We start from the raw sequence: 279,055 nt of genomic DNA, 5'->3' as shown, positions 1-279,055 counted from the left end.
CTTCTCCTCCTCCTCCTCCTTTCTCCAGACACCTCTCCTTTCATCCTTTTCTTCATTTCTCTAAAGATTTTTCAAGATACTATCTTCTTTTCACTGTTTTAAGACACTCATTCATTTTATCTTTTAAAAAAATCACTTAGAAGGTGTGTTAATTTGCTGTGCTATAGACAGTAGGGCTAAAACTAGGGGTGTGACGATACTTCTCGTCAAGCTTTAACCTGTCTCGTGGGGAAAAAAATAGTTTAGAGTGGACTTTTTAAGCTGGATCTGGCAACACAGCAGCAGTGCGAGCCCGGGGGAAGGGGGGATACGTTCTGTCATTACTAGCCCACTGCTCCGCAAAAACAGCAAGCTGATTGGCTGTTTCTCCTGAGAGAAAATGTATTTGGGGCTTTCATTTGGCGCCCCCTGTAGTGCAACGCCCCTATGCACTTCAACCATACTCTTAATATGACTGGTTATGGTTATGCATAGATAAATTACAAGAGATTTAGGAAAAAAAACACAAACCATAGTCTTAATATGACTGGTTGTGGTTTGCACTTATTGTTTGCACTATATAAGACCTAGAAAAGTTTTATTATTATTTTATTTTATTCTTATTTCTATTTCTTATAAAATGTGTGAGAGAAACCAGTCTGTTAAGTTTGCATTATATGATTGTCAAATAAAACTCTAGTTTTCAAGCATCATTAATTTTTGAAGCTTTCTTAAAAAAAAAAATTAAAATCTCGTCTTGTTTCGTTCTTGTGAACCCATTATCGTGTCTCGTCTCGTCTCGTGATATTAGTGTCTCGTCACACCCCTAGCTTAAACGATTAGGAGACATTATAAAAAATAAATTGATTATACCAATTTGTTAACTCACAATCTGACTGTGTGTTGCCATGTGGGTCAGCAAGACGTCTTCCAAGTGTAGGAAAAAGTACTCACCACTTTCTGACTTCATCTGTAATTTCTTTAAAGAAAAGACTTATACTTTTAATAGTTAGAGAGTTATCTGTGTTTATGTTCCTTTTTCTAGTTATTGTGATAACAGTGAGAATGTGCTGTGTGTAAGACGTAAGATTTGTATTGTCACGTCACAGAGTACAGGTGTACATGTGAGTGAAAAGACTTGGGTGCAGGTTCCCACTAGTATGCAGAGAACAATATTTTACAAAAAGTAGAATAGTAAAATAAAATAAAATATACAGAAAATTTTACAGTGCAATACACCAGTGGCTTGCAGTGAATATAGTGGGTACCCCTTCTGCAACCACCACCCCATACAACCCCCCCGGCCGACCGACACATTGATAAATATTACAATAACTACATATTCTCTCTCTTGACTTGTAGTTGTATTAACTGAATACACATCATCAGCCCACAAATACAACAGCTACAAACTACAAAAGTACATAACAGACCCAACAATAAATGCTTAATTTTCCTACAAGTACAACTGTCCAACTAAGATCACTCATTTGTATGTCTACAGTACAACAGAGCAGCCAAAACTTTAAGTACACACAAAAACTCACCAGTCAGGCCGCCTATTATTGTGATTTAGTTTCACATTGAAGGGCAGCCTTTAAAAAGGCTATTTAATATGATGTGACACAATATCTGTCTTATTTGCAGCTGCAATTCCATGATAGTTAGCTAACTATTGAATTAATCCAGCATGAGCTCCGTTTATGACAGCGCTGAGAAGGGGTTAAACAGCCAAGCCCCGCCCCCGTAGTGAAAATTATGAATCTGATTGGTTAGCTTGTCCTGCCACTTTGCTAACAGACTCATTACTACACCCTTCTCAAAATCAGGAGAAGGGGCACACAGTCACATGGGGGTAGAAGCCATTTTAAAAAGCTTTGATTGGTTAAAACCGCTGTCAGTCAGATAAGAGTCCTGTAGCAACTGAAAAACACAGACTTATGCTTTGAATTAGTTGCCTGTTTTTTTATTTTAGTTAATTTATAAAATAAATTCTTACACTTACATTAGCTATGATATATATTTCCTGAATAAAAAAAATATGTAATTATTTACATGCATTTATTGTCACCCCTTCTCTGAAGGGTTAGAAGGGCCTCACTGCACACCACTGCAATACACACAGTAACTTACACTATAGACATACGGACAAATGGTATTGCACTGTAGATATACGTTAATATGACTGGATATAAACTTATACAATGCTATGTGCAGATATCTAGTGTGTGTGTGGAAATAAGGAAATAGTCCAATAGGTGACAAAATAACTATGAGTAAAGTGCAGGTATAGAATGAGTTGTGTGGGAAGTACAGGGTGCCGAATACTGTATGTAGGATCAGTATTGGAAAGTCAAATAGATGCAGTGTAAAGTGCAGGGGGCAGAATGCTATATAATATGGGAAAGTCTGATAGATGCAGTGTAAAGTACAGCGGGCAGAATGCTATATAATATGGGAAAGTCTGATAGATGCAGTGTAAAATAAAGTGCAGGGTGCAGAGTTTGTATAGATGGCAGTGGGGTGGGTTGGGCAGAACACTGTTCTACTGGCTGTTCCACATCCTGGTCGCCTGGGGGAAGAAGCTGTTTCGGAACCTGCTGGTTCTGGTCTTTAAGCTTCTGAGCCTCCTTCCACTCGGCAGCTGTAAGAACAGGGAGTGGCTTGGATGGGATGGGTGCTTCATGATTCTTCTGGATTTCCTCAGGCAGCGGTTGGTGTACAAATCCTAAAGGGGTAACACTTTATAATACTGTTCCATAGTTAATAGGTAACTAAGAATGAACTAAGCAGTAACTAATTAATAGTGCTGCATTAACACCTAAATATTTTCTATTAACTACCAGGGGTACTGAATAATTACTCAGTAGATAGTACTGAACTAATATTTATAGTAGTTCACTATTAACTTCACAATAATTACTGATACTTACATATCTCCTGGAGAACTACTTACTAATAATGTCTCATTTATAATAACTATTCATTAATTACTACTCAAATCAACATTAACTACTGAAAACCCTTACATGCCACCTGGGGAACTATAGATCTAAATCAGTCTACACAAACAATTATTTGATCAGTGGTGATATTAAAGGCATATTTGAAGCCAGTGACACCATTTGTAGTAGTAGTGACAGTAATTGCCTTATTATCATCATTATCTTCCAAATATTCGCAACATATAGTAAAATACTACAGTGTGTAGTAGTCTGCTTAACCCACATTTTGGAAAGGAAACTTAATATTATTACATAGGAGACATGAATTATATTCTCCAGAAGGCATCTAAGACTCTAAGACTGACTTTATTTTGTTTTAATGATCACTGCTTTAATTTTAAGCACCAACCTTATAAACGTTCATATTCAGCCTTGCAGTCTCACATACATTTTGAGTGCCCATTATTAGGGTAATTACGGTAATTCCACAGCTCCGGACCACTAGCCTCTATCGGTGTGTTTATCTGCTGCTGCAGGTTATTCTATCAGTGGTGATATTAAAGTCAGTGACATCACTTATCATATATTAACCTTACTTACCATAGTATCCTCAATATCTTCCAAATGTTAGACACGCTGAAATGTGCAGTAGTCTGTTTAACCCCCATTTTCGTAATGTTCTGTCAGTGTGTTACAGGTGTTTAATCTAAACCTGTGCTCTTCTTACATACAGCTTTACTGTAGGATGTGTCCTACATCCTTATTCTGGGGGAAATCATGTTTTAATGAATAAATATTTGTGTTAGATAACAGACTAGGTGTCCCTGTGTTCTTCATAGATAATTAATTAGGTGTCCCTGTCTTCTTTTGTCGGGAGTTAACAGCAGCACATGATAACTCATTACTAATAACTGAAGAGTTACTGTGTTCTTCTTTAGGAGTTACTGCAAATCATGTCACAGTATTATAAAGTGAGAAACATGGTAACTAATTACTAATTACTGAGGAGTTACTGTAGATCATGTCACAGTATTATAAAGTGAGAAACATGGTAACTAATTACTAATTACTAGAGAGTTACTGCAGATCAGAACACAGTATTACAAATGGAAATATACATTAATAATAATAATAATAATAATAATAACACATTTAACCTAGTTAACTAACACACACACATTTAAACTAGCTAACACACACCCATTTAACCGAGCTAACTAACACACATTTCCCCTAGCTAACTAACAAACGCAATTAACCAAACTTAGCTAACACACATTTAACATAGCTAACACACACACAATTCCCCTAGCTAATTTAGCTAGCTAACTAACACACATTTAACCTAGCTAACTAACACACACATAAACTATTTAAGTAAAATTAGCTAGCAAACGAACACACATAACCTAGCTAACTAACACATATTTAAACTAGCTAACTAACACACACATAACCTAGCTAACTAACACATATTTAAACTAGCTAACTAACACACACATAACCTAGCTAACTTAGCCAACTAACTAACACACACATAACCTAGCTAACTTAGCCAGTTAACTAACACACACATAACCTAGCTAACTTAGCTGGCTAAAGCTAACTACACACACAACTTAGCTAACTTAGCTGGCTTACACACATCCTAAAGTTGTTTAACAACCCACAAAGAGTCCTCCTCTGATCCGGGGGTAAAATAAGCTGGAAAAGATCTCAATATCTTGATTACTAGTTTATTTTCAATCAAATACAGAAATATGAAAGCAGCAGAGTCGCTCTTAATCCTCCTCCAGCAGCAGCAGCAGCAGCAGCACAGCAGAGAATTTACACGAAGGACCAGGGGAGCTGCGTCCGCTGTGAAATTACCGTAATTACCCTAATAATGCGCAGTTCAAAAAAGTTTGTGAGACTGCAAAGGCTGAAGATGCAATTTTATAAGGCTGATACCTAATATTAAAGCATTGATTATTAAATTATTACAGTCTTACAGTCATTCTTAGAGTCTTAGATGCCTGCTGGAGAACTTTAATTAATATCTCCTATGCAATAATATTACGTTATAATGTTTTTTTCTTCCAAAAATGATGGTTAAGCAGAGTAATACACACTATTTTACTAGTATTTTACTATAAGTATTTTACTATATGTTGCTAATATTTGGAAGAAACTGAGGATAATAAGGTAATTAAGGTTACCACTACTACAAATGGTGTCACTTGCTTAATTCAAATATGATTTCAATTAATATGCATTTAACTCAAATATGCATTTAGATCTATAGTTCCCCAGGTGGCATGTAAGAGTTTTCAGTAGTTAATGTTGATTTAAGCAGTCAGTAATTAATAGTTATTATAAATGAGACATTATTAGTAAGTAGTTCTCTGGGAGATATGTAAGTCTCAGTATTTTTTGTGTTAATAGTGAACTACTATAATCATTAGTTCAGTACTATCTACTGAGTAATTATTCAGTACTCCCTGGTAGTTAATAGATAATATGTAGGTGTTAATGCAGCACTATTAATGAGTTACTGCTTAGTTCCTGCTTAGTTACCTATTAACTATGGAACAGTATTATAAAGTGTTACCCCTAAAGGTTTGGGAGCTGAACCCCAGTGATGTACTGCGCTGTACGCACTACCCTCTGCAGGGATTTCCGCTCCAGAACAGTACAGTTCCCGTACCAGGTGGTGATGCTGCCCGTCAGAATGCTTTCCACAGTGCAGGTGTAGAAATTCCTGAGGTCCACGATCAGCTCCTTTGTCTTGCTGACGTTTAGAGAGAGGTTATTCTCCCGGCACCAGTTTTACAGGATGACCATCTCTCTGTAGGCCGATTCGCCGTTGTCGGAGATCAGGCCTACGATCGTTGTGTCGTCAGCAAACTTGCTGCAGTAGAGAGTACAGTAACATGATCTGTTCCAAAACTGCTTTACTACAGACAAAACTTTTTTTTTATTTTATGTTTTAATCTATTTTCAAAGCTCAGTTTAATTTCATTGCTACAGAAAAGCTCCCACCTCTTTTTTTACAATTTGAATTTTTGTCAGATTTTTTTATATATAAAACTTTTTTATTAAAATGTATTTTCCTGAAAAGCCCTGGCAGTTTACTGCTAACTCTTGTACCATTTAGGTTCACTGGTGTCACGGCCTCGCTCTGTTCCCCTGTGTTTCCCCTGTAATTTTCCGTCACGTGTGTCTAATTTGTAGCTCCGCCCCTTCCCCAGGTGTTCAGTGTTTTATGTTACTATATATAGTACCCTTTAGTCCATGTTTATCGTTCGGTCTTTGCACCTTCCTAAGTTGTCTGTCTCGTCACGTCATAGCTTTGTTTTGCCACGTATCGTAATTTGCTCTTCTCCATGTTTCTAGTTCTTTGTTTAGTTTGTATTATTTGTTTATATCTCTTGTTTGTTACTATTCCTTGTTTTGTATATTATTCACGTATTTATCCTTGTATATATATTCCCCAGCCCTGTTTTGTTATTATCTGTTTAGTTTAGTCACTTATCTGTTTAGCTTAGCTCTTTGTTGGTTTTCCCTGTTTGTTTATGTACATTTACTTATTCGTTATTCCCCTGTTTGTTTATTTGTTATTTATTAAAGTCTGTCTTACCCGCGTTTAAATCCGCCTCTCCGTCTGCTCCCTCCGTTACATAAAGACCGAACGATAAACATGGACTATAGGGTACTATATATAGTAACATAAAACACTGAACACCTGGGGAAGGGGCGGAGCTACAAATTATACACACGTGACGGAAAATTACAGGGGAAACACAGGGGAACAGAGCGAGGCCGTGACAACTGGATTTTGTACCATTTCAGCTTATTTACTGGACGTGAAGAGGGTTAGAGAAGGAGGTCAAGAGAACAATGCAACAAATAAACTGCATAAAAATAAACTAAACGTGGATTTAAATACATTTATTATAAACCTGTACACAATTATTAGTGCCTAATCTATTATAATAATTGAGCATTTTCATCAAATAACCATTTATTAAATCATTTCTTACATAAAAATTTTAAATGTGCTTTATTTAGAATTCATTTAGAATCATTCATAAGGCACTTAAAAATAAAATAATTTACATTAGTAAAGAAAATGGGATTAGGGAACAGGTTCTATATAGTTATTCATTGGAGAGGTTCAAATTGTACACTGCAGAAAAAATCTTGGCAAGTAAAGGTATACTAAATGAGGGCAATATATCTACTATATCTCTTATTATAAGACTGTCGTGAGAACATTATGAGGGCCAGATTAAGATTTGCTGGTGCTGCTGGGCATTAGAATGTCTCGACCAGACAAATTGTGCTGACATTACACTTTCCTGATCACACTACTCTTCCTCTTCCATTGATAAGAACTAAAGGTTTCCTCCTGATTTGCTCTTCCTGGTCTTCACTAAATGTTTTAACTGAACTAATGTTAGCTAGCTCTTACTCTGAGGCTTTATTAAGATCAGCTATGTATCAGCTCACTCAGTAAAGTCCCTAACGTCTTAAAGAGGAACTAATAGCTGAAATGTGTTCCTTTGCAGTTATGGAACACACCAGTCCTGTTTACAATTTTTATAAAACTTTCTTAACCTCTAAAAAATGCTTTTATAGCGGCCATTTCTGCCTCTGCTGCGCCCTCACAGGTATAAATGTGTTTTAAGCGAGGATGATACTTTGAATACATGGACACATACAAGATGCAAATTAGTCAATACTGCCCGAATCTATGTCCAAACAACTCTCCCTTCTGCCCCGCCCCTAAACCCATACATCACCCACTGCCCATTTTAGCATTTTTCAAATTAAGCATAAGGTGGAGTCCGCTAAAATCAGGGGGCTCAGTTACTATTTAACAAGTCAAACTGTGCCGTTGTTACACTACACAACCTTTAGCCCAATTTTAAATGCTATTTTCAGTGTTGGCGAGTCTGTGCTCATTGTCTGTAGTCACAGCTGAAGGTCGGAGTGAAAGTCATGTAGTGTATGATGGGTTGATACTCGACTTTTAGCCTCAAACTCGCATCTGTGTAAATTATTCACCCACTCAAGTCTGAACCGACTCCAGCAGCAGCCAATGAAAATGAACCTTCATTAAAGTAGCTGTTTATCTATAACAAAAACTACATAGTGGGTCAAACAAAAAAGCATTTACAGCCTTTAATAAATTTTTATTCTAATTTCCTGTTTCTTTATATACAGTGATGGCATAGTTACTTTGAAAAGTAATCTGATTACTCCTTTAAGAAGTAAAAAAGTTACTTTATGGATTACTTTATTTTAAACGTACACACACACACCCCTGTTGCCTCAACATTCCCAAAACTCACTTTACTGGAAGCTTCTCTCAACCTTTAAGACTTGTTCTGTAAGTGTGACGCTGCAACTCCGAACGTTTCTTCAAATTTGACGTTGTGTTTTTAAAGCTAGGTAGAACTTTATCTCCAGCACAGAGTGAATAACCAACCTTGATATTTTCAAATTCAGCTGTGAGTGTGAGTTCAGCTTAAGTGCTAGTTTTAGTCTGTTAGCTTGTTAGCTCGCTAGCTTGTTGTTAGCAACCATCGTAAGTTACACCTTACACTGGGCCAAAGAGTCTAAAAGCGGAGAGGGTGCGCATTTCTAGAGCAGAAAAATGGGGTAACAGAGTCTAAAAGCGGAGAGGGTGCGCATTTCTAGCGCAGAAAAACGGGCCAAAGAATCTAAAAGCGGAGAGGGTGCGCATTTCTAGCACAGAAAAACGGGCCAAAGAGTCTAAAAGCGGAGAGGGTGTGCATTTCTAGCGCAGAAAAACGGGCCAAAGAGTCTAAAAGTGGAGAGGGTGCGCATTTCTAGCGCAGAAAAACGGGCCAAAGAGTCTAAAAGCGGAGAGGGTGTGCATTTCTAGCGCAGAAAAACGGGCCAAAGAGTCTAAAAGTGGAGAGAGTGCGCATTTCTAGCGCAGAAAAACGGGCCAAAGAGTCTAAAAGCGGAGAGAGTGTGCATTTCTAGCGCAGAAAATAGGGGCAAAAAAGACTAAAAGCGAAGAGGGAGCGCATTTCTAGCGCAGAAAATCAGGCCAAAGAGTCTAAAAGGGGAAAGAGTGCGCATTTCTAGCGCAGAAAAACGGGCCAAAGAGTCTAAAAGCGGAGAGGGTGCGCATTTCTAGGGCAGAAAAACGGGCCAAAGAGTCTAAAAGCGGAGAAGGTGCGCATTTCTAGCGCAGAAAAGCGGGCCAAAGAGTCTAAAAGCGGAGAGGGTGTGCATTTCTAGCGCAGAAAAACGGGCCAAAGAGTCTAAAAGCGGAGAGAGTGCGCATTTCTAGCGCAGAAAATCGGGGCAAAAGAGACTAAAAGCGAAGAGGGAGCGCATTTCTAGCGCAGAAAATCAGGCCAAAGAGTCTAAAAGCGGAAAGAGTGCGCATTTCTAGCGCAGAAAAACGGGCCAAAGAGTCTAAAAGCGGAGAGGGTGCGCATTTCTAGCGCAGAAAAACGGGCCAAAGAGTCTAAAAGCGGAGAAGGTGCGCATTTCTAGCGCAGAAAAACGGGCCAAAGAGTCTAAAAGTGGAGAGAGTGCGCATTTCTAGCGCAGAAAAACGGGCCAAAGAGTCTAAAAGCGGAGAGAGTGTGCATTTCTAGCGCAGAAAATAGGGGCAAAAAAGACTAAAAGCGAAGAGGGAGCGCATTTCTAGCGCAGAAAATCAGGCCAAAGAGTCTAAAAGCGGAAAGAGTGCGCATTTCTAGCGCAGAAAAACGGGCCAAAGAGTCTAAAAGCGGAGAGGGTGCGCATTTCTAGGGCAGAAAAACGGGCCAAAGAGTCTAAAAGCGGAGAAGGTGCGCATTTCTAGCTCAGAAAAGCGGGCCAAAGAGTCTAAAAGCGGAGAGGGTGTGCATTTCTAGCGCAGAAAAACGGGCCAAAGAGTCTAAAAGCGGAGAGAGTGCGCATTTCTAGCGCAGAAAATCGGGGCAAAAGAGACTAAAAGCGAAGAGGGAGCGCATTTCTAGCGCAGAAAATCAGGCCAAAGAGTCTAAAAGCGGAAAGAGTGCGCATTTCTAGCGCAGAAAAACGGGCCAAAGAGTCTAAAAGCGGAGAGGGTGCGCATTTCTAGCGCAGAAAAACGGGCCAAAGAGTCTAAAAGCGGAGAAGGTGCGCATTTCTAGCGCAGAAAAGCGGGCCAAAGAGTCTAAAAGCGGAGAGAGTGCTCAGTTGTAGCACAGAAAAACGGGCCAAAGAGTCTAAAAGTTGCCGTAATTAAGGAGTTTAATATTAAGAGACATCATGAAATTAAACATCAATTTGAAAAATCTTAGTTTACACAACACTGTCAAAGATAAAGATAGTAAGTCAAGTAAAATGGTGTGTAAATGAAATAATCAGGAAAAAAGTATTATTTAAAGTGGTATATTTCATTATTTGTTTTATTACAGAGTGTGGCCTGTGACTTCAAATATATTTCTCCTTCTGGCCCCCAACAAAAAAAGTTTGGACACCCCTGACCTAAACTGTCCCTTGCAGCCATTTTGGGCTAATACCCAAACTTTGGTTCTTTTCCAGCGGAAAGATGAGCAGAAACTGGGTTAAAGTGAAGTACTGGGCATTTATTATAGCCTGCTTGGTCACAAGCATGCTAAAATGCTAAATGCTAAAACAAGAACAAAAATAAGCAATGGAAAGAAAATTCACATGCTGCTGCAGCACGTAGGCGACCACACACCCACACTACAATTCCCAGAATTCATTACCGTTCTTAGCTTTAACCCCTTACTTTTCCAACAACTGTAAACGCCTTTCTCGCCCATTCTTTCAACACATCCACTGGATGCTACAATATCTTTTTACTAAGGAAAATGACAAAAAAATAAGTTACACATTATTGACATCACTGATCATCGCTACTGCTGCCCCATTTGTAGCTTAAGACCACAGCCTTTAAAAGCCAAAATCCGTGCAAAGATTAAGACCAACACTGGTGCTGAATGCAGCTCAATAACCATCTGATGGCATATGCGAGGGATGGGCTTCAGAAACAAAAAAAACGTCTTCAAAAATGTCTTCATGTCTACTTCAACACCACACCATTGCCTTTTTGGACTTTTCCAGGGAGCACCAAACCTTGGACACTGAACAGTGGAAAAAAGTTTTATTCTCTGACAAAAAAAAATTAAACCTTGATAATCCTGATGGCTTCCAATGTTCCTGGCATGACAAGGAAATCCCACCTGAGACGTTTTGTATGGCATCATGACTTGGGGTGTGTTTTCCTTTAATGACACAATGGAGCTCCATTACATTAAACAGCAGCTGGCTATGTGGAGATGCAGCGTTTGTGTGGAAATGATTGGGTTTTTCAACAGGACAATGATGCAGGTCACAATGGCCACCTAACAAAAGACTTCTACCAGGAAAATACAGTAGCGTCACTTTTTTTTGGACCATCCTGTGTGTTCCCATGATCTAAATCTGATTGAGAACATTTAGGGATGGATGGCAAGGGACGTTTACAGAAATGGACATCAGTTCCAATCAGTGGATGCCCTTCGTAAACCAATCTACCCATCTAACCTGGAGCAACGTTCCCACTAACCTCCTGGAACCACCATCAACAAGAATGTTGGAGCTACTTGTTACTGATTTCTGTTTTTTTTGTCAGGGTAGTTTTTTTTCTTTTAGTTTTGATCAGCTGATGAACAGCCTGTTCAAATTAAAGTTAAAGCCAGAGAGCAGTGAGTACTGTTTTCTTACACCTTCAAAAGACTCTTAAAAGTTGGTATCCACATGGCAATGCCTTTAGCTACTGTGTTCCAGTTACAAATTACCAGTTAGTTGACAGTGGAATTTTGAGCTGACAAATTTGTATAATCATTTTTTTTTTTGATAATGTCACCTAATCATTGTAGGACTCTTAGGAGTCTGCTCAAAACCTTTTGTCGTTTGCACCAATTACTTCTTTTAGCATTGTGAAGCTCTACTTAGAACCTTCTTAAGATCCAAAAGTGGAACATGGTCTTAAAATTTTGATCAGGAGTTTGTTGTGAATATTATGCTAAGCAAAGCTAAGCAAACTTATTAGATATATTTCTTATATTGTAAAGGCTTGTCAAGATGTTGTCTTTCGCAGTGTACACAGATCCTGTCTTCCTCTTTCTCTCTCTTTCTTCCTTTCTCTCCTCCTGTCTTCCACTACCCCACCCAAGTTAGCCCCTCCCTCTTGGATTGCTCTCCTGGCTGTAATTCCTCCCCGAACGCAGAGTGCTTTACGGGCACGCCTGCCAAAGCCGCACCGAAGCAGTGCATCAGCTTTTCAAATGGACGTCTGCACGCCAGGTCAGTTTAGCTAAAGAGCCATGATATATAGCACACAGTGTGTCATGGAGGAGGGAGAAAAGCGGGCTGAATCGACAGAAGTGCGGTCTGCTCCTGCCTCAGTGCCCCCGCCGTGTCAGAATGTGCGAACAACAGCAGAGACTGAAGAGAAACGTCAAAGGAGACAACTGTGGGAGGCTAATTCACGTTCGCTCGTCTGACTCAAATGCAGGGCTCCTGTAGTGTAGAAGCCACTTGAGTACAGCGTTCACACTGATTAACCCTCAATGCAGCTACGCTATTTCTGCTTTAATGTGAGGTTATGTAGCATTTTTATCTTCAAATCATGAAAGCAGTTCGAATCAGTTCGATGCTCAACTGACTGGTATAGCTGGTTTTCCATTCACTGAGCAGAGGATCGACAGGTTGAATCCCAGGTCATGTTGCTTGCCATCAGCCCATCAGCACTGTTTGGTCCTGTTGAAATGGACTCGTTCATTTGCATCCTTGGTGCAGTTCATTTTAAATCAGTAATCTGAGAGGAGGTAGTCTCTGGAGCAGTTTGTTGGTGATAAGAATGTAATCCAGTCTCGATTTAACCCAACTGTCTCCTCTTTTAATTTAAGCTGAACAGCTGTTCAGGTGCAGTTTAACCTGATATATTAGCCAGGTAATTACTATAGCTATAAACAAACACTGTGTCTGCTGCTGATCCATGCTAAACTGTTTCACACTAAACGCTGAAAGTGCAGCGTTCACTGCCTTCGGCCACAGCACTCTGTTTACTACACTGCCAATCCCAGATCCCAGATGCTTTCCATCAACAGCTAAAGTCTGAGGGCGCTTTTACACCAGCACTGTTTGATCCGATTGAAATGGACTCTGGTTCATTTTAGCAGGTGTGAAATCAGTGATCAAACTGGGTTTTGGACCAAAACAACCACACTGAGACTTCAGAGAAGAGCTGGTCTCGGTCCAGTCTCAAACAAACTCTGGAGCAGTTTGTTTGTGATAAGAATGTAATCCAGTCTCGATTTAACCCAACTGTCAAGTGTAATTTAAGCTGAACAGCTGTTCAGGTGCAGTTTAACCAAATATATTAGCCAGGTAATTACAGTAGCTATAAACAAACACTCTCTGGTGTCTCTGCTGCTGATCCATGCTAAACTACTTCACACTGAACACTGTATGTGCAGCGTTCACTGCTCATGGCAACACCACTCGGTTTACTACACTGCAAATCCCAGATCATGCTGCTTGCCATCAGCACCTGGAGTCTAAGGGCACTTTTACACCAGCACTGTTTGATCCGATTGAAATGGACTCTGGTTCATTTTAGCAGGTGTGAAATCAGTAATCAATCTGGGTTTTGGACCAAAACAACTGCACTGCTATATGAACCTACCTGCTATATTTACTTTCTGACTCCTGCACCTGACCACTCTGACCAATCCGAGGAGACAATGCGCTCGCTTGGTTTATTGGTGTGTATTTTGTGCGAAAAGCAACCAAAGGGACATTCCAGGATTTTGGTACATTTCCTGTCCCACCACTTAAATTTCAAATGTGCATATCCAAAATATCTAAATGACTATTTTGGATAAATGAAAATGTACTTGTTATAAGACAAACTGTAAAATATGGTGGAAAAATAAGCTCCTTAGATATTATTCAAAAGACTGAATACCTTTGGACCACCTCAAAAAATGGCCGTTTTCTCTTGTCCCACTCATTGGGTGACCAACTCTTTTGGCAAATTTAACAATTAAAATAAGCTCTAAATAAATTAATTCCTCTTGTATATTGTTGATATGCATCTCCTTTACTTATGAAAACAACTTCTTTGGTCTACATTGTTTTGCATGTTACAGTTTTATGCTATTAAGTTGTGTCCCACAACATGCGCACAACCCTGTTACACTCTAAAAAACAGAGGTACGATATGAGTACTTTTTTGTACTCAAAGGTACACTCTTCATAATTGTACCCTCCAAGGTACAATATTGGTCTTTACAGGGTCAGATTTGTTCCCTCTGAAGTACAAAGTAATTTTTAACAGCAATAAGTACAAATTTGTACCATTTGACTAGACAAAAGGTACATTCAGTATTCTGCATCACTGTACTAATAAACAATATATATTTTAATTGCACATTTTTTATTTGAAAGCCAGTCAATTTTGCATCATCAAGTTTTTGAGCCATATTTAGTTGATGATAATGTTTATAATCTTTATAATCTTAACTGGCACAAAAACCATGGGTACAAAAAAGGACTTTCATGGAAAGGTACTTTTTTGTACCTCAATATAAGGTACAGCCCCAGCGACAAGCTTTGTACTCTTTTAAGTACAAATCTGTACTTACTTTTCTTAGAGTGTACCATAAGGAATTTTACCTGGCAGAGAAAGAGTTAAAAATATTTGTCTACCGGCACAAAGGAAGTGACATCACAAGGACATTTTCTGCCCACATGGCAAGACCAAGGGTAAGTGCTCTAACAATTTCCAATTTTTTTCCCAAATATGTTTGTCCACGTTGTGTGTGTCACTCAGTGAACGCAACCCTGTTACTCATATTGTAAGACTAATATTGAGTAGAGTAAAATTTACTTTATATACATCTGTTCCTGGGTTAAACCACAACTTAGCCTAGATTTGCAACCCTGTTACTCGCAACCCTGTTACTGTAAATTACCAAATATATTGCATAATCTAATAAAAAAAAACTGCTTTGATACCTGAGCTTGAAGAATCAAACTTTTTGATAGTCTGTTACCTGTATTTAATAAATATATGACTAAAAATGATCAAATTGAAGATCAAATTTTCAGAAGTGACCACCCCTGAAATGTACCAAAATCCTGGAATGTCCCCAAACCAATGAGGAAAACATTTAAAGTAAACAAACTCGTCAAATAATATGGACCAGAGAAACAAGCTACAGGTGTGAAAATGCCCTGAGAAAGCTAAATTGGCCTTGTTTTTTTTTTGAGAAGGTGGTTTCTGGATGGATTTTACTCCCCACATTACACTTAAAGGTGATCGTGGTCAGCACAGGCATCTGTTAGCTGCTGTATAAGAGCTGGGGATTCAATCCTTTTCCTATTTTGAAAATTAGCTTTTGCCATTCTAAAATTCTGCACCCAATACTGGTCTGACAAATGGCTCTGCACTACTCTCAGAGAACTGTCTAGTGTGTTTGCACTCACAGATGTATGATGGCAGTGCAAAGGATGCTCTGATCCTCGGGCAAAGCCACAAAAAGACAGCAAATGAATGTAAAGATGATTTTGCTTAAAGCAAAATAATCACAGTAGCCCTACATTATCTAAAGAAGAAGCTTTATTGCTCACACTACAGTAAGTGATCCTTTTCACACCTAGCATAATCATGGATCCCTTGTACTTTATCTTACGTGACATGAATAAGGAGATGACTTCCTATGTTAACCATCTGTTTATTCCACTGGATAGTGCCAGAATACCATTAGTACAGTGGTGCCCAGGACACCTTGCAGCCCCCATTCTCTTAAAGTGACAGTATTCTTTTTTTTTACTGTATGCCATATAATACACTGGGGGTTCTGTGTTCATAAGTGGCAAACACACAATAGAGGTGTTAATAGGATACAATTCAACTTAAGGACTCATCGTAATCTGATCACTCAAACCATATTCAGAGGAGGACAGAGATGAAAATACCACGTTATTGTAGTGTGAACACCAAAGCATCGCTGTGTCATTGCCGGCAGAAAAGCAAAACCCAGAATTAACCGCATCAATGCCCCTCCCAGAACATAATTAATAACCACAAGACCATACCGTCCACCATCTGATCGTGCTACAATATTAAAGCAAATTAAATTTATTTTTATAGCGCTTTTTACAACTGATGTCGCAAAGCAGCTTTACAGCAATGTGGTGGCAGGACAGAGAATCAGAAAAAAATATTAAACATACAGTACAATACTATTTAATAGAAGAAAGTTGTGTGACATCCAGGAATTCACATCTTTTAAAAAAACGTGTTTTTTTTTTTTAGTTTCAGTTTGTCATCAGGTTTGGCTGATATGAAGAGCTGCGGTCCGTCCGCATAACAATGAAAATTAACATATTTTCTTCTAGTGACTTTGCCCAGTTGGAGCATGTATAATGTAAATAATAACGATCCTAAGACAGAGCCTTGTGGAATTTCATATTGCACCTCTGTATTAATAAAGATCAGTCAAGTATGATTCAAACCATGATGAAGCTCTTCTTCAACAACATATATGGAGAGGTGGATTTCATTTTCCAGCAGGACTTGACACTGCCCACACTGCCAAAAGTTCCAATTGGATTTATATAATACTCTAGCTTTCTGAGATACAGAATTTTGGATATAATCACCATAATGGTCAATAATAAAAGAAATAAACACATAAAAAAATGTGTATATAGATGTGTGTGTAATACAGCTATATAATATGTGAGTTTCACATTTTGAACTTTTGAACTTGGCAATCATTTGTTATCCAATCACCCAGAATGCATGCTAAATAAACAATGACATAACAAGCTGTAAGTTGCCTTCTTCATTACATTATATATATATTCTAGAATATAAATGGCCTGCAGTGAGTGGAAACTATTGCCTCAACAGATCACAACAAGCGGTTTTACCAACCACTGCACTGCTTTCCAAGAACTGTCTGGTGTGTTTGCACTCCAAAATGAATGGTTGCTGCTTTAATAACCACTAGAGCACATTGCAAAACCACATCATCCACTGTCTGATCACACTACAATAATAAGTTATAGCTGAAAAGCAATAATAAGAATAATAATAATAATAAGGCTCCTGAAGTGTGTGGTCAGTTCTTGCTCACGTGTTTACCTGCTTAGTATATACATATCTTCTGATTTTAGGAGATTTGCTTCTCTACCATTGGGAAGTTTCATTTGTGTTCAGGGCCATCACTAATATATAATCTTCACGCGCATTTCTGGACAAGCTGAGAGATACAGAAGCGGCATCTGAAACAAAAGAATCGTATGCACTGAAGTTTTAGAGTAATATTACATCATTTTGCACAAATATGACTCCAGTTACACAGTGTTACGCAATTCTCGTGCAGTTCCACCGATTTCCATAGTGCGGGAGCAGCCTTCCAGCCTGGAGTGACAGTTACAGTAGTACTATCGTAGTGTGCACGATAGTATATAATACTTACTGTCAAGACTGAGACTCGTGCTGACACACACACACACACACACACACACACACTCTCTCTTTCAAAGGCTTAAAGAATGCACATGATCATCTTCAGCTTATGAGGTGATAAGAAATAATCAGGTCATTCTGGTGCGTATGAGATTGAGGATCCAATTCATGCTGCAGGAATGGAAGTGGGATAAGATGACAGCCCACAGCTTTACTGCTCCACACACACACACACACACACACACACACACATACACACACACTGCATGCATGCCACCTTCTCTGTCTTTCCAAGCAGCAGTCTCCCTGTCATGCCGGAGCTTTACGCTTCGCCCACGGCAAGGAGAAGCTCATGGTTTGATGCTGATTTGGACAGTGTGTTTGATGTCTAATTTGTAGAGAGCTCCATGCGACACTTGCTGGTTACTGATTTGCGGGGAAGCTTTCCCATGAGCCTGTGCTACGGCTCCAGAATCCCATTCCCAGGGAGCGCGGAGTACGAGTCAGCTCGAGTCACACTCGGTTATGCCGGATGGGTTTGAAGAAGCTTTCTTGAGGAGCAGCCGCTTCAAGGTGAAAAGTTTCGAAGGCCAGAAAATGTGAGTGGGCCAGCAGAACTCCTCTGCAGAGCAGCACTCCCAGCCATCAGAGTCTGCGTCAGCTCAAACACGTCCAAGTCAGTCAGCAAATCCATAGACTTAAATCTAAGATAGTACAAGTCGAGCAAGAACGTCAGCGCTTAAATTGTTTTTCATCTAAAATGTAATTACTAGATTACTTCCATTAATTAAGGTAGAAGCCTTAAACATGGGCAAGGAGAACCAAATCAAACAACTGAAACAAAACATTACACTTTCCATTCATTTTTTAAGCACATTTACCCAATATTAATATTTGTACTCTTTAAACCTGATGAGATAAGTGAACAGTTTTTGCCTAAATTGGTCATTAAATGTGTTCTGATCTTCAGCTAAGTCACAAAAATAGACAAACACAGGAGATTTTAAGGCACTTCATGCTTCAGATTTCATTCTCCAGCAGGAATTGGCACACTGCCCACACTGACAAAAGTAACAATTGGTCAGTTGTTCTGAGATACTAACTTTAAGTTTTCATTAGCTGTAAGCCATAATCATTAACAATAATTTTAGACTATAGACTATACACCTGTAGTGAGGGGAAACTATTGCCTCAAAAGATCTCGATACGCAGTTTTACAAAGCACTGCACTGCTTTCCAAGAACTGTCTGGTGTGTTTGCACTTCCAGATTTAGAGCACACTGCCCTGTCTGATCACGCTCCAATAAAAAGGTTTTACCTGAAAAGCAATAATAATAAGGCCCCTGAAGTGTGTGGTATGGACACTCATTTTAATTTAATTTTAACACGCATTTCTGGACAAGCTAAGAGATATATAAGCGGCACCTGAAACAAAAGAATCGTCTGGACTGAGGGGGTAAAGAAATATTACATCGTTTTACATCATTTTGCACAATTATGATTCGAGTTGCACAGTGTTACATAGTGTTACACAGTTCTTACATTGCAATAATGCAGTAGCAGCCAAGTCAGTCAGCAAATACATACACTTAAATCTAAAATAGTACAAGTCGAGCAAGAACGTCAGCGCTTAAATTGTTTTTCATCTGAAATGTAATTAATAGATTAATTTGATTAATTAAGTTAAAAGCCTTAAACATAGGTGAGGAGAACCAAATCAAACAATTGAAACAAAACAATAGACTTTTCATTCTTTTTTTATGTACATTTGTCCAATATTAACATTTGTACCCTTTAAACCTGATGAGTTAAGTGAACTCAAAGGCTTTATCTGAGGCAAATCTGAGGCAGCTTACAAAATGCAGCCCATAGACCATATTTTATGTTAGACCTACTGTAGCTAGCTAGCTAGCAATTTCAGTTAAATACTGTATATCATATAGCAGACAAACACTGGAACACAGTGATATTTAAAAGAAAAAATAAGTAAACTGGATTTACAGAAAGTGTGCAATAATTCTTTAAACAAAATTAGGCAGGTGCATAAATTTACGGACCCCAACCTGAAAAAAAATATATAAATATTTAATAGGTCCTCCTATTGCATAAATAACAGCCTCTAATCGCTTCCTAAAGCTTTCGATGAGAGTCTGGCTTCTGGTTAAAGTCCGATTTTTAAATCAGACTACAGATGTATCAATAACATTCAGGTCTGGAGACTGAGATGATCATTCCAGAATGTTGTACTTGTTCCTCTGCATGAAAGCTTAAGTAGATATAGAGCAGTGTTTAGTGTTTAGGGTCATTGTCTTGTTGAAGTATCCAGCCCCGGTGCTTCAACTTCAACTTTCTCACTGATTCTTAAAGATTGTTCCAAAGAATCTGCTGATATTGACTGAAATCCATGTGAATCCAAGCCACACTTTCTCTCCAGGCAATTCTGTCTGGTTAAAGATTTCCATTTGAAATTGGGCATAAATATTTTACTCCCGACTCTAATGAGGAAGGAAACGAGTCGGCTTCTCATGCATCGACAAGCAGGGAGAAATAAAAGAGGGGGAAGGAGGCGGAATAAAACGGAGGGAAAACTGAAAGCAAGAGAGAACGAGGAGCGCAGGAGTGGAAGACTGGCAGGTGGGGCGAGTGGGTGAGTGGGTGCGGAGAGGAGGGTGTGAGGGGTTTAGTGTGAAGGGGGAAGAATAGGTGGAGAGTCAGAGCGAGGAAACTAAAATGAAAAAAAAGAAAAAAAACAAAAAGGAAAGATGAAGGGAAGACAGGGAGAGAGGTGTAGGCGACTGTCGTCATGGTAACAAGATGAAACCCAAATGCAACAAACTGTTGCAGATTCTGGAGGGAAATGTGGTTAACCCGGACCGCCAGGCTGTCGTCACAGCGATGCCTCGGCTTCCTCGGCCCAGAGCCGCTCACAGAGGCAGAGCGGTGCGCTGTGGTCACCGGCTGAGGAGCTGCAGCCCTGCGGCCACCAGTCTGCTCTCTCTCCCAGCCAAGAGAGGGAGTGTGCTCCCTGCCAGAGAGTGTGTACACGCAGAAACTGTGTGTGTGTGTGTGTGTGTGTGTGTGTGTGTCTGTGTGTGTGTGTCTGTGTGTGTGTGTGTGTGTGTGTGTGTCTGTGTGAGAGAGAAGGGGAGAAGGTGCCAAAGCATAACGGGTCAGCTCTAACAGTACCAACTACAAGATTTTACCTCTCTCTCTCTCTCTCTCTCTCTCTCTCTCTATCCCATATTTCTCTACCACTTCTCATTCTCCCTCTTTCTCATTTCTCTTTTCTGACTCTCCTTTACTCTCTCTCACTCTGCCTCTTTAATTATCTCTCTCTTCCTCTCTCTTACTTTATTTACCTCAGCCCCTTTTCTTTTTCTTTATCTTTTTTCGCTCTTTATCTTTTTCCTTTCCCTCTCTTCTATCTCTCTCTCTTTTCACTCTTCTTTTTCTTTGTTTCTTTTTTTTTCTTCCTCGTGCTCTATCGTTCTCACTATTATCAATTCAATTCAATTCAATGTAGCTTTATTAGCATGACTGTGAATTACAGTGTTGCCAAAGCATTATAACAATTAACAACAATGGTATATGAACATACATAACAGACATAATAACATTTATAACAGAAAGTAATTATGATTATTATAATAATTATATCATTTATCAATAATTATAATTATATAATAATAATCATTTTCTCTGGGATGGGGTCCCCAGGATTTTAGAGGTTATTTTGAGGTGTTACCCACTGTCTCTCAGGCTGTGACACGCATTGACGTATTTGGCAGCGAGGGGGGCGGTGTGCCCCTTCCCCAGAGTGATCCGTAATTTTTCTAATAGTGAAAATGTTTCAAAATTTGGAATTAAATCATTAAATTTGTTAATGAAGAACTTTCGTGTTTCTTTGAATTTTTCACACTGTAGAAGGAAGTGCATTTCTGTCTCGACCTCACCTGTCGTACAGTGAGCACACAGTCTCTCCTCTCTGGGCAGCCAGGACTGTTTATACCTGCCGGTCTCTACGGCCAGTCTGTGGTCACTGAGTCTGTACTTGGTCAGGATCTGTCTCTGCTTTCTATCTCTGACAGTCAGGAGATATTCCTCTAATTTATACTCTGTTTTTAGGGCCCGATAGCATTCCAGTTTGTTTTGAGTTTGGATTTCTTTTTGCCAATGTTCCAGATAATCATTCAGACTGTGTTTGGTGATTTGCCTGATGTTGAGTTTGGGTGGTAAAGCAGTGCTGGGCTGAGGCTGCTGTCTATTAGTATCTGTTAGAGGGTTAATAAGCCTCAGGACCAGCTGACTGAGGGAGCTCTTTTCAGGGTTCAGTTCTTGGGTCTGTAACGCTCTAAATTGCAGCGTGTCACTGGGACTCGTCTTCAGGTGCATCCAGAAATGTAGAGCTCGTTTTTGGATGTTGATGATCAGAGGAAATCGGCCTAATTCTGCCCTGCATGCGTTGGTTGGAGTTTTTCTCTGGACTTTTAGGATCATTCTACAGAATTCTGCATTCAGGACTTCTGTTGGATGCTTGTCCCATCTAGTGTAGCTGTGCTGACTGAGTGGACCCCATACCTCACTCCCGTACAGCGCAATGGGCTGAATCACACTATCAAATACTTTACACCAGATTGGAATGGGAATGTCAATATTGTAGAATTTTCCCCTGATAGCGTACATTGCTCTGTGAGCTTTATCTTTTAGTGCATTCACTGCCGAACTGAAGCTCCCGGATGCACTAATGATAAGGCCGAGGTAAGTGTACTGCATCGTGTGTTCTAGGGTGGTGCTGCCCAGACTGAACTGGTATCTGTGTTCCTGACATCTGGGCTTCTTTTGGAAGATCATAACTTTGGTCTTTTTCAGGTTTACTGCCAGGGCCCAGTTCTGGCAGTACTGCTCCAGCAGGTCCAGGTGCTGCTGTAGCCCCTGTGCAGTGGGAGACAGCAGCACAAGGTCGTCTGCGTAGAGCAGGAACTTCACCTCCCCACCCTGTAGAGTGAGACCAGGAGCTGCAGACTGTTCCAGCTGCACCGCTAACTCATTAATGTAGATATTAAAGAGTGTTGGACTCAGACTGCAGCCCTGCCTCACTCCTCTTTTCTGAGTGAAAAATTCTGTATGTTTGTCTCCAATTCTTACTCCACATTTGTTTTCCAAATACATCGATTTAATGATGTCATAAACTTTACCCCCTACACCGCTCTCCAGAAGTTTATAATATAGTCCTTTGTGCCAAATAGAATCGAATGCCTTCTTAAAATCTACAAAACAGGCAAAGATTTTTTTCCATTTTTGGTTTGATGTACGTGTTGGTTAATTAGGGTGTGTAGGGTGTAAATGTGGTCTGTAGTTCTGTGATTTGGAAGTAAGCCAATCTGATTCTTGCTCAGGACATCGTGTTCGGTAAGGAAAGACAGAATTCTGTTATTTAAAATGTTGTTAAACACTTTCCCCAGATTACTGCTCACACAGATGCCTCTGAAATTGTTGGGATCTGATTTGTCTCCACTCTTATGGATTGGGGTAATGAGTCCTTGACTCCAGATGTCAGGAAAACAGCCTGAACTCAGGACGAGGTTGAATAATTTGAGCATTGCTCTCTGCAGATCAGGAGTGCTGTTTTTAAGCATCTCGTTCCTGATGCTGTCAGGACCACAGGCTTTTTTAGATTTTAATGATTTAAGTTTTTGAGCCAATTCTTCCTGTGTAATTGGATAATCGAGAGGATTTTGGTTGTCTTTAATTGCACATTCAAATGACTGTAATTTTTGTGTGATCAGATTGTAATTGGAATTTAGATCTTTCTCTGAGATTTCTTTGTACAGATTTTCAAAATGATTTTTCCAGATTTCACTATTTTGTGTGGGTATTTCCTGTGATTTTGTTTTGCTCAAGTTATTCCACATCTCCCAGAACTGGTTGTGTTCAATAGAATCTTCTATGTCTCTCAGAGTTTTGTTTGTATAGTTTAGTTTTTTTGGTTCTGATTGAGTGTTTTTATTGTTAAAGAGTATCAAAATATTTTTTTCTCAGGTCCTGATCTTCTGGTTGTCTGTGTTTTAGATTTGATAATTTTCTTAATTCTTTTCGAACTGATTGGCACTCGTAATCATACCATTTTTCCTTTTTCAGTTTTTTGCCTGGTTTCCGTTTAATTTTTTGGAGTTCAGCCATAGAAGATGCTATGTGAAAAATGCTGTTAATTTCACTCACAGCATGATTTACACTTTGCTTATTGTTTTCAAAATCTGTGTTAATAAAGTTAGTGATTTTGTTAAATATATTAACTGATTGAAGTGCATGGATGAATTTGTCTGCACTATCTGGAGCCCATCTGTAGGTCCTGTGCTTACTGGACTCTGCTGCTGTTTGTTTGGGTGGATGTGACCATTTCAGGTACACATTAATTTGGTTGTGGTCTGATGCGTTGAAGGAGGAGGGATCCATGTCAGTAATGGCGTAATCTACTACACTAGCTCCAAGAGCTGAACAATACGTGAACCTCCCTAAAGAGTCTCCTCTGATCCTGCCGTTAAGCATGTACAGACCTAAGGCTCGACAGAGATGCACTAACTCTTTACCTCTCTTATTCACAGAGCAGTCCAGGCTGTTTCTGCCTCTGAGTGATGGTGTGAGGTATGGAGAGCCCTGACCAAACACATGTTTGTTGCCCTGTGGATCTACATAGTCTAATTTAGATCCAGTTCTTGCATTAAAATCTCCACATAGCAGCACATTTCCCTGAGCCTGGAAATGGCTGATCTCTGTGTGGAGGCTGCTGATGTACTCCTCATCATAATATGGGGATTCTGCTGGAGGAATGTAGACAGCACAGAGGTATGTATCTGTCTCTGATATGCCAATTTGTTTATGGAGTTTTAGCCAGCAGTGTGATTTTCCTAATTTAACAGTTGTAATGTGTTTGGCCAGTTCTTCCCTGAACCACACCAAGAGACCTCCAGAGTCTCGGCCGCGCTGGACTGTGTTTAATTTGATTGAGGGCACAATAAGCTCACAGTAGCCTGAGGGACAGTGGGTGGACATGTCTTCACGACACCAAGTCTCTGTGAGAACAAGGATGTCTACACCTAGTGTTCTTTATAAATTCAGGATCTCTAATCTTCAGACCAAACCCTGAGGAGTAAAGACCCTGAATGTTCCAACAACTAATATAGAATGAGCGCATTAATAACAAATATAAAAATACATATCAATTAGGTCTATTTGAGACATAACAGAAGAATATCACTCTTCATATCTTCATATCACATCACTCTTCATATCACTCTTCACATCACTCTTTCTTGTCATCTCTTTCTCTCTATTTATATTTTCTGTCCTTCTCACCTCCTGTTTTTTTTATTTTGCTCTTTCTCTTATGTCCTCTCACATTTATTTCTATTACTCATTTCTCCTCTTTCTTTCTCTATCCTTCTCTCTATCCCATTTCTCTATCACTTCCCATTTTCTTTTTTTCTCATTTCTCTTTTCTATCGCTCCTTCGTTCTCTCTCATTCTGCCTCTTTAATTATCTCTCTCTTCCTCCCTTACTTTATTTATCTCAGCCTTTTTATTTTTCTTTCACTTTCTCCTATCTCTCTCTTGTTCCATTCTTTTTTTTCTCTTTGTCTTTCTTCCCATTTTTATTTCTCCCTCTTGCTCTATCTTTCTCTTTTTTTCTCACTCTCCTTTTTCTCTCTCCTTTCATGTCTGGCTCTTTTCTCTTTCACTTGTTATCTTCTGCTCTCTCCTTATCTACTTTCTCTTAATCTCTTTCTCTTTCATTTGCTCTCATTTCTTATCATCTCTCTTTCTCGTCATCAACTTGTCCATGTTTTTTCATCCTGCTCTATCTTTCTCTTATGTCCTCTCTCGTTTATTTTTATAACTCATCTCTCCTATTTCTCCATCACTTCCCATTCTCTTTTTCTCATTTCTCTTTTCTGTCTCTCTTTTACTCTCTCTCACTCTGCCTCTCAATATCTTTTCCTTTCCTCTCTTCAACCTTTTACCCACTTTAACTCCCTCACTCTCTCTTTTTTCCTATTCTTTCTCTCATATCTCTCTCTCTCTCTTGCTCTTTTGTTTTTTTCATTCTCCAAACTTGCTCATTTTCTTTTCTCTTCTTTCTCTTGTTTCACTCTTCTGTCTTTCTTGTACTCCTTCTCTTGCTCTCTCTTATACAGTCTATACATTTTCTTTGCCCATTTTGGTCCTCTCTCTCTTTTTCTTCTCTCTCTCTGAAGCCTCTGCTATGTTTTTTTATCCTTTTGCTCTTTTTTATTTTCTCTCTTATTTCTTTCTATCACTTCTTTCTCTATCTCTTTCTCCTTTGTTTGCAGCTCTTTAAGTCTCTCTTAATCTCTCTCGCTTTGTCTGTCTCTCTTTTCCTCTCTCTGCCCTTTTTACCTCTTACCTATCTTAGCTTTCTCTCTCTCTTTCTCTCAATCTCATTTACATTCCTCTGTCTTGTCTCTCTTTCTTTTCTTTCTCCCTCTTGTTCTATCTTTCTTTTCTTTATCTCTTGCTCTTTCTCTTTTTAACGATCTCTCTCTTGTTTATTTATTGTGGCCCTTTCCTTTTTCTCTTTTTATCTCTTTCTCTCTTCCTCTCTACTTTCTCGTAATGTCTTGTATTCTCTTTCTTTTTTTCTCTCTGTCTGTCTCTTTCACTTGTTATCTCTTTCTCTCTCCCTGTATACTTTCTCTAAAGCTCTTTATCTCTTTTATTTTGTCTCTTTTTCTCGTCATTAATCCCTCTCACTAGAGCCTGGCCGTGTTTTTTCCTCTTCCTCTTTCTTTTATTTTCTCTCTCATTGATTTCAATCACTTCTTTCTCTATCTCTTTCTCCTTTCACAATTGCTCTGGTAGTCTCTTGCAGATTTTCTTGCTTTGTCTCTTTTTCTTTTCCTCTGTCTTTTCACCTATCTTACCTATCTTAGCTCTCTCTCTCTTTCTTTCTTTCATTCTTTCTCTCATTTACATGTCTCTGTCTTGTCTCACTTTCTTTTATTTCTCCCTCTTTTCTATCTTTCTTTTCTTTATCTCTCACACTATTTTTAATCATCTCTTTCTCTTTCACTTGTTGGAGTCTTTTTACCTATTGTGGCCCTTTCCTTTTTCTCTTTTTTGCTTTCTCTTAATATCTCGTTTTCCTTCTCTGTCTTGTATCTCTTTCGCTCTCTCACTCACATTTCTTTTTGTCTCTTTTTCTTCTCATTTATCTCTCTCTCTCTCTAGATCTTCAGCCATGTTTTTTTTCCACTTGCTCTTTCTTTTATTTTCTCTCTCATTTATTTCTATCACTTCTTTCTCTATCATCACTTTCTCCTTTCTGTACTGCTCCTTTAGTCTCTCTCAATTTCTCTCTTTCTTCCTCTCTCTGACCTTTTTACTTATCTTAGCTTTTTCTCTCTCTCTCCTTCACCCCCTCACCTCTCTCTTTGCCCAGTGTTGGTCCTGCCCGCCCCCCACCCCCGTGTCTCGGTACTCTGTGCTCTGTTGTCCTCGGCCATGTTTTCTCTCTCTCTCTCTCTCTCTTTGCCCTGTCCTCTTGTGTTGTGTCTCTCGCTCGCCGCTCTGCTCCGCGGTGACAGTTAACAGAGGCAGCTGTTTGCACTCATTTATGTGTCAATCATCCGTGGCTCGCGGCAGCTCCCTGCTCCTCTGCTCTCTTTGTTTCTTTCTCCTCTTCTTTTTCGCTCATCCTCCGCATCCCGCACACCCCCGGCGCCCACCGGCCCACTGCTAACCCACCGCCAGCTCTTCACATCAGCGCTGTGATAAAGCTGTCTCCCATTTACAGCAAGCAAATCATCAGATTTACACACTTTCCACTCTTACCTCACACACAGGCAGAGTGAGAATGTGATTACTGGCTCTCTCTGTGAGCTCTTCGCTCCTCAGCCTGGAGTCGTGTCAGACTGGAGATGTCTACATGTACGTTATGCAACATTCAGACTGACAGATACTTTATTAAGGGGAGTGTAGAACACAGAGCAGATGATGAAGAGGAGATAACAGCAGGGGGGAGTCGGCCGATCTCAGGTGGAGGAAAGAGCAGCTAAGCGTGGAAGCAGCCAGATGTTGGTGAGAGGACGGGGACGTTTGGCAGTGTGGGGTATAGCCGCAGGGGCCTGGAATCATGAACTGTGCAATTACAAATGTTCCAAAGAGTGGGAGATGTGTAGAAAGAAGTCTAATCAACTCAATTCATCCACAGAGCAAACTTTAAACTGATTAAAACCCTAAAAAAATATATAAACTGTAGTCTGGATTAGTTTTTTTTAGGATTTTAACTGCTCTGTAGCATCAATGCCAAACCATGTATTCTGATTATTTCCAATAGGAAATAAAGAATGGTTCTGTCAGACGTAGCCACCAGAGGTGTCAAGAAATAAAGTATATGGCATTACATCAATGTCAAAAAAAGTGAGGGCGCTGTTTGGAGGTGGTCTGTGGATTGTCCTTGACTGTTCTCACCATTCTTCTTCTCTGCCTTTCTGATATTTTTCTTGGCCTGCCACTTCTGAGCTTAACAAGAACTGTCCCTGTGGTCTTCCACTTTCTTACTTATGTTCCATTTTATCATGATTGGATACACCTGGCTATAAAGTTCAAAGCTCAATGAGGTTACCAAACCAATTTTGTGCTTCAGTAAGTCAGTGAAAAGTAGTTAGGAGTTTTCAAATCAATAAAACGATAAGGGTGCCCATACTTTTGCACCGGTCAAATTTTGGTTTAATGCATATTGCTCATTTTCTGTTAGTACAATAAACCTCATTTCAATCCTGAAATATTACTGTGTCCATCAGTTATTAGATATATCAAACTGAAATGGCTGTTGCAAACACCCAAATATTTAGAATTAAAAATGATTAAGATAATTAGGGATGCCCAAACTTTTTCATATGACTGTATTTTCTCTATACCTTAAATACCTTAAGGAGCTCAGAACTTCTGTTTCTGACTTTACATCTACGAGCTACAAGATAGGAGTGCCTAATAAAGTGAAAGACAGTGAGTGTACACAGTGTTTAAAACTCCAGCAGCACTGCTGCATCTGATAACACGCCAAATTGTTCCTACTATTGGAACTTTTAAGATGGACAAAAAGTGTAGAAACAAGAAGGTGGTTTATAATACTCTGACTTGACTGTGTATTTTCACATGTTCTTTTGTGAAATGAATCTTCAAGGCTTAGAAAAAAAACTATGAAGCTGTTCTTTCCGGATTCAGCAGAGCGGAAGGTAGAGTTGAGCTATTTAAATGAATTAAAGTGAAGTAGATCAGAAATGGATCTTTTGTTCCTTCCTGCTCTTTCAGGTACTTAGTCTTGCACTGAAAGCTACTTCACATCTGGCAGCTCCAAGTACAGGAGAGACTTTCAAATCTCCAACAAACCGTGATCATAAAACACAACCTCATATTTTCCTTTTTATCCCTTTTACCAATAAAACAAATTGTTTATTTGTTTACTGAAGTCTTTCCACTGTTCATAATAAAGCAATATTTAACTATTTTTCTGTGGATAGGTAATTAATTTTTGTTTACTGATAGAGTTACACTACTGCTGTATATACAGTACTGCACTAGCTTTCTCCTCCATGTGCTCTACTGTGTGTTTTTTCGTGTTTCCGCCCCCTTCTAGTTCCATCATCTTTGTTTCATCTGTAGCCCCGCCCCTTGTTACCTCTCCCCAGGTGTTCCATGTTTCCTTTCCTGCCGTGTGTGTGTGTGTGTATTTATAGCCCTATGTTTACTGTTTTCTTTGTTGGTTCTTGTACGCTGTTACATATGTTCAGGTTGCGTGTGGTGTTTTATGTATACCCAGAGTTTCTGGGGTTTTTTTTCTATAGTTTATTAATTATTTTCTTTGTGTAATAATAAATACCATTTGCATCCGCTCTTCATTGCATCCAGTTTTTTAGGATATTTTATGAATTATTTACTATCTACCCTTAAATACTTCCTTATCCACTTGAATGATTCAGTGTCTACTATAAATTCTTTAAAATTCACTATGATTTATTCAGTATCTATTATGAATTATTTATCAGCTTTTTCTTGTGGTCCCCAAATCTAGATTAAAACAAAGGGAATTTCCTTTATATGTCAGACTAGCCCACACAGTGTTAAGTTTTAAATCCTGTTCTACATCTCATTTTTATTTCTTAGCCTTTGATGTAATTTAATTTGTTCAATTTTTCTTCTGTTCTGTTTTGTTTTCTTTTTGTTTTATATTCTACTGGACAGCACTTTGGTCAAAAAAGTGTTTTAAATGTGCTTTTAAAATGAATCTGACTTTTATTAATTTTATTTGGTGTCTACTAAATTCTTCACTCTCATATCGTCGCTGTCCAACGAAAATTATACAAAATATCTCCAAAACAGCATCTTGACAGAAGAGATAAAACCTTATTTAATTTCAATGGAAGTCAGTTAAAAAGAGTTTATTTTAGATAATTTTAGGGAATTACTATTGGTCCATTCATAATGACATTTTGAAACAGTGTAAGGCACAGTTTGTGTGTTCAAATTATGAATAAAATTGACAAAAATTGAGATTATTTTCCATTGAGTTCTTTATTGAACAGTGACAATATGTACTATGAGCAATTTATTATCCCCTATGAATTATTTAGGGTTTAATTATCTAGTTAATTTTATTAATCATTCTGCTAGTACTATGAATGATTCAATTCAGTATCTACTACAGTATTTAAGTATCACTATTAATGCTATCAACACGTGTAGGATGAAGACCCACGCATGCTTCCTCCGATACATGTGAAGTCAGCAACCACCTCTTTTCAAACTGCTGCTGATACAGCATCACCTTGGGAGTGATGGAGAGGGAGAGAGCACTATCTACCCACCCAGAGAGAGCAAGGCTGAATATGCTCTCTCGGGCTCCGGCTGCTGATGGCGAAACAGAATGACGACAAGCACTTAAACTAATTTATTGGCTGCCATTGCTTCAGAAATGAAATTGCCCGACGTTGTGAGAAGGCCGTTTCTGTTCTGCAGGATAGAAACAGTCTGAAACTTTTACTCTGAGTTAAAGTAGAGAGACTTAAACTATCATTATTCAAATGAAAGCAATCCTTCAAAGTTAAACTGTCTGAAAGCTCTGAAGAACCGCTCCCTCCAGAAGCGCTGCTCTGTAAGAATGATCTGCTGTTTAAACTTCAAAAAGAAAGTAATCTGGCTGCTTTCACATTCAGATAATAATGAACTTCAGTTACTGTGTTAGAAGAATGTGAGATTGATTATTGTTCCTTTCATATTAAAGATTCAGTGAAGTCTAAGGCAGTCGGGTTACTAAATATTACTTAAACAATTTTATTAAAAAGTATCTGTGTAGCACAGATTATCTTTCGATCGAATTATTACAGACCAAACTGCAATATAAGCACTATAAGACGCAGTGAGCATCAATTTTCAGATCTATTTTCATACATAAACCGCACTAAAAGGCTGGAGCATTAGCATTAGCGGCTAACCACTCCAGCAGTGCTAGCTGCGGTTAGGAGCAGGCTACAGGCCGATAAATCTCCCCTCTGAATGGCGAAAGAGCTATCGCTTAGTGCAGTTAGCGTTAATGCTAATGCTACTCCAGCAGTGCTAGCCAGGGTTTGAAGCAGGCTACAGGATGATAATACTTACCTCTGAACGGGGCTAATAGCGAGTGCTTTTTGCGTGTAACGCTAATGCTACTCCAGTCCTGGTGCTGGAAAACTAAACTAAAAAGTAAAATGCACAGTTTTTAATAAAATAAATAATAAAGAAATAAGTTTTTAACAAATTAATAAAAGTTATTATTTCTACATTTACAGTACAATGAAAAAAATATTTGTCCTATTACAGATTTCTTTCGCTTTTGAGAGAGAGAGAGTGAGAGAGACAGACAGACAGACAGACAGACAGTGTGAGCGAAAGAGAGAGAGAGTGAGCGAGCAAGAAATTGAGGGACAGGCAGACAGTGCGATCGAAAGAGAGACAGACAGACAGGCAGCACAAGCAAGAGAGAGAGACAGACGGCATGAGTGAAGAAGAGAGAGAGCAAGAGAGAGAGAGACAGACAGATGGCGCAAATAAACAAGAGAGAGAGAGACAGAGAGAGACGGACGGCGAAAGAGAGAGACGGACGGCGAAAGAGAGAGACGGACGGCGAAAGAGAGAGACAGACAGACAGTGCGAGCGAAAAAGAGAGAGCGAGAGAGAGAGACAGACAGACAGTGCGAATAAAATAGAGAGAGCAAGAAATAGAGGGACAGGCAGACAGCGCGACGAAAGCGAGAGAGAGTGAGACAGACAGGCAGCATGAGCAAGAGAGAGAGAGAGAGACAGACGGCACTAGCGAAGGAGAGAGAGAGTGAGACAGACAGGCAGCATGAGCAAGAGAGAGAGAAAGAGAGAGAGACTTTTGACTTTTACAATTCCTTTATTAGCAAAGAACTATGTACAAAAACATTTCACAAAAAGGGGGACAAATCCCACTCAACCTGACCTAAAACCAAACATTAAAAGCTCATCTGAAGAGGATTCAAAAAGAAAAACTCATATACATATCATAAGCTCTCCTTCTTCAACACAACACAAAACCTCATTGACACACCACCAATTTTCAAACGTGCTAAAATCGTTGATTGTACTAAAATATGCAAAGTCCACTTTAATGCGTGCACTAATGAAACTCCGTAACATTATATCTGGGTCAGTGAGCCCATGTCCTCGCATTTTATTTCTTCTTGTGAGCCATATTGCCAGTTTGGCCTGTCCGAACACAAAGTTTATCAGACACCATTTGAAACGCTGTGAAAAAGAGTACCTTGGCCCCAGTATGAACAAACCAAAAGTAAAAGTCACTCCAAATCTTAAACAAAGTCTGTGTAAAAGCCCAAAAAGTGTATTAAGGCGTGAACAGTCTGTAAAAAGGTGCTGAACAGTCTCTGGCTGAGAGCAGAAAGGACAGCCTACTTCTACCCCCTGGACAAAGTGGGCAGTGTGCTTGTTTGTGGCGATAGCCCCGTGGATAATACGCCACTGTAAATCCCCAGTCCTCTTAGGGATTGGCAGCTTGTACAGGACCCTCCACCTGAACCCAGCAGTGCTCTCACCTGTCAAAAGTTCTTGCCACTGATGCTCTCTTACCTCTGCCAAATCTCTCAGGTATCTCACCTTTACACACATGGCATACAGAGCCTTCCCATTGGCCTCTGCAAACGGGCCCAACCTCGGAGAAGAGAAAGACAGTAGCATACCTCCATCTTCCTGCCACCCCCCATCAGCAGCAGAAACAACCAACGAGGGAAATGATGGAGTAGCGTTTTCCTTTGGTATATCCAGGAACTCTTGAACACACTGGGGTAGAGCTGTCTTCACTTCACCCAATATCCGTCCTAGAATCCTCTGCGTAGTAATTCCTGTTTGTTGGGCAATAAGCTGCACAGGTTTCCAGTCGGCCCCGTCTGACACACGTAAATGTCCCAGCTTACAGATCCCAGCAGCCAAGAACTTCTTTACTATGGTTACGGAGTGCAGAGAAAGAACAGGTATCAGTTTGTTATAAAAGATAGGCTCTTCCCAAATCCATGGTGAAGGCTCAAGTCCCCCTTCACGTGTGTGCTGTAACAAACACCATGCTTTTAGCATAGACGCATAGAAGACGTCCAATCCAGAAAAATCTAGTTCTTTTACTTTCAGGAGGAAAATGTGTCGATCAAGGCCCATGTTGCCAACTTTATGAAGTAGAATGTGAGCCGTGTCCCTCCAGGGCAGCTCTTTGTGGTAGAGCAGTCTTTGTACAGCCTTAAGCCTGAAAGCAGCTACTCTGCTCTCTAAGTCAATCAGGCCTTGCCCTCCCTCATGCGTGGGTAGGTAGAGCACTGCAGCCTTCAGCCAATGCTGGCCTGACCAAAAAAAGTCTACCAATCTCCTCTGAACCTCTCCCAGTAGGCCAGCAGGCGGGTTCAAAACAGCCAGTCTATGCCACAAAGTGGAGGCCACAAGGTTGTTTATTACGAGCACTCTTCCCCTATATGACATTTGTGACAGGATCCATTTCCACCGTGTCAGTCTCTTCGAAACAGAAGATAAAACATCAGCCCAGTTTTTCCGGATAGCATCTGTCGGGCCCAGATGTATACCCAGGAGTTTAAGACCAGACCTGCTCCACTGTAGACCTCCAGGCAGCTGTGGTGGTGCGCTGTCTACCCATGGCCCACAGAGCAAGGCTCCGCTCTTCCGCCAGTTCACTTTGGCAGACGATGCTGCACTGTACATGTGCAGACACTCTTCCAGCTTCTGTATATCCATACCATCACACACAAACACAGACACATCGTCTGCATAAGCAGAGACAGAGATACGTGATGACCCATTAATAGACACCCCATTAATTTTATCACGTATTAGCCGTAGTAAAGGCTCAATGGCAAGGCTATACAGTTGTCCCGACATAGCACAGCCTTGTCGGACTCCTCTCCCTAGCACAACTGGTCTGGCCAGCCCTCCACCTACATTAACAAGGCAAGAAGCTCCAGTGTACAATAGCTTAACACACTTAATAAAATTTTCACCAAACCCAAAATTCAATAATACTTTAAAAAGATAGTTATGTTCGACTCTATCGAAGGCTTTTTCCTGATCTAAAGAGATGAGGCCAAGATCAAAAGGAATGCTGTTTGACAATTCTAACACATCCCTTATTAAATATAAATTATCAATTATAGAACGACCAGGAATACAATAAGCTTGATCAAGGTGTACAATAGTGTTTAATGTACTCTTAAGCCTATTTGCCAACGTTTTAGAAAGAATTTTATAGTCAGTGCACAAAAGTGCCAATGGGCGCCAGTTTTCTAGTGCGCACAAATCTCTTTTCTTAGGCAATAGAGTCAAAACTGCCCTCCTACAACTAAGTGGCAATTCACCTCCCCTAATACATTCCATTAACATTAAAAACAAGTCATGACCAATTTCATTCCAAAAAGACTTATAAAATTCCACTGGCAGTCCATCAATACCAGGGGCACGGCCGGGTGCCATCTGGAAAGCAGCAGTTTTAAACTCCTCTACAGTTAGAGGGAGCTCTAGTGAATTCTTATCTTCTAAATCCAGTTTAGGTAAGTCACTCAATAGTGTGTCCATACAAACATCATCACATGCCTGTGTTTTATATAAATCAGTATAAAACTCAACAGTTCTTTCTCGTATTTCCTTTATATCAAAGGACAGACGCCCGTCAGACATATACAGAGCATGTATTTGTTTTCTTTCATTGCACTGCTTTTCAAGATTAAAAAAGAAAGAACTCGGGGCATCCATCTCTTTAAACATTTGGAATCTAGCCCTTACAAGAGCACCTTTTGCCCTGTCCAGCAGAAAGGCACCCATGTCACGGCGCAGCTGCTCAAGCTCTGCCTGTAAAGCCTCATTTACGTTACCCACAATTTGTTGTTGTAACTGAGCAATGTTTCGCTCTAGGGCTGTCAGCACCCGTTTATTTTCAGAGGTTGTGTACGATGTATACTGTTGACAAAACAGCCTGATTTGTGTTTTCCCCACCTCCCACCACTGCCTCAACGAATTAAAATCTGTTTTTCTGTCTGACCACCTTATCCAAAATGCTTTAAATGCAGAGCAAAAAGATGCATCTTGCAACAGCTTCACATTAAACTTCCAATACGCAGTTCTCCTGCAGCTGACTGGAAAAGCCAGGTCAAAAATAAATACACTGTGATCAGAAAAACTGACCGGTACAATATGAGCACCAACAAGCCTATTGCAATGGGGGTTTGAAATATAAAAACGGTCTAGACGTGCTGCACTAGTTCTGCCCTCTGCTGTTTTTACCCAGGTAAAATGTTTTAAAGTGGGGTATTTAATCCTCCAACAATCAGCTAACTTAAAATCAACAACTAAACCTTTTAGGACATTTGCAGATAACATATGAGGCTCCTGCCCAATTCTATCCAAAGTAAAATCTAATGTGCAGTTCCAGTCACCACCAAGCACAAAAATGGCATTTTGACTGCACTGGGCTAGTTCATGTCTAAGGCTATTAAAAAAGATCCCCTTCTCTTTGCCTAAATTGGGAGCATATACATTAACAAAAACAAATTCTTGTTCATAAATTTTAGTATGTAATATTAACATACGACCTTTACAAACTTCTTTCTCAGAAATTAAACTAAAAGGTAATTTAGGTGATATTAAAATAGCCAAACCTGCACTCAAACTTGAAGCACTACTTAGAAACAAAGGCCCTTTCCACCACATTTTCCACTGAACTTCATCTTCATGATCACTATGCGTTTCCTGCAAGAACAGCACATCCAGTTTTTTGCACTGGACGTGCTGTTCAAGCATTCCACGTTTACAGACATCTCGAGCTCCATTGATATTTAAAGAGCCTATGCGCAAGGAAACCATGGAGAGAGGAAAAAAAGCCAACAGCAGAGAAAAACAACAGTAAAGCACCAAAAAGTGAACCAAAGAAGACCTACCCATTAGACTAGTCAGTTAGGTTTTTACGAACTGCTGTTGTCCACTTCTTCAATCTAAACCGTCTTTTGGCTGAGAGCACCTTGAGGGGTTCTTTTTTCGTTGCATACTGCACTGATCTGATGAATTTTTCAGAATCCGGAAAAAAACTACTTAAAGTCACATTCCTTTTGCCTTTGGTATCTTGTAGAAACCTTATGAGATCCACAAGCGGATAAACATCAATTACCTCCCTGAGAGCATCAGCAGGGAGCTCAGGCTGGCTATCCTGTGTTGGCATCGCTATTTGACTGGACAGACTGGCGGACATTTCTGACATCTCTGATATCACACTCTCTCCCTCTGAATCTGGTTCAGCTTCATCACCTACCATTTCTTCATAAAGATGTTTTACAGAACCTGAACGCTGTGCCAAAGCAGGTGTATCCTCCTCCTCCTCTCTTACAGGTCTATTAGTTTTGCATGTGGCTTTGTTGTGAATGGTTATGCTGGTATCTACAGTGTCAATGGGTACGAGATCTGTGTGTGTGTTTTCCGTGTTACTCACAGCAGTAACTGTAGCAGTATCAGAGCTAGCATTAATGGTGTTAGCTTCAGGTAGAGCATCAGTTGCTGTAGGTGCAGGTGTGCTCTCAGGATTTGGAGCTGCAGCGGCCTCTCCCCCGCTGCTCTCCGCCCGCTGCCCCGCACGTTCACCCCCCCTGTCAGTCCCTGAACCCTCCTGCTGCGCTGCTTTATGCGGGCAGCTGAACTGTTTGTGACCGATATCACCGCATTCAAAGCAGCGGAGTCTCTCCGTACTGGCGAACACAATATACGACCCATCCCCGTGTTTACACCTGAAACTCACATCTAAAGACTGATCACGACTATTCAAAAACATAAAAATCTGTCTACGAAAGGACAGCACGTGTTTAACAGCAGAGTTTTTACACCCAAGAGGGATCATTTTCATTTCACTTGCGAATTTGCCAAACCGAGAGAGTTCCTTCTTTATAACTTCGTTTTTAATAAACGGAGGAACATTGGATACAGTAACGCGGGTGGCAGGAGCACTTAATGGGCTAACCTGCAGCATCTCCCCCTTCACCCATATCCCAGTCTCAATCAGCCTCACTGCACAGCTCTCCGTCTCCATAAACACTACCACAGCCTTGTTCATACGAGAAGCTGAATAAATTTTTCCGTGTCCTACCTGCTCCCCGATGGAAAGCAACACGTCCTCAATAGTCGTCCCGCTCTCCGGCACACACCTGACGCCATGCCGGAGAGACAGCGTCTCCACGCCGGCCTCAGAGGCCATGACGGCCGGACGGCCAGCGCGCACTCTCCTCCACCGGCCACAAACAGTTCAGTACCAACTACACTGCTCTCAAACTAATAAAGAAAAGAATACAGAAAGTAAAAAGAAAAGAAAATTGAAAAGTTGGCAAGACGCCTGAAAACTCCGCACGCCGACGCGGAAAATCCGCGCATGCGCAGAGAGAGAGAGAGAGACAGTGCGAATAAAATAGAGAGAGCAAGAAATAGAGGGACAGGCAGACAGCGCGACGAAAGCGAGAGAGAGTGAGACAGACAGGCAGCATGAGCAAGAGAGAGAGAGAGAGAGACAGACGGCACTAGCGAAGGAGAGAGAGAGTGAGACAGACAGGCAGCATGAGCAAGAGAGAGAGAGAGACAGAGAGAGAGGGAGAGAGAGGGACAGACAGACAGATGGCGTGAGCGAAAGAGCAAGAGTGAGAGAGAGAGAGACAGAAAGACAGCGTGAGTGAAAGAGAGAGAGGGAAACAGAGATGGCGCGAGTGAAAGAGAGAGAGTCTGTGTTAGTGAAAGAGAGAGAAAAAGAGAGAGACAGACAGACAGACAGACAGTGCGAGTGAAAGAGAGAGCGAGAGAGACAGACAGACAGTGCGAGTGAAAGAGAGAGCGAGAGAGAGAGACAGACAGACAGATGGCGTGAGCGAAAGAGAGAGCGAGAGAGATAGAGAGAGACAGATGAGGAAAGAGAAAGAGAGAGAGACAGACAGTTAGTGTAAGCGAAATAGAGAGAGAGAGAGAGAGAGAGAGAGTGAGAGAGAGAAAGAGAAACAGTATGAGAGCCTAACCCTGCGTTCATATTGGAAAGCGACAGGCAACCATTAGTTTCCTATTGCAGCGCAGCAGTGATTGTGGACAGTTTAAATGATCACTGCTAAACTGAGAATAGTCCAAAAACCAGAAGCATTAAGCTAACAGCGTCCTGTGGCCCACATCCTGCAACTTCTGATGAGGTTTTAGAGAAGGACTAACACAAAGTCACAAGTCCAGCAACCAAATTGTTCCAGCTATATGGTCATTGGTGATGTTGTTTCATATTATTGAGACTTGAATGTGTATTTTCACATGTTCTTTTGTGAAATGAATCTTCAAGGCTTGGAAAAAAAATATGAAGCTGTTCTTTCCGGATTCAGCAGATCGGAAGGTAGAGTTGAGCTATTTAAATGAATTAAAGTGAAGTAGATCAGAAATGGATCTTTTGTTCCTTCCTGCTCTTTCAAGTACTGAGTCTTGCACTAAAAGCTACTTCACATCTGGCAGCTCCAAGTACAGGAGAGACTTTCAAATCTCCAACAAACCGTGATCATAAAACACAACCTTACATTCTATTTTTTATTCTGTTTTACCAATAAAACAAATAGTTTTTTTTTTTGTTCACTGAAATTTTTCCACTGTTCATAATTAAGCAATATTTAACTATATTATACTGCTATATATACAGTACTGCACTAAAGTGGCGGTCCCCAGTGAAAATTAGAAAATTAGAAAAGCTTCATATTTGGGCAGAATAAGTTTATTTACTTAGTAAAACACTAACATTAAAAGTCATGGTTTGACGTCCCTGTTTTTTAAAGTCGCATGGTATACGATACTAGAAATGAATCTCAATTCTACCGTTTCTAAAAATTGTAGCATCATCTCTCTCCAGTGAGAATATGTGATTAATTTATTGTGGAAAACTATAAAATAATAATAAGCTCTCCTTCAAAGTTTCTTTCAAATGATCGTGTTTGCTGTTTTATTTCTTTTATTGTTTTTAGTCACGTGGTTGGTGTTTTTTCACAATGTTTGAATCATTGATTTGAGTTTGCACTTTGCACTTGCAAAGTAAAATAAATCAACTCTACCCATCTTTTAAGTTCCTCAAAGCATAATAATTCACAAAATATCTTTTTTTTTATATATTTAAAATTTAAGTTTAAATGTCTTCCAGCTTTTAAATCTTCCAGCCTTATTTTCAGTTTTTCGAGTGAATCAAATCACTAAACAATGGCTCGTTTCATTTGTTAAACTTTATCATTTTACTATTTTTTTTTTCCTATTTCTCCACCAATTTACCCAGCCAATTACTTAACCCACTCATTAGGACTCCCCCTATCACTAATGTGGGGAGAGTGCACCATCTACCCACTCAGAGAGAGCAAGACCAATCGTGCTCTCTCAGGGCTCCGGCAGCTGATGGCAAGCTACATAATTAGGATTCTAATCGGATCCCCCCATTAGCTGAACTTGATTCCAAACTACAATTCAAATGGGAGCGTGCTCGGAAGCAGGAATGAGGATGTCAATGATATCCTGTTTTTTCGATATTTTCTGGTTAGAAAGAGATCTTCTCACAGACAGCTCACATACCAAGTTAACTTTCAAAGAAATTCCATAATACTATTATGTTCGTTTCAGTATCGTTATTGACATATTAGTGCAGGTATCGTATCGTATCAAATCATAAGTCATAATTTTGGTATCATGGCAGGATCTGTGAGGGTCAGAGACGAGGTCTATGCAAAAGACTTTAAATTTGCATTAATTGCCATCTATCACATTGTTAATGCTGTCAAGACTAAAATGTGTATTATCTACCTAACTGTCTACACCACGTTCTAAATTATTATGCAAATGATATTTTTCCCTGATTTTCCTAAATGGTCGATGCAAATGACAGATAATACATAATACAAATCATCACATAAAAATCAAATTTTATTGAACAAACCTCCCGATGATAACAGTATATTCTTTAAAAATAAAAAACTCAAAATGCACTGTTCCAAATTATTATTATGTACAGCAGAGTTTCAAAACATTCCAAAGGTTGTAAAGAACAGAAAGCCTTTTCTGCAAGCACGCCACAAACAGAGTCGCCTGAGGTATGCAAAAGCAAACTCTGTTTGTGGCGTGCTTGCAGAAATGGCTTCTTTCGCATCACTCTTCCATACAGCTTCTCCTTCTGCAAAGTGCGCTGTATTGTTGAGCGATGCACAGTGACACCATCTGCAGCAAGATGATGCTGCAGCTCTTTGGAGGTGGTCTGTGGATTGTCCTTGACTGTTCTCACCATTCTTCTTCTCTGCATTTCTGATATTTTTCTTGGCCTGCCACTTCTGGGCTTAACAAGAACTGTCCCTGTGCTCTTCCATTTCCTTACTATGTTCCTCACAGTGGAAACTGACAGGTTAAATTTCTGAGACAACGTTTTGTATCCTTCCCCTGAACAACTATGTTGAACAATCTTTGTTTTTAGATCATTTGAGAGTCGTTTTGATGAGCCCATGATGCCACTCTTCTCGCTCGCGAGAACTGCGACCTGCTTTCCGACCTTTAGTTCTAACAGTTCTACAAGGACTACTTGTTCATTCTTTACAAACTAACGTTCAGACACTCTGGAAGAAGCTGGAAAGAGACCGAATATGTCTGTGAAAGCCAGAAAGCGAGAAAGAGAAACTAATCCGCCTGAAACTTTTATTACACTCTGCAACTGTAGGGGGAGCCCACGAGCACAAAATCTCAATCCTACCTAGTGGAGCTTTAATTGAGAAACAAAAAATGTATCTTTATTACACCTAAATCCAATTTGCATAATAATCTATCTATCTATCTATCTATCTATCTATCTATCTATCTATCTATCTATCTATCTATCTATCTATCTATTCATTCATCCATCAGATTGCTACGGTTATTTCCATGCAAAACATGATTCAAATATGTGGGCCTGCTGGCGCTGCTGAAAACAATCCTAAAGGAAAAACTAGTGTATACTTCAGAGTGTTCTATTATACTGTCTGTGCTTCTTTACAGACGCATTTGCACATTATGTGTGAATGCACAATGCATTTATTATAAGGGATATCCACAAACAAACAGCGTTTTTTGGGGGGGGGGGGAGATTAGCGATACACCTGCAAGTGCTGTAGCAAAATAGTGTACATTTAGTAATATAAGCACAATTTGTACTCAGTATAATCTCACTATGACTTAATGACCTGATTCTTTCTTCTGTCCACTGTGCTCCATCTCGGCTCTCTCAGCTCGTCTGATGTAACTCAAATCCTTCGGCTAAAATAATTAACACCCAATTTAGCTTCTCCTTCAGGCATTTTATAGCTCCGCGCTAATTTCTAAGTAGCGGGAACTGTTGTGGAAAGGGACTTAAACAGTGGACAGCTTTCTCCACGCCCCCAAAATCAAGAATTAAAAATAAAAAATAAAATAAGGTTGTTGTTTTGGACGTAGGAGTTCTCTCATGACAGCAGCGCCGTAGTTCTGCTCCTTCTCTAATGGATTACAGTAATTCCCTGTACCCTCATTTAAGCAGCTCCACATTTCAGCTCCAGCTGCACTCAAATCCAGCAGCTTCTCACATGTAAAGGTGAGCTCGTCTTATTCCAGCTCTGCTGCTCTCTGCTGATTTCCCGTCAGGTTGAAATATTATTGTAGATTTAGGTTTTGTGGGCTTGGGATATTTAGCACAGCTTTTAGGCCACAGTTAAATTCTGGAGGTGTGTCTCTTTATTATCAGTAGCTTAAGGTCTGAGAACACGGTACAGTGTAATTACTGTATTTCCTTTTCTACTATATACACATTATGTATCAGTTGTACCTTAAAATATCAGCTTCAGAATCATATTGATGATAAACTATCTATCATTTCATCCATCCATGTACTTCTTTCACTTCAGAGACCAACTTTGTATCTCTCAGCTTGTCCAGAAATGCATGTGTACAGCTGTCCACTATATGCTGTAGCCACTCAATAAATCCAGTCAAAACTAATTCTGAGTTATTGACTGCCCACCTGTCTAGCCTTATACCGATGGATGTTCCACCCTCAGGTTCTCCTGCCACCTGTCTGGCCAGACTGATGGACATCTCCGGAAGTCAGTCTTCCCTGTCACCCACCAGACCAGCTGCTCTTTGTTTAGTTTATGCCACCTGTATCAAAGTTTACATGACTCTAACTAGGAATGTTCTAACTGCTTTCATAGACCTATGTGAATGTATACTAACTTTTTATCATTCATTTATAAGTTGTATGACCAAAGGAGGATGGGTCCCCCTTATGTTTTAGCTTTGATAGTACATGTGATAGTACAAGTGTAATGACCTGGCAGGACTTAGGCAAATGTATAAACAGTTTACATCAAACAAAGGGTCAATACAAAGAGTGGTCAGACAGAATAGGGTCAGTGTCGATAAACAGGAACCAACAGGGAATGACATACCATAAACAGTGTAATAGTCCAGGGTCAAAAACACAGGCAAACACAGCAACAAAGGGCAGACAAAAGTCAGAGTCGATGTACATAGAAAAATAGGTCAAAAACTAGTCATCAAAACAGAGCAACGCGTTGTAAAGCAGGATAAACCAAACAATACTCGGCAAGGAGTGAGAGAGCTGAGGGGGTATAAATACAGAGGGGAACAGGTGAGGCTAATTACACCGATTGCTTCCTGATGGAGCCATGTGATCGGGTGGGTCATTGTAGTCCAAGTGTGGTGCGTTCTGGGTATTGAAGTTCAGTGACTAAAGTGTGCAGAGTGTGAGGAGCTGAGTGCCAACAAGTAATAGTAAACCCAGAAATTGTTTGAACTGAAATGATTTAAGTCTGTTTTACATGAAATTGGACATTGGACAATACTCAACTATTTTGAGTTAGTTGAACATTTGTGGGCACATATACACTTAAACAGAGATCTTTGAGTTGAACCAACTTATAATAACTGAGTTTAGTCTGTTGCCATTAACAGCTTCTTTTCCATTGGCTTCTGTCACAATCTATTTGCATACTGGGTGTGTCCAACAGTTTCTGACTAACACTCACCATCAGTGTGTAGTGATTCCCCCTGGGCTACCTTAGAAATAAATCAACTTCCCCCTATTAGTTGTAATAATTGATATTTTAACTTATGCTAACTCAAGTTTTCATTCCCCATTACTTAAACTATTTGAGCAAACCAGCTGCCTTAAAAAATTAAGTAAACTCAACTTACAGTATAACAAAAATAAAAAAAGGTAAGTCAACTTAATTGTATTAGTTGTAATTACTTGATGTTCTAAGTTATGATAACTTAAGCTTTCATTACTCATTACTTAACTTTTTTAAGGCAACCGGTACAGCTGTCCATTAGGGGAGCATAAATTGTCTTTACTGCAGTTGAATAATGAGAATTACACTAAATTACCCCAAAAATGGCCAGGCACTTACTTTCAGTCATGCAAGACCTGCATTTAAACTATTTGAAATCAAAATAACAGAAACTGGTCAGAAACATATTGCACTTTAAGTGCAGTAAATGCTGTAATTACAGTTTATCTTGGTTGCTTTGAGGCATTTTTTATATCAGAACTATTTGTTTTGTAACTTGCAATATCATCTAGTCACTTCTGCTCATCACAGAATTAATTTCTCACTTATTTATACAGTAGTGCTATTGTAAATGAACTGTTCCCCAAATTACCAATCTATTCTTTCCTGTAGATCAAAGTGTATTATTAATATTGTATTAGCTATCAGGTGAATCATGACTTTTACTAATAAAGGGAAGTTTGTGGGCATGTTCCAGATAAAATAAGAGCCACATCTTATCAATCAGGGCCTTTTAGCTGCAGAGCCTGGTAATGGAATGCAGCTGAATATTGACGGATCAATAATTCAAAAATTTCATAGAAAGAACAGGTGTGTAAAATGTATTCAATGTTATCATGTGATCATTGATAAAATAAAAACACAATCTATAGGTAAAAATACTGTAGGTATAGATATGAAAGCGATCTATATGTGAACCGGCAGCCTGATTAAGGGCGCGTCAGCGTGTCTTTGCTATCATAACGACGAGAAAAGGCATGTTCTAATTCTCTTAATTAATCATGGATGTTCGAGAACTATGTGGACAAAAGTAACGGAAAACCTGCTCATTTATTTTCGTTTTTTCCATTTTGATGCATTGCTGTTAATATTTGATTGCATTCAGTGACAAGAGCATTAAAGAGGTCATGTGGAAGGATTCCAATTCACCCTTAACTCAACCCAAAAAATGGGATATCACACCATCAATCCAGCAAATGATGCTTCACAGTTTAATGGTGGGGGATTAATAGCCCAGTCCTTGCATTAGGCATGGTCACTGAATGCAAATATATCCTTCTTGGACAGTAGACACAGTTATTTAAAATCAAAAGTCAAAAGTTTGGATACACCTTAAATTCATTTTTTTTTTCCAATATTATAAAAAATACTTGAATATGTTGTCCTCTTAATGTGTTTGAGAGCATCAGTTGTAAAGTTGTGAAGAGGGTGAGTTACAGGTATACAGTGAACAGCTGTTCTAATCCATATTATAGTAAGAAAAAATACTTTAAAGGTCTCATTCCATCATTTTTTCATTCATTCATTTCATGCCATTTTATCTGTTTGTTTTTTTTTTTTTTGTTTTTTTTAGCGAAAAAGGTGCTCTCGGGATGTGGTATAACAGTGCTTTAGTCTTGTGGAGGAGTAAGGGGGGGCGACAATATAATTTTAGCTCTTGCTCGTAAATATTCATACATGCAAACATATCGCCTCTGATTGGCTAACAGCAATGTGAGGCAGTGAGACAGAAAACTCATTTATAACATTATTTAACAGTAATAACAGTATAATAACAGTCTTTGCAATGTCATTTGTTACTTTACAACTTTAGTAATGCACTGCTAAGTGCAGTTCAGCCACTGATCTAGTCTTAGAGTCTCTGTAAAACACAAAATCCACCGGAGATCCTATGTAAACATAGTTACTTACACACAGAGGTGTGTAGTCCAGGTCCAGAAAGTAAAAATGCACCCTGGTGTCGCTGTCTGGCTTCAGCTCTGCCTGTGGGCGGTCGTGAGCCAAGATGGGTGTGGCCGTGAATACTAATTCACAGGTTGACGGGTGCTTTTTCTGATCAACTTGTTTTTCGGAATATTTTCTGAATACGAGTTACTGCAGACAATGGAATTTGAGGAAGAGTTTCATGTGCAGCATATACAGCACTTTGCAACTCAAAGAGACTTATTGTATTTTACAAAGAACAAGAAAAAATTGGATTTTAGTGAAAGGACACCTTTAAGAAATGAAGACCAGTCAATCTGAAAAATCAAGAACTTTAAACGGAATCCTTAAGTGCAGTCACAAAGACCATCAAAAACATTATGATGAAACTGGCACTCCTTAGGACTGTCCATGGAAAGGAAGACAAACAACTACTTGATTTACACTATGTCTTCAAAAATGAAGACACAGGTATTTTACAGCATGTATTTTATATCAGCTCAGAGTAAAAGAGCTTGAGGTTGGACATACAGTATTTATTAAAAAGGTACAAAAACCCAGAAACCCACAGATATTATAAGTTACCTGAGCCCTCAGAGGAAAGATAATAAAACACACAAAAAATGTGGGTTTAATTAGAGCCTTTGTTTGGCTGTGATTCTACGGTGGCCGAGAAAGCCCAACGCAGTGCAAATTGAAAAGCGCTGCAAAAGCACAAAACACATCCATCAAAATTACAACACAGGCGCAGCAAATAGAAAAACGCGCTGCAAATAGAAAAACGCGCTGCAAATAGAACCACAACACAACAGAAGTGAGTCACAACACAACGGAATTTTCCCGGGAGACCTTAAAAGATGCTGTACCAGCTGTATACAAAGGACCATAAGTGGCAAACAAGCTTCTGAAAAGTAAGTTATGTTTATTACCTGTGATTACCACGGTTGTGTGCATATTATTAAAAGTTCTGCTTCACAAAACGCCTTGTTTGCCACTTATTGTCCTTTGTACACATAGTGAAGTCCGAGACGTTACTGAAGACGCAGCTTAGCTGGTACAGCATCTTTTAAGGTCCCCCGGGAAAATTCCGTTGTGTTGTGACTCACTTCCGTTGTGTTGTGGTTGTATTTGCAGTGCGTTTTTCTATTTGCAGCGCGTTTTTCTATTTGCTGCGCCTGTGTTGTAATTTTGATGGATGTGTTTTGTGCTTTTGCAGCGCTTTTCAATTTGCACTGCGTTGGGCTTTCTCGGCCACCGTATGATTCATCTATTCATTTTCTTATCCACTTCATCATGGTAAGGGTTGCAGAATCAAGAGCCCACCTGGTGTCACTGGGTTTAAGGCAGAAGCACCCCCTGGACATGGTCCATTCATCACCTACACATTCTCACACCTAGGGCCAGTTGATCCTAGTCAATTCTCTGTAGCTATTAGCTTTGTTTAGTTTTCATTAGCCTTTATGGAGCCATGAATCTGCACACAGTGTGAGTCTATTCATTAAATGCACAGCAGTTTTAGCACAAAGCATGATATGCTCTAAAATGAATAAATAAATACCTCGACTGGCATCGCAGGTTCGCTGTGAAAGCCCTGGATCAACAGTAGCACTAATGCATTCAGGGAAGAATTCGGAGCATGGTAAGCCCATCAGGAACCCTGTAAGAACCATGTTTCAGAGCACGGTGGAAAGCCCATCCATCCATCCACCCCGACGCTAGGCTAAGTGGGTCATATTATTAATATAAGATTGCGTAATGAAAGTTAGCTTTTGGCTTATGTAACCTTACGGCTGCCTGCAGTGTGATACGGCTGAACTCCCTCCAGTCTTATTCTTCCTCCCCGCAGATAACGTCTATTTATCTCATTTTAGAGCAGATTATTCCATTCCTCTGATAAACCACCCCAGGGTGAGAAAAGATGACTTCCCTGTGGCCCCACCCCTTTATTACTCTTCTTTCTTCCTTCTTACAGTTCCACTGACTTCATATCCATTTTTTTGCCCTTCTTCGTCTTAATTTGCCCCTCCCTATCTTTCCTATCTCACACTTTTTTAAAATCTGTATTTACCCCTCTGTATTATTCACCTCTTCTCTTCAGTTATTTGCTCCGCCCTCTCTGACTTGTCCCCTCCCCACTCTAAGACAGATTAGGTCACGTCACATTAGCACAGGTATACAGGCAGTGATGGGAGTAATGGCATTGAAATAAACGGCGCTACTAACGCTGTTACTTTTTTCAATAACGAGTAATCTAACTAAATACTCTTACTGTAACTATAACGCTGTTACCATTTCCTACTTCCTGTTACTTACTGTTTTTTTTTATCTTCGCGCATACAGACAAAGGCGCAAGTGTGTGTGTGAGTCACAAGGGACGGAAGGATGGATTGATGGTGGGATGGTCGCTCTAACTCTATTAAAAAAAAGGAGTAGTGGCAGGGTTTAGGTAGTCGTTTGCCCTGGTTAAACCCCTCCTCTTTCCGGTGAACTTGACCCTCTGGCCGCTGAGCCTGTGGGTTTACGTGTGGTTTGGCGTGGTGAAGTGAGGCACACGTGCGACGATCCGCGTTCCGCGACGATTGGCGTGGTAGTGTTGTGCCGGGGTCTGAGGCCTTCATTCGGTTTCTGCTGCGCATCTCTGTTGCTTTATATCTTCCTATCATCACCATTTCACTGTTCCACGCTTTACTCCAGGTAGGAATATTACTCTCTTTTGTTTTTTTAATTATTAGATATTTGTAGAATTTGTGGAGGTTAATGAGAGAATTGTTGTATTCTTTTCAGACGTGGACAGGCCAAGTTCCGTTTTAAGGACGTTAATCTCTCTTTAGCTGCTCCGGTTTCTGCTGTTTTCTCTTTTCCTCCTTGGTGAAGCTGTTTGATCCAGCTGTTAAACTGTTATATTAATACCATTTTAACGGTCATTAGATTGTTGTTTTTGTCCATTCTTTTGTTTTGTTTATATATACATTTTTCCTTGAGTGTGCTGTGCTTTGTTTAACTCCATCCCCATTCTTTGATTGTGTGCAGTTTTTCGTTTCTTTTTTTTTTTTTATTCATTAGATTATATTTTTGTCAACATTTTGGGTTTATTTTCGTTTGTTATTTTTCTAATAATAATAGTAATTACATAATTTGTTTTCTTTTGTTTTTTTTATGAGTGATTAACACAAAAGTAACGCAATAGTTACTTTTACTGGTAACTAGTTTCTTTTATACTTTTATAGTGGAGTAACTCCGTTAGTAACTTTTTTGGAAAAGTAACTAGTAACTATAACTAATTACTTTTTAAAGTAACGTGCCCAACACTGTATACAGGTGATGTGATATATATAGAAATAATAATATAGGAATAATATATATACACTTTACCTTATGCTATATATAATATATATGTATTGTAAATCAGAGACATACAGGTGAATCTCACAAAATTAGAATATCATCGAATAGTTACTCTTTTTTTTAGTAATTCAAGAAGTTTTAAATGTGAAAATCACATATTATGTAGATGTATTACAGACAGAGTGATCTATTTTAAGTGATTAAATAATTTTACTGTGGATGATTATGGCTTACAACCCAAAAATCAGTGTCTCAGAAAATTAGAATATTATATAAGATCAGTTGGTACTTTTGGCAGTGTGGGCAGTGTGCTTAAAAGTCCTGCTGGAAAAAGAAATCCACATCTCTATAAAAGTTGTCAGCAGAGGGAAGCATGAAGTGCTGTAAGATTTTGAGGGAAAACACTGCACTGACTTTGGACTTGATATAACTTTTATGAAGATGCAGATTTCATTTTCTAGCAGGACTTGGCACACTGCCCACACTGCCAAAAGTACCTATTGGTCTTATATAATATTCAAATTTTGGATGTGTAATACCTATATATGATACAATTTCACATTTTAAACTGAATTACATCAAAAAAGCAACTTTTTAATGATATTCTATTTTTTATTTTTTTTTAGATTTACCTGTATATGTTAGGTTAAGGAATAAAGTTTATATAGTCATATGCAATGTACCTGTACGTAATGTAAAGTCCTAGGTGCAAAGAAAGTTTATCTGGGGTGAGGATGTTATAAATTGTGTAATAAGATGCACTGAGGACTGAAACTGCTATTGGATTGTCAGCAGTCTGATGGCCTAGGGGAAGAAGCTGTCACAGAACCGGCTGGTCCTGGCCTTCTTGATTCTGTACTTCTGGCCACTGGGCACCTGTGAGAACAGGCCGTGGTTTGGATGGATGGAGTCTTTTTATAATCGTTCTGTGGTTCCTCAGACAGCAGCTGGTGTTTAAAGCCAATAGATTTGGAAGTTGTGCCCCAGTGATGTGCTGGACTGTGCACAACACCCTCTGCACAGTTTTTCATTCAAACAGAGTGCAGTTTCTTTACCGGGTGGTAATGCATGCAGTCAGAATACTTTTCACAATACTTTACAAAGAAATAGAGGCACTGTTGAGACTTCAAAGGCCCAATCTCATTTCGCTTTTGTACTTCTACCCCTTGTTTTTGAGTGTAAGCCATCTCCTTGAACCAGAGTTACAAGGGTAAGGGATGAAATCCTCCCCATAAGAATTGGGACAAACTTGACTACCTCCCTATTTTTGTGTATTTATCTTGATATCTATTTTATTCTATTTTATTTTATTCTATTTTGTATTATATTATATTTATTTATTTTAACAATTGCTCTTTGGATGTAAACTGGACAGTGTACCACATGTGATGTTAATAACAATAAAGTCTCCTTGATTTCTTGCGTCCTTGAATTTTTCCATTCCACCTTAAATTCTGTAGTGTCTGCTGTCTGTTGCACCACTTAAGTTAAACTGGGAAAGCTAAAGAGACGAACTGCTAGTGATTTGTTATGCTAGTTATGAAGAAAATACATTAAACAATGGTAATAAAATGGTTATCATAATTCTTGGAAAATTCTCAAATTTGTTGGTTTCTTTGGTCACTTGTGCCGCCATCTTGCCAGTGATTCTCATAGCCCTCTGTGTGTCTTTGAAAAATCTCAGTTTGAAGGATCATATAGCCCCAACACTTCCCCCTACCCCTCCAGCCGAATAAGAACCCGGACAACCCACCCCGAGGCTTGCACACTCAAAACAGAAGGAAAGGGCTAAGTGGTAGGGCCAAGGGGTCAAATGGGATTAAGCCTTTTACTTGTCTGTCTTCTCTATTTGCCTCTTTTCATGTCTTCTTGTTCCTTCTTCTTAATCTTCTCTCTGTGGTCCACCTACCCACTCCTTGCCCACTCCTCTCTCTCTCTTTTTGTCCCTCCTCTTTTGGCAAACATTACTTGCCATTCTTACTTCTTAACCCTTCTATGACTTCTTACGGCTTTACCTGCATGTTTACATCTGTATTAGCCCTCCTCCATTTCTTCTTACCCCACATTCCCCACATGCCCCTACCCACTATTTTTTCTCTACCATTTCTAGAGGCCTCATCCCTTTATTTCTTGCCCTTTTGGTGACTTCTTATTTCTTTACATGCCCTTTATTTCTATTTGCCTCCTCTACATCTCTTTACGGCCCTCCTTTGGCTTAATGGTCCATTCTCATTACTTTTTCTCTCTCTCCCTCTTCATCATGTCCATCATCCTCTCCTTTTGCCCTCCCCTCTCATTCTTGCCCATAATCAATGCGTGTTCTTTCTTTTTCAAGTGCCCCCTCCCCCTCTTTACTTGCTCTTCTTGCCCTTCTTGCGCTGACTTCTTACCTCTTTAGAAACCTTTCATATATATTTGCCAATTCAGTGCCTATTCTATACCTACTCTTTTCTTTCTTTGCCTTTATTTTATCAACCCCTTTTTCTCTTCATGTTTTGCAGTAATGTGCAATGAATATTTCACAGCACTGTGAAGGACTATTGATCCACTCTTTTTTAAAGAATTGTTGTAAATACGCCACATTGGAGGGTTTTCTAGCATGAACTGCCTTTTTAAGGTAATTTCAATAGGATTCAGGTCAGGACTTTGACTAGGCCACTGCAAAGTCTTGACTTTATTTTTTTCTTCAGCCATTCAGAGGTGGACTTGCTGGTGTGTTTTTGGATCATTGCAGATGCTGCAGATGTTGTTGTTGGGTCTTTTGTGACCTCTTGGATGAGTCTTCGCTGTGCTCTTGGGGTAATTTTGGTCGGCCGGCCACTCCTAGGAGGATTCACCACTGTTTAATGTTTTTTTTACCATCTCACAGTGGTTCACTGTGGTTCACTGGCGTTCCAAACTTCTAGAAATGGCTTTATAAGCTTTTTCAGACTAATAGATCTTAATTACTTTCTGAATTTCTTTGGATATTGTCATGATGTCTTGCTTTTGAGTATCTTTTGGTCTACTTTACTTTGTCAGGCAGGTCCTATTTAAGTGATTTCTTGATTGAGAACAGTTGTGGCAGTAATAAGGCCTGGGTGTGACTAGAGAATTGTCTTTTAAACCTGGGGGCCAAACACTTTTTCACACAGGGCCATTTAGGTTTGGATTTTTTTTCTGCCTTAAAATAAAAACCTTCATTTAAAAACTGCGTTTTGTGTTTACTTGTGTTTTGTTTGACTAATATTCAATTTGTTTGATGATCTGAAACATTTAAGAGTGACAAACATGCAAACAAAAAAAGGAACTCATAAAGAGGCAAACCTCCTGTTTTCTCCTTACCATCCTTACTATCTCTTTATACCTGCCTTGTCCTTTTACCACTTCTTTATGTTTATGCCACAAGCACTTTCCTTTTGCCTTCTTTCTTTTGCTTTTAGCCTTCAATTATTTCCTTCTCCTTCTTACTCACCTTCCCTACCTCCTGTTGTGCTCCGCCCACTTCTTCTTTATCCCTGCGCTCTCTTGTCACTTGCCCCACCTTTAATCCATTTGAGTTCTCCCTATTTTTACACCCCTTCAACTGCTACTCGCGTGACTTCACCCTCTTTCTGTTTGCACATCCAACTTGCATCCCTTGCTTCTCTCCTTCTTCAGCTGCCTTCTTTTTTATCATGCCCCTCCCCCTTTTGACTGATGCCTCGTCCTCTGCATCTTTCCTTTAGTCCCTCCCCTCTGCCACTAACTACTTGCCCCTCCTTTTCTTCTCCAGCTTAACTGAGACAGGTGAGGCCTTTAGTTCTTTGGGTGTTGTTGTGGGGTCTTTAGTGACCTCTTGGATGAGTTGTCATTGCACTCTTCAGGTAATTTTGGTCGGTCGGCCACTTCTTGGGAAGGTTCACCACTGTTCCATGTTTTCATTATTTGTGGATAATGGCTGTCATTGTTGTTCACTGGAATCCCAAAACTTTAGAAATGTCTCTCTACTGACTTTTCTTGTTGTGCTCCGCCCACTTCTTCTTTTTCCCCCTCGCTCTCTTGTCACTTGCTCCTCCTTTTATCCATCTGAATTCTCCCCATTTTTACACCCCTTTAACTGCTACTCAATTGCTACTCACGTGACTTCACCTTCTTTCTATTTGCACATCCAACTTACATCCTTTGCTTCTCTCCTCTTCTTTAGCTGTCTTCTACTTTTGCACACCCCTCTTCATCCTGACCCTCCCCTTCTTGGCTGACCCTTGCTACTCTCCTGCCTCTTTCCTTAAGCCCCTCCCCTCTACCTCTACCTACTTGCTCCTCCTTTTTTTCTCCACCTTAACTGAGGCAAGTGAGGCTTGCAGTTGTTTGAATGTTGTTATGGGGTCTTTAGTGACCTCTTGGATGAGTTGTCATTGCACTCTTCAGGTAATTTTGGTCGACCGGCCACTCTTGGCAAGGTTTACCACTGTTCCATGTTTTCATGTTGGAGTCCCTAAACTTTAGAAATGTCTCTCCACTGACTTTACTTGTTGTGCTCCGCCCACTTTTTTGTCACATGCCCCACCTTTTATTCAAATTCCATTTGAATTCTCCCCATTTTTACACCCCTTTAACTGTTACTCAGTTCAATTGCTACTCGCATGACTACACCATCTTTCTATTTGCACATCCCTCTTCATCCTGCCCCTTCCCTTCTTGACTGACCCCTCCCCCTCTCCTGCCTCTTTCCTTAAGCCTCTCCCCTCTACCTCTATCTACTTGCACCTCCTTTTTTCCTTCTATTCTCCACTTGCCTAATACCCCCTACCTATTTTTTGCCCAACATACAGTAATTGCCTCTCCCCCTTCTCTACTTGCTCCTCCTGCCCCCCATCCTTGCCACTCCCCTTTCTATCCACATGCCCCTCCCCCCGGTTTCCTCTCCGATGAGCTTCTGTAGACCATCAGTGTGTGTTTAGTGCTGGACGGCCGGGCTCGTTTAGTATTCAGCACACAAGGCAGCAAGAGAGAGAGATAGAGAGAGAGAGAGAGAGAGAGTGAGAGAGAAGGGAGGGAGGGGAGCAAAGCAAGAGAGCGAATGAGATCGAGCAAAGAGAGAGAGAGAGAGTGCGAGAGAGAGAGAGAGAGAGAGAGGAGAAAAAAAAAGAGGCTGTGAAGGCAGGGGAAAACAGAGAGAGGAGAAACAGAGGGGAGCAGAGTGCGAGAGAGAAAGAGAGAGGGGGAGAGAGAAAAAAAAGAGGCTACCTCTACCATCCCTTTCCTCCCTCTCACATCCTGTAGCATCCCTCCATCCCAGGTACAGTATGCAGGATTTTGCTTCGGGCTCGGGGGAAGGAAAGGAAAGGGATACGCGCTCAGACATAAGTGGGTTTGGCTGTAATAGCATTGGATGATCATTGTGTGTGTGTGTGTATGTGTGTGCCCCCTTAAGGATCTGTGTGTGTGTGTGTGTGTGTGTGTGTCCGTCTGTCCTGTGTCGTCGTGTACAGCCCCTCTGTATGGGATGCGAGTGGCCTAAATACTGCTGGAGTGTGTGTGTGTGTGTATGAGTGCATGCGTTCCCGATTTCTGCTCTGAATTATGAAGCAGTCAGAATCGTGACTTTGCTTTTTGCAGGAATGCACGGTTGTATACGATTGTACGACTGTATATGTGTGTACATATATATGTATATGTCTCTCTGTCTATCTGTCTTTGCATTTGTTGTTCCATGCAACAATGTATAGGATGCTACGAGTGCTCCTGAGTGAGGTGCTCCACTGATTGTGCTGTTGGCCTATTGTCAGTGTATTGTGTTGTATAGGTGCAGCTCCGGGGGTCTCCTAATCCGAGATAATTGCATTAAAATGCTCCGAAACAGCCGGAAAAAAAATGTATCCAAGAACCTTTCTCAACTCCTCAACGGTGCATCCTCATACCCCACCCCTCTCTCGCCCTCTGTTCCCCTTCAGAGGTGTCCCTACACAGGCTGCTATCAGGATTACGATAATGCACGTAATTTGTGAGGATTTGCTCTAATGATCGTAAGCAGCCGTTAAAAAAAAAAATGTATGTGTGTGTGTGTGCATGCAAATGTGTGTGTATCTTAGTGTCAGTTTGTGAGTGTGTGTATGAGCGTGTGAGTGTGTGTCGGTGAGGGGCGAGTGAGGAGCAGCTAGCTAATTCCCTCTTGACGTTACGGTGCTGGTGGTGTGACGTTGCCGAGCAGAGCACCCCCCGTTTCACTGGATGGATTCCTGTGTGTGTGTGTGTGTGTGTAGGAGCTGAATCTATGGGCTAGCCTCAGAGCAGCACCCACAAGCCAGACAGCTTTCTTTTCTATTCATTCTATCTTTCTCTCCTTCTTTTTCTCGCTCTCTCGTTCCTTCTCCCTATCCCTCCCTCCCTGCCCCCTCTCTCACGCTCGCTCTCGCTCTCACTCTCTGGCTGTGTTTCCTGTGTGATGTTATGGATAATTTAGATAGAGGGATGGAGTATGGGAGAGAGGGCGAGAGAGAGAGAGAGCTCAGGGGGAAAAGAGGAAAGAAAAAAAAAAGAGAGGGAGAGCGTCTTTTGCAGTTGGGGAAGCCTTTGAGCAATGGTGTGTGCAATGATGAGTGTTCACAGCACACAATACGTTTTTAGAGACAGTGTCTGTTGTGTGTAGGTGTGTGTACTGTAATGCATTAAATTGGGGGCAGTAGAGTTTAGGAGAGTAGGGCTGTAGAGAGAGTAGAGGTTGTAGATTTTTTTTGGCGGCAGTGAAGTCCCAGGTAAAAGAGCTGAAGCTGGTAAAGAACTAGAGAATATAGAAAATATAGAATTAGGAGCAATAGAGCTAAAGAAGGTAGGGATGGTTGAGATAGTAGTAGAGATGAAGAATGTAGAATTTGTGCCTTTCAAACTAAAGAGGGTAAAATTAGTAGAGCTGTTGAATGGAAAATGTGGAGCAGGAGAGCTGGAGAACATAAAATTTAGGGCAGTAGAGCTGGGGACGCTAATGGTGAATGGGATAATATAGCTTGAGAAAGTAGAATTTAGAGCAGGAGACCTAGAGAATATAGAATTTAGACAGTAGGGAGCTGAAGAAGGTAGGGATGGTTGGAGTAGTAGAGAAGAAAATTGTAGAATTTGGGCCATTCAAACTAGAGAGGGTAAAATTTGGGAGACAATAGGGATGGTAGGGATAGTAGAGCTCTTGAATGGAAAATGTGGGGCAGGAGAGCTGGAGAACATAAAATTAAGGGCAGTAGAGCTGGGGACGCTAATGGTGAATGGGATAATATAGCTTGAGAAAGTAGAATTTAGAGCAGGAGACCTAGAGAATATAGAATTTAGATAGTAGAGCTGGAGAAGGTAGGGATGGTTGGGGTAGTAGAGAAGACAATTTTAGAATTTGGGCCATTCAAACTAGAGAGGGTAAAATTTGGGAGACAATAAGGATGGTAGGGATAGTAGATCTGGTGAAGGTAAAATGTGGGGCAGTAAAGCTGGAGAACATACAATTTAGGGCAGTAGAGCTGGAGACGCTAATGGTGAATGGGATAGCATAGCTGGAGAAAGTAGAATTTAGAGCAGGAAACCTAGAGAATATAGAATTTACACAGTAGGGAGCTGAAGAAGGTTAGGATGGTTGGGGTAGTAAAGATGAAGAATGTAGAATTTGGGCCATTCAAACTAGACAGGGTAAAATGTGGGAGACAATAGGGATGGTAGGGATAGTAGAGCTGTTGAATGGAAAATGTGGGGCAGGAGAGCTGGAGAACATACAATTTAGGGCAGTAGAGATGGGGACGCTAATGGTGAATGGGATAATATAGCTGGAGAAAGTAGAAGTTGGGGCAGGAGACCTAGAGAATAAAGAATTTAGACAATAGGGAGCTGAAGAAGGTAGGGAAATATAGATGGAGAGCACAGATCTTTGGAGCTGGGTAAGGTAAGTGGAGCTGGGTAAGGTAAGGCTGGGTAAGGTTTAATTGGCACAGAAGTAGAGATGGTGAAGATAGGGAGGATTGGGAAATTAGAGCTGGAGAAGGTAGAATTTGGGTTGGGAGAGTTGCAGAATGTACAGTTTGCACCATTAGAGCTGGAGAAGGCAGGGAAGGTTGGATTAGTAGAGCTGGTAAAGGCAAAATTTGTGGCAGCAGAGCTGTAGAAGATACAATTTGAGTGCAGTGGAGCTGGGTAAGGTATAGTTCAATTGGCACAGTAGAGATGGTGACAATAGGGAGAATTGGGACATTAGAGCTGGAGAAGGTAGAATTTGGGTTGTGTGAGCTAGAGAATGTACAGTTTGGGCCATTAGACCTGGGGAGAGCAAGGAAAGTTTCCAAGAGTAAAGCTGGTGAAGGCAAAATTTATGGCAGCAGAGCTGTAGAATATACAATTTGAGGGTAGTGGAGCTGGGTAAGGTATAGTTTAATTGGCACAGTAGAGATGATGAAGATAGGGATGATTGGGAAATTAGAGTTGGAGAAGTTAGAATTTGAGTTGGGAGAGCAAGAGAATGTACAGTCTGGGGCGTTAGAGCTGGAGAAGGCAGAGGAGGTTGAAATAGTAGAGCTGGTGAAGGCAAAATTTGTTTCAGGGGAGCTGTGGCACAGTAAAGATGGTGAAGAAAGAGAGGATTGGGAAAATAGAGATGGAGGAGGTAGAATTTGAGATAGTGGAAATGGTGAAATTAGAGTTGACTGAGACAGTAGAGCTGGAAAGGGTATAATTTAAGGCAGTATAGCTGATTAGTGTAGAGTTTGGTTGAGCATTAGAGCTGGAGAAGGTAGAATTTTGGAGAGTAGAGCAGAAGAAAGTAGAATTTGGGGCAGTAGATCTCGGGGGACATAGCGTTTGGTTGGGACAACATAACTGATAATGGTAAAATTTTGGGCAATATAAAAGAAAGTTAGAGTTTGGTGTAGCTGAGGAAGAAAGAATCTGGGGCAGTATGGTTTAAGGCAGCAGACTTTTGGGTAATACAACTGCTGACATGAGGTAGTTGAATTTAGCTATGTGCAGCCATAGACCAGGGCACTAGAAACAAGGGCGCATGAGTTGTTGGGAACAAAGCCATATATTTGGGACTGTAAAGTTTTGGACATAAACATCATAAAAGTCATAGACCAGGGCATTGAGTTTTGAGCATGTGTATTTTGGGGGGAAATGGAGCCATTAACCTAGAGGAGCTACAGTTTTGGGAAACCAAGGCTTAGACATGAGAGTAGAATCTATAGTAGTATATTTTTGGGTAAAAGAGCCATGGACCTAGGCCACTAAAATTGAAGAAAGGTGCAGTTTTGGGTAACATCGTCATAAACCTGGGAGAGAAAAGTTTAAGGCAATCAAATCTAAGTAAATGAGTCACTAAAGTTTAGGTCAGTAGAGGTTTGGGTAATAGAGCCATAGCTATAGGTTCTAAAGTGTAGAAGCAGTAGAAAATCCAAAGATTGAGGCAGTAATTTTTAGGGAAACAAAGCTTAAATTAACAGAGCCATAGATCCGGGGCAATAATGTTTTGGCTAGTAGAACTGTAGAGCTGGGGCAGTAGTTTTTCTTAGTTCTAGAGGCGTAGACCTTAGAGATGTAGAGGTCTGTGTGGTGGTTATGTAACTCTAGGACTGTTGAATTTTGGGTGATAGAGCTGTAGAGCTGGGGCAATAGAGCTTAGAGCAGAACAGTTTTTGGGTAATAGAGCCATCAAACTCTCAAACATCCACACATGGACATACACAAAACACTCCCTAACAGTTTTCCTTAAAACACAGCAGACACACAAACCCATACACATTTAATGGCATACTCAAAACTCTGGACTGAAATTCCAGGTCATGTAATATGACCTAGATTTATGAAGACACTGCTGTGGAATCAGTCCTTATTTGTGGAGGGATGGTGGGAGTACTGTTCACTTAATGATTCCCTATTTCCTTTCCCATCTATTTTATGTCTGAGAAAGCAAGTAAAAAGTATACAGGTCAGACAGATTTAGAGTGGAATATAAATGAAACTTTGGGACCCAATTAGACTATGTTCAATTTCAACATGAAAACTTCCTCTCGTCCAGAAGTAGAACCTAAGTTAGAGTAGAACTGGGGCTGTAGTTTTGGGCAACAGATGTAGAGTAGAGAGTATAGTTTAAATCAGTAAAGTGTGGGTTATTACATTAGTACACATTAGGCAGTAGTTAGAGTAGGTTAGTGTAGTTTGGAGTAGTAAGAGTTTAGGAAAGTATAGGTTTGGGCAACCAAACTGTAAACCTGAGGGGGTAAAAGAACGTTTCACAGTTAATTAATTAAGAGAAGCCTGTAACAATTGGGAGTAATGGAACCATAGACACGGGTCAGACAAGTTTAGGGCAGGGAAGGTAAGGTTAACAAAGCCCTTGACTTGGGGCAGAAGAGTATATGACAGTATAGTTTGGACCAATGGAGCCAAGTAGAGTTGAAGGCAGTACAGTTTGGACTGATGGAGCCATAGACCTGGGGAAGTATAGTTTAGAGTTCCAGAGCCATAGACTTGGAAATGTAGACTTTTGGGCAGTATAGATTGGAGTAACAGAGCCATAGGCTTGAGGCAGCAAATCTTAGGAGAGTAGAGTTTGAACTAATGGAGCCAGAAATACAGCCTGGGGAAGTAGAGTTTAAGGAAGTGCAGTATGGACTAACAAGACCATAGACTTGGGGCAGTAGAGTTTAGAGCAGGACAGTTTGGAGTAATTGAACCATAGACATGGGACAGCAGAATTTAAGGCAGTATCGTGTGGACTTCAAGAAAGAAAGCTGATTTTAGAGGTCATGGCTTTGGATCCATAAATCTGGAAAAACATAGTTCAGAACAGGACCAGGAGAACCTGGGCAGTAGAGTTTAAAGTAGTAGTTGGGACAATCAGAGCCATAGATCAGGGACAGTACAGTTTAGGGCAGTACAGTTTGGGCTAACAAGGCCATAGACCTGGTGCAGCAGAACTTATGGAAGCATACTTTGGAGTTCCAGAGCCTAGAATGACCTAGAAAAGTTGACTTTTGGGCAGTTTAGTTTGAAGTAACAGAGCCATAGTCTTGGTACAGCAAAACTTGAGAGTAGAGTTTGAAGTAGTTTGAAGTAATAGAACCATAGACACATGATTTTATGGTGTATTTTCTTTGGTCATGGTATTAGAGCCAGGGGAAACAGCATTTAGAACAGGAGAGGTCTTGGTAGTAGACCAGTAGAACCTGGGCAGTAGAGTTTAAGGTAGTAGTTTGGACTGTCATAGCCATATACCAAGGACAGTAGGGTATAGGTTAACTGATCCATTGACTTGGGTCAGGAGAGTTTAGGGTGGTAAAGTTTGGAGTTATAATCATATACATAGGGCAGTAGGGTAAAGAGCAGGATACTTTGAATTAACTGAGTCATATACCTTGAGCAGTAGAATTTAGGGCAGTACAGTTTGGAGTTACAGAATCGTATGCCTGGGGCAGTAAGGTTTAGGACAGGAGAGTTTGCAGAAACCAAGCCATAGACCTTGAGCAGTAGATTTTAGGGCAGTACAGTTTTCTGTAATGGTGCCATAGACCTGAGGCCATAGACTTAAGGGCAGCACAGTGTGGACTACAGAGCCAAAGACCTGGGACAGTGGAGTTTAAGGAAGCTGAGTTTTAAATAATCTATTTAAAGACTCTTAAATAACACTGTATACAGTGTTTTCACTGAAGCAGAACAAGGCAATGTTTGTTTATTTTTACTGTAAACCATTAGCAAGTGTTCTGCATCAAAGACAGCAGGCAGAACTTATTCATTCTTGCATCACCATTATTTAAGGAGACAACCGATCTGAGAATGCATTTCCATTTCACAAAGCAAACATGTGGTCTGCTCGAGTGGGGTGTGCTGCAAAGGCATGAGCACTAAGGGTCACCAAGCAGGAGGTGATGACTTATCTGAGTCACGGACGCTTCGCCTAATGCTGACTGTCTCTGTGCACATGCTCTGAGGAAGGAGCGTAATGCAATAATACACAACAAGGAGAGGGAAGGACAGTAAGGAGAGAGTGAAACAGTCATTTTATATATAATATATACTATATACAGCTCATAACAAAAATGAGAGGCCTCCTAAAAAAAAAAAAGTTTCTTTTTGCTTTTACCAAATTGAAAACCTCTGGAATATAATCAAATGGAAGACAGGTGATCAGAAGCCATCAAACCAAACTGAACTGCTTCAGTTTTTGCACCAGGAGTGTAGGCATAAGGTTATCCAAAAGCAGTGTGTAAGACTGGTGGAGGAGAAACATGCCAAGATGCATGAAAACTGTGATTAAAAACCACCCTGTGTTTTTTAAGTATATATATTTTATGTATATGTATTTTATATGTATTAAGTATATATATTTTTAAAAGTACACTTAACATGGAAAAGTGAATGCTTTTTTAAATTAAAATATGTACTTAAATACATACCAAATATACTATTTTGGAACAACTGATGACAACTTATTTCAGTTGTAATCAAGCTAGATTTAAACACAACATAAAAGCATTAAACTGTACTTTTAAAAAGTGCTTTTTTCGTACAACTTCTGCAAACTTAAGTAGATTTAAGTATGATTTAAGTATGTTTTTTAAACACCTTTTTAACACACTTGAAGTATATTGTAAATGTATACTTTGTGTATTGTTGCACATATTGTCTACACCTTAATGCTACTGGGGAAAAAAACAGACAATTCTGCACTTTAAACAGTATGTAATGCTACTACATATATATATATATATATATATATATATATATATATATATATATATATATATATATATTTGGTTATCAACACAATGTATAATCTAAAGCATATTGCTTTAAAATACATTTTATGGAAATACAGAGAAAGTATATTTAATGTGTATTTTCATAAAGTATATTAAATTCAAAATTTACTTTAGTAATAGTATTATTTTCCTTTTTTGAAAATACTTTTAAGTTCAACATGGTCTTAAGTATACTTCCTTTTCACAAGGGAAGGTTATTGCACCAAATATTCATTTCTGAACTCACAAGCCATCAAACCAAGCTGAACTGCTTGAATTTTTGCACCAGGCGTGACATAAAGTTATCCAAAAGCAGTGTGTAAGACTGGTGGAGGAGAACATGCCAAGATTAAAAGAAAAAGAAAACTGTGATTAAAAACCAGGGTTATTCCACCAAATATTGATTTCTGAGGGATGCATTGGTGTGGTGATCATCCAGCATCCTGAAGTCACTAATGCTGGTCTTAACAGTAGAGACAGTTACTCCAACAGAAGCAAGATAAACTCTGTAAAATGTTGGAAGTGTGTTGCTGAAATGATTCATGAAAATGATTGTATTTTCTTCGTTTGGATTTGTGCTGGTTTTTCTCTGTTCTCTTAGTCAGGGATACAGTCCCAGCTGGCCCCCAAACATCATTAGGCATTAATTTCAGGTTGAATTTTTTAAAAATTCGCTCACTTTTTCAAAAAAAGGCTTCACTTGTAGATGGTCCAGCTTCAAAAGTATCAGAAAAAAGCATGGTCCAAGAGAAAAGGGTCAATAATGGCAAACAGCAGTAACAAGAAAATATAATACCAGAGTAGGCAAACAGTCCAGAGGTCATACACAGCAGGGTAATATGAAAAGGTAGGCAAGACTCGAGGTTGATGAACAAATCAAGGTCAAATACGAGAGATAAACTCAGGCAATAGGAGCCCCATTTATGGGGGCTAAACCATGTGGCTAGTACTCAGGTGATCTGCTTCCTAGAAGTGTCCAGTCCCAGCTGGCCCCCAACATCATTAGGCATTTATTTCAGGTTGAATTTTTTAAAAATTCACTCACTTTTTCAAAAAAAGGCTTCACTTGTAGATGGTCCAGCTTCAGGGTCTTTTGTTCTCAAAGACTGTTTTGAACCATTTATTCATAATATGCTAAACGCATAGTAGAGAACAACCTCTTCATTCAGACTCTCACTAATAACTAGCTAATTAGACACATTGTCACGGCTGGGCAGAAATCAGGCATGCACAGATGCAGATAAAAATACACTTTATTTAGAAAAGTAGCAGGCAAAGGCATGGTCAAACAGAAATGGCAAACAGCAGTAACAAGAAAATACAATACCAGAGTAGGCAAACAGTCCAGAGGTCATACACAGCAAGGCAATATTAAAAGGTAGGCAAGAATAGAGGTTGATGAACAAATCAAGGTCAAAAACGAGAGATAAACACGCAAAGGCAATAGGAGCCCCTTTTATGGGGACTAAACCATGTGGCTAATACTCAGGTGATCTGCTTCCTGGAAGTGTCATGTGTCATTGTGCATCCCGCGCAATGTAGTCCGGAGGCTGCAGATCGCAGGTAGAGCTTGGGAGTTTGGGAGAGACAGAATGGCTTTCAGTGTCATGTGTGACACTGCAAGTTTAATTTAATTTAATTTCTGCCAGACTGATATTATTTAGGCTAGTTTAGACTTGCTATCCATGAACTAAGGTGAGCTTTACAAAAGCTTTCTTACAAAAAAGTTCATAATAATGTTCTTAAATGTAATTCTCTAAGACCTTCTCAGATAGTCTCTTAGGATTTTCCTTAGATGCTCGTCATTTTTTGTATTAAATGGGACGTACAGATCTGTAAAACATTAAGAGACCACTTCAGTTTCTGAATCAGTTTCTCTGATTTTGCTATTTACAGGTATATGTTTGAGTAAAAATAACATTGTTGCTTTTGTTCTATAAACTGCGTACAACATTTCTCCCAAATTCCAAATAGAAATATTGTCATTTAGAGCATTTATTTGTAGAAAATGAAAAATGGCTGAAATAACGAAAATGATCCAGAGCTTTTACACCTCAAACAATGCAAAGAAAACAAGTTCATATTCATAACGTTTTAAGAGTTCAGAAATCAATATTTGATTATTTTTAATCACATCACAGTTTTCATGCATCTTGACTACTCTCCTCCACCAGTCTTACACACTGCTTTTGGATAACTCCTGGTGCCACAATTCAAGCAGTTCAGCTTGGTTTGATGGCTTGTGATCATCCATCTTCCTTTTGATTATATTCCAGAGGTTTTTAATTTGGTAAAATCAAATAAACTCATAGTTTTTAAGTGATATCTTATTTTTTTTCCAGAGCTGTATTATGTATTATACCGTGTGTGCTGTTGTATTTCCACTTGGGGCTTGACTGGGCAAAAATTGGAACCAAGGTTTACGTATTTGTTTATTTATAAACATTCTGGTTACACTGGTATCTTCCTTATACTTGACATGGATTATTTTGTTGAAGTGCATACGGTGCATTGGACCTTGTCAATCAGGAAAGTAGCTTTTTTTAGGTGTTGTGCCGAAGTCTGCATCCTTACCTGAATCCGAATTCCCTCAAATGCATTTACTGTTTTGCAACACTGAAGAATAAAAGTGATCAATTAGTCCTAATCAGATTTCCTTTATTTCTACTTATATATAAAAGGATTAACCTACAGTTATAGTAGATACAGAATCCAGCATAGTCTGTTAAACTGATACTGCTATGTGACGTGCACAACACTGCTTCTGTTTTTTTTCCTTCTGTTGTTTAATGGGTGATAGGCCACCGCCCCTTCCTCTAATTATTTTAAGAGTCTGTTAGCTCTGCTTGTGGGTGGTCAAAAGCCAAAGTGGGCGGGGCCTTGAATACTAATTGACGGATTTACGTAGACACAGTGCTTTTCCTGACCTACTTGTTTTTCTGAGGATTTTCTCACTACTAGCTACTGCAGACAATTGAGTTTGAAGAACAGTTTCATATGCAGCATCATACACAACTCAGAGAGACCTATAGTATTTTACAAAAACAAGAAAAAAGTGGATTTTAGCAGAATGAGACAAATTAAACATTTTTTCTGCTGTCTGGGGTGGCTTTATGTTGGCTGTAAGCCAACACCAACCACTGTTCACACTGTTCACACATGTTCATGTTCAAGATAATCATAAACACCTAGCATTCTCAGGACAGCAGTGGTAGAGTGTTTTGTGAGTGTGTGTGTGTGTCTGTGTTTATGAGGCACACTGTAGTGATATTTTTTTGTCCGCAAGATTCAAAAGTAATGAATACTTAATTCCTACTTCATGCATATTCATGCAAACACCATAAAATAATAAGTAAGAAGCTAAATCCAATAAAATGGTTATGTAGACTGATTAAAGTGCATGAATAATGAATTCATACAATTCAAACTAACGGTAATATGAGACTTGTTTTCTGTCGGACAGAACGGCAACAATATTTAAAAGCCCAAACAAAGAAGCCACAAACACTCTATGATCAAAATTATTTGTACGCCTGATTATTCTTTTCTTTGTTTATCATGCTTTTGTTGGAGTAGCTGTCTTTACTGTCCACTTTCCAGCATTGCTCTGGGAATCTGATTACTTTCAGCAAATCACAAAAAGCATAACGCATAAATTCTAGCATTCTAGCAAATGCTGCTCCACAGCTTAATGCTGGGGGGGCTTCATACCCTTCTTATATATAGACTAGTGCTCACCTGGCATTAGGCACGGTGCCAGTATTATGGGTTCATCTGGTCGGGTTATCTGCTCCAGACAAGACTATCTTATTAGCACTACTTCTGTGCAGAGACAAGACATTCATCTGAATTAATGAATGCATTCATTAGAAGAGAAGGGGTGTCCACAAACATCTAGAAACTTAGGGCCCTTTTTAAGCAATCTTGGTCAATTGCACATCATATTTAGGACATATCAGTGCGCCTTTGTTATCGTGTGGGCACAAAAAATACGCCTTGTGCGGCTTAAAACGCACAAAAAGACACATACTAATTCTCTTTATTAATCATGGATGTGTGTTTTGACACACACCATTCAGTGTGCCAGTTGTTAACAACCAATTGCGCTCTGACTTTGGCGTGTTGATATCTTAACAGTTGGTGCTTTTTTCGTGTCTCAGCAGAGAAAGTATATGAATGAATGATCAATGAGGTGAGGAAGAATCCTAGAGTGTCAGCTGAAGACTTACAGAAATCTCTGGCACATGTTAACATTTTTGTTGATAAATCTACAGTAAGGAAAACATTAAACAAAAATGGAGTTCATGGGAGGGCACCACAGAGGAAGCCACTGCTGTCCAAAAAAAAAAAAACAAGAAAACATTGCTGCACGTTTGAAGTTTGCAAAAGTGTGAATAGTGTGATGGGTCTTCAAACATATAATATTTTTTTTGTGTGGTATTAGTTTAAGCAGGCTCTGTTTGTCTATTGTTGTGACTTAGGTAAAGATCAGAACATTTACATTTACTTTTAATCAGAACATGTACATTTAATGACCAATTCATGCAGAAATCCATGTAATCCCAAAAGGTTCACATACTTTTTCTTGCACCTGTAGGTCCCTGAAGTACAGGTTATTGACCCTGGTCGCTTCCAGCGACAAAAAAAGGCCCAGAGGCTGCTGGTTCTTTATGGTTCAACTTCAGACGTGGGCCGCACATGAACGTAAATGATGTCACGGCGATTTTATTGGCTTCATCTCGCCCAGCGTGGCGTGCAATAAACTTATAAAGGCAGTTGTTATCACACAGCATGCAGCACGCCTCGCCCACTAGCCTGTTCTGCAAAAGCAGCGTGGAGAAATGTCATCGTTTATTTCGGCGGGCCTGTCTGGGACGGGCCTCGCGATAAGATGTCGCGATTGGAGCCGAGAGGATGAGGGGAAGAAAAAAATACGGTAATCCTCAGACAGGTCGAGGAAAAAAAAAAAAAACAACAAAAAAAGGAGAGAAAGAAGCAAAAACAAACACAAGAAAACAACCCGATACAGAAGGAAAAACAGATTAGAGCTGCGATGACACTGCAGATAAGATGGCAAAGGAAGAAAAGAGAGAGAAAGAGAGAGAGAGAGGGGGAGAGAAAGAACGAAAGAAAGAGAGAGGAGAGAGAGCACAACGTCTGCATTAAGATATTGCAGGAATATCCTATTAGATATACTTAATGGATTAGCGTCTTTTGTCAATACGAGTGTTCAAATTCATAACCTAGCTGGAGAAGAAAGGGATTAGCCGTCGTTGCTAATTTGTGCGATGCAAATTAGTCTCAGCCCCATCTTGCTTCTTTTTTTATTCTCCCCAGAAAAACAAGGGAAGTTGAGTCAAGTCTTTTCCTCTGGAATAAGAAGCAATGGGAGCCTAGAAACCTCAACATATACACACAAAATAATAAAAAGTGACCATATGGGAGCAATCTGTAGTTAATTATAATTACAGACTGTAGTCTGTCTGATGCTTTTGTTTACATTCCTCCCCCGTCGCTCTGTCGCGCTCAGCGTTTCAATCCCATTCTTGTTTTTCCTTATAAGGGTGTTTTTTCCCGGCTGTTTCCCAATTCACTAGCCGGGGCAGAGGTAGTGTATTGGGCCGCTACCCTGATGGCCCGGGTTTCTTCTTGGGTTTGCATGCTTTGAGATAAACTGTTCTGCAATTGGGTTCAACAACGCACTGGGCTGGAGAGCTACTCGTCTGTAGCACTCCATCCCATTACACTTCATTTTCCAAAACAGAATTTTTTTTTGTGGGCCGCCATTTAATGGCTTGGAAAATATCTGGCCCCTTAGCCAAACTTAATTGCCAACCCCTGCTCTAGTCCTTTATCAGTGCTCACATGATTCTGCCTACAGCACATTGTTAGTAGGTTAGCTTGCTAGCTAGCTAATGATATGTACTACTAGAGATTGTTTATGCTTGTTATAAAGAAAATGGCCATAAAACTTTAAAACTAGGCCTGTCCCCATAACTATGTTATCGACTTATTGTTCTATAATTTTTTTAACCATGATCATTTTTGCACACGTCGATAACAGCCATTGGGCACACACAGCGGAGCGAACATTAGCTTGCAAACATCTTCGAGGCTAATAGGACTTAAACTAAACTAAACTTAACCGCTTTAGACAAGGTTAGAAGTTTTTTTTTTAGAAGTCTGGATGGACTTACGGCTCCAGTATGGGAGTATTTTGGCTTTTAGCCAAATGATGGCGAGGAGAACCATCAACACTAATGAGCTGGTATGCTGACTTTGTTTCAGTGGAAACAAAAGCTGAAATCTCATTTAAAGCACAACCATCCAGCCCTCTTCATCCAGCTGAATATTGAATATGAATATTTTTACCCCAGAGAGATTCACACGCTAAACATGCTGGTGTTTGTTGCTCTGAATTTGTCTGTCAGTTACATAAAAAATACATTTATAGCAAGGGCTCTGGCCTGCTGAGCCATCTGTGTCTATGATCATATGGACACGTGTGTTTTTGGACGCTAATTTGTGTTTTATAGCATATACATATATGATCAGAAAAAGGAATCTGCAAGTGTCTTTGTGTCCAGAGTTAAAAATTTTTAATTAAAGTAAATGTTTCTTTAATCTAAATCTTTAATCTAATCTAAATGTTGTTACTTTTTGTTGTTTAATATTTAGTACTGTTTTCTCAGAACCCACAGAGTCACAGGGTGGTTGTACTTTTTTTTTTTATTTGTTTTATTTATTTAGGATATTAAAATATTTTATATTGGAAGCCCAATATCTGTACTAAATAATAAAAAAGTTAGTTTCAATGTAAAATAGTGTAAAAGTGTTATTATGCTAGTGTATTATTAGTGTGGCACACTGTCTTAAAGCTCCTTTGGGAGCCCAGAAGCAAGAAAAAGCATTTTTTTATAGTGGCGCTTTAAAATGACAATATTATCGTTTATCACAATTTTTGGGACAATATATCGTCTTGAAAATTGTGTTATTGTGACAAGCCTAATTAAAACTACACTTGAGTTGTGAGTGTGTGTGTGTGTATGAGTGTGTGAGAGGTGGAGAGAGAGGAGGGGGGTCACTGTGTGAGGTGTGTGTGTTTAGCCCAAGTAGTAGTTTTAGCCTGTTAGCTTGTTAGCTTACTAGCCTGCTGTTATTTTGGCGTGGTTGTGGCCGATAGCATCCATCGCTATAATATCTTTTTACTAAGGAAAGTGACAAAAATAGTAATTATTTTTGGATAAGTAATTTTAATCTGATTACTGAATTGGAAATAGTAACGTGTCAAATAACACACACACTCTGTGTTGTTCCACTTCTTCTAAAGAAGAGTGAAAGGAGGATAATAAAGTATGCAGAGAACCAGATGGAGTACAGTCTGTAATGATATGGTGAGTGGAGCTAGTAAAATGGACAATGAGTGTACAAACATGGAGGTGGTTTTAATGAAGTGGCCAGTCACAGTGCATAAGAAATCTGGCGAAGGTCTGTGTGTACCCAGTAGGAATGATTGATTCATATTTTGTGAAATGCGGCCAAGCGTGGCCGAAAATGTGTCAGTGAAGCGTCCTCAAAATATCCTAATGGCTCCCCCAGCTGCTAAAAGCCCCCGAAGCCGATACGCTGTGGAGAAAAGCGTTTAGCTACAAAAACACACTGACACTCACCATTACCGCGCTCACCATTACAGCCTTACAGCATTACAGAAACACGGCTCTGCAAGACAAACATGCACTGCTATTGTGGTGCATCAAAACAGCAGATGTAGTATGTGTATAATATCAATCAATCAATCAACCAATCAACCTTTATTTTCACTTAGTAATACACTAAGGGTTACCCTCATTTCCAATGCAGCCGAGCATTTACAACATAATGGGACTGAGGAAAAGAAAATGTTAAATAAAAATGTTTAATCAGGTTAAGATGTAATCTAGGAACTTCAAAAAAAAAAAATATGGAAAAATTGAAAAAATGGAAAAAACATTAGAAAAACAAACAAACAGTATAAGATTTCATTAAGAAGAAATAAAATAATTCAAAATTATAGCACAAGTGGACAGGCTAAAATGTAAAGCCATAAAATAAAGAGATATATTATTAGAATAATAAAAGAAAATACAAAGAAATAGAGGACTAAAAATGAACTAGCTAAAAAATAACACTAAGATTAGAAAGAAAGCAAATGATAGAAATACAACAGAAATAAAACAGAAGACTAAAGAAAACTAATGGCTATAAGATAAAACAGAAAATAAATTAAATAAAACGATGCAACATAATCAAAATAAGTAAAAGGACAACATAAATAAAAAAATAAAAGGGCAAAACAATGTAATTGTTACACCTTAGCCCATGTCTGTCTTCTGTTTCTCCCTTATTTTGTCTCTTGTGCTCCTGCCCCTCTGTTTACCTGTCATGTTTTCCAGCCATGTGCTTGTGTTGTTGTTTTTGTACCTGTCTCCACCCTAACTCCGCCCCAGCCCAGCCCTAGCTATTAGTGTTCTCACCTGTGTCTTGTCTGTAACCCCGCCCCCTCGTCATCCTAGCCCAGGTGTTTCTCACTCTCCTCATGTATTTAAGCCCGTCTGTTTGAATGTTCAGTGTCGAGTCTTTTGTATTTTGTCTTTTGTATCTTGTATCCAGTATCCTTTGTATCCAGTATCCAGTATGTATCCTTGCTACCCGTATGTTTCCTTGTCTTAGTTTCTTAGTCTGTGTTTCTAGTTTATATCATCCTAGCCTTGTTTTTGCGTTACCCGCGTTTTGTTTATTGTTTTATTTTATCTTGTATGTTTAAATAAATATATATTGCACTTACGTCCATCCCTCCCTCCTTCGTGACATAAGACTCGACCAAAAATATGGACGTAGCAAGGTGGCAGGCTACGAGGAAGGCGGACCTCGAATATCTGCGGTTCCTCGCCGAGCAAATTCGGGGAGATGAACCGCTCCCGGCGCCTCTCCTTGGCTTGGAGCTCGTCAGCCTCAGCTCCAGCACCTCCCGCTGCTTCAGCTCCAGCACCAGCAGCTCCCGCTACTTCAGCTCCAGCACCAGCAGCTCCTGCTGCTCCAGCCTCAGCTCCAGCACCAGCAGCTCCTGCTGCTCCAGCCTCAGCTCCAGCACCAGCAGCTCCCGCTGCTCCAGCACCAGCAGCTCCCGCTGCTCCAGCCTCAGCTCCAGCGCCAGCAGCTCCCGCTGCTCCAGCCTCAGCTCCAGCGCCAGCAGCTCCCACTGCTCCAGCCTCAGCTCCTGCTCCAGCAGCTCCCGCTGCTCCAGCCTCAGCTCCAGCTCCAGCAGCTCCCGCTGCTCCAGCCTCAGCTCCAGCTCCAGCAGCTCCCGCTGCTCCAGCCTCAGCTCCAGCGCCAGCAGCTCCCGCTGCTCCAGCCTCAGCTCCAGCGCCAGCAGCTCCCGCTGCTCCAGCCTCAGCTCCAGCGCCAGCAGCTCCCGCTGCTCCAGCCTCAGCTCCAGCGCCAGCAGCTCCCGCTGCTCCAGCAGCTCCCGCTGCTCCAGCCTCAGCTCCAGCTCCAGCAGCTCCCGCTGCTCCAGCCTCAGCTCCAGCGCCAGCAGCTCCCGCTGCTCCAGCCTCAGCTCCAGCGCCAGCAGCTCCCGCTGCTCCAGCCTCAGCTCCAGCGCCAGCAGCTCCCGCTGCTCCAGCCTCAGCTCCAGCGCCAGCAGCTCCCGCTGCTCCAGCCTCAGCTCCAGCGCCAGCAGCTCCCGCTGCTCCAGCCTCAGCTCCAGCTCCAGCAGCTCCCGCTGCTCCAGCCTCAGCTCCAGCTCCAGCAGCTCCCGCTGCTCCAGCCTCAGCTCCAGCTCCAGCAGCTCCCGCTGCTCCAGCACCAGCAGTGCCTGCCGCCCACGTGGTACCCACTGCTCCAGACCCTGTGCCCGCGGCTCCGGCCGCCTCTGACCCTGTGCCCGCGGCTCCGGCCGCCTCTGACCCTGTGCCCGCGGCTCCGGCCGCCTCTGACCCTGTGCCCGCGGCTCCGGCCGCCTCTGACCCTGTGCCCGCGGCTCCGGCCGCCTCTGACCCTGTGCCCGCGGCTCCGGCCGCCTCTGACCCTGTGCCCGCGGCTCCGGCCGTCTCTGACCCTGTGCCCACTCCCAGAACTTTGTATACCCCCAGGCCTGCCCCAAGGCCCCCTGTCTTTGCCCCCAGAACTGTGCCCAGGCTGGCTCCTTGGACTTCCGTACAGACTTTCGCCAGTCCTGGGCACCCACCAATGTTTGTTCCCGTGTCTCTCCCTGTCCTGGTCCCGGTGTCTGTGTTTGTTCCCATTCCTGTCCCCGGTGGTTTTCCTGTTCCCATCCCTGTCACTGTGTTTGTGTCCGTCCCTGTCCATGTAATTGTCCCAGTTTCCCTGCCCAGTCTTATCCAGTCCCAGTTCCCGGCCACTGTCCAGTCTGTGTTTCAACCCCCTGTCCAGTCTCCATTCCTGTCTAGTGTCCAACCCTCTGTCCCGTCTAAGCCCCCTGTACAGTCTTTTGTCAAGTCCTTGTCCCCTGTCCAGTCTCAGTCCCCAGTCCAGTCGTTTGTTCAGTCTGAGCCCCCTGTCCAGTCCCAGTCTCCGTTCCCTGTCCAGTCTCCGTCTCCTGTTCTGTCCCCTGTCCAGTCTCAGTCCCCTGTTAGGTCGTTTGTTCAGTCTGAGCCCCCTGTCAAGTCCCAGTCTCCGTTCCCTGTCCAGTCTCCGTCTCCTGTTAGGTCGTTTGTTCAGTCTCTGCCCCCTGTCCAGTCTTTTGTCCAGTCCCTGTTCCCTCTCTCTCGGCGCCTCTGGTAGTGGCGCCGTTGAGGGGGGGTAATGTTACACCTTAGCCCATGTCTGTCTTCTGTTTCTCCCTTATTTTGTCTCTTGTGCTCCTGCCCCTCTGTTTACCTGTCATGTTTTCCAGCCATGTGCTTGTGTTGTTGTTTTTGTACCTGTCTCCACCCTAACTCCGCCCCAGCCCAGCCCTAGCTATTAGTGTTCTCACCTGTGTCTTGTCTGTAACCCCGCCCCCTCGTCATCCTAGCCCAGGTGTTTCTCACTCTCCTCATGTATTTAAGCCCGTCTGTTTGAATGTTCAGTGTCGAGTCTTTTGTATTTTGTCTTTTGTATCTTGTATCCAGTATCCTTTGTATCCAGTATCCAGTATGTATCCTTGCTACCCGTATGTTTCCTTGTCTTAGTTTCTTAGTCTGTGTTTCTAGTTTATATCATCCTAGCCTTGTTTTTGCGTTACCCGCGTTTTGTTTATTGTTTTATTTTATCTTGTATGTTTAAATAAATATATATTGCACTTACGTCCATCCCTCCCTCCTTCGTGACAGTAATAAATGAAAAGACAAAAAATAAAAAGGATAAAAGGTAAAGAAATAAAATGAATAAAATGACCAAACATGTAAATAAAAAGGCAACAACAATAAAAAAATAAAGGGCTAAAAAAAAGTAATACATAAATAAAAGACAAAATAAATAAGCAAAAAGGCTAAAAGGTAAAACAATTAAAATAAATAACATGACGAAATAAATCAAATAAATAAAAAGGCCAATAGGTTAAACAGAAATTAAATTAAATAAATTGGTTAAATATGTAAAAAAAAAAAAAAAAAGGTAAAGGAAAAACTCTGTTGAAAGAGTTCTGAATGTGGTTGGAAACTAAAAGTTAAAATAATTTAGTGACTCCAGTGGGCGGAGCTTTAGAGGTTCCTGTAGTGAATTCCAGCTTAATGCTGCTCTGCAGCTAAAAGCAGATTTTTCCAGTTCAGTAAAAACTGTAGGAACCTGACAGGTAATCCAGTCAGTAAAGCAGACAACATTTACACAGAAACCTCTTCAAAATGAACAGTTCCTCTGATTTTAACATTGTTGTTTTATTCTATAAACTACTGACAACATTCCTCCCAAAATGTTGAAAATGAGAAACGGTCAAAATAATGCAAAAAATGTCCAATGGCATTAACATCCAGAATTTTATTTTTAGGACAATAATATCCACATAAGTAGCTTTAATATCCAGAATGAGTTAATACCGTTAATATCCACTGTGGAGCTTAAATAACATTCATATTCAGATTGATTCTTAAATAAAATAAAATGTATAATAAAATTAATATCCGAAAGGAAGCTATTATAACATTAAAATCCACAATGACGCTTACATAAAAAATACCCATAACAATATTAAGTCCAAGATTTTTAATATCCTTAATGAAGTTCAAATAACATTTATAGCTACAATGAATTAATAACTTCTATATCCAAAAGGAAACTATTACAACCTTAAAATCCACAATAAAGCTTAAATAAAATAATACCCATAATGATAGTAACGTCCAAGAACATTAATATCCACAATGAAGTTCAGAAAACATTAATATCCTGAATGAAGCTTAAATTAAATAATATCCATAATGAAGTTAATGTCCAATAACATTAATATCCTGAGTGAAATTTTAACGACAGCAATATCCAGATTAGTAACTTTAATCTCCAGAATGAATTAATAATAAATTAAGTTATAATATTTATATTCAGACTTGGGTAGTAAAAACATTAATGTTCAGAATAATTAACCCTAAATTGCATGCTGTACATTATCACTGAAAATAAAACAACTAACAGCAATAATAGGAAAAATGATGTCAGCGCATGAATGTAAATATATGGTGATATATTCTGCTGAGTTCTGGATACTGACGGTTGCTTTCAGGACATTTAACAGTGTATCATTTTAATACCAATGGGATAAACAGCATGGAGAAAGGCTCTGCTGAGGAGTGTAAATCTTTATTGCAGATCAGTAAAGCTGGTGGTAAATCAGAACAGCTGTGAAAGAGAACAATAAATTATAAACATCAGGTCAAACAACGCAATCCAGGAATTACAAGAGGACGGAATATTTATCACTGATCTGTCTCTGCTCTCTGTTTGAGTGTGCAGGGTTCTGCTTATCATGAATTTATAGGGGCTGTGCGAGCAGGATCAGCCATAACATTAAAACCACTAATTATTATAGAGATCACCCATGTGTAGGCGAAATAGGCAAAAAAAGGTCAATATATTATAATATCCTTAGATTTAAAATAATTTCATACAAGATATACATACCCCGTGAGCTATTTCATTTTTTTGTCACCTTACAACCACAAAATTAAATGTATTTTATTGAGATTTTAAGTGATACAACCACAGAAAGTAGCACATAATTATGACGAGGAAAAAAATGTTTTTAAAAAAATGTATTATATGAAATTCTGAAAAGTGTGACGTCCAAAAGTATTCAGCCCCCTTTATTGTAAACCCATACGTTTTTTTAACTCATATGATTTAAGTCTATTCTACATAAAATTGGATATTTCTAAACAATACTCAACTATATTTTGAGTTAGTTGAACATTTGTGGGAAGATATACATATTTAAACAGATCTTTGAGTTGAACCAACTTATAATAACTGAGTTTAGTCTGTTGCCATGAACAGTTTCTTTTCCATTGGCTTCTGTCACAATCTATTTGCATACTGGGTGTGTCCAAACAGTTTCTGACCAACACTCACCATCAGTGTGTAGTGATTCCCCCTGGGCTACCTTACAAATAAATCAAGTTCCCCCTTTAGTCGTAATAACTTGATGTTCTAAGTTATGCTAACTTAAGTTTTCATTGCTCATTATGTAACTTTCCTTAATTTTTTAAAGTAAATTCAACTTATCCGGGATTACAGTGTAAATAAATTCCAGTGCAATCTAATAATTTAATTAGTTAATAGAGTGCAGCTCTGTGTAATTTAGTCTCAGTATAAATATAAACACCTGTTCTGTGAAGACCTCAGTGGTTTGTTCGAGAACACTAGTGAACAAACAGCATCATGAAGACCAAGAAACTCAGCAGACAGGTCAGAGATAAAGTTGTGAAAGGTTTAAATCAGGGTTAGGTTACAAACGCATATCCCAAGCTTTGAGCATCCCAAGCAGCACTGTTCAATCAATCATTCAAAAATGGAAAAAAAAGTATTTTACAACTGTAAACCTACTAAGTCATGGCCGTTCATCTAAACTGACAGATCGAGCAAGGAGAGCATTGATCAGAGAAACAGCCAAGAGGCCCATGGTCACTCTGGAGGAGCTGCAGAAATCCACAGTTCAGGTGGGAGATCCTGTACACAGAACAAGTATAAGTTGTGCACTTCAAACATCTGGCCTTTATAGAAGAATGGGTGATAATAATAAATCTCAGTCTCTAGATGTGTGAAGCTGGTAGAGATATATCCCAAAAGACTTGCAGCCGTCATTTCAGCGAAAGGTGGCTCTACTAAGAATTAATATACCAGCCATTCCAGGAGACTTTACCTCATAAAACAAGACTGAGAAAATGTGTAAAACTCTCATCTAAGCAAGAGGTGCTACTTTGACGAATCTAAAATATCTAAAAAACATATATTTAAGGTCTGTCCAAACATGACTGGTACTGTAGATCACGGTATTCAATATGTTTGTTATTTAATGTTTGTTTAGTTCAAGCTGATGTCTGTAAGTTTTGGGATTTAGGGCCATCTCTGGTGAGAAAGGGTAATTGCACTGAGCATGTGAAAGAATCATTTAAAACTGGGCGGGTGTGATGCGGTCTCCTTTCAGAGCGGATGAATCCGATTCCAGGTTATGTTCAGTCAGAGAGAGAGCGAGTGCGCTCAGTCAAAAACTTCACTCCTTTGTTTCTTAGTTTTTACTATGAGTGAATGGAGGAGCTACTGAGCTCTGAGTTTCCTCTTCTGAAGTCTCCATTGCTCCACCAGCCGCTCGCGTTCAGTAAAACTGAGCCGGATCCTCTTTTAGGCTTTATAGGCTGTACGTGTAACGTAAGTAAGTAAAGACGCAGGGCGTGGCCAGTAGAACTCCCCCTGGAAAGTGACGCAACACCCCAGTTTTTTTAGAATTAGGCTTAGCAGGGATGGTCGTTCCAGCACACTGGTACCACTAACTGCAATATTTTGTTCCTTCTCCACTCAGAAATGCTTCTGCTTTCAGTTTAGAAACAAAATAATATGGACTGCCATTTTAAATTGGACAGTGTAAGTCATCCAAAATATAGTGTATGTAATAAAATATAAAAAATGAAATGATAAATATGATTTAAACAACAGCAATATATCTCCTTGCGAACATTATTGCAGTATATTGTGATATAATGAATCAGAACCTCTGTATTATAATATGCATTGTGTTGCAAATACACAGCCCTGCTTTTACACAATCAGTGTGTCAGGAAGACCCAGGCAGGGTGGCGAGGAAAGCGGACACAAGTGCAGGTAGGGTGAAAATAAATAATAATTTAATAAATAAATAACAAGAAAACAAGGAACGAGTAACATGAAACAAAGATACACAAATAACCAATAACAAATCAAAGAACCTAAACTAAACCAACTAGAGATAATAAATAAACAAACAGGGAATATATACAAGGAATAAACTAGGAATCAACACAAGCAGGGTATATACAGGGAGCTAGGGAACAAGAAATAAAACAAGAAACTAGAAATAAACAAGGAAATAAACTATAAACGAGAAAACAAGAAATAAACAAGAAACAAGGAACCAAGGCTAAGAGAAAACAAGGAAACACTGAGAAAAGATATTAAACACTGAGAGAGACAAACGACAGGTGAAGGTGCAAAGACCGACGGAGACAAAGTGGCAGAGGAGGGCTATTTAAAGAAACAGGAAACACACTATAATTAGAAACACCTGGGGAAGGGGCGGAGCAACAAATGAGAAACAGGTGGAAAAGTACTGAGACGGGAGACACAGGGGAGCACAGGTCACGTGGGGAAGACACACAGACACGAGACGAGACCAGGATGTGACACAGTGAAAATTCTATTTCAGTAATTTCTTCTTTTTTAACAGTGAAGTTGTTTAATAATTAATCTAATTTATTTGATTATAAAACTAGGAAATAGCTTTTTAAAGACATGAGTATTTTTGTTATTTGTTATTTTGTACGGTAATCTGTAACGAAAACATATGTTTAAAGTAATCCTGCCAACCATGTTCATATATAAATAGTGTTATATACATATATATATGTGCCTAACAATAAATGTGTATATACCCTCTCAGCCGTTCCTGCGCAGCACTTCAGGATCTGTTTATCTCTGTTTTATGTGGCAGCGTTGTGTCTTTTGTCTCCTCCAAAGTGGAGAAGTTACTCAGTGCAATGGACAGCGGCTTCAGGGGAGTTTACTAATCACCCCATTCATCACCGGCTCAAACACGTCCACCTCAAGGACCGGGTCCAGGCCTCAGACCTGCCATTAAATAGGGCTTCCAGCTAAAACACTGCTAGTCGCTGGTGAGCGATGCTGACGGGCAGCTATTGACCGCATTACGAACTTTTAGCTGTAGCACTGCATGTGATAGTTCAGCAAAATACAGCAAATTTACACAGTTTTTCTCCCTTTTACCACAAACATGCACAATCTTTCAAGACATGGTTGGTGTCAGAAGGGCTTGTTTTGCTTTATTACATGGTTTCTTGCAAAATCAGTTTATCCAGAAATGTTTATTCTGCTTTTTTTTTTTTTTTATAAATACTGTTTAGAAAAGGTTTTTTACTGGGTTTTAGAGCATTGCTGTGACAATTTAATTGCATTTAAGGAAAAAAATAGTAAAGTTCATCCCACCTTATCACCAACTCTAAGCTTTCCATAAAATACACAACTTTGAAAAGATATTTCACAGACTGTCTCACACACTATCTCACACCCTCTTACATCTAAAAACAATTCATAGACTTTTTAGTCAAAGGCTAAGATTTTGTAAAGAAATGGTGATCACTAACTGCAACTACATTCTTTCTGAGATTATTTCCCATCATGCTTCTGGTGGAGTTTACATACAATACATATTCCATAATAAATTACAAATAATGTATTTATTAAAACAGTGATTTATCAGAGACTCACAGCTTTTGTCCCCATCAACAGTGTAGTTTTCTGTCACACTGTAAGTTCTTGATATTTTTTAAATAGAATACATTTTGTGTTCATCTCCGCCTATAAGCTTCATTACCCCCCCTTTTTGCTACAACCTTGTTTAGCAAAGAGTCACAGTTTCACTGCTGTACATTTGTCTTTGTTTTAGATAGAATTATTTGCAATAACACTGCACAAATCAATAAGTGTGCACAATAAAATAATTTGAAATGTAATGACTTTAACTGTTTTACCTGTGTTTAAAATACTGTATATAAAGTACTGTATAATTAAGAACCCATATTAAGGCATATTAACTAAAAAATGTGTTCTTTTTCAAATCGTTTGTAAACAGTCACATAAAATAATCTTGCCTTAAGGCTTCCCGTAGCTCTCCTATTGGTTGTTGACATTGTTCACGTCACTTTTTGCGTGAGCCAAGTCTCAAGAATTCTGATAATATTAAACGCTGTTGATGATTTTATGCCGAATCTGGAAATCTGTCTGCGACAATGAAATCGCTTAAAAATTGTTGGGCATAAGGTCGGCATAAGTATTATATGAAGCATCATCATTCCCTAAAACACAGTTCCACTGCTATACTCATGGGCGTGGTAGTGGGGGGAAAAGTGGACCTGACTACCCAGGGCCCGAGTAGGGAGAGGGGCCCATGAAAATCCTGATTTTTTTTTCGCTCACTTTCCTTTGTTTACTGGCATGGATAGGGGCCCATTAACATAGAGGGTGTACAGGGCCCAGAATTTGCTGCTACGCCCCTGGCTATACTGCTCTGGTTAATGTCCTTATAGAAACATCTGTTCATTCAGCAGCCACCTTTGCAATACATCCGGACAGTTATTTACAGTCATATAAGCCCACCCTTCAATCTGTTTAAAAAAGAAGCGACCAAAATGCTGACAACTGAAGGTCAGAGTATTGTTTGACTCAATAATGATTTTTCAGCTTGTTATGGCTACTGCACTTGCACAGATCTCCACATTGATAGGGGATTCCTAACTAACAAACTGACCCTTTTCCACTTGCTGTATAACCGGCAAGCTAATTGGCTCTCTTTGTTGAAAGGCGGCATTTAGTTCATAAACAGGTGCCATGATTAGTCAATGTCTGGCATTAGGCATGGTGCCAATAGGTTCATGTTTATCTGCATGAGGCTATATTTTAGCAATCTATATATATATAGGGTGTGTCGATGTGTCTTTGGTATCACAAGGGTGCAACAAAAACGCCTTGTGCAGCTCGAAACGTGCAAAAGCCATGTACTAATTCTCTTAATTAATAATGGGTGTGTTTTGAGCATAATGTGAAATAAACCAATCAGTGTGTCACTTGCCATTCCCTCTAAGAGGCAGGTGAGCTCTGACCTTGGCGTGTTCATATCTTAACAGTGCTGCACTTTTGCGCATCTCAGCAGAGAATACTGACCAGCATGTTACTCCAGCAGCTCATTTAAGGAAACAGCAATGTTATTAAATTGTTTATTCTTTATATTGTTCAGGTAACATTTGGGTTTACGTCATTGTGTAAGAAGTGGGGGTGTATACGTGATCAGTGCGTGCTAAGCGCTGTCATGGTCATGCATGCCTAAGATTGCCTAGGATTGAGTGGCTGATTTTGACTGTTGTCAGAGTTTTAATCAGTCAGTGGCGCATCTGTATTTCCCGCGGTCAAGATAGGAACATTCTAGATATTTACCTGAACACATCTCACTTCCAGACCACCACGCCCATTAGTGTAGATTTATTCCTAACCTCTGACACTATTTTGACAGTGGGGGCACAAGGCATGAAAATTAACTGTGGACAAAGTGTAAGGTAGCAACGAGCATCAAAACGCTGTATGTATGGGTGTACTTTATACTTTGTTTTATTGGCGATACTTCTCTACAGGGACTAAACAAGCTGTTTTGTGTATCTGTACATCTGTAACAGCAATGGGTGGGTAGGGTATGTAGTGTGCAAATTAAATGTTTCTATCAAATAACGGAAGTAAATTAACAACAGTATGTTGCATTGCGAAAAACAATAGTCATCCTCAAGCCCAAGTGCAGTCCTTATTTTAGTTCATGTTTACAGACAAAAGTGAGTCATGCGCTGACAGAAACCACATAAACAAGTCTATTAGATTTTTCTAAAGAGTTGTGTGATGTCTGAAGTGAGCGTCTGATGATGCCGTTAGCACCGTGCTCATTGGTCGAGTTAATGCTCTCAAATAGCAAAACAATTTGACTTCAAATCCAGGGACGCTGCAGGCAGCTCATGAGACTCTAAGTGGCCCAGTCGTGGGCCAGAGTTATTTGTTTTTCTGTTAAATTAGCTGAATTAGCCTTGTAGCTCCAGTGCAAAACTAATTAAGCAAAATTCCGACACCAAACATGTCTCGCCTGACTGACGGCATTTAGAGTTAACTAAGAAAATTGATAATAAAATTAATGTTCTAACGCAAGGACTGCAGGTGAATCTCAGACTTGTACCATAGCTGCTCTATATAATGTAGGCAGTTCTAATGCTGGTGTTCCTTTGTTGATTCCTGGTTCCTTTCAGTGGTTGTTCCTTTTGTTCCTACTGAAGTTCCTTTTTGACTTCTGGTGGTGTCTTTTAATGGTTCTCCCTGATGCTCCTACTGAAATTCAACTGTTAAGTATGGGTTCCTTGCAGCAATTGGTCCTCATGCTCTCCAAAAACACAAAAATAAGACTTTTAGTCAGAGAGGTGCTTCAGTGTTACTTTATAGTACTTCCTCAATCTTTTATCTACTAAATGCTCCTTCTTCTTCAAGCTCTGAAGGAGGTCCTCTTTTCAATTTCCTGGCATTTCCTGGTTGTTCTTATGTTCGTTTGTAGGTTCTTCATATTAGTCTTGTTTCCTCACAGTGGTTTCATTTTTGGCTTCCATTCTCTTACTGAGGTTCCTTGGATTAATGGTTCCCCTTCAATGGTTCAATCTTCCTGCTCTCAGATTGGTTCTTCTGTTGTGTTCTGGTTACTCTCATTGATTGTTACCTATCATCGCTGTCCAATGAAAAACACTTATCTCCAAAACAGCAACTTTACAGCGGAGAGAAAAAACTTTGTAAACTTTCAGTGGAAGTCAGTGTAAAAAGAGTTTATTTCAGGTCATTTTGAAGAGTTTCTATTGGTCCATTTATCAAGAAAGTGTGGCACAGTGTAAGGGACAGTTTGTCTGTTCAAATTATGTAGTAAACTAAAAATCGACAAAAATGGAGATAAGTGTTTTTCATAGGACAGCGACGCTATGCTTTGAGGAAGTGTTTAACATGGATTCAAATGGAAATTCCCATTTTAAGCATTGGATCATCTCAAGGATTATGCTTAATTAGTTTACCAAGGTTACCAAATTTTTGGGCTTCTATTTGTCTTACTGCTAAAGCTTCAAGTGTTTGGTTGAATTATCTAGTGATATTAGTAATATACCACTTTGGTGCCACTTTAAAATAAGACTTCCTTTATAAAGGGTTTATAAATGGTTTACAATTAGTTTATTAATAGTTACTAATTAGGTTGTAAATGCCTTAAGTTATAACACATATGTAGAAAGGGCAACAATAACCTGTTATTTGCCAAATAGTGAACCCACAGCCATCTATATTGTTGCCCTTTCTACATATGTGTTATAACTGATTATTAATGTATTATAACTAATTATAAACCAGTTATAAACCCTTTATAAAGGTCTTATTTTAAAGTGGTACCTTGACCCCCATTTTTCTGTAAAGTATGTGTGTCCTGTCTGAAAGAGATCATCCCATGCCAATAATATAGACCCAGCATTGAACAACACCTGTTGATTGATCACTCGTTGCCTGAAGCCCACCAACACCAACAACCTGCACCTACTTGCTGGCATTACCCCTGCTGTTGTGAGACAGGAAGTTGCCAGCCAAGTAGAGGTGACCAATTCCACCAGTAATGAACACCACACCTTTAATGGATGTGTACCCGCAGCTCAATGGCTGTAGTCCAATGGATGAAGAAGCCTTCTCAGCCATGTCCAGCCCTTATTAGCATCACAGAAGGAAACCAGACTCCAACTCCAATGGACAAAAAGGCTTGAGGACCAATGATATGGGTATACCCCCATCTGAAGCTCTCCCTCCAGGCTCAGAAGCACCATGGGTCCAGTGGAAGATGCTTAACCGCCTGAGAACAGGAACAGGGTGATCAAAAGGTGGGGCTACAAAACTGGCCAAACCACCTGTAAATATAGAGAGTACAACAGAATTCAGCACTGGCTTGTCGGCCCACTTCTACCGAATCAGTTCAACTCAAAGGATCTCACAGTTTTTTTAATGAAAATGGAAAGGATTGTGTAAACAAATGGGAAACTGTCAAATAACCAACAAGCTTCAAGACACTTAAAGGCATGAAGAAGTGGTGGATCTCATGCGCGTAGGGTGTTCTCCTTTTCTGTATTTACCAGTCAATCTTTGAACCAATGAATCTTTGAATTGTAGTCATAAAGTTGAACTATTGGCACCTTTTCAAACTTTTAAGGAGGTTCTCATTTTGAATTCTCATTGGCTGTTCACATGCTCATTTGAAGGTTATTCATTCCCTGTAGTATAGGTTCTTTCTCAAGCTATTTTACAGTTTCTTCTTTGGGTCTGAATTCCACTCTGCTTTTATTCCTCACACTCGTACTGAGTCTTACTTTTGAGTCTTGGGTCCTCCAAGTGGTTGTTCTTCATTTGTCTTGGTTATCCATAGTTACACTTACAATCATTATCACAATTATAATGTACTACAACCATGAGTTTACTAACATCTACTGAGTGACTAACTAGAAGACGTTAAGAATGAATAATATTTCTGTTATTATTACCTAAAAGGCTAATTATGATTTTTAAGCAGTATTACAAATTGGGAACATTGGTTTGTCCTTAGGGATGTTGCCTATACTCATAAAAACCCGATTTCAACAGTAATAGACGACTGAGGCTTTGGAAACACTTTCTATGAATTTCATGTAAGTAACATTTTATAAAGACACTCATAACACATTATTAAGCAAGTATAAGGGGTTCTAAACATAAAAAAAACAAATATGGTAACACTTTCTATGAATGTTATCCCTATAAGACTCTATAAACATACTCACAACACATTATAATGCATTCATAAGGCATTATAAACATGGCTATACATATTTATAAAAATGTATAATTCATCATAGCCATGTTTATTATGCATCATGAACTGTGATTATAATGCCTTAATAGCTGTGCTTATAACATGTTATACATCAATACCAAGAAACTCAGTCCCAGCTTGCAGACTGTATTATGACTAAAAAAGCTTCCAACTTATAAACTTACCCTCAATAATCCTATAAATATATTGTCAACCACTTATAAATTATTCTTGTCTTGAACATAATATTAATTATAGTCAATTATAATATATTATAACACGTCTTTGTGAGCTCTACATAAAGTTCCAGACTTTCATTGTTGGACTACATTATTACCAATACATACACAATTTTAACTTATGATCACAAGTCATAATGTTTAATAAACATGGCTATAATAGGTTATTCATTTTTATATATATTTATAGCCGTGTTTATGAATGCATTATAATATGTTATAAATGTGGTTATAGAGTGGTTATAGAGGTTATAAATATGACATTTATAGTGTTACAACAAATATTTATAAAAAATGTATAACACAGTAATTTCATTTATTTTTTTAATTAAAAAAATACACGTTATGATAAAATATCATATATTTAATATTTATTTACTCATTATTTACAATAATGAAGGTTTTTCACTTTATTTAGAGCATACAAATACATGTTTAATTTTTCATGTTAATGTGCATGATTAATCTGTAACCTTTAAAGGATTTTAAAGATTATATATTTTCTGTATTAATTCATAACATGATCAGGAAATATAATCAGATATTTAGGAAAAATTCTGAGATAAAGGACTGACAGCTCTTGACGGCAGAACATTTATTTTTTTTGGAAGTCCTAAGTATGACATAGAAATCTGTGTGGGATTTAGTCTATGAATCTGCCCATTGCCAATCCCCCAGCACAATTTCCACACTGGTTTGCCAGGTATAGACAACAGCACACAAACAGTGTGTTGCAGACATAGAAATAGACCCTCTGGCTAATTTTCTGCTAAACGGGTAATCACTGAGCTTCATTAAGGTTGCTGACCATAACATCACCACTAGCATAGTAGAGATGAGCATTTGTGACATTGAAATGTATGTATTTACTAATCAGCTACAGAGTAAGACTTGTCGTCACTTGCTACTGTGTGAAAAACCTGTCAATCTTCTTTAGAGAGAGATGTGTGTTGATAGTTTACAGCTGCTGGAGTTTCTGCAGTGCTTTTGGAAAGCAGCAGTGGAGCCTGAGGGGTTCTGACATATTCATGGGTAGTTAAAAGTAATTATATCATGGCTCAGTGTGTGTTTTTAAGTAGGCACCTTTATTAGTCATAATGCCCTAATGCAAGCTGGGCCTGAGTTTCTTGGTATTAACATACATCATATATATATAAATATATGTATATACACACAGCTTATGATTAAGCATTTTATCACAATTCATAATGCATAATTAAAGAGTATAGACATAATGTATCATGCATTTTTATAAATATGTATAGCTAGATTACAGACGTCACATTCATATTAAGTGTTACATAGATCTCAGTGTTGTGTCTATTAGACTATTATAAATATACTTACAACACATTATAATGCATTCATAAGGCATTATAAATATGATTGAGCATATTTTTTAAAAATATATAACATATAACATATTATAGACCTAATTATTAGGCATTATGAGTTGTGATTATAATGCATCAATAAAAAGCTGTGCTTGTAATATGTTACACATCTGGGTTAAATTATCATATATATTTTTACTAATATTATAATAGAATGATGGACATATGTCACTTTACTTAACCCTTTCAGACCTGGATTATATAAGAATACTATTTTCTGTCAGTAATGCACAGAAAAGAAGACTCTTATATTCTACTATATAAAACCTATGTAGCTGATAAATACAATTAACTTAAATATGTAATAGTTTTCCTTTACATTGGAAGCGATTGGTAATATTTTATAATTTGTGTTCAATTATAAAAATTATAAATAAATATTTAAGTATATAATTCAATTATAAATTATAATTTCTAATTAAAATTTTTATTTCAAAAACAATTCCTAGACAGTAAAAAAAAATGTGATTAGAAAGTGTTCTAAATCACATGAAATTAGTAAAAAATTAGCTATTAATTTGCCTTAATGGCTACTAGTACTAAGTTTTTTATTTTTTTTAATACAGTGGATGGAGCCAAGTTAAAGGTTCCTTGGTTGATATATAAAGAACATACATGATGTCCATTGATAATTGATCCAGGGTCTGAAAGGGTTAAAGTGGACAGTGACACATTATAATACATTATAAACCTATACAAGCAATTATAATAGTTAATACATACCTCCATTCCATTTGCAATATTTGCAAAAAAAAAAAAGACAGTTTATCTGTTTGAGCATTAAATACTTTGTAGTGTATTCAATTGAATATAGGTTTTAAAAAAGATTTGCAAATCTTCATATTCTGTTTTTATTTATATTTTACACAACATCCCAACTTGGGATTGAAATTGGGGTTGTATAAGCAATTATAATATTTAAGTATAATTAATGAGTGGTTAAAAGTAATTATAGCAGCTTTATTAAGGTTCATGGTGTTGGCATATAACATCTTATAAGCACAGCTGATGGTGCATTATGATCACAATTCATAATGCATAATAAATATGGCTATACATTGTAATACATTGTATACATACAGAATTTATAGACATGTTTGTAATGCTTTATGAATGCATTATACTGTGTGGTATGAATGTGTTCATAGAGTGTTATGAACATCAGATTCATATTAAGGTCCCTATTTTAGTGATCTATAGCGCACTGGTCAACTGCAGATTGTGCAGCTGGATTTAGGGCGTGTCGTATGTCTTTGGTATCGTGAGGGCCCAAAAAATGACACCTTACGCAGCTCGAAATGCTCAAAAGGCATGTACTAATTCTCTTAATTAAATTATTCATAGGTGTATTTTGGGCATAATGTGAAATAAACCAATCGGAGTACCAAACCAATTGTCATTTGCTGTAAGAGGCAGGTGTGCTCTGACTTTGGCGCATTGGAATCTTAACAGCACAGAACTTTGTGCGTTTTAGCAGAGGATGCTGAGCTGCCAGCCACTCATTTAAGGGAACAGCAATGTTATTTAATTTTTTTTTTTTTATAACTTTATAACTTCTCCCCAATTTAGCACAGCCAATTACCCAACCCGCTCACTAGGACTCCCCCTATCACTAGTGATACCCCAACACACCAGCAAGTACATCAGCTTACAGAAGCCCTGTGCTGTGGACATCACCCTAGGAGTGATGTGGGGAGAGCGCCATCTATCCACCTGAAGGAATCAGGACCAATTGTGCTCCCTCTGAGCGCCGGAAGCTTAATGGCATAGTTGCATGAGCTGGGGTTTGAACCTGCAACCTCCCCGCTCATAGTGGCATTTTATTGTGTTTATTGTTGAGTTGAAAGTCAGGTTTGCACTCTGTGTGTGTGTTTACCTATAGGAATGGACTCTGAGGATTAACTGTTGTCTACGTTCATTTCCGTCAGTGGCGCACCTGTGTTTTCTGCTGCCAAGATAGCAATGCGCCAGACATTTACCTGAACACACCTCACTGCCAGACCACCACATCCATCAGTGTTGATATATTCTAAACTAAGATAACAGAGAGATAAGATAGCAAAGAGCATCACAGCGTGTCTTGCACAGGGTATACTCCCCACATAAAACCTATCCAGTCTGAACAGGGATTTAGTGAGTTTTTTTTTCTTCTCCTGCCTATCAGAGAAACTCATTAGTGAGCTGCATCCACAGTTCCAGACATGCAGCTCTAGCCGTACAAATAAAAGTGAACTCTGGCAGGGCACAGTTCTGTTTATCTTTGGTGATTAATATTATAATAAGTATTGCTATGCTCTGTCTAAAAATGGCTGGGCTCTCTGTATTGTTATGGTAGCGCTGCTGCTGTGTGTGTGTGTCTGTGTGTGTGGGCTGGTTGGACAGTGGCCTTTGTGTTTGCTAATATTGGGTTTGTTACTGGAATAGTCTCACAGCGCGGCAGTGTTGTGTAATCCCGGGTGACAGTGTGTGGATAGCTGGTCAGTACGAGTCTCTGTGTTTGGACAGAGTCGTTACGGACATTGTGTGGGTGTGGGTGTGTGTGATGTCTTGAAGTTTAGCATTCTACTACACTGTAACATTGGTACTAGGGGTGGGCGATATGACTCTAAAATAATATCACGATATTTCAGGGTATTTTTGCGATTGCGATATACTTGGCGATATAGGAAAACAGAAAAATAATTAATTAATTTCAGGAATATAGTATAAGAGTATAACAGTATAATCATAATGTGGCAAAATAAATAAAAAAGCATAAAATAATATAATGCAGCAAAAAATATTGCAGAATATTTAGTGCATGCATATAAACTGCAAACTAAAATAATTATACAATAAATACACCTAAAGCTTCACAGTAAATAATAGACTACTTTTATGACAGAACATCTCTATTATCAAGATATGGATTTTTAATATCACGATATTTCTGTGCCACCCCTAATTGGTACCACATTAAAATAAGACTACCCTTATAAATGGTTTATAAATGGGTTATAAACTAGATTATTAAGTATTATTGATTAGGTTGTAAATGCCTTAAAACCATTAAAAAAGCAGTTACAACACATCAGTTAAAAAGGCAACAGTGATCCGTTGTTTGCTTAGGCATTTAATTCAATTGAGCCATTTAATTTACAGTAAAGAGTTAAACATACTTACACATATATTAATATGAAACGTTTTTAATGCTGATTGATGGAAAACACAAAGTAAGATTAGTATCTAAAAAGATCCGTTTTTATCCATGTTTCTATTTATTTATTAACTGAATATTAATGAGGTTTAAAGTATTTGCAGCCTAATTAATAACCATTAGTAATCTTCTTTATAAACCATTCATTAATCCTTTATAAAGGTAGTCTTATTTTAAAGTGGTACCGTAACATTAATATTTTTGTGGTTCTTCTTTTAGTTTGTATTATTAATGCTGTTAAACACAGTACAGTAAAGTACAGTGGAGTGAAAAAGTGTTTGCCCCCCTACAGATTTTTTACTTACATTTTTCAGATTATCAAACTAGTTTTAATATCAAATATAAATATAAAAAGCACTTTTTTTTAAATGATGATTTAATCTATCCACACCAATCCAGCCCTTTATGAAAAACTGTTTGTCCTCCTATAACTGTGATTAATCACACTTTTGGAAAGCTGAGTTCAATTTCACTACTAACCACAACCCGGCCTGATTACTGTCAGACCTGTAGAATCAAGAAATCACTTAAATAGAACCTGTCTGACAACATGAAGCAGATAAAAGATCTCAGAAGGCAACACATACTGCCCCGATCTGAAGAAATTCAAAAACAGATAATAAAACAAAGTTATTGACATCTTTCAAGTCAATTCTAAGGCTTTGGGACTCCAGCAGACCACAGTGAGAGATATTATTCACAGCTAGAGAAAACCGGCCGACCAAAATTACTCCAAAAGGGCATGGACAACTCATCTATGAGGTCACAAAAGAACCCAGAACAACATATACAGAACTACAGACCTCACTTGACTCAGTTAAGGATAGTCTTTAGTCTCTCAAAATTTAACTAGAATTTCCTATGTGTGATTAAAATCTAATAAAATTTGGTTTGTAATTAAATGTAGGTATGTCAACTAACATCAGAATGTCATGCACAATCTGTCTAAATCACTAAAGGTTTAGCTGTCAAGGTGCAGTAAAACATGCATTGGATCTAGTGCCTGTTCTCTGGAATGAGATGGATGGCGCTCCATTCAGTACTTTTGGGATAAACTGACAAGTTGAAATTGGTGAGTTAGAGTGATGGCGGAATGCAATCAAATCCTCACAGCCATGCTTTCAAATCTTTTTTTAGCAAACATTCCATAGTCTGTGCAGACAGTCACTTCAAGAAAAACATAAAGGATTACCTCCTTTTTAATACCTTTAATTTAGATGCATCTAAGATGCTCGTTTATGGTTAAATAAGCAGCAAAAACAGTACAGCATGTTCTCCAGTTTGTTCTCGAACACAGAAATGCATTTCAGAAGCGTTCCAGATCAGTGCTCGGAACCTAAACATCTGGATTTACAGTGCAGATCATCGATTGTGCTGTTTTATCTCCTCCTTTGAGGAAATCAATGCTTTTTCGACTGTAAGTATAATTACAGCTGTTCAATATTTCCGATATGATTTGCTAATGACTTTACCGTTAGCGCTGGACGTGTGCTGCTACTGATTAACGACCGGTCCCTCTGATTCTGTCCAGAGTTTTTCATCGTGCCGTGCGATTGGGCGGGAGCAGAGCAGCTGAAATGTTGCTGTTGTTTGATTGGATATTGACCTCGCTTGGCATTGTGGTCGCGGGCGATGTGATTGGACCGTGGCAATTCCTCCCAGCTGGCCTGGCGTGTGATTGGACGGTGACCTTACTGGTCGCCGGGTCTCAGCTGTGGTGTATTGCTTTTCCTGCGGATATTGATTCAGTTCTGGACAGCAGTCAATGGAATGTCTCACAGAGGTTTTGTATTCCTTTGTGGCGATGCGTGTGTCTCAATGTCCGCGTCAATGTCACTCGTACAGGTTTCAGAAACATGGCGTTATGTGAGCTCGGCTTTCTACTCTTACACTCACCCAGATCATATTTACTAGGTTTTAATAATGAACGTGTTTTATTTAACCTATTTGTATCAGGAAGCAGAAACAGAATTATGAATTGTACTTAGTCACTTGTATTTAAAATGATTAGTGTTCAATAATTTTGGTATATTTGTTCCATATTCGGTAGTATTTGCACTCAGGCTAGTCTTGGTCTGGATAATATCAGTAAAACTTTTTTTAATGCAATTAATTTTGCCAACAAGTGTGACCCCAACTTCTATGTGATCTAGTCTTTATTTGACCCAGCAATCAAATATAGTTCTTTTTAATAAAAGAGCTAAACTGCTGATAAGGCACAGTGTAATCTGATATATAATTCAGATAATATACTGATAATATAATGAACAAATGCTGTCTCTGCTGCTCCATGCTGTTTACACACTAAGAGCACTAAGAGTATGTGCTGTGTTCACTGCTCACTAGAAAACGCTCCAAGTAAAGGAACACCTGAACTAATCCAGACACAAAGAAACGAACTACAGGTGTGAGAACTCATCAAAGTTCTAATACAGGAAACAGAAGTTTCCTCTATACAATTTGTCATGCATTCTCCCCCCCCCCCCCCCCCACGTTGGCTTTATTTTCCCTCAAACATACAAGTATAATACTAGTATTTAAAATGACACCACTAATATAAATATAATTGCATTTTACATTTTTTTTACATTTATTCTTTTATTTTACATGTAAATATCCACTATAAAAACTTGTGTCTTCAGAAGAACAAGTGTGATTAATTGCAGTTAATCACAGAATATTGTTGTGATTAATTGGATAATTTTTTTAGACTTGTTTTATACTTAATAGAATTTGTGCATAGACTTGTCTTGCTCTTGGTAGTATTTGTAGTCAGAATTTATTCACACTCAACATTCAGTAGTATTTTTACTCAAACTTGTCTTGTATTTAAAAGTAGTCATTCTACATAATATTTGTACTCCATACGTACTCAATAGTATTTGTATTCACAGTTTGTCCCCAAACTTCTGTATTTTCAAAATATGGACATTTACTGTCACTGATAAAAAAAAAAACAACTTACTGAATCAGACATTACTTAAAAATGATTTTGTTAAAGGGCAGCTGATCGTACAGTAGAAATTGTATGTTTGCTGCAGATTCCTTTAAAATCTGACACTGACAAAAGCTGGCACAAAGCTAAAAAGCCAAAAGAAAACTTGTGTATGGTGGTGCTGCTCTCTCTTTCCCCTTTTTCTTTTTTCCCTCTTTTTCTTCTTCTTCTTCCTCTCTCTGATCTTTGTGTTCCATTTCCCTCTTCATGTCTCTTTCTCTTTCAACTTATTCCATTTTTCTTCATAAAACCTTTTGCTATTCCTAGTTTATTTCTCTCTCTCTCTCTCTCTCTCTCTCTCTCTCTCTCTCTCTGTCTCTCTATCTCTCGGTTCCTCCCTCTATCTATCTCTCTCTGTCTCTGGTAGTGCTGTTGTAGTTTGGTGCCAGGCAGTGATCTTTCACATTGAGATATGCTGTGTTTTTTTAAAAGTCAGACACAGACTGATTTACTGATGGTGAGTAAGGTGTGTGTGTGTGTGTGTGTGTGTGTGTGTGTGTGTGTGTGTGTGTGTGTGTGCGGCAGGGGCTGTTTTCTAATGCTCTTTAATCCCAGACTAATTTTTACAATGGGCCAAAGATCTGAGATGGACAGATAAATGGACCTCTTTCTGTTTCTTTCACGTCGTGATTTAGAACCGGAGACGTGCTGATTAGGCAGCTCTGAGAGAGAGAGAGAGAGAGAGAGAGAGAGAGAGAGAGAGAGAGAGAGAGAGAAAACGAGAAAGAAATCCAGCTAAAGGAAACAAGATAGGGATAAACGGATGGGGTTGATTGATTAGTCGATTGATTGGTTTGATTGATTTGTAAACAGACTCAGAGGAAAGATAACTGGGAAATCAGCTTCAGTAGAGACAGAAAGAGAGTACGCTCAACTACCAATCATGAAGCAACAGCCTCAGTGTGACGAATGAGGAGACACACCTCAGGATGAGGCGATCCTATTGGCTGGAGAGGAACAGGAACAGGGCCTGAGTGAGGCTTGCCTCAGTTCGTTATAAATTCCCCTCAAACTGCTGTACAGTATTTACTCTCTTCTCCTCCAGCTCTCTATATAATTCCTGGTACTCTGCATTCACAGCACACCTCCATTAACACAATACATTGTTAGCCTACAATAATCATCCCACGGTGCTACCACCACTCTCAGATCCCCAGCAGAATACAGATCAGTGTAAAGGAATCTAATTGGTTTGTCTAAAGCCTTTAACATCACACTATGAAACACACTCATCAATATCAAGAAAATGGTTACAAAAAAATAGTAAAAAACTGTTGCACCCAGAATGAAGGAATGATAAATGATTTAGAGCATGATTCATAGGCAACTCCTGGTCTGTATACTGTATTTATTAAGCTACACTTAAGCACAGACGCAGTGTGTAATGCATGTACTGTATGTACACAACTATAACACAACGCTGTATGCCAGACGTCTTGATTTGTAGACTCTATAGAGTAGTAGAGGTTCCTAATGGCGTCCTGCGATAATACAATCCCACGCACTCCACAGCCAGTGCTGTCAGTAAGGCGTTACTTAGTAACGCGTTACTCTAATCTGACCTTTTTTTCAGTAATGAGTAATCTAACACGTTACTATTTCCAATCCAGTAATCAGATTAAAGTTACTTATCCAAGTCACTGTGTGTTACTCTCTCTCTCTCCACCTCACTCACACACACCCACCGCTCCCCCAATCACACGCGTCTCTCTTCTGTTAATGAGGTACAACCATTGGTTTACTAACCGCACTCCCCTGTCTCTCTCTCTCTCGCGCTCGGCGTGTCTTTAGTTTCCAACCGTTCTCATTTTTCCGCCAGTTCTCGGGCTCCCTATCTCTTTTTAAAGGCGTTTTTTCCCCGGCCGCGTCCCAATTCACTAGCCAGGGAAGCGGTCTGCACAGATCTGATTGGCAGAGGAGAGCGTTTGAAGATTTTACACCACGCGTGATTGGTCTGCGAGTTTACTGTGCAGCAGAGCGCGTATACCGTAAAGACTAGAAAAGTTCCGACGCTTTAAATGAACACTGTCAGAATTAAATCCTGTTCAGTAGTTTATCGGGTTGGGTCCGGATTGGACAACGTCTGGGTCCGGACCCGGACCGCAGTCCACATATATGTGATCCCTGGCCTAGACCATATACACGGTTTTGTTTTATAAAACCACTCTTTGCTGCCCTGCAGAGAACAACAGGTTCAGTGTTCAGATATACAGTTTTAAATATATCAGGTCAAGAAAGACTTTCTTTATTTTATATTTTTTTATAAAAACAAGTATTTATGTTAAGGGAAATCAAGAAAGACCATATTTTATTTTTTATAAAAAAATCTTTATGTTGAGTTAATTTAAGAGAAATGGACTTTTTTCAGTAAATAGTTTAACTTTAAATGTCTAGAGATAAATTGTTGCTGTTAAAAATGCATTTTCCAATAAAGGGAGTATTGGCAAAACTGGTTATAATGTTTATGTTAAGGCGGCGGGAGGTGGTGTCTGCAGCTGCTGAAAGTAACTAATAAAATAACTTGTAAAGTAACTTAGTAACTTTTAAAATCAAGTAATCCATAAATTAACTAAGTTACATTTTTAAAGGAGTAATCAGTAATTTTTCAAAGTTTTTCAAAGTAACTATACCATCACTGTCCACACCAGTACATGGACATCATTGTTCAGGTAAAATAATGCACCAGAGTATATGTACAGAAAAGGAAAAAAATATATATTTTAAAGCTCACCTTCCGCGAAAATCCAATTTTTCTTGTTTTTTGTGGAATACAGTAGGTCTCTCCGAGTTGAATGTGTACACCTGCACATTAAACTGTTTTGCAGCCCCCATTGTCTGCAGGAGCTAAGCAAAGAAATCCCCCCTCCCCCCCTCCGAAAAACGGGTGAATTTTGAATTATCTTTCTGCCTACATAGGCAGAAACTCACAGACCAGCCCACCTTGGCTCGAGAAACTCCCAGAGGCGGAGCTGAAGCGACGCAACATCACCGCTCATCAGTTAGGAGGTGGGAGGCAGTGAGCGGCAGAGCGGTGGAGGGGCGTCGCAGTGCTCCTAGCCAATCAGAGGAGAGATATTTGCATGCTGTTTGCATGTATGAATATTCATGAGCAAAGCTGGAATCCGGTCATTTTGGACACACCCCTAAAACAGTCCATTAAAAAAGAGCTATACAGAGACACCTGAGCACTTTTTTTTTACAAAAACGGCTCACATGTCATTCATTCATACTAGAGACCACAACTAGACATTTTAAAATGAAAGAAAAAACGACGGAAGGTGAGCTTTAACCTTAGTGCTGATCATGGTGCCTCCACATACAGAGTTATTGGATCTCTTCAAATAAAAAACAAAAGTGGGACTCATTATCTGCTGAACTGAAGATCATCTGCTGGCATTCTGAGTCACATCATGACTAGTGTTGCCAACTCCTCAGTAAGGAAAGTAGTGATTGGCTGTCCTAAAATGTTACAAATTAACAACTTGTGTCGCTTTTTAAATAGGCAGTCACTTCTCAAAATAACTAAATTTTTACGTAAATTACATTTTTTTTTGCCGCGTTGTTAAATGTTAGCATAAGAGTAGCAGTTAGCCGAAACTGTTATTCTATGTTTTTTTTTTTGTTTGTTTTAGTTTTTTAGGGTGTTTTGAATTTTTCGATTTTTTTTTTTAACACAATTATTTATGCCACCAAGTTTGACTCTGACTTCGTAATCTCCGTAATCTGCCCCGCCCCTGCACAACAAGCAGTATTTTTTAGGTATTTCACCTTATTTTAAGTCATTTGATCTCAAAATAAGCATCAATCAAATTGTTCTGATTCTTGAATCCAACTTTAAGCCAAGAAAATAGCTTTATTTAACCCTTACTTCAATCATTTTCAAACTTTGCCATTGCTTTTTTTAAGAAATCTTACAAATATTTTTTTGTTATTGCTTGTTTTTTTTTTTTTTTGCAGTGTAGGGGCTGCAGAATATATATTTTTTTATATTTTTATATTGTTTTCTTCTTGCAGTTTACTGCATAGCTTGAATTCTGAATGTTGAATGTCTGTTGCTGAAAACATTTCTCACACTGCTAAGAAATGGAGCCCTTAATGAATCTTTAGCAAACGCAATGCACCATCAACCCTCAGTGATCAGCTTAGACTGAGGGATTCTCCAAGAGGAAAACCTGTTAAACATGGTTCTATTAAAAAACTTAAACTAGTGTAGATAACGCAATAATTCAAGCCTAACAATGATTCAAGTCTAAGTCTAAGCTTTATCAGTTCTTTAAATAAAATAAAAAAAAGAGTAACATGTCAGGGATCATTCTGAATACTAACAGCACCCCCTTGTGGAGAATCTTTCACCTGCTAAATGTGAGCAAATGAGTGAATCAGTGAGTGAGAGCTAGAGGTACGATCCACATTATCCAAGCATACGTCCAAGCAGAAGTGCAGGGAAACAACAGTATTCCTTTAAGCCCTACGTTCGTTCTAAAGCGACATGGAGAAGCAGCAAAAGGAGGCGAGAGCGAGGGCTGGGGAGGGAAAGAGAGAGAGGGAGTGAGTGAATGAAGGAGGGAGAGGAGACACAAAGTGCAGGAGAAGAACGGAGAGAGAGGTAGGTGGGGCGTTGACCTGTTTTTTTCAGACAGAATGAGCTCAGAACAAAGAGGGAATGCTAAAGAGATGTTTTAGATCCAGCTGGAGTCCCTGCGCTGACACCCAGACAAATTATACACACCACCTCTCGGCAGCTCCGGCAGCTAACGACAACATCGGCTTCGCTCCCCGTCGCTGTCGCCAACTATCGGGGACAGAAAGATCACAGACGAGCGCTCGACACGCCTACATGCTTATTATTTGTGCCTTGTTATACTTCTGTGCCGGCATAACCTTATGTGTCGTCTCTCTCTCTCTTTCTCTTTGTCTCTATCTCTTTCTCTCTTTCAGGCAATGTCAAACATCCCTTCCAATCTGAGGGTGAATCACAAACCACATTAAAGACTGAATGGAAAAAACCCAGAAGAGCCGCTGCAGCCCACGGCGTCCCGCAGGAACTACATAACCCACAATTCAACTCTCCGACTGCTCTGACTTTGTTTTAAGGACCAAACCTTTAAAAAAAGACAAACAGACGCTTTAAAAAAAAAAAAAAAACACTCATGTGTCATCTTTTCTGAGTTGGCTTCTTTGACCGTCTCACCATGACAAGAACTGTGGGGCCTCCAGAACGTCTTTTATGAAAAAGAAAACCAGCCAATAAAAAAGAAAAGCATGTGAAAGAAAACAAGTGTCTGCAATCACAGCTGAACTCCCTTTCTTCTAGATCCAGATCGCTTCGCCCAGGAGGACGGATATGGCTCGCAAATCTTTAGACGTAGAAGCCATTAAAAGCTCTAATTAAATAAGTGGTCCAAAAGACCACAAGAGAGAGAGAGACCCCTCAACTCCCCGTTGGCCCCCATTGGTTCCTCAGAAATCTATAAACGAGGCATCTCCTCTGATTGGGTCCCTGAGGGAACTGAATCGGGAAAGAGAGAAAAAAAAAGGCCCACCCTCTCCACCGTGCAAGATTTTGGGGGGTTTTGGAGTGCGATGCGGATTGGAGGATGTCGGGGGACTGGGATGAAGACATGTGCAAGAAGGCGCTGGTGCTGGTGGAGGAGCTGTGCTTCCGCTCCGGAGGATACAGCCAGAGCGCCAGCTGCCAGGAGTTCAGCTACATGATGAGGGGGCGCAACAGCCAGATAGACTCAGGTAACAGCGCTGTGCAGTTCAGCTAACACACTTCAAATTGTTTTTATTGTCCTGCACTATTTATTTTAAATGTGTCAAAAATGCATCCCGCAAACTGGGGTGTTTTACCTTTCAGCCAAACTCTAACAAGTAATCATGCACCTGTGGTGGATTTTAATTTTTTTCACGTTTTCAGAACATGACATCATCATTCAGTAAGCTCCCACAGTTTTCCCAACCTGTGGCCATTTTAAATGCACATGAAATCATTGAATCAGTTTCTCTGATTTTGCTATTTATAATTTATGTTTGAGCAAAATGAACTTTGTTGTTTTATTCTATAAACTACAGACAACATCTCGCCCAAATTCCCAAAACAAATGTTATCAATTAGAGCATTTATTTGCAGAAAATGAGAAATGGCTGAAATAACAAAAAAGATGCAGAGCTTTCAGACCTCAAATAATACAAAGAAAAAAATAATGAAAAAAAAGTTCATATTCATAAAGTTTTAAGAGTTCAGAAATCAATATTTGGTGGAATAACCCTGTTTTTTTAATCACAGTTTTCATGCATCTTGTATCATGTATCATGTTCTCCTCCACCAGTCTTACACACTGCTTTTGGATAACTTTATGCCACTCCTGGTAAAAAAAATCTAAGCAGTTAATATTCCGGAGGTTTTCAATTTGGAAAAATCAAAGAAACTCAAAATAATTTTTAAGTGATCTCTTTTTCGAGAGCTGTATTTTGTATGTGTAATAGACACAGAACAAACATTTGACACAATGCAAATTTGAAATAACGCCCTTATTTGGAGATACCACCTTTCAAGATTTTTAGAGACCACTGCACACATAATCACTGTTAAACAAGATTTGTAACAATACAAATTTGAGTTAGATCTAAGCAATAATGCACTCGAGGTCCGTGCTATAACGTGTAATGGCGTAGATCAGCACAGCAGTGCCAATACTACACCTTATAGCATGAACCTCGAGTGTATTATTGCAATTATACCACAGTTCCATTATCGCTGTTTTTCGAAAGATTTTGAGTTAAAGAGGACGAGAAAATACAATCTGTTTAGTTATAAACACTCTTCGAGTTAAAATAGTTATACTACTGCTCTGTTTGTAGCTGTGCTGTTTGGATTGTAAGCGCTGCATCATTACTAGGTTACCTGTATGTGGCGCAGTAATACATGGAGAGCTTCGGTTACAGTGCATTACCTGCTGATAACGGCACTTATCCTTTAATTTTTAAGCATTTTCTGCTTTTCCCCATTCCAAGGGGTGGAAGGGTCGGTTTCTTAAGAGCAGCAGTAGCAGCTTCAGTGGACTGATGTGTCTGTTTATAAGAGTTTCTGACAGTTTATAGGAACCACTGACAGGTGAAGCGAAGTGCAGTGATTATCTGGTTTCAGTGGCACCTTTCAAGAGGTGGATAGATTAGGCAGCAAGTGAATCAGCAAGTGAAGAATCTGAGACACTTTGACAGGAACCAGATGGCTGTGGCTAGACAACTGGAGGGTCAGAACATCTTTAAGACATCAGTCAGGCAGGTCTTGTTTTTTTCGGGTATGCAGTGGTCAGTACCTACCAAAAGTGCTCCAAGAAAGGACAACCAGTGAACTGGCAACTGGGTAATGTGCATCCAAGGCTCTGATTGATGCTAATCCATTTCATTAGACACTTCTGTTGTAATTAAGGCCCAATCCTATTTCTAATTTGTACCCAACCAATTGTTTTTGAGTGTATCCTCCCCCTAAAAATTTAGGCAACACTGCAAGCACCTGATACAAATATAGCTATAGCAGTTCAGCAACATAGCTGCTGATTAACTAGCTAACTTTAGGGCATATTATGTCTTCAGAAAGGGGGCATTTGATGCAGCAATTAATTACTGTTGTCCATTTTGAACTTTTTCTGTGATGAGCATCTCAAATTAGCCTTTATTAGCTTTTTTTTCTGTTCTGTACAGGACAGTTAGCTAGCTAGCAAGCTAGCTGCTGAGATGAACTACGAGCAGGTCAGAATCCCCTGCTGGGACACACAAAATGCCAAACTGTTAAGATTTGAACGTGCCAAAGTCAGAGCGCATCTGGCTCTTAAAGGGAATGACATCTGGCACAGAGATTGGTTAATTTCACGTTACACACAAAACACCCACGATTAATTAAGAGAATTAGTTCATGCCTAAGGCATAATTTTTGCACCCTCACGATACCAAAGAATCACCAACATGCCCTAAATCAAGCTGTGCGATCCTATAAATCGCTAAAATAGTGCGCTTGGTATTTCTTTCCTGGGGTGGTCCTGATGAGAGCCTGTAACTCTACCTCTTCACACCTTTACAACTTCTCTGCTCTCAAACATATTAAGAGACACGAAATTCAAGTAATTAACTATTGACAAGTTCAGCACAGCTGTTAACTGAAAGACTTTTGAAGAATCTACAATATATAAAAATTATTCTGCTTTTTTTCAACACTTATTTATTTTTCTAAATAATTCCATATCATCTATATTTTAAAATTATGGGAAAACACAGAATTTTTGAATAATGAATTGACAGAAAATACTGTATCATTGTTAAACAGTATTTTACCAATAGTATAAAATACACTATGATACTCTTTTAAAAACAGCAATTTATAACAATTGATTACACAATTTTAGGTGGGTGGTTTTTATTTCATGGCTGATGAATAATGTGAACTTAAAAACAAAGATATTAAACCCACCTTTTTTTTGTATTTAACAGATAGGTAAAAGCAGAGGGTTCCATTCTTTAAGATTAAGTAGGAGTGATACATATATTTAGGGCAGTGTTTATTACAGACATCATTGATGGGGGTCTCTCTGTTCCTCAGTAGCTGAATCTGCAGATCAGATTTGGGTGTAATACTGGTATGTACTACACAGTTGCTGTGGCGAGAGAGCAGCGGTTTGTGCGAGTTCTAAAACAAAAGAAAAGGCCAGAAACAGGCGGCCGTGCCGAAAATAATTCTATCAAACCAGCGACAGTCACGGGCAACTGAGCACAGAGCCCGGCGTACAAGCTTCGGTAACTAGGAAAGAAACGCTTCAGTGGAGAGAAAGCGGCCCGACCACAATAACAGACTGATGACATTTTACACCTAAACGGCATGAAGAAACGTCCGCCGGGCGGCTGACAGGAAGCCCTCAATAAGAAACCGACCTGCTGGGCTGAGAGGCAGGAGACTGATGCTAAAAAAATGACCTGAAGCAATATCACAAATATATATATATATATATATATATATATATATATATATATATATATATATATATATATATCACTTAAATTAACTCATCTATATCTCTCATTACAACAGATATACTGTAGTAACGGACTGTAGTAGTGCTGTAGTAAAAGATAATAAATAAATCTATTCTTATTTACAGGTAAAAGAAGCATTTAAATAAATGAACAATTAAAATAAAATACAATTAAAGCATTAAAACAAATAAGCATTGAAATAATGCAATAAATAAAATATTAAATATAATATTTAATATTATAGTTTAATATTATAGTTTTAACTCTGGAACGCAGCTATACAGTAGTGTATGTACATGTTTGGCCCTGAGCGCAGTTATCTGTGTGTGTCTGAGTGGGAAGGGCTGTGTTAATTAGACAGAAACTGGGGGAAAGCAGGTGGAGACTCTTCATATGCACAGTACTGGCCCATATGTCCTCTGTTTGCTGCGGGGCACTGGCGACGTCAAACACGCCGTAATGAGGACAGAAAAAAGCCCTGCCATTTCACTGAGCGTCTTAATCAACCAGCTTCTGCTTCAGTTGCTTCACTCTGATTTGAAATGTAAAGCTCAGAAAAGAGTAGCATAGAAGCAAAGGTTGAAGCAGCAAATAAAAACAAATAAAGGAAGCCAACACCCACCAATTAACATCCTTTTTTTATGGATAAAAAAAATCAATTTTTATTGTTATTGCTACACACAGTGACAAATAAAATAACGCAGCAAGAAGAAAGAGGAGTTGTTGGAATGTGTGAATGTATTAAAGACATAGGTAAGGGATTGGGCCATCTCTAGCCTGTAAACAAGATTAGATATGAAAGCGTGTCGATTTTGCAGCTGGGCCTGTAGATCCTGCATACTTGTAGGCTGCTGAAACTGGCATCCAATAAATGCTTGATCCAGTGATAAATCTGGTGATCAGGCAGATGAAGATGAAGTGTTGCAGTCTGGTGAAAAACACCAATTGGAAGCTCTTGGCCCGAGAGGTGACACACATGGATGCAGGATGTCCTGCACATCTGCATGTCTCGTATCTCTGAGCTGTTAGTGTCCCCATATCACTGCTAGGGGTGTCCAACTTAGCTGTTCTGGCTTCTCATGCTCGAACACCAAATCTGTTTTTTTTTTTATTATTATTATTTTTTTTTTACAAATTCTGTTTTATTTTTATATTTTTTTTTATTACATTTTGGATTTTTTAGGTGTTTAATAATGCTGTCAGGCATTGTCAGGCATTAATTACATGCACTGTGATTAATTAATCTAAATAAAATCACATCTATCATATCATGGAAGTATTTTAAAACTATACTTAATTCAACTTAATTTAAATTAGAGTTAAAGTGCTTAAACACTTCAAACACTTGAAAAAGATATGCAAATATATCTAGTACAAATATAGTATAAATAAAATAGTTCAAATAAAATTATTTTATTATTTTACTATTTATTTATATTTTCCGCCCTGGGGCCTAATATGAACCCAAAAATAATAAAGGAGTAGCAGTATCAGTTACCTGCTGATGCCAAACGGGTAATTGGTGATGCTTACTGTTTTCCGAGCTGAATTTAATGATTGATGTTTGATGAATGTTAGATGTTAGATGGATGGTTTTGTGCTGGTTAGATTAGTATGTTCTGTGGTTCGATACAATATATATGCTATGATTGGATTATGGTTATAGGTCACTCGAGTCTTCAGTTATTGACCTCAAAGCAGCGGAATGCAGCTAGCGGATCAATGGAAGCTAACAGCTATACTTAGCAGTAAGGATTGGAACGTGTTAGCTTGGGTGCTAACTGTTTCAGAAATGAATTAATCACAGATTGATGATATAAGAATTATGCTCTCCTGTTTAACACGATGTGCGTATGAAGTCTGTACATTATTTTAAATAAAATATATTATTATGTTATGTAAAATGTTTTTTGTTTTTTTTACAAATTCAGTTTTTTTGTTTTGTTTTTTAAATTATATTTAGGATTTTTTAGGTTTTTAACAATGCTGTCAGGCATTATCAGGCATTAATTACATAAACTGTGGTTAATTAATCTAAATAAAATCACATCCATCATGAAAGTATTTTAAAACTGTACTTAATTTAGCTGAATTCAACTTAAACTTAAAATGTTCTTTATTATTTTAGTATTTATTTTTATTTTCTGCCCTGGGGCCTAAACTCAAACACTATTTTTACATATGGGTGCAAAATAGAAGTTGACAGGAGATAAGATAGCAGCGAGCATTGCAACATGCATTGTGCAGGGTGTACAATAGATACAATAGCCCGTAGATATTTATCTTCCTTGTTTCTTAATGGATTGTGGATCGAGATGAGCTCGAATTAAAACTTGCAGGGCTCATGGTATTGGTCAGGTTTTGAGCCATTACCATTAAGTAGGAAGTGGCTGGTCCACATTTGTTTTTCTAGGAATGTGTCAGGAAGCTACAGGAAGCAAGTGAAGAGAACACAGGAGAGGGGAGACATGGCTGAACTCAGAAAGGTTGTAGATAAGTTGTGCTTTTTTTCTCATTCTATATTGCACATACCAAGACCTCCCAGCTGAGAGCTGCAATTCATGTTAAGCTGTCCGATTTTACAAAGACTGGGGATCACGAACTGTTATTACCTTAAATATAATGAATTTAAAGTGCCACCTGTGCATTTTAAATACTGTACATATTAAATAAGAACCATATAAGATCTATTGACTGCAAAAAAATTAACTGAGTTCTTTTTTTAAACAGTTTCTAAACAGTCAGGTGAAATATATTCTTGCCTCTTCCCGTAGCTCTCCTATTGGTTGTTGACATTGTTCTTGTCACTATTTGCGCAAGCCGAGTTTTAAGACTTGCAATAATATTAAAAACGGTTGATTTTATCGGAGTGCCCAGACGCGAACCCAACTGACAAAAAAAATTCAATCCGCGACTCGACTGCAACTCGACTCCAGCCAGACTCTTGTGATTTTATCCCGACTCTGGAAATTTCTCTGCGACAGAGAAATCGCTAGAAAATCTATGTAAGGTAGGCATTAGGGTACATTACCCTCATACAGGGGTTGGACAATGAAACTGAAACACCTGTCATTTTAGTGTGGGAGGTTTCATGGCTAAATTGGAGCAGCCTGGTGGCCAATCTTCATTAATTGCACATTGCACCAGTAAGAGCAGAGTGTGAAGGTTCAATTAGCAGGGTAAGAACACATTTTTGCTCAAAATATTGCAATGCACACAACATTATGGGTGACATACCAGAGTTCAAAAGAGGACAAATTGCTGGTGCACGTCTTGCTGGCGCATCTGTGACCAAGACAGCAAGTCTTTGTGATGTATCAAGAGCCACGGTATCCAGGGTAATGTCATCATACCACCAAGAAGGACGAACCACATCCAACAGGATTAACTGTGGATGCAGGAGGAAGCTGTCTGAAAGGCAGGTTCGGGTGCTAACGGATGGCAGAATTCAATGTGCACCTCAACTCTCCACCAGAACTGTCCGTTGGGACAAAAAATTACTATGGTCTAAAACCAGGTGTTTCAGTTTCATTGTTCAACCCCTGTAGCTCCACTGCAAAACAAAAGAAGCCAAGTTCAGACACCGAACATGTCCTGGCTACATTTACAAACTGGGAAACGTTGGGTAAATTTGTTCTTCTTGCCAAACCGTCGCTTTAATATGGGTCTGAAAGCACTGAGCAGATCACAGGGGCTCAGGGAGATGCTATAATTGGATGAGGGGGGATCTGAAGGGGGATCTGTTTGGATGAGTGAGTCACGCTGAGGGAAAGTCTGCGGGACGTTGGTGAGTGGGACAAAGCTGAGAAGCCCAGAAACAGCTCTGCGCATAAATAAAACACGGGCGTCATTTGGGTCTTCGCTGAAATAACAACTCAGGCAGAAGTTAAAAGAGCTAACAGGAAAAAAAAAGCTTTAAATAAAAAGCTCTAACACATACAGTAATATGAAGTCCGATTTGGAAGGAATATGTTTTGCTGGGGAGGAGGAGAAAAAAAAATTAATACCAGAATTTCTCTGGGATTTTATTCCCATCCAAATGCACCCAAATGTCTATCATTTTTACAACCTGTAAAACCAGCTGTAAAAATACCCTTAGGTGTTTTTTTTCATTATTATTTTTATTAGCAATCCAGACTGTTCTCATACAGTACTGTCCAATGGTTTTAGGCACCTAAGCAAATTACACTTATCTAATTCATTTATCTCAGCAATACAAGTGTTTTTGCCTGAAAAATGCACCACATATGATTTCAGCTGGGCCAGGACACGGTGAGACAAGTGCTGATGAGAAAACACAGGTTTATTGTAAAAACAGATCACAAAGGGATTGGTGTACACAATACAGCAAGTAAACAAAAGGGCAGCAATAATTAGCAATATACCAGAACATAAAGAGCCAAAACCAGAGTCGGTACACGGTAAGACGTGCAGGATAAACGGGGATAAGGCAAGTAGTAGTCAAAAGAGGAAGTAAGGTCAGTAACTGAAGATCAACAGCAAAACTAGAAAGCTAGGCAAGAGAGTAAACAAAGAGCAGAAATGGGTTGATAAAAAGAAGGCAAGAAAGCAAGGAAAGCGCATCGTAACAGAGCCAGAAAACTAGATAATACTCGCCCTTCAGAAACTTAAACCAGCCCAAAATATACATCTGTCACACATTTGAAGCAAATGGCAAAACAGCTATGAGTGTACAACTTAGTATTTTGTTAATAAATGGGTTTATTATCAGTATTGCTATTTATCTTGAAGTCATTAATAATATTGTAACATTAGTGTTTATTAGTTATTTTTATAACAGTTTTATATCCCAGTCAAAAATATTTAATAGTAACTTAATTAGCCAAAAAAACATACTTTTACTTCTAATTCTTTTCTGTTTTTGCCCCTACTGAACTCTCTTCTCTCCTCTTTTAACTTTTTTTTTATCTTTTTTGTTAATTTTTGGTTACATTGTGATTTTTTTTTTTTGTTTGTTTTTTTGTGACTTTTTTGTTTTTTGGTGGCCTTGATAATTTTTTAAAGTAGCCCAGAAAAACGCATCCCACCACCCCTGAATTTTCATCCGCAACTGGATTTCAAACAAGCCTAATTTGGCGGAAAAAATGCAAACGTGGCAACTCTAAATGTAGGCATAGTGAAGGAAGGTAAGGAGCGTTTCAGATTGGGTTTATGTGCTAGCCACACCTAACACAGCGTTCAAACTGAACTGTTTAATAGTTTGCCAACTTTCATTTTATTTCTAAAATACCTCGCGGGCCATTTCATAATAAGGAAACGGGCTGCAAATGTTTGAACACCCCTGGAACAAAGGGAACAGAGGACTATTTATACAGGTACAAACAGACGTGGGAAATGAGCAATCAGAAGGAGGGAAGCTCTACTCTCTACCAGAAAATCCTAAAGTAGAGTGTCTGTCCGTCAGTTTGTGACCTTAAGCTTAGGTGTACTTGGGTTCTGCAACAGGACAATGACTTGAAGCACAACAGCAGGTCCACCTCTGAATGGCTAAAAAAAAAACACAAACAAAATGAAGGTTCTGGAGTGGTCTAGTCCAAGTCTGATTGAGATGCTGTGGATGATCTTGACCAGACCAACTATGCTCGAAAACCCTCCAATGTGACTAAATTAGAAGAGTGAACCAAAATTCCTCCACAGAGATGTGAAAGACTCGTTGCCAGTTATCGCAAACCCTTGATTGCATTTTTTTCACAAGCAAGTTATTAGGATTAGCGGAAAAAACCTTTTCACACAGGGCCGGGTTGGTTTGAATTTTTTTTTCATTTAATAAATTAAATTATCGTTTAAAAGCTGCTTTTTTATATTTACTCATTCTATCTTTGTCTGATTTAAATATAGCCCATCTGAATTCCAGCTAGGCCACTTTACACCAGTGTGAGCTGGATTGCCTAGGACTCATGTTAATTGTAGGTGTGAACAGCACAAAATGGGTTTAGGATTAATGTTTAACAGAATCAAGTTGTATCATTTATATGCGAGTCTGTACAGATCTTAGACTGTGTACATTCTCTCTCTCTCTCTCTCTCTCTCTCTCTCTCTCTCACACACACACACACACACACACACACACCTGCTATGTTTATTTCCCTCTCCATCACTGTCTGCTTGTTTTCTCCTGCCACTTTCTTTCTGTCCTGCAGGCCGGCTTTATTAACCCCTCTCTCGTTCTGTCTCTCTCTCTCCCTCTCGTTCTCCCGCTGCAGTAAATGCGTTATCTTGACCAGTCAGCCAATGTGTCTGATTCTACATGTACCCCAATCTGTTAGCTCTCTCTCTCTCTCTCTCTCCCTCCTTCCTCCTATAGCTCACTCCCTCCCTCTACACTTACTCTCTCTCTCTCCCTTTAACCCCCCTCTTTCTTACATTACTCACTTCCTCTCTCTTTCCTTCTTCCTCTTCCTCTGTTCACTCTGCTGATCTACCTCCCCATATTCTCTGTCTCTATCACTTTCTCTCTCTGTTCTTTCTCTATATTTCTCTTTTCTGCTCTATAATATATATATCTCTGCTCTCTTGCTCTACTTCTCTCTATTATGTCTCTTTCTTTCTCTTCCTCCTTCTGTTCTCTGTCTTTCTCCATCTTTATTTCCTCTCCCTTTTTCTTTCTCTTCCTGCTCTATCCCTTTTTATTAACTTTTCTCTATCAATTAAACCTCCATTCATCACTCCTTGCCCCTCTCTCTCCCTCCTCCTGTTTAGTACTCCTTCTCTTTACTCTTTCTTACTTTCCTTTCCCATGTATTCTCTCTCTCTCTCTTCTGATCTACATCTCTACTCTCTTCATCCTCCTTCTCTCTAATTTTTCTCTTTTTCCAGAGTCCCTCCCGCTACACTTTCTCTCTGTCCCTTCTACCTCTCTCTTTCTTTCTCTCTTTTCCACTGTTCATATATTCTCTACATTCTGTAGATTCCCATATTTTCTCTGTTCTCTCTCTCTACCTTTTCTTTCCTGCTCTATAGATTCTATCTTTACTCTCTTGCCCTTCTTTTCTCTCCCTCTTTTATGCCTCTTACTTTCTGTTTACTTACTTACTTACTTACTTACTTACTTACTTTTCTCTTACTATCTCTTTCTGTTCTCTGTCCATTTTCTCCCATTCTTTTCATTTTTTCTTTCTTTTTCTCTGTTCAATCTACCACCCTATCTCCCTGTATTCTCTCTTTCTCTCTCTGTTCATTTCTCTTCGTCCTTCTGTTCTCTGTTTCTCTCTCTATTTTCTCTGACCTGTCCTATAGTTTTTTATCTGCTCTCTTGCCTCTTTTCTCTCTCTATCTGTCTCTTCCTTTCTCTTTTTTTCTCCTGTCTTTTCTCTCTCTATCTCTGTCTTTCTTTTCCCTCTTTAATTTCCCTCTTTAATTTCTTTCTCTACTCCTCTCTTCTTCTCTTTTCACTTTTCTCTACCTAATAAAAATCAATTCATCACTCCTTCCTCTCCTTTCTTACCACTCCCTCTCTCTATTCTTTCATTCTGCCTCTCATCCTATTTCTCCCTCTTATCTCATCTGTCCTTTCACACAATCATTCTTCCTCTATTTTCTCTCTCACTCCCTCTTTTCTGCTCTCTTGCACTTCCTCTCTCTCTTTCTGTATTCTCTCTTTCTTCCTCTATTCCCTTTTTCTTCTTCTCTTTCCTCTCATTGTCCCTCCCTTTTCTTTGCAGCACTCTGTTTATTGCTCTCTCCTCCTCCTAACTCACATTTTTGTTCTCTATTTTATATAACACTATTTTTTGTTTTGCTCTCCTTTACTTCTCTCCATCATTTTTTTCTCTATTTTCCCCCTTTTCTCTTCATCCCCTTTTACCTTACTCCTTCTCTCTCTTTTCTTCTTCGTCTTCTTCTGTTCACTCTATTGCTCTACATCCCCATATTCTCTTTCTCTGTTCTCTCTTTTTACCTTCTCTTTCTTGCTCTATAGTCTTGATCCTTTTTTCTCTCCATCTATTTCTCTTCTTCCTTCTGTTCTGTTTCTTTCCCTCTCTTTCCACGTTCCTCTATCTATTAAACCTCCATTCATCACTTTTTTCCCCTCTCTCTCCATCCTTTTCCCCTCTTCTCTCTTCATCGTCCTCTCTCTTTCCTTCTCTCTCTATTCTCTCTTTCTCCTTTCCTCTCTCACTTCTTCTTTAGTCTCTTCCTCTATTCTCTCTCATTATTTCTCTTTCCTTTTCCATTTAACTCTCTCTCATTCAATGCTCTCTCTTCTTGCTAAATCCCTCTTTCATTTTCTATTTTGTATATCACTCATTTCTGTTTCTCTCTCTTTCCTTCTCTTTTCCTCTCTCTATTCTTTTCTTCCCTCTCTTCTGCTTCCTGCCCCCATTTTCCCCTTTTTCCCCTCTCTGTAGCTCCCTCCAGCTCATTCTTCCTCTCCCCTCCTCCTCCTCTCCTCTTTTCCGCCTGCTCTCCCTCCTTCACTCTGTCAGCGTCTGGTTTCTCACAGTGACAGATCAGTTCCTCCCCCCTCTCTCCTCCATATCCCTCCATCCACCCCTCCTCCCTCCACTGCTCTGATCATATCGTTTGAACAAGTGCTGATTAATGACATACACAGCACCATGAATAATTCACCACCACAGAGAGAGAGAGGGAGACAGAGAGATAGATAGATAGATACAGTATTATATATATATATATATATATATATATATATATATATATATATATATATATATATATACATATATATAGAAAATAAATAGCATCTCTCTCTCCCCACCTGCCTCCCCCTTCTCTTTATCCCTTCTTCTCTCTCTCTTCTTTCCTCCAGCTCTATCTTCCTTTTCCTGCCAGTCTTGTTTTTCCTGCATCACTTACCTTTCATTACTCTCTCTGCCTCTCCCCCATCCTCCCTGAGAGAGAGAGAGAGAAAAGGAAAGAGAGAGGAGACAAAACGAGGAGAGAGAGTGGGAAACAGAGAGGGGAGATAGAGAGAGATAGAGGGGGAGAGAAAATGAGAGAGAAAGAAAAGAGAGTGAGAGAGGAGACTGAGGAGAAAGAGAGAGAATGTGAGTGAGAAAGTCACAGAAGAGAGAGAGAGAGAGTGAGGGAGGAAAAAAATAAAATGTGAGGGAGAAAAGAGAGAGAAAAGGTAAGAGAGAGTGAGGGAGGAAAGAGAGAAAAGGAGAGAGAGAGAAAGAAAAGGAGAGAGAGTGACAGAAGAGAGAGAGAGAGAGGGAGGAAAGACAGAGAAGGGAGAAAGGGAGGAAAAATAGAAATAAAAAGAGAGAGAAAGGAAAGAGAGAGGGAGTGAGAGAGGAGAGAGAGAGTGAGAGAGGAGAGAGAGAAAAGGAGAGCGATTGACAGAAGAGAGAGAGAGAGTGAGGGAGGAAAGAGAGAGAAGGGAGAGAGGGAGGAAAAATAGAGAGAAAAAGAGAGAGAAAGGAGAAAGAGAGGGAGTGAGAGAGGAGAGAGAGTGAGAGAGGAGAGACAAAGGGAGAGAGAGAGAGAGAGAAAAGTTTGTACAGGAATGTATGGAAACTGCCCAAAGGTCAGGAACAGTTTGCTCTAATAGTGAGCGCTGCTTGGGTCCAGCTGCTGCCCCTCGCACGGCCGACAGCTTCATAAGATATGAATTATTTGTGCTGAGGTGTGAGGAGGTGTTGGGTCTGTGTGTGTGTGTGTGTGTGTGCTGTAAAGAGGAAGGGGGTTCGCCTGGGAGCAAGCATGCTCCAGACCTTGGTGGTACTTTATTAAAAGGACCATAAATTACTTTTTATATTGTAATTTATTTTTTGTACCGAAAACTAAAGCAGATTTTATTTTATTCCATTTTACAACCATACAATTTATTGTTTGGGGTGAAAAATGCTCAGACGTAATGGAATGCGCATACAGTTGCAAGAAAAAGTATGTGAACCCTTTTAAATTACTTAGATTTCTTTTGGGGTTTGTCTCTCCCAGCTTTGCTCATCTAGAGACTGAGATTTTTGCCCATTCTTCTTTGCAAAATATTTAAATATGAATATATTATATAGTTATTAGTGTCATTCTTGTGTTGTGCTGGTTTGAGTAAATCAGACACAGCAGGGCTGCTGGAATTCTTAAACACTTCAGTTTCACTGCTGGACTAAAGTAGCCCACCAACGATATCCTGCGGGCAGCGTTTTAAAGGCAGCATTCTGTGAAGGTTTTTATTATTAAGGGGAAAAAAATCCAATCCTATGAAAGTGTTTGCCCCCCAGTTAAAACATATCGTCACTGTGGTTTATCACACTTGAGTTCAATTTCACTAATCACACCCAGGCCTGAATCATTATCCACAAATTGCAAAAACGTGAAACAGTGGTGAACCTTCCCAGGAATGGCCGGCCAACCAAAATTACTCTAAGAGCACAGCGACGACTCATCCAAGAGGTCACAAAAGACGCCACAACAACATCTAAAGACCTGCAGACCTCACTTGCCTCAGTGAAGGTCAGCATTCATAACTCCACCATAAGAAGGAGACTGGAAAAAAATGGCAGAGTGTCAAAAAGCTTGTCTAAGTCTTACTAGAAAACATCTTGATGATTCCCAAGACTTTTGGGAAAATCATAACTACATCATACCTACAGTAAAACATGGTGGTGGTAGTGTGATGGTCTTGATCTGTTTTGCTGCTTCAGGACCTGGAAGACTTGCTGTGATAAATGGAACCATGAATTCTGCTGTCTACCAAAAAGTCCTTAAGGAGAATCTGTCATGGGTTCTGCAGCAGGACAATGACCCAAAACACACCAGCTAGTCCACCTCTGAATGGCTAAAGGAAAATAGAGTAAAGTGAGGAGTTTTAAGTGGCCTAATCAAAGTCCTAACCTGAATCCTATTAAAATGCTGTGGCACCACCTTAAACAGGTGGTTCGTCAAACACCTTTTTACACCACTGTATAGTGAACAGTTATCTAAGTTAAGTTGTGTGATTTTGAATGGCAGCGTTTTGATATGGAAACATGTCACTATATATATCAGATTGTTGTGTCTCATGCGGAGAACCGTTTTTCTGATTCTTGTGAATTATTTTGTGAATCAAGTTTTTACATCCTGATTTACTGAATCGGGATCAGTGAGGCGAGCAGAATAGGCGGCTGGGGAGAGTCTATATTGATACGGTAGAGCTGTAGTCGGTAAGTGAGGGTGAGTAGAGCACTAACAGACGGACAGGTAGGCAGACAGACGAGTACACGGACAGACAGGTGTGCTGTTAGTTTGACTGACAGCTACTTTTTTTTCCCTCCCTGAGCTCAGAATGGAGCTGTTCGCCCCAGCGTGGTGCTGAAACCGAGGAGCCACCGAGACGCCTTTTTCTCAGCGATGACTCATTCATACACCCCCAACCAAGCCGGCCCCCCACCCCCACACACACAACCCACCCCCCACCCCTCCAGAGCAGTCATTAACATCTCAGTGATTGAAAGCTCACACTCAGACACAGATGAAAGCTTTAATCGCTCGGTGGAGGACGTCTTTGTCGTTGCTTTTTCCCTCTTGAGAAACGCACAGACACTGCCTGTGTTCATATCAGGGGGCACAATGTGTGTGTGTGTGTGTTTGGTGTGTGTGTGTGTGTGAGTGTGTGTGTGTGTGTTGGTAGCTCTCTGTAATTTCCTCTCACAATGCACTCACAATGCTCTCTCTCTCTCTCTCTCTTTCTCTCTGATCTTCTATCACCTGCCTCTGTTCATATCATTCCCACTGAAGCAAAGACACCCTTCCTCCTCTTCCTCTTCCCCTCCTCATTCTCTTCCTTCTCTGCTGCCTCACACCCAGCCTCTTTTTCTCCTCCTCCTCATTCTTCTCTTCCTCCTTACTTCTCTTTTTCCTCCTCTTCATCCCTCTCACACCCAGCCTCTTTTTCTCCTCCTCCTCATTCTTCTCTTCCTCCTTACTTCTCTTTTTCCTCCTCTTCATCCCTCTCACATCCAGCCCCTTTTCACCTCTGCTTCCTCCTCCTTCTCTTCCTTCTCCTCATCCTCCTCCTCCTCTTCCCTTCTCACATCCAAACCCTTTCCCCCCCCCTCCTCTTCGTCTTCCTTCTCTTCCTCCTACTCATCTTGCCTCCTCACATCCAGTTCCTCTTCCGTATCCTCCTCTTCTTTCTCATCCCTTCCTCCTACTTCTCTTTTTTTCTCCTTCTCTTCCTCCTCCTCTTCATCCACCTCACATCCAGTCCTTTTCCCCCCTTTGCTTTCTTCTCCTTCTCTTTCTCCTACTCATCCTCCCACTCCTCTTTCCTGCTCACATCCAGCCCTCTTCCTCATCCTCCTCTTCCTTCTCTACCTTTTCCGTTCGTACTACATTTGTTTTATATCTCGTTCTTTTGTCTGTTTCCTGATGTCCTGTTTTATCAATTTGTCATTCATTCATTCGTTCATTCATTCAGTCATTTATTCAAACTCCTTTCTTCTGTGTGTCTGTGTTCATCCCCCTCACATCCAGACCCTTTTCCCCTCTGCTTCCTCCTCCTCTTCCTCCTACTCATCCTCCTACTCCTCTTGCCTCCTCACATCCAGTTCCTATTCCTTCTGTTCTTTCTCATCACTTCCTCCTACTTCTCTTTTTTTCCTCCTCTTCATCCCCCTCACATCCAGACCCTTTCCCGCTCTGCTTCCTCCTCCTTCTCTTCCTCCTACTCATCCTCCTACTCCTCTTGCCTCCTCCTCCTCTCCCTCCTCTTTACCCCACCTCACATCCAGTCCTTTTCCCCCCTTCACTTCCTCCTCCTTCTCTTCCTCCTTCTCATCCTCCTCTTACTTCTCTACCTTCTCCTTTTGTACTACATTTGTCTTAAATCTCGTTCTTTTGTCTGTTGCCTGATGTCTTGTTTTATCAATTTATTAGGGGTGTCACGATCTCGATATTTTATCGAAATCGAATCGAAATGAGGTCACGATCTCGAGTATCGAAGTCAAAAAGAGGATCGACGATCCCTCCCGCGCGCGCTACGCAAATGGCGCGGCACCAACACAGCGCATCCTATTCATTTAAATAGAGATAGCCACTGCATGAGCGCAGTCGGTGGGAGTGTGATCACTGTTTTTATCTGTCCAACGGGGGAGGGGGGGCGGGGGTTGGGCGCGCAGGTTTTGTATCTGTATCTAACGGAGGGGTGGGTGCGCGCAGGTGAGAGCGTGTGAACTCGCTGAAATGCGTGTGTCAGTGTGACTTGAGAACACTGACTATAGATCACAGTGAGGTGGATTAAAAATCTTAAACTTATAATTGACTACACCTGTTGCTTTCCATTGAATTAAAAAAACATCTTTCTCTCAGATAAAGTAAACACAAGCGTGTTTCTGACTAAAATAAAAGCTTTTCAGGAGAGATATAAGTTATGTGTAAATATTTATAAGACAATACCCACATCACTTATCTAACCAGCCTGTACTGATTTCTGCCCCCCAATAATGCTTTCAATAACCTCTTGTAACCCCTGGGAGCCAGGGGTTACACTCTAATAGCCTTTAATAGTCTTCAGTAGCCTTTAAAAGACTTACCTGGCGGCCGTGGTGTGTCCACTAAACTCCGTAGTTATAAACATCCTGAGGTTAGCAGCGCGCTAACTGACCTGTTTATAATGTAATCCGAGCAGTGCCTCCGTGTCGGCTGTTCTAACCTGCTGCTGTTAGCTGCTTGGGCTGAAAGATGAACTGTAGTGAGCTGTATTATCCGGTTAGTGGGGTTAAAACCTTTATTTGTTTACAGAAACAGTAAAAACGGACTGGCTGAGCTCTGTAGCCCGTGGCTGGGCTGTACTGAAGTAGTGACTGAGTGAAGAGAGCGGGGCTTGTGCTGCTGCTGCTAGTGGTTGGATGAAGAACTGCAGCTTCATGTAATGAGCAGTTTCACCAGCCATCCACACACAGCTCTGATAAACTGCTTGTTTTAATAGTGCACACTGTTGCTACCAAAAAAAGTCACTAGATGGCATTACCATATATATCTTAATAAATAATAATAATAATATTTATAATATTTATAATAATAATAATAATAATAATAATAATAATAATAAATATATTATTTAAATTTTATGAGGCATAAAATAATAACAAGAAAAAAAACCAAGAAAATCGAGAATCGAATCGAATCGTGACCCTCAAATCGAAAATGAAATCGAATCGAGGATTTAGAGAATCGTGACACCCCTACAATTTATCATTCATTATTTCATTCATTCATTCATTCAGTCATTTATTCAAACTCCTTTCTTATGTTCTGTGTGTGTGTGTGTGTGTGTGTGTGTGTGTGTGTGTTGGTACCTCTCTGTAATTTCCTCTCACAATGCACTCACAATGCTTTCTCTCTCTTTCTCTCTTTCTGATCTTTTATCACCTGCCTCTGATCATTTAATTCCCACTGAAGCAAAGACACCCTTCCTCCTGTCCTCCTTCATTCCTCCACATATCCAGCCCCTCTTCTTCATTATCTTCCTTCTCACTCCCTCCTCTCCTCCTGCCTTCCTCCTTACATCCAGCATTTCGTCCTTATTTTCCTTCTCTGGTTCCTTCTCTTCTCTTCTCTTTCCCTTCATCTTCACTTCTTTCTCTGCTCCTCCTCTTGTCCAGTATTTTTTTTCTTCTATTCTTTTTACTCTTCTTTTCCTCCTCACTTCCTTTTCTTCCTCCTTCTTTCCTCCTCCCTTCCTCTCCCTCCTTCCTCATTTATTCATTCATTCATTCATTCATTCCCTTGTTTGTTGCTTTTATGTGACTGATGTCTCTCCAGCCCTGTCTCTAAAATGAATTGCCATTCATTCATTCATTCATTCTTCTCTAAATTGAGTTGGTGTTTCCCTTTTATCCACCTTTGTCTCATATTTGTGCTGCCTTTCTTTTATTAATTTATTCATTCGCTGATTCATTCACTCCTTTCTTTCCTTTCCTTGTTTTCACATCATTCTGTGGTTTGTGTTGCATTGCATTCTCTTATTCATTCATTCCTTTGTTTCTTACTTCTATCAGTCTGACAGCACTATCTATCTAACCCTGTCACTTACATGAGCTGGTTTCTCTTTATCTCCCCGTGATTCTCTCTCACCTGCCTCTCTTCACATAGATACCACTGAAGGAAAGATACCCTTCCTGCTAATCATCCTTAAATCCAGCTTTATTTTTCTTCTCTTTCATTCATTCATACAATCATCCCTTATCTATTTATTCCTTCATTCATGAATGCATGTTTTTCCTGCTTGTATTTGTCTCTTTATTTTATTGCTGTCTCTCTCTCTCTGGATGGATGAACACAATTTTAGTCCAGCTGAGAAAATGATCTGTTACATGCAGCGCGATTTTATTTACTCACCTTGAAATGATAATAAATACAAACAAACGAATAAATAATAAAATAAACAAATGTGGGTTGTGATTGTTGTGTGTTCCTTTGGAAGAAGGCCAGTATTCCCAGTTCCCATCCAACATCTAGTTTATCTAGCTAATTTGTGAACTGCTGGTGGAACTGAATAAACATCATTAACGGTACTCTCTCTCTCTCTCTCTCTCTCTCTCTCTCTCTCTCTCTCAGAGATCTCCGTCAGTCTCCTCTCCGTTATCGTGACGTTCTGTGGAATCGTCCTCCTCTCCGTCTCTCTCTTCGTCTCCTGGAAGCTGTGCTGGTTGCCATGGCGAGACAAAGAAGGTGGAGGTTTGAGTCTGACGGCGGGGCTCCTTCCTGGAGGAGCGAGTCTCACCGGGCTTGGAGGGGGCGGAGCTTCATCACTCCTGCCCCCACTGCTGCAGAGGAAGGACACGCACTCGTCTTCCTCTTTGTATCCCTCACTCGCCCAGCCTGGCCAGCACCACCCCCACTTCCCCGACATGATGGGGGTGGAGGGTGGAGGGGGGCTGGTGGTCGGGGGAGTGGTGGGGGGTCCTCAGGAGACACAGGAACACTCCTACCTGGACATGGACTCATACCCCAACAATGCAGGTCAGTAGACTGTACAAACTCATCTACATACTGGCCACTTTATCAGAAACCCCAACCTTGCAAGTTCACCGACCAAATTATAATAAAGTGGCCAGTGAGTGGAAGCTCGAGGTAGGTAGGTGTTTCTAATAAAGTGGCCAGTGAGTGAAAGCTTGAGGTAGGTAGGTGTTTCTAATAAAGTGGCCAGTGAGTGAAAGCTTGAGGTAGGTAGGTGTTTCTAATAAAGTGGCCAGTGAGTGAAAGCTCGAGGTAGGTAGGTGTTTCTAAAAAAGTGGCCAGTGAGTGGAAGCACAATGTTGTTGGTGTTTCTAATAAAGTGGCCAGTGAGGAGGTGTTTCCAATAAAGTGGCCAGTTAAAGAAAGCACATATACAAACTCATAGGAAGTAGGGAGGTGTTTCCAATAAAGTGGCCAGTGGGTGGAAGCACAAGGTAGGTAGGTGTTTCCAATAAAGTGGCCAGTTAGAGAAAGCACTTATACAAACTAATAGGAGGCAGAAAGGTGTTTCCAATAAAGTGACCAGTGAGTGGAAGCACAAGGTAGGCAGGTGTTTCCAATAAAGTGGCCAGTAAGGGAAAGCACATGTACAAACTTATAGGAGGTAGGAAGGTGTTTCTAATAAAGTGGCCAGTGAGTGAAGCACAACGTAGTAGGTGTTTCTGATAAAGTGGCCACTGAGTGAAAGCACAAGGTAGAAGGTGTTTCTAATAAAGTGGCCAGTTAGAGGAAGCACAAGGTAGGTAGGTGTTTCTAATAAAGTGGCCAGTGAGTGCAAGAACAAGGTAGTAGGTGTTTCTAATAAAGTGGCAAGTGAGTGAGGGCACAAGGTAGGTAGGTGTTTCTAATAAAGTGGCCAGTGTGTGGAAGAACAAGGTAGTAGGTGTTTCTAATAAAGTGGCCACTGAGTGAATGCACAGGGTAGTGGTAGATGTTTCTAATAAAGTGGCCAACGAGTGAAGGCACAAGGTACGTGTATCTAATAAAGGTATGGATGTGTTTCTTATAAAGTGGCCAGTGAGAGGAAGCACAAGGTAAGGATGTGTTTCTTATAAAGTGGCCAGTGAGTAGAAGCACAATTTAGAGAGGTGTTCCTAATAAAGTGAATAGTGAGTGGAAGAACAAGGTAGGTAGGTGTTTCTAATAAAGTGGCCAGTGAGAGGAAGCACAAGGTAGGGAGGTGTTTCCAATAAAGTGGCCAGTGAGAGGAAGCACATGTTAGGGAGGTGTTTCTTATAAAGTACAAAGTACTGCTTTCCAACAAAGTGAAAATCAAGTAAATAGGGTGTTTATTAATTAATTAAGTATTATATTTTTAAATATTCTTATTATACACTGATATGTTTTTCTTATCTTTAGGGACTCTTAAGCTGAGCCAGACGTCTCCTGAACTTCCTCCAGGAACAGACGGAGGCCCTGCTGCTGCCAAAGAGATTGCTAATGCCCACTCTCAGCCGACCACCACAACCAGGTCTGTCTTTTTTTAATACTGTTTTATTAATTTAAACAATACTTTATAAACACAGTTGTGAAACACCATACAAAATTCTCGCTTTTGTTCCAGTGAAGGATAAGTGATACAATTAAAGCGAACATAAGGTGTGTTTCAAGGTCTAGGGCTGAACTATTTCTGTTTTTCTCCAGGCCCAAGCCCATGACTCATCAGCTCTCCAGTCCAGATTTCCATGGTGAGGAGAAGAGTGAGCAGGTGACCAGCATTGGCCAGATCAAACCAGAACTGTACAGACTGCGACAGGGCGAGCAGGGAGACGGGAAGCAAGGCGACACCTGCGGCAAAATCAGCTTCCTCCTGCGCTATGCCTTCAAGTGAGCCAATCTCATAATAACCTCTTAATCATCAGCTCAAACCTCATCATAGCATCATATGCCAATATAAATCCTCATATTAATGTTCAAATTGTATCTAAACCCATAATACCCTTTAAACCGCATTTAAAATCTTACAATGTAAAAATCTAATAATCTACAATCCCCATCTAAATCACTGTAATAATCCACAACACCAATCTAAACCACTGTAATAATCTACAACCCCAATTTAAATCACTGTAATAATCTACAATCCCCATCTAAATCACAGTAATAATCTACAATCCCCATCTAAATCACTGTAATAATCTACAGCCCCCATCTAAATCACTGTAATAATCTACAACCCCCATCTAAATCACTGTAATAATCTACAACCCCATCTAAATCACTGCAATAATCTACAGCCCCATCTAAATCACTGTAATAATCTACAACCCCCATCTAAATCACAGTAATAATCTATAACCCCATCTAAATCACTGTAATAATCTACAATCCCCATCTAAAATCACTGTAATAATCTACAACACCCATCTAAATCACTGTAATAATCTGCAACCCCCATCTAAATTACTGTAATAATCTACAACCCCATCTAAATCACTGTAATAATCTACAATTCCCATCTAAATCACTGTAATAATCCACAACACCAATCTAAACCACTGTAATAATCTACAACCCCAATTTAAATCACTGTAATAATCTACAATCCCCATCTAAATCACAGTAATAATCTACAATCCCCATCTAAATCACTGTAATAATCTACAACCCCCATCTAAATCACTGTAATAATCTACAACCCCATCTAAATCACTGCAATAATCTACAGCCCCATCTAAATCACTGTAATAATCTACAACCCCCATCTAAATCACAGTAATAATCTATAACCCCATCTAAATCACTGTAATAATCTACAATCCCCATCTAAAATCACTGTAATAATCTACAACACCCATCTAAATCACTGTAATAATCTGCAACCCCCATCTAAATTACTGTAATAATCTACAACCCCATCTAAATCACTGTAATAATCTACAATTCCCATCTAAATCACTGTAATAATCCACAATCCCCATCTAAATCACTGTAATTATCTACAACCCCATGTAAATCACTGTAATAATCTACAACCCCCATCTAAATCACTGTAATAATCTACAACCCCATATATAAATTACAGTAATAATCTCCAACCCCCATCTAAATCACTGTAATAATCTTCAACCCCCATCTAAATTACTGTAATAATCTATAATCCCCATCTAAACCACTGTAATATTCTACAACCCCTATCTAAATCACTGCAATAATCTACAACCCCCATCCAAAATAACAGCAATAATCTACAATACCTATCTAAATCACTGTCTTATCACGGTGGATATATTTCTTGGATATCTTAAACCTGTATATCTCGTATTAAAGTTCATTTTAAATCCAATAGTAAAAAAACTCAACACCCCACATTCAAGCCAGTAGTAACCTCCTACTCAAACCTTCTGACACCTTGTTAATGATATGTCACCCGCTGCTTCTGTTCTAGGATCAGTATTATAGAAATCCATCACTGTTATAAAAGTGCTATAAATAGACACTGTACTGAACCTGTGGCAGTGAGGGACATTACCAGAGGTCATATGAACTTGATGGTCATAAGAAACATTTCCATATGGTGCATGCTAACAGCTCAACAGCCAACAGCTGATAGCTGAATTTCATTAATGTAAATACAGTTCGGCTAACTGCCTGTCATCAGAACACATTACAAAATGCTTTGATGATTGCCAGATCACACAAAACAATTAAATAGAATAAATTATACCACAACCTTGCAATGTGATTGACTGAGAGGCATTTTTTGAATGCCATTATCAGCCAGTAATGCACTGTTACCGATGCTCTCTATGTATTACACCGCCAAATACAGGTAACCTAGCAACTATGCAGCGCTTACAAGCCAAACAAAGCAGAAATGGAACTATTTTAACTCGCCGAGTGTTTATAAAGAAACAGATCATATTTTCTAAATCACTGTAATAAACTACAACCCCCATCTAAAATACTGTAATAATCTACAACCCCAATTTAAATCACTGTAATAATCTACAACCCCCATCTAAACAATAAAATATAATAAATTATACAACGACCTTGCAATGTGATTGGCTGAGGGGCATTCTCTAAATGCCATTATCAGCCAGTAATGCACTGTTACTGATGCTCTCTATGTATTATTCTGCCACATACAGGTAACCTAGCAACGATGCAGCGCTTACAAGCCAAACAAAGCAGAAATGGAACTATTTTAACTCCCGGAGTGTTTATAACGAAATAGATCGGAATTTCTAAATCACTGTAATAATCTACAACCCCCATCTAAATTACTGCAATAATCTACAACCCCAATTTAAATCAATGTAATAATCTACAACCCCCATCTAAACAATATAATATAATAAATTAAACCATGACCTTGCAATGTGATTGGCTGAGGGGCGTTCTTAAAATGCCATTATCAGCCAGTAATGCACTGTTACTGATGCTCTCTATGTATTAATCTGCCACATACAGGTAACCTAGCAACCATGCAGCGCTTACAAGCCAAACAGAGCAGAAATGGAACTGTTTATAACGAAAGAGATCGTATTTTCCCGTCTCAAAATCTTTCAATAAACAAGGAATGTTCAGGCTATAACGTGCAAAACTGGTACTTTGGACTAAATAGTGGAATGCAAAAGTCTCCATTGCTCCACCAGCCACTCTCGTTCAGTAAAACTGTGCCGGATCCTCTTTCAGAGGTTGTACTCTTAACATAAGTACGTAAAGACCCCACACCCCAGTTTTTAAATTCAGGAATACATGAATGCATATATATTATGCTTAGCAGGGATGGTCGTTTCAACACACTAGTACCATTAAACACATTATTGTATCCCTTCTCCACTCAGAAATGCTTCTGCTTTCAGTTTAGAAACTAAATAAATACGGACTTCCACTTTAAGTAAGAAATATCAACTCAAAAAATGTGGTGCCTGTTTTTTTTTTTCTTCAAACATGCTTTTAAATCAAAGGAAGTAATAAAAGATTGGAATAATGGCTGTTTTTATGGTGCATAAACCCACATAGGTATTATAAATGAGAAGAAAACAGGCATAGAATGGTGGAATGTGATTTCTTTATTGTGCTCAGAATGAAACTAGGGCACAGATACAGAGTGGGGGCTTCCCCGCTCTCTATACATTATCTGTGCGTTTCCAATCGCCACACAGTGCAAATCCATTCTTCTCTATACATGAATGGCTTATAAATAGATTTGGCTCGGCCCGGAGCATTAAGGTTTAAAGAAAGGCAGGCAGGCAGAGCCGGGCGAGCCTCGGGGAGTTAGGTGAGACAGCTCCGCTCCTTTATTTCACACTGGGAGACATTAGAGCGCCCGAAAGTGCTGATGTTTGAGAAATGAGCGAGAGAGAGGCAGGGGCTGTTTTGGCCATGAATTATAAATGACCAGCCACTTTAAACAGGCCGGGCCGTCAACACATAACAACACAACGGCCTGTTAGACCCAGACTTATAGACAGGGCAGAGAAAAGATGGAGAAGGAAGAGGAGAGAGAGAGAGAGAGAGAGAGAGAGAGAGAGAGAGAGAGGAGTTTAGAGAGATACAGTGATAGACGAGGACTCTGGTCTGTTCTCTCTGTTCAGAGGCAGAGCGGTTTGTGTGCAAATAGATGATTTGGCAAATTGTCCCTGTTCATCACACGTCTGGCACTGGTGTCACTACACTAACACTAGCACTAATGCTACGGGTGTGAGGCGAACAGACACAAACACACACAAACAAAAGCCGCTTGTTTAACCCTTTGAGGCGCAGTATTTGCTGTAAGAAACCTCCTATTTTCTATTTACATTTTTCTTCATTTCTCAATTAAGAAGTATATATTTAAAGATAAAATCTCTTCAGTTTCTAAAACATTCTGCACGTTTTCTGGAGACAGAATTGAGAAATGAAGAAATTATTTTTTCTTATTATATATTATATTATATATATATTATATATTATAACATAGATTATAATATGTCCCCTATAAAACAAACAGACAAAAAAAACGCAACATCACTTAGAGATCAGCACTTAATTAGTGAGAAAACACTTCATAAATGACCTAAGATAAGACAAATATATACAATGACAGTAATCAATGCTGCTACTCCACTACCAATCAGACACAAATATTATGATCATGTATACATAAAACATAACAACAGTTTTGTTTAATATTTAGTTAATAACTACTAATACTGTCTCGCCTAAAAAAAACAGTGAGCAATAAATTGTTTATTAAATAATTGTGATAAACAATATCATTGTCATGTTATGACGTATATATAGATTTTATAATAGTACTGTAAATCACTTTTTTAAGTAAACATTTAAATGATTGAAATCATGTCCACATATCAAACAATATGTTGAGTATGTTTTGTATTGTGACAGGTCTATTTAATATATAATCATTTACATGGGAGACTCTCTTTTTTATAATAATAATAATAATAATAATAATAATAATAATAATAAATAAACACTATAAAAGCCCTGTTTTATTCAGACCTGCTCTCACCAGCACTGAGTGCAGGACACACACCTGCTGCCTCTGAGCCGAAACGCGAGAAATAAATAGATAAATGGTGACGGCACCTCGGCCCCTTGTAGACAAGCAAGTAGAAATGGTTGCTATTCCCCCGGTGTGTGTGTGTCAGGCGATAACGGCAGTGTCTATCGAATGGTGCGTCCCGCAGGGCTGGGCTGTGAGAAAGTGTGTTTGGGCCGTCCTGTGATTCCCTCACCGCCTCACGCTCTGACACACTTATGCACCAACCTCCCAACAACACAATACACACACACACACACACACACACACACACACACACATGATAACATCAATTAAAGAGACCACACAGAATCAAGGACACTAGAAAGAGACACCTCTGTGATGGAACGGGGATGGAAAAAGACAGGAAGGCAGATTTATCTGACCAAAACAGATTTAAACACACACAGTCCAGTCAAAATATTATGACCACCTCCTTGTTTTTGCTACGCTCATTGTCCATCTTATCAGCTCCACTGAGCATATAGTAGCACTTAATAGTTCTTCATTATCCCCCTTTTACTCTATTCCAGACAGGATATACCACCACAGAGCAGCTATTGTTTGGGTGATGGGTCATTCTCATCGCTACAGTGTCACTGACATGTTGGTGGTGAGAGTGGATCAGACACAGCAGTGCTGCTGAACTGAGAACAGTCCACCAACGAGAAACATCCAACCAACATCCAGAGCTTTTGTGTCTGACTTTACTACATCTACAATGTGGTACAGCTAGGTAGGTGTGTCTAACAGAGTGGAGGACAGTGAGTGATTAAACACAGTGTTTAAAAACTCCATCAGCACTGCTGTGTCCGATCCACCTGTAGCTACCACCAGCACAACACACACTAACACCTCATACACCACTACAGAGGCGGGCAGACATAGACATCAGGTGGTGCTAAAGCACCACCAACTCTGCCCTTTATCAACCAACGTGCCCTTTTAAAACTTAAAAAATATATATTATTATTATTATTAAGATTTTACTGAGGCCGGTTTGAAATTATCTTTAGAAAACCTGAGCGATTAAAAACGAGTGAAAACAGAATGCCCTGAAATCAGCTCGCACACACCCGACCACTCTCTTCCTCTGTCACGTGACCCTGCGCGGTTGCAAGCAAGGCACACTAGATGCGCTGCAGCAGTTCAGTTAAGCGAGTCTTCAGCACAGCACGCACGTCAACAGATAGGCTTCTTCTCCCCCGTGTCCCACCAGCCAGGTAACATACACATCAACATCAGAGTATGTTACAAATAAATGTCAAATTTCATTCAACAAGTGTGTGTAATTTTTTTTTATAATGAAGCACTAAAGCACTACTATTTTAAAGTAAATGCAGTGCTGAGATGATAAAATGATGACCCACCAAGCAAAATAGTGACTGCTCTGTGGGGTCCTGACCATTGAAGAATAGGGTAAAAGGACCTGTAATTATAGCACTACCAAGTGTTCAGTGAACACTACTTGATGTTCAGTGAAGCTGAAAAATAGTAGTTTAATGATTAGTATTATGACTGGACTGTGTATTACATTACATTGCATCATGATATCATTTTAACCAAGAATTATAATAAGCTTATTGTAGAAAAGTCTGTCACAGTAAGTAATGTTTTAAAGTTATTAGAGTGGTTCCATTGTTCTATTTTGGGTCATGTCAGCTGCTGTTGTAAATTATGTTATAAATCATGTATTAATTATACATACATAATGCATACATAATGAGTACATATCTGAGTGTGTGTATATATATGATCACAAGCCATCAAACCAAGCTGAGCTGGTTTATTTTTTGCACCAGAAGTGGCATAAAGTTATCCAAAAACAGTGTGTAAGACTGGTGGAGGAGAACATGCCAAGATGCAGAAAAACTGTGATTAAAAACCAAGTTTATTCAACCTAATATTGATTTCTGAAAACTTTATGAATATGAACTTGTTTCCTTTGCATTATTTGAGGTCTGAAAGCTCTGCATCTTTTTTGTTATATCAGCAATTTCTCATTTTTTGCAAATAAATGCTGTAAATTACAATATTTTTAAGTGGAATTTGTGAGAAATGTTGTCTATAGTTTATAGAATAAAACAGGTATTTTACTCAAACATATACCTATCTATAAATAGCAAAATCAGACAAACTGATTTAGAAACTGGTCCTTTATTTTTTTTTACAGAACTGTATATCTTGTATGGGACAAATTGGACTTGAAGCTTGAAGTACATCACAATAAGCTTTTAATGATAAATTAGTGCATGCCTACAGGCAAAAGCCACATTAAACCTGATCTAACCACTTACATTAATGTTGCATGCCCAGAAATTGTATACATATGTGGAACCACATGTGAAAGTAACTCGAATCCAATTTGAAGAAAATCTAATTTGACATGTCTACACAGACCTGTGTCTATATCTGTAATTTGAGTCACAGACAATGTGAACATAGCCAAAACCAGACTACACAGAGAGATGGCTTATTATTATTTAATGTATTTAAACCCCCAAACAGGTAAGCTTTCATTTGTTTAGGATTCATTTTCATTTTCATGTTGCTGGTTTATCTGTAGCTCTGCAAGATTAGATACAATTTTAGCTTGCCAGGCTTAGCTTTAGCTTTAACTGTATACTTAGCTTTAGCTCGCCAAGTTTAGCTTTAACTCTCTGAGCTTGGACTTAACTTTAATGTTCAAGTTTAAAATTATCTTTCTGCGCTAACTTTTAACTTTAGTTAGTCACAGTTTAAGCTTTAGTTCTCTAAGCTTAGATATAGTTTTAACTCACCATGTTTAGCTTTAGCTTACAAGGTTTTGCCTTAGCTCTCCCTGCTAAACTTTAACTTTAGTTTACCAGGCCCAACTTTAGCTCTCCTGGTGTAGCTTTAAACTTATCTAATCAGGTTTAGCTTTAGCTCTCCTGGCTTAGATTTATCTTTCCTAGGTTAGATTAAACTTTAGATTACCAGGGTTTAGCTATAACTCTTTGTGCTCAGATTTACCTTTAGTTCATCTGGTTTAGCTTAAACTCTGCAAACTAAAACTTGCTGACTTAACTTTCAAGTGTAGCTTTAGCTCTCTGAGTTAACGTTTAACTCAGAGAGCTAAACTTTAGTTTGTCAGATTTAGCTTTTGCTTGACAAGCTTAGATATAAATTTAGCTCACCTGGTTTAGCTTTAGCTCTCCTGGCTTAGCTTTAAATTTAGCTCACCAGGTTAAGCTTAAGCTCTCCTGGCTTAGCTTTATACTTAACACACCTGATTTAGCTTTAGCTCTCTTGGCTTAGTTTAGCTTTAGCTCTCCAAATTTAGCTTTAGCTTTTCTAGGTTAGTTTAAACTTTAGATTCCCAGTGTTTAGCCTTAACTTTCCATGCTTAAATTTACCTTTAGCTCATCTGGTTTAGCTTTAACTCTCCAACTTAACTTTATTTGCCAAGTTTAGCTTTAGCTTTCCTGGCTTAGATTTAACATTAGCTTGCCAAGTTTAGCCATAACTGTCTGTACTTAGCTTTAACTTTAGCTGATTCGGTTTAGCTTTAACTCTCCTTTCCTAAGATTTAACTTTAGCTCACCAGGTTTAGCTTTAGGTTTCCAACTTACGCTTTAATTTTAGTTTGCCAGGTTTTTCTTTAACCCTCTGAGATTTGCTTTATCTTTAGCTTGCCAGGTTTCGCAGACCTGAAGAGTGAGGGTGTAGCCATGATAGCATTATGACTTATTAAGAGTATGCTGACGTACACCTGACTCACTTTTAGGCCACTTTTAGGAGAAGAAAGCAATACTGGTGAAATACAAATATTTGACTTGTTTTACAATCATTTATTAGACTTTGGGAAACTATTCTTAAGATATGGCCAGTATAATTAGAAAAAAAAAATCAGATTTAGGTTTCCAGGGGCTTTAATATTTTATCTTTACTATCACATAAAATAATTGTATCTTCAGTATTGAGCTATTTGTATTGTTATCTATTATTTCTAGGAGCATTTCTATTAAAAAGGGGAAATTACAAAAATGGTTATTCAAAGTGTAAGCATGACACTGACTATACGAAATACGAATTGTACAGTAGATACAGTTTTCAAGTTCATGCTTTTGTTCTTTTGTTCTTTGGTTTGAGTTTGTTTTAGGGAGGTTGGGGGTGTGTGTGTGTGTGGGGGGGGGGGGGTGTTGTCACTCCCACTCTGATTAATGATAGAGCCGGAGCAGTGTGATGTGTGACAGGAGGTGGTTTAAAACTCAGATTTAATGTGCGGAAGACAGAGCCTGTCATTTGTCATTACAGCTCAAAGAGCCGCGAGCAGCGCGCATTTACGAAGACAAGTCTGATTTGAAACTGAACGTTTTTTGGCTTGCTCTCTTGTATCAGTGATGTCACCTTACTGACATGTACAGCTTTAATCTACTTAGACAAGCACCAATCAGGACCAATCAGGTTTCTTTTATTTTACATTTAATAGTAATAGTTTAAACCTATTCCTGCAGTAAATATGAAAACTAATGTCCCATTCCCTTCTGCTTTATTGAAATGAACTCAAAATGATGTAACTTTAGCTGGCCAGGTTTAGCTTTAACTCTCTGAGCTAACGTTTAACTTTAGTTTAACAGATTTAGCTTTAGCTCTGAAAGCGTAGATATAATTTAAGCTCACCAGGCTAAGCTTTAGCTCTCCTGGCTTAGCTTTAAATTTAGCTCACCAGGTTTAGCTTTAGCTCTCCTGGCTTAGCATTAAACTTAGCCCACCACATTCAGCTTTAGCTTTCCTGGCATAGCTTTAAAATTAGCTCACCAGGTTTAGCTTTAGTTTCCCTGGCTTAGCTTTAAATTTAGCTCACCAGGTTTAGCTTTAGCTCTCCTGTCTTATCGTTAAAATAAGCTCACCACATTTAGCTTTAGCTTTCCTGGTTTATCTTTAAATTTAGCTCACCAGGTTTAGCTTTAGTTCTCCTGGCTTAGCTTTAAATTTAGCTCACCAGGTTTAGTTTTAGCTTTCCTGGCTTAGCTTTAAATTTAGCTCACCAGGTTTAGCTTAAGTTTCCCTGGCTTAGCTTTCAATTTAGCTCACCAGGTTTAGCTTTAGTTCTCCTGGCTTAGCTTTAAATTTAGCTCACCAGGTTTAGTTTTAGCTTTCCTGGCTTAGCTTTAAATTTAGCTCACCAGGTTTAGCTTAAGTTTCCCTGGCTTAGCTTTCAATTTAGCTCACCAGGTTTAGCTTTAGTTCTCCTGGTTTATCTTTAAATTTAGCTTACCAGGTTTAGCTTTAGTTCTCCTGGTTTATCTTTAAATTTAGCTTACCAGGTTTAGCTTTAGCTCTCCTGGCTTAGCTTTAAATTTAGCTCACCAGGTTTAGCTTTAGTTCTCCTGGTTTATCTTTAAATTTAGCTCACCAGGTTTAGCTTTAGTTCCCCTGGCTTAGCTTTAAATTTAGCTCACCAGGTTTAGTTTTAGCTTTCCTGGCTTAGGTTTAAATTTAGCTCACCAGGTTAAGCTTTAGCTCTCCTGGCTTAACTTTAAACTTAGCTCACCAGGTTTAGCTTTAGCTCTCCTGGCTTAGCTTTAAACTTAGCTAATTAGGTTTAGCTTTAGCTCTCCTGGCATAGCTTTAAAATTAGCTCACCAGGTTTAGCTTTAGTTCCCCTGGCTTAGCTTTAAATTTAGCTCACCAGGTTTAGTTTTAGCTTTCCTGGCTTAGGTTTAAATTTAGCTCACCAGGTTTAGTTTTAGCTTTCCTGGCTTAGGTTTAAATTTAGCTCACCAGGTTAAGCTTTAGCTCTCCTGGCTTAACTTTAAACTTAGCTCACCAGGTTAAGCTTTAGCTCTCCTGGCTTAACTTTAAACTTAGCTCACCAGGTTTAGCTTCAGCTCTCCTGGCTTAGCTTTAAACTTAGCTCAAGAGGTTTAGCTTTAGCTCTCCTGGCTTAGCTTTAAACTTAGCTCAACAGGTTTAGCTTTAGCTCTCCTGGCTTAGCATTAAACTTAGCTCACCAGGTTTAGCTTTAGCTCTCCTGGCTTAGCTTTATACTTAGCTCACCAGATTTAGCTTTAACCTTAGCTTACCAGGTTTAGCTTTAGCTCTCCTGGCTTAGCTTTAAACGTAGCTCACCAGATTTAGCTTTAACCTTAGCTTACCAGGTTTAGCTTTAGCTCTCCTGGCTTAGCTTTAAACGTAGCTCACCAGGTTAAGCTTTAGCTCTCCTGGCTTAGCTTTAAATGTAGCTCACCAAATTTAGCTTTAACTTCTGCTGATCTGGTTTAGCTTTAACGCTCCTGACTTAACTTTAACCCTTTCAGACCTAAATAACATCCCAATGATGGGGAAATATAAGAGCTGTTTTCTGTCTAAGGCACTATTATCCTAAAATAAAATCTAGATTAAAAAATATAAAATTAACTAAATTACTTACTTAATGTAAGTTCAACCACAAACAGCTACTTCATATAATAAACAGAAAAGGTGCGATGCAGGTCCTGAACACAATTGGGTTTCTTCCAGCCAAGGCTCCCAATCACTTTGTTCTTAATTGTAGCTTACAATATAGCAGTATAAAGATTTTAAATAACTGATTTCAGTGGGAAATAAAAAATAATACACCAGAATTAGCATAGAGAAAAGACAGTGAAAACCCATGAAGGTGTTTAGAAATCTATGATTGCATAATTTTTAGCTGAGCTGTTTTTCATTGAACAACCAGCAAGATGACCAAAACAGATGTGGGAAACCCAGAATCATGAACTATGAACCAAGCAGAGATTCATAATACCAGCAGGTCAGAAAATCCCAGGTCGACAAAGTCCAAAAAGGCTAGACCAAAACCAACATCAATAACCAGAGAGGCAGAAACAGAATTACACATTTGGTATGGAGCACGATAGGTTGGCAATACTTCGCTAGGAACATAACAAACAAACAGACAGGTACAGTACTTACACAGACAGGGTAATGACTAACGGGTGAAATATTATAGTACTCAGGTGTAATAATAATTAGTTCTTTTCTGAAAGCAATCAAAGAAACTTACTCATTGGAAGCTGGTGGTTGCTAGTGATCAGTAATGCTCTTCTCAGCAGAGTCTTAGCAGGGTACATGTAGGAGGAAGTCTGTTGGAGATTACATTACTAGTGTTGACATATTTTTAAGTCTTTTTTTTAACTATGGCTTTAGGCCGCCGCTGGTCGTCTTATTTTTTAATGTGACCTGATTTTTACTTACTGCGAGTATCTTAATCCTTGGCTAGATATGATTGGATTTGTCACAAATATCTGAGGTCCTAATTAGATGAGATCACTCTGTTAACTTGTTTACCCACTCCTCGCCTGATTGGCTGTGACTTCCTCCGCGACAGTCAGCCCTTAGCCCGGGCCGTGGCTGGACGCGCGTCGTGATTGACATGTTTATCTGCCTGCCGATTGGATTTCCCGCTCGTCCCTCCCGCCTTTAGAGATCCTGCTGTGTTTCTAAGAGCTCTAATGAAGTGGTGACACGCTCGTTAACAGCCTGAGACACATCCTAACGAGCTCTGATTAGAGGCCAGAGAGATTAGTTCACTCTCTCTTAATTAAATCCTCACACAAACACACAGGGGCCATCCCCCAAAGATCACGGTCAGGGCTGCGGTTGCGTCCAGACTCCTGTCACCTCATCTGGTACTGACCTGGAGTGACCTGGAGATTTGTGTTTGTAATAAGGCTTAGATTATTTATAAAGCCTGCTGCTTCAGGCGCTTCACACCCGCACCGCAGACGCGCACGCGTTGGTATTAAATATTCACGATTTCATATTTACATCTGAGATTTATTACCTCCTGTACTGAACTGTGTGCAGAAGGCTTTCACCACCTGAGAAATTGTAAGAAACCATTTGTATTGATAGTAAGCGTGTGTTTCTGCTTGTAGAAATGATATAGATCATTCAAATAAATCAAAATAAACATAAATACATAAAACTAATTAGTGCAACCCAGTGTTATATGGAAGCAACAACTCCAGGAGCACAATAACAGGCATAAAATTATAGTTTTCAGTATTAAAGGTGTCAAAGAATGCTTTTATTCATGTTTTACTCATTTATTCATGTTTTTTTCATGTATGAACACTAAAAATATGTGACTTTGTTTGATGTAAAAAAATGCTCAGTTGCAGTTTTACAAGCCTATTTACAAAATGGACAAAAATACAAGCTCTACATTTATAGGTTTAGTTTATTGCACTGCAGCAGCTTACAGGTACCATATAACATAGAATAGCCTGACCTAAAATGCACTCTATAAAGAGCATTGTAGATGTACATAGTATCTAATCTAGTAATCTACTAATCTAGTAATTTGTTACATTGGCCCTTTTTTGAGCTTAGGTTAGCTTTTAGTATTTTTTGCCTCACTTCCTTATTCTAATGATATCTTATTTTTCTTCTTAAAACTCCAAGAGATAGCTTTCCATTTCCGTTTTTTAGTTCAGTCCCAGAAAACATTTTTCTGCTATATTGTGTGGTTACGCTTATACTGGTTGTCTGGTGTCTGCAGGAACCGCAATGTATCCTTTTTAGTCGTTACATGGAGCATCTGAGTTGCAGTGGAACAGTTAGGGACTTGAACCAATGACCCCAGTGCTGACAGGCAAACAATTTACCTGCCATGCCAATGTGGCACCTACATTTTGACTTTGTTTTTACAGGAAAGAAAAGAATGTGGCAAAACAAGGCATATATGTCTTCTGAATTTGTTGGTTGAGAGTGTTATGAGACTTTTAGAATTTTAAAAAGCACTATTTACAACAATATTGGTGCTTAAAATGACCATTAATGATCATATTTTCTTTAGTAACTTAATCAGACATTAACTTAATCAGACATTAAGGAAACACACTGAGTTTAAGCACTGACAACTCTTTTGTCAGCAGAGCTTCAACTAGTATTTTCTTATTTGAACTGTTTGGTGTGTCACAGAAATCTGTGTGTGATGTAGCTTCTGAATGTGCCCACCGCCATTCCCCCAGTTCCATTTTCCACACTTATTGTATATAGGTATAGACAAGAGCATGCAAACAGTGTGAAAGTCATGGAAACGAGTAAGCTGGATATTTTTCTGCTGAACTGGTAATCACTAAGCTTCAGTAAGGTTGCTAACCATAGCTGGGTAAATTACCACCAGCACTAGCATATGAATTTTGGACACTTTCAGCATTTTGGACATTGAATTGCATATATTTGCTGATTAGATACAGAGTAAGACTCTTCGTCGCTTGCCACTGTGTGTTAATTTGGCAACCCACTTCAGCTTCTCATCTAGGGAGGAGTGGGAGGGACAGAAAGCTCTATCCAGTGTTTGGAAATTGGACTCCTGTAGGCATTTCACACACGCACTGATTGTTCCTTTGGTTTTTATTGACATTTGTTTGTATAGAGATGCTCTCTGGACAGCTTTACTTTTGTAATTTTCTCAGGAGTACTTTGGAGCAGTAGCCCACCTCCCAGCTGACCCTACAGTGTATTCAGAATAGATTGCGCTCCTGACCAGGCCACTGCACTCGCAGCCTCACTGTCAGGCTCTTTCAGTGTTAAACTACTTCTGTTGTCAGTGCGGCTTAGGTGAGGGTCAGGCGGATGAGCTTGGGGGCCCCGGAGCCGAGGAAATCTCTGGAATGTTCGGAAAGTGAATTACAGTGATGCTGATGTGTGTCTTTCCTGCAGCACGGAGCAGCTGGTGGTCAAAATCCTCAAAGCTCTGGACCTGCCGGCCAAAGACGCCAACGGTTTCTCTGACCCGTACGTCAAAATCTACCTGCTGCCTGACAGGAAGAAGAAATATCAGACCAAGGTACGTTCTCCTGACCCTACATAATCCAGACTTATTATTCATTGCATTAGAACAACACTAGTTCTGGATCTAACATATGATTGGCTGTTATAAAAAATTATGAAATACACAATATTTATAAACACATACACGACTGAGTATGCAATATACATGCATAAATAATTAATAAAATAAAATGCCAAAAGAATTGTAGTATGTAAATTGACCATTAAGTTTTACCTCACATGGGGTGACTTGGGACAGCTCATACCTGTAAAAGTTATGAGGTGACGGAGTTATCTTGTGACTGAGCTTGAACACTGGCCAGCATGCTCATGGCAAAGCAATGCCAACCATCAGAGTTTTATGAATTAATGGTAGTGGATACAGGTGGATCGGACATTTCAGTTCTGAACTTTTGCGATCGTTTAACATTCCTTGATCTACAGTGTCAGATGTGTACCGGGAATATGTCACAGAAGCCATTACCACCCATGTTTTTATGTTTCTTAAGGTATTTGTATGGATACAGCTAAACCAGCTTTTTAGGTTAGGACTAAAGACCTAAAATCCAGATCAAGACCATTTTTTGCTCTTGGTGGAAGCTGGGTTTAGATGGTCTAAACATCTCTTTGATAGTTAAGGTAATTAAAAGGCTGGTAATCCAGAAGAAAACATACTCTAACCAGCTATTGACCAGCAAAGTTCATATTACATTTGATGTTTTTACATACTAGATCAGCTAACTTGGTCTACTGGTCAGATAGCTTGGTCGTTAAGTTTGGTCATGCTTGGTCAGATAGCCTGGTCGGCCAGTTTGGTCATGCCTGGTTATGCTGGTCAGCTAGCTGGGTCGACTAGTTTGGTCATGCTGGTCAGGTAACTTGGTCATGCTGGTCAGATAGTTTGGTCATGCTTGATCAGGTAGTTTGGTCAATTAGTTTGGTCATGCTGGTCTGGTAGCTTGGTCATGCTTGGTCAGTTAGTTTGGTCATGCTGATCAGGTAGCTTGGTCAGTTGGTTTGGTCATGCTTGGTCAGTTAGTTTGGTCATGCTGGTCACGTAGTTTGGTCATGCTTGGTCAAGTAGTTTGGTCATGCTTGGTCAGGTAGCTTGGTCATGCTTGGTCATGCTGGTCAAATAGCTTAGTCATACTGGTCAGATAGCTTGCTTATACTGGTCAAATAGCTTAGTCATACTGGTCAGATAGCTTGGTCAGCTAGTTTGGTCATACTGATCAAATAGCTTAGTCATACTGGTCAGATAGCTTGGTCAGCTAGTTTGGTCATGCTGGTCAAATAGCTTAGTCATACTGGTCAGATAGCTTGGTCAGCTAGTTTGGTCATACTTATCAAATAGCTTAGTCATACTGGTCAGATAGCTTGGTCAGCTAGTTTGGTCATACTTATCAAATAGCTTAGTCATACTGGTCAGATAGCTTGGTCATACTGGTCCAATAGCTTAGTCATACTGGTCAGATAGCTTGGTCATACTGGTCAAATAGCTTAGTCATACTGGTCAGATGGCTTGGTCAGCTAGTTTGGTCATACTGGTCAGATAGCTTGGTCAGCTAGTTTGGTCATACTGGTCAGATAGCTTGGTCAGCTAGTTTGGTCATACTGGTCAGATAGCTTAGTCATACTGGTCAGATAACTTGATCATACTGGTCAAAACATTGTCAGCTAATTTGGTCATGCTTGGTCATGCTGGTAAGATAGCATGGTCATTTAGTATGGTCATGCTGGTCAAATAGCTTGTCAGCTAGTTTGGTCATGCTTGGTCATACTGGTCAGCTAGCTTGGTCTTGCTGGTTCAGTCATGCTTGTAGACCCTCTAAACCAGCAAACTCAAATGACATTAACATTAACATACACTATGCTGGTCAGCCAGATTTACCAGCTTGACCTGCCTGAGGTGGCCATACTGTTTATTCTATAATAACATGCAGAACATCCAAAAAAAAGTTCTAATGCACTAGCTTAACATACAACAAACAACATGCTATTACAATCCCATATCAGTATTAGCAGAAATTAGCATCATCATTCAGTTTAATTACCTTTTTACCCTCATTTTGACATCTATAGCCACCCAACATAAAGGCCTAAATTAAAGTTGTAAAAGTTGACATATGAAGCACCATAGTTGAGATTCTTCGCCCCTACCTCTCATTCTCCTGATAATAATGGAATTAACAAGTAATTACCCACTGGGTTCACTTTTATTATGTATAACTATATTTTGCATCGACAGCAAAACCAAGTATAAACAAACTGGTGCACTGAAGACGTTCTTCTTGTCTTTTTTACTGTCTACAAGAGCAGATATTATGTACTGCTGTTTTTCTGCTTCATTTAAATCCCAGCGCTCACTAAAAATCTATGTTTTAATCTTTCCAAGTGGCATTCAGTGTGTGTGTTGGGGTTGTGTGGTTAATTAGACAGTATTCTGTATAACTGTGGAGTCTGTAATTAAGGGAAGTCTTTTCCATCGTATATATTTTTTGAACCAGCTGTACATTAGAATGACTATACAAAGGGAAATAAATTGTCAATTATTTCAATAATATCAATTATGGAATATAATTGATTGTGGTTGGTGTAATGTGTTGTGGTGGGAGGAAATATACTTTCAACATGTCAGACTAGAGTTCAGTTCCCTGGCTGGGTAAGCCCACCAAACCCATAGATAATATAAAACAAATTCTACTTCATTGTCAGTGCCTCAGAGCCACGGTGATCCTACTCACTTCAGCAATTAAGAACAAACCACACTAAGGTGATGCTCACACGGCAAGTAATGAGCCCAAATGTGTTACCTGTGCAGCAGTGTGAAAAGCAAAAAACACACTGAATCTGATACATGCATGCTAAGGAGAAAGAAAAACAGGTCACGTAAATCATTGATGCATTCCTCACATGAGTATCAGTGTAAAAGACTTACAAAGACATTTTGGTACTACTTTAAAATAAGACTACCTTTATAAAGGGTTTATAAATGGTTTACAATTAGTTTACTATAGTTACTAATTCTAATTAGGTAGTAAATGCCTTCAAAATTAATCAGTTATAACACATACGTACAAAGCGCAACAATGACCTGTTGTTCGTCAAATAGTGAACCCACAGCCATCTATATATATTGTTACCCATTCTACGTATGTGTTATAACTTATTATTAATGATTTTTAAGGCATTTACAACCTAATTAGTAACTATTAATAAACTAAACCATGTAAACCATTTATAAACCCTTTATAAAGGTAGTCTTATTTTAAAGTGGTACCAAAATGTCTTTGTAAGTCTTCTACACTGATTAGTTAGAACATGTTAATTTGCACAAACAAAAGTATCTCACCATATCTCACTCTATTTTTGGCATTTACTACAAGTTAGTGTTAACTAAATAGCAAAACACAAACAAGCTAGAAGTACTAAAATTATTATTTAAGAAGTTGAAGTATCTACATCTTCCTTATCTGCTGACTTTCCACAGACAGTAGGTACAGATCCCTCCATCAGAGAAAGTCTGCTAGCTAATCCTGCTGTGTACTATCCAAAGCTCTTGGGTGAGGGGTGGTGCCAGGATGGTGTCCCAATTAAGGGAGCCATCGAAATGGCTCATAGCAGCATATGATTCCACTTCACACTTCAACTGATTCACAGAAAACAGATGGATGGATTTGTTTTATGCTTGGAGTGGAAATACATAAGTTGATTTCTGTCAGTGGCGCACCTGGGTTTTCCGTTGCCAAGATAGCAATACGCCAGAAAATTGCCTGAACACACCACCACCATCATTACGAGACAACCACGCCCATCGGTGTAGATATATTTACAAGCACCTTTGCTATTTACCTTTGCTAATGAATGCATTCTGCTGCTTTAAGTTACATGCATTGTTGACACAGATGTGCAAAAGCACATAAACACAAATAGCATGTCTAGACTCCAGAAAGTATGCCCAGTGTTGCCAATAGAATAAGACTCTGAAACAGATAAATGTGTAGCTATTTGCACATTGCCTACAGCTAGGCATTGGCTTGAGGGGTATTTAGCCTCCAGCATTAAGTGGTGGAAAAGTGCAAGTGTGGAATGATGCAGTGGAATGGTTTGGGGATTTTCCAACATCCTGATCTCACTAATGTTGCAATTAAATTCTCACATCAGTTCTCCAAAATCTAGAAATCTAGAAAGTATGAAGTGAGTTTTGTTTTACGTAAAAAATAAAATCTGCTCTCAAACATTTTTAAATTAAAGGGACGAATTGTATGTTGCAAATTCAAAAGAGCAAAAATATATAGCAAATACATATTTTTAAATATACTTGGTTACTTCATAATTTTTTGCAGTTATTTGAAAAGTATTTCAGTTTGGATTTTGCCAGTCTTTGCTTTTATTTCTGTTTTTTTTTGTGAGTTTTCTGTAGAATTGTTTTTTCTGCCAAAGACTTTTGCTTCTGGAATCTCTTGTTTGCTTCTGCTTCAGTTTTTTGCTTCTGAGTTTTGGCACAGTTTTCACGGGGGGGGCGGGGCTTAAAAGAAGGCATTTTCCCTTAAGTCTCCATTGGTCAGCTGGTTTTGGACTGACAGCTGGTACCCTGAACCCTCGGCAGTCCAAAACCAGCTGACCAATGGAGATTTAAGGGGACCGCCTTCTTCTAAGCCCCGCCCACCTGTGAAAACTGTGCCAAAACTCAGAAGCAAAAAAACTGAATCAGAAGCAAACGAGAGATTTCAGTAGCAGAAGTCTTTAACAGAAAAATCTAAAAATATCCACAGAAAATTCACAAAATAACAAAATAAAAGCAATGATTGACAAAATCCAAACTGAAATAATTTTCAAATAACTGCAAAAAATTATAAAGTAAACAAGTATATTTAAACATATGTATTTGTTATATATTTTTTCTCTTTTGAATTTGCAACATACAATTTGTCCTTTTTTTATTTTTATTTTGACTGCAGATTTTTTTTTTTTTACGTAAACCTTTTAGCACAAAATTCACTCCATAAAAAGCCTCTTTCTTTGGAGAGTAGAGACAGCTATTCCAACAAAACCTGTTTTTTTTTTTTCTTTTAATACACATGATTTCCAAAAAAACAAAGAATGAGCAAGTGTCCCAATGCTTTTGTCCATATAGTGGATCTAAGAAAGGCCTTAAGAATGTGAAGGGTGAACCTGTCCTGTCCTCTCAGGCTTCATTAAGCTGTTGGTGCTGTTTTTCCTCCGAGCTGTCAGCAGCGTTTCTCCTGCTGCTCTGACTGTGTGTAAAACTCCCCCCACAATAACCACCCTGTTACGGTTCCCTCGGTGGGTTTTCTCATCTGTCTGGGCTCTCCAGAGCTCAGCTCCTTCCCTCCTTTCTTTCCCCTGATCTGTTACTTCTCTCTGACTCTCTTTCTATTTCCCTCTCTCTCTCTCACACACACACACAAACACACACACATACTTTCAATCTCTCTCGCTCGTTCTGTTATGTCCTCAGTATTTCTCTCTCGCTCACATTCCCATTAAATATTGAAGGCTTTATATTTACATCTGGGGTCTATTAGCTCATGTAGTCAGGTACTGTTCACTTGTTCCCTTGCTGTTCCCTCTCTCTCTCTCTCTCTCTCTCTCTCTTTCTCTCACTCTCTCTCGCTTTCTTGCTCATTTCAGGGCAATTTACCGGCATCACAAATAATGTTTCAAATAAATCTTTGGTTGCGCAGCCTGAGAAAAAGCCTGAGAACAGTATAATAAATATGAATCATATTAGATTCAAATGCATGAATAACGCTAATATACACTCATCGTCAAAGGAATTGTTGCAAAAAAATATTTGCGTCCCTAAGGAAGCGCAATTCTAGACTGATATGGGCAATATTTATTGAGCTTCACATACAGTGTGTAGTAGTGTGTAATGCATGCCAGAGGTCTTAATTTGCAGTTGTAGAGGTTCTTAAGGGTGGCCTACTATGATCTTTCCAATGCAACTTGAATAATCTCTCGCAGTTCCTGCAGATTTTTTTTTTAACACATGGCGTAGCATCGTCAAGTGTTTTAAAGGCAAGCTCTTGAGATGGCAGCAGCATTTGGAGTGGAGCATTGTCCTGTTGAAGCATAATAGAACACTGGGGTTTATGATCAGAAAATGTGGGGCCACTGGTTGTGGGACCTTATTAATGTAACATTGAGCTGCCAAAGTGCCTGTAATGAAGACCAATAGTGATCTAGCGTTATACAAAATTGCACCCCGCACCATGACACCAGGACTTCTGGACATGTAACACGTGACTAAAGCTAAAAACACTAGGATGACTAAAATTTTAGGATCCTGAGGACATTGCCCTATATCTTCTAAACCTATTGTTTAACTTTTGTTGTGTAAATGCATGGTAGAGAGGCCATCACCTCCCCCTTCTGTCACATCCACACCATTTTCACATTGGTTCCTGGATTTCTGAAGGTGCTTCCACATCTCCAACGCATTGTTCTACACTCTGCTGGACACTGGCTAGTTGTGGTTAAGTTGTACTGCTGCTGATGCTGAGCATCACCTGCTGATTATAGGCGGAGTTTTCTAAAAAAATGTCAGCTCTGCGACCAGTGTTTTGGAGTTTTAAGGCGCTACAGCCTCTATAGACCTGTATCTGTCTCTCAATGCCAGAAAAACTATTTTCTATATTATCTCTGAAAAAAAAATTTCCTTGCTTATTTCTGATTGGCTCTTTGAGTCATATAGAAGTGGCAGACTGTTTTGAGAAGTTTATAAAAAGACATTCTGGTCCAGTATGACAGGTCCTGTCAGTGTAAACATGAGTGGCAGGGATATATAATGGCGCATTAAACACTTCTTCCAGTTTAAACTTTAGAATTCCACAAGGTAACATTTGCTAAATTGTGGGGATTTGTTGCTCAGTGCTACTGGCTTGTAACCCTTTTGTTGCTTAACTTAACGTAGTATTAGCAGCTAGCTGTTAAGCAATTTACTAACTTGGTTAGTAGCAATTAATCTCTCCCAACAAGAACCTGATACCCATCTGCATGTATTTTATGAATGTTTCATTCAATAAATATTAGGGCTGTCAACGTTATTGCGTTAACGCGCGGTGGAATCAGTAACGCGTTACTACTTTTTTAACGCAAGTTAATTAAGGCACCAAGTTTGACCCCTACTTCTGCCGTAATCTGCCCCGCCCCCACCCAACGCACTGATCTGTCGTCCGGCTGAATGATTAAACGGTGCGCTCTTAAAGTGTCCAGCAGTGACACTCTGGTTCAGAATTCCAGCTCAGACCCGGTTAGAGATCTCTCTCTATTTCTCTCTCTCTCTCTCACACACACACACGCACACACACAGACCCGCGCTTTTCTGCCCTGAGTTTTTATACCCATCAAAAGTTCGAATTCAGAAATCCTCACAACCAAGCTGAGACATTTACAATCCAATTTATCATGCATTCTTTATTCCAGAACGCTAGGTTGATTTTATCTGAACTGAGAAATGTTCATTTAGATCAATGCTGAGGAAGAGTGAAATTCTGAATGTCTCTACAGCAAACATGAAACTAACTCCCCCTCAATCCTGCAGAGTCTCTCAGAAGATTGAGAGCTCAGGTTCCCTTACAAAAAAAAAAAAAATCCTCCATACACAGATTTGTTGGTCATCTCCACCAAGACAATAATGGAACTCATCATTCTGTCATTCTGAGTCACTTTATGACAGTCTTGCATGACTATCCACCAAGTTTCATTCCTCTCAGTGGATTCCTTTTGGGCGATTCTTTTTTATTTGAAAAATGAGTGTATAAGAACTCTCTCTTTCTCTCTCTCTCTTTCAGGTCCACAGGAAGACTCTGAACCCTGTGTTTAATGAGACGTTTCAGTTTGGCGTGCCGCTGGCCGAGCTGCACTCGAGGAAGCTGCATTTCTCCGTCTACGACTTTGACCGCTTCTCCAGACACGACCTCATCGGCCAGGTGGTGGTGGACAACCTGCTGGACTTCAGCGAGGGCACCGGCGAGAAACCCATCTGGAGGGATATTGTGGAAGGGACGGCGGTAAGATGGAGAATATTCACATACTGGCAAACACACACACACACTGACACACACACACACACACAGACAGTTAGCAACATCTGCTCAGAGGCTTATGTAAGCTGCATTACATCCGCTCTGCTCTGCGTTCATTTAATTAGCATTTAGCGGTTTGTTTGTCTGGAATTTGTCATTTGCAGAAACCTCTACAGCATCACGTCACAAAGATGAGATACTGCTTCCCAACGAACCGAATCAAACTCAGCCAGAGCCTGCGGGGGAATCAGCTACACCCCTGAAATTCAAATCGATACGCCCGTTTCCATGGTTACACTACACCCATTACTTATGAAACCCACTCCACTGATATGAAATTGTCATGTTGCATGCGGTGCCACTTTTAAATGGTAGGCCACTTACAAGTTTGTACGACATCAATTTCCAAAGGTTGAAATAAACAGATTAACATGAGTACAATTCAATTATCATTGTAAAACTACACTCATTTTCATGTTCACACTACACACATCAATAAACCATTTCCATGATTAACCTGTACATATAGCCACTGCAGTTCATCAGGGCATCATTCTGTAGTCCTCGGTATGCCCATATTTGGTTTTCCTTGTGTAAGCTGAATTTCTCAATGGGCAGAATGAATGAGCTTTTCCAAATCGGCTTAGAAATATGTTTCTTGATCTTATGAAGATTCTGATGCAGTTTATCATGCAGTACAATAAATGAGAGAAGTTTGTGTTTCATTGTTTTACTATATTAGATGATAGATAGATAGATAGATAGATAGATAGATAGATAGATAGATACATAGATAGATAGATAGATAGATAGATAGATACTTTATTTATCCCGAAGGAAATTTAGGAATTTAGGAACATTAAGCCATTAATGCTGTAACACACCCACCTCACATCAGCAAAGGCAGTTAGTTTATTAGTTGGATAAGGTGTGCAACTATTAGTGTCCTCATGCCTTGATCTCAGAGCATTAGCAATGCTAACACCACAAAAGTGATGCTGGATGAGGCTAACACTATAAGAGTGATGCTAATGTCACGGTAACAGTGCTGCGCAAAGCCAGCAGCCGGTATGGTTTTGATTGTAACTTCACGATAGCAATGCTGAGAGAGGCTAACACTGTGGTAGTGATGCTAATGGCACAGTAACTGTGCTAGACCTGTGGCTAGTGCACTAACAATGTCCCCTAAACCTAATAACTTGGTTGTGCCACCCTTGGCGGCAACAACTTTAATCAAAAAGTGTTTGCGATAACTGGCAGCAAGTCTTTCACATCTCTGTGGAGGAATTTCGTCTCACTCTTCTTTACTTCTTGACTGAATTGTTTTAGTTCAGCCATATTGTTTTTTGTTTTTTTTCAGCATGAACGGCCTGTTTAGGGTCATGCAACAACATCTCAATCAGACTTTGACTAGACAACTCCAATACCTTCGTTTAGTTTTTGTGTGCTTTGCGTCATTGTCCTGCTACTGAACCCAAGTACGGCTAAGCTTAAGATCATAAACTTATGGCGGGACTGGTAGAAAGCAGAATTGATGGTTTTGTAGCTACGAATCTTAACATGTGTAAAAGCATTCAGAGATGCATGGCGTGTTGTTTCTTACTGTATGAAAATTTCAGTGTTATTGTTTGCTATGCCAGCCTGGGGATGAGGGAGAATGCTGGGAGGCCTAAATATTACATAATTCAGCTATTATTTATTGTACTCGATTGAAAATGTAAATACTATTGAGTTATATAACAGAGATCGTATATTTCATGCACGCTGGTCTAAGATGCAGGAGGTGATGAAGTGACAGATCTGTGGGTGTGAAGCTGGTAGAGCTGATGCTGATGTGTCCTTGGGGGAGCTTCCAGAGAGGCTGGGAGGAAATCAAATCAGGAACAGGGCATCGCCTTAAAAGGAAAACCTGTGGGGGGAGGGGGGGTGGGGGGAGATTTAATTAATGAAGGTCGTGCCTTTCTGAGCCTGCGTGCTGAAGAACGTGCTGAATCTCAACCATCCTGATTGCAGGCTTAGAGCCACGGCTCGAGGAGATGCCAGCCCCGCCTCTGTAGACATATAAAAAAAGACAAAATTCTCCCCCCCTGTAAAACCAACTCCCACCCGTTCCATCCCATTTGCATTAATGTTGTCGAGTCAGCACTGTTTTCTTCTAGTTTACTCACCTGGGTGCCTTCACTGTAAAGCTGATAGATGCTCATAGATGTTCTAACGTTAAAACGTTAAAAAAAATTGGGTCAGCTTGTTTTCACTTTTGGACTTTTTTTTTTTTACCCGACTCAAACCTTAACATCAGTTTGTGTAGTTGGTGTGTCTTCCCTTTATTTACACTCGCTTAGTGAGGCTGCATTGCTAGTACCCAGAGGTACAACGCTTCTTCTGTACCCCACAGCCTCGTTTTGGTACACAATGGTGACATAGGCGAATAAAGCTTCTAAATAATACTTCTGTGCAAGGAATAGACAAGGTGTGTGCATCTGCATCTGTATCAGCAATGGGTTCAACAAACATTTGAACATTGAACATATTCTGGATTTTAAGTGACGCGTTCGAAGGACCTTGGCCTTGATTTCTCCATTAATCTCCATAATAATCACTCAAGGCCCAACATCTCCGTTTGAAAAATGTTCACAGCTGGACCCGTTAGAGTAATGAAGCTCCACACTAAAAAGCATGCACACACTGCTCTCTCGCTCTTTCTGCTTCTGAAGTGTGCTGTTTTTAATGAAGTATCCAGGCTTAGTGGCATAGCGTTTGCCTCTGTCCTTGCTCCTCTTTTCATCAATGCTGGTGAATCACACTGAGTAGTAAAAAGAGAAAGAACGAGGAAAAAAAAAAAAGAAAAAGTCGGCCTTCATCTGAACACCTGCACCACATGATCATCAGCTTTATACTGATAGATTCCCTACTTAAACCCCCTTAAACCAAAATCAGATTTACTGGAGAAAATGTAGAACATCCTGAATTCAGCTTTACCTTTAAAAAATAATGATGCTCTAATAAGAGAGATATAATTGTGAACGGAGGCTTCCATGTTCTCTCTCGCATCCTGCAGAACATTTAGCGACAGATGTTGCATCTGGGCCTGTAGATCCTGCACATTCTCAGATTGCTCAAGCTGGCATCCCGGCTTGTTGCTGAATTGGTTTAAAAATCTGGCAACCCTAGGCAAGCCAATGAATTGCTTTATTCATTCTGGAGGAGACATTCCTTGAAAACAATAGCTGTGTGTAAGTGAGCATTATCCTGATTCAACATGTGTCTGAGCTGTTACTGTCCCTCGTATTACTACTAGGAGTGACTGACTGTCGTATGCAAGGGCTTCCCAGATCATCACACTGTTATTTAGGGCAGTGTGTTGCTTTACAGCAAATGAAGGATTAAAGTTCTCATCACAACCAATCAGCATGCCAAGATAAGAAAATTACATCCTGACCACATTACATCAAGTTATATGATTGAGATGAAAGCAGCAAGTTCTATATGGCATCCTGCAGCACATTTACACACATATGTTGTAGATAGGCCTGTAGATCCTGCACATTTTCAGATTGCAGAAGCTGGCATCCCAGCTGGTCTCACAAAGGCTTGATCTAAATCTGGCAACCCTAGGCAAGCCAAGGAATTGTTTCATTTATTCTGGAGGAGACATTCTCCAGCCTTCAGCTGAACCCCTGCACCACATAATCATCAGAATCAGAATCACTTTATTTCACCAAGTATGTTACACATATAAGGAATTTGCCAGAGACTGTTGACAAACATTACACTACAAGGTACTATAAACAATAAATATAATAAAAAATATAATTAAAAGTACTAAAGGAATGAAGAGCACTGAAGAGCATTAGGAGCTAAGAGATAAATAACATCTATACTGTACACATATGGATATAATTGTGTCCAAATATTTAGAGGCAAGTTAAAATAATGTTTATAGAAAGTTGCAGATGATGTTAAAATTACAGAATAATATCTGTACAGCTGTGCAAATAAGCATAGTGCAAGTGTAAAATCCAGTCAGTACAAGTCTACGAGGTCTGGAGACTCAAAGGTGTCCACTGTGGTTAAGGAGTGCTACAGCTCTGGGGAAGAAGCTGTTAGCATGTTTTGTTGTACTGGTTTTGATGGGTTGAAGCCTTCTATCAGAGGGGAGAGTCTGGAAGAGGATGTGAGGGGTCAGTCGTGATTTTGCCAGCACACTTAGAATGAAGCTCTTATAACACTCTAGATTGAAGCTCTAATTAATTACATTAATATCCAGAATGAATCTCTAATTAATAAAGCTCTGGTAGCATTAATTTCATTAATATCTAGAAGGACATTCTAATAACATTGATCTTCAAAATGAGGCTCTATTTATAGTAATATCCAGTATGAAGCTCGAATAAAATTAATATACAGAATGGATTATAATACAATATAAGAAAGAGAAAGAGAGAGAGAGAGAGAGAGAGAAAGGGATATTTTCTGACTCACAGTTTGCTCCACACTCTTAAGTCAGCAGATATACAGTATAAGTGTGTCATGGACTTGGGCTCTGATACTGTGATCTCTACTGTGTGTGTGTGTGTGTGTGTGTGTGTGTGTGTGTGTGTGTGTGTGTGTGTTCCATGCAGGAAAAAGCTGACCTGGGGGAGTTGAATTTCTCACTGTGTTACTTGCCAACAGCTGGCCGACTGACTGTCACTATCATCAAGGCCACCAACCTCAAAGCCATGGACCTGACAGGCTTCTCAGGTACACACAAACACACACACACACACACACACACATACACACAGATATACACACACACATATTACACACGTGCACATTTGTTTTTATGGCTCATCTGCATGTGTCAGTGTGTCCCATATAGAGTATTTCTATATATAGCTTTAAAGATATGTATACATATGCATGTATACATATAAATACGTATGTACACGTACAGAATTATGGCTAGGGCTGGGTACGGTTTAAATTTTTTGATACCTTGAATTTGATACTAATATCCAAACAGTACTATTTTCAATACCTTTTTACTATACTGCAACAAAAAAAAATACAAAAAGTGATAATTATTTTCATAAAATGGATTTATTTAACAGCCAACATGAATAATCTCACACATATACTGTCATCAGGAGAGACTACCATACAGAGTGTAAGTATTGACACTCGGACCCCGAATCAACGTCCATTTAAAGGTTAAAGGAACACTAAATAGCTATAAGGATAGAATATAATCACAACGTACATAAAGTACGATTATTAAAGGTCTCATTCCATCGTTTTTTCATTCATTTTCATGCACATAAAATGTGTAGTTGTGGTCTCTAGAATGAATGAATGCCATGTGAGCTGTTTTTTGTGAAAAAAAAAGGTGCTCCAGTGATCCGATATAACCGATGGAGGAGTTGGGGAAGAAACAAAATTTTTTATCAAAAAGGCAAACATATCACCTCTGATTGGCTGTAAGCACTGTAAGGCAGTGAGTACGGTGGCCGAGAAAGCCCAGCGCAGTGCAAATAGAAAAGCGCTGCAAAAGCACAAAACACATCCATCAAAATTACAACACAGGCGCAGCAAATAGAAAAACGCGCTGCAAAAAGAAAAACGCGCAGCAAATAGAAAAACGCGCTTCAAATAGAACCACAACACAACAGAAGTGAGTCACAACACAACGGAATTTTCCCGGGGGACCTTAAAAGATGCTGTACCAGTTGTATACAAAGGACAGTAAGTGGCAAACAAGCTTCTGAAAAGTAAGTAATGTTTATTACCTGTGATTACCACGGTTGTGTGCATATTATTAAAAGTTCTGCTTCACAAAACGCCTTGTTTGCCACTTATTGTCCTTTGTACACATAGTGAAGTCCGAGACGTTACTGAAGACGCAGCTTAGCTGGTACAGTATCTTTTAAGGTCCCCCGGGAAAATTCCGTTGTGTTGTGACTCACTTCCGTTGTGTTGTGGTTCTATTTGCAGCGCGTTTTTCTTTTTGCAGCGCGTTTTTCTATTTGCTGCGCCTGTGTTGTAATTTTGATGGATGTGTTTTGTGCTTTTGCAGCGCTTTTCAATTTGCACTGCGTTGGGCTTTCTCGGCCACCGTAAGTGAGACAGTTAGAAACATTTTAAAATAAAGGCATTTTTACACTAATAACAGTCTTTGTAATGTCATATGTGTCATATGTCTTTACAACATGTGTAATGTTCTGCTAAGTGCAGTTCAGCCACTGATCTAGTTTTAGAGTCTCTGTAAAACACAAAATTCACCGGAGATCCTATGTAAACCTCCAGGGTGGAATTATTACTTTCTGGACCTGGACTAAATGCCTCTGCATGTTTACATCATATGTTTACATAGGATCTCCGGGGGATTTCTACTTTTAACTAATGTGAACAGAACTGTTCTAAAAATACACCTACCTATCACAATTGTACTTCGCTGGTGGTGTTTCATAGACAAATTCTAACCATTTGTTCCTTAGCCCTGAATTATTGGGCAAAACATAGAACACTGTTGTGTTATTTGCACAAATAACACAGGAACGAACTTGCCATGCTCTTCCAAGCGCCGTTTTTTTGTCCTGTCTGATGAGACAGTGTAACTGCCTGGCTTCATCCAACCTGTGGGTGGTCCCGAGCCGAGCTGGGCGAGGCCATGAATACTAATTCACGGATTGACGTAGACACTGTGCTTTTCCTGATCGACTCGTTTTTCTGAATATTTTCTTTTACTAGATACTGCAGATAATTAAGGTTGAGGAACAGTTTTATGTGCAGCATCACAACTCAGATAGACCTATAGTATTTCACAAAGAACAAGAAAAAGGACACCTTTAAATGATTCTATTCAATATTGAACTCTAAATCAATGTTGGATGAATCTAAATTTGACATGCACAAACACTGATTCAACATACCTTTACTATCAGGGTTTGTTCATCTGATTTTTACTCTGAATTTCTCTTAAATTCGTAAACATAAACAAAAACAAACTGACAAAAACACACACACCCCCACACACACACAGTAATGAATTCACAGCCTCATTATTATCTCAGACATCATTAAGGCTCAGACGTGCTACAGCCCTGCATCATTACCATCCTAATACCAGCCCACACTTCAAAAAAAACAAGAGGAAAAATAACACTGAAGGTCAGAGGAGCGCATCTAGCCTGAACTCCACCAGACCAGGAATAGAAGAGCAAGAGCTAGATGTCAGAAACGTTGCGTCATGGCATTAACATCAAAGTGTGATAGACGAGAGACAATTGCAATCAGCGCTGGTTAATTTAATTATCATAGGCAGCCTCGGACTAATGAAATAATGAATTCTCTCGGAGGACGCAATTATGCAGCATTATCACGCTGCACCCTTTGATGGGATGACATTCAGAAGGAGTGCCATTATACTCTTTACTAGACCGGTCATGCTAGCCGGTGCTATTGTCTTCACTATTAGCGTAATTATCGACACCGCTATTAGCATTAACATTAGTTTTATTGCCGTATTGCTCCTTTTCACTCAGCCTCTTCTCTTCCTCTCTCTCTCTCTTTCTCTCTCTTACTTTCTAGACCCGTACGTGAAGGCGTCTCTGGTTTGCGAGGGTCGCAGGCTGAAGAAGAGGAAAACCTCCATTAAGAAGAACACACTGAACCCCACCTACAACGAAGCTCTAGTCTTCGACATCCCTAACGAAAACATCGAGAGTGTGTCCCTGATCATCGCCGTCATGGACTACGACTGGTATGCTTTTTCTTCTGAAGTTATAGTCCTGATTTCATACTCAATTTTTTTGCAATCTGTTTCTTTTTAAGTCAAAAAAAATACAGAATACAGTATTCTGAGGCTCTGAGTGGTCCATCAGACTGTTGACAGGTGTTGTCACCAAAGCGACATTCACACAGAAGGTAAAAATGGCCTGAATCCAATTTTCTGACGAAATTCAATGTTTAATCTTTCTTTTTAATGTGATCCAAATCTAAGATGTTGGATTCATGTCTGAATGGTTCTCGTTATGTAACTAACACAACATTTACATTAGGGGCCCAATTTCAATTTCCCTTTTGTATCTCTACCCCTTGTTTTCGAGTTTAACCTTAACCCATAAAACAGAGTTCCAAGGGGAAGGGGAGAAATCCTCAACCCAAAGAACTCAGACGACCGTTCAAGCACCCAACACAGATATATAGCTATGGCAGTGTAGCGTTTAAAGTTCAGCAACCTAGCTGCTGTCTAACTAGTTAACTTTAGGGCGTAATATGTTCTCAGAAAGAGGGCAGGTGGTACAGCAATTCATTATTATTGTTCATTCCTTAATTCCCCTGTGATGGGAAGCTGAAATAAGCTTTTTTTAAGTTTTATTTGTCTGTTCCACCTTAAATGCTGCTGCCTTTGCTATCTGCTGCATCATTTAAGCCGGAACGGGAAAGTTAGCTAGCTAGCCAGCACGCTACTGAGATGAACTACTAGCAATTTTTTTACGCTTGATATGAAGAAAATGGCCATAAAACATTGAAACTAAACATTAAACTAAGGTAATTTTTGGACTATCATAATTCTTAAAGGAGAACTTCGGTGTAAAATTGACTTTAGGTGCAGTAAAACATGATAAAGAGTACTAACCTATGTTGAATAGCCCACCTCCGCTCTTCCACAGCTCCAGTAATTTTGTGCATTTTGCCCAGCACTCTCTTTACAACGGGCGCTTCTGGGCATCCTTTTACCCCTGCAGATAAACCGCTTTTTAAACCGTTAATCAGGGTCAAAGTAGCTCCAAACCTCATTGGTAGAATCTGAAGTGCCCTGACATTTAACATAAGGCATTAATAACTTTAAAAGTGCACGAGAAGTTTATTAAGATTCACTGTTTACAACCTGTAGCGTAAGCTAATCTCCAGGCCCTGCCATCATAAAGTAAAGTCATGCACGGAGATAAGGTTACACTACAGGTTGTAAACAGTAGCTTCTTGTGCACTTTTTATGTTATTAATGCCTGGTTTTGAATGTCAGGGCTCTCCGGATTCTACCAATGAGGTGTGGAGCTACTTTGACCCTGATTAAGGGTGTAAAAAGCGGTTTATCTGCAGGGGCAAGTGGATGCCCTGAAGCGCCCGTTGTAAAGAATGATGGGCAAAAAGCACAAAATTACTGAATCTCGGAAAGCTGTGGGAGAGCAAAAAAATACTTACATTTGTGGATTTCTTTGGTCGCTTGTGCCGCCATCTTGTCAGTTATTCTGAGCCCTCTGTTTGAAGATGTGGGCCTCTGAAAAATCTCTGTTTGAAGGGCCATGTAGCTATAACTCTTTCCCCTACCCCTTCAGCCTAAAAAGAAACGGGACACACTACCCCTGGACATTCACATGCAAAACAAAGGGGTAGGGCTAGTGGTAAAATGGGATTGGGTATAAGTTTCCATTTTATCCATGACAGAATTGCAGGAGCTATTTACCTAGCTTTACCTTGTTATTCTTCTTGTTACTCTGAACCCCTCACTAGCTGCAATTCTCAGTTTTTCCTTGTCTCCTCACAGGTTTATTCCTTGTCCTTGACATTTGTATGAATTGTGTTGTTCGCTGATCTGGCTGTTCAGACAGAGTCACGTTGCTGCAAATCGTTATGTATCAGACTGTAATACCACATATTGAAATGGCCCAAATTAGGGATAACAATAGGATTTGGGCCACTTTTACCTGCCTAAGATTTGAGGATCCTTGGCTTACTTTGTTTGAGGAGTCAAATAAATGACTGGTGTACTCATAGTTTAAGTCATAGTTTAAGTAATCAAAGTATGGACTGGTCCATTTCTAAGTGAACACATATCAGTTTTAAAAAGTTGCAGAGTGGACTAGACTCATACAATGGGCTGATCCTCTCTGAAGAGTTGTAGAGTTAACTATAAACTCTAATAGCTTTACTCAGTTACCAACAGAATGCACCTCTAACTAGTTGTTTTTGAGTTCTGGTTCATTTCAGGGTGTAAAATATTTACTTAAGGTCAGTTTCCTAGACAAGGGATAAGTCTAGTCATAGACTATATTTTCCTTTCAATGGGAAATCTCCATTTTAAATGCTGTGTAGTCCAAGACTAGACTTAATCCCTCTCTGTGAAACCAATTGGAAAAGATGGAATCTGTTAGAGCTTTAGTTGTTAACAGTCTAAAAGGTTTAATGGCCCCTGAAACACATTTTTAAATAAAATCAACTACTCCTAGTTTTTAGTAATTGATAGTGTCTTATACAGTATCTTTCACTTGAGTTGTTGGAAATTTGTAGGATTCGTAGAATGGACTGGTCTAATCTGTTTGGGAGTCAGAGTGGACAGGTGTACTGTTTGTAAGGAGTTGTAGAGTGGACTGGTCTATTGTGTCCAAAGAGTCATAGAAATATTAGTCGTTGTCGTAGGAGTCATAGAGTAGACTGGCCTACCCTGTTTGATGGGTGATTATATGGACTAGACTACTCTATTTAAGGACTTGTGTGGACTAGCCTACTCGGTTTGAGAAGTCATGGAGTGGACTGATCTGTTCTGAGGAATCATAGATTGAAACTGTCTACTCTGAAGTATTGTAGAGTGGTTTGTGTGGTGCAGTGGATAACACCACTAAAAAAATCAAAGACTGGACTAGTCTACTCTAAAGAGTTGTAGGGTGGTCTGGTCAACTCTGTGTAATGAGTCGTAGTGTTGTCTTATTTGCTCTGTTTAAAAGTCATAAAGTGGACTGGTCTACTCTGTTTGAGAATTCATAGAGTGGACTAGTCTACTCTGTTTAAAGAGCCATAGAATGGACGGGTCTACGGATTAAAAATCCATAGAGTGGACTGGTCTACTCTAAAGAATTGTAGACTGGACTGGTATACTCTGAAGAGTTGTAGAGTGGACTGGTCTATCTAAAGAGTTGTAGAGTGAACTGTAGAGCAGTAAAATGGACAGGTCTTCTCCGATCAGAAATTCATAAAGTGGACTGGTCTAATCTTAAGAGTTGTAGAGTGGACTGGTCTACTCTGAAGAGTTGTAGAGTGGACTGGTCTACTCTGAAGAGTTGTAGAGTGGACTGGTCTATATAAAGAGTTGTAGAGTGGACTGGTCTACTCTGTTTGAAAAGCCATAGAATGGACAGGTCTACGGACTGGTCTACTCTAAAGAGTTGTGAACGACGGTTTCACTCTGAAGAGTTTTAGAGTGGACTGGTCTATCTAAAGAGGTGTAGAGTGAACTGTCTACTTTGTGTAAAAAGCCATAGAATGAACGGGTCTACTCTGATCAAAAATTCTTAGAGTGGACTGGTCTAATCTTAAGAGTTGTAGAGTGGACTGGTCTATCTAAAGAGTTGTAGAGTAGACTGGTCTACTCTGTTTGAAAAGCCATAGAATGGACAGGTCTACAGATTAAAAATTCATAGAGTGGACTGGTCTACTCTAAAGAGTTGTAGACTGGACTGGTTTACTCTGAAGAGTTGTAGAGTGGACTGGTCTATTTAAAGAGTTGTAGAGTGGACTGGTCTAATCTAAAGAGGTGTAGAGTGGACTGGTCTATCTAAAGAGGTGTAGCGTGGACTGATCTACTCTGTTTGAAGATCCGTAGAATGGACAGGTCTTGTCTAATCAAAAAATCATAGAGTGGACTGGTCTACTTCAAAAAGTGGTCTACAGCAGCCAGAGTTCCCACTAGGAGTACAAGAAGGGAGCACATCACCACCATGCTTAAATTCCTACACTGGATACCAGTATGTTACAGAATAGACTTCAAGTTACTGTTACTGGTCTATAAATGTCTTAATGGTGCAGGACCAGGATATTTATCTGATGTGCTCCAGCAGTATGAGCCTAGCAGAACTCTCAGATCATCAGGAACTGGTCAGTTAGAGCCGCCTAAGGTAAAAACTAAACATGGAGAGGGAGCTTTTAGCTACTATGCTGCTCTTAAATGGAACCAGTTAACAGAGAGCATTAGAAGAGCACCAACACTAGCTCAGTTTAAAACACTGCAGCTCCGCCCACTTTTATTCTGTAACGGCAATTTTGTATTACGCTTTATTCATGCTTTACTCTTATTTTATTTTTATTTCCAATTCTTTGTTGATCTTTTACATATTTTAATTTTACTTCTCTTTGTTTTAATCATGTTTAAATCATTCAGGTTTCATTCTTATTTTAGTTTTTATTTCCATTTTTACTGTTATTCTTTTACATGTATTTTGACTTCTCTTTGTATTTTCTAATTTGTAAAGCACTTTGAATGACCGGTGTATGAAAGGTGCTATATAAATAAAAAAACTTGCCTTGCCTTTCTCTAAAAAGTTTTAGAGTGGACTGGTGGACTAGACTGGGCTGGTAGTGTAGTCTGATGTGCTCTGTTTAAAAGTCATAGAGGGCATTGGTGTACTCTGAGGAGCCGTACAGAGGACTGTTCTTCTCTGATCAAGAATTCATAGAGTGAACTGGTCTACCCAAAGGAGCCTTAGAGGCAGTGGTCTGCTCTGTTTGTGGAACTCTGGAGTGGACAGGTCACACGGCACCTGCAGACTTGCAGTGTTGTCAGGAATAATGAAGTGCATTAGCATCATTAGCATCATTAGCATCGATGGTACGGTTCGGGAGCAGATTGCGTTTGTGCATAGTTAAAATTCCTCCTGCAGTAAGAGTGTGTGTTGCCGCTGTGTTGAACACGCAGCCCTGTGCCCCAGTGAGTCACTTTCTTCTCTCAGAACGTCTGCACTGTTTTGCATAGAGACAGACGCTTCATGAATAAACACGATTTATGCTAATGCTAATGGCAGTAATGTCTGTGGTGCGACACTGTGTAACCCAGCCAGTGTTTTCTTGTCCAGAAAGGCCACCTTAAGTCAAGGAGTCACCATGTGTGTTTATGTGTTAGTGTAAGTGTGTGTGTGCCGCCCTGTTTGTGCATGTTGTGTTTGGGTACTAACTATGTACTAAGCAACTAGGCTAACTGTGACATTAGGAGCTAAAACTAAAATGCTATGAAGTAAATGCTAATGGTTTCCTGGTAAAGGATTAAGCTTTATTTGGATTAAAATTCATTGAATTCAGGTTTCTTTCAGTTCCATTGCCACAGGAATGCTAAATAAAGCACCTACCCATGCAATCTGCCTTTACAAACATTAACTAAAGAACAGGTTGTTCTAAAGAGCTCACTTTTCTCCAGTGTGGCACTGTAACAGGATGACACCACTGCAACAAGTCAGCTGGTGAAATTAGTTCAGCCATCTGTTTTGAGTGGTGTTGTTAAAAAGTGAACATGTTTAAGAACACCAGCCAAGCATAATGCCAGACTTTGAATGGACTGGTATAAAATAACACTACGACTGAACTTGGCAAAAAGCCAAGAGAATATTACCTGTCAGACTGCATTGTCCCAATTGTACATTTTCAGGATTCTTGTACCATTTTAAAGGTCACATTTAATGCTTTTTAAGACCTCAATAAATATAATTTAAGACCCAAAAATGTAGTCATAATTTCTTTGGTAGAAAATAATTAATTGTATTGGAAACTTAACGATTCCTATTTGTTATCTTTTTTATTTATTTATTTAGTTCTATTGTGATGCAAAACAGAGTTGAATAATTATGTACATAACTGTTTGCAAAACAAGCTAGTTAGCTAGCTCTCTGCTAACCTTAGTTTTCTCCTCGCTAATGTTAGCTTACTCTCTGTTAATGTTAGCTAGCTCTCTGCTAACCTTAGTTTTCTCCTCGCTAATGTTAGCTTACTCTCTGTTAATGTTAGCTAGCTCTCTGCTAACCTTAGTTTTCTCCTCATTAATGTTAGCTTGCTCTCGGCTAATGTTAGCTAGCTCTCCGCTAACCTTAGTACTCTCCCTGCTAATGTTAGCTTGCTCTCTGCTAATGTTAGCTAGCTCTCCGCTAACCTTAGTGCTCTCCCCGCTAATGTTAGCTTGCTCCCTGCTAATGTTAGCTAGCTCTCTCTGCTAACCTTAGTTCTCTCCCCGCTAATCTTAGCTTGCTCTCTGCTAATGTTAGTTAGCTCTCCGCTAACCTTAGTTCTCTCCCTGCTAATGTTAGATTGCTCTTTGCTAATGTTAGCTAGCACTCTGCTAACCTTAGTTCTCTCCCCGCTAATGTTAGCTTGCTCTCTGCTAATGTTAGCTAGCTCTCCGCTAACCTTAGTTCTCTCCCTGCTAATGTTAGCTAGCTCTCTGCTAACCTTAGTTCTCTCCTCGCTAATGTTAGCTTGCTCTTTGCTAATGTTAGCTAGCTCTCTGCTAACCTTAGTGCTCTCCCCTCTCATCTTAGCTTGCTCTCTGATAATGTTAGCTAGCTCTCTGCTAACCTTAGTTTTTTCCTCGCTAATGTTAGCTTGCTCTCGGCTAATGTTAGCTATCTCTCTCCGCTAACCTTAGTTCTCTCCTTGCTAATGTTAGCTTGCTCTCTGCTAATGTTAACTAGCTCTCCGCTAACCTTAGTGCTCTCCCCGCTAATGTTAGCTTGCTCCCTGCTAATGTTAGCTATCTCTCTCCGCTAGCCTTAGTTCTCTCCCCGCTAATGTTAGCCTGCTCCATGCTAATGTTAGCTAGCTCTCTGCTAACCTTAGTTCTGTCAGACTGCATTGTGCCAATTGTATATACATTATGTGTTTTTTTATATAGATTTTTACTGAAATTTGAGTCTATAAGATACAGAAATCATTGCATTCTGGTTTTATTTACGTTTATGGGGTTGTAGTTTGAGGAAGGCCCTTTTCTGTTCCAGCATAAACATGTCCCAGATTTTTGGTTTCTCAAACAACATGAGTGTCTGCAAAGGTTGGACCAACTATATATTATTGCTTATTGATTTATCTATAGAGCCCTAATACGTTTGTACATATATTAAAGACAGCCTTTGCATGACAGTGGCCATATATGATATAAGTTGTATATTATTACTTTATTTATGTAGTTACATATGTAATATACATATATCATGCATATAGGAAGTATATGTACCACACACAAATAAATGCATTTGTATGGATTCACATCCTGCATAAATAAACTAGGCTGTGAGCGTGTGATTTTTCTGTCTTTAGGGAGGCAGTGTGCTGTAGAGGGGTGTGTAATGTTGTATTCAGTGGAAATGGTTTTGTCTCTGTTTGTGGTTGTGTTTAGCTTTTGTTCCCTGTGGATTTATTGAAGAAAAACATCTGGCTCTCTCCGACTCGTATACGAATCAGCACATCAGCTTCTATTTTCAGCCGCGCCTCCATTAGAGGGAAAATCACTCCTAGAGCGTGTGTGTGTGTGTGTGTGTGTGTAAGAACAAGATTTGTTTTGGCCTCCACTAATGAAGCTATCTTCTGTAGCCCACAGATAAATACTGATGAATTGCTCATAACGTTAGAGAGAAGCCCCCGTAGTAAGAGATCTGCTCAGCGGCTGTCTGTGATGCTGCCAGCTTGAAACAACTTAATGGAAAAGGAAGGAAAGACGGAAAAGAAGGAAGGAAGAAAATAATAACTTAAAGAAATAATAATACATTTAAAGAAAAAGTAAGAATAAAAAAATATGAAAAGAAAGAAAAGAAACAATTCAATGAAGAAGCAAATTAAAAGGAAGTATATAAAATATATAAAGTCGGAAATATTTAAATTATAAACAAAGAAATAGGAAAATATAGAATCCGGAAATTAATAAAGAATGAACAGAAAAGAGAGAAAAAAGAAAGACAAGAAGGAGAATCAAAATAGAAGGAGGAAAAGAAAGAGGAAAAAAACAGGGATATGAAAGAACAAGAAAAAAATGAAAATACAAAATAAATATAAAAATTAACAACAAAATAAATGTATAGTTTCTAGACAAAAATAGAAATAACTATTTTAAAAACGAAATTAAATTATTTTTAATTAGAATACATTTTAAAAAAGTGAAACATTTTAGTTAGATTTGCAATATAAACAAATAAATGTTCAATGAATAAAAAGGAGAAAAATGAAAGACAAGAAGACAGAATTAATGAACTAAAAAAAAAAGAAAGAATAAAAAACAAAAAAGAAAGAAGCAAAATACAGGAACAAAAACCGAACAAAAAAGAAATAAAATAAAATACAGAATAAATGTAAAAAAAAACAAAATAAAAAATGAAAAACATAAAATAAATAAAGAAAGAAAAACGTAAGTAAGGAAGAGAATATAAATTAAATAATAAATTCACAAAAAAATTAAAAAATTAATTTAAGTAAGGGAAGGAAAACACCAAAAAAGAAAGGAATTAAGAAAAAGAGATATTAAATGAAAGAAAAAGGGAGAAAGAACAAACAGTTGAAGAAAGAATAAAAAAAAGAAAATGCTAAATAAAGAAAGAAAGAAAGAAAGAAAGAAAGAAAGAAAGAAAGAAAGAAAGAAAGAAAGAAAGAAAGAAAGAAAAAAAATAAAGCATGGCTTGAATGAATGAACTGGGTGACGTGGTTGAAATCACGTGCAGTTAATTATGTCCATCTGCTTTATTACTCTACTGCTCAGATCAGAGAACAAACAGTCCAACGTACAGTAAAGCAGAACCTGAAGAGCCCTCAGGCTTCCAGCTGCTTTACCCTTAATATCTCCAATACTGTTCATATCTAAATATAACAACACTGAGGGAGTAAGTGTGTGATGGACTGTGTACATGTTTACTACTTACCAGTGGAAAGACACAATTTATTGCCTTAAATTCATGCAAATTTTGAATTTGAGGCCACACTTTAAAGCAATTAGCCAGACAAATTCTCCTGATCAATCACACAAACGGGGGGTCAGAGGTCCCCACCTTCTGCTCTAAACATATAAATCCCACCTTAATTCACTCATATACTCAGCAGTGTGGTTCTGAAATTAAGCATTAATTTTCTTTTCCTGACGTATTTGGTGCATCTTTGCACAAATATAGAGACAATTTGGAGAATGTGAAAGATGGAGTGTGAGAGAAAGTAGGATATGGCTAAATAGGTAGCTTGCTGGATTAGCCACAGTGCTAATAGAGTAGCAAAAAAACAGTATCAGCACATTGAAGTCCTCAATCACACTTTAATCCAAGTTTTTAGATAACAGTGAATTATACAATAATAAAAAAAACACATAAGTCAACTTTGTATTATGGTAAAAATCTCGCTTACCAATTAGGGACGAGGCCTGAATGATAGAAATTAAGGCAGTCGCTATTTTGCAAAAAACTGTTAAAATGGTCTAAGTCATATTTTATTTTGATTGGCTTGGAATCAAATCAAATCAAGGGGTAGAATCAAATGATCTGATCAATTTTAACCAAGGTGGCAGCTTCTTGAGTAGATGATTTAGGCGAATACGAATAAGTAAATTTTGCCAAAAAAAATAAAAAATAAATATATATATATATAATTATTATTAATATTATTATTTTTTTTATTATTATTATTATTATTATTATTATTATTATTATTATTATTATTATTATTATTATTATTATTATTTTATTATATGATTATTTGAGGAAGGTGACTATATTTATAATGCTGTACAGCAAGCGTTAATTATTTGTTTTCTAAGTGTTACCCAGCTAACAGTTTTTGGTATTAGAATGTTTTCTGAATGTTACAGTTAAAATTCCAAGACAATTTTTTAAATTGTTCTTAAAACATATTTATTTAATGGTTTTGAACGTTGTGGTAACGTCACTGCAACATCAATTGTGTTAATGTTTTAGTTTTGGAAATGTTACTTTTAATGTTTCCATAATTCGTCTTGTTGGAAACATTATGTAAGAAACGTCCTAATAACAGTGTGAGTCGAATTATTATTTCACACAGGTTCTGAATGTTTCTGGAACATTATTTTTGCAGTGTTACATGTTAACCATCTTGGAAACATTTTTAAAATATAGCTAAACATTTCTATAACATTCTCTGTTAGCTGGGTAGCTACTCTAGCTAATGTAACCTAGTTAAAGGTTTTCTAGCTGGTGTTAGCATGCTACATGTTTTCTACTGTAGCTGGTGTTAGCTAGCGTTAGCTAGTGTTTTTAAAGGTTTGCCTCTCTAGCTTGTTAGCTAGCTAAAGTGGTGGCCTCTATTTTTGGAAATCTAAGCTTACTGTAAATAAATGTACTCACCCAAATAAATGGTTTATTAGGAGAGAAATCTGTGCAGATTAACAACCAGGACTCATTTGACTTTGAAAGAAAATGTTTTTTTTTTTTTTTTTAAATAAGTGCTATTAATTTAAATAGCTAGTGTTTTTTAAGTGTTAGCTGCTTTACTTTGTTAGCCAGCTAAATGTTTACTATTGTAGCTAGTGTTAGTTAGCTAAACGTTAACTACTTTAGCTAGTGTTATCTAGGGTGTTAGCTACTCTAGCTAATGCTAGCTAACGAGATGTTTGCTCTTGTAGCTGGTGTTAGTTTGCTGTTGATTACTCTAGCATTGGCTTTTCTAGATTCATGTTGACTGAAATGTAATATCAGCCGATATGCTGGTATAAAACAAAAGCCACTTTATTCACCTTTCCCATTGTGAAGATAATGAGGAATAAAAGCTGTATTTTAAGGTTGGTGAAAGGTTGTAGCATATGCTGCTCTCTATCACACACGCACGCACACACACACACACACACACACACAGACTGCAGGATGAAATTATTTTGCAGCTGTGTCGGTGTTCACACTGTGTGGAGAATGAGCTGCAAGCTGAGGAGTTCCTAAATGACTTCCATTTAACAGCAGCTCATTCATTACGTTTTATTTCCGACAGCCAACAGCACAGAGCGGTGTGTGTAAATGGGTGTTTGTTTCATTGCAGGGACCAAATTCCTCCCCAAGATGATTAAAAAATTAACATTGTACTGTTGTGGGGACATTTGACCTGTTTCTTCCCCAAAATATGAGGTCAAAGCTGCCAGAGAAATATTTCAGCCAAAAGAATATCTACACAATTTTAAAAAAGAATTTGTGTTTCTGTGGTTGACAATGCTGACAATGCACTGCACACTGCAGTAAGAAGTTATCAATGTCTATTTGAACCATGCTCTGGCCTCTTCAAGCGGGCCTAGGCACAGGTCAAAGCGATCACACTAGTCAAATGCCATGCTTTGGGAGGTAACCATGCCTGAGCAGGGCACGGATTGCCTAGTGTAAGTACACCCTAACACTTTTCTCCTAGGTACTTAAAAACTACTGAAGCTTGATGTATCTTTCTGATTCTAGTCTCTACAAAAGGATAATATTGATAAACAACAACAAGCACTTTTGTAAGTCTTTCTGCTAAATACCGTAAATGTAAATGTACAATATTAGGAACCACATAATCATGTATATTAATGATTATACCACAGTTAGTTCCGACCCTGCAAAGTGATTGGCTGAGAGGCGTTCTATGAGTGCCGTTATCAGCCGGTAATGCACTGTAACCGAAGCTCTCCATGTATTACTCCGCCACATACAGGTAACCTAGCAACGATGCAGCGCTTACAAGCCAAACAGCACAGCTACAAACAGAGAGAGAGAGAGAGAGAGAGAGAGAGAGAGAGAGAGAGAAAGCGCAAGTTCAATGTTTTTTTAAAAAAGATCATGGTATTTTTTGTTAATTTATTTAGTCATATGCAGCTTTAGGAGTATTTTATCAATTCCTAAGTGCAACCTTTGGTAACACTTTACTTGGATGGTCTATTTGATGGCCTCTTTGATGCTCAACTGACATTCAACTAACATTCAACTACATGTATATTAAATGCAAATGAACTAAAAGGTAACAGTAAATGATTCTCTATTGAATATAACCCTACATTCAACTCTAACCCAAACGCTTATCTTAATATTTTAGGATTGGGTTTAGGGTTAGATTTTAAGTTTAGGTTAAGGTTAGGGTAAGGGTTAGGTGTAGGGTTTGATTTTATGGTTGATTAAGGGTTAAGGTTAGGTGTAGGTGTAGGGTTTGATTTTAGGGTTGATTAAGGGTTAAGGTTAGGGTTAGGTTCCATTTTAAATCATTTACATTCAACATAGGGTTAAGTTAAATTTAATGTACATTCAATTCAGTGTTAGTTGAATGTCAGTTGAGCATCAACAAGGCCATAAAATGGACCATCCAAGTAAAGTGTTACCCATCCTTTTGTTAATATAATTTCTGAATATGTATAATGATATATATATATTTTTTTACAACACATTTATGCGTTTTTCGGGTGTAATCGTGAATAAATACTGTAATATATTTGCCAGTGTTAAATCGATGTTTGTGGTTCGACTGAGCGTTCTGTTTCGTGGGAGGAGTCAACAAAGACGTTCTTTAAACTTGTTCGGTAATTTTCACTTTGCGAAGCAGTAGTGGAACTGTTTTAACTAGGGGAGATTTTATAACCAAACAGATCATATTTTTTCATCCTCTTTAACTCAAAATCTTTCCATAAACAGCGACAATGGAACTGAGGTATAATAACAATAATGCACTCCCTATAGCAATAGTTATTGCTTAACTATTGAATAACTGTAGCTGAATTAAGAACAGTTTATGATGATTTTTATATATGTACAATGCTGTACTGTAAAGCTTTCATTTTGTGTTAGCTTTATTAGCCTCACAGCTCTAGTGTAAAAAGTAAAGCACAAACTAAAGAACAGCTGTGAGTGTGTGTGTGTTGCAGAACAGCTAGAAGTATGAAATGTGCTTTAGTGTGAGCTGTGCAGAGAGAGAGCACTTTGTCTTCTCCACTTCAGCAGCCGTCACTGTGTGTATTATTATAATGTACTAAATAACCCCTAGTCAACTCTCAGAGCAGGACACTGAGACCTTTCCTCTTTTAGAGTGTGTGCAGCTGGCTGTGTGAATTTCTATAGTGTTCTAGCTTCCAGGACTAACAGATGCTAGATCTGTGATTTATTTGTACTGATTTATTTATTTATTTATTTTATTTAAAGAAAAAAAAAAGGTTTCCTGAGGTGAAGACAAGGGATAACATTTATAACTTTTTAGTTATAAAATGTGTAGCTTTGGGGGGTTTGTTTAAAGCCCTGTGATGGGTGCCCTGCTAAAAATAAAACCTGCTTAATGCAAATGTTTTTGTTGGTATCTAGTTTTAGACATTGTAAAACAGTTATTCAGCCAAAAACATACCTGGCATTAGCTTGTTTATCCAGCTAATTATTCAGCTTATATCTTGTCTCTTAGCTTAACAAATTTGCCCAATCTGGTGGTCAAGATGGTCATATTAGTTGTGACGTGAAGTGACCTTACACATGTAGTGAGAAAAATAAATATCTGATACACTGCCGATTTTGCAAGTTTTCACAACTACAAAGAATGAAGAGTCCTGTGTTTTGTATTTAGGTACACTTCAATTGGGAACGACAGAATAAAAAAAATGCATGAAATAAGTATTTAATACAATAGAAAAACAGAGCTTTATATCTGGTACAGAAACTTTTGTTTGCTATTACAATGGTCAGATGTTTCCTGTAGTTCTTAACCAAGTTTGCACGCATTGCAGCAGGGATTTTGGCCAACTCCTCCACACAGATCTTCTCCAGATCTTTCAGGCTGGCTAGGCCACTCCAGGACCTTGAAATGCTTCTTACAGAGCCACTTCTTAGTTGCCCTGGCTCTGTTTTTTAGGTCATTGTCATGCTGGAAGACCCAGCCATGACCCATCTTCAATGCTCTTACAGAAGGAAGTTGGTTGTTGGCCAAAATCTCCAAAATTGATACATTACCCCACCCATCCTCTTTTCGGTACAGTGCAGTCATCCTGTCCTGTCCTGTCCCCTTTGCAGAAAAGCACCCCTCACTGTTTGGGACAGTGTTTTTTGGGTTGTGCTCATTCTTCTTCAGCTAGTGGAATTAAAACCACAGAGCTCTATTTTGGTCTCATCTGACCACATGACTTTCTCATATGCCTCCTCTGGATCATCTAGATGGTCATGGGTGAACTTAAACTTGAAATGGCCTTTTTGGTCTTTGTCATGGTAAAGAGGTTGGAGTGTTGTCGGTTAAATGTCTGGACATGTGTCTTTTATACAGGTAGTTCAAACAGGTGCAGTTAATACAGGTAATGAGAGCAGAATAGTAGAGCTTCTTAAAGAAAGACAAACAGGTCTGTAAGAACTAGAATTCTTGCTGGTTGGTTGGTGATAAAATACTTATTTCATGCAATAAAATGCTAATTCTTTTTTTTTTTTTAATCATACAATGTGATTTTCTGCATTTTATTTTAAATTCTGTCTCTCACAGTTTAGAGGTTCTTATGATACAACATTACAGACCTTTCCATTCTTGGTGGGTAGGAAATACAAATACAAAATTTATATATACAGCTCTGGAAAAAAATAAGAGACCACTTTAGTTTTTGAATCAGTTTCTTTGATTTTGCTATTTTTAGGTATATGATTGTAAAATGAGCATTGATGTTTTATTCTATAAACTACGGACATTTCTCCAATATTCCCAAAAAAATAATGTCATTTAGAGCATTTATTTGCAGAAAATGAGAAATGGCTGAAATAACAAAAAAAAAGGAAGGGCTGTCCGACTTCAACTAATGCAAAGAAAACAAGTTCATATTCATAAAGTTTTAAGAGTTCAGAAATCAATATTTGGTGGAATAACCCTAATCACAGTTATCATGCATCTTGGCATGTTCTCCTCCACCAGTCTTACACACTGCTTTTGGATTACTTTATGCCTTTACTCCTGGTGCAAAAAATCAAGCAGTTCAGTTTGGTTTGATGGCTTGTGATCATCCATCTTCCTCTTAATTATATTCCAGAGGTTTTCAATTTGGTAAAATCAAAGAAACTCATTGTTTTTAAGTGGTCTCTTATTTTTTTCCAGAGCTGTATGTTGTTATTATATGTATATATACCATAACTAAAATACTGTTATTTAAACTCTGTTAGGATTATATAAATCCTACAGTGTAAGCCCAGCTTTAGATTAGGATTAGTCTTTTACCTGAACTGTGACCAATCAGCTGTCAGCTTTCATATGGAAAATTAGATGATGATTATCCATCATCTCTCTCTCTCTTTCTCTCTCTCTCTTTCTCTCCGAAGGATTTTCGTAGTAATTACGTGGCTAGGACACAATATTTGTCCTCTCCTCTTTCCTCTCCCCCTGTTTGTATGGGTAATTCAGTAATTGGGAGATGCTTCCATCCCTCTCTCCCTCCCTCCATTCTCTCTTCCTCCACTCTGCTCGCTCTTCTCTGTTTGTCTGTGTAATTACGTGATCTTTCAGCCTCTGTCTGTATAATTACATGATTCTGAAACACTCTCTCTCTCTCTCTCTTTCTTTCTCTCCTTCTCTCTCTCTCTCTCTCCTTCTCTTTCTCTGTCTCTTTTAGTATTGGCCATAATGAGGTGATTGGGATGTGTTGTGTGGGCAGTGACGCTGAAGGGCCGGGCAGAGAGCACTGGACAGCCATGCTGGCCAATCCACGCAAACCCATTGAACACTGGCACCAACTGGTGGAGGTACAGAGCATTCCTGTTTGATTGACTAACAAAAACACTAGTCCTTCTTGCACCCAGTCTACCATCAATGTGTTTTGTTGAATATATAGAGATATGGACAAATATACATTATGTACTATAAAAATGATTTCCAAGTGGAATAATTTATAGATTAATTCACTGATTGATTTACTGGTTGAATAGAAATATTATGAACTATGATATACAGATAATTTACTGGTTATATTACAATAGAAGGGCATGGATTAGGGGTGGGTATAATCTGAAATGAATTCCGAACAGATTTCCCAGTTCGATTCGATTCTGATTCACAAGGTCGCGATTCGATTTAAAATCGATTAATTTACCTAAATTTCAGTTACAATAAAAATTGTAGTAACTACACAAGGAACACTTAACCTCCATTATTAAAATATTAGTGTTTATATTAAATAAAACTGTATTCTTTTTATGTATTAATATCTTATTTTTGAGGAATTTTGAAATTTATGTTTTCAGTATCCAGTCAAATGTTGTTTTTTCAAAGTTTTAATAGAATGTTTTATTTTGCTTTAACTCAAGTTTTGGAAGGTTTTTGTCAGAGTACAGTCATGTTCAGACAGACATGGTTAAGGAATCTCCAGTCTATCTCCAGACTATGATACCCAGAATGCACCACGCACTGACATCACACCGCCAATCACCAGAGTATTGAGATCACTTGACTTCACACAACAGTTACATTCTTTTTTTTTATATCACTTAATGTAGTAAATTACGATGCTGACGCTGTAACGTGGTTCTAGAACAATAATTTTAGAACATTGTATGAACATACAGTATATACTGACATTTTAGCTGCATAAAACACAAACATAACAGGCTTCATAAATGTATTTTATTTGCAAATAAAAGTGTGAAATGTACCTATACCTACTATAGATGTTTAGATGTGATGCTAGAGTAAGCAAAGTGATGATAAAAACGCAACAAGCTAAACTAATAATGTTAAGAAAGAAAACTTTATTAAATTCAAAGGAAAAACCAGCCAGTCTGAGCGGAGCTCTTCTCCCCCGTCATTTACTCCCAATTTTGGTTATCCAATTGTCCCACCCCTTTGTGTGTCCCCATCACTGGTGGCACCTGCGACCCTTGGAGGATGCGGATGAGCACACGCCTCCTCCGACACGTGTGAAGTCAATCACCCCTTTTTTCGAGCTGCTGCTGATGAATCATTGCCTGAGCAGCTAGCGCGCTCGGAGGAAAGCACAGCGGCTAGGTACCGATTCATCCGACTCACAGATGCCTCATGCCGCCCGGCGCCACCTTTAAGTGTGATGGGGAGAGAGCGCCATCTACCCACCCGGAGGGAGCAGAGCGGGCATTGTGCTCCCTCTGAGCGCCGGCAGCTTGATGGCAAAGCTGCATGAGCTGGGGTTCGAACCTGCGACCTCCTGCTCATAGTGGCAACTGACTTATTCTAATTCTAATTTTTAAGCATTATAAGAATTGCTATAAGAATCTGCTTGCATTCAGCAATAGGAGCAATCCACACCTGGCAATGGAAATTGTGCCGATAGATTCATGTTTCACGGTACGTCCTGTCATGAAAAACCTGGAAAAGTCATGGAATTTGAAAATAGTCATTTCCAGGCCTGGATAAGTTTTGGGAAAATAAAAATGACCAGTTTTGGGAAACGTCATGGAAATTCTGTCTACAAATCTTTGTGTTTCCATTTATCGATAGAGAAAATCTATTTTAAGCTAACAAAATACATCAGCTCAGACTTATTTCAGTAATTTAGCCCTACACAATGGAGCTTTCAGGATCTGACACACACTTCTGCACTGATATTTTAAAAATCATATGGTCAGGAAAATTTGCCTTGAAGGCATGGAAAAATCATTGTAATTTATTGGTTAAAACCAGAGACTGTAAAAAAAGATGGACGTCGTGTCTTCGTTCCCATTCATTCAATGAAAATGAAGCCAAAGTCTTCCTCCATGTTGGCGATCCTGATACCCGAGTCTGCGCAGTAGAGACCAGAGCAGGGAGAAAGACTGTGGAGAGACCGCCTACTCATTTGAATAACCCCGCCCCTGAGGGCTGCCTCGCGGTCACAGACTGCAGAGCGGAGCGGAGCTGACGGTCTGTTATTGGTCCCGCCCATAACCAGCCCTTTTACAGTAACCACACCTTTTTCAAATAGAGCTGAATAACGTTTTAAAAAACGAATTCTGTGGGGATATAAAAATTAACAATATAAGCAGAGGTTACACTAGCTGTTGCATTTAAATAATGGAGGTAGAATTACAGTATATTAGAAAAAAACGTGATTGAAAATTGTCTGTTTTGCCATTGAAACCTATGGGGATGGGTGGGGTTACACAGCTTTCTGTGGTACTTTTCTACGGGGACTAGACAAGCTGTGTGTGAGCATTCACTCATCTATGTCAGCGATGGTGCAAATAAAATAAAAAAACATTTGGCCATAACAATATAGTACAATACTAATAATAACATGAGAACAATGCACTCTTAAACACAATACATGATGAATTAGCAGCTCTACAGTATAAATAGAGGATCATTTGTGAAGAGTAGTACAGGGTGATGCTGCAGAGCCGCACTCAGTGATGTTCCCCTGTAGGGATAATATAGTGTATATTGTGTTTAAGTGCTTCTTGTGTTTGGTTTTAGTTGCTGTTCACTGGTTCAGTAAGCCTGTGAGGTAGTCATTCCCCTGTGTAATGGCTGTAATAGTCTACGAGGGTGACACTTTGCTCTTTGTTAATTTGTGCTTGCAGGAGAAATCTATTACCACGTATTCGAAGAGCGCCACAGCCTCACCGAAGCCACACATCGTGGTGGACAGTCCACACTCCGAATAGAGATGTGAGTATGGATGCTCAGGATTTAAAAGGTTTTATAAAACATACACATGGCATTTGAAAAAGCAAGAGCACATACAATAATAGTTTATTTTATTTAGTCTGTTTCATGCAGAAAATAAATAGAAATTGTGTCTAAAATGTGCATGTATTTGTATTGGAAAAAAATAAGAGTCCACTTAAAAAAATGATGAGTATCTTTGATTTTATCAAATTGAAAACCTCTGGAATAAAATCAAGAGGAAGATGGATGATCACAAGCCATCAAACCAAGCTGAACTGCTTGAACTTTTGCACCAGGAGTGGCATAGAGTTATCCAAAAGCATTGTGTAAGACTGGTGAAGGAGAACATGCCCAGATGCATGAAAACTGTGATTAAAAACCAGGGTTATTCCACCAAATATAGTTTTTTTTTTTTTTAACTCTTAAAACTTTATGAATATGAACATGTTTTTATTTGCATTATTTGAAGTCTGAAAGCTCTGCATGTGCAACTTTTTGCAAATAAATGCTCTAAATACCAATTTATTTATTTGAAATTTGGTAGAAATGTTGTCTGTAGTTTATAGAATAAAAGAACAATGTTCACATTTTACTCAAACATATACCTTATAAATAGCAAAATTTGAGAAACTGATTCAGAAACTGAAGTAGCCTCTTATTTTTTTCCAGAGCTGTATATTTATATATGTAGTGCGTCACTGTGCAGATGTTTTAAGATATGTTTTACTGTAACTCTGATCATTAAACTTCAAATCATATTAGAACACATGCAGTTAAAAAAATAATACAGTAAAAAGGAACAAGAACTGCCTCCAGCCAGCGTATTAACCAGAACAGATGTTGGATCATAGCTATAAATAACACTGGACTCCCATGAGGAGAGCTTTAAAAATGTTTAAATTAACACGGTGATGTAAAACCACATTTACATTTAGAATAAATGTTGTTTGTATTGATTTTAATTAGTGTTGCACCGGAGAAATAATGACTTTCTGTCCAGATAAGGAGCTTTATCATTGTAATTATTCTCAGGGGATTGAAACATTTGCACAGTAATGTCCATATAAACATATAGATAGATAAATAGATCAGCCATGACATTAGCAACACTGGCAGGTAGAGTGAAAAACATTGACTGGTGTACATGTGCTTCATATTCCAATTAATATTTTCTATAATAAGTAGGATAATTAAATGACTATGTCAATTTTGTTTATTTTAGGCTAATAGTTTAAGTAAGATTCTATCGATATGTGCATGTTATGTTATGATACATATCTCTAAGACAGGATCTGCTAATTATATAAAAACAATTAATACAGAAATATCAAGGCCACAGTAACCTAGCTGTTAAGTGGAGATGGTTAATAGCTTTGTTTAGTTAATAGTGAGTTAGTAAGTTAATAGTTAGTGTGATTGCAGTATGCAATCACAGTATTGTTCTTCTTAAGTCTTATTAGTGTGATTGCAGTAATGCAATCACAGTACTGATCTTCTTAAGTCTTATTCTTCTTCTTCTTCTTCTTCTTATTATTAGTGTGATTGCAGTAATGCAATCACAGTATTGTTCTTCTTAAGTCTTATTCTTCTTCTTCTTCTTATTATTAGTGTGATTGCAGTAATGCAATCACAGTATTGATCTTCTTAAGTCTTATTAGTGTGATTGCAGTAATGCAATCACAGTATTGTTCTTCTTAAGTCTTATTCTTCTTCTTCTTATTATTATTATTCCACCTGTTTTTTGTCCGGTTAACTAGTGCCGCAGTTTTCGAAATATCGACTTCGTTCAAAAGAGAAAACGTGCGTCCATATCGGGAATGGTGGGCTTGTATACAGCTTTCCGATCGGACTTACGTTTTTCGTAAAAACTTCGTAAGTACGCGTTTTTTTGCCCATTGAAAATGAATGGGCAGAACTTTGCACGCCCGTGGACGTCGCAATTTTTGAAATACGAAGATGAAACCAATTGAGGACCTGTAGAACTTATTGAGCTCTTTCCGAAAATATGCGTTACGAAAAGTTACGACGTACGGATTTCGTACGAATGTCGTACGAAGTGGCCCCATTGGAATGAATGGGGCCAATCGGAGGACGGCAGCTAGATCGAAGGACAGGTAGCTAGAACTCCAGTACTGTGTGTAATGGAGCAGCTATGGGATAAATCAGCGTTAGGTCAAAAGTTTGGACACCCCGGCCCCCCCCCAGTACTGTGTGTAATGGAGCCATGGGTCAAAAGTTTGGACACCCCGGCCCCCCAGTACTGTGTGTAATGGAGCCATGGGTCAAAAGTTTGGACACCCCCGAACGGCCAGAGCAACCTAGCGTGCATAGCTGATTGATGTATTTGCACGTTGCATAGCAACGTGCAAACACCATTTAATCTAATTTATGCATATAAATCACCTAGAAACACCATAGCAACCACCACAGATACCATAGCAACACCTTAGCAACCGCCTAGCAACACCTTAGCAACCACCTAGCAACCACCTAGCAACACCTTAGCAACCTCCCCGGATACCATAGCAACACCTTAGCAACCGCCTAGCAACACCTTAGCAACCGCATAGCAACCACTTAGCAACACCTTAGCAACCACTCCGGATACCATAGCAACACCTTAGCAACCGCCTAGCAACCACCTAGCAACACCTTAGCAACCACCCCGGATACCATAGCAACACCTTAGCAACTGCCTAGCAACAACTTAGCAACCACCTAGCAACCACCTAGCAACACCTTAGCAACCACCCCGGATACCATAGCAACACCTTAGCAACCGCCTAGCAACACCCTAGCAACCACCTAGCAACCACCTAGCAACACCTTAGCAACCACCCCGGATACCATAGCAACACCTTAGCAACCGCCTAGCAACACCCTAGCAACCACCTAGCAACACCTAAGCAACCACCCCGGATACCATAGCAACACCTTAGCAACCGGATAGCAACACCTTACCAACCACCTAGCAACCACCTAGCAACACCTTAGCAACCACCCCGGATACCATAGCAACACCTTAGCAACCACCTAGCAACACCCTAGCAACCACCTAGCAACCACCTAGCAACACCTTAGCAACCACCCCGGATACCATAGCAACACCTTAGCAACCGCCTAGCAACACCCTAGCAACCACCTAGCAACACCTTAGCAACCACCCCGGATACCATAGCAACACCTTAGCAACCGCCTAGCAACAACCTAGCAACCACCTAGCAACCACCTAGCAACACCTTAGCAACCACCCCGGATACCATAGCAACACCTTAGCAACCGCCTAGCAACACCCTAGCAACCACCTAGCAACCGCCTAGCAACACCTTAGCAACCACCTAGCAACACCTTAGCAACCACCCCGGATACCATAGCAACACCTTAGCAACACCATAGCAGATACCAGCCAGCACTGCAATCACACTCGCAGTTTCTGCAGGAACTGCAATCTAGTTCTTATTATTATTATTATTCCACCTGTTTTTTGTCCGGTTAACTAGTGCCGCAGTTTTCGAAATATCGACTTCGTTCAAAAGAGAAAACGTGCGTCCATATCGGGAATGGTGGGCTTGTATACAGCTTTCCGATCGGACTTACGTTTTTCGTAAAAACTTCGTAAGTACGCGTTTTTTTGCCCATTGAAAATGAATGGGCAGAACTTTGCACGCCCGTGGACGTCGCAATTTTTTAAATACTAAGATGAAACCAATTGAGGACCTGTAGAACTTATTGAGCTCTTTCCGAAAATATGCGTTACGAAAAGTTACGACGTACGGATTTCGTACGAATGTCGTACGAAGTGGCCCCATTGGAATGAATGGGGCCAATCGGAGGACGGCAGCTAGATCGAAGGACAGGTAGCTAGAACTCCAGTACTGTGAGTGTATGGAGCAGCTATGGGATAAATCAGCATTAGGTCAAAAGTTTGGACACCCCGGCCCCCCCCCAGTACTGTGTGTAATGGAGCCATGGGTCAAAAGTTTGGACACCCCGGCCCCCCAGTACTGTGTGCAATGGAGCCACGGGTCAAAAGTTTGGACACCCCCGAACGGCCAGAGCAACCTAGCGTGCATAGCTGATTGATGTATTTGCACGTTGCGTAGCAACGTGCAAACACCATTTAATCAAATTTATGCATATACATCACCTAGCAACCACCTAGAAACACCATAGCAACCACCCCGGATACCATAGCAACACCTTAGCAACCACCTAGCAACTGCTTAGGAGTGACCTACCAACCACTTAGCAACACCATAGCAACCACCCTGGATACCATAGCAACACCTTAGCAACCGCCTAGCAACACCTTAGCAACCACCTAGCAACCATCTAGCAACACCTTAGCAACCACCCCAGATACCATAGCAACACCTTAGCAACCGCCTAGCAACACCCTAGCAACCACCTAGCAACCACCTAGCAACACCTTAGCAACCACCCCGGATACCATAGCAACACCTTAGCAACCGCCTAGCAACACCCTAGCAACCACCTAGCAACCACCTAGCAACACCTTAGCAACCACCCCAGATACCATAGCAACACCTTATCAACTGCCTAGCAACACCCTAGCAACCACCTAGCAACCACCTAGCAACACCTTAGCAACCACCACGGATACCATAGCAACACCTTAGCAACCACCTAGCAACACCCTAGCAACCACCTAGCAACACCTTAGCAACCACCCCGGATACCATAGCAACACCTTAGCAACCGGCTAGCAACACCTTAGCAACCACCTAGCAACCACTTAGCAACACCTTAGCAACCACCCCAGATACCATAGCAACACCTTAGCAACCGCCTAGCAACACCCTAGAAACCACCTAGCAACCACCTAGCAACACCTTAGCAACCAACCCGGATACCATAGCAACACCTTAGCAACCGCCTAGCAACACCCTAGCAACCACCTAGCAACCACCTAGCAACACCTTAGCAACCACCTCGGATACCATAGCAACACCTTAGCAACCGCCTAGCAACACCCTAGCAACCACCTAGCAACCACCTAGCAACACCTTAGCAACCACCCCGGATACCATAGCAACACCTTAGCAACCGCCTAGCAACACCCTAGCAACCACCTAGCAACCACCTAGCAACACCTTAGCAACCACCCCGGATACCATAGCAACACCTTAGCAACCGCCTAGCAACACCTTAGCAACCACCTAGCAACCACCTAGCAACCACCTAGCAACACCTTAGCAACCACCCCAAATACCATAGCAACACCTTAGCAACCGCCTAGCAACACCTTAGCAACTGCCTAGCAACACCTTAGCAACCACCTAGTAATCACCTAGCAACACCTTAGCAACCACCCCAGATACCATAGCAACACCTTAGCAACCGCCTAGCAACACCTTAGCAACCACCTAGCAACATCTTAGCAACCACCCCGGATACCATAGCAACACCTTAGCAACACCTTAGCACCAGCCAGCACTGCAATCACACTCGCAGTTTCTGCAGGAACTGCAATCTAGTTCCACCTGTTTTTTGTCCGGTTAACTAGTGCCGCAGTTTTCGAAATATCGACTTCGTTCAAAAGAGAAAACGTGCGTCCTTATCGGGAATGGTGGGCTTGTATACAGCTTTCCGATCGGAATAACGTTTTTCGTAAAAACTTCGTAAGTACGCGTTTTTTTGCCCATTGAAAATGAATGGGCAGAACTTTGCACGCCCGTGGACATCGCAATTTTTAAAATACGAAGATGAAACCAATTGAGGACCTGTAGAACTTATTGAGCTCTTTCCGAAAATATGCGTTACGAAAAGTTACGACGTACGGATTTCGTACGATTGTCGTACGAAGTGGCCCCATTGGAATGAATGGGGCCATCGGAGGACGGCAGCTAGATCGAAGGACAGGTAGCTAGAACTCCAGTACTGTGAGTGTATGGAGCAGCTATGGGATAAAACAGCATTAGGTCAAAAGTTTGGACACCCCGGCCCCCCAGTACTGTGTGTAATGGAGCCACGGGTCAAAAGTTTGGACACCCCGGCCCCCCAGTACTGTGTGTAATGGAGCCACGGGTCAAAAGTTTGGACACCCCCGAACGGCCAGAGCAACCTAGCGTGCATAGCTGATTGATGTATTTGCACGTTGCGTAGCAACGTGCAAACACCATTTAATCTAATTTATGCATATACATCACCTAGGAACCACCTAGCAACACCTTAGCAACCACCTAGCAACCACCTAGCAACACCTTAGCAACCACCCCGGATACCATAGCAACACCTTAGCAACCGCCTAGCAACACCTTAGCAACCACCTAGCAAACACCTAGCAACACCTTAGCAACCACCACGGATACCATAGCAACACCTTAGCAACCGCCTAGCAACACCTTAGCAACCACCTAGCAACCACCTAGCAACACCTTAGCAACCACCCCGGATACCATAGCAACACCTTAGCAACCGCCTAGCAACACCCTAGCAACCACTTAGCAACCACCTAGCAACACCTTAGCAACCACCCCGGATACCATAGCAACACCTTAGCAACCGCCTAGCAACACCCTAGCAACCACCTAGCAACACCTTAGCAACCACCCCGGATACCATAGCAACACCTTAGCAACCGCCTAGCAACACCCTAGCAACCACCTAGCAACACCTTAGCAACCACCCCGGATACCATAGCAACACCTTAGCAACCGCCTAGCAACACCTTAGCAAACACCTAGCAACACCTTAGCAACCACCCCGGATACCATAGCAACACCTTAGCAACCGCCTAGCAACACCTTAGCAACCACCTAGCAACCACCTAGCAACACCTTAGCAACCACCCCGGATACCATAGCAACACCTTAGCAACCGCCTAGCAACACCCTAGCAACCACCTAGAAACACCTTAGCAACCACCCCGGATACCATAGCAACACCTTAGCAACCGCCTAGCAACACCCTAGCAACCACCTAGCAACACCTTAGCAACCACCCCGGATACCATAGCAACACCTTAGCAACCGCCTAGCAACACCCTAGCAACCACCTAGCAACACCTTAGCAACCACCCCGGATACCATAGCAACACCTTAGCAACCGCCTAGCAACACCTTAGCAACCACCTAGCAACCACCTAGCAACACCTTAGCAACCACCCCGGATACCATAGCAACACCTTAGCAACCGCCTAGCAACACCTTAGCAACCACCTAGCAACCACCTAGCAACACCTTAGCAACCACCCCAAATACCATAGCAACACCTTAGCAACCGCCTAGCAACACCTTAGCAACCACCTAGCAACCACCTAGCAACACCTTAGCAACCACCCCGGATACCATAGCAACACCTTAGCAACCGCCTAGCAACACCCTAGCAACCACTTAGCAACCGCCTAGCAACACCCTAGCAACCACCTAGCAACCACCTAGCAACACCTTAGCAACCACCCCGGATACCATAGCAACACCTTAGCAACCGCCTAGCAACACCCTAGCAACCACTTAGCAACCGCCTAGCAACACCCTAGCAACCACCTAGCAACCACCTAGCAACCACCTAGCAACACCTTAGCAACCACCCCGGATACCATAGCAACACCTTAGCAACCGCCTAGCAACACCCTAGCAACCACCTAGCAACCACCTAGCAACACCTTAGCAACCACCCCGGATACCATAGCAACACCTTAGCAACCGCCTAGCAACACCCTAGCAACCACCTAGCAACCACGTAGCAACACCTTAGCAACCACCAAACATACCATAGCAACACCTTAGCAACCGCCTAGCAACACCCTAGCAACCACCTAGCAACACCTTAGCAACCACCCCGGATACCATAGCAACACCTTAGCAAACGCCTAGCAACACCTTAGCAACCACCTAGCAACCACCTAGCAACACCTTAGCAACCACCCCAAATACCATAGCAACACCTTAGCAACCGCCTAGCAACACCTTAGCAACCGCCTAGCAACACCTTAGCAACCACCTAGTAACCACCTAGCAACACCTTAGCAACCACCCCAGATACCATAGCAACACCTTAGCAACCGCCTAGCAACATCTTAGCAACCACCCCGGATACCATAGCAACACCTTAGCAACACCTTAGCAGATACCAGCCAGCACTGCAATCACACTCGCAGTTTCTGCAGGAACTGCAATCTAGTTCCACCTGTTTTTTGTCCGGTTAACTAGTGCCGCAGTTTTCGAAATATCGACTTCGTTCAAAAGAGAAAACGTGCGTCCATATCGGGAATGGTGGGCTTGTATACAGCTTTCCGATCGGACTTACGTTTTTCGTAAAAACTTCGTAAGTACGCGTTTTTTTGACCATTGAAAATGAATGGGCAGAACTTTGCACGCCCGTGGACGTCGCAATTTTTGAAATACGAAGATGAAACCAATTGAGGACCTGTAGAACTTATTGAGCTCTTTCCGAAAATATGCGTTACGAAAAGTTACGACGTACGGATTTCGTACGATTGTCGTACGAAGTGGCCCCATTGGAATGAATGGGGCCAATCGGAGGACGGCAGCTAGATCGAAGGACAGGTAGCTAGAACTCCAGTACTGTGTGTAATGGAGCAGCTATGGGATAAAACAGCATTAGGTCAAAAGTTTGGACACCCCGGCCCCCCAGTACTGTGTGTAATGGAGCCACGGGTCAAAAGTTTGGACACCCCCGAACGGCCAAAGCAACCTAGCGTGCATAGCTGATTGATGTATTTGCACGTTGCGTAACACCATTTAATCTAATTTATGCATATAAATCACCTAGCAACCACCTAGAAACACCATAGCAACCACCACAGATACCATAGCAACACCTTAGCAACCGCCTAGCAACACCTTAGCAACCACCTAGCAACCACCTAGCAACACCTTAGCAACCTCCCCGGATACCATAGCAACACCTTAGCAACCGCCTAGCAACACCTTAGCAACCGCATAGCAACCACTTAGCAACACCTTAGCAACCACCCCGGATACCATAGCAACACCTTAGCAACCGCCTAGCAACACCTTAGCAACCACCTAGCAACCACCTAGCAACACCTTAGCAACCACCCCGGATACCATAGCAACACCTTAGCAACCGCCTAGCAACACCCTAGCAACAACCTAGCAACCACCTAGCAACACCTTAGCAACCACCCTGGATACCATAGCAACACCTTAGCAACCGCCTAGCAACACCCTAGCAACCACCTAGCAACCACCTAGCAACACCTTAGCAACCACCCTGGATACCATAGCAACACCTTAGCAACCGCCTAGCAACACTCTAGCAACCACCTAGCAACCACCTAGCAACACCTTAGCAACCACCCCGGATACCATAGCAACACCTTAGCAACCGCCTAGCAACACCTTAGCAACCACCTAGCAACCACTTAGCAACACCTTAGCAACCACCACGGATACCATAGCAACACCTTAGCAACCGCCTAGCAACACCCTAGCAACCACCTAGCAACCACCTAGCAACACCTTAGCAACCACCCCGGATACCATAGCAACACCTTAGCAACCGCCTAGCAACACCCTAGCAACCACCTAGCAACCACCTAGCAACACCTTAGCAACCACCCCAGATACCATAGCAACACCTTAGCAACTGCCTAGCAACACCCTAGCAACCACCTAGCAACACCTTAGCAACCACCCCGGATACCATAGCAACACCTTAGCAACCGGCTAGCAACACCTTAGCAACCACCTAGCAACCACCTAGCAACACCTTAGCAACCACCCCGGATACCATAGCAACACCTTAGCAACCACCTAGCAACCACCTAGCAACAGCTTAGCAACTACCCCGGATACCATAGCAACACCTTAGCAACCGCCTAGCAACCACCTAGCAACCACCTAGCAACACCTTAGCAACCGCCTAGCAACACCCTAGCAACCACCTAGCAACCACCTAGCAACACCTTAGCAACCACCCCGGATACCATAGCAACACCTTAGCAACCGCCTAGCAACACCTTAGCAACCACCTAGCAACCACCTAGCAACACCTTAGCAACCACCCCGGATACCATAGCAACACCTTAGCAACCGCCTAGCAACACCCTAGCAACCACCTAGCAACACCTTAGCAACCACCCCGGATACCATAGCAACACCTTAGCAACACCATAGCAGATACCAGCCAGCACTGCAATCACACTCGCAGTTTCTGTAGGAACTGCAATCTAGTTCCACCTGTTTTTTGTCCGGTTAACTAGTGCCGCAGTTTTCGAAATATCGACTTCGTTCAAAAGAGAAAACGTGCGTCCTTATCGGGAATGGTGGGCTTGTATACAGCTTTCCGATCGGACTTACGTTTTTCGTAAAAACTTCGTAAGTACGCGTTTTTTTGCCCATTTGCCCATTTGCCCATTGGGCAGAACTTTGCACGCCCGTGGACGTCGCAATTTTTGAAATACGAAGATGAAACCAATTGAGGACCTGTAGAACTTATTGAGCTCTTTCCGAAAATATGCGTTACGAAAAGTTACGACGTACGGATTTCGTACGATTGTCGTACGAAGTGGCCCCATTGGAATGAATGGGGCCAATCGGAGGACGGCAGCTAGATCAAAGGACAGGTAGCTAGAACTCCAGTACTGTGTGTAATGGAGCAGCTATGGGATAAAACAGCATTAGGTCAAAAGTTTGGACACCCCGGCCCCACAGTACTGTGTGTAATGGAGCCACGGGTCAAAAGTTTGGACACCCCGGCCCCCCCAGTACTGTGTGTAATGGAGCCACGGGTCAAAAGTTTGGACACCCCAGAGCCCCAGCACTGTGTGTAATGGAGCCACGGGTCAAAAGTTTGGACACCCCAGAGCCCCAGCACTGTGTGTAATGGAGCTGCGGGTCAAAAGTTTGGACACCCCAGAGCCCCAGTACTGTGTGTAATGGAGCAACTGGTCAAAAGTTTGGGTACCTCGGTCAGCTCTGCAATCACACTCGCAGTTTCTGTAGGAACTGCAATCTAGTTCTTCTTCTTCTTCTTCTTCTTCTTATTATTAGTGTGATTGCAGTAATGCAATCACAGTACTGATCTTCTTAAGTCTTATTCTTCTTCTTCTTCTTATTATTCCACCTGTTTTTTGTCCGGTTAACTAGTGCCGCAGTTTTCGAAATATCGACTTCGTTCAAAAGAGAAAACGTGCGTCCTTATCGGGAATGGTGGGCTTGTATACAGCTTTCCGATCGGAATTACGTTTTTCGTAAAAACTTCGTAAGTACGCGTTTTTTCGCGCATTGAAAATGAATGGGCAGAACTTTGCACGCCCGTGGACGTCGCAATTTTTGAGATACGAAGATGAAACCAATTGAGGACCTGTAGAACTTATTGAGCTCTTTCCGAAAATATGCGTTACGAAAAGTTACGACGTACGGATTTCGTACGAATGTCGTACGAAGTGGCCCCATAGGAATGAATGGGGCCAATCGGAGGACGGCAGCTAGATCGAAGGACAGGTAGCTAGAACTCCAGTACTGTGTGTAATGGAGCAGCTATGGGATAAAACAGCATTAGGTCAAAAGTTTGGACACCCCGGCCCCCCAGTACTGTGTGTAATGGAGCCATGGGTCAAAAGTTTGGACACCCCGGCCCCCCAGTACTGTGTGTAATGGAGCCACGGGTCAAAAGTTTGGACACCCCCGAACGGCCAGAGCAACCTAGCGTGCATAGCTGATTGATGTATTTGCACGTTGCGTAGCAACGTGCAAACACCATTTAATCTAATTTATGCATATACATCACCTAGCAACCACCTAGCAACCACCTAGCAACACCTTAGCAACCACCCCGGATACCATAGCAACACCTTAGCAACCGCCTAGCAACACCTTAGCAACCACCTAGCAACCACCTAGCAACACCTTAGCAACCACCCCGGATACCATAGCAACACCTTAGCAACCGCCTAGCAACACCCTAGCAACCGCCTAGCAACCAAATAGCAACACCTTAGCAACCACCCCGGATACCATAGCAACACCTTAGCAACCGCCTAGCAACACCCTAGCAACCACCTAGCAACCACCTAGCAACACCTTAGCAACCACCCCGGATACCATAGCAACACCCTAGCAACACCCTAGCAACCACCTAGCAACACCTTAGCAACCACCCCGGATACCATAGCAACACCTTAGCAACCGCCTAGCAACACCTTAGCAACCACCTAGCAACCACCTAGCAACACCTTAGCAACCACCCCGGATACCATAGCAACACCTTAGCAACCGCCTAGCAACACCCTAGCAACCACCTAGCAACCACCTAGCAACACCTTAGCAACCACCCCGGATACCATAGCAACACCTTAGCAACCGCCTAGCAACACCCTAGCAACCGCCTAGCAACCAACTAGCAACACCTTAGCAACCACCCCGGATACCATAGCAACACCTTAGCAACCGCCTAGCAACACCCTAGCAACCACCTAGCAACCACCTAGCAACACCTTAGCAACCACCCCGGATACCATAGCAACACCCTAGCAACACCCTAGCAACCACCTAGCAACACCTTAGCAACCACCCCGGATACCATAGCAACACCTTAGCAACCGCCTAGCAACACCCTAGCAACCACCTAGCAACCACCTAGCAACACCTTAGCAACCACCCAAAATACCATAGCAACACCTTAGCAACCGCCTAGCAACACCCTAGCAACCACCTAGCAACCACCTAGCAACACCTTAGCAACCACCCAAAATACCATAGCAACACCTTAGCAACCGCCTAGCAACACCTTAGCAACCACCTAGCAACCACCTAGCAACACCTTAGCAACCACCCCGGATACCATAGCAACACCTTAGCAACCGCCTAGCAACACCTTAGCAACCACCTAGCAACCACCTAGCAACACCTTAGCAACCACCCCAAATACCATAGCAACACCTTAGCAACCGCCTAGCAACACCTTAGCAACCGCCTAGCAACACCTTAGCAACCACCTAGCAACCACCTAGCAACACCTTAGCAACCACCCCGGATACCATAGCAACACCTTAGCAACCGCCTAGCAACCACCTAGCAACCACCTAGCAACACCTTAGCAACCACCCCGGATACCATAGCAACACCTTAGCAACCACCTAGCAACATCTTAGCAACCACCTAGCAACACCATAGCAGATACCAGCCAGCACTGCAATCACACTCGCAGTTTCTGTAGGAACTGCAATCTAGTTCCACCTGTTTTTTGTCCGGTTAACTAGTGCCGCAGTTTTTGAGATATCGACTTCGTTCAAAAGACAAAACGTGCGTCCTTATCGGGAATGGTGGGCTTGTATACAGCTTTCCGATCGGACTTACGTTTTTCGTAAAAACTTCGTAAGTGTGCGCTTTTTTGCCCATTGAAAATGAATGGGCAGAACTTTGCACGGCCGTATACGTCACAATTTTTGAGATACGAAGATGAAACCAATTGAGGACCTGTAGAACTTATTGAGCTCTTTCCGAAAATATGCGTCACGAAACGTTACGACATACGAATTTCGTACGATTGTCGTACGAAGTGGCCCCATAGGAATGAATGGGGCCATCGGAGGATGGCAGCTAGATCGAAGGACGGCAGCTAGAACTCCAGTACTGTGTGTAATGGAGCCACGGGTCAAAAGTTTGGGTACCCCGGCCAGCACTGCAATCACACTCGCAGTTTCTGTAGGAACTGCAATCTAGTTGTTTTTGCTTTTTTGTCAAAACTTTTGTTACTTACATTTTTCAAACGATCAAACAAACTTTAATATCAAGACAAAAATAACAATACAATAATAATAAAAACACTGGTAACACTTTTCTTGGATGGTCCATTTTATGGCCTTGTTGATGGTCAACTGACATTCAACTAACACTAAATTGAATGTCCATTAAATTTAACTTAACTCTATGTTTAATGTAAATGATTCAAAATAGAACCTAACCCTACACCTAACCCTAACCTTAACCCTTAATCAACCATAAAATCAAACCCTACACCTAACCCTAGCCTTAACCCTTAATCAACCATAAAATCAAACCCTACACCTAACCCTAACCTTAACCCTTAATCAACCCTAAAATCAAACCCTACACCTAACCCTTACCCTAACCTTAATCTTTAATCAATCATAAAATCTAACCCTAACCTTAACCTTTAATCAACCATAAAATCAAACCCTACAACTAACCCTAACCCTTAATCAACCATAAAATCAAACCCTACAACTAACCCTTACCCTAACCTTAATCTAAGATTAAAATCTAATCCTAAACCCAATCCTAAAATATTAAGATAAGTGTTTGGGTTAGAGTTGAATGTAGGGTTATATTCAATAGAGACTCATTTACTTTCACCTCATAGCTCATTTGCATTTAATAGACATGTAGTTGGATGTTAGTTAAATGTCAGTTGAGCATCAAGGAGGCCATCAAATAGACCATCCAAGTAAAGTGTTGCCAAAACCCTTTTCAAATGATTTTCAATTATTTCATTTATTAAGGGAAAAAAAATATCCAAACCAATCTAGCCCTGTGTGAATAAGTGTAAATTAACTGTGATTAATCACACTTTTTGGAAAGCTGAGTTCAATGTCACTATTAACCACAACCAGACCTGATTACTTCCAGACCTGTAGAATCAAGAAATCACTTAAATAGAACCTGTCTGACAACATGAAGCAGATAAAAGATAAAACAAAACATTATTCTCCAATCTGAAGAAATTCAAAAACAGATGAAAATAATAAGAAAGAGAGGTAAAATTTGTATCCATGGGAGAATTCCACGGGCGAAACCCACTGTTGACCAAAAAGAACACAAAGGCCCATCTCACATTTGAAACAATCCTGAACAAGAATGTCTGACTATCAGTTTGTGACCTCAAGCTCAGGTGTACTTGGGTTCTGCAGCAGGACAATGATCCAAAGCTCACAAACAAGCCCACCTCTGAATGGCTTAAAACAACAAAATAAAGATTTTGGAGTGGCCTAGTCAAAGTCTGATTGAGATGCAGTGGATGATTTCAGACAGGTGGATTGTGCTTAAAACCCCCCAATGTGGCTAAATTAAAACTATGTTGTAAAGAAGAGTGGAACAAAAGAATCATTGCCAGTTATCAGTAAAGCTTGATTGCAGTTGTTGCCCCCAAAGATATTAGATTTAGGGGGCAAACACTTTTTCCCACAGGGCTAGATTGGTTCGGATAGTTTTTTTTTAATTAATAAATAAAATTATCATTTAAACATTGCTTTTTATACATTTGTTTAAAAAAAGGGAACATTTAAACAACACAATATAAGTCAAACTTCGGTAAAATCAAACTGTCCACCAAGGAAGCCTCATTTTAACTTGTTTTAAGGACATTACATCAAAGTTGGATCAGCCTGTAGTGTGATTTTCCACTTTAATTTTGTGTGTGACTCCAAATCCAGGCCTCCAATGGTTAATAAATTTGATTTCCATTGATGATTTTTGTGTGATTTTGTTGTCAGCACATTTAACTTTGTACAGAACAAAGTATTTAATGAGAATACCTAATTCATTCAGATCTAGGATGCGTTATTTGAGTGTTCCCTTTATTTTTTTTTAGCAGTGTATTTACTCAGGTTATGTTTGTCTGTTATTAAAAAATGCCACTGTAGATGTTGTCTTGCAATGTCACTCAATGTCTACTAAGTGGCCATTGTGAGCGTTTATACGTTCTGAATTTTAATTGCAAATATGTAGTTGGGAACACAAGGCTTGGTGGTCCAAGTAAAGTTGCTTCACTTCATAGCCACACTTCATAGTTACATTTCGGTGGAGGTGCTTTTAAAACTATGCCATGAGATACACTGTAGGGTACACATATATGCCGTAGAGCAAGGGTCTCAAACTCGCAGCCCGTGGACATATTGCGGCCCGCAGAATGATATTTTGTGGCCTCCTACTTGAAATAAAATGTTAGTGTATGTTTCCAGTAGAAGTTTATGTACTATTTTTGGCTAGCCTAAAGTATCAGGGTAAAGTTATAGTGATAAGACTTTATTATAATCTGTTTTTGTATTTCTTTATAATATTTTTATTATTATTATTATTATCATTCCAGGTTGTTAAATGCACAAAAAATACTAAAAAACAGAATTATTATAAAACAATGTAGGTTAGCACATGCGCAGTGTCTTTAGGAAGCACGTATTGATGGATAGCATAACTCAACACAATACTGACATGACAGAATGCATAGAAGAAAACACGTTCAGTCGTCCTTGTTCTGATGCGGCCCAGACTCTACCTCCAGCAGCTCCCAGATAAAATTTGAGTTTGAGTTTGAGACCACTGACGTAGAGTTTGTGGCTAAACATAGACTATTGCAAAGATTTAATGCAATAAAAACATAAATTGGCCTTTTTATAGCAGTAAAATGCCAGAAATCCCTAACTTCTCTGTAGGTCAGTGAAAAATATGTGGCCACTAGGCGGCGTGCAGAAAGACACTACCTGCTACACAAACACATGTACAAACACAGTAAATGCACTGTAAACAGTGCGCTATCTACAGCCATTTGGCTGGTGAGTGGGTGGCTGGACCGTCATGTGTAAGTGGAGTCGTTTTGGGTTCATTCATGTTAGCGTAGTGCCGGCGAAGGAGGAAAACATCTGCTCCAGTTCCTGCGCCTACAGCTTATGCAATCAGCAAACACTCGTGCGTTCACACATCATGCTGTTAACAGTGCCTTTCTTTCTCTCTCTGTCTTTTCTCTCTCTGTTTTCTCTCTCTATCTGTTTTGTATGTTCACAGGTCAGCATAATGTTTCTAGCGCCAGACGTTCATTCCTTCTTCTCATCTGTGAATAAATAAATCTCTCCATCGAAATGAGACGGAAGCGGCGGAGGAAAGACACTGCTAGCTAACTGTTCGCTAACTACAGACCCACCACACACAGTGTAGAGACCACTCTGAGTAGAATAGACAACAACACGGAACACACACATACACATACACCCTTACACCAACCAGCCATTTCATTAAAACCACCTCATTGTTTCTACTCTACACTCTAAGTCCATTTGATCAGGTGCACTTACTTTATGGAAGCACTTACATTATGGTAGTTCCATAATAACAAAATGTAGTTCCACACTTTAGTGTCAATCTTGGGCTGAGAATAGTATAACAACCAGAAATATCCAGCCAAAACATCCTGTAACCAATAATGGTCTAGAGGACTGGAGAATGACCAACACTAACTGTCCAGCAACAGATCCAGAGCTGCTGTCTCTGACTTTCTATTTAATAGATGGGATTCTATCTGAGTGAATGGGCATTGTGTTTAAAACCGCCAGCAGCACTGCTGCATCTAATCCACACCATGCTGAGAATGTTCCACCACCCAAATAATAGACTACTGTGAAGTTCTGACCATTGAAGAAAGGAGGATAGTATGCAATATGCAGAGAAACAGATACAGGACTACAGATTGTAATTATAGAACTACAAAGTACTCCTACATGGTCAGTGGAGCTGATAAAATGGACTGTGAGTGTGAGTGAAACTTGGGTTGATTTTAAGGAAGTGACTGATCAGTGTATACACACACACACACTAACACATATACATAAACTGTATACACACACACACTATATATAAACACCCTTGTCGAAGGGCATGGTTGCTGTGGTATGACCTAAGAGACATTAAGGATGATGTATTGGTTTATTCAGGGGAACTATGATGCACATTCCCGACAATTTAAAAATCTTAAAAAAAACATAGAATATCTTTATTTAGTTATTTAAAACTGAGCCTGAAAATATAAAAAAGATTTTTAACTTGCAAATGTAATCAGGAGGACAATAAGACGCCTCACTACGGACCATTAGGATGTGTTTGTGGTTTACGCCTGAGCGTGTGTGTGTGCGCGCGTGCGAGCATGTGAGTATGTTAGGTTAGCAAGTGTGTTAGCAAGAGTGTGTGTGTGTATGTGTGAGAGAGACTGAGTATATGTGTTGTAGAAAACTCACTCTCCAGTAGATTTTTGAATGGGACACACACACACACATGCGAGTGTGTGTGGCAAAGGACGAGTGGAAACCCCTTTGCCACTCTTTTCTCTCGAGAGGCGGACTACTTTATCTCTGTTGTTTGGATCAGGAGAGAGAAGAAAAAAAAAACGGAAAAAAAAAATTAAAATAAAAACGAGGACGGACCCATTGGCCAAAGCATGTTGCGCAACCTTGAGATGTGTCCTTCCTGCCTACTGCATTTTTACCACTTCTCTTCCAGGAGCTCATTAAGATAAATTAAATTAATGTATTTATTTTTTTAAGCGTTTCATCATCCAGTAGAATCCATATCGAATCCTGTTTTTTCTTTTCGTTTTTTTTTTTGTTTGTTTGTTTTGTTTTATCTTAATTTCTTAATCCAATCACAAGCGATGACTGTTCTTGGAGACGGGAACCGGACTATTTTGTGCAAGAGAGAGAGTTTGTGTGTGTGTGTATGAGGAAATATGTGTGAATGTGTGTGTGTGTGTGTGTGTGTGAGTGAGTATGTATGCTGAAACGCTAAGGGAACATCCTGGCTGGCTTGAACCCTCCAGAGGACTCTGCAGAAGAGCCGTGATGGATTTAAAGCGCTGCCAGAGGACCCTATCTAGGACGGAGCCGCTCGGACCCGAGCGCACTTGCTGGAAGTGTATCCTTCAGAGGAAAGGATTCTGCCATAGTATTTTATTTTTGTACCATTTCAGGATGCTTTTTTTCTTTCGTTCCCTTCTCTCAGGCCTGTATTTTTATTGTTTGTTTGAACTTCCAAAAACAAGAAAAGGAGAAGAAGAAGAAAAAAAAGAGGACATATGCCCACTCCATCATCATCCTCGGAAGGACACACGTGTTTCGTGCTCCTTTTACTTTTCTGTGTACCTACGTGTTTGTGGGAGTGTACTGATCTTTTTTGTACTGATATGCATTGGTTCGTTTGTTTACTTTGTGTGTGTGTGTGCGTGTTTGTATGTTTGTTTGTTTGTGCGTATGCCTGTGCGTCTGTGTCTGTCACCGTGGTCCTGTGTATGACATGTTTTGGCGCCTCCCTGTATCCCGATTCCCCCCAGATTTCCGCCCTTAAACCCTGGAATATCAGGCTGCAGGCACGATTAGCACGATTACCGCTAGCCTAGCGCCACTCTCGCAGCTTACGGACTCCTTAGCCTTTTAAACTCATGTGCAGATGAGAAAGTTGTGATTGGATAGTTATTAATAGGTTATTTATTACAGTAGTGTTTGTAGCTAACAGCTATCTTATCTAGGTTAGGTAGTTGTCTAACTAAGATGCATCACCCTATTATCGGCCTATTACCCTATTTTTAAACCAATTTGCCTTATTCAAAGTGAACAAGGGTGTCAACACGTTATTCTGACATAATCAAAGTACAGATGCCCACACTGGACAAAGGAGAGCTCATTGTACAACACCAGGAGTCGCTGGATCCCATGGGCACAGTGCATTTAAGGGCATTTAGCTGACACTTTTATCTAAAGTGACTTACAAGGTTATTCCTATTACAGAGGCAGACCAATGTAGTGTTAGGAGTCTTGCCGCATTCAGTCACCAAGACTGGGAATTGAACCCCAATCTCCACATGAATTTCTGGGTAATAATCTACACTCAAATTTCTCATAAAAATATTTATTTGGGTGAAAAAAGTCCTTCTGTTTATTTACAGTAAGCTCAGATTTCCAACGTTTTGATTTAAATGGTTGATAATAGGTTGATGCACTCTAACTAAGTAAGCTAACTAAGCTGTAGGTTAACAGTAAACATGAACTAGCAGTAGTGAAATATAGCCTGACTAGCTACCTAGCTATTATTTAGTTTAGTTTAGTTTTGTTGATTGATTTTTTTAAAGATGCTTTTGTTAAAAAATAAGTCTATTAATAATTGCTAAACAGTACTTTAGATCAATTAATGTTAGCTAAAGCATTAAATTTGTGGCTAATGGCAAGCGTGTCAGCTAATTGTTTATTAGCCACCTAGCTAACAGAGCAGGATTAGGGGTAGCTATACAAGCAAGCTAATGTTACTGTAAGCTAGCATTTAGCCACATATCAAAATTAGCCACAATTCAATCCCTCTAAACACATGAAAACTATTTAATTCTGACATTTATTTAACTAGAAAAGTAATAACAAGTGGAGCTTTAAAATAGCTACATACAGTATGATTAGAGTTAGCTAATCAAGCAAGCTAATGTTAGCCAAAGCATTACATTTGTGGCTAACAGTAAGCGTATCAGCTAATGGTGGCTAATTGTTTGCTGCCCAGCTAACCGAGCATGTTAAAATAACAGTTAAAAAAAAAAACTGTTTTTCATAAGGGTTCCAGGAAGGTTAACATGTAATGGTAAAAAGTACCAGGAACATTCTAGAAAAACATTCTGACAGAATAAGTGCTTTTAATTAATATGATATAAATGTTATCAATTGGTTGTAAGCATTCCTTCTGACCCAAGCTTAAAGTGAAGCCCTTAAATTTTAATCACAGCATAGGATTAGAATTAGCTAAGCAAGCAAGCTAATGTTATTGTAAGCTAGCATTTAAGTTAATAAAAAAGTAAGGTAATATCAAAGTGGAGCTTTAAATATAACTACATACAGTATGATTAGAGTTAACTAATCAAGCAAGCTAATGTTAGCCAAAGCATTACATTTGTGGCTAACAGCAAGCATATCAGCTAATAGTGGCTTATTGTTCACTATCCAACTAACTGAGCAGGTTATAAGTACAGTTAGCACTGTGTTTCATAATTGTTAGAAAAAAAAACATTCTGACAGAATAATATCATGAATGTGATATAACTGTTATCAATTGTTTTTAAGCATTCCTGCTAACACAAGCTTGAAGTGGAGCTCTAAAACACTAATCACTACATAGGATTAGATTTAGCTATGCAAGCAAGCTAATGTTAATGTAAGTTAATATTAAAGTTAATAAAAAAGTAATAACAAAGTGGAGCTTTAAAAATAGCTACACAGTGTGATTAGAGTTAGCTTATGAAGCAAGCTAATGTCAGCCAAAGCATTACATTTGTGGCTAACAGCAAGCGTATCAGCTAATGGTGGCTAATTGTTTACTAACCAGCTTACTCAGCATTTTAAAAGAACAGTTAGCACTTGTTTTTCATAATGTTTCCAGAAAGATTAGTAATAAAGTTTCAGGAACATTCTGGAAAAAACATTCTGACAAAATAATTTTTTTAGGAATTTGATATTAATGTTATTAATTTGTTGTAAGCCTTTCTGCTAACACAAAAAAGCTCTTAAAAATTCTAATCACTACATAGGATTAGCTTTAGCTATGCCAGCAAGCTAATGTTAATCTAAACTAACATTCAGGTTAGCCTCTAAACACAGAAAGATGTTTCATTCTAACATTCAATTAGTAAAGTAATAACTATTAAATCATTATTAAAATTAAAATTAACTGTTAAGTAATAAAATGCTAACACTCATGAAAAGATATATGAAAAGAAGTTGATAAATCCAGGTTGAGAAAGTAAAAAAGAAAAAGCTGCTGCCTAAGGTAGATTTTTACTGTCTGGACCTGGATTTAGCACCTTCATACATGGAAATAGTTCACCATTTTACAAAATCTACGTTTTCTCTTTTGCACATGAGTCAAGAGGAGGTGTGAAAGTGGCAGAATGGGCTGAGAAAGTGGACCTGCAGGCTTACCGTATTCCCTGACCGCTGAGCCTGATCCTGAACCTGACCCCACTTTCCGACTTCCTCCCATGGTGCACTGCGAATCTCGTTAAAGGGAAACGTGTCTCCTGTCCTGTGTCTTTAGAGGAAGCGTTTCTCCGGTAGGACTTGTCATCACACTCTGTGCGGACGGTGAAGTGTGAAGTGTAGATGAGGTTAATGCACTGCCCCCACCGTCCCTCTGTCCAGCCGTCCATCACTGGAAAGCGCCGTTAGCTTGCTCCGTGCTCCTGTGTCGGGTGTGTTCTCCTTTTTCCTAAATGTGCTGTGTATGTCAGAAAGGAGTGATAAACGGTGGCCACGGCTGGGAAAGGAAGAAAATGTTGGGACACGTTTTTTTTAAATAATTGCTGTTAAAAGAGAGGAATGAAACAAAAAAATAATAATAATCTAAACAAAACAACAACAAACAGCTTAATTACATTTCTTTCGCCTGAATGTGACTACCTTTCCTTTTTCCAGACATTCCTTACCAACAGAGATGGAGGTGGAGTTTTTGTTCTTTTCATTTGTTCACCTTTTGAAGTCATTGCTGTACTCCCAATATCAATATAATATGTGAAGGTTTACAGAACATCTAGGTCATTGAATTGACCTGACCATGCTCTGCTTCTAGGTGCATTTTTTCATAGCAGTGCGTCAGGTTGGACAAGCTTTTTGTTTACATTTTCAAACAACAAAAATCAAAATGCTGTTTTGCTCTGGTCTGCACAGTTGTGACCTGTTATCTACCCTATGTTGCAATGTCAACCCAAAACTACTACACCTAGGCCTTAATGAGTGGGCCTAAATGTGAAAACTCCCTCTGTACAACAATGCTGATTCATTCGGTCAGTTTACCCTCTGTGAGTTCTAGTAGTAAGCAGAGGTGGAAAAAGTACTGAAAAACTGTAATTAAGTAAAAGTACCTTTACTTTGCTAAAATTCTACTTAAGTAAAAGTAAAAGTACCCATCTAAAAATCTACTTGATTAAAAGTAAAAAAGTACTCAATTTAAAATTTACTTTGAGTAAAAGTTACATAGTTACTTTTAATTATTTGATGTAAAAAAATACAACAAATCCTAAATTAAATCTTTTTAATGAACTATTATTCCACATAATAAGTTGGACCTTTCAGGCACTATTTGTTCAGACCACCACATAAAACATTTTCAAGAACAAGTGGTATAGGTTTCTATGATCCATTTTTTTCTTTACTGTTAAAAAGTTATGGTCATATATGTGACTATAAACCGTATTTTGATAGCAGCTTTAACTGGTATTTACATGTTTTTTTTTTTAACATTCAATCAGCTTGTTTAATGATAAAAATACTTACCACCGCATGCTTTCGCAGGTTTGATGTGGAAGTTTTGAAAGCTGACAGCTCTGTCCGGCGGGGCACATTTTGCATTGCACAAGGACGTTATTCCCACTTCTGGTAGTAAGTTAGCACTAGGCTAAAAACAACAAACTAACAACAAGTGCCATACCTAGAACTTCCAGAAAGTCAAGAGTAATGTATGTATTAAAAAAATGGAGGTTCAAAAAGCTTGGTTGGTTCCTCTGGAGGATCATTTGTGGCGCAAGGCCTTCAGTTCTCCTCCTGAATTCCTAACCAATGGGAAAGCTGCCTCAGGATACCACAGGGGAACAATCTTGTCCAACCGTGCAACAGTTGCTATGAAAAAATATACAGTCAGTTTCATAAGTATTTGAACAATGACCCATCTTTTTTTTACTATTTTGTCTTAAAATTAAGCAGTCAATATGTACTGAACTGAAATGTAAGATTTTAGCTTTAATTCAAAGGAATTAGGAATTAGACACAACTTGTTGTGTATTTCCTGGTTCAAAAGGAATTGGTAATTTGACGATAAGCAGTTTCAAGGCCAGCTGTGGCCTGTTCTTGTTATTTCTTGACAAATGAAGGAAATAAAAGGTCTGATATTGAGTCCAAGTGCTCGATTTGCATTTGGTAGTTTAAGGAAACTCTCAATATGTGGTCGAAAGAGGTGTGAGGTTGAGGTTCATTTGGCTGAATCTAAAATCAGAGAAAGTAGAAATTTTTGGAGTGGCCAAATAAATAGAAAAATGGTGCATTCTTAAACGGAAGATTATGATTCACCTGAAACTAATACACATTTTTGGAAATTGGATAATGTTCAGTATTCACTTGTGTGCATAAAAAAATGGTGCTTATACAGCCAAGTTACATTGTGATTATTTTAGAGGAGAATTGGTTAAAAGCCCAAGGGAGTAAAATAATTAGTTTGTCCAATTACTTTTAAACCAGTAGAAAAATCTAATTTTTAAACAAATAATGCCATATTGTTGTTAAACCATTTTAATTAAAGTCCTACACATCGTTATTCCTAATCCAAATCAGGCACCTTAAACAGACAAAATTACATCAATTAAGTCCAAATACTTATAGACCTGACTGTAGTGTGACCCAAACGAATGCGATTGACTCAATACAGGCGTGAGCATTTAATTGAGTATTAATTAATTGATTGATTAAATCATTAATTCATTATTTATTCCTGATTTAATCCACTTTTCCACCGCACTGTAGAGACTAATACACTCCTCAAACCCACAGTTTAGCCACTGCCACTGGACTGCTAATGCAGGCCACCTTTCAGAGAGGACGAAAATCAGATGTGTGTGCTCGTAACGCGGTTTACAGCCGACACACACTCACTCACACACTCACACACACTTATACTGTTATATCACTCCAATACTAAACACCTTAACATCCATTCCTCTTTCTCTCTCTCTCTCTCTTTCTGTGCCTGATTTATTTTCACCATCTTATTTCAGACCCACCTAGAGAGCACTAGAGGCCCACCACATAACACACACACACTCACACACACACACGGTCCACTCAGGCGTCTCAGAGTGTGTGTGATATCATATATCATCCCTTGTTGTTTTCCAAGAGCCCATTGATCCCGTCACACACACACGCGTGGGTGTGTATCGATCCATCGGATGCTCTCCAGCCTCTCAGGCTGAGCTGGACCAGGACTGAGTATTCAGAACAATGACCTCCACTTTATCTCTCCCTCTCTCTCTATCTCTTTCTTGCTCTTTGTCTCTCTCTCACACTCTCTCTTTCATGAGCACATGTGCTCTCTCACTGGCTCTATAAAGAGGAAAGTAGAGAAAGAGAGAGAGAGGAGTAAATATGTCTCTCTCACTCTCTACCTTTTCCCTTTTCTCCCCTTTTCCATGCTCTCTATCCCTCTTTCTTTTTTTCACCAACTTTTTCACGTTTATATCTCTCTAACTATTCTGATGCTTCTTTTTTCTCTTTGTCTCTCTCTCTTCCTCTCTATAACTATTCAGGTACTGCCTCTCTCACCCACCCTTATTTTTGGCTCTTTCTCCCTTTTGCTCTGATTATCCCTCATTCTTTTTTTCTTTCCTCACTCTTTCTTCTTTCTATCTCTCTCTGCCTCTTTTCTAATGCTATTGCTCTTTGCCACTTTGTAATCCTTTCTTCCTTTCCCCTCTCTCTTTGTCTCTCTCTCTCCCTCTCTCCACCTATTTATCACAGAATCTGCCTTTCACCCAGTTCTTTGTTTCTTTCCTTTTTTTTACTCTTCCTGTCTTTTGCTCCCATTATCCCTCATTCTTTTTATTCTTTTCTCCCTCTTTCTTCTTTCTATCGCTCTCTGCATCTATTCTGATGCTATTGCTCTCTGCCACTCTTGCTCTCTCTCTTTCTTTCTCTTTGTCTTTCTCTCCCTTTCCTCTCCATCCCTTGGTTTTCTCATCCACCCTTGTGTTCCTCTCCCTCTCTCTTTTGCTCTATTTATCCCTCTTTTTATTTTTTTTCTCCCTCTTTCTTCTTTCTGCATCTATTCTTAATCTATGCTATTGCTCTTTGTCACTCGTTCTTACTTTTTCCTCTCTCTTGCTCTATGTATCCTTTTTCTTTATCTTGCCAGCTATTCTGATGCTGTATCTCTCTTCCTCCTTTTTGTCTCTCTCTCTTCCCTCCTTTTTTCTGTCTCTCTCTCCTGCTATTCTAATGCTATCACTCTATGCCACTCTTCTACTCTTTTCCCGTTTTCTTTTTTCTTTCTTCTTTCTCCCTCTCAGTCTTACCCTACTTTTTCTCTCCATTCCCTTCTGTCCCATTGTCTATCTACTGCTTTCTCTCTGTGAGTCTGCCCTCCTCTCTCTCTCTCTTTCTCTCTCCTTCTCTCTTTTTCTCTCTCTCAGTGTCAGTGCAGTTTGAATGGGGAAATGTGTTTGCATGCCTATATTAACATGAATGATGTCAACTTGATGCAATGATAATTAAACAAATGAAGCGCAAAGCAAAAAAAAAAAACTGAGGATGAAACTGGACACTAGTACTACTAATGACCAACACGGGCGACCTGCAGCCGATCCTGACCGCTATGATCAAAAAACGGTGTTAATACTGTAAATCTTCCTGCAATCGGTAAACGAGTTTCTGTTTGTTTGTTTGTTCGTTTGTTTTCCTTTGAGATGTTTACTTTTCTATGAGTTTAGATAAAAGAGAAGATTTTAAGAAAAGAGAGAAAAGAAACAGAAACTTTCAGCTGAAAATGATGATGATGATGATGATGGTGATGGCTGAAGTGACGGTGGCTGAAATAAAAGATATGTACCAAAAGTGTGTCTGGCTCTTTCTTTTCCTCTTGGTCACTTTCTCTCACTCTAGCTACATTTATGTATTTCACGCTCTGTCACTCCCTTTGTCCAGCTCATGCTCTGTTATTTACTCTCTTTTTCTCTGTATCCTGCTCTCTATCACTCTTTCACTGTATGTTGCTTTGTCTTTGCCTCTTTGTACCTCACCCTGTCTTTCTCTCCATCCTCTCTCTCTCTATCTGTGCCTCTTTGTCTCCCTCTCTTAGTGTCTCCCTCTCTGTTCATGTTTCTCTCTTTCTGGCTCCCTTGGCATCTCTTTTTCTCTTTGCCTTTCTGTTTCACTCTCTGCCTCACACTATCTCTGCTTTTAAACCTCCCTTTCTGTGCCTCTCAAGGCCTCTGTCTCTCTCTTTCCGTATCTTTCACTCCATGTCGCTCGCTCTGTCTCTCTCTCTCTGTGCATTAGGTGTGTAATTATTTAGTGGGGTTTATAAATACTTTATGCTCAAGCCCATTTTATATAAATGCAGTGTAGAACACTGCAGCTGAGTGTGTGTGTGTGTGTGTGTGTACTTGGGCTTGTGGCTTTCTTCACACACCCTTTCTCTCCTACTCTCAGTAGCTCTAACCTCTCTGCTGTTTCCAGTTCAGCTGCTGCAGCTCATCTGTGTGTGTGTGTGTGTGTGTGGTGTTCTCTTGTGGCTCTCTGATCTCACACTGTCAGCACTGTCTACAGGTCAGCTCTCTGACTGACACACACACAACAGCACCGGGACAGGTGTGAATATGTGTGTATGTGTGGGAGAGAGAGAGAGAGAAGGGAGAACGAGGGAAAACAACATGCAAGGAAGGGAGAACAAGGGAAGCTCAATAAAAGGAAAGAATAAGCAAGGAAAGAAGTAAGAAGAAAAAGAGGAATTAAGGAGGAGATTAAAACAAGTGAAGAGGACTAAAGGAGGAGAGAATGAGGAAATAGGCAAGAATGAAGGAAGAAAATAGTAAAGAAGATGAAAATGAGGTAAGGGAGAAAAGGAATGAAGGATTTAAAAATAAGGAAGGATTAAAGTGAAAAGAATGAGGAGAGGGGAAAGAGAGGACGGGATAGAGGAAAGAAGGAAGACTGAGAGAAAGAGGAAAGAAGGAAAAAGAATATAGAGAATAAGGAAGATTGTGAGGAAGAGGAAAGTATGGAAACAATATTGTGAGAGTAAAGAATCAGGCGAGGGAGAATAGAAAAGAGGGGAGAAGGAATTAGGAGAAAAAGAGGCAAGAAGCAGACGAGAATAGGAAAGAGGCAAGGAAGAGAGTGCAAGGAAAGAGTGAATGGAAAAGAGGAGCAGGCCAGGCAAGGGAAAATGGGAAAGAGGGAAAGGGTAATCAGGAAAGAAAAGAGAAACAGGGTAGAAGAGAAGGAACTATGAGAGGATGGGGAATGGGGTAAAGGAAGAAGAAGTGTGCAAGATAAGAGAGAATAGGAAAAAGAAAAGAGGATTGGGGAGGGAACATTGGAAAGAGGAAAATTGGAATGAGGAGAGAAAGAGGAAAGGGGGGAGAAGGAAGGGTGAAAGAAAGAGGATAGATAGAAGAAACAGGAAAGAGGAAAAGAAACAAATGATAGGACGGGAAAGAGGAGAGAAGGAAGGCTGAGAGAAAAAGGATGGTACAAAGAGAGGAAAGAGGAGAAGGAAGGATGAGAGACAGGGAAAGAGGGAGGAGTATGGAGGGAAAGAGGGAAGTATGAAGGAAGAGGAAGGAGGAGAGTGTGAGAGAAGAGAATGGGGAAAGAATATGATCTGGAGAGGAAGAATTTCGAAAAACTCATGCGCAATTCAGAATTTTCGGCTACAGTTATGCAAATAAACCTTAGACCAGGTAGGCTACCATATCTGGAAGCAGACCTTAACAAGCGTGATTGAGAAATTTGATTTGAGGCTTGATACATCATCATTTCTTAGAAAAACTCTTTTCCATTCCACTTTTCTGTATTTTGTCTTTAGCAAGATGCAAACTTTTCCACCTTGACCTTGTGTAAAAATCTTTTTTTTGCCTATATTTGGTTTTTGTTTTAAATTTTCAAAGCTCAAAGCAAATTCCAAAGCTCTCTAATGAGGGAAAAGAAGAGGAGATTGAAGGAGAGTGAGGGAGGAGAAAGCTGATGGAGAAAAGAGGAGAGGAAAGAGATTGAGGAAAGAGAAAATAAGGAAAAAAGAGAAGGAAAGAAAAGAACGATAGAATGCATGGAGGTGAAAGGAGGTTTAAATAAGAATATAGAAGTGTGTGTGTGTGTGTGTGCTGGCGGGCTGCAGCTGCCTTTTACGAACACACACATGCACACTGTACCTATAGGTGAAGGCATGGCACTTGTCACTGCTCTCACACACACACACGTGGACGCTCAAACACACACACATGCATGTGCACGTGCACAGGAGGAGCTGGGCTGCCCGCTGTCTCCATGGCAACGTTCCCACAGTGCAAAAAAAAATAATTTAGTCGGAAAGACATTTCGCTCAGTTCACTGAGCCGAGAGAGAGAGAGACTCTCTACATGCTGAGCTGTGGAGAGAGAGAGAGAACCTGCTATCATTGCTCTTCTCCATTAGAGTGAATGTGATTAGATGCTGTGAAAAGGGGCGTGTCTGGACTCTGGATTTTGGTGAAGGGGTTTCTAATAAAGTGGCCAGTGAGTGAAAGCGTGGTGGTGGTGTGTTAGTAGTAGTAGTAATAGTGTGTTGTGCTGATAGAAGTGGATCAGACACAGCAGTGCTGCTGGAGTTTTTAAACACTGTTTTAAACTCTGTGGTGGTTTTCTCTCCTGTGGGGTCCTGACCATTAAAGAACAGAGTAAAAGGAGGATAATAATAAATTATGCAGAGAAACAGATACAGGACTAAACAGTCTATAATTAAAGAACTACACAGATCAGTGGAGATAAAACAATGGATAATACAAGGGTTTTAAATAAAGTGGCACATAAGTATCAATGTATCACATTCCTGGAGTCCTACAAGATCTAGTCATCTGTGTCCATATTGTAGTCCCAGTGACCCAGTTACCAGTGGACTGTGTGTGTGTGTGTGTATGGCCTGATTACCTGTTGTGACTTCCAGATGGTTCCCATCTCTCTGCAGGATGTTGCGGTCAGGCCCGTGTGTTTTAGGCAGAACCACCTGTAAAAGTGTTCTCCAGAGAGGAACGACAGACGCCCGCAAATCAGCAACAAATCACCACACAGCGCAGTCAGCAGAGCTTACACATACCAGCAGGGGGGTTATTTACAACAGATATACTGTAAACATTCATTTAATCATAAACGCATTCATTCATTTATTCATTTATATACACATTTATTCATTCAAAGAAGAGAGACAATGTACACTAACCAATGCAAACTAAATAATTTTACTGACTTCAATCTTTACAATCTCTCTTACTGTGATCTAAAACTTTATAATTCCTCTTACTGTGACCTAAAATGTTTTACAAACCTTCTTGTTGTGGACTATACAAACTATAACTATACAAACCCTTTAACTATGGAGTAAATCTTTACAAATCCTCTTACTTGGGCCTGGAATTTACAGGGGTCAAGAAATATACAAACCCTTTTACTCTGAGCTAAAACTTTACAATCATTTTACAGTCCCTCTTACTGTGATCCAAAACTTTACAATCGGTTTACTGTGACTTAAAACTTTACAATACCTCTTACCCAGGCCAAAAAACTTTAGAAACCTCCTTACTATGTTCTAAAACTTTACAAACGATCTTACTTTGACTTAAAACTTTACAATCCTTTTACTGTGATCTAAAACTTTACAAACCCTATTACTGTGACGTAAAGCTTTATAACCCCTTATACTGTTACTTGAAACTATACAACCCTTATTTCTGTGATCAAAACTTTACAAATCCTATTACTGTGACGTAAAGCTTTATAACCCCTTATACTGTTACTTGAAACTATACAACCCTTATTTCTGTGATCAAAACTTTACAAATCCTATTACTGTGATCTAAAACTTAATAAACTCTATTACTTTGGCTTACAACTTTACAAACCCTTTTACTGTGGACTACAACTTTAACCCTCTTACCCTTGCCAAAAAACTTTAGAAACCTCCTTAATGTGTTCTAGAACTTTACAAACAATCTTATAGTGACTTAAAACTTTACAAACCATCTTACTGTAACCTAAAACTTCACAATCCTTTTAATGTGACTTAAAGCTTTACAGTCCCTCCTTGTGATCTATTAATGTGACCTTAGGCTTTATAACCCCTTTTTACTGTGATCTAAAACTTTACAATCACTCTTACTATGACTTAAAACTTTACAAACCTTATTGTTGTGGACAAAAAATATATGTATCCTACGCAAACCCTTTTACTGCGGCCCAAAACTTTCCACTTCACCTCTTTCTTTACTCTTTCTGTAGCACAGAACAAACTTAACAAACTATTTCACTCTGGTCTAAAACTTTACAAACCCTTTTACTCTGGCCTAATACTTTATAAATCCTATTACTGTGGATTAAAACTATAGAAATGCTCCTAATGTGGCCTGGTACTGTGCAACCCATTAGAAACTGTCTCACTGTAACATAGAATGAACATCACAAACCCTTATAATGTTGACCAGAACTTTACAAACTCCCTTATCATGGACCAACATTTACAAACAACTTACTCCAGATCAGAACTTTACAACCCCTCTTACTCTAGCTCAGAATTTTACAACCCTCTATTCTAGCTCAGAACTTTACAACTCCCCTTACTTTAGACCAGAACTATAAATCCCTTTACTGTGGACCAGAAATGTACTAAATCCCTTATTGTGGACCAAAACTTTAACCCCCCCCCCCCCCCCCATCAAGGTTACTCATAACTTTACAAACACTCCTAACTGTGCACCAAATCTTTAAAATCTCCTTTACTATACCGCTCTAACTGTAGCCTGGTACTAAATTTACAACCCCCTTACTGTGGCTGTAAACTTTACAAAACCTGTACTTTGTATCCTTGTTCTTTTTTTTTTTACCTTTACCATTGTCTAATAATTATTTTATTTACTGTTATTATTAGTTACTACCTTAGAAATTGTCCATTTTTTTGAATACTCATCAGAAGTCTTTTCTATTGATCTACTTGCCATAAATGTGGCACTCACAACACAAGTTCCCTGTGTTAAAAATGTATTAATTTTAAAATAGCACTGATTTTTTTTTGTATGTGTAAAAGCTGCTCCCAGCAATGTATAGCATGAAACAGGCCTGAAAGTGATATTTAGAGCATTTTAGGAGCAGAAGTCTTCATAGCTCCTGCTCATGCTGAGGTACTGTATAATCTGTATTGTTCAAACCGTTTAACCAGAGAAATTGCTTCTTTTGTTGTGTTCCTGGATTTCTCCTCATGCTGCCATCGATTTTATACATTCTCCTTTTCTCCTTTCCAGCGGATTTACTTTCACATGTCTGTGCTTTGAAGGCTGTGTGTGTGTGAGCTGCATGTGTGAGCTGCGTGTGAGCTGCAATCAGCCTCTTGCAGCTTCATCCAGCTCAGCACAGGGAAATAACAGCCTACAGTCTACAACCCCAAATCAGAACACCAACAGAGGGACAGTATAGAAAATGCAAATATTACAAAACACCGGGTTTCCTCCATTTCCTTTGACGTTTATTTGTTTGCAGACTGTATGAACCCAATATATATATATTTTGTCCATTCCTGCATTTTAGGCCTGCAACACCTTGATAAAAGTGGACAGACCACTTACATTTACGTTTATATTTACGGCATTTAGCTAACACTTTTATCCAGGGCGACTAACAAAGTTATTCCTAATATAGAGGTGGACCAATGTAGTGTTAGGAGTCTTGCCCAATGATTTTTATTGGTGTAGCACAGCATAGTCACCCAGACTGGGAATTGAACCCCAGTCTCCCACATGATGTGGTACTTTACTGGTAGGTCTGCCTATAAACTCTATATAACTTTAGAATAAACCCAAATAAACATAAATCCAGTGGTCAGTAAGAGTGTCTATCTGTAATTAAATCTATATAACATTAAAATAAACCCAAATAAACACAAAGTAAGTCAGAGGTCAGTGTCTACCTGTAATTAACTCTATATAAGATTAGAATAAACCCAAATAAACATATATAAAGTCAGTGTTCAGTGACAGTGTCTACCTGTAAAACTCTATATAAGATTAGAATAAACCCAAATAAACATATATAAAGTCAGTGTTCAGTGACAGTGTCTACCTGTAAAACTCTATATAAGATTAGAATAAACCCGAATAAACATATATAAAGTCAGTGTTCAGTGACAGTGTCTACCTGTAAAACTCTATATAAGATTAGAATAAACCCAAATAAACATAAAGTTAGTGATCAGTGATAGTGTCTACCTGTAATAAACTCTATATAACATTAGCACAAAGCCAAATAAACATAAAAATTAGAGCTCAGTGAGAGTGTCTACCTGTAAAACTCTATATAAGATTAGAATAAACCCGAATAAACATATATAAAGTCAGTGTTCAGTGACAGTGTCTACCTGTAAAACTCTATATAAGATTAGAATAAACCCAAATAAACATAAAGTTAGTGATCAGTGATAGTGTCTACCTGTAATAAACTCTATATAACATTAGCACAAAGCCAAATAAACATAAAAATTAGAGCTCAGTGAGAGTGTCTACCTGTATTCAACTCTATATAACATTAGCACAAGGCCAAATAAACATAAAATTAGAGGTCAGTGAGAGTGTCTACTTGTATTTACCTCTATATATAAAAAATAAGCCAATGGTCTATCAGAGTGTCTATGTGGAAAACTCTATATAACTTATAAACCCTAAGTTGTATAGCTAATAAACCCTGTGACCGGCTAAAACAGGTAAAAACTAATTACAAACCATAACAGGTGTAACAGATTTTGATAAGTTATACATTTTCTAAGCTATAAATTGACTTTTAATTTTAGAGGAAAGTCTTTTCAGTAACCCACATTTAAAAATCTGAAAAAAATGTCCTCAGACTGAGTTTCTGCATTACAATATAATCTGCTGTTTCTGACCCCAGAGGCCTAGACATTTCTAAAAGGGTTTTTATGTGGGCAGCCTGACAGTGCCCTCATCCTGAGTGCAGCAAAAGCCTCTGGAAAAGACCCCATTTTCAAATCTGTGCCACTGCACAAAAGCGAACTCCTCAGAGAGGCTGGACAGGACCAGTTTTAGGCTTCTGTGAATAAAGCCTCTGCCTCGTCTCCGGGCTCTGAAACAGACAGTTTTATTTTGATGGAGGTCACTGAAGGAGCCTTTTCTGTTTAGCGACAGATAAAGAAAAAGGAGAAAAACAGAGCAGCAGTCAGTCCAGAGAAGCTTTAAAAGAAAATCCAACATTGCTGCTTAATTTGATGGTTAAATTTGAATTTTTAATAGGGGGTTCACTTTGTTTTGATGAAAAAGTAATATATGTAATTCAGGAGTTTGTTTTTTGAGTTTGGAGGAGGAACAGTCAGACTTAGCAGGATTGGAACCACAATTCTAACAGATACATAAGACAGTGTTCATGGGGTTGGAAAAGGTTAGCCATGATTACTCAGGTTATCTTTGTCTGATATTAAAATGTGTTTGTTAATCTGATACAGTATGATACAAAACAAAAAAAAAATCAATTACTTATTATCTTTGCATCTTTCAGCATCACAGCTAAACTGTTTTATACCTATGGACCCTGGCTGATATGTCTGTTGACGATGCGGCACCAAACTTGCTAAGTCTGACTGTTAGCATTACAGCTTTCCTCCTCCAAACTTACAAAATTTTCAATAGTGTATTGTTTTAATGTGTTGTTGGACATAATTGGACAATTGAGTTTTTTGGTTGTGGAATATTTGGATGGTCGCTTTCACCTGAATGTTCCACACCAAACCCAATCTGAATTAGTTACTTAGTTTGTTTTAAGTCTAATTATTTAAACCTAATTTATTTGAAAACATAACTTGAAGTTCATGGTTAATCTCGTTTTTCAGTCGCCGACATTGATCACCAACAGGAACTCCACTCACTCAGTCGCATAGTGTGAACTACTAAAAGTAGTCACAGTCACCTGGCAAATATTCAACATGTTTAATATCTGGCTCAGTTGGCGACTAGGAGTCAGAAGCAGCAGCTACCTGTAGCCAATGGGATCACAGAAAGAGAGAACCATCTGTCCAAAACGCACCAGAGCTGTTTATGGAGAGTCTGAGCACTTTCTGTCCCCCTGTAAATGACTATGAAACTCTAGAGCAAGGGTCACTAGTTGGCGTACCGCGTTCCGGGTCCGGACCCAGACGTTGTCCAATCCAGACCCAAACCGATAAACTACTGAGAAGGATTTAATTCTGACCGTGTTCACTTAAAGCGGCAGAACGTTTATGGTTTACGCGCTTTACAGCGCAGTAAAATTTCAGACCAATTGCGTGTGCTGTAAGATCACCAAATGCTCTCCTCTGCCAATCAGATCTGTGCAGATGAGAGCGTGTGGAGCCACACAGGCGAAGCAGGCGGTGAGAAGTGGGAGAATAAAGCGAGAAAAGCTAATACAGATGGTGCGCACCAGAAAAAGAAATTAAAACACTACCTTTATAAAACATATTAACAGTAATGTAACCGAGCGGTGTTACTTTGAGGAATTAAAGAGAAACAACCGAGAACAAAATAATCCACTTTGCTCCACCTCTCTTTACTCCCAAAACAACCCTACTTCAAAACTAAGGCAACCCCCAGGGGACAAAAAGCATTGGCAACTTCCCCCATCAGTTTTACCCACAACATAATAAAGTCTGATACAGTAATAATATTAAATAAAATTAAACTACTGTTTTTTTTTTTAAAGCTGATATTTTGGCCAAGTTCAGCAAACATTTCTCCATATATTGTACGATTCATCATTCATGTAATTGTTATTATGACAGACAGGCATAAATCTAATATAAATAAAATCTAATAGAATAAATATAGCATTTTGAAACAAAGTGAACATAGATTCACATTATTAGACTCGATATGTTAAATTATTAAGGGGGTTTCCATTTATTTTATGGTAGGTTAATAATGTAATTATTGTGACAGGTCTATTTAAAACAATAAATATTGGTGAAATATACTAGTATGTGTAATTTGTTTTGTCTTTCAGTTGTTGATAAAAACACTGACAGAACTACTGTAGGCTTCTTCAGTAAACAGAATAAAACATGGTGACGGTCCGGACCTTAGCCTGATGAAATTTTCTCTAACTGGACCAAACTGAATTCTAATTAAATACCCCTGCTCTAGAGGAAGCCCGCGAGTGAGTCCTCTATGAATAGGGGTGAAACCAAAAACTTTCAATTAAAAATAATAACTATGATCTACTTGTTCTGAGTATTTCTTTAATATTAGAAAGTAGAATAATGTATTTTACAAAAAAAAAAAACAAAGAAGGTGTGCCTGTATATTTCAGTTTATCTACAGAAAACAAGTTTTACACTGTAAAGCACCAGCATTTCTGCTACTGTAGGGCTGATTGGTTGGCAAGCTGATCTTGGAGATATAGGTAGAGCATGTTTAAAAGGTTTATAACTGGAATTCAAAACATGAATGAAACAATTGATAAAGTTCTGTGTTGAGGACATAATTACATATTTTAGTATAAAACTGATCAGGCATTTATAAACTTAAATTTTGCTCAGTTGCTTTATATGAATCCATTCATGTTGGACTCATTGCAAGAACGTATTCTCCTCTATAGAGATTCTCTGGTATTGTGGGTTTAGTTTTGGATTGTTCTCGTGATAAACTTTTTTCTGGAGAACAGTCAGAAGAGTTGCCGATTTTCCACAGTGAGAAATCGTGTAATTTGTGACTTGTGTCATAACTTGTGTCGCCGATCAGTTGTGTAGTTTAAAAGTATCAACAACTGAAGGACTCGCGAATACAGCACAAAAAGTCGTGCAATCACACTGTATCCCAAAAAAGGATGAGCCTTAGTCACCATTATCTTCCTCATATAGTCTTCGATTCTGTTTAAATTCCTTTTTGTACATAAACAGTCATAAACAATACACAAACTCTGCTTTTATATGATGAATTTAATCCCAGTGTCCTCTTAAACTGAACAAACCCCAAATAGAAAACAATAGTAAATGCTCAGGGACTTTAAATAGTGGTTTCTTCTCATGAATGGTTTGTTATTAATGCATATTTCATATTGCCCTATGGAGGCCTATATAGGATTTTTAAGATATACTGCTTTTAACTAAAAAAAAAAATCCTAATTTGATCATTGAGTGATGCAACAATAATTCTTTCTAAGCCAGCACAGGCTTCTGTTAGCTGATGTATCAGAGCAGAGTAACTGTGCTTTACTCATGCATGTTTGGAGAGGTGGGGGGTATCCTAGTGAGTGGGAGGGTTAATGAATAGCTTATATGATATAAATGAATAGGATATAATTCATTTGACTCATGTAAGCTGTTTTTTTTTTTTTTAAACAGATTTTTGCAGAATTTTCAAAAATGTTATAGCCTTACCATTTGAAAATAAGTTTAAATTGATTAACATTAACATAATGAATAATTATGAATAATATTTTTTATTGATAATGTGATATGTGACTTTTTTTATGATAAACACATGGAAAGAGCTCCAATAACACAGTGAATAGCAACAAACGTGCAGCAACAGAGGGAGCTCCTCATGCTTTAGACATAATGAAACTGGATGTAGAGTGAGGCAGAGCATAGTACACAGCAAACACACAGACCAAACTACTTATTTACCGGAATAAAATTAATGCAGCCAAAACAAAACCTGCCTTAAAACTAAGCTTAGACTTATTTAAACTAATTTGTGTTATCACACATTACATTTTTCTCCCTGGGGAGTGGGTTACTGTAATGACCTCTAACCTCGTATGCTGTGTGTTAGACTGTGCTGGGCTGTGTTAGACTGTGCTGAGCTGTGCTGGACACTAGGGAATACAGTCTATTGTTAGACGGAAAGAAGTATCAGAGGACTAAAGGCAGGTTGGCTGCCGCTGCTGTTCTGGTTTGACAGCAGGCTGGACCGCCTGGGGGCCAGACTCAGTAATTATTCACTTTCTAACGGTGAGGAGCAACAAGGACAAGAAACAGGTTGTCCTCAGACCCAGAAACACCATTCTGTACGCTAACCTAACTTCCTCTCTTCCTCTTTCACTGTGACGGGAGAGCAGCTGAACAGTTTGTGCTGTGCGTGAGGCAGGTGTGTGAGCTCTCACACACACAAAACAACTAGTGCTGTAAATGTTAACTCACATTAATCTAAAAACTTTACACAAATTAATCATTTTACAAATCTTGTTCTTCTTCACAGAATTCTTTCTCATCATTAAGGTTAGCTAGCTTGTTGCTAGCTTTAGTTCTCTCCTTGGTTACCTTAGTAAGTTAACTAGCTCGTTGCTAAGGTAAGCTAGCTTGTCTCTAGCTTTAGTTCTATCCCTGGTAACATTAGTGTGTTGGCTAGCTCGATTTTTAAGGTTAGCTTGCTTGTCGCTAAAGTTAGCTAGCTCATAGCTAAGGTTAGCTAGCTTATCGCTAATATTAATTCTCTCCCCGGTAACATTAGTATGTTAGCTAGCTTGTTGCTTGTTTAGATTAGGTTGCTTGTTTATGGTCTTGAGACCATGGTCTTCTTGAGTCTTCAAAAAGTTCTTTGCACAAAATCACTCTCACATAATGCCAGTTTCAGTCTCTTTCTGAATGAGCCTTTTAAGGGTTCTGTCACTTTTCTGCCTTATGTTTAGGTTGAGCATTTACCACATGTTAATGTTAACTTGTAATAAATGGAAAAAAAGGAACAAGCTAGTTCATGCTTAACCGCGGCAGAAACACAAAACTCATTATTTGAAAGTAATTACTTTTCCCTCATCTGTTGACTTGTCACGAATCCACCCAGACTTGCCACAAATCCAGATCCATCCCTCAGACAAAGTCTGCTGGCTAATCCTACTTTATACTGTCTGAGGTTCTCAACCAGCACACTGAAATTGAATTTCTTCAACTGAACTAGTGGATGGAGTTCTGGTAGTGGTTGACAGGTGAGGGGTGGTGGTTTTCTTATAAAGTTTTCTTATTGTGGTGTCACAATAAGGAAGTACAATAAAGGAGTTAAAACATTCAGTATAAAACTCAATAAGGGAGAGCATCACGTAAAAAAATTAACCAAACCCACCCATACCAATCCACGCAGACCCAGGCTCAGATAGCTTCCACACCCACCGTGGTCCGCACCAGCGAACCCAAACAACCGATCAGAAAACGGTACTTTCGACTGATCGCTCTTGGGCTCAAAAGCAGTGCTCATGCTGGACCAAACATACCAAAGCCCTGGAGTAAAAAGACCTGTGTGAAAATGCTCCAAGTGTGAGAACCGAGTCTGTGTTAAAATCTACTCAACTCTGTAAAGCACGCAGTCGTCTGTAACTGTGCCAGCTTTAATTCATAGAACTAGAGTGTTTATTTCCTCTTATATCCTGTCAAGAAAGACATTTTCTCTGGTTTAATGTACAACTGAGTGCTTTTATGACTGGTTTCTCAGCCCTGCCCAAATATTAGTCGTGGGTTTTGATTGGGCAGTGATTACATTTAATATAGGCACGAATACCAAGCTGCTTCTAGACGAAATGCAATCCAGTGCATTCTGATTTGCTTTTGAACATTCCCAGTGCCACACAGTGGAATACACCGCAGTTGAGCTGATTGCATTTTAAGTGCAAATCTGACACAAATTTAGCGTTTGGTTTGAAGATGTAAATTCTTGTGTTTTGCCTTTCAATAAAGAGATAAAGCGCAGTGAAATGTAATGTAATAGTGGTTTTGGATTTCATTTTGGCACGTGTTCTGCATGATAGTGTGGGAAAGCAATGCATCATAGGGATTGCATTTACATTTTTCCACGGTAGTGTTGGCTTATCAATTTGGCACTAATTCCTCTCCATATAGTCGAGACATCGAGAACCAAGTGGAAAAACAAAACCACTTAAAAAATAAGTTTTGCATAATATGTCTCCTTTAAAGTCTGTTTATCAGTAGAAGTTTTACATTTGAGATGAAAGCTGCACGGCGGTAGAACTGTGTGTTTTATTTCTGCTATTAAAACTTCTACCAGTAAAATAAACTGGTGTGTGTCAGTAACTGGCTGAATGTGATTAAGGAGTGAGCTAAGCTGCAGGGAGAATAAGATTTAACAGTCTGAACCTTCAGGAGACTCTTTTCTTCTACCATTTTAATGTTTTATATTGATGTTGACTTTTTTTAATTGAACTGTTACTTTAACATAGTTTTGAAAGTCCAATCTGAAAATAAAATTTAAAACAATTAAAAATATATATTAATATTAACAATATCCCACTGTGTTGACCTTACAGGTGGCTTTTACCGTATTGCTACAGGGTGGGTGTTGCTATGCTCTTGCAAACCAGTTGCTATGGTGTTTCAGATGGTTGGCATACTGTTTTATAGCAGCTGCTAAAATAAAGACTTCCACTACATAATTTGTTGTCCAATGAAAAACAAGCATCTACATTTTTGTAGATGTTTAGTTTACCATATAATTTGTACACACAAACTGTTACTTAAACTGTCAAACTAACTTGATGAATGGACCAATAGAAATCCTCCAAAATGATCAGAAAAAAAACTTTTATTTTTTTACATTGATTCCATTTAATTTAAGGAGGATTTCTCTCTGGCGTGTAAAGTTCCTGTTTTGGTGATTAGTTAGCTTTTATATGTGAAAGTAAGCATTTTCTAATGAACAGACAATGAACTGTTTTACAGTCAAGTAAATGTTTAGTAATGAACAGTGATTTTTTTTATGTTTATGTCCACGTTTATGGCCGTTAGCTGTTGTATCAAGTAAAATGGCAGCATTCTACTCAATAAACAATTTTTACAAAAAAATATATAATTTTAGACATTTCTTTCACATTTGTATATTATGTTAGATATAGTTACTACTAATGAGGAGCTAAGACTCCAACAGTTCATCCACACAAGTGTACAAGTCTTGTATTTTTACAAGATATACGAAGATTTTTTAAATCGGATTTCAAGTTTTTGAGGTTTAGGACCAGATAATATCTTCCTACTTCCTCAAGGTCACTTATTCCCTCATTATGAAGACAGCTGAGTCTGTTCTGAATATTTTGATATAAGATATATGAGTATCATGTGCCTTTAAAGGCAAAATTTCAAAAAAATATCTAAAAACCGAGATAATGCTCTTAGACTGTAAGGGGTTAAATGAGATCCCACTGAGTTGATCTTACAGTTACCTTCTATTATATTGCTATAAGGTAAGTGTTGCTATGCTCTTGCAAAGCAGTTGCTATAGTGTCCCAGGTGGTTAAGTATCTTATTTTTGTAGATTTTTAATTTACTATATAATTTAAACACAAACTGATGAATGGACTAATAGAAATCCTCCAAAATTTCCTGAAATAAACTCTTTTTACATTGAGTCCATGAAAAGTTAAGGAGGTTTTCTCTCTCTCTTGTGAAGTTGCTGTTTCGGAGATTCATCGGACTGCAATTATATACTGTATATCCAAATGTCTGTGGACAACCAATTTAATTAGTTAATTTTCTACTTTAGGTTGGACCCATTGCTGCACAAATTTTTCTCATTTTCTCCACAATTTAGCTAGGCCGATTGTCCCGCGCATGCAGCTGTTACTCACTTGTATGTCCACCATCCACCATCACTGGTGAAAGTGGGTGAAGACATGTCATCAGACACATGTGAAGTGTTGATGCAGCATTGCCGAGTAGCACCACAGCGTGCTCTGAGAAAGTCAGTTCACAGATGCCCTGTGCTGATCAACATCACCCTAGAAGTGATGAGGGGAAAGAGCATCATCTACCCACCCAGAGAGAGCAAGGCCACTTGTGCTCTCTCAGGGCTCTGGCAGCTGATGGCAAGCTGCATGACCAGGATTCAAACCAGCGATCTCCCGATCATAGTGGTAGCACTGTAGACCGCTGGACCACTCGGCATCCCATCCAGCACTTTTGTATTGATGGTAAAATGGTGTGGTGATAATCCAACACCCTGACCTCACTTATGCTTTTGTCACTGAATGCAATCAAATCCTTACAACACCCTGCTAAAAATATCCAGCTCAAATCCAGCTCGCTATTAAAAAAACATGCCTTTTGCTGGTTAGGAGCTAGTTTAATGGTTAGGAGTTTAGTTTTTTTTTTTTAATCTAGCAGAAAGCCTTCGCTGGACAGTAGAGTCAGTTACTCCAACATAAACAGATTAAACTCTTTTATAATATACTTGATTTCAGGAAAAAAAAATAGTAGATACCCCTTTTGTTTATTATACATACAGTGTATAATAAAATGTTTTGGTGATTGTTCAATCGCATGAAGCAAAATATATAAAATCAACAACTAAAAACTATGTATTAGAATCAAAGATAAATAAAAATGTATCAAGAAAGAAATACAGTTTTTTAATGGTGAAATTCAGCCGCATGTGCACTCACCCCAGCTGGTGAGCATAGAATGGGAATCAGCCTTCGCCACTTGCCAACTCTCTGTTACCAAGAATAAACTGCATTAGACTCATTTCCACATGCCATCAGCTGATGCTGCCATACTTTAGCTGAGCTTGTGCTGATTCTTCATGCTATCTGAGAAATTTAAATTAAATAATTGCAGGTAACTATTTAAGAATATATACAGTACCTGTCAAAGTTTGGACACACTTCTCATTCATTGATTTTATTTTATTTTTTTTCTTACATTGTAAATTAATACTGAAATCATTCAGACTATGGAGAAACCCATAATGTCATGTAGTAATTTAAAAATGTTAAACAAACCAAAATACTCTGTGAAGCATTTAGGTGGCTCTTATCTGGGGTTTAGCTGTTAACATGCAGTTTCTGGGGCTAGTAACTCTGATTAACTTATCCTGTGTAATAGAGGAAACTCTTGATCTTCCTTTCCTGGGGTGGTCCTGATGAGAGCCAGTTTCATCATAGGGCCATTCCACCTAATGGGTGCCATTTGCTTGTTGTAACTCTTCCAAATTAATTGTATTATTATTATTATTTTTTTAATTTTCCAACTCTGAATCTAATAACACATATATTTAACTATTTAAAATATGTACTGGTCAATCTCAGGCAGCTTTACTTTGAAAGTAAGTTTTCTAAACTGAAGATTACAAAACTCATGTGACAGTTAAAAAGCATGTTTAAAAGCAAGTCTACTAATTCCTTTGATTTTCTCTCAAGAAAGTCTTTATTTTAAAGAAATGGTTGACTGTATGTTCAAATAATTGATATTTGTGACAAAAAAAAAATCACTCCTGTTACTGGAACTCACTACTGTTACTGGTACTCATTCCTGTTACTGTATATGTTTTGAGTAACAGAAAATAAACTAACAGGAATTAGCTTTTAGGATAGAATTAGTAAAAACAACAAAATTTAAATAGCTAAATGGTGGCTATGCTAATAGCATAGGGACACTGAGCACATTCTAATGATTTTCTCAAAATTTGTATTTTAAAAATAAACATCCAAAAATTAATTTAGGCAACAGGACAGAATGTTGAGATTAACCTTTTCAGTCATATCTACAATAAGATCAAATATACAGAAAAACAAATGAGGGAACTTAATTTTGATCTTCAGAAGAACCAACTGATGTCACTTCCTGTTGTAGATGTGACTTGTAGAATGTTTTAAATGTTTCAGATGGGGAATGTTTTATGGTAACAGGACTGAGTGAAACAGCTAAAATGTGTATTTTAACCTAAATATTATAGACGCATAATGAAAAATATATTTTTAAAGCATAGATGGTATTTGGACTTACACAACAATGCAAAAAATAATACATGTCTAAAGGATTTTAATAATTATATTTCATGGTGAAGTTTATATTTAGGAAGTGGGGACAAATGTTATTTTATCAGTGTTCTATGTAGTTTTTATTAATGTTTTAAATTACATATATTACTTTTGCAGTTAGATAAATGTACAAGACACTATGCTTAATAATACAATGTATTTTATAAATATTTTATATTATATATACATTTATATATATAATTTTCTGGGGACAGAAATGGAACCCATTCGGTGGAATGGCCTCATAATGTTTTTGATGGTATTTGTGACTAAAAGTTCTTGAAATGTTTCGGATTGACTGATCTTCATTTCATAGAATATTTTTTACTACCGTATTTTACGGACTATAAGGCACACCGTATTATACGTTGCACTATCAATAAACATCTTTTTTCTGATCTATTTTCATACACAAGGCGCACCGGATTATAAGGTGCATTTTAAGTGACAATAGTAAGGAACAGGGTTTTTATCATTTTTCCCTTCTAATTCAGCAGGTCTAACAGCTGAGGGCGTACTGTAACAACTGTAATTCCTAAAAAAACATATTTTCTCTTAAAGTCAAACGAGTGCTGGATGTTAACCTACACAGATTTTTCTCCTGGAAACTCTTTACTTACAGTAAGCTTAGATTTCCATTTTTTTAGCACAGCTAGATGCAGTAAGCAGCACTTAGCACTAGAAAACACCACCTGACAGAGCTACACTGAGGAAGTCTGAGTGTTCCAGTAACCCAGGGTACTATTAGCTTGTGGTTCGTCTGACGTAGTTTGTTTTAACATGAAAAACACGTAGACTACAGTCTGCTATACTTACCTCTGAACAGTAAAAGAGCTAGCGTTGCGGGTAGCGGCTAATGCTAATGCTGCTCCAGCCTTGGTGCTGGAGAAACTTCACTGTAACTCCTGTATAACGCTGTACTCCAGTATAATTCACACATAAGGCACACTGGATTATAAGGCATTCTGTTGATTTTTGGGAAAGTTAAAGGATTTTGAGTGCGCCTTATGGTGCGAAAAATACAGTATTTACTTAGTTGAGCAGTTCTTGCCATAATATGGATTAAAACATTACTCAAATAGGACTATTTACTGTGTAAACAACTCTACCTCTTCACAACTTTACAACTGATGCTCTCAAACACATTAAGAGGCAATAAATTCAAGTAATCAACTCTTGACAAACTACTACTAAATAAAAATGAGAAATGTGCAAAGACAAGATGTGTAAAGCTGTCTTATCTAAGCAAGACGTGCTACTTCGAAGAATCTAAAAAATAAAACATATTCTGGGCTGTTTAACACTTTTTGGTTGAATAAATAATTCAATCTGTTTTGATTTCGTCTTTAGTATTAATCTACAATGCAGAGTTGAGGTATAAATCTCACTGAATGTTCTTTTATTTAACACCCACAGGAAAAGATCTGAGGTCTTACCTACCTTCTGCTCAGTCTGTTGCTCGCTGGTTTAACGTCAGTCTGCTGACACCTGCTGTTCATTAAGTGAATTGCACTGCTGGCCTATTTTTAACAATATGAACAGACCTCAATAATTTACCTAAACAAGCATGTTAAACATCACTGCACAGATCTCTCCATAACTATATCACAGATTGTGTTCCTAACCTTTGGAACACTATAGTGCTTATACACAGCTCTATGCAAATGTTTTTTTTGTGGCCAAGTATGTGCATCTTAAAATATTAGAATAAAGAAAGTTGCTTTATTTCAGTAATTCGGTTCAAAATGTGAAATTCATATATTATATAGATGTATTACAAAGAGAGTGATATATTTTAAGCATTTATTTATTTTATCGTTGATGATTATGGCTTACAGCCAATGAAAACCCAAAAATCAGTGTCTTAGAAAATTAGAATAATATATAAAACCAATTGGTACTTTTGGCAGTGTCCACACTACCTAATAATATTCAAATTTGCAGAGAGAATATATGAGTTTTACTATTTAAACTGAATTACTGAAATAAAGTAATTTTTATTGAAATGTTATATTTTTAGTGATGCACTAGTACATATACATCTAGATTTTTATACAGTCAAAAGTTTGAACGCACCTCTTTTCGTTCAACGTGGTTTTTTTTTATTTTTATTTTTTACGATTTTTCCCACATTAAGATTTAATATTAATGAAATAAAAGATCGACCGGAACACGTGGTGTTATTTCGTAAACAAAAAATCTAAAACAAACCAGATTATGTTTTATATTTTAAACTCTAAAAAAATTAAAATAACTAAAATACAGTTAGTTATTGTATTTGAATTTATATTACTATATGGGAGAATATATCTATCTATCTATCTATCTATCTATCTATCTATCTATCTATCTATCTATCTATATATATATATATATATATATATATATATATATATATATAGATAGATAGATATATTCTCCCATATAGTAATATAAATTCAAATACAATAACTAACTGTATTTTTACTGCACTATAAACACTAAAACAAAACTGTTAAAAACGTTTTTAAAAATGCTGTTTTACCTAAGAAAGCAAAAAATCTTAAATTAATATGTGCAGAACAAAATATGCATTAAATAATCCACACTGCTTTAGTTTTAGTTAATTAATGTATTTACAATAATTTAAGAATAATTTCAACATCGATTTTTTTGTGTGAATGGATCGGTAGTCGACTCTCCGCCCCTGTCCGCCTTTTTCTGTTGCACCCAGTCCGATGAGTCGATAGTCGAGCGGTAAATCTGGAGGTTTGTTGTCATCGCGCTTCTGCGAGTTAAGTGAATATCTGGATAAAGATGAAGACGGAAAATCTCCGGGTGTGAATTAAATTCAGTTCTCAGTCTGAACACTTGAATAAAGCGCTCCTCTCGGGTGTGGTGTGGAGTGAAAGCCGGGGTAAGCTGCTGTATTAGGTTTGATATGATGATACAATGCTAAGCTAACTAAATTTAAACCCAGAATAAAACCCATTCCTGCTGTTCGGTTTGTTTAGTATAAGTGTAATTATAAATACAGGTAGATGGACTGTAACCTCGTTTAACAGGGCTTCTGTTTTACCCTGATTATTATTATTACGTTACACAGCCGGCTGTTTTATACGAGGAATAGTTTTGGTTTAATTTCGCTTTTCTTTCCTGGACTTTCCCGTTCCACCTTAAATAGTGTAGCGGTGCAGCGTGAAGTCTTAAGGAGCTTCAACGCAACTGCTGCACTATTTAAGGTGGAACGAGAATTCCAACAAGAAGTATGTTTCATCCAGTAAACTAACCTAAGTTAGATAATTAACTACATGTCTAAGGAGAGTTTATTAGATAAAATAGTCAGTAAATTTGCATTGGAAATTAGTTATTATATATTATAATAATATAATATATTATATATAAATATATATATATATATATATATATATATATATATATATATATATATATATATATATTATATTAGTTAGTATTATGTTGCCTCTTTGTATTTATTTACACTTGTCTTATTGAAGTAATTTGACGACGTACTAGCTACATTTGTTAGGTTATAGTGGTAAATGTCTACCTTAAATATTATATATACAGCTGTGAAAAAAATGAAGAGACCATTTCAGTTTATTCTATAAACTATGGACAACATTTCTTCCAAATTCCAGATGAAAAAAATTGTCATTTAGAGCATTTATTTGCAGAAAATTAAAATTGACTGAAATAACAAAAAAGATGCAGAGCTTTCAGACCTCAAATAATGCAAAGAAAATAAGTTCATATTTATAAAGTATTAAGAGTTCAGAAATCAATATTCAAAATCAATATATGGTTATAATGTGTATAATTCTAATGTGTGTAGTTTATGAAAATAATTAACAAGGTTGATGTTTTCCTTCTTCTGTAGCACTATGGTGACCCACATGGACCCAGCTCCCAAAATTGGTGCCAACCAGGTTTCAGACGTGGTGTTTGTTATAGAAGGAACAGCGAATCTCGGTCCATATTTTGAATCTCTGCGGAAGAACTACATACTGCCAGCCATCGAGTAAGAGCTACTGACCAGCTTTGTTCCAATATTGCTCCCATTTGTTTTTATTATGTTTTACTAGTCTTTTGATATTGTTATAACAGGTACTTTAATGGGGGTCCACCAGCTGAAACAGATTTTGGAGGAGATGTGAGTATAATCTGAAATGTTTACTAATGTGTATGTTTACGTGTGATAATTACGCTGTTAGTGGAAGAAAAGCAGGTTTATATTGCATTTAGCATGTCTACAAGCACTTAAAAGTACACTTTGTCAAATAAACAAGATGACTGAGCCATGACCCCAGATGCAGGGGATTGGCCAAGACACGTTTGGTATCTAACATGTTCTTTTTTTAGTTTTAAGCGAGGAATGCTAGGCTAATGTTGCTAACAAACAGTGGACTTGGACTGTCATTTGTCTCATCTCCCTGTAAATATATGTCTAAAATTGTTTGTCTCTCAGCCCATCTCTAAAGTCTTAATTTGTTAATAAAACTAATGTGGTTTAGAGCATGATTAAGTAAGTAAATTTCATAAGTATTTGGGTAGAGCTAAATGGTAGGACCACTTTTCATATTTCTCCAGTTTAAAATTATTAGTACTAAAAAGTACAGATAATAATAATGTGTTCCAGATTTGTTAAATTGTTTTATCTTGCTTGTAGTTTTTTTTTATTAGATTTTCAAAGAATATTAATGAAGTGTGCTTTAAGTTTTTTGAATAAGAAGATTGTGATCAAAATCTAAAACTCATATCGTTGTCTTTTTAACATAGATAATGTTTCTCTTAAATATTTGTTGTGCCTTAATGTTTTTCCCCAACAAATTGTCAAATTACGTACTGTATTTATATCGCCTTATAAGGCGCACTGTATTATAACACACACTGAAAGGTAAATAAAATTAAATGATTTTAAGTGCGCCTTATAGTAAAAATATGGTAATTGCCATTTTAGAGTTTCAGCATTAAGTGTTAACTGTACTGCCACACTAGGTTAGTATGCTGGTTTTGTACAAATTTGAACAATCAGAACTCTGTAATGATCACTTTACTTACTCTTACCAAGATTTAAAATGTTATATGTTCTCTTCCTCAGTATGGTGGGACACAGTATGGACTGGTGGTCTTCAACACTGTGGACTGTGCTCCAGAGTCATATGTCCAGTGCCACGCTCCTACCAGCTCTGCCTACGAGTTTGTGTCGTGGATTGACAAAATTCAGTAAGTCCTAATTAACTACAAAACCATATTTAATGCAGCATTATGTAGGGCTGCATAATATGATGATATATTTTGATTAAAAAAAAGTTGTTTACACTTCATATAATACTCTATTGTCTGTATCATTGCAAAATACAACAGACTTTTTGTTGCAAATGCTGCAAATGCCGAGTTAGTCTTCTTCAGAGACTGTAAAAAAAGATGGACGCCGTGTCGCCGTTCCCATTCAATGAAAATGAAGCCAAAATCTTCCACCATGTTGGCGATCCTGAAACCCGAGTCTGCACAGTAGAGACCAGAGGAGGGAGAAAGACTGTGGAGAGACAGCCTACTCATTTAAATAACTCCGCCCCTGAGGGCTGCAGAGCGGTCACAGGCTGCAGAGCGGGAGTGGGAGTGGAGCTGACGGTCTGTTATTGGTCCCGCCCATAACCAGCCCTTTTACAATAATCACACCTGTTTTGAATTGAGCTGAATAACGTTTTAAAAAACTAATTCTGTGGGGATATAAAAATATGACAATATAAGCAGAGGTTACACTAGCTGCTGCATTTAAATAAAGGAGGTAAAATTACAGTATATTAGAAAAAAACGTGATTGAAAGTTGTCTGTTTTGCCATTGAAACCTATGGGGGTGGGTGGGGTTACACGGCTTTCTGAAACCGAACAGCAGGGGGCGCCCGACCTGTGGTGGCTTCATTTTGAGAGACGATGCTCTGTCCAGCTATACACAGTCTATGGTCTTCTTTAACTCCTAACGAGACACAATGGAACTTAGTTCAGTTCAAAATGGCTTGTTTTAACCACCAATCACTGCTAAGCGTTAGCGTAATGTCTGTCCCAATTGTGCCAAATTCTAGTGTTTTGTTTACATTTTGTTTGTACATTTTAAAGACTTTGCCAAATAGTGACTAATAGTGTGGCTATTTAAAGTGTTTAAGGTGTGATTGAACACATGATGGAAATCGCTTCCCATCACATATTCCCTGCATTATCTTCTGTCTTCCTTTAAAACTGATCCTGATCCTGCACCCCCCACTCTGCACCCTTAGTGATTTTCCTCCTCCCAGCTCACCTGATCAACTAATGAACTAATTAATAAACCTGTCAAAGTAGCAGCAGTGAATTAAAGCAGAGAAAGTCTGGAAAATGTGCAGAACAGGAGGTTGTTGGACTCATGCTGTTGACTCAATGTTAGGTGCAAAAATGTATTTCAGTTGAAAAGTGAAAGTGAAAAGTATGTTACTGTTTTATAGCTTATGTTTAATGAATCATTTTTACAATTTCTTAATACAATGAGAAATATAATAAAATATAACATACTAACATAATATAGCATACTTTAAGGAATTGAGTATAATTCAATATGAAATAAGAAATAGGTCTTTTATATGGTTCGTTTATAAAAAAAAATAAAAAATAGAAAATGTGCTATATTGTGATATATAGTAAGAGAGCACCTAAAAATTATGAGTTTCTTTGATTTTACCAAATTAAAAACCTCTGGAATATAATCAAGCGGAAGATGCATGACAATCCATCAAACCAAACTGAACTGCTTGAATTTTTGCACCAGGAGTGGCATAAATTTATCCAAAAGCAGTGTGTAAGACTGGTGGAGGAGAACATGCCAACATGCATAAAACTATAATTAAAATCCAGGGTTCTTCCATCAAATATTGATTTCTGAACGCTTAAAACTTTATGAATATGAATTCTTTGCATTATTTGAGGTCAGCCATTTCTTATTTTCTGCAAATAAATGCTCTAAATGACAATATTTGTATTTGGAATGTTGTCTGTAGTTTATAGAAAAAAACAGCAATGTTCATTTTACTCAAACATAAACCTATAAATAACAAAATCAGAGAAACTGATTCAGAAACTGAAGTGGTCTCTTAATTTTTTTCAGAGCATATATTGTATATTATATATTGTATATTGTTATCGTGATATAAAGTGGCCTGTATCGGGATATGGATTTTTGGTTATATCGCACAGCCCTAGCCTTAAGCAACATTTTTACCTTCATAAAGTATAACAGCTTCAGAAATGTGTTGATTATACAGTGACTATAGCCCATAGGTCACTTCGACTCCAGACTTGGCACACTGCTAACTCTCGTGAAGCATTGGTGAGTCATGCAGGAGGAGACTCTTAAGAACTGTGTATAACTGCGTAACCAATTTGTCATGTTTGTGTTAAATCCTGTAATATTACTTGACACTTGCACTTCTTGACTGTAGGGGGAACCCAAGTGCAAAGATTGCATATGGGAACAAAACACATATTTTTTCAGTTGTGCTGTGCTCTGTTTTACAGGTTTATGGGAGGTGGAGCAGAGAGCTGTAGTTTAATTGCTGAAGGACTGTCTGTGGCTCTGCAGCTCTTTGATGACTTTAAGAAAATGAGGGAGCAAATGTGAGTTTTGTCTTAAACACAATGCAGATTTAATAGATTCTGGTAGGTTCCACTAAAGTGCAGTTACAGTTGATTCTCTGTTCAAACCTTAGGGACATTACTCATTACTTTCTCTATCTGTGTTTTTACAGTGGTCAGACTCATAAGGTGTGTGTGCTGCTGTGTAACTCTCCTCCATATCTGCTGCCTGCTGTGGAGAGCGTCAGTTACACCGGCTGCACCACAGACAACCTCGTCCAGATCATACGAGACGTGAGTCACTGAAACCTAATGATAACCACCCACTGCGCTTGCCTTTATTGCTGCCTCTCTGTTACAGGAACAGTTGAACAATGAAAAGTTCAGCCAGCACATCAGATGTTAAATATCGGACCTGTATCAGTGTTCATGTTGACAGTGATTTTGAATCTTAAGTCTTCAGATTTGTGTTCTTATTTTGAGATTATTTATTGCTAATGTTTATAAAATAAAAAATTAAATTATGCAAATATTAAAATGGTTTAAAGCAGGGGTGTCCAAACTACGGCCCGCGGGCCATTTGCGGCCCGTTTCCTTTTTTGGAGCGGCCCGCAAGGTATTTTAGAAATAGAATGAAAGTTGGCCCGCTGTTAAGCAGGTTTTTATAATGTGAGATTCAAAGCTTGAACGCTAGGTGTCAGAAACGGGGCAGAGTGTCTAAAAGCGGAGAGAGTGAAGTTGAAGCGCAGAAAAACGGGCCAAAGAGTCTAAAAGCGGAGAGGGGGCGCAGTTGTAGCGCAGAAAAACAGGCCAAAGAGTCTAAAAGCTGCTGTAATTAAGGAGTTTAATATTAAGAGACATCATGAAATAAAACATCAATTTGAAAAAATCTTAGTTTACACAACACTGTCAAAGATAAATATAGTAAGTCAAGTAAAATGATGTGTAAATAAAAGTAATCAGGAAAATGTATTATTTAAAGTGGTATATTTCATTATTTGTTTTACTGTAGAGTCTGTGGCCCATGACTTCAAATATATTTCTCCTTCTGGCCCCCAACAAAAAAAAGTTTGGACACCCCTGGTTTAAAGCAACTAAGCTTTGATAAATATAGAGAGATTAATAAAGCCAAGTTTCTGAAATTAAAAACTTCTACTGCAGTATAGATGTACACTAACATTACTGGCTTTCAGTAGCCTAAACTCTTATTATTTAACAACTATATTTCTGAAACCTGTCCAGTTTAGTAACAGCACTGTTTAGCTGGTGTACTTAAAAAAAACGGCAATTTTCATATGCAGCTACACAGATTCTACAATATTTTGTACCTAGTAAAATCTAACAAAGAAACACTTTACTACAAGCAATCTCTGCAAAACAGAGACAGAGGAGAAGTTTATCAGTGCGGGTTAGGAAAAAGACGGAAAGTGCTTGTTCTCCTGCACATTTACTAATCCTTTACTTGTTTGTGCTGAAGGAAGCACCAACTTAAGGTGTACTCACACTAGGCACGGTTTGGTTAAATCGTGCTAGTGCATGGTTTTGCCCCCTTCCAACTTCCTCGCCGGCCTGCACGCCCACTACGTTTAAACAATCCGTGCCTGAGCATGCTTACGTCGTTACTCACTACTCAGCAGGCTTGCCGGTGTTGTGCCGAATACAACACCTCCGCCATAAAAAGCACCCTCTCTCAGGAGCGTGTCTTCTTGATAATCCGCTTTAACTTACTTAGAAATGCGCACCAAAAGTCACGGTCATCCTAGTCGCAGTTACATACATAGCAACATAGTGCAAGCTCCCGAGAGGGGGTGCTTTTCCTGGCGGGGGTGCTGAATTTGGCACAACATCGCCTTTTTTTATGTTTGTTAACAGGAACGTTGAATCACTGACATGATATTGTTCTATGTTCAGGTACGGATAACGCTGACTCTGCATGTGGACTGTTCCAAGTTCACTGTGCTCTCGACCATCTCTTAAAGCAAGCCAGGGCATGGTTCAGTAAGCCTAGTTGCCTAGTGAAAGTAAACCCTTATACGTAAACTGGATTAGCATGGTTAATTACCCCTTAAATTAAGAGTATATCAAATGAACTGTCTCATGGCTAAAGTTTATGAGGCGTCAGTGACCAATATAACCTGAAAACCTTAGCTAATGATCATGGACAGCACAGATCACTTTTAGACATTAAATAACGCAAAAATTGACAAAATGAACACTGACATGTACTACTATAGTTTACAGTAATTGTGAGATGTTAACAAATGCTGAATCACTGGTCTCTGCTTTCTGCAGCTGTATACAGTAATATACACAGACACATTGATATATGAATGTCATGTTTTTGCACAATTATTGTTAATATTTTTTTTAATGGCAAATAGAGCACGTTGATTTCCAAATTTCAGTGCCAAGTGAAGAAAACATTGATTTATACTTAACAATAACTAGTTAATTTTAATGTGCTGTGTTGGGTTACTACATGCCAGTATTCTAAACTTCATAATTCAAGCTTGGAAAAAGCTAAAGACATCATGACCTGTCATCAGGTGTCAGAGAGTAATTCAGCTCAGAAAAGTAGCTAAAATCCACTTAATCCAATTATATGATAATCACATAACTATAATTTTTCACTTTTTGACATAATGTAAATTACATATGGACAATATGTTAATATTTTATCGCATCATAATGAATTTTCTTAACATATTTACAGTAAGAATATTGAGGATATCGTCAGAACACTGATTCAACTGTCCATTTCATTACAGAAAGTATTAAAAATATATATTTTTTACGCTCGAGTTTCATTGAATTTTGTTTAGCAATATTGAGCGCTATTATGCATGAAAGAGAAATTAAATAGCAGAATCTGCCACTGCTGATGCTTTTTTTCTGCATGTCAAAATATGACAGGTACTGTGTTTCATGAAAATGTTTTTTAAATATTGTGATGTAATATTTTTTTACCATAACACTAAGCTCTATTACCCAAATTGATTTAATCAATATTTAAGTATTTTAATATAGATTTCTGCAGTATCACCCTAATCTGTCAGTTGTTCTGTACATTGTGTGATATGTTAAATTTCACAATGGACGGACCAATAGAGATTTTCAAATTTTTTCTTAGATTTGGAGCATCTCTATTGACTTATGAATAAAGGTTTTTACATTGATTCTATTGAAAATTACAAGTTTTTTTTTTTTGTTTTTTTTTTTTTGCACTGCAGAAGGGAATCCATTTCTCAGTGGTTGCGCCACGGAAGCTTCCAGCACTTCGAGCTCTGTTTGAACGAGCTTCTCCAGTGGGAGCACCATCCGAATCTTCTCATCCGGACTACAGCCAGGATCCATTCCACATGGTGCTCATCCGCGGCATCGCACTTCCAGGTCAGAAATAATTCATGGACTGGGCCCTAGTTTATTTTTAATTATTAGTACATGCTTAATTTATTAGTATTAGTGTAGCAATTAATTAACAAATATAATGATCACACTGTGTTAAGGAGGGACATTTTTTTTTACTTTTATTTATTAATTTATTATAACAAAAAGTTAGATTTTATTTATAACAGATTTATAATATTTTATTACACTGGTGTATTGTAAGGCTGTTTGTATAATATTTAAAAATGAATATTAATAGCAAGAATGGTTAAAATATCCACATCTAATGACTAACTAAAGCATTCGTGTCTATGTGGCTTATAATGAATAACATGTTTCCCTGTTTAGTTGCCCCTGGAGGAGGTTCTGGTCCAGTACCTCTTAAACCAGTTCTACCCCCACAGCCCATGAATGTCAGTCAACCACCTCCCATTGGTGCTGCCTCCCAGGTTCCTCCAATCAGCGCCAATCACCCCTACCAGGTACATCTGTGTTAAATAACTTTTACCTACTGAAACTGCGCTGCAAACTATATATATTTTTTATTTATTATTTTATTATCTTTGCATTTAGCCCCCTACAGTCCACACTAATGTTAAATTGTAAGGAGAGTTCAGTTTCTGCTTAAACCTTGTTTGGATTTAACAATGAGCTAACATTTAGAAAGCCTTTAGCAGCTCATTGCTGTGGCATCAAAGATGAACAGATAACGCAATGCAGTACATTGAACTTTATGCACTATAGTTGCTACAGAACACAAACAAAATTTATATACATTTAAATCATAAACATTTCATACCAAACCCCAGACTCTCCTTAGCTAACCAGTTCATTGCAATTGTCTCTCATTAACTGTCTGTGTGTAATCCAGCTGGGAAAAATAGTTTGAATGGAAGCTAATCACTCCATTAGGCTTCCTAATTCAGGTTCAGACAGCAAGACTTGCTTTCTAGTGAAGAAGTAAAGTGAACTTGTCAATGGGTGTCTGAGAGTAAAAGTGAAAATTGCAATTTTTCACTTTTTGACATAATGTAAATTAGATTTGGACAATACATCAATGTTTTATCATATCAGGATTGTCTTTTTGTATCAGCAATAAGCATGTCAAGAATATCATCAGTACTTAAAGAACTGTACATTTTTATTACAGAGTTTGTAAATAATAATAATAATCCTGTTTGGAGGATGTTTAGCAAAAATGAAATCACTGTAATTCATGAAAGATGATTTTAATAGCAGAATCTGCCATAATCATGATTTAATCCATGATTTTGTCACGGAATGTTGCTGTGATTAATACTGTAATAATTATTTTCCAAGTGATTTAAGGTACCAATAATACAAATTTAACACTGAACTTGGGGTTGTATGTTTTTTTAAGGTGCCTGTTTGTCTGAGATGATTTAGAAATCAAACAGGCTGCATGCGTATACAGATCAATCATTCTTTCTATCTCTCTCTCTCTCTCATTCTCTTTCTCTCTCTCTCTCTCTCTCTCTCTCTCAGCCTCCACCCTCTCTAAATGCGGCGGCGGCTGCAGCAGCGATGGCAGTGGAAGCTGCTAACAATCAGAAGAGGCCCTGTGAGTTCACACTCTCATTCTCCTCTCACAGGACCTCCTTCCTTTTTCATTTGTCTGCTTAATATTTCACTGCCGTATGTGCGCTGATTATAGAGCTCTAGTGGTGAAATATTTATAATATGATGTACTCTGTAATGTGTGGGTGTCCTGCAGTGATCCTGCTGTTCATCAGCAACATTACAAAACCCGTTCCAGAGATGATTATACTGAGATGTAGAAAATACTGAAAACTGGTGTCCCTTTGATTTAAAAAACAAAAGCAAAACATGACTGAACTAATAACTGTCTTCCCCCTGAACCAAACGACAGGCGTCATCATTTACCCAGAAGATGCTCCTGTTAAAAGTCCTTGCTGCAGCAGACAGGCGTAGACAAGCCCAGAGAATCAGCGCTGCTGATGAGAAAATAAAACAAATCAAATGGATAAAAAGCTGTTAAAACAGCTGTGAAGTCTCAGTCAACACACAGCGTCTCATTAGTGCTGACATTTACAGGCTGCAGATAAACTGTGCCTCGTGTCTTTGTATGAACAGCAGTGTGTCATCAGGCTGCTGGCGGTACAGTATGAGTGACCAGGAGAAAAAGAAATTATAGATAACTGTACAGATGCACCCAACTAAAAACTTTATTCACCATTGCACATGTTAAGTAGCCTAGATGTATGTTTGACTTAGCAGTTATAAAACTACAATTTAAAATTATTTACTGAGCCGTTAACATTTTAATTGTAATTTAATTAAAAATGAATAATAATTTTACTTCAGCACTGCTATTCCTATTATAGATTTACTTTAGCAGTGCTCGTCCAGTCACAAATTTAACTTAAACCCGCTATTTGGATGATAAATACACCTCAGTAGTGCTACTCAAGGCACATACGAGTGACTGCTACTACTGCTGCTGCAAACTAATTCTAACATTAGAGAAGACACTGTAATATGTCTTGAAATAAATTAGTCTTTTCACTTATCCTGCCCAACACACAAACTGATTTTATTTGCCATTTTCAACCAATAATTGTGGTTGCCAAATGGTCAGTGTATCTCTAGGTAAAACTCAATGCATGCTACTTTCACACTTAAGATAAAAGTGGCCCAAAAGTGACTTGATCAGAATTCCAAATCGACATTCCTATTTTTTCCTATTTTTGGTCAATATAAATGTGACATTAACATTTTAGTTTGGATGATAATTGTTCCAAAAATAATTGCAATAAATTATAGCATTTTCATTTAAAGACCATTTTTACCACTGACATAAAGACAATATTGTAGCATGTTAATGCACTGGTAGCTTTATATGTCTAACAGTAGTCAAATATTAGTATATTTAAATCAATACATATAAATTTTAGGCTAAGATTATGTGTCAGTTTGATCTAATAATGGTCTCTTTGCAGAAAAAAGAAAAAGAAGTCAGATAAGAATAGTTATGTCTAGATATTGTATGATAATTTGTGTGAAATATGTACATGTGAAATTGTGTATGGTATATATGGTCATTTGTAAGGGTTTAAAAACTCTTGTGCCACGCAAAATTAAGATTTTGTTAATTGTGTGGTCCACCAAGCTTTGTGTTTCCGTCCACACATTCTTGTAAAGTGATGCAGAATTGTGGACACACACATTGACACATTGACCTGTAATACACATAGGTTACTTAATTTTCTCATCTGCAATCTCGTCTGTTCTCATGAACCCAGTATCGTGTCTCATCTCTTTTCATGTGATGAGTGTCTTGTCCCACCTTTCATAAATTATATGTGCAATTTTATTTACAATGTTAAGTTTTTATTGATTTATTTATTACATTTTTTTTATCTGGGTTAGACCTCATTGTTAATTTCTTGCTTTTTTTTCCTGCACTGTTTGCCTGATTTTTTTGCACGTTTCTTAGTCCCGGGGATGGTGAATGCAGGTCCACCCTTCAGTACTCAGCCGGTTAAATTAACTTCAGTCAGCCAGCCCAGCCTGTCCACAGTCACCACGGTCTCCACACCCATGCTGCAGCAGCAGCAAGCCCCACCTCAGCAGCAACCACAGCCATCACAAGTCCCGCCCCCTGGTCAGCCTACGCCAAACCAGCAAGCACCTCAACCCCCCCAGCAGCAGCAAGCGCCCAATCAACAGCCTCCACCATCCTCTCAGCCTGGCATGGTAAGCACCAGTGAATATATGAATATTTATCATTGTACTTTAATCATTTAAAATTTCAGGAATAAGATCATTTAGAACAGATGCAGGTAAAAAAAAAAAAAAAAAAAACATAACATAACTTGGGTAAAAAAAAAAAAAGGAACAAGTTTTTTTTTTTTTTTTCGTAGAGGAAATATTAAAGCTCTTAAAGCTTGGTTCCAGATTTCTGAGAATCTCAAATCCACCACATAGAAATGTTCAGTTTATCAAATCGTTAAATTTTTACCAAACTAGGTGTCTATATCATAACACTATAAATAATTCTCTGGTTGTTATACAGGTGCTGGTCAACGAATTAGAATAATTTGAAATAGTGCAGTCATGAAATTCTTTGAATGCATTTTTTGTGCAGAAAGCAAATCAGGTGTTCACCGCACCTGTCCTACTCGTTAGACTAATCACAGAACTCGTTACCTGGAAAAAAATTTGCTCAGCTGAGCTTTCCAAAAGGCCCATTTAGGCCATTTAACTGTGACACTGTTGTTTTATTGAATTAGAATAATGGAGAAACCGTTTCATTGAATTAGAATAAATGCTCGAATTTTTGTTTTCTGTGAAGAGTGTTCACTGTGCAGTATAAAGTCAGGGTTGAGTAGAATTTCTAAGTTGTAAAATCAATCATGGGTAAGCAGCGCGACCTCTCAACCGGAATAGTGGCTCAAATTCAAGCCCTTCGCCAACAAGGCTTGACCCAAACTAAAATTGCTGAGCAGCTCGGCATCAGCCAGTCTTCCGTCTGCAAAGCTCTCAAAAAAACTGCAGCAAGTGCACCAACTGTTCCGGCGTCCGAAAAACTTCTGCTCGCGACAACAAGCAGCTGAGAAAGATCGCAGTCAGCAACCGGTTCAAGTCCACTTCCGAGCTCACCGACTTGTGGAACAAGCAGACCGGCGCTGACGTCTCCAGATCAACCACTTACCGTCGTCTGCGCGAACTCGGCTTCAAATCTCGCGTTCCAGCAGTAAAACTGATGCTGAACAAGAAACAAATGGAGAAACGGCTGAAGTGGGCGAAAGAACATGGCGAGTGGACTGCTGAAGACTGGCAGAAAGTGGTCTTCAGTGACGAATCACGCTTCTGCATCTCCTTCGGTGACCAAGGTCCTCGTGTCTGGCGTTGTGGTGGCGAAACCTACAACCACGAGTGCGTGAAAAGATCCGTCAAGTTTCCCCAGAGCATTATGGTCTGGGGATGCATGTCCGCTCGAGGTGTAGGGAAACTCTGCTTCCTCAAGAAGACTGTCAATGCTGCCGTATATCAAGATGTTCTGGAAACGTTCCTGATTCCGACTGTTGAGGAACAGTTCAGCGAAGAAGACTTCATATTTCAACAGGATCTTGCACCGGCTCATGCGGCAAAGTCGACCAAAGATTGGTTCACTAAAAAACAGCTTGAAGTTTTGGCATGGCCGGCCAACTTGCCTGACCTCAATGTCATTGAAAACCTTTGGGCCATCGTCAAGCGGAAAATTTGCGACAGAAAGCCTACTACGCTGGACCAACTGAAGCAGAACATCGCCACTGCCTGGGAAGCTGTGAGTGCGGAAACTTGCGACAAGCTGGTCAAATCGATGCCGCGGAGACTTCAGGCAGTCATACAAGCCAAGGGGGCAGCCACAAAATACTGAGAAAGTGATGATTGTAATTATAATAAAAATTATTCTAATTCAATGAAACGGTTTCTCCATTATTCTAATTCAATAAAACAACAGTGTCACAGTTAAATGGCCTAAATGGGCCTTTTGGAAAGCTCAGCTGAGCTAATTTTTTTCCAGGTAACGAGTTCTGTGATTAGTCTAACGAGTAGGACAGGTGCGGTGAACACCTGATTTGCTTTCTGCACAAAAAATGCATTCAAAGAATTTCATGATTGCACTATTTCAAATTATTCTAATTCGTTGACCAGCACCTGTACAATAAATTTCCTATTTTTGGTTAATGTAAATGTGATGTTTTTATGCAGGCCCGTTACAATGACTATTCTTGTTAGGATTATAATTGTTCCAGAAATAATGGCAATAATTTTTGCCACTGACATAAAGACAATATTGTAGCACATTAATGCACTTGTAACTTTACATGTTTAAGAATAGTCAAATATTGGTATATTTAAATAAATAAATATATATCACATGATCACGTTAATGGGCTCTTCTCAGAAAAACTAGGTGTTTATATCATTATTCTATAAACAATTCTCTGGTGATTTTTTAAAATAAATACATTGATGTAAAACAACAATGTTTGTATGATTGTTAGTTGCATTTATTCTAATGTTAGTGCTAAGTATAACCTCCTGAGAACCAAATTTTGCTTGCTGTGCATTAATAGGACCTTAACTTTTAAAACAATTATTATTTAAAATGTATCGTTGCAATTGGGATCAGAAGGATCCTATTAGTCCAAAACCCAAACTGTAGTTTCCTACAGTAAATAAAGTAAATAAACTAGTTTTAAACATAAAATTCTATGACAATTTTTACCTGGCCCATGTTTCTGTCTGGACTGGCTGTAGAAACTTTAGACTGAGAATCCAGTCATCTTCTTTTCAGTCAGTTAAGTGTCTCGATATGAGACCAAAGGGTGAACGTTTAAAAAAAATAAGTATCATGGTGCAGAGAAGCAGAAATGTAATGTACCTGTATTCTTTTTTTTTTGCCATTTAAGCTCTTCAGGTCCAGTCAGTAACCATAAATGGTAGAAAATCCAGTGTATAAAATTTTGCTGTAAACTAACAGGGCCTTAGATGAAAACAAATAAACTTAAATACTAATACTAAAATAAGTAATTTTATTACTGTAAAAAAAAAAAAAACGTGTTATATTAGGAAAGAACATTTTAAAAAGGCTTACAGTTTGGTAAGTAGCACTAGAAATAAACTGAGCATTGAAAATTAATAATTTAAAAAAAAAGTCAAATTACACAGCCAAAGTAACTGCACGCTCTACTGCAGCATTTACACAACACAGCACATTCACACTTTTATCATAATAAATAGAAAAAAACAACTCTGTGCCTAATAAAAGTAATTTCTTTAGAGAAAACTGATACAATAAGAGGTCTGGCTGACCCACATGGAAACAGCGCCTTCAGCTTAGCTTAACATTGGTCACAGTCACAGTTTGTGCAGCAGTGAAGAGAAGAATTGGGTATCTGACAGGTGAAGCAGTGCAGTAATAAAGTTAAAATAAAAAAGAGAGAATATAAGAGAGAAAATTAAAAAAAGCAGTTTGTTTGGGCCGTGCTGTGCTACTACTGGACAACTTAAAAAATAGTTTTTGTTATTGTTGTTGTTTTTTTAAGTTTGACCATAATGTATGTAGATAGGTGGACACAATGACAAACGGAATGTTTAAATTCAACAAAAAAAATAATTTGAGCTAAAAGTTCACTGTGTACGTCCATTCATCTGTATATTTCTATGTTCTTCTTTTTAGCCTGGTGTTTCTGCATCTCCGGCAAATTCAATTGGTGGTCAGCAGGGAGTTCCCAATAAAGTGGTTGCGTGGAGTGGAGTTCTAGAGTGGCAGGAGGTGAGAGAACATCTGTACTCTAGTTTTCACTGCATTTTACAACAATAGCGGTGACACAGATTCATGTGTTTCCATTTAACCTTTATCAGTGCCTTCGTTGTTATGTTTAAATATTGTGTTATTCGTTATATTGGTGTATAGTAGTATTTTTATATAGTTTGTATAATTGAAGAAAAACTTTTGACTAATCCTTGAATCCATTCAATTCCGATTCACATTACCACAATAAAATTTTATTTTCGATTAAATATGGATTTATTTAGGGGTATTTTATTTACAATAACAACAGTTTAGAGAAGAGATTTTCAGGTAACTAATGTAATCGTTATGCGAAATAGAAAACTATCAATCCTACAGTGATGCTTGAAAAAGTTTGTGAATCCTTTAGAATTGTCTATATTTCTATATTTCATATAAATATGACCTAAAACATCATCAGATTCTCACACAGATCCCACAAGAGATTCCAGTTAAATCCTAGCTGATTGAGACAAAAAATATTGCATATTTGTGAGTGGCAAAAGTATGTAAACCTCTAGGATTAGCAGATTGAAGGTGAAATTAGAGTGAGGTGTTTTCAATCAATAGTGTAACAATCAGGTGTGAATAGACACGAGGTGTATCATGGCATGAGCAAAGAAGATTTCTGAGGGTTATTAATGCTTAAATCGATAGCTGACTATTTAAATGAAGATTAATTAAGATAAAAATACAATTTTCCCTTCATCATTGTGTCTTCTATATATATATATATATATATATATATATATATATATATATATATATATATATATATATATATATATAATTTAGAATAAATTACTGGTTGTTTGATAACGATTAGATGACAACATCCGCCTTTTATACGTTTACTGGCCTGTGAGATTTAACAAAGAAAGCATAACCACTTGATAGATCAATGAAACAGATATTAGTTTATTTAATTCGTTTATTTCCTTTAATAATGTTTAATTAGTTATATTCAGCCTGTCTGAGGGTAGTTTAGTATGGATGGTAAAGTGTGTCACTGATGTGCGTCAGTTTGTGTGTAAGGCTCAGGGGGTCTGTACTTGCCCAACATACTGTGCTCTGATTGGATCAACAGTGTTTGCTATAGAGTTGCTCTAATTAAGTTTAAGAATATAAAAATAAATAAAACAATATGTCAGGGTATAATATATCGTTCACAATATGTAAAGATGTTGGTGATATTATTGCGTATGATATGATAAGGCACACCTCTATTATCTATACTATTTTTTCAGACGACTTTTAACTTCGACTTCTTACATTTTCACACAATTATCTGAACTTTCTACTCCTTACATTTCAAAAATAGCCTCGTTACTCCTATTTTATTTCAGCTTGTTTGTGTTCCAGCTTCTCATTGTTCAGTAAAACAAAACGCCAATTCAAATAAATATCTACATCCAGAAAGAGTGAATCCGATTGTGATTGGATGTAGAGAAGTATTAACATATACCATTCCTGACACCTTATTGGTTTATACACATATATCCATCATATCTGCACATGACATGCCCACACTCCAGAAAGAACGTAGCAGATGTATGAAGATGATTCGTGCAGAGACTCAAGAGAACTAGAGCTTCTAAAAATGTCCCAACTGAGCTTCTTTAACCCTTTCAGACCTGAATTATGGTCATGTTCCTGTGATGGAAAAATATAAGAGTGCTGTTTTCTGTGTGTAATGCACTCAGAATAAGACACTGCTATTCTAATATAAAATCTATATTAAAATAAATCCAATTAAATCTGTTCCTAAACATGAAACATGTTCTAAGTCAAAGAATATTTAAAAATGCCTTGCATTACTTTGCCTTATATGTTCTGTAGTGCTAGCATGCCCTAATGTATGAGCTTTTTTTTTTTTTTTTTTGGTCCAGTGCATTGGCTGGTTTATTAAAAAAAAAAAAAAAAAGAAACTACATAATGTCCAGCGTAATTGACAGAGGGTCTGAAAGGGTTAATATATTTGCATTGTACTAAAATTAGTGGTGTCATTCGATAAAAAACTTAATCTGATTAATCACAACAAAATTCTGTGATTAACTGCGATTAATCTCATTTGTTTTCCTTCAGACGCGTATTTTTATAGTGTATATTAAATGTAAATTAAAGATGAATGTAAAAATTATCAAATGCAATTATATTTATATTAGTGGTGTCAATTAAAATACTAGTATATGCAGTGCGTTGGCCGGGGGCGTGTCAGATTACAGAGGAAGTAGGAGTCAAACTTGGTCAACTACTACTGACTGCAGCCTGGGGGAAGGAGGAGTTGGACAACCAGCACGTCCAGTCCTGCCCACTTTGTCCACGTCACGCCTCGTCAGTCTCGCGAGCTTGTATATATCCGAATATATCTCTTCTTCACACATCGCAGGTACAAAAAAAAAACAAAAAAACACTAAATACCTTTATTTTCAGAAGAAAAAGTGCATAAGCACATGTCCCAATACTTTTTTTTTTACCCATATAGTCTATAAAACTAATAATAATTTGCGATGTTGCTACATCATCACAACCTACTCAGCCCTACACTGTGATCTACCAGTGGATTATGAGCTGCTCTCTAAAAAGCACATCTTTGCTATCATATCAGCTCATCCCCATTTTCTCTAAATGGCCGTGATTGGTGGAGGTTTCTCCCTCTAGTGATCTGCTGGACATAATTCAGGCTGGAGGAGGTCATCCAGAACAGCATCTGGACAGTGAAAGAACGCGCTCCAACATAAACAACTACTGACACAGTTTTTGACGAGTCAACACAAATGATTAGGAAATACAAATACACTCTCGCACACACTCGCACATGGTGGTCATTATCGCCATCTGGCCACTGCTTCAGCGTGCCAGCGGACCAACAGGCCGTTGCTGTGGCCTGTCACCAAGTCACCATCTGGAGGAGGCGCTCTAAGCATGCCTCACTGAGTCACTGCGAACTATATCTGGTTTGCTCTGTGCTCTGAATGCGGAAACCGCCGGCATGACTGTGACACTCAAAGCAAGATCAGAAACGTTAAAATTGATAAACGTTCTGAATTATCTCATTTTATTTAAGTGCATGTTTTATTGTTTTGTTTTCCTTTTTTTTTACACTACAGAGTATAAAAGTAATATAAAAACATTAATATTCATTTAATGTTTAAAGTAATTGCTTTTTCTTAGAATATTACAGGGTCTTCAAATGTCTGCAATTTAAAAACCTTATATTTAAAGTCTTAAAAAGACTTAAAAATGGCCAGATTTCCGTTCAAGGCCTTACATTATAATTTGAAGTTATAAATTTAAGGATTAACAATTAGGAATGATCTTTTCTGTAGTAACTCATAACATGATCAGGATGTATCGTGCATCAGATATAAAGGAAACATGCAGAGTTAAAGCACTGTCAGCTCTTGACAGTAGAGCTTCAGTCAGTATTTTATTATTAGAATCTGTAATCTGTGTGTGATGTAGCCTCTTAGTCCAACCACCGTCATACCCCCAGTCCCCACATTTCCAAACCCCGAGTTGCCAGGTATAGACTACAGCATGCAAACAGTGTGCTTCACTCTTGGAAATAAGCAAGCTGATTATTTATTTTTTTGTTGAAAAGGTAATCACTTAGCTTCAGTAAGGTTGTTAACCATACCTGGGTAATAAACCACCACAGCCAGCGTAGTAGAGATGAGCATTTTTGACAGTGTTTGGCAACCAGTGTTTGAAAATTGGACTCCTGAAGACATTTCTTGTCGTCTTTGTGAGCTCGAAATCTTCTCCAGAATTTTGGCTGAACTAGCCCGCTTGCTAGATTCCATAGCAGCAGGATTGCTGTTGTGTTTTTTTTTTTAAACCTGGCAACCTCAAGGGGGGGTATGGTGGGCGGAGTCAGAGGCCACACACTCACACACACACACAGATTTCCATGATGTACCACACAGTTCTTTTCTTTTGCTAAAGGTTTTGAAAATGTTTTCTTAATATCTGATCACACCTAATGATCATTTTATCATTTACTACTGAAAATATAATCCATAATGTTCCCTTAAATATATAGTTCAAAAAGTGGGAAAATTTATAGAAAAAAAATATGTCCGGTATTTGATATTAGGCCTTTAACCAAATGTTTCATTTAATTTGATTTCTGCATAAAATCTAGTAAATGGACAAAAGTATTGGGACACTTGCTCTCTCATTATTTCTTTCACTATCAAAGGTATTAAATAGAGTTTATCTTGCTTGTCTTTGACCATTGCTCAGTTGTGTTGAGTAAGTGTGTAAGTGAGGTAGTGTTGGTATACAATGAATAGTGAATAGGTCATGATGGAACTGGCCCTCATCAGGACTGCTCATCAGAGTTACCAGCCTCAAAAACCACAAGTTAACAGCTTTCCAGCTTTCCATTAGAGCCACCTACATGCTTTACAAGAGTATTTTGGTTTGTTTGTAGTCTGCATGACTTAAGTATTAATTTACAATGTAGGAAAAAGTAAAAAAAAAAAAAAAAAATGAGAAATTGTGTCTAGGTTTTGACTGGTACTGTATAAATGATAAATAATTGCCAATAATTAATAAGGCAGTATGCACCAATTTATTTGCCAAATAAAATGATCAAACTAATTTTTTTAAGCATGAGAAATGTTATACTGTAGATCTGTTTTGACAATGACAATAATTCAGTATCAGTGTTACAATGTTTTTTTTTTTAAACACATCACTAATATTTTAATAAAAAAAATACATTATTTACAGCATCAGTCACTAACTGAATTTTTATTACAGGGTTTATTATATGAGGGTACAGTAGCTGCCACTCTTGTTTTCTCTTGCTTTTTAGTGTTCATATCTATATTAGAATTCTGTTATATCGGCAGACATTTAAGCAATAATACACTCGAAGTTCGTGCTCTAACATGTAATGCGGTTGTAGGCAGAGGTCCACAGATCAGCACAGCAGTGCCAATATTACACGTTATAGCACGAACCTCGAGTGTATTTTTGCAAGTATACCACAGTTCCGTTATCGCTGTTTATTTAAAGATTTTGAGTTAAAGAGGACGATAAAATGTAAATATGTTTTGGAATTAAAATAATTCCAGTGCTGCTCTGTTTGTAGCTGCGTTGTTTGGCTTGTAAGTGCTGCATTGTTGCTAGGTTACCTGTATGTGGTGCATTACCGGCTGATGATGGCACTCATAAAACGCCTCTCAGCCAATCACATTGCAGGGTCAGAACTAGCTGTGGTATAATAAGGAATATATTTTAAACAAAATTTTGCCCTTATATCATCCAGCCCTGTCTGTTGGCTGTTTTCATATTTCATGGTGAAAATAAGGCATTAATCCCAGTAAAACGCAGCTTTAGAACTGCGTCTACAAGAAAAAAATAGCCTGCTATTCTCCAGGTGGGTTTAAATGTGAAAGCAGCTCAAAACGTCATGATCTGAATGGTAAAGGATGGTTATCAGTCAGAGTTCTGCTCTCCTGCTGTGTGTGTTTTGCCCTGAGGGTCGAGCTGTGCTGATCTGGATTGTCATGTCCGTCCTGCGCCGTCTCTGGTCTTCCGGAAAGTTCGCGAGCGGGAGGAGTCGAGCGGCCCGGAGGCGTGTCATCCGTCTCTGTCAGCGGGGCTCGTAGCCTATGTTTGTGTGTGTGTTTTAACCTCTGCTTATGTTTCTCTGCCCTCTCTGCCCTCTCTCTCCTCCTCTCCATAAATCACCGCAGAAGCCTAAAGCGTCCTCCATGGACTCCAACACTAAACTCACCCGCTCGCTGCCCTGCCAGGTGCAAGTCAACCAAGGAGAGAACCTGTGAGTGTCCAGCTCCAACTTTCCTTCATCTGCTTCTGTGCCAGAAGTGCTGATACCGGCTGTTCTGTGTTCATCAGAGTGTCCAGTGTTCAGCTTGTGAAATCTTATTTAAAAGCTTTGTCATCAGAAATATGATCACATCAGTGAGCCCTGATGGGTTTAAAATAATGTTTCCTTCACCCAACCAGTGCATAATATATCAGGTGGGAGGTGTGCACAGATCCTTTTTGGACATAAGAAGACCAGATTCATAAAGCACACTACCAGATTAACTTTATTGTTGAGAGGAAATAGTGTAGTAATAATTAAAGTGTAAATTGTCAATTATTAAAATATTAGTTTTGCTATAGGTATATCAGATTTTAGCTTCTATAACTGTTGTTAGAGGTCAGTAAACTACCCCATTATGCAAAAATATACGTTTTCGCGCAATGGATTGTAAGGCACACTATCAATGAACGTCTATTTCCTGTTCCATTTTTATACACAATCTGCGTTACGCGACATTAGTAAGATACACGGATGTCGCCATGTTTTGCTTCTAATTCAGCAGGTCTCACCACTTGGTGGTGGTGGGGTTACCTTGAGTTAAGTAAAGCTAAGCTAAGTAAACAAAACTGTAATTCTTAGAAAAACATTTTCTTTTAAAGTCAAACGAGTGTTAGATGTTAATTAACACAAATTTCTCTCCTGAAAACTGTTTATTTTTGTTAAGTAAAGCACTTCAGTTTATTTAAAGTAAGCTCAGATTAGATGCTGGGTTCAGCAGCATCAGCCTTTGCAGCTAACTGCTAACAACCCGGCAGGGCCACACTGAGGAATCCTGATTTTAACATGGTAAACTCGCAGGCTACAGTCCGATACACCTCACCTCTAGCCGGGGTTAACAGCAGGCTACAAGCTGATAATACCTACCTCTGAACAGCGAAAGTGCTAGTGCTTAGCGCAGTTAGCGGCTAATGCTAATACTGCTCAAGCCTCAATGCTGGAGAACTAAACTGAAACTCCTGTATAACACTGCACTATAGTGGAGTGGCTTTACTGCTCCTTACAACCTGACTGTTAAAATTCATACATAAGACTCACAGTTTCATGGTAAGGAAATGGGGTTTTGAAAAGATGATATTATTTATCACATGTATTACATCTAAACTGACCAACAATTTAAACACAGCACTTTTGGTTTTGCTCCCATTTTTCATGATTTTCAAAGATCTAAGACTTTTCTTTGCACAAAAGGCATTTTACTTTGCACAATCTGATCAACTGTATGTTAAAGGAGACGTGTTGCACTGCAAAAGCCAAATGGTGGTCACCCCAGATACTGACTGGTTTTCTGAACCCAGTTTTTTCACAATACTGTAAAACTGGACATTTTAGAGTGGCTTTTTATTAGGGCCAGCTCACGGTACTCCTGTGTAATAATCACACAGATTTGGACCCAGTTGTGAACAAAATGTGTGAGAAAAAGGCTTGATATGTTTGATATGCAGCCATTGTTTGTGTTTATACTATATGCACACTGTTGAATATAGACTCTCAAAAAAGTAGCTGTTTTAACCTTTTTTGCCTTTAAAATCAGCTTAAACTGCAACTTAACAGCCATTCAGCACAAACATGATAGTCTGATTATAGTCTGTTTTCATACCTGCCCAAATGAAGTGCAAATGTGCAACAGTCTGGACCAAATATTGCTTTTTGTTGTTTAAATATATAGGCTTATTTTTAGTGTTGTAATACATAGGCTTTATACCACAAAAAAGTACTTAATATATTAGTATAAAAATACACCTGCACCCTTTTCAAAATAAATATATTTTTGATAATTAAGAATATTTAGACATACGATTTAATATGATCGTATACGTCCTTAATAACCCCAAATGGTGGTCATCCAGGATACTGACTGGTTTTCTGAACCCCCGGATTCTCACAATACTGTAAAATTGCACATTTTAGTGTGGCCTTTTATTGTGGCCAGCCCAAGGTACCCCTGTGTAGTAATCACACAGATTTGGACCCAATTGTGAACAAAATGTGATAGAAAAAGTCCTTTTTTGTACATGTGAAAAAGAAAAACTTAAATCTTTTGAGTTTAGCTCATGAAAAATAGGAGCAAAACCACGTGTTGCATTTATATTTTTGTTCAGTATATCATTCCCCCCTATTATACACATTTCATTTTTAAATTACTAAAAAACTTAAGAGAGAATATGTTTTCATTCTTTTATTTTCTTTAAATGTTAGTGACAGTGATGTGTTTTGTGATTTGTTTATTTGCAGAAATGCAGAGCAGTGGCCGCAGAAGCTGATCATGCAGCTTATCCCCCAACAGCTGCTGGTAAGTGTGAAAAAAATCCCCCTCAGATGAAGAAGAAAGAGCCTGGGCGGGCTCTAAGCTACACAGTTGGAGCCCATTAGGTGGTGATGTGGTGTTTTTTTTTTTTTTTTTGCACGGTCGCTTTTGTAGCAGATGGTTTTCAAACGGCAGAGCTTTTGTGATTATGAGCTCTGTGAAGTCGATGATTTACAGTTTTAGATGAATTTGGCTGGAGGTGTTTTGAGCAAAGATTAACTAACTCCGAGTTTCTGCCAGCAGAGTGTTTTTGATTTAAACGGACCGTAATTGAAACGCTCAGGAGAGGAGTTTTGATGGAGCATTTTTTGCTGCGTGGTCTGCTCTGAAACTCGCACTGAAATCAGCTGGAAAAGCGGGGAAAGCTGACTGTGTGTCTTTGTGCAATATCCAGATCTGTCCTTATTGAAAACATTTGATATGCAGCCAGTGTTTGTGTTTATACTATATGCACACTGTTGAATATAGACCCTCAAAAATGTAGCTGTTTTAAACTTTTTTGCCTTTAAAATCAGGTTAAACTGCAGCTTAACACAATTCAGCACAAACATGATAGTCTAATTATAGTCTGTTTTCATACCTGCCCAAATGAGTGCAAATGTGCAACAGTCCATTTTTACTGGACGAAATATTGCTTTTTGTTGTTTAAATATATAGGCTTATTTTTAGTGTTGTAATAGAAAAAAAAGTATATAATATTTTAGTATAAAAATACAATTGCACCCTTTTCAGAATAAAATACTTTTGATAATTAATAATATTTAGACAAAGGATTTAATATGATATTATATGACCTTAAATATCCCACTTAAATAAAACTATTTAAATAAAATTACAGTTTTTAAACTAAGTCAGCATCCTGCCTCTTTTGCATTTAATAAAATATCTTTGGTACATTAATAATAAACTCACAGTTTAAAACAGATTGTCTTTAACCGAGAATAAACAGGCGAGTAAACAGACAAAAAAAACAATGTCCGTCCTTAAACACGTGCAAGAAAACACAGTGGGCAATATCAGAGTTGGCAGAAATGATCAGGGTCTTATCTGTATACTGGATGATAGGAAGATGATATCATTTTTTTTGACAGACCTGTGTTTTGTACTCTATAGACGATATTCAATAGTTATCAGTTCTAAAAGAATGAATAGAGTGATTTTTAATACGACTGTGTTGTCAGAACTAACATAATTGTTTTTTTTTTTTGTTTTTCTCTGTAATTCTAGACGACTCTGGGTCCTCTGTTCAGAAACTCTCGGATGGTTCAGTTTCTCTTCACCAACAAAGACGTGGAGTCCCTGAAGGGTCTCTATCGCATCATGGCGAACGGCTTTGTAAGTACAGCCACACTAACAGCCTCAGCTCTTCTGAGTGATTTTTAAACTTGAGGTTGCATCTCGAATTTTATCTGTACTACATGCTTCATACTCAAACTATTTTGTATTAGTGCTGCTATACTAATAGTGACATACATACATATCTAATTAGAGTATTAGGAAACTGATATACCGTGGCGTGAAAAAGTATTTGCCTCTGTACAGATTTCTTTTGGTTTTGCTTTTTGTTACACTGATATTATTCAGATTATCAAACAAACTTTAATATAAGACAAGGATAACCTGAGTAAATATAAAAATCACTTTTTAAATGCATATTTTATTTATTAAAGAAAAGTGTTTGCCCCCTAAACCTAATAACTTGGTTGTGCCACCCTTAATGCCAACAACTGACAACGAGTCTTTCACATCTCTGGTGAGGAATTTTGTTTCACTCTTCTTTACAGAATTGTTTTAATTCAGACACACAGGAGAGTTTTTTAAGGATGAACCGCCTGTTTAAGATCATCCACATCCTTCATTATGTTTTTTTGATCCATTCAGAGGTGGACTTGTTTGTGTGCTTTGGATCATTGTCCTGCTGCAGAACTAGGGCTGAACGATTAATTGCATTTGCGATAATCTCGCGAGATTTTAAAAAGAGATTCTCTAACCGCACAGGCTGCGATTTGACTGGTCACGTGACTTGGGACAGGGCCGAGCAGAGGACGAGCGGAGCAAACCCGCGCAGGAGGCAGGGAGGTGGAGAAGTGAAGCGCACTTTAACTTGTTGCACAATGGCTTCAGGCTCGACAGAAGCTGACAAAACTGAAAGTCTAATACCAAAGAGGGGCAGCACATCAGTTGTGTGGAATTACTTTGGCTTTAAAAAAAGAAGATGCTGCTCAATGTCAGGTACTGTGCAAAACATGCCTTGCTACTGTTGCTACGACGTGTCAGCATTTAAAAAAACACCACAAAGCCTTGTGTGGTATTTGCAAGGCTAAAATGCCAACGACCAGTGCTGCATCTTCAAATATGCCAAATACCAGCCGACAGGGATCACTGACCGAACTGTTTGAAAGTGTAACTCCTTATGGATATAATTCGAAGCGGCACGCTGAAATAACTCGGGCAGTACGGAGTTCATAGCGAAAGACATGGTGCCCGTTAATATAGTGAACAAGCCCGGCTTCATGGCTTTGTTTAGCTGTATAAAAAATGTCGAAACAGAGTTTTAGCTGAGCTGAAAACAGTGAAGTTTTTTGCCACAACAACTGATCTGTAGTCCAGCCGTACGTCGGACATCATTTAAAAAAACAAATGGTGAAAAGGAAAAGCTATTTATCTATTTATTTTTCTATTTAAAAAAAAAACAAATGGTGAAACGGAAAAGCATAGATTTGTTTGCTTTATTGTTATCTGTGCTTTAAATAAATCTGACATTGTTTATTATTAAACAGATTGATTTATTGCTTCTGTTGGTTGAAAAATACTTGAGAAGACATAAAAAATTGCATTTTAAATCGCAATCGCAATTTATAGATAAAAAATTGCAATTAGATTATTTTCCAAAATCGTTCAGCCCTATGCAGAACCCAAGTACTCCTGAGCTTGAGGTCACAAACAGATGGCCGGATATTCTCCTTCAGAATTGTCTGATAAACAGCAGAATTCTTGGTTCCATCTATTACAGCAAGTTGTTCAGGCCCTGAAGCAGCAAAGCAGCCCCAGACCATCACGCTACCACCACCATGTTTTACATTCAGTATGATGTTCTTTTTCTGAAATTATTTGTTAGTTTTACACTAAGAAAAGTCCCACTTTCTTCATGTCAGTCTGAATAATATTTACCAGATGTTTTACCGGATGTTTTTTTGGCAAATGTGAGATGGGGTGTTGTGCTCTTTTTGGTCAGCAGTGTTTTTTGGAACTCTTTCATGGATACAATCTTCGTCCAGTCTCTTTCTTATTATTGAAACATTAAGACACTGACCTTAACTGAGGTGGTTGAGACCTGCAGTTCTTTAAATGTTGTTCTGGATTCTTTTGTGACCTCCTTGATGAGTTGTTCATGCCCTTTTGGAATAATTTTGGTCGGCCAATGTTTTCTCCATTTGTGAATAATCTCTCACTGTGGTCAGCTGGAGTACCATTGTCTTAGAAATGAATTTAAAACCTTTCTCAGACCGATAGATGATTAATGACTTTGTTTACTGTTTTTATATTTCTTCAGATTTCCATCATTTTATGATCTTTAGCTGCTTCATGTTGTCAGACAGATTCTATTCAAGTAATTTCTTGATTCTACAGGTCTGACAGTAATCAGGCCTGGTTGTGTTTAGTAGTGAAATTGAACTCAGCTTTCCAAAAAAGTGTGATTAATCACAGTTAATTTATGGAGGGCAAACACTTTTTACAAAGAGCTGGATTGGTTTTGATCTTTTTTTTTTTTCACCTGTAATAAAATAAATCATCATTCAAAAAGTGATTTTATTATTTACTCAGGTTATATTTGTCTGATATTAAAGTTTTAATGTTTGATAATCTGAAAAATGTAGGTACGACAGAAATGCAAAAACAAGAGAAATCTTTAAGGGGGCAAATACTTTTTCACGCCAATGTAAGTATATATATTCGGTTGTGTTACTTAATAAGTACATCGATTTCATAATAGAGAGCAGTTATTGCTTAGTTCACATAAATTAACTGGGAACTGAAGTGAGAAGTTTTTTAGAAGTTGGGAAAATCTGGTGGTCCATGAAATAGGATTTTTATGGCTTAATAGAAAATACATATTAAAGAATTATAGTTACAACTGGACTGTTTGTGTTTGTGTGTGATTATCACACATATTCCAGTTAGATTAAGTGAGGTATGTACATTTTTAAGCATATGAAGCAGGTGAATTGTATATCACATAGCACATAATATATTTTAAAGTCATTGTATTTGTTATAAAAGGCTTTATTAAGCTATCACCTGCCTACATGTCAGCCCCAGGTAACTGTATGCTCCAAAGCAGTGTCACAAATACCTGAACTGAACTGAACTAAACACCAAGGAATTAATGAGGCAGCTTTAAGTGTACATGCTACTAAACCTTCTAAACCCCTTCCACATTGGTGACAGTTATGACAAGCACCCTCTTTGTTGTTTTTTTTTTTTTTGTCTTTTGTGGCTTCTGGTGATTTTTTTTTTTTTTTTTTCTTCTAGTAGTAATTTTTTTTTCTAATGTAGTAAAATCACATTTTAACACAGTTAAACAGATCATATAGAAAAAAATTCTATTGTTTGATCTTGATGTCATCTGTCCACGGCGTTAAAAACCTAATCAATCAGTCAATCAATCAATCAATCAATCAATCTGTCCACAAGACATTCTGCAAGTAAATAGCCTTCAGCATACTGTTGGCTAAAGCAGTGGCTTTTAACCATGCCATGTAAACCAGAGAGAGCGGCCTTCAGTTGCTTACAAGTTACTCTAGGATCCTTGCTGACTATTACCTGACTTGCTCTTGGAGTGATTTTTGTTGGTAACAGTGGTCTTAAATTTCCTCCATTTATACATAATCTGACAGTGGATTGGTGAAGTCTGAACACTTTAGAGATGGTTTTGTAACCTTTTACAGCCTGGTGAGCATCAGCAACTCAGAAAATCTAGTTTGTTTGTGCCATGATTGACTTCCACAAACATTGTTATATAGAGCAGACTCTGACTGTTTCCTGTTCTTTAAATATAACAGGGTGTATTTTCTTACCTGATTGTCTTTTGATTGTCTTTGTCCATTGATTAAAAACACCTGAATCTAATTTGACCTTCAAATTAACTGCTAATCCTAGAGTCTCACGTACTTACTTTTTGCCACTCACAAATGCGTAATATTTGATCATTTAACTAAATCATTTATATCATCGTTTGTTTAACTGGGTTCTCTTTATCTACTTTTTTAAAGACTTAGTTTTAGTTCGTATTTATGCAAAAATATAGACATTTCTAAAGGGTTCACAAACTTTCAAGCACCACTGTTTGAAGGTAGTACAAACATAGTACAAAAAATGATTAGTTTATTTTTACTGTTTGCCTTTGTATGTAGTATTGAGTTAGTAAGAAGCTGCACTCTCATTGCTGTCCACTAGAGGGTATTTTTGTCCACACTGTTTGTTTTTTCCCTGTTTTAATGCTTTATTTCACTAAGAGGAGCTGTTCACTTCAGTCTGAATTTTCAGTTGAGGGGTTGAGGAGGGGGAGTAAAGTCCCACTTTGAGAGTTATTCTGATTTTCTGGATGAAAAGCTCAGATTGGAAGATCACGCTGAGTTCTACGGGAACTAGACATTATTAAAAGAGTGTCTGGGGTGTGGGCTTTCTCACATTCACTTTGAAAGCACTGAAATTGGTTGTATAATAAATGTGGTGTGTGTGTGTGTGTGTGTGTAGGCTGGCTGTGTACACTTCCCCCACAGTGCTCCGTGTGAGGTGCGGGTCCTGATGCTGCTCTACTCGTCGAAGAAGCGTATCTTCATGGGCCTGATCCCTAACGACCAGAGCGGCTTCGTTAACGGCATCCGGCAGGTCATCACCAACCATAAACAAGTCCAGCAGCACCGCACGGTGAGATATATACACACACAAAGACCTAGATATAAACACTGAACGCTCACTTCATTAAAACCACCTCCTTGTTTCCACACTAATTGTCTACATTTTCAGCTTCACTAACCATACAGGGTAGTACACTCTATTGTTCTGTAATTACAGTAACTATAGTCCTGCATCTGTTTCTCTGAACACTTTATTATCATTAGAGGTGGGGGGAGGCAATGTTTGATTTTTACAAGGTAAAAAAATCTGGGCAATTAAGGTTTTAAATTATCTTAAATTTTATATTTTAAATAAAATGTTACCAGGGAGAGATCTAAGGTTAGCAGAGTGCTAGCTACATTAGCATCAAGCTAGCTAACATACTAATGTTAGCAGCGAGTAAGCTTCATTACCAGGGAAAGAACTAAGGTTGGCAGAGAGCTAGCCGACATTAGCGAAGAGCTAGCTAACATAACACAGCGGCAAGCTAACTAAATTGCTAATGTTAGCAGCGAGTAAGCTTCATTCCTGGGAAGAGAACTAAGGTTAGCAGAGAGCTATCTAACATTATCAGGGAGAGAACTAAGGTTAGTGGAAAGCTAGCTAACATTATCAGGGAGAGAACTAAGGTTAGTGGAAAGCTAGCTAACATTATCAGGGAGAGAACTAAGGTTAGTGGAAAGCTAGCTAACATTATCAGGGAGAGAACAAGGGTTAGTGGAGAGCTAGCTAACAATTGCAGCGAGCTGGCTAACATTATCAGGAAGAGAATTATGCTAGATTGGGAGCTACCTTGCATTAGAGGGGCGCTTGCTAACGTTACCGGGGAAAGAACTAAGGTTAGCAGAGTGCTAGCTAACATTAGCGAGCTAGCTAATGTTACCATGAGAGAACTAAGGCTAACAGAGCTAACATTTGGGTGAGTTTGCTAACGTTACCATGAGAGAACTAAGTCTAACAGAGCTAACATTAGCGGCAAGCTTGCTAACGTTACCGGGGAGAGGACTAAGGTTAGCAGAGTGCTAGTTACATTAGCGTCGAACTAGCTAACATACTAGCGTGAACTAAGGTTTGCAGAGAGCTAGCTAACATTACCAGGGAGATAACTAAGGTTAGGGGAGAGCTAGCTAACATTACCAGGGAGAGAACTAAGGTTAGGGGAGAGCTAGCTAACATTACCAGGGAGAGAACTAAGGTTAGCAGAGAGCTGGTTAACATTAGCAGGGAGATAACTAAGGTTAGTAGAGAGCTAGCTAACATTATACCAGGGAGAGAACTAAGGTTAGCAGAGAGCTGGCTAACATTAGCAGGGAGAGAACTAAGGTTAGCAGAGAGCTAGCTAACATTAGCAGGGAGATAACTAAGGTTAGTAGAGAGCTAGCTAACATTATACCAGGGAGAAAACTAAGGTTAGCAGAGAGGTAGCTAACATTACCAGGGAGAGAACTAAGGTAAGGGGAGAGCTACCCAACATTAGCAGCAAGCTAATTAAATTGCTAACATTAGCAGTAGGTTAGCTGCGTTAACGTACACAATGGAGAGAAAAAAAAAAAAAAAAAGATAATTAATACAATACATTATTATTTTATACCAATGAAATTATGACTTTATTTATTGAGGTCTTAAAAAGGACTTAAAAAGCATTAAATTTGACTTTTAAAATGGTGCAAGAATACCACAAGTTTTAGATGTATCCCAGTTCAGACATGGACGATTCTGAATTGATTTAAAAATGACAAAAATATATATATTTTTAGACATTAGCTATAACTGAAAACATAGTAATAACAAGAAGCAAAAGGCTGAACTCAGAAGTGTTTAAGTGTAGCGCCACAGACACATAACACACAAGGTTCCAGCACAAGCAGAGATCCCACCTGCACAAACTTAGCCCTGCCTACTTTAGTGATATCGACGTGTCCCACTTAGATACTGCGCAGGGTGACTCTACCTGCAGGGCTTCTGAAAAGTAAAGCCCTATCTGGACGGTATTAGTTTCTCAGGAGTCTGTGAAAAATATTTCACACTTCTTCTACTCAGTGATAAAACTCTTGCATCCGGACTGCAATTGAAAAAGCAGGAGGAGCAGTAAGTTTTATGGCTTTCTCGTCACATGACATCGAGTTCAGTAGCTCCTCCATTTCCACTCGCTGTTGTGTTTACGTGAATCTCCATGGAAACTCACGCTCAAAGTGTAATTACGATGCATAGCAGTGGACAAATAGCTATTTTATTAAACACGAGGGGACGAAACTCAGAGATGTGAGTCCGGACGGGACTAAAATTACCGGAGGACCACAGAGTTCAGCGAAAAACAGCAGGTAATTCATCCTGTGATTTTCTTAGAGAATGCTGAGCAAAACACATACATGGTCAATTACCCCAGGAACCCCTGAGAAACTAATCCCATCCGTATAGGGCTTAAGACAACGAGCAAAGAGCAGAGATTTAGATGTTTGAGTGGAAGAGGAGCTCCGCTAGCTGAAGCAGCTCCTCAACCACTTCTGCTCAAACATCTAAAACAGTTGTAATAAAGTAGCCACTCACTGTATAGCTGTATAACATGGTTTCACTTTTTATGATACTGTGATTCTGACCTAAAAAAAAAAAGAAAACAGAACCAGACCCAAAAAACAGCATCTGTGTGAGTTCCCAGCACCCAAACTGTCAAACACAGCTTTGAAGTGTGAACTGCTCTGGATTTTTGGGCTGTATTCCGACACTGTACTAGCACTCTTGTTTGCCTGTGTGTAGGTTTAGGATAAAGCTAAGCTAAAGCTAAATATAAGGTAATTGTAAGAGATTTGTGATTTAGCATTTTAACACTTTGGGTCATATCCTACACCCTGGTTCCAGATGCTCATTGCTATCTTACAATCAGCTACAGTCATATGAAAAAGTTTGGGCACCCCTATTAATCTTAATCATTTTTAGTTCTAAATATTTGGGTGTTTGATAGTTTGATATATCTAATAACTGATGGACACAGTAATATTTCAGGATTAAAATGAGTTTTTTTGTACTAACAGAAAATGTGCAATATGCATTAAACCAAAATTTGACCGGTGCAAAAGTATGGGCACCCTTATCATTTTATTGATGTGAATACACCTAACTACTTTTTACTGACTTACTGAAGAACAAAATTGGTTTGGTAACCTAATTGAGCTTTGAACTTCATAGCCAGGTGTATCCAATCATGAGAAAAGGTATTTAAGGAGGCCAATTGCATGTTGTTCTCCTATTTGAATCTCCTCTGAAGAGTGGCATCATGGGCTCATCAAAACAACTCTCAAATGATCTAAAAACAAAGATTGTTCAACATAGTTGTTCAGGGGAAGGATACAAAAAGTTGTCTCAGAGATTTAACCTGTCAGTTTCCACTGTGAGGAACATAGTAAGGAAATGGAAGAGCACAGGGACAGTTCTTGTTAAGCCCAGAAGTGGCAGGCCAAGAAAAATATCAGAAGAATGGTGAGAACAGTCAAGGACAATCCACAGACCACCTCCAAAGAGTTGCAGCATCATCTTGCTGCAGATGGTGTCACTGTACATCGTTCAACAATACAGCGCACTTTGCACAAGGAGAAGCTGTATGGGAGAGTGATGCGAAAGAAGCCATTTCTGCAAGCACGCCACAAACAGAGTCAGTATGCTTTTGCATACCTCAGGCGACTCTGTTTGTGGCGTGCTTGCAGAAATGGCTTCTTTCGCATCACTCTCCCATACAGCTTCTCCTTGTGCAAAGTGCGCTGTATTGTTGAACGATGTACAGTCTATTTTCTTACCTTGCACCTGCGCCATTTTAATACCAACAGAGCTGAGTCAGCGCTAAGCATTCAAAACCCAAAGAAAAACAGCAAAACAACAGTAATCGTCCCTTTTAATCAGGCATATAAATGGCTTTTTAAAAGGTAAATAAGAGCGTCTTCCTGGAATTAAAAGCATGAATTCAGCTGTAACTGGAAATATCTGCGCTGCAGCAAAACTGTGCTGGACTGAGGAGCACAGCTTTCCACACGTGTGTTTACAAGCATTTGCCCAAACATGTGGATGGAGGCCACGCAACAGTTACCTCGTGTTTACTCCTGCCCTCCCCCCCTCAGGCTTCTCAGGCAGCAGCAGCCTGTCACTTACACAGACACGGAGACAGCGCTGTGTATCTACTTCTTGTGTCAGGAATCAAAACATTGCAACATGAGGTGTTTGATTTAATAGCCTTTAATGATACTTAAACGATATATCTTGCAGCACTAATCATGACCATTAAAATACATAAATGCCATTCAGTGCTTATGCATTTGTTTTAAAGTCCTTATATTAAAAGTTGTTTAATGTGTTTTTCAACTACGATATTTTAATTTTTCATTTATTTCTCTATTTGTAACACATTGTTTTTCCAAATTTAAAACTGAAGACTGTTGATTTTTCCCTCTCTTTTTTTGTTATCTTGGCATAATTCTGACTCATTCCAAATGCGCATACACTCTCGTGACCTTTCACTGCTTTGCCTCTCTCTACAGATGGGTAACGCAGGGCAGATGCAGACGGGCCAGGTCCCGCCCAATCAGAACTTCCTCAACAGGCCGCCTGGCCCAATCCCCGTCACCCACGGCAACGTCCAGCAGCAGGTAACCAATCAGCAGCCAGCATGCGCCTGTGTGCCGCGTGCGTTTCTGCACCGAGTCTTCACACTGCTCCGAATGCCATTTCTGTCCTCCGTCAGATGGAAACCGCATGCTGTTCTAACCCCCTACACTTCTCCTCTCACTTTTTTTTTCTTTCCTTTTTTCGCTCCTTTTTCTTCCCTCCTTCTCGTCCTCCTTTCTCGCTCCCTCCCACCCATTTTCCCCTCTTTTTCTATCTCTGCCCAAAGTCTGTGGTGGTGGGCATGGCTCCTGTTAGTCAGGTCACAATGATGGAGGACCAACAGAGGCAGAATACCATGGTGAGACACACAAACACACAAACGCTAACACACACACACACACACTCACACTTACACACCTACTCTCACACTCTCCTAGTCACACAGCTAAATTCCCCACCACCTTCTGTATGCGTATGCTCTCTGCTCAGACATGCCAAGCTCTAATACACTTTGCCTGATTCAGAACTGACTTTGCTGGGCTCCCGACTGATATCTCATATGGCTGTTTATTAAGGGTATAACAGTTTGCGAAAAAGTCACAATTTGTTCTACACCGAGGTTTAGACAAATTACAGTTTGTTAATTTTTTATGGGTCTGCAAACATGCTACAACTCTTTAATATTGTTGTCGTACCACCCTTGCCTAAAGATTATTTTCAGTAGTCCTATGGTAAACAGAAGAGAGTGAGAAAGAAAGAAAAAAGAAAAAAAAGAACAAAAACTTAACCTATATGAGAGAGAGAGAGAGGGAGGAGGGTATGATGGTACTACCGAGGCCAGCCCACTGCTCCATAGACCCCAGAGACGCTGAGCGTCCGATGGGCGGGACAAAGCCCAGCATTTATCCAATGACTCGTCTCGTTTCGCCGCGCGCTTTGCTCCGCTATTGAAGTCCGTGGACGCTCAGCGTCCCCACTGTTTAAAGCAGCGGGAATGAGTGAGAGGAAAGCCGCGGCGTTACCAGTGATAAGAAGCTGATTCTGAACTAAGTTCAGCGCGTTGTAGTGCATATTTAATCAGTGATATGTACACACAATAGTATATATTTAATCACTTTTTTTTGTTTTTACATTTTAGGGGAAGCTGAGCTTCCCTTGCAGTCTTAGAGCAATCGCCACTGTGTTTAAGAGTCCATCAGTCTAGCCCAACACTTTGTCAAGCCAGTAAACCCTAAACCATGTTTTATTTTTAATGAATAGCTAAAATGTGTTCCTTTAAAGTAATGAAACATACCACTCTACCTCTGCAGCACCCTCACAGGTTCAACTGTGCTGTAGGTGTGGATGATTGGTCTGTGTACAATATGCAGATCAGTCAATCAATAACAACCAATAACCCTGCTAAGGTCCAACCATCTGGGTCTCAATGCTATCAGAGGCTTTCCCTCCTGCCCTGCCTCTAAACCCATACATCACCCAGTAGCCCTCCCAAACAACTTCTCCAAATTTGAGCTGAGGGTGGAATCAGCAAAGATCAAGTGATTTAGTGCCTCTTTAAAACTCACCATGAATTCTTCACATTAGAGAGTAGAGGTTTTGATCTGGAATTACCGATTTTTGAAGATGAAAGAGTCGAAGAAAACACCACATGAAATTGAAAATTCATACCAAAAAAAGCAAACGCAGCAGCAGCTTTCCTGAAATGGGATGTTTTCTTATTTTGTAGCTCTATGCTAACTTAGAACCCACTGTTTACAGTCACATTATCTACTAAGGCTCTTTTTAACTAAAATGTTTGTTTAATTTTGCAACAAAAAATTATACCTTGTAGATATTATAATCTTTCTCAGATTTGTAGCATCTTTAAGTTAGCATTGCTGACGGTTTGATATCAGTCTGGGCCTGTTAAGTCGTTTCCTCTCTTACAAGAACATTCCTGCCCTTGGCTTTTTGCTTGTTCTACCCAACACAGGTCATCAGCTTGCTGTGCTGACCTTCACTGCATGCAGCTCATTTACCCTCCAAAACTCCTTAAAAAAAAAGGGGAAAAAAAAACTAGAAAAACCTAAACCACTCCCACTTTAAACACCAAAACCCAGTACAGGTAAACTAGCTGCAGCCCTGCAGAATTTAGTGATTTTCTCATTAAATTAAATAAAGCCTTTGCATTAATTATCCTTTATATTGTTACTTTATTTGAATTATGTTTGAATAGTGTTATTTTCACTCATAGTTTTCTCAGATAAATCTGGAAACTGTCTGTAAAGTTGGTGTTTCAGTAGAATTGGACACTCTTTATTATTTCTTGTTTTGTTTAAGTAGTAAGTAGGGGTTGATAATGATATTTTTATGATAGTGATATTCATGGCGTTGTCAAGTTAAGTGGCTTTTTGGTGTCATTCCATCTGAGTACAAGTTCACAGTGCAATGAAATTACGTTTGTCTGGAACCAACAAGGTGCAAAATGGAAGAAACAGTACAATATAGACAACATAAAGTGCAAAAGTGCATCAAATTATGCAACACAGAGCTAAAACACAATAATAAATACAGCAGACACGAGACAGTTTAACAGACAGAATTGTTTGTGCAGTACCGTGGTGAGGTTAATGTACATTACTTAGTGTAATAAAATTAGCAGCAAATATTGCTGATAAGGATATAAACACTTTCAGTCTCTGTGGGTGTGTGTAAAGTAATGGGGGTTCAGTTCCATCTAGATCTGAGATTGGGCCCAGAAAATTCCAGCCCGACCCGGCCTGAGCCGTGAACATTCTGCCCGAGCCCGACCCAACCCGCCCCATAAACTGTTTTTGTGGGCCTGAGCCCAAATTAAACGTTAAAACTGAGCTTTGTAAAATTATTTTCGGGCGGTTTGAATGAGCGAAATCTGTTCAGAATTATGTTATTTAACATTGCAACACCTGAAGAAGTATAAACCTATTATTTAAGAAAATTGCTTAGTAAGAACCCATCTCCCCGTCTACTCTTAATATAATGAACAATGTTTAAGAATATAAAATACTTTCAGAACAAACATTTTTTTTTACACGTCACACTTTTCAGACTTTTATTTAATTTGAAGTTTCGAAAAACATGAATCATTTTCATTTCAATTTTACAATTGTGTATAAAATAAAATACATTTAAGTCTGTGGCTATAAGGTGACAACATGTGAAAAAGCTAATTTTTTTGAGGAAAATGTCATATGATAAAACAAGATAAAAGATCACACGAGGTACACGAATAAATAAATAAATAAAGTAAATAAATTATAAAATAAATGCTGAGATAAAATGTTAAATAATGTGTAAAATGTTGTGGCATGTTTCTCATTTTTAGGCCAAACCAATCAATGTAATCTAATCAAATCAAATGCAAATCGAATGTTAATCAAATGTAAATTGAATTCATTATGTAACTAATTATGTAGTTACTGAATTATGTTTTCTATTGTGTGATTGTGCCACAATAACGGTTGTATCAGTAGAGCTGTACGGGTTAAAGCAGGGTCAGTTATAAACTCAGCAGTGCTGTGGAGCTCCTGGATGCTCCACTTTACTCTGATGAATGGTTGGTGTGTTGCTTTCAGAGAAGTTCTGTTTTGTCTGCTCGTCGCCAGGAATAAGTGTGGAGGCGATACTACAGAGAAATCGTGTCTTTAATCTGAAACAGACTGTGAAGATGCTCCAATTGTTTCTCCTTTATGTAACATTGCTTTATTGAACAGTTGGTAATTAAATCATCATCGGAGCTGATTTTGGATCAGAGTAAAGGTGTTTTAATCACCATATTTATACAGCAAAAATTAAATCATATATTATCACATTATGTTTTCTGTAAAAACTGGACCGAAGTAAAGATATACAATTTTTTGTGAATGTTTCAAGCACATTAATCACATTATTTACAATCATTTATTTCAGCATTAGCAATGTTTATACTGTAGAAACTGCAGATCATATTAGAACAGATGCATGTGAAGATAGATTGGTTCCAGATTTTGCCTAGATGCCCCCAGCTCTTCCCCTGTGGATGTGTTCAATTCTGTCACCAGCTCACCTGATTTAACATCAATAAGCACCGATTTACCAAACCAGCTGTTGACTGAGAACTATAAATCATACTAAAATCCAATAGGAAGAGCTTTACAGATGTTTTAACGAATACAGCCATGTAAAACCACTACTTTTTTTTTACAAGAGTGATTTCTATATATTCTAATATTAGTGTTTTACTGAGTAAATAAACACTTACTGCCCAGATAAGATTTTGATTCTCACAGGTGATTAAAACCTTTGCTCAGTACTGTAATTTAGCTATATTGCTAATATTTGTAGCTCTTTTCTGTACATCTATATGTTTATAGATAGCAGTGCGTGATTCAGTGTCAAAAACCACATATTCAGGTCTACTGACCATCACTGTCAATGTGTAGTCACTCCCCCTAGTCTACCTTGGCCTCTCAGCCAATCACATTGCAGGGTTAGAACTAACTGTGGTATAATTGATATTATTGAAATACAGGTTCTTTTAAAGTTACTTAAACTCAGAAATATATAATTTTACAAAAGAGAAGTGGTTAATATAATATACAATACAAATTCCAATTGACTTGATTTTTTTAAAATAATGTTATAAATAATGGCTAATTGGCTCCTAGCAGCACCTATTTGTATGTGTATAGTGTCCATGTCCCCCTGTAACTGACATGCACTGTCAGTGTGTATTCATTTCCCCTGGGCTTTCTTGTTTTACGTATATGTGTATGTATATCTTATCTATTGGCTGACTATCTGGCCTCAGTGTTGAATGCTGTAAACTCTACTTTCTTTACTGCACAGAGTGGCTTTATGTACATGAATATATTTAATTGAAATAGTAATTCTGAGTAGTCTATTTCATACAGTTCAAGTTTCAAGTTATTTGAATATAATTTGAAGAGCAGTGGCTAATACAATATACAATATCTCTTTTTTGATATATATATATATATCTTTCCTAAGGCAATCAGTTTGCATGCTTTTTGTAAATAACACCAACTAATTAGATTTTGCAGTGTAGCCTTAAGACACCAAACGTCTTTGCTTATTGACTAAATTTAAGTTAAGAGGAAAACAACCCAGGATTGTGCAAAATCCAAAATAAGTGAATTTACTTGACCTCAGAGAGAAATTATTAAAATTTTGCATTTAATTTAATTTGTTTTCCGAATTTTTTCTTTCTTTCTCAGCTGACCATGAGAGCAGCAGCGACAGCCAACCAGCAGCCTCCAGTCTCCGGAGCCCCGCCCAATCAGGTGGCTCAAGGTCAACCCCAGGCCCCAGGCAACATGCTCCGCCTCCCCAACCCGGGAGCCAATCCGCAGCTGCGCAGTCTCCTCCTCAGCCAGCAGCAGCCAGTGAGTATCAGTTGGTCAGGCTGGTCAGGGCGGCGTTGTGTAACTGGTGTAATCACACATCAGTGTGTTTAAATACTCTGTGAGAGACAGCAGCTGCTTTACAGCCACTAACGTTCCTGTGAAATCACAGCTCTGCTTTTCCCCTCCAGGACAGAAAGAACTTTTCTCACTGCAGCCTGTTATCATCTCTACAGAACCTCAAACACACACTCTCTCTCTCTCTCCCTTTCTCTCTGTGTCTTTCATTTAATCATGTATTGTCATACATTTAAATTAATGTATTAAACAAATACTACCTTTTTTATTATAGTATTAATTTAATATTTTATATTATTATATTATTAGAATATGATTATATTAGGCGCTAATCTAGCTGGCCCAGCGATCTAAAGCACTGCCTCTATGATGAGGAGATTGCTGGTTGGAATCCCGGTCATGCACCTTGCCATCAACTGCTGGTGATATTAGAGAGCACTATTCATCTTGCTCTCTCTCTCTCTCTGTGTGGGTACAGTAGATGGCACTCTCTCCCCTCATAACTCCAAAGGGTGATGTCGATCAGCACAAGGCATCTGTGAGCTGATGTATCGGAACTCAGCTTTTCTCTGAGCGCACTGTGATGCTACTTGGTAATGCTTAAAAAAAAGAGGTGTTGGAAGACTTCACATGTATCGGAGGAGGCGTGTGCTTGTCTTCACCCCCCTTGTGTTGTGACATCACTAGTGATGGGAGACTAGCCGTTGAGTGGGTGGGATAGTTGGCCTAGCTAAAATTAGGAGAAAATGGGAAACATTTTTGAGAAAAAAGAAAACGAATATGATTATATTGGAATTATATATTTAACCGTATGTAATACACACCAGTTCAAAAGTAATGGGACACCCACACATTCATTGTTTCTTTCTAAATTAAAGGACTACATAAAAGAGTTTATTACGGTCGTTTAGTGGTGGGAATCTCTGGGCACCTTATGATTTGATTCGATTATGATTCAGAGGTCTGCAATGCGATTATAAAACCATTACCGTTTCATCTTGATGCATCCTTTTCTTCTATACAGGATTTTTTTATTTTTCTTTGGTGCTTATAAAGTGTCTGTAATGATCCATAATGAATACTGCTATTTAATAGGCTCTTTAACACTTGTCTTTCTTGAAGTAAATAGATAGTTATACACACACAGGAATGGGTTGCCAGAGTTGATATCTGATATTCAAGTGCAAGTAAATTAGAATAATTTCCTTTTAAAAATGCAATAATTAACAATTCCACAGCAATAGGACAACAATAATAAACAAATATATGTTTGACATTTATTAAAACAATGTGTAGAGCATTTACAATGAAGAAAACATTGAAATAGCAGCTAATATATTGCTATTAATGCACTTAAGATATGAAATAGTGTTTTAGCAGCTATGAGTACTTGTGCATGAGTGTTTGTGCATTTACACATCTCTGTCAGCAATGTATGACAACATTTCTACCAAATTCTAAATAAAAATATTGTCATTTAGAGCATTTAACCAATCAATCAGAAATCAATATTTGATTAAATAACCCAGTTTTCATGTATCTTGACAATGTTCTCCTCCACCAGTCTTACACACTGCTTTTGGATAACTTTATTCCTCTCCTGGTGCAAAAATTCAAGCAGTTCAGTTTGGTTTGATGGCTTGTGATCATCCATCTTCCTCTTGATTATATTCCAGAGGTTTTTAAAAATGAACAGACAAATGAACACAATACACAATATTGTTGAGCTCATGTTCATATATTGTACGATAAGACGAAAATGTAATTATTGTGAAGGACCTAATTGTATCTTGTATGGAAATTATTATCATCATTTTTCTTAATTCATTTAAATGTAATGTAGCTATTATATTATAATCTTACCGTTATTAGAACTGATTTTAATTTGATATAGTCTCTTTTTTTCTAATTAACTCTAGAAAAACTGGAATTGGCTTAAATTATGATGAATTGTATGTTATTCATGTTTTTCATGTTTAATTTTAAAATATTAGCATTAAAACGAATAACCGATGTATGTAAATACTATTAAATAGTAATAAAAAAGAAATTTATAATAAGACGTCTTAAGATTAGTAACAGTAGATGGGTAGATATCACTTCAGTCTTTTTTTCTCTCTTTCTCTCTCTCTGTCTCTCTCTCTCTTTTTTCTATTTATTTTTTTTTTTATTAACTGTAATGTCCCTAAAATAAAAAAAAACTAGAATCCATTATTATTATATTTTGTGTTGAATGTGCTGTGGTAGTACATTGAGTACACAATAATATCTCTCTTTCTCTCCTTCTCTCTCTCTATCTCTCTCCTTCTCTCTCTTTCTCTCTCTCTCTTTCTCTCTCTCTCTCTCTCTCTCTCTCTCTCGCTCCCTCCCTCTCTCTCTCTCTCTCTCTCTCTCTCTCTCTCTCTCTCTCTCTCTCTCTCTCTCTCTCTCTCCCTCTCTCTCCCTCTCCCTCTCTCTCTCTCTCTTGTGCAGCAGAGCGGTGTGTCTCATATGCAGGGCATGCTGCCTCTCCAGGGTCTGAATCAGCAGATGGTGCACCCTGCAGGGGGCGCTCAGATCCAGCCCCAGTGGAGGCAGCCTATCGCAGGTACAGTACAGCAGGAGTGTCCCGCCAGCCACACACACACACACACACACACACTTATCAACTGACCGGCCCTAATTAGGCCTTGTGGGGCCTTTTTGTTTGCTTGTTTGGTTTGTCGTTTTTCTCCCCCTCCCTCCCCCCAGAAGTCCAGTTCAGATGATGCTCCCGTTTGTGTCTGTCAGCGTGTTATCTGGAGACCATCAGAACAAGGGCACTGTTTTTTGTTTGTTAGTTTTTTTTAGGTTTTGTGTTTTTTTTTTTTCTTTTTTTTTCTCTCTAACAGCATCATCGTTCAGTTACTCAGACAGCCGTTTAAGCCTACACCGCTGCAGGCCTTTAAACAGACTCCTGTTCATACTTTCACCAACACTTTTATGTCATCAGTGGCCTGCAGCTCATCTCCAGCTGTCTGCTGAAATGCAGTTAATTATCATCTGGATTGGGGTTTGGGTTTGAGTTTTGGGTTAAGGTGAAAGTTAGAATTGAAGTGAGTTTAAGCAAAATTAACTACCGCTATCCTTCCTTTTCTCTACCTGATCACGAGTGAATAGGATAGGTGATACAAAGACTATAGATTATAGCCCTATTATAGCCCTTTAAAAAAAAATCTTACTGCAGGGTTTGTTTGTTTCTTTTAATATACTTCAGCTTCATGTTTTTGTGAGATTTAGGGTTTTTGGGTTTTGACCTACTGTTGTTAAAGAGTATTTGTTAAAGTTGTTAAAGAATTAGAATTTAGGTCCGTGTTGGCTATTACGCTGCTTTTTAAAAGGCCTCCTTCCGCTAAAATCCACTTTTTCTTGCTCTTTGTGAAATACTATAGATCTCTCTGAGTTGTAAATGATGCTGCATATGAAACAAAAAGCCTCAGAAAAACAAGTTAATCAGAAAAATGTTAGGTGTCTACGTCAACCTGTGAGTTCATGGCCTAGCCCACCTCGGCTCAGGACCGCCCACAGACAGAGCTAAACCCGGGCTGGAGCAGAGCAGACACTCATTAGCTAAAGAGGAGCTTACAGCTCTGTTTACACCAGCTAGTTAACGTTAGCTATCTTGTGAAAGTAACTGTAGGTTTAAATCGGATCTCCGGTTGACCTTAAATAAACACTAGGGAAGCATATTTGACAGGGCAGCACAACTCGACAGAACACCGGTCAAAGCTGGCGCCGGATTTAATGATGATGACCGGCTTAAATGGCATTCGTTTATACGAGAGACTACAACTAGACATTTTAAAATGAATTAAAAAATGATGGAATGATACCTTAAATTTATTTGAAATCAATCTTGTAAGATGTTTGCTGCCTCTTCTGGACTGGCGTGCTCACACTTGTGTTTTAGGTTCATTTTGCGTTCAGAAAATCTGCAGACTAGGAGATTTTCAGAAACCCTCCAGGATGTCCAGATACCTGTGAACAGGGGCTCAGATTCCACTTGGTCCATCAGTGATCATTAGACTATATTTTTAAAACCTAAATTTGCAGTTAGACGTAATAAATATTTGTAGACATGTAGAGTATAATCGACAATGTGGACAATAAAAAAACATTGTTGACAAGGAATTTAATTGTCGACGTGTCATTAATGTGTGAGTTAGCAAGCAACTAGAGAGAGAGAGAGAGAGAGAGAGAGAGTGTGAGGGAACAAAAGAGGCGAGCGAGGAAGACACACATGGACATAGTGAGAAATATAGAGCATCCTGATTGGCCTCTCCTCATGCTTAGTTGTCCAGTGAGGTTCAGAAATCAATATTTGGTGGAAAAACCCTGGTTTTTAATCGCAGTTTTCAAGCATCTTGGCATGTTCTCCTCCACCAGTATATATATATATATATTTTACAATATACTTTGTATCTACGTCAAACTTTCAAAGTGTGACGTCGAGTGGTCCAGTATGAGCGGGAGGTCGCAGGTTCAAACCCCCGCTCATGCAGCTTTGCCATCAAGCTGCCGGCGCTCAGAGGGAGCACAATTGGCCCTGCTCCCTCCGGGTGGGTAGATGGCGCTCTCTACTCACATCACTAAAGGGTGATGTCCACAGCACAGGGTGTCTGTGAGATGATGTATCAGAACCGAGTTGCTGCGCTGGCTACTCGGTAATGCTGCATCAGCAGCAGCTCGAAAATAAGCAGTGGCTGACTTCACATTATCAGAGGAAGCATGTGCTAGTCTTCACCCTCCTGGTGTGTTGGGCATCACTGGTGATAGGGGGTAATTGGCTGTGTAAATTAGGGAGAAAATGGGAATAATTCGAAATAAAAATATATTAAAAACTTTCAAAGTGTACTGCACAATTGGTCTAGGGCCCTAAACGTTGAACAGTCAATGTGCAGTAAAACATGCATTGGATCGGGACCCTCTCCAGTAGGAAGTAAAAATAAAGGGCATGACAAAATAGTTGAGACTAATTGACTAATCAAAAAAATTATCGCCAGATTAGTTGACTACTAAAAAGTCATTAGTTGCAGCCCTAGTAGAGTGTCATTTCTTTTAGCCAAAAAATGTCAATAGCATAATTTCCTCTTTTATGAACCTCTCTGGCATTTTAAATCAGTTGCCTATTTAAGTAACTTAAAATCATATAAAGTGCCACTTTTGAAAGTAAAAGGTAATTTCATATTTTTATACTTCAGCTACTGTAAGTTTATGTGAGATTTACAGTTTTTAAGACATGCTCTTTGTAAAAGAGTATTTAGGTCTGTGTTGGCCATTATGCTGCTTTTTTAACTCCTTTGAAATCAATCTTGTGAGATGTTGGCACCCCCTTCTGGACTGGCATGCTCACACTTGTGTTTTTAAGTTCATTTTGTGTTCTTGTGCAGACAAGGACATTTTCAGAAACCCTCCTGGATGTCCAGATACCTCAGATTCCAGTAATTTACGATAATTAGCCTATATTTTAACCCCAAAAATTGCTCAGGAGGACTAAATGAACGTTTATAGACATGTAGAGTGTGATTTCTTTTAGCCAGAGAAATCTCTATAGCATAATTTGCTCTTTTATGAGCCTCGCTGGCATTTTAAATCAGTTGCCGATTTAAATAACTTGAAATCATATAAAGTGGCACTTTTGAAAGTAAGAGGCAACTTCGTATGTGTCACAGTGACTCACACATAATTATGCTAGAATGTTTCGTACAGGTGAAGCAGCAGCAGCAGCATTCAAATGCAGTGCGAGTGCACTTACCTGCCTAATGTTATTTCCATTGTAAAACTGCAGCACAGATCAGACGTTTGATTATTCAGGAGATCGTGGAATACCTTTTTATTTTTTACTAAATAACTTTAACATTTTAAATATTCAAATAATTTTATACTAATAATATTATATTTAACAAACATCTCTCATATCTCTGCTCCAAATAAATATGCATACTGTATTTTCAGCACTATTAGGCTCACTTAAAATTCTTTAATTTTCAAAAAAATCATCAGTGCGTCTTATTATCCGGCACATGAATTATGTATGAATTTTACCAGTCAGGTTGTAAGGAGCAGTAAAGCCACTCCACTGAAGTGCAGCGTTATACAGGAGTTTCAGTTTAGTTCTCCAGCAATAAGGCTGGAGCAGTATTAGCTAGATCTGAGGTGAGTATTATTGGCCCTGTAGCCTGCTGCTAACCCCGGCAAGCACTGCCTGAGCAGCATTAACATAAGTCACTAACCACGTGAAGTGATAGCTTTTTCACCATTCAGTTGAGTGTTATCGGACTGTAGCCTGAGCAGTTTTAGCTATATGGGATGAACCGCTAGCCAATATCGACTTGGCTTACTTGAACACTCAGGGTTCCTTAGTGTAGCTCAGTTAGGTGGCATTTACTGTTAGCCGCTAATGCTAATGCTGCTGCACCCAGCCTTAGTGGAAATCTGGAAATCTAAGTTTACTGTAAATATATATGGAAGTGCTTTACTCACCCAAATAAACAGTTTTCAGGAGAGAAATCTGTGTAGATTAACATCCAGCGCTAGTGTTTTTTTTTTTTTTAAAGAATTGCACTTTTGTTTACTTAGCTTAGCGTTACTTAACTTAGTTAGCCACCACCACCCAGCGGTGGCACACCAGTTCCCTAGAGTGTTGCAGATGAGCCTTATGTATAAAAATGCTACAATTTACCCAATATATAAGGGTTGTAATAATTGTACCAGGCATATGGGGGTGCTATAACGGTCACTAATCAGTCTATTAAATCCAGACAAACACTATTATTTAAATACAGCATCCAAATAAATGTGTTTATTTATTCTACACCGCATAATAGAACTACGGATACCAGTTCTCTCAAAGTCAACTAGATTTGGTTAACATTACATCTCCAGTACAACCTTTGTTTAAGGAGACATATATTGAGGTCTCTCACTATTTACAATGAGTTTTGCAATGTTGTAGCAATGTGTAAAACTACATCCACCATGTTTGAAAGCTGTGCCTCAACCTGGCTAGCTTTTGACTACAAAACTGTGAGATGTATAACTAGAGATCAGCGAAATGTACAGGCCTGATTATTATATCTAATGAGCCAGCAGAGCAGACCTACCCTATCTAACCAGTACAGCACGTCTAGCATGTTCAACCCTGCAAAAGCTGGCTGCTGTGTCTGTAAGTATCACGGCTATAACAAGCTGTTACTTTTGCAGCTAACCCACATTTTTAGGTTTCATAACATCATTAAACATTTGAATGATTCTCAGATCTGAGCTGTGGGTTTCTGCAGCTCCTCGAGAGTGACCATGGACCTCTTGGCTGCTTTTTTGACCAGTGCTCTTCTTGCTCGATCTGTCAGTTTCATAGACTGTATATAGCTGGACAGAGCATCGTCTCTCAAAAGTGAAGCCACCACAGGTCGGGCGCCCCCTGCTGTTCGGTTTCAGAAAGCTGTGTAACTCCACCCATTCTCATAGGTTTCAATGGCAAAACAGACAACTTTCAATCACGTTTTTTTTTTTTCTAATATACTGTAATTCTACCTCCATTATTTAAATGCAGCAGCGAGTGTAACCTCTGCTTATATTGTCTATTTTTTATATCCCCACAGAGTTTGTTTTTAAGAAGGTTATTTAGCTCTATTCAAAAAAGGTGTGGTTATTGTAAAAGGGCTGGTTATGGGCGGGACCAATAAAAGACAGTCAGCTCCGCTCCGCCCCGCTCTGCAGTCTGTGACCGCGAGGCAGCCCTCAGGGGCGGGGTTATTTAAATGAGTAAGCTGCTCTCCACAGTCTTTCTCCCTCCTCTGGTCTCTACTGCGCAGACTCGGGTTTCAGGATCGCCAACATGGCGGAAGATTTTGGCCTAATTTAAATTGAATGATTGGGAATGGCGACACAACGTCCATCTTTTTTTACAGTCTCTGGTCAGTTTGGGTGGATGGCCATGTCTTATTATCTATTTTATTTATTTTATCTACTTCTTAAGCAAGAACCTGAGCAAATATCTGTTTGAAATTAAGTTGACAGAAGACATTGCTGTGGAAATATGAGAAAATAACCAAATGCATGTTCAGCTTGAACCTGTTTAAACTACATAAAAAGATAATGTCAGCTATAAACAGCTTTAGTGTCCGAGTCATACAGTGTCACAAACCACATAAATAAGTCTATTAGAGATTACTAAACACCTCCTCACAGTTCAGGAGAGTGTATTAATTGCACACTAATTGATGGGGTGGAAGTTTTCATCGCTCGTTAGCTTCAATTCAGATATTCAGATTAGGGTTGTCATTATTATTGATTGTAACAATAATTAAAACTAATCTACCAGTTATTTTGCTGGATTGTTGTTTTTCTTTCTCCTTTTTTATTCGGATCCAAGAATAAAAATTTAGTTTATTAAACTAAATTAAAATAAATCATTCAGAGCCTTTTAAATATCTCAGCACAATGTATTGAAGGCAAACAACCGTATTGGAACAATTTGTACTAAAAGAGAGAAAGAGTGTAGATTGGCTACAACAGTCCAGTTGTCTGCCTTACCCCCTCTTCCCCAGATACGAATTTCATTGGGTTGCCAGGTTGAGGATACTGAACCTACATAAATAAGCAACAAAATGACCTCAAAAACTATTGCAATGGCAACATATAAGCACTTTCATAGCTAAACGTACTAGTCAAACGTACAAAAAATTGATTTCTGTCATATGTCGTATGTCAACATACTTGCTGCCTCCACAAATCCACTGAATATGAGCGCGATCACTAGGGGTGTGCCATATCGTATCGTAAGCAATAATTTCGCCAACATTTATGAATATGGTGAACGATATTATAGTCTATAGTGTGAAAAATACGGTACGTACAGTAAATGAATATAAAATTTGCTTTATCATGCATGCTGACAACAAATCATTTCTGATTCATCAAACAGCTTTTTTGTGCATTTTCTCTGATTTTTTAGGTATATGTTTGAGTAAAATGAACGTTGTTGTTTTATTCTTTAAACTACGGACAACATGTCTCCCAAATTTCAAATACAAATATTGTCATTTAGAACATTTATTTGCAGAAAATAAGAATTGGCTGAAATAACAAAAAATGATGCAGAGCTTTCAGACCTCATATAATGCAAAGATTCATATTCTTAACATTTTAAGAGTTCAGAAATTAATATTTGGTGGAATAACCCTGGTGGTTTTTAATCAGTTTTCATGCATCTTGGCATGTTCTCCTCCACCAGTCTTACACACTGCTTTTGGATAACTTTATGCCTTTACTCCTGGTGCAAAAATTCAAGCAGTTCAGCTTGGTTTGATGGCTTGTGATCATCCATCTTCTTCTTGATTATATTCCAGAGGTTTTCAATTTGGTAAAATCAAAGAAACTCATCATTTTTAAGTGGTCTCTTATTTTTTTCCAGAGCTGTATTTCTAGCTAAATGTCTGTCTAAGATTGGAAGAGCTAGAAGTGAGCTAGAACATTCTTGTAATGAAATGTTTTTGTAATAAAAAAAAAAACATCAATACATCAGTATCCACTTTTTAATTATGTTTATCTTTGACTTTTCTCTCTGTCTCTTCCAGGTCCGGGTCAAATGCTAATGGCGGGCGGACCGAGGGGCTCAGTGGCTCAGAATCCTGGCATGCCTCAGGTGTCCAGCGTCATGGAGGATGAGATTCTTATGGACCTTATCTGAGGACTACGTCACCCACAATCCCTCACTGCTCCTTTTACTTTTGCTTTAGATGAGAATGCGGCTGGGCAGAAGGTCAGGTGTTGAGTTATATTGAAACGGTCAGTGTGGAAAGTGACACGACACATTTAGACACGTATGTACGTCTGTTCTATTTAAAGAACCCATAGAACCATATGAATTGTAAATGTGTTTTTTGGGGGTGTTTTTTTGTGTTTTTCTGATCTGATATACCTGACAGTTTGTGAGGAGTTTGTTGAGGCAGGTGTTACAGAACAGAAAGCGCAGAAACACAAGTAGAGTTAGGTTTGGAATTCTGTTCAGCCAAAATCCAGTCTGTTTATTAAGAGAGTAAGATTGTTCTTTTTGATTAATACATTTTTGGTTTTAAGTTGTCTAGTTTACAGAGAAATCTCAAGATAATCCTATAGGGAAGCCTGTGAAATGGAATAGAAATAGAAAAGAGCTGACAGACATTCATATTGGGCCACCCACTAAATTAGGCTTAAATTATCTGCATAGCTGAGAAAGTTCAATTTTTTTGTATGAAATACTTGTTTTCTCTTATCCAGGCTTCCCAGTGGAATTGCTTGAGCTAGATTTGAAGCCAAATTTGATTATTCATACTTCTTTTCCCAACTGACTTTGGAATGGACTTTTGGCTTAAATTATCTGGCTAACTGACGAATCAAGGTCTTTGAAAAGAGAGGAAGTAAAAACGTTCTTCTTTGGATAATAACATCAGGTTTCAAGTTTCAAGTTAGATTCAACAAAGCTCACTATAAGTTCACCATTAGCCAATAATTTAAGTAAAAGGGCCCCATATATTCATTGCAGAGAGGTGGTTTAAGTGTGTAAATGGGTAAGAACCTTCTTGTTGAATCACTTTTTTGGTATTTAGTTTAGTCCATCTTACAGATAAAATCTCAGTTTTTTAGGATTCCTTAGCTAGCCAGATAATCCTGTCCAATATCAAAGTCTGTCAGCTCTTGTTTCTATTAGACAACCCTCAAAATATAAAAAATACCACACATTGTTTTCCCAAATCCAGGAGAGGTTTTCATAATACAAAGCGGAAGTCACTGCTAGCCAGATAAATTAGGCCAAATCAGACATGACTTCTGGTTTAAGTTATCTGGCTAACAAACTTTCTCTACAAAAAGCTTTTTGAAAGGAAATGAGATAAGAAGATTTTTTACTTTGATTTTTTAGTTAGTCAGATCATCCCAGTGTCAAGCCTGCCCAACATTCCCATTAAATGGAATAATCCATAAAATGTCAGGCTTAATTTATCTGGTTAACTAAGAAACCCCACATTAGAAAAAAACCTTTCTTAATGTTTCTTTTTAAGTCCATGTTATCCAAGTAAATCTAAAAGTGATTAACCAAGAAGAACGTTCTTGCCATCCCATCTCAGCAAATGGGTAGACTGTTTTCAAATGGAAGTCAGTTTTCTCAGCCAGATAATCCTAAAGTCAAGATGAAGGACTTTACTTTTGATTAACCTTCAATTTTGGGTTTAAGCTATCTAACTAACTGATGAATTTAATTGGCTAACTTTGTGAACACACCAGACCTGATTTCCTGGACCTAATCAGGGGTTTCCAGGGTTAGGAAAACCCAAAGTTTTGGCTTTAGATTTCTAGCTAAGGTAACAATCACAGAAAAACTTTTTCTTTATTTAGGCTTTCAAGGGTTTCTTTTTATTTTAAGATCTACCTGAAGCCAGAAGGGATTATTCAAGAAGAACGTTCTTGTTAGAAGATCTGAATAGACAGAGTAAGAAATACCACTTTCTAAAATACCCCTCAAATTCATTCACCCCCCCTCCACACACTCACACATGCAAACATGTCTAACCGTGGACAGTGTCGAATTGCGAATGATAGAAGGATAGATCGCTGAAGATGAACTGGACGTTGGCGTCGTTGTTGCCTAATGATACGTTTGCTCTTGTTCCTCCTTTATTGGTTTAATTGAGCAGATTATTCTAATTATTATTATTATGATGATGATTATTATTATTATTATTATTATTATTATTGTATTTTTTATGAGACTTTTATTTTACATAGCTTTTACTTTTTTCTTAAGTTGTCTTTTCCGAGACTAGGCTGTGTTGTTTTACGCGAAAATGAAATAAAGTTGATCAGTTTTCTCAGGCATTTTCTTTGCACTTTGGGAAAGCGAAGCGAGCGTCTCCCGAGAAGAGAACGGTGGAAAAGGTGTATGTGTGTGTGTGAATGAGAGACATGACAGTGAACTGTCTGACAGAACCCAGATGAACCTGAGAGCGGTGTGTGTGTGTGTGTGCGCGTGTGTGTTTGTGCGTGTGTGTGTTTGTGTGTCAGCGACTGAAATAGACGGAGCAGTAGATTGCTTAATGCGCGTTTCTGCCAAACGGTGTCACAGTGTTAATTTTAACTACTCCAATATGTCGTGGAACCATACAGTGCCCCCCGTGTGCCAACTAGTCCTACCAGATGGCACCACTTGGCTATGTTTTCCCTGGCATAACACACAATCAGGCTGACCGCGTGTGCGCACGCCACGCTGTCTGTGTGCACGCTGAAAAGACACAGACAGACACTCAAACACACAAACACACACTCTTACACACACACTGCTGCTCTCCTGACCGGAGTGGACCCCGTCTTTGGAAAATTAAGTGTGAATAACCTTTAATATGATACAGAATCTTTCAAGTGAAATAACATTAAACCTTTGTAAGTTCCATGAAGTAAACCTCTGGCGTAAAATGGACTTTTGTTGTAGTAAAACATGATAAAAGTACTTACCTTAAATGATTAGCACACCTCTGTTTTTCCACAGCATTCTAAGATCCAGAAATTTTAACAGTTTGTCTAAACACCCTTCAGACTGGTTGACACGGGGCATGATTTGACCCGATAAATCTAAGCTTTTTCCACCGTTATCCAGCTCAAAGTAGCTCCACACCTCCTTGCTAGGATCAGGAGAGCCCTGACATTTAAAAAGAGGAATTAATAACCTTAAAAAGTGCACAAAAAGCTTATTAAAAATCACCATTCACATCCTATAACGCTAGCTTCAGCTCTGAGCTCCACCATTACTGTACTGATAATAACAGACATATATATATATATATATATAGTTTTAAATGTCAGGGCTCTCTGGATTGTAGCAAGGAGGTGTGGAGCTACTTTGAGCCTGAATAACGGTGGAAAAAGCGATTTATTGGGACAAATTATGCCCCATGTCACCCAGTCTGAAAGGTGTTTGGACAACTGTTAAAATTTCTGGATCTGGGAACGCTGTGGAAGAATGGAGGTGTGCTATTCATCAAAGGTAAGTACTTTTTATCATGTTTTACTACATCAAAAGTCCATTTTACACCAGAGTTCTCCTTTAATGCATTGGGATTAGGGGGGCATATGCTATTGGGACTAGGGGTTATACGTCTACTATTTTTTTTTTTTACTAGTCTTTTAGTTGTTCAAAAAAGTAGTGGACTAGTCGTAATTTGCATAATTAAAGCAAAAACAAAAACTCGGGACATTGCTAAATTCATTTATTTATTTATTACAGCTGTATCTAATGCTCATTAACACAAACTAATTTGTCATATATTATTTTAAACAACAGCTGAACAGGCTCCAAATGACACCTCCATATTCAAAGCTTCTTTGGCAATGCCTTTAAAAAGGAAAATTAATACATTTGCAAAGTAATACAGCTGCTTAGGATCTTACACCTTGTGTCTTACAGTGAATATTTCAACACGGAACATAAAGGAACGCCATAACATTTAGATTCAAATATATATATATCTTACTTGTGCAGCAAATAAAAAAAACATTCTCACTTTTAGCATCATTACAGGAAGTGTTCACCTTGCATTCTTGGTTTCCGAGCATGGAAATGAGAAGGATGTACCCCTCTAGACCACGCCCGGGAATAGACATCATGGTGCCATAATTGGTTCACGTTCTGCTCCACGTTCCGCTCCAGAGAGTCCTGTTCTATTGGTAATCCTTTTTTTTTTTACAGGGACTAGATAAGCTGTAGATAAGTTTTAGTGATGGTTGCAAATTGAAGTAGATCAATGCATCCATTAAAATGTGAACATTAACATTTTGTCACCATACAAACACAACTTAAGTGTATTTAAATGAGATTTTTAAGTGATAAACCAACACAAAGTAGCACATCATTTGAAAGTTGGCTAAAAATTTACCTTAATTACGTCTTACCTTAATTAGTTAATAGAGTCCAGCTGTGTGTAATTTAGTCTCAGTATAAATACTCCTGTTTTGTCAAGGCCTGAGTGGTTTGTTAGAGAACAGTAGTGAACAAACATCGTCATGAAGACCAAGGAACTCACCAGACAGTTGTGGAAACTTTTTTTTAAGCAGGGTTATAAGCATGTTAAAATAACATATTGCAAGCTTTCAGCATCCCAATGAGTACTAGGGCTTAGATCGGGCCCAAAAAATCCGACCCAGCCCGAGCCCGTGCACGTTCTCAACCCGAACCATGAGCTGTCATTATGAGCCCGAGCCCGACCCGCCCCATAAACTGTCTGATTTCGGGCTGATTGAATGAATATATTATGAGCGAAATATAATCAGAATTATGTTAATTAACACTGTAACTTAGAAGCATAGAACTATTATTAACTTAAAATGATTTTAAGAACAGCTACACACAGTGCTGCAAGTCAAACGCGAAAGCGTTCACGTGCGCCCAGAGCTACGTGATTACATTTTTCATTTTTATTATAGTTTAATTTTATTTAGTTTTTAATTTTTTAATTTGTATTTAGGGTGGGCTTGCTAGTTTTTATTAGTTTTCACACATCTCATCAGAGAGATCAATCTAAGAAACGAGAGAGAAAAAGAGAGAGAGAGAGATTTCTGGTATGAGCTACTCACAGGTAAATGTTCTCACACACTGTATCTCCTGTTTCTCTTTCATCTGCTCGTGCTCATATTGTAATCCCGTACATAATTCTGCAGTTTCTCAGTGTTTTCTGTCGTATTTTGCGGTTAGCGTGAGCGCTTTAAACGAGAACAAACGCCAGGGACCACGAGGTGCCACGCGCTGCCGATGCTGTGCCGTATCCGACTCCCTGCTGAATCTGACTCTGCTTCGCAAACAGAATCGGCACAACAACGCTCGCTGTACAACTCCGCTGTACAACAGCGCTTATAAATAAATTAAACAAGAAAATGAGGGTATTCTATCAGTAGTTTCAGTTCGTTTTAGTTAGTTTTATAAACACACAATACAGTTCTAGTTAGTTGTGTTTTTTTCCTTTTAATTACCGTTTTTATTAGATTCAGTTAACACAAATGTTTTTTCACTTTCAGTTTTCGCTATTTCGTTAGAATTAGAAAACAGATGCCTACATCTCGGACTATTTTCTGGAGCCCGACAAAAATAGAAAAAGAATTCTAAAACTGCAAACCTAATAAGAAAATTGGCTGTTCACCCAAACTGGCAGATCAAGCACAAGAGGAGAGCACTGTTCAGAGAAGCAGCCAAGAAGCCAATGGTCACTCTGGAGGAGCTGAGGAAATCTACAGCTCAGGTGGGAGAAACTATAAGTTATGCACTCCACAAATCTGTTTTTTTATAGAAGAGTGTCAAGAAAGAAACCTTTTGTTGGATGAAAGATCTAAGAAGTGCAGCATGCCGTTTGTCACAAGCCTTGTAGGGACATAGCAAACAAAAAAAGAAGGTGCTGTGATCAGATGAGACCAAAATTGAACTAAATGCAAAGCACTATGTGTGGTGAAGAGACATGTACATATATGTGACAATCAGCAATGCTTTCCATGAAGCTTTGTAGATCTAGGTCCAGCTATTTAAAGTATTATTCACGTTACCATCCAAATGAGGACAGAATATGAGCTCAGTCATTTTTAGCATGGTATTTCTAGAAGTTACCTCCTGGGATTTTTCAGCACAACAGTCTCTAGAGGTTCCTCAGAATAAACTCACTAGTAAAGAAAATATACACGTCCTGAGAGCAGTTCTGCATACAGGAACACCTTGGTAATGTGAGAGCCTAAAAGTGAATGGTTAGGTCAGGCTGGTTGGAGCTAACAGAAAGGCTACAGTAACTCTGTATACTCTAAATATACTCTGTATAGCTGTGGCGAGCTGAAAAACATCAGAATTCACAATATGTCCAACCTTAGAGAGGAAGAGCTACTACATTAATAGAGTCCTACATTAAGTGAAATCTTTTACAACTGATCTCACAAAGTAGCTTTACAGAAATGTGGTAGCAGGACAGAGAATCAGACAAAACATTGAACATGCAATATATAACCCAAGAACAACTCCCTCAAAGCTGGAGGAGGAAGAAACACTGGGAGGAACCAAGGCTAACATGTACCTTGTACTATCACATAAACAGTGCCTTGCAAAAAATATTCGCCCCCTTGAACTTTTCAACCTTTTGCCTCATTTCAGGCTTGAAACATAAAGATATGAAATTGTAATTTTTTGTGAAGAATCAACAATTGGGACACAATCGTGAAGTGAAATGAAATGTATTGGATATTTTAAACTCTATTTTTTTTAAATAAAAAACGGAAAAGTGGGGTGTGCAAAATCATTCGTCCCCTTTACTTTCAGTGCAGCAAAGTCACTCCAGAAGATCAGTGAGGATCTCTGAATGATCCAATGTTGACCTAAATGACTGATGATGATGTGTGTAATCAAGTCTCAGTATAAATGCACCTGCTCTGTGATAGTCTCAGAGTTCTGTTTAAAGCGCAGAGAACATCATGAAGACAGAGGAACGCACCAGGCAGGTCTGAGATACTGTTGTGGAGAAGTTTAAAGCCGGATTTGGATGCAAAAAGATTTCCCAACATCTTTAAACATCTCAAAGAGCACTGTGCAACTGATCATATTGAAATGAAAGGAATATCAGACCACTGCAAATCTACCAAGACCCAGCCGTCCCTCTAAACTTTCAGCTCAAACAAGGAGAAGACTGATCAGAGATGCAGCCAAGAGGCCCATGATCACTCTGGATGAAGTGCAGAGATCTACAGCTGAGGTGGGAGAATCTGTCGACAGGACAACTATAAGTTGTGCACTCTACAAATCTAGCCTTTATGGAAGAGTGGCAAGAAGAAAGCCATTTCTCAAAGATATCCATAACAAGTCTTGTTTAAAGTTTGCCACAAGCCACCTGGGAGACACACCAAACATGTGGAAGAAGGTTTTATGGTCAGATGAAACCAAAATCGAACTTTTTGGCCACAACGCAGAGCGTTATGTTTGGCTCATCACCCTGAAACCACCATTCCCACTGTCAAACATGGTGGTGGCAGCATCATGGTTTGGGCCTGCTTTTCTTCAGCAGGGACAGATTTGGGAAGATGGTTAAAATTGATGGGAAGATGGATGGAGCCAAATAAGGACCATTCTAGAAGAAAACCTGTTGGAGTCTGCAAAAGACCTGAGACTGGGATGAAGATTTATCTTCCAACAAGACAATGATCCAAAACATAAAGCAAAATCTACAGTGGAACGGTTCACAAATAAACGTATCCAGGTGTTCGAATGGCCAAGTCAAAGTCCAGACCTGAATCTAATCGAGAATCTGTGGAAAGAGCTAAAAACTGCTGTTCACAAACCAACGCTCTCCAACCAACCTCACTGAGCTCCAGCTGTTTTGCAAGGAAGAATGGGCAAAAATTTCAGTCTCACTGTGTGCAAAACTGATAGAGACATACCCCACTTTTCAGTTTTTTTATTTCTAAAAAAAGTTAAAAATATCCAATAAATTTCGTTTCAATTCACGATTGTGTCCCACTTGTTGATTCTTCAGAAAAATTACAATTTCATATCCTTATGTTTGAAGCCTGAAATGTGTAAATCTGGAAATCTAAGCGTACTGTAAATAAATGTGTAGATCTGTGTAGATTAACATCCAGCACTTGTTTGACTTGTCTGAAATGTTTTGTTTTTTTTAAGAATTGCAATTTTGTTTACTTAGCTTAGCTTTAAACATCTTGCCACCCAGTGGTAAGACCTGCTGAATTAGAATAAAAACATGGTGACACCCCTGTTCCTTACGTGTCTCACATAATGTGCCTTATAATTCGGTACGCCATATCTTTAAAAGTTATTTCTATAAAAATATAAATATTTGACGCCACATATTGATAATGTAGACAGCAAATGTACAATATATGCAGTGGAAATGTGTTAGAGTAGGTCTATGGGCTATACCAAAAGTTCAGACTTACATACAGATCTCACCAGGTATCTTTCTTGCCGGTTTCAGTCCCTTTCAGAATGAGCCGTTTAAGGACTATGTCACTTTTATGCACTTCTATAAGCTGTTGTTGGTTGCTGGCCATGCCCTATGTTTACATACTTCACATTTTAGTGTTAGCTTGCACTAAATGGCAAAACACAAACAAGCTAGTTCATGCTTAACTGCGATGGAAGCACAAAACTCATTATTTGAAAGTGCTCACATCTTCCTCGTCTGCTGACCTGCCACGGACAGTAATTACAGATCCCTCCTTCAAAAGAAGTCTGCTGGGCTAATCCTGCTGTGTACTGTCCAGTGTCCTCAACCAAAATGACAGAAATGGTGAATATTCAACTGAACTAGTGGTTGAGCATCCAAATGGCTCATGGAAGCATATGATTCCTGACACCAAATTCACAAAAAAAATGCATGGATGTATTTTGCATAATATGTTCCCCTTAATTTATTGAATATCTAGAATAAAGTTCTAATTACATTAATATCCAGAGTGAGGATATCGAAATTATTCACTTCACTGGTTGTAAAAATTCATGGTGAAATAAAGGCAGGCCTGTCTGAGCTGCTGGAGTGTGGAATGTGTGTTATTGTAAATTGTGATGCTGGGAATGTGTGTTATTGTTATTGTGAAACGCGATGCTGTGTACAGTGAAGCAAAGGTGAGGTGGGCACACCTGCATCTAGATGGAGAGCATCACCATGGTGATGGAGGAGGAGGGAAGCAGTTTTGCAAACACATGCAGCTGCATCTGAACACACACTTTCAGTCTCAGAGGAGCAAAGAGGTAAGAAATGGTGTGTAATACAGTGAAACAGCAGCACTGCAATTTCTGCATCTTCATTGTTGCTGCCTGGGCAGTTCATTCGTTGCATAATTAATAATATCATCTACACATATACATAAATATCTATATATGTTTTTAAAGACTAGAAATATCCAGCCTGCAGCATCCTGTGGGCAGTGTCTTGTGACCCCTAAGGAATGATCTAGAGAGTGACCAACACGAAATCTACAAGTGGATCAGCTATGTAAGTAGGAGTGTTTAAGAACTCCAGCAGCACTGCTGTGTCTAAATTCGTTCCTATGGTCCGAATCAGTTGATGAGTTTGTTTAGTTGGAGCGTTTTCTCCCTTTGTTTGGTTTGGTTTCACAAAGGAATAAACCTAAACGCATCAAAATGCGCAGCAATAAACCACGCAAGCAGGCTGTGTCCTCTGATTGGTCAGAGCTGTCTGGCGTGGGCCTAAATATAAATATACGAAAAAACTAAATATAGCGAGAAGATTCTGTGTTCCAGCGCGTATATCTGTGCTTTAACCATGGTAATGGTAATCATGGTAACTCGAGTCACGCGGATGCGAGCAGTGAACGCAGCACTGACCGCATGTGCTTGGACACAGCGTTTATTCTTTAGCTGGGGTAATTAGCGTTATCTGGCTAATACATGAGTTTAAAATGTGCCTTACCAGTAGTTTAGCTCAAATAAATGGACTATATTTAATAGCTGGGTCGGATCGAGACCGGGTTACGTTCTCACCACAAGTGAACCGTTTTTTTGGGACCGGACTGAGATCACCTCCTCGAGTGTGATTACTGTTTTCACACCTGCTCAATCGAACCGCACTAAAGTTACAAACAGACCAGATTTCGTTTTAACCGAACCAAACAGTGCTGGTGTGAAAATGCCCTAATTCACCTGATTGTACCAGCAAAACACAACACACCAGCACAGCACTGAGCACCAAGCTTGAGCTCAAAATCTGTCGTAATCTGCTGCTGCTGTTTGTGAAACCCTTCGAAGGTGATGGGGAAGTGCCTTTAGGTCCAACAAAAATATCCAGCCCAAAGTCAGTCTAAAACCCACCCTGCAGAAGCTTAAACCAGCCCATAATATATATGTCACAAGTTTGAAGCAAATGGCAAAAAACTATGAGTGTACGACTTTGCTTGATTTGGTTTATAAGGGATTTATTATCAGTATTGCTGTTTACAGGGGTTGGACAATAAAAAACTGAAACACTTGGTTTTAGACCACAATATTTTTTTGTCCTGACGGACAGTTCTGGTGGAAACAGGAGAGTTGAGGTGCACATTAAATTCTGCCGTGATTTGGTCAGCCGTGGTTTTATGTTTTTTGGATGCAATCCGGGTTAGCACCCGAACATCCCTTTCAGACAGCTTCCTCTTAGAGTGTCCACAGTTAATCCTGTTGGATGTGGTTGGTCCTTCTTGGTGGTATGCTGACATTACCCTGGATACCGTGACTCTTGATGCATCACAAAGACTTGCTGTCTTGGTCACAGATGCGCCAGCGAGACGTGCACCAACAATTTGTCCTCTTTTGAACTCTGGTATGTCACCCATAATGTTGTGTGCATTGCAATATCTTGAGAACTGACTTTTACTTACTCCAAGGAAGATTGAATTTAGTGTCGAGTTGTACACGTTTGCCCGCTGTGTTGATGCTACATCCAAGACAACACATATTATTATTATTATTATTTTAAATTTTTTGTGTCCGCTAAAATTTTTTAAAGTAGCCAAAAAAATACGCACCCCACCACCCCTAAATTTTGACCCGCCACTCTGGGGGGCAGCAATTGGAGGAAGCATGTGACCATGTGGATTCCATTCTATTACGCTGACCTTTTTTTTTTTTTTTTTTTCAATTTTCAATACACTTAACATTTTGAAAATTGGAAAAGAAGATGACACAATAGCAATAGAACAATGTCGAAATCATTTTTTTATGTATATGTAATACTTTTGTCTCCTCATGGTGCGCATTTGTGACAAACACATGCACTACATACAGTAAAGTACATTTATCTATCTGTGTCTGTATATCTGTCTATCTATCTGTCTGTCTGTCTGTATATCTGTCCATCTATCTGTCTGTCTGTATATCTGTCCATCTATCTGTCTGTCTGTATATCTGTCCATCTATCTGTCTGTCTGTCTGTATATCTGTCTGTCTGTCTGTCTGTATATCTGTCCATCTATCTGTCTGTCTGTCTGTCTATCTATCTGTATATCTGTCCACCTATCTGTCTGTCTGTCTGTCTATCTATCTGTATATCTGTCCACCTATCTGTCTGTCTATCTATCTATCTATCTATCTATCTGTATATCTGTCCACCTATCTGTCTGTCTGTCTATCTGTTTGTCTGTCTGTATATCTGTTCTATCTGTCTGTCTTGACTCTGTCTATCTATCTATCTTTCTGTCTGTCTGTCCATCTGTCTGTTGTTAGCTAGATTGGTTAGCTTGCTATCTAGTTTTGCACACAATAAAATAGGCTAATTGTGTGATAGTTGATAAGAAATACATACATATCACGCAATATGCATGAATGACACACACACACACACACAGTATAAATACAGTAATGTTAGCTAGCTTTAATTTCACTTCACATTTCACACTTTTTTTCCAATGAAAGAAATGTGATCTGCTTCAGCAGTGGCACTGACATTGGTGCTGGCCTGAGTTAGCGACCCGGGCTAACCACTGCCGGAGCAGAGCTAATGAAGGAGGCCAAGGGTAAGCTGACCTCTCTATGTGGCTCCAAGTGAAGCTAAAAGCACACACATAGTTTAGCCCTGACTTTCACGTTTCTTACACCACACAGGGAGAGTCCTTTACTCTGCAGACTGACGTTAGCTTGAATTGTTTTAGCCTAGATAGCTAACAACAGGCCTCTCTAGTTATTAAATCAGTTCAGAGTGAGAATGTGTTGGAAAGGGCAGGCAGCGGTGTCAAGTAACAAAGTAGAAATACTATGTTACCTTAATTAAGTAGAAATTTTGGGTATCTATACTTTGCTTGCTAGGACTTGGCTATGATTCAGGGTTGTAAGTTTGTTTGGCGAGCTTGTGTGAGCTTTTAATTCTATGAGTTTAGGTGTAGAGGTGGGTAATCTGGGTCCAAAAAGTAAAAAAAAAAAAATTTAAGTAGTTTTAAAAGCAGTACTTTTATACTTTTACTTTAGTAAAAAGTTTGAGTTGATATTTCAACCTCTACAGCAGTAATTTTAAACCCCAGTATCTATACTTCTACTTGAGTCATGAATGTGAACACTTTTGACACCCTTGAGGGCAGGTGGGGGTTGGATGGGGATTATTCAGGTTATGATTGGTGTTGTGAAAAGCTCAGACACACTGGTCAAACTGAGGTGTTTACATGCAAAGCTTTCTTTCAGGGTTTGGTACTGGGACCCCTTCTCTTCTCAATATACACCACCTCTCTAGGTCAGGTCATCCGCTCACATGGCTTTTCCTACCACTGCTTTGCTGATGACACCCAGCAACAGGCCACCCAACTCCTGGTACAAGCAGTCGTCATCTAACGACTCGACTTCTGCAATGCCCTGCTAACTGGCCTCCCGGCCTGTGCAGTAAAACCACTCCAAATGATCCAGAATGCAGCAGCACGTCTGGTCTTCAACCAGCCAAAACGGGCAAAATGTCACCCCGCTGCTCATTGAGCTTCATTGGCTACCAGTTGCTGCTCGTATCAAATTCAAAGCTCTTACAATCGCCTACAAGGTGATGACAGAACAGCTCCTTCCTACCTGCACTCACTCCTGAAGGCTTACTCCACCTCCCGGCCGCTGCGCTCCTGCAATGAACGTCGCCTCGCTTTGCCAAACACAGTCTACACAAAGTAATCCAGACTGTTCTCATACAGAGTTCCCCAATGGTGGAACAAACTACCTTCCACTACCAGATCAGGAGAATCTCTCGCTATCTTTAAGAGACTCCTGAAGACAGAGCTCTTCAAAGAGCACCTACTCTCCTAACACCTCTAACACACTAACTACTTCTAACCTCATTTCCTTCTTACCCTCCTTTTACTCCTCTATCCCATTATTTCCCTTTGACCTCCTTTAGGCCCTATCTGAAGATGTTTTTACTTTTAACTTTTATTACTTTTGTACTTCATTATTGTAAGTCGCTTTGGACAAAAGCGTCTGCCAAATGTAATGTAGTGTAATGTAATATGCATGCTACAAGTAATCCAATCAAACATGACACGCGGCATGTGTAGTATCACTTGGTGTACACGTAACCATAACAACAAGCATCACGTGATGCCATCCAGCGTGAGAGGAGCAAAACCACTGGCTAACTAGCTGTGTTTCCAGAGTTTGCAGTTGGTATGCTTGTTTCTTTAACAGCGTTAAAATTATGATTGGGCTTTATTATACTGTAGGGTACCCATTGAATATGGCACTCCCTCATTTTTAAATATGTTTCAGTCTTCTTTGGAAAGTTTTACCCTTTACAACAGTGCTATTTTTTGATTGACTGTTCAGTGTCTACAATTTTTTTATGTATTGACTGGCACTACCCTGCTTCATTCCTGTCGGTTTATTCCTTCTGGGTGCTACTACTAATTTTTGGACGATGAATCTGTAAAAGAAGGTGCTGTGGAGCTGATGTGATACTCTGGATACTTAAGGAGATGGGTCAGTACAGACAGAGTGTGTGTGTGTGTGCATGTGTGTGTGTGTGTGTGTGTGTGTGTGTGTATGCAGATTAAGACCCCCTAAACACTTCTAACACGCTGCCTATATTAATATACTTACATTAGTCACTGTGACCAATCTGAGCATCACTCGAAACCCACCCAGCGGCCTTTACTGACCCTCAATGACCATCAAACACTGCAGGACTGCTGTACACACAGTCTACGTGTGTATGCGTGTGTGTGTGTGTGTGTGTATCTACACACATATCTACCTATTTTAACATGGACAGACGGTCTACTATGTCCACAGACACACTCACATTCTCACACACACAGACAGGAAGTGATGTTAGTCCTTGTCACCCGGGAAATGGAGACTGTTGCTAAGATACGCTGACACCGGGATCTGATTCTAAACTGTCTCCATCCCTCTGTCTTTTCTCTCTTTTCTTTTGCTTTCTTTCTTTCTTTCTTTCTCTCTTATTCTCTTTGCTTTCTATCTCTCCGCATTCGCTCTCTCTCTCTTCCTTTATCATTCTTTCAATATTTTCTTTTTTTATCTCTCTCTTTCTTTCTCACTCTCACTCTCTCTCTCTTAAATAGAAGCTCTTCTGTTTCTCAGTGACGGCTACTCATCCTTCTCCAAGCCATCCGGGTCATGTCAACAGCTGAACGAGTTTGAGCCTCTCTCTCGCCCTCTCCATCTCTCTCTCTCTCTCTCTCTTTCTCTCTCTACTTTCTTTGGCTGTGTTTGCTGTAGTTGTGTTTGAATATTGTTCGAAACTTACACAGCACTGTTTTCTCAGCTGTTCTGTGGTCTGAGGTGTGTGTGTGTGTGTTTGAGAGAGAAAGAGTGTGTGTGTGTGTGTGTGTGTTGTCTCCTAATGCTCTGCTCTGAGGGTGGGAGTGGATCTCTGTGGTGAGTAAATTGCCGTGGCGGCTCGGAAAGTGACGGCTGGTGCCTCCACACTGCTGCATTAAGCCTGACCTCAGAACTTCACACCACTCTGCTCACTCAGCTCAGTGTGTGTGTGTGTGTGTGTGTGTGTGTGTGTATGTGTGTGTGTGTTAGAGAAAGAGAGAGAGGCCACAAATCTCTGACCTCACAAAGATTTGATTTAATTACGATTCTTTAGGGAACAGTTCAGTCCATTATGAACACTCAGTTTGAAGCAAAGCAGCTCAACTTTCATCTCAGTTCAGTTTGATTCTTTAAGGTTCTTTAAGTGTTTCAGGACTGTCACTGAATCAAATCAGCAAAAAATGATTCAGTAGACCATGAAATATAAAATCTTAGCATTGATTTATCAAGACAAGACAACTATATTCACCATACATATTTGTACACTGTACAATGGGAGGCCAGCCTTCAGCGTCCAATGCCAAGCTCGTACTACACAACATTTTTGTCTCTTAATGTTCACTATGTCAGATTAAGCAGTCGTCTTTGTTTCATGTCGTACTCCGGGAACTGGCAACGCTACTTTAGTCCACGTCCTTGCTTGAGTTCGTAGGTGATCATGGCTGACAATCATGGCTACACAAACTCCACAGTACTCATGAGTCTCCAGCAGCAGGCGGTATTAGAGCACTGGACAAAACTAGTTATGATTTAATTTATACTTTCTCTAAATGTGGTGAGGTGATGAGAAACGAATGGTAACATCTACCTTTATAGATCTGTATATAGTATAGTTACAATGTAACTTGCACATTCTTTATATGTTGGTTGTAATGGGATGGAGTTTTTTTTTTTGGCAAGTGTTCAAGTGGAAACAAACGACTAATGCAACATGCAACTAATGCAACTAAATTATAACACAGTGAAGTGCCATTTTGCACCGATTGGAGGAACAAATTCTTCAGACCAATCACAGACAGGGGTCAGGGGTCTGAGATCCCCACCTTCTGCTCTGTGACACTTTAAATCCATCTTTATAGCCCATTTATTTCAGTGTTTGCTTTGATTCATTAATTCATTTTGATTCACTATTGCCTTGGATACACTAAAACACTTTTAAAGTGAATGCAGACTGGACATACTGTATTACACTCCATGACTGTTTTTTTTTTTGCTAATATTTACAGAACTTGAACCAACACACTACACAACTAGGCATGATCCACTACATCACCAGATTCCTGACCCCACACGCCATCATGCATGTGACTTGTGTTACCTAGGAGATTTCGATGCCAACATGGAGGCTCGTGAACTTGCTGCAGTTATTGTTTGTGCTGCTTTGTGCAAAGAAACATAAAAAAAAACTTTGCTGGGTAAAGTGGTGGAGTGGAGTCAGCATGGTCTCTACGCATTACACACAGAGCTGGAGGTAAGCTACAAGTGGTGCAGCAGTAGTGACTCCAGCTGCCGCAATGATGCTAACAGTACAGGATGGAAGATGTTGGGTTTTGTTTTCCCGATGTCCTCAACAGCATGGTTTCTCTTGTCGTCGTACTTTATCAAACAAAACAAATACTTCTGAGTTCAGGTTCATAGAAAAGCAGGTTTATTTGGTTCGATCACCCTCGGCCGGCTGTCAGAGTTAAACTCACTTTGCCATCTCTGGACCAGACTTATATCAAGGGCACGCACACACATATAAGAAACATATGGTTTTAAGCATACTTTCACTCACTACTTTTAATCAGACTGTTTTTTTTTTTACAAAATGAATAAAGAAAATAAAAGCTTTATAAACAACTTTATAATAAATATGCTTTAAAGCTCCACTAGGTAGGATTGAGATTTTGTGCTCGTGGGCTCCCCCTACAGTTGTAGAGTGTAATAAATGTTTCAGGCTGATTTTAGTTTCTCTTTCTCGTTTTCTGGCTTTTACAGACATATTCGGTCTCTTTCCAGCTTCTGCCAGAGTGTCTGTATGTTAGTTTGTAAAGAATGAACCAGTCGTCCTTGTAGAAGTGTTAGAACTAAAAGTCGGAAAGCAGGTCGCAGTTTTCGTGAGCGTTGGTCGCGGCCGCCTTGGAAATCTTACAGAGTCTGGTTTGAGCTCATAGGAGCTCCGGCACAGACACGAGAGCACCGCTATTCCTCCTATTACACCTCAATGCAGCGCTGCAGTGAGTGTCAAGCTGTAATTTTACTTCTTTAAAAAGATCAAAAATCAAGAAAATCCTACTTAGTGCTGCTTTGATTGTACCTTCCGCCAAAAAGTAGTTCCACAACAATTGTACTGTAGCTACAAAGCTTGCAATCAAAATTGGGGGTTAAGGGGGTTGGTAAACATTAGGATCGTG

At 39.0% G+C, this 279,055-nt stretch overlaps 2 protein-coding genes across 4 annotated transcripts; both read left to right on the top strand.

Moving 5' to 3' along the window:
- Positions 1-53,322: 53,322 nt before the first annotated feature.
- syt3 (synaptotagmin III) lies at positions 53,323-192,702 on the top strand. The gene is made up of 12 exons (XM_022674037.2): positions 53,323-53,643; positions 95,988-96,794; positions 115,602-116,006; positions 117,363-117,474; positions 117,648-117,830; positions 132,178-132,304; positions 140,109-140,327; positions 144,965-145,085; positions 147,915-148,086; positions 163,648-163,777; positions 166,565-166,652; positions 183,407-192,702. The coding sequence occupies exons 2-11, from the start codon at positions 96,647-96,649 to the stop codon at positions 166,646-166,648; spliced, it is 1,701 nt and encodes a 566-aa protein (XP_022529758.1). The 5' UTR covers positions 53,323-53,643; positions 95,988-96,646; the 3' UTR covers positions 166,649-166,652; positions 183,407-192,702.
- Positions 192,703-212,642: 19,940 nt separating this feature from the next.
- On the top strand, positions 212,643-262,652 carry med25 (mediator complex subunit 25). 3 transcript variants are annotated; one of them, XM_022674002.2, is made up of 20 exons: positions 212,643-212,829; positions 213,814-213,954; positions 214,041-214,086; positions 215,035-215,159; positions 217,482-217,580; positions 217,712-217,832; positions 220,769-220,928; positions 221,274-221,407; positions 222,432-222,507; positions 224,404-224,663; positions 228,139-228,234; positions 233,964-234,049; positions 236,333-236,390; positions 237,633-237,740; positions 242,163-242,336; positions 246,830-246,937; positions 247,183-247,254; positions 252,131-252,298; positions 254,810-254,921; positions 261,931-262,652. In XM_022674002.2, exons 2-20 carry the CDS (start codon positions 213,818-213,820, stop codon positions 262,041-262,043), a joined length of 2,253 nt encoding a protein of 750 aa, XP_022529723.1. In that variant the 5' UTR covers positions 212,643-212,829; positions 213,814-213,817; the 3' UTR covers positions 262,044-262,652. The 3 variants fall into 3 exon arrangements, with proteins under 3 accessions (XP_022529723.1, XP_022529720.1, XP_022529731.1); XM_022673999.2 differs by having other exon boundaries at positions 254,807-254,921; XM_022674010.2 differs by lacking the exon at positions 247,183-247,254 and having other exon boundaries at positions 254,807-254,921.
- Positions 262,653-279,055: the final 16,403 nt, after the last annotated feature.

The sequence above is a fragment of the Astyanax mexicanus genome, chromosome 19 (genome assembly GCF_023375975.1).
Source record: "Astyanax mexicanus isolate ESR-SI-001 chromosome 19, AstMex3_surface, whole genome shotgun sequence".
Taxonomy (NCBI): Eukaryota; Metazoa; Chordata; class Actinopteri; order Characiformes; family Acestrorhamphidae; genus Astyanax; species Astyanax mexicanus.
This window is presented reverse-complemented; position numbering and strand designations above follow the sequence as displayed.

Excerpts from the sequence above, each read along its gene's own strand:
- syt3 (XM_022674037.2), top strand. The coding sequence starts at position 96,647 with ATGTCGGGGGACTGGGATGAAGACATGTGCAAGAAGGCGCTGGTGCTG. Across the intron at positions 116,007-117,362 it reads CTCATACCCCAACAATGCAG|GGACTCTTAAGCTGAGCCAG; the intron begins GTCAGTAGACTG and ends TCTTATCTTTAG. Across the intron at positions 117,475-117,647 it reads CAGCCGACCACCACAACCAG|GCCCAAGCCCATGACTCATC; the intron begins GTCTGTCTTTTT and ends GTTTTTCTCCAG.
- med25 (XM_022673999.2), top strand. The coding sequence starts at position 213,818 with ATGGTGACCCACATGGACCCAGCTCCCAAAATTGGTGCCAACCAGGTT. Across the intron at positions 217,833-220,768 it reads TCGTCCAGATCATACGAGAC|AAGGGAATCCATTTCTCAGT; the intron begins GTGAGTCACTGA and ends TTTGCACTGCAG. Across the intron at positions 224,664-228,138 it reads CATCCTCTCAGCCTGGCATG|CCTGGTGTTTCTGCATCTCC; the intron begins GTAAGCACCAGT and ends TCTTCTTTTTAG.